General features: G+C 41.8%; 2 protein-coding genes and 2 long non-coding RNA genes across 15 annotated transcripts; 2 read left to right on the top strand and 2 right to left on the bottom strand.

The window, feature by feature from the left end:
* Positions 1-85,487: 85,487 nt before the first annotated feature.
* Positions 85,488-119,696, top strand: C11H5orf63 (chromosome 11 C5orf63 homolog). Of its 8 annotated transcripts, none has more exons than XM_049116023.1 (5): positions 85,969-86,630; positions 100,307-100,424; positions 103,961-104,017; positions 107,831-108,007; positions 116,155-119,696. In XM_049116023.1, the coding sequence occupies exons 1-4, from the start codon at positions 86,614-86,616 to the stop codon at positions 107,999-108,001; spliced, it is 363 nt and encodes a 120-aa protein (XP_048971980.1). In that variant the 5' UTR covers positions 85,969-86,613; the 3' UTR covers positions 108,002-108,007; positions 116,155-119,696. The 8 variants fall into 8 exon arrangements, with proteins under 8 accessions (XP_025287756.1, XP_048971982.1, XP_048971983.1 ...); XM_049116027.1 differs by having other exon boundaries at positions 85,973-86,630; positions 107,922-108,007; XM_025431971.2 differs by lacking the exons at positions 85,969-86,630; positions 107,831-108,007; positions 116,155-119,696 and adding exons at positions 85,488-85,594; positions 105,166-105,764.
* On the bottom strand, positions 114,974-126,793 carry LOC125756039 (uncharacterized). Its single transcript, XR_007413941.1, has 3 exons — positions 126,539-126,793; positions 121,658-121,780; positions 114,974-118,815 (listed from the first exon to the last, which is right to left on the bottom strand). It is a non-coding gene; the product is annotated as an uncharacterized LOC125756039 (long non-coding RNA).
* A 221-nt stretch (positions 126,794-127,014) lies between these two features.
* On the top strand, positions 127,015-264,194 carry MARCHF3 (membrane associated ring-CH-type finger 3). Its single transcript, XM_025433182.3, has 5 exons — positions 127,015-127,265; positions 229,307-229,550; positions 232,512-232,716; positions 256,820-257,029; positions 263,251-264,194. The coding sequence occupies exons 2-5, from the start codon at positions 229,363-229,365 to the stop codon at positions 263,407-263,409; spliced, it is 762 nt and encodes a 253-aa protein (XP_025288967.3). The 5' UTR covers positions 127,015-127,265; positions 229,307-229,362; the 3' UTR covers positions 263,410-264,194.
* Positions 134,183-185,628, bottom strand: LOC112650463 (uncharacterized). Of its 5 annotated transcripts, XR_004803551.2 has the most exons (8): positions 185,254-185,628; positions 180,577-180,707; positions 157,691-157,788; positions 157,197-157,318; positions 145,395-145,502; positions 140,312-140,408; positions 139,773-139,874; positions 134,183-134,532 (listed from the first exon to the last, which is right to left on the bottom strand). It is a non-coding gene; the product is annotated as an uncharacterized LOC112650463 (long non-coding RNA). The 5 variants fall into 5 exon arrangements; XR_004803550.2 differs by lacking the exon at positions 180,577-180,707 and having other exon boundaries at positions 185,254-185,627; XR_007413939.1 differs by lacking the exons at positions 139,773-139,874; positions 180,577-180,707 and having other exon boundaries at positions 185,254-185,626.
* Positions 264,195-287,921: the final 23,727 nt, after the last annotated feature.

Raw genomic sequence — 287,921 nt, 5'->3', positions numbered from 1 at the left:
AACTGAAGATAACACAAATAAATGGAAAGATATCCTATGCTCGTGGATTGAAAGAATTAACATTGTTAAAATGTCCATACTACCCAAAGCAATCTACAGATTCGATGAAATCTATATCACAATACCAATGGAATTTTTCATAGAACTATAGTAAATAATACTAAAATTTGCATGAAACCAGAAAAGAGCCCAAATAGCAAAAGTGATCTTGAGGGAAAAATAAAACGAAACAAAAACCTGAAGCTGGAGATATCAAGCTCCTTTATTTCAAACTACACTACAAAGCCACACTAATCAAATCAGTACTGACACAAAAACAGACACATAGCTCAACAGAACACAATAGAAAGCCCAGGAAAAATCTCACGCTTATATGATCAATTAATTCATGACAAAGGCAAAGATATACAATAGGAAAAGACCATCTCTTCAGTAAATGGTGCTGGGAAAACTGGACTACCACATGCAATGAATCTGGACAACTTTCTTACACCATACAAAATTAAACTCAAAATGGATTAAAGACTTAAATATAAGACTGGAAATCATAAAATGCCTAGAAGAAAATACAGGTAATATACTCTTAGACTTATATCTTAGCAATATTTTTTTTTATCTGTTTCCTCAGGCAAGGGCAGTAAAAGTAAATATAAACAAATGGGACTACATCAAACTAAAATGCTTTCTCACAACAAAATGAAAAGGTGATGAGAGTAGGTATTTGCAAACAATATAATCGATGATTTTACGGACAAAGAGTTAATATCCAAAATACATAAAGAACACACAATAGCAAAAAATAGCAAAACAAAACTAATCCAATTAAAAGTGGACAGAGGACCTGCATAGACATTTCTCCAAAGAAGACTTAGAGACTGCCAAAAGACAAATGAAAAATGCTCATCAAGGAAATGCAAATGAAAACCACCATGAGATATCATCGCATACCTGTCAGAATGGCTAGTATCAAAAAGACAAGAAATAACAAATGTCAGTAAGGATATGGAGAAAAGGGATCCATCATGAACTATTACTGGTAATGCAAAATGGCACAATCTCTAATCTTCCACTATGGAGTTTCCTCAAAAAAGTAAAAATAGAATTACCACATTACCCAGAAATTCCAACTTTGGGTATTTATCCTAAAACACTAATTCAAAAAAATATATATGCATCCCTATATTTACTGCAGCATTATATATATATTTATATTATAAATACATATAAATAATATGTATAAATATAATATATAATTTATAATATATAAATATAATATCTATATTATACATTTATATAATATCTATATTATAGTATATGTTATAATTATATATTAATATATTATTTATATTATAGAATATTTATATATATTTATATGTTTATATCATATTATATTTTATCTATTTATATAATACCTATATTCTATTTTATATATTAATATACTATATATTATAATATAGATATATATAATATAAAATATATTATTCAGCCATAAAAAAGAATGGGATCTTGCCATTCACAACAACATAGGTGGACCTAGAGGGTATTGCACTAAGTGAAATAAGTCACACAAAGAAAGATAAATACCACATAATTTCACTTATATGTAGAATCTAAAAAACAAAACAGAAATAGACTCATAGATATGGAGAACAATCTGGTTCTTATAAGAGGAAAGGGGTGATAGGATGGGAGAAAGATGGAAAGGGGATTAAATGGACAAATATAGTTATAAAACAAGACAAGAGGATGCAATATACAGCATAGGGGATACAGTTAATAATATTCTAACAGCACTGTATGGTGACAGATGATAGCTAGATTTATAATGATGATCATTTCATAATGTATACAAATGTTGAATCTCTATATTGTATACCTGAAACTAAAAAAAAAAAAAAAAAAGTTGTCTCAGTCATATAATGTAAACATTTGCATTTCCGGTCTCCTCAAGAAAAAGTAAAGCAATTAGCAACTTAGTTTAAAAGAAAAACAAAAACAGTTGTTCTAGAAACCAATGTACAAATTTGAACTAAAGTACAGCATGATTTTGAAGAATTTTGAGTATGAAGCAAGAGAATACAATGCCTACAACACTCTCTCTTGAATAGTTTAGTGACATAGAATTGCATTCCCTTTTCTAGGTATTAAACCACTTCTCTTTATTTTGTACTTAATAATACTTACATAGTAAAAATATGAAAAGTGATATTTATTGATTTAAAGCTACAAATGTAAACAACAGAGAAAATGTAATAAATATAGGAGGGAATAGAAGTTGGAGATAAATTCCCCATCTTTCAGAGTGGGGAGGCAATAGATATTGTCTAAATAGTTTATACAGAATAGAAAAATAGGCAAATTACTTTAAATTATAGTCATAACCATCAAAAACTAAAAACAGCAGTAATTAAAAGTGGAGTGGTTTCCTCTGAGGAGGGCACTGGGAGCTGGGATAATAGATGTTCACTTGTTATTTAATGCCTTTATATATATTGTTCAACGTTTTCTTCTACTACCTACAAATATGACTTCTATAAATGAAAAAAAAATAGAGCAAGATACACTTCCCAAGCCTGTCAACTTAATGTAATTGTTAGCAATACACAGAAAACATGACTAACGGTGGCTCATATCATGACATTTGTTATTTGTTTAAAAAGAGATCCAGAGGTAGGCAGGATAGTTTGGTGGCTTGATGACATCAGGGAGAACCCAGCCTCACTCCATGTTTCTGTTCGGCCACCCACAGAACTGGTGATGGTTTCCACTCATAATCCCAACATTTTTCTCACAACCACACCCAAAATTGAGAAGGAAATTAGCAGAGATACAAAGGACCAACTCCCATATGATAATCTGCTCTCATTTCTTTTCCAGAAACCACTATCCCTTCTCCCTCGAAACCATTCAACCTCTACTTCTCTTATAATTTATTGGCCAGAAATAGGTCACCTTCTTGCCCCTACACCAGTCACAGGCAAAAGCATAGTTTACTTTACTTGGCTTATACCAATCTTATCTCATTAGCATACTGCTCCCTGAACAAATTATCTATGTTCTTTAACAAGGAAAAAGAGACGATTGGCTATTAGGGCAATAATAGGGTCTGCCAGGCAAGTTACCAATTAACAACTACTATCCCTCAATGAAGAGATGGCTGCCAATATATCTGTCAAAATCACAAAATCTGGACTCTCTCATACAAAAGTCAATAAATATAGTCATGAGTCTTTTTTTTTTTATTTTTGTTTATTTATGATAGTCACAGAGAGAGAGAGAGAGGCAGAGACAGAAGCAGGCTCCATGCACCGGGAGCCCGATGTGGGATTCGATCCCCGGTCTCCAGGATCGCGCCCTGGGCCAAAGGCAGGCGCCAAACCACTGCGCCACCCAGGGATCCCTAGTCATGAGTCTTTAGTGCTATGTTGATTTAACGTGTATTAATCTTTTGAGATAAAACCATTAGTCATGTGTTGACATCTGCAAATTAACATTGGCTTCTGGGGAGAAACTGTTAAGAGGAGGAAAAAAAATCACATTTCCGCATTTTTCAAAGGTTTAACATAAAAAATTTATCAAGTGTAAAAACCCAGTCTGTTTGATACTGTTAAAATGATTAATTCTACAAATAGCTACTAGAAACAAGGCACAGCTGACAACCCAAAGAATTAGAAGAGGAGGCAAACATTTTCCTTTCTGAGTTAAAAAAACCCAGTCCTGTCATTTCCATTTTCCCTCCCTTGTAGCATTCTATTGTGTCTGACACATCTCTTAAATCAAAGACTTTCCTGAAGATTCCATATATCAAACACTTATTGGCTTGTTTTTCAGCAACTCCATCATGGCTGATTTACTAATATATCCTATAGACTTTCTGTGAAATCTATACAGAGAAAGCCCATAGTGCCTCATAATTCCCACCTATTTTAAGTTAAAGACTTAATGCATTGATAGGATCTGACATATGACTGTTGCTCACCAGTTCACTGTCAGAGCTGGTCTGAATAATTAGCACCAGCAGCTCTTCTCTCCAGATATTAATACCTTATATCATAAATGTCAAGCATAGCACAAAGATGCAACTGGAAAACCTCTGAAGGGAAGGGAGCCCATAAATCATGGAGGTTTCACTCTATTTTCCTTCCATTTTACTATCAGAAAATAAACCCAGGATGGTAAGATTTAAAATCTTGACCTCTTCTTATTTATTACACATCACTATGCCTTCCCTGAAGCGGTACCCTGGAGGGAGGGCTGAGAGCAGGGAGACTGCTCAGCTGGGGAAGGATCATGAAGTATTCAGGGGGTAAGAGAGGTCAAAAAGAAAACAAACTTACAGCAGCACTCTGGGGCAGCTCTGGGCCCTTTACCCATGACACTGTGCTGTGTGCACTTGGGACATGGAGGCTGGCCAGTTGCAGAATGGATGCTCAAGAAACGGAGGTGTTTCTATCTAAAAAACCTGCAGCCCCTGCCCTAGTGGAGAAAACAGTCTCTTTTATGGTTAGAGAACAAATGTGAGAATGAATGTTGTAATAAATTTTAATGAGCTTGCTAAGGACACCAGGCCCTAAATAAACAGCCTATTCAAACTAAGCACTCATTCCAACTCCACCTCCAACAACAGCTACGACTCTTCCAGCTGCAATCATAGGATCTCTGGTTCAGAAAGGAGGAAGTCCTCCTTCCAGAAAAACAAACTATTCTATCTTTAGAGAATTTTGACTATTAACAGGTTCCCATGATAATGAGCTGAGCCCAGTCTCCCTGAAACTCCTGTCTGTTTATCCTATTTCCATCCTCCAGGGACCCACTGGGCAATTCTATCTCCTTTTTCTTCTAGAAATCTTTTGTATATTTGCAAAATACTTGTAAATGGCTGTCTCAAACCTCCTGTATACCAAGCTGACCAGCCCGAAGCTCTTTAACAGTTCCTTGGGTGACAAAGTTGCACATTTCAGGGTTTCATCTAAATAATCCCCAATTTATAATGAAGAAAGGGAAACTTAGAGATATAAGTCACTACCCTCAGGCTCTGCCAATCTGTATAGAGCAGAGCCAGAGCTCTTTGCCCCCTGCATCATCTTATATTCCATAGAGCTATAACTATCACTTTCTGTGTTCTTTCTTTCTTTATTTTTATTTATTTATTTATTTATTTATTTATTTATTTATTTATTTATTTATTCATTCATGAGAGACAGAGAGAGAGAGAGAGGCAGAGACACAGGCAGAGGGAGAAGCAGGCTCCATGCAAGGAGCCCAACATGGGACTCGATCCCAGGTCTCCAGGATCACACCCTGGGCCAAAGGCAGGCACTAAACCGCTGAGCCATCCAGGGATCCCCTCTTTTTTTTTTTTTTTTTTTAAGATTTTACTTATTTATTTACAAGAGACACACAAAGACAAGCAGAGACATAGGCAAAGGGAAAAGCAAGCTCCCTGTGGGGAGCCTGATGCGGGACTCAATCCCAGAACTCTGCAATCATGACTTGAGCAGACACTCAACCACTGAGCCACCCAGGTACCCCACTTTCTATGTTCTTAGGCTCCCTACTTTAATAGCTATGGCCAAAGACCAAATTCCTTTTTTTTTTTTTTTATTGAGTTTGTTCCCAAATCTGTATTGTTAGTCAAAATCTCTCTCTTGGGTTCTAGATTTTTATCCAACTGCCTGCTGGACATCATCATTTGGATAACACCTTATCCCCTCAAATTCAACATGTCCAAACTGAATACATCACTTTCTCTCTCAAGTTTGCTCCTCTCCCACTGTTCCCCAAAATCAGAAAAGGCCTTCACTATCCACTCGGTTTTCCCAAGGCAAAAGCCTAAGAATCAGTCTTGAATTCTTTGTTGCCTCCACAACCAAACCAACACCAAGTCCTGATTTCTCTTCCGTCTATTGTTCAACCCTGCCCACTTGGTTCCATCTGAATTGTCACTAGAAGAGAGCACCAACATTTCTCACCTCAATGACTGCAACACCCTCCTAACAGGTCACTAGGGACCCAGTTGTGTTCCCTCCCACCTCTTCCTTCTTTACATTGAAGCTGGTGAGAAACCTCCAATATGAAAATCTGATTAAGTAATTTCCTTGTTTCAGACTTTTTCATGCTTTCTCATCCCCCGCCCCTCCCACACACAAATTATCTGAGTTGAATAGGTCACAAGGATGAAAGGTACAGCATAGGGATACAGTCCATGGTATTTAATAGTGTTCTGTGGTGACAGATGATAGCTATACTTGTGGTCAGCATAGCATAACATACAGAGTTGTTGACACTATGATGTATACCTTAAACTAATGCAACACTGTGTGTCAACTATACTTCAATAAGAGAAAAAACTATCCAAGTTCTTTTACCTAATTTCCAAAACTCTTCCAGATGTACCCTATTCCTCCCTCTCCAATTTCATCTCTCATTATTTCTCCCACCCTTTATGTTATAGTCTTAATAAAACTCCCCTTCCTTCATTGTTTTATGTCACATTACCGCCAGGCCATTACCCATGCCGTTCCCTCTTATGGGATCATTCTTTCTCTCCCCGTTGCTGGATAAGTCAACTCCTACTCATTCTCCAGATTTCAGCTTTAATGTCATTTTCTCAAAATGAAATTCCCTTAATATTAAAGCTATGTATTCCCTAGGATACTGCTTTTATTCTACCATTGCATACATCATTCTTTGTTTTTCTTTCTTATTTACTTGCTTCCATAAGGAAATGAATTATGTCTGTCTTGTTTATCTTCAAATCCATAGCAGTGAGCCAAGAAGGAGTTGAAATATATTCATTGAACAAATGAATAAAGGAATGAATAATAGTTAAAATACTGCTCAAATATGGTAGACTTAAGCATGTTCCCTTCAACATATATTTGTAAAGTTGGTAGTTTGGACTCTGGAGAGGCTAGCACATTTATTTCTCACTAATCTTCATGCTGTTAAGTTCATTTTATCACTTCAGATTGCTAAAATGTTTTTGGATCTCGATTCTCTCCAACTTACTCTCTAGCATATTAGCTACCACTGCCAATTTAATGTTACCTAAAAACTTGATTGTCATGCCTCTATATCTTCATTAAACAAGGACACAGCCTCGTTACACCCATTAGATACCCACCTCCATTAATCAGCACCCACTGGATATGCTAATTCAATCAAGTTCAAATATACTATATTTTTTCTGTCAAATTCAAGAATGTCATGGGTAAACTGATAAAAAGACTTGGTGAAGTCCAAATAAAGACTATTATAATTCTCAATTTTTTTTTCTATCACATTCACAGATAATATTCAGGTAATATCCTCTGGGCATACTCAAGTTTTTGTGAAATTCCCAGAAGCACAGCTAGAACTCCACCTCTTGCTCTCTCATTAAAGAAATCACACTGAAGAACAACTCAATGAGATGTAACAACAGATCTGGCAGGGGACCTGGCTCTTCTGGAGTTGAGGCTTGGATCTGTACCAAGTGCTCACCCCCACTTCCATGGCAATTGTGTTATGGCATTCTGGCCTTAACTCTGTACTCTTCTCCCCATATAATACTTTATTTTTTCCTGACCCAGTCTCCTGCTGGTCTCCAAACATACTGCGATGAAAAGAACTAGACAGTTAAACTGACTTATTAAAGCCAGCAGAGACCAAACAATACAGGGAAATTTTACTTAGGAAACAAGATATTCTACCAAAACAATTGTATTATGAAAAATGCATCACCTCACTGTCCTAGCTGGCAGACAATTGTATTATGAAAAATGCATCACCTCACTGCCCTAGCTGGCAGCCTCTGAAGACTTAAAATTCACAAGGTGATGAACATCAGCATGGACCACATCCATAAATGAAGCCAATATCAGTAAGACAGATTCCATTAACAGCACAGACTTCTGGTTGCAGGGGGTATCAAAGCAAGGGAAGGAGAAGAGGTATGTGTTCATTCTGCTACAGAGACTCTACTCAAATTGCTGGTACCAGGTAGTGTCTCCGGGCCGTTCCTCACAGAAAACCAGGAGCTGACTTCTGTAAGAGAATGGATACACAGAATGAGATATTGTAGCATCTCATTTTTCATATATCAGGCTTTATGGACTAAAAGTCTGTCTATGCAATGGCAATCAGATCAGCAGCAAACTATGGTTAAAAAAAACACAGAGAGAAATGGCAAGAGCATAGGGATGCCAGTGGTCCATGCAGGGAAATCTGAGACTGGTATGAGGAAAGGCCATGGCCTGGTCATTCAATGGTGGGGTCTTCTGATCCAAAAAAAACACAAACTTAAGAAAACTATAATCCAAGAGCTCATGAGACAGGGAAACATGACACTTAGTTTCCTAAGTGACACTACTACTTAGTGACACTACTTTGTTGTGGCAGACACTGCTAGCTACCTCTACATATCTACTCCCCTCTACCTCCTCATAAAAGAACTCTGAATTTTTAAAAGGAGGATACACTGCTTTTCACCTAAAAGATTTTTTCCCTAGTTTCCTTTTCAGTCAGCTTAGGACACAACTAGCTTTGGCCAATTAACTGAGTAAAGAAGCATTATGCTGTAAGTTCAGGAAATCTTGTAAGGGAGAGGCGCATATTTTCTCTCCCCTTCTTCCACCCTGTTGCTTGGAATGATGATATAATGGCTAGATCCAAGCAGCCATCTTGGACTGTGAGGTGGCCTGGAGAACGCAAGCCGCCCACAAAATACAGCCAAACAAGAGCAGTTTCCCTGCACTATTGCTGCCATGACAGCCCTAGATTGCCTTATCTCCAGGTTTCTTTTATTTGAGAGAGAAACTATCTTAAGATATTATTTCTCAGGACATCGATACTTGCAGCCAAATCTCTAAATCATCACTGCTCCCTCTTCTAATTGTTCACAAAAGACCTGAGCTTAGCCGCCCTGTCCAGCTGCTCAGGTTTCCTGCAGATGCATCCAGGCCAATTAGGTCAGATCTCACTCTTGCAAGGGACCCAAATGTAGACTTTTAATATTTTATTCAAATGAGATTAAACATAAAGTCTTTGAGGGTTTCTGATATTAAAAGCATTGATTTTGCTTGATGTAACCAAAATGTGACACAACGCTTAGAAACTTGTTATGTCAAATACTCATGTTTTAATCCCAGGAAACTTAAATAAAGAGAATTGACTCAGAGTTCAAAGGTGACTTTGCCTGTTACCATTAGCATCCTACCAGTAGTGCTGCTGAAGCCTGTCTGAGACTTATACTTACATGCTCCCCCAGCTGTCCCCAGAACAAGAGAATGAACAGAGGGTTTTAACACCTCTGTTACTAAGCAAGTTTAGGTCTGATCACTTAAATCCTTGTGTTGGAAGAAAGAGAAAAGAGCACAGAACTGTACAATGGTCCAGTTCTATCTAAGTGGATAGGAGAGTAGCACAGGTGGGCCTGTGCCTTTAGGGGAATTTAAAGTAAATAGGAAGAGGTCATATGAGAAGAACTTTGGACCCCATACTCAGGCCTCATTCAGTACCCTGAACTGTATCCTCAGACCTTGTTGAGATGCCTCTTACTTATCAATACCCACAAATACAGCCTTCTGGGTCTAGGGAGCAGGGATCATGTTCAAGTGCTATGCTCTGTAGGGCATCTTCTCTGTGCAAAGAGTTTCCAGAGAAACTAGAGCCCTGCTACCATCTATGGGTAAAAAATGTGGGCTTACTGTGGATTGTAGGGTGAGATTCTTCTCCAGTTCCCCAGATCTACCTTAACTCTGTGGTATGGTTACTGTCAGCCTGATGTCAGAGTCACTGGGTCAGGTGGCTATTCCTATAGGGACCCAGGTCAGGGAATTCTTTATCCAAAAGATTTTCAACACCAGACTTTTTACTCTAACCTATGGAAAGAAAAGACTACCTGCCCTCACACTAGAGAGGAAAAAGGCACACCTCCCCAAACACTTTAATCCCCTTACTAACACATTTAGCTCTGTCAGTATTAATGGAAATGTTCTAAAAATTTTTAGTTCCAATTTCTTTCCTCATGGGATAGTAAGTTTCATGCTTTTAAAATCCGTAATATAAAGGACCTGGTAGTTTCACTGACTTGTTCTAAACTCATTCATCATTTTCAAGCCTGAATATTTCACCTTTTTAGCCAAGTCAGCTCAGCTATCAGGTCACCATATCAATCGTCATAAGGGACATTTTAGAAGCATACATCTGACTTAACTGTAAACCTATAGTTTTTCTTCTATGACGCATGTGAAAAATGTTAGCACTGTCATTTTAAATGAGTCTTTCAAAGAAAATAGTGGCTAATAATTCACAGAAATATTCATGCTGCCTTTTCAATTTCAATTTGAATATTAGAAAAGTCCTCTCACTTGGTTCCTTCTCAAAAAGAAACAAAAAGACAAACAAAAAACCTCAATAGTAAGAAAACAAACAACCCAGTTAAATAATGGGCCAAAGAATTTAACCAGTATTTCACAAAGAAGATAAACTGATGACAAATAAGCATATGAAAAGATGCTCCACATTATATATAATCAGGGAAATGCAAATTAAAACAATAATGATATACTATTGCACACCTATTAAAACAATCAAAATCCACACCATTGACAACACCAAATGCTGGTGAGGAAAGATTCATGGAAACTAATGGAAGCTAATGAGAATGAAGATACAACTGTTCAAAATCTTTGGGATGCAGCAAAAGCAGTCCTGAGGGGGAAATACATCGCAATACAAGCATCCATCCAAAAACTGGAAAGAACTCAAATACAAAAGTTAACCTTACACCTAAAGGAGCTAGAGAAAAAACAGCAAATAGATCCTACACCCAGCAGAAGAAGAGAGTTAATAAAGATTCGAGCAGAACTCAATGAAATCGAGACCAGAAGAACTGTGGAACAGATCAACAAAACCAGGAGTTGGTTCTTTGAAAGAATTAATAAGATAGATAAACCATTAGCCAGCCTTATTAAAAAGAAGAGAGAGAAGATTCAAATTAATAAAATCATGAATGAGAAAGGAGAGATCACTACCAACACCAAGGAAATACAAACGATTTTAAAAACATATTATGAACAGCTATATGCCAATAAATTAGGCAATCTAGAAGAAATGGACACATTTCTGGAAAGCCACAAACTACCAAAACTGGAACAGGAAGAAATAGAAAACCTGAACAGGCCAATAACCAGGGAGGACATTGAAGCAGTCATCAAAAACCTCCCAAGACACAAAAGTCCAGGGCCAGATGGCTTCCCAGGGGAATTCTACCAAACGTTTAAAGAAGAAACCATACCTATTCTACTAAAGCTGTTTGGAAAGATAGAAAGAGATGGAGTACTTCCAAATTCGTTCTATGAGGCCAGCATCACCTTAATTCCAAAACCAAAGACCCAACCAAAAAGGAGAATTATAGACCAATATCCCTGATGAACATGGATGCAAAAATTCTCAACAAGATACTAGCCAATAGGATCCAATAGTACATTAAAAAAATTATTCATCATGACCAAGTAGGATTTATTCCCGGGACACAAGGCTGGTTCAACACTCGTAAAACAATCAATGTGGTTCATCATATCAGCAAGAGAAAAACCAAGAACCATATGATCCTCTCATTAGATGCAATAGGAATTCTTATTCACTGCTGTTGGGAATGCAAAACAGTACAGCCACTTTGGAAGACAGTTTGGTGGTTTCTTATAAAACCAAACATATACTTAACATATGATCCAGCAATCATACTCCTTGGTATTCACCCAAAGGACCTGAAAACTTACATACACACAAAACCTGCACAAGGATATTTACAGCAGCTTTATTCATAATTGCCAAAACCTGGAAGCAGCCAAGATGTCCTTCAATAGCCGAATAGATGCATAAACAAAGAAAAAGTATTCAGTACTAAAAATAAATGAGCTATCAAATCACAAAAAGACATGGAGGAAACTTAAATGCACACTACTAAGTAAAAGCAGCCAACCTGAAAAGGCTATGATTCCAAGTACATGACATTCTGGATACGGCAAACTACGAAGATAGACGAGTGGTTGCCAGGGATGAGGATGAAGGAGGGGATGAATAGACAAAGCACAGAAATTTTTTAAGGCAGTGAAATTACTATGTATGATACTATAACAGTGGATACATGCCATCATACATTTCTCAAACCTGTAAGATATACAACCCCAGGAATGAACCCCTATGTAAACTATGGACTTTGGATGATTATGATGTGTCAGTATAGGTTTATCAACTGTAACAAATATACAGGTGGGGAATATTGATTATAGGGGAGACATGTGTGGAGGCAGAGGGTATATGGGAAATCTCTATACATTCGTCTCAATTTTTACTGTAAACCTAAACGGCTTTTAAAAAATTATCTTTAACCAAAAAAAAAAACAAAACAAATCCAACAACAACAACAAAGACAAAACAAAAAAAGGAGTCAAAAGATGGCTGGAAATTGATGTGTCGGAAAGAGCAGGAAAAGGAAACATACAGACTGAAAATTCTAAGGTCTTCCTGTGCGTCTCTGCATCCACTGGCAAGCATCCATTTGGCGAAATCCTCCCAGTTTTCTGTTTTTACTGTCTTATTATGAGCATAGCCCACTCACTCCAGGCCCGTGAGATGAGTGATTAGGGAGGTGTCAAGTGGAGAAATGCTGCCAAACCTTACAAATGAGTTTGTAGTTGATGTCGACACCAGTTACTTTCCGGATGCTTTCAAATATATGAAGGACACTCTGTGAATGACGAGCTTTTAACCTTGCAGCTGGTCATTTATTTTTCTGATTAGGACGTGCCACTGTCTCAACTTCCATGTGGTTGTTCACTGAAGGCAATGGAGGTCTCTTGTTTACTAATCTCCAAACTGTGCTATGTGTTCTGGCTTATTGTTGTGTGTGATCCTGCCTGTGTGTGGCCAACATTAGTGGATAATCACTTGTGATCCTTCTCAGTTTGTTGTGTTAGAGAATATCTTAAATTCTAGCATTTACTGAGGGAAAAATTGAGTATATTTTAAGAATGCAAATGGAATCAGAGTTTCAAAACACAGAGCAAACCCATTCAGTAAAATGTGCTTTCCAAAGTAAAATAAGGAATGATGAAGCCCTAGATAAAAACCACTACTCAGAAATGTTAGCCAACTAAATCCTAAGGACCACACACTCCTACTTAACAATTTAGCATTTCATTTGTTGCATTTATAATTTACTTAATTTCTATCCCTCCCTTCATGTAAACTTTATTTTTTTTTTCCTCCCTTCATGTAAACTTTAATAAAATCAGGGATTTTAACAAAATCCCCAGTGGTGTGTACTTTCAGAATTGGGCAAAATCCCTTTATTATGGTAGACTCAGAATGATTGTTTCATTCTCTCCTTGAGAGAAAGCCAGGATTGCTAAGCCTACAGTGGTGCATAATATGGTAAACCAGCTTAATGATGTGTGAATAAAACTATATTAAGAAAAAAGGGGCTTGTGTTCCTGGATTCAAAAGGGCAGAATAAAAAACAATTCTGGGTGCTTCAGGGAGACTGAAAAATCTATACCACAGAGTTCTAGGATTTTTTTTTTCTACAAAGCCTGAGAACAACATGAGGAAATTGAAGTATCTTGGACAAAAGGCAAACGCATGAATAACCCACTGGGAGTGAGATCTCAGCTTGGTTTCATATTTACACATTATATCCAGAAGTTAAAATTTTAAAATTCACCAAAGAACTAACCTTGGTTTGAGGGATGGGTTTAGAGGTTGGAGGGAGAGCACTCTTTTTTTTCCCTAACAACATGAAGTCCCAGTGTTCACCGTAGTTGTCATAACAACTGTTTTTAAATAAAATTTGTAGTATTCATCAAATACTGGCATCCAAAACACGGCGCCACCTAAAAAATTATTAGCTATTCTCATCTCCATAAACTTAGCTTGTGTGGCGAAGTGAAGAAAGAAGGTGGAATTCGAGGTCACAGCAGAGAATTGTCAGTGAAGGAAACAAGGTTTCCAAGAATGCCACTGTCCCAATTTGCTTCATTTCTAATTTCTCTCACAAACCATTTCCCACCTGCCTGGGCCAGGAAAGAGCCGGGGTGGGGGGCAGTGGGGGCAGGGCTCAGATGATGGAGCTGCTATAAAAATGGTGTAAGGTGCTGTACACTAAATGAGAAACCCCAGTAGCTGTGATTAAGAGATCTGATTCCAGAAAAAATGCATCTCCTGGAACCACTAAGTTCCAAAAATCCTCTCTCATAGAGTTTATTTCCTAATACTTTAAGGCAAGTCTTAAAATAGTGTCATTCTTGCATATGAAAAATTCAAACAATACAAAAAAACCATTCAGTGAATAATCAGCTCCTTTCTTATCCCAAGTTCCCTCGAAAGCTAATCTTGATACCAAGTTTTATTCATATGCAGGCGTATATTTTTATTTTCATTCAAATATTCGGAGCAGTATGCATACTATTTTGTACCTGGCTGTTTTCACTTAACAGATCTCGTAGACTATTCCATATCAGTATGTAGAGAGAGCTGCTTTATTCTTTTTCACAACTACAGAGCTCAGTTCCTGGTGATTGGTATTTAGACTGTTTCCCATGTTTTGCCCCTATAAATAGTGCAGCAACAAATACATTTATTCTTTTTTCTTAATTGCTCTAGCTTTATCATAGATCCCCTTGTCTTCCATATTAATCCATGCCAGCTTTCTGATCCCCATATTTCTGCTCTAATAATCTATCTCTGTGGCAGGATAGATCTTGTCATACCTTTACATTGACCTCTTAACAGTTCTCCCCACTACACACATAGAACATATCCAAATTCCTCAGCACATAAAAAACTGCCCCAGGGGTCCCATTTGCCTTTTTGGTTAGACCACCTACCAGTCCCTCCCTCTCCCTCCTCCCACTAAATACAATGTTCTTACCCAAACAAGAGTTCTTAAAATGTTTCTAGCTTTCCCATGGATCTATGACCTTGACATTACTTATCTTTATTCCTTCTAGAAGTTGTTGGTTGTGCCAAGAGTAAAGTTAAGTTTGACAGTTAGCACGGAGCTAGGATCCTTCAGGGAAGCGCTATCTAATCTAACTGCTTGCTGCCACAGATTTCCACCTGCTAGTTCCAGATGAGACTCACCTCAGACATTAGCAATTAGCACACCGGCAGTGGTTTGTATGAAGTGGGAATTGATGTGTAGCTAATAACATTTGCCTCCTGACACCTTGCCTGAACTTCAGATCTTACTTTGCTATGGCCTCTGCAACCCATGAGATACCATAATCAAACTGCCTGGCATGTAAAGGAATATTCAGATAAAAGTTCTTCCTCAAGGCCACTCTGGTTCCTACTCCACTGCCTTGTTCTGATTAAAGATGCAGCTTCATTCCCCGACTCTTAAAAGTTAGCCTTCTGGCCCACTTTCATTCAGTCTGACAATATCTGGCATTTCTATTCTTACCAGTCAGCAATTTTCCTTCCTCCAAACACCCTCCATGATATTATTTTACAGAAGTTAAACATCATATTTCCTCAATTCTAAAGTAGGATGATGTTGTTCAGCTGGTGAAATGCCATTTCAACCATACAAAGATATTGGCACAGGAAAAATACACATTTGTTCATTGAGGAATGACAAACACATGTAACAGAAATATGCTAACAGAGGATAGCTCCTTGTTCCTTTTCCAAAGTCTAACAGCACTGTGTGCCACCGACAATTGAATTGAGCACACATTTTATTCTTTATTTTTTTTTTATTTATTTATGATAGTCACAGAGAGAGAGAGAGAGAGGCAGAGACATAGGCAGAGGGAGAAGCAGGCTCCATGCACCGGGAGCCTGATGTGGGATTCGATCCCGGGTCTCCAGGATCGCGCCCTGGGCCAAAGGCAGGCGCCAAACCGCTGTGCCACCCAGGGATCCCCGAGCACACATTTTAAAACGTGATTGTGGCTAACTGGTATACCAGTCATGCGTTGCATTCAAGGGTGCAGTTGACATTGATACAATGCCGAGCATAAGCAGGAAAATCTTTAATCAATGCCATTTAAAATGAATATGGAGTCTGATTTCTCCTTTCTCTTCACACTCATCAGGAAAGAAGGGGTAAGCTTCTGTTTAGAGCAAGGTCACTTTTATGGAAAAATGGACACACTATATGTCATGATGAAAATAATGAGTGAACTCCGTTTTAAAATGCTCCCCATGGGACCAACTGTTAGATTTATTTGCTTGTACTAAGGCATTGTCTACAAAAGAGCAATATTAAAATACAAACATCTCTCTTGGCAGAGGCAGCCATACATTCAGGCAAAGAGAAAAATCTCTGTACATTTGTAGTTAGCAATTGCTGCTCCATTCAGGATATTTTAAAGTAGATGTTTAAGAAAAAATAAGACATAACTCATTAAAGAAATAAATTGTTGTAGAAAAGAATATTAATCAGATACTGGTAGGTGAAAGGAAGCAGATTATAAATGAGCATTTTAACATGATCTTGTTTTTATAAATGAAAAAATATGCAAATGTCAAACCCTCTTTCCTCCCCAAAAAACTGAAAGAACAGGTTCCACACTGTTCATAGTGCTGATATCTGAGTCATGGAATGTGGAAGATTTTTAAATCTTCTTTTCAATTCTTTTAAAAAAAATTTTTATGAACATACATTTCTATAATAAAATGTCCATAAAAGTTATAATTATATGTATATATCTGTACAATTTTCTGTATGTCTTTTTGGGAGTCAGGTTTTTCCATTTCTAAATGTTTCTGCGTTTAATTAAAGTGCACTCTCAGTGGAGATGAGCATTTAATGTGAAGGAGAATGAATAAATGGGATTTGAAAGGGAGAAGTATTGTACAGATACTTTGTCTCCTGGTAGCTGAACCATGTGGCCTAAGGGAATTATCTTTTTTCTTGGAGCCAAATGAATTCAGGGCAGGTAGAGTGAGCAGAGAAGGTTCTGGGAATGCTCAGGGCATGTGGGCATCTTTTGCCCTCTTCCTGAGGAGTTCCATGAAGTTAATGAAATTTGAGAAAAACTGCCTTTCTGGGTTTCAAATCTGAGCAAAAATTTCCTGAGTCATGAGAGTGGCTGTATAGGTTTTTGAACAGCAGAAATGTTGAGGGAAAAACAAAAGTTCTCTCCAAAAAGAAAAAGGGGGGGAAAAGCTTAAACAGTAATCATTTCAAGTTGATACTTACATGATACTTATTATACCTACACTAAATTGCATATAAATTTAACTTGTATTTTTAAAAATCAATATTTACTTTTTTAAATAAAGTGTGATGTTTGAAGAGGGGAAAGCACAATTTAGTTGACCATAGATATTTCTTGATATGCAAAGTTATCCAGTCCCTCTTCCCTCTCCTGACCTACTCCATGATTCTCTCTTCCATTAGGTCGACAGAAAGCAAAGAATATGCCACAGCTCTACTGCCCCAATGAGGCTGTGCTGGTTTAATTGCATTGGTTTATAGTGAGTGATCTAATCAAATCAAAGTGCAGGCTTTTAAAGCCTTTCAATTCTAAACTCCGAGTGCAACAGTACATCAATTAATAAAAGGGAAGTATTTTTTTAACTGCACAGTACTTTTTAGTTTATAAAATGCTTTTATATTTTCTCATTTCATCTTCAAACCAACTCAATTTAAGTAGCTATTTCAAGCATCCATCTCTAGCTTATCTGTGCTCAGAATTTATTCTCCCCACTTCTTCTGGAAACATACCTCAGTTTTCCCTTAATGGGGCACGCCTCTCCCACTTGCACTTGATTCAGATGAGATTGACTATCCCATCCCCAAATCCTTGCTTTTAAGTGACTAGGGCTTCAGCAAAAAGTGTATTCTACTTTTCCTGGCCACAGTAATTGGTTCAGAGACAGACACATTACTTAAATCTGTCCTATAGATTAAATTCTGGGTTATACCTGAAGTTGGTAAACCAAGGAGCTCTCAGCTGAAAGCTCCTAGCAATCACTATGACAGGAGAGGCTGCCTGTAATGCTGCCAACCTATCAGAAAGCAGAGCTGAGAGACGGAGAGGGAACAAGGTCCTGATGAAGCTATTTAGTACCTGAATCAGCCACACCTGAAGCCAGAGATATTCATGTCTTTCCGTTACACAAGCCAGTAAGCCACTCTGATCCTTCATCTTGCTGGAGCTGAGTTCATGTCACTCACAATCAAGAGTCTCAGCAGATACAGTCTCTACTCTTCACCAACTCTGGGAAAAGTAGGGCCACTTGGTCAATGCAGCCCTACTCTGAGACACCACTGGTCCCCTGAGGGTGGCTATCTGAATTTCCTTTTAATGCTTAAAAGAAAATGAGTACTCTAAAAAGAGGTGGTTGATAAGTCATAATTCACGGAGTATGAGTTATCACAAACACATTACCATCTATTAGCAGAGATCCACTCATTGAAGCCCTAAGTAATAGCAGGCAAGTTTGTAAGGGGATCAAATTCTGATTAGGCAAAACCCATAGAATTAGAATACAGTTTCCAGTGATCAGTTCTGAGATCTTTGCCTGACTTCTTAATTTTCTGAACCTAAGTGTCCCAATAAGCAGTAGATATTAAGAAAATCAATATTTATTTTTTAAATAAAGCATGGTGTTTGAAGAGGGGAAAGCATATTTAGTTGACCATATACCTTTCCTGATACACAATCTAATATTTGTGATAATGCTAAACCCTTCTTCAAAGGGTTTCTGTAAAGATCTATGATACTGTAATATAAAATACTTAGCACGTTGTGGGCACAAAATAGATTCTTAGTAAAAAAAATAGTTCTTATTAATAACTTGGAATGCTTTTAATAATGTGTAAGAGTATACTATCCCCCTGGGGTGCTAACCAATGAGGGAAAGTATAAAGCCACTAAAGAAGTCAAGAATGGAGTTAATTGCCGGTGAAAGCAAGCAAGCAGGCACTAACGATTAATATACTAGAATCCACCATTTTCCAAGGTCCAGAACTGCCAAAGAACATTCTTTTAGATTTGAGGACAAGCCTTGATAACCACCCACCTCAGTTTGACCTAGACTGATGGGTTTCCTGGAACTTGAGACTTTCAGTGCTAAAACTAGTAAAGTCCTGGATAATCAGGTATGAATTGGTCACCTCAGCAGCTACCACACCACTACATTTCCTGAGAAGTGAAATCTCCACAGCCTGGAAGGGGAGTTACCTACCAAGGAGGGCATCTGAATGCTCCATCATCACCACAGAAAACCAATGGTTATCACCCTACTGCACTCCAAGAGAACCAGTACCCAGAGTGCCAGGCAGGAATTTTAGAGAGAATGAAGCTACTGACCATCAGTTTCCTTATTCTGTTTAATCCTTAAATGATTAACAACAACAAAATAACCTAAAATCATTTTAACAGTTCCATATTTCAATTATCAAGTGCTGAATTAAAATGGAATGCAAACACTACAATTTAACACACTGCTAAAACTGAACATGTCTAAAATATTAATAGCAACTCTAAATGATTTATAATGCCCTCTTGGGCATATTTTATGATTTATTGATATCATTTTAGCTGCTCCATGGGTGACAGAGTCACCTCACTGTGTATGTACTCTGGTGGCTTTCTAGGCTAGTTATTCAGAAAACCACACACTCAGACCTTTCCTGCATGTGCCAGACTGCAGGTGACATAGGAAAAGTAAAAATGTTAATTTTTCCCATAAATCAGAGAACTGTGGGCTAAAAGGGCTTTAAAACTGGTTGCTTCTTGTTTTCTGAACTTCATGCAGGGTCATACTGGAGCTATCTTCAATGAATATGAATTTCACAACCTCCCTTATTAATTTATAATGTCAGTCTTTGTTGACAAGAAATTCTACTTTAGATCTAACCCTATTACCCTTTCTGCATCAAGCAAATCCTACTTTCTGGAGAAAAAAACTCCTGATTTCTTTGATAGTTTACTTTCCTTCTTTGACCTAATAATGTATTTTTCAAATCTTTCTGTCCATCCCACAGATATTTTCTGTCCTCTACTTTTGAGTCCTCTACTTTTGAGTTTCTTCTAGTCTCTCAACAGATTTTTTAACACTCTTTTTTGGTACCCAGTCTCTCTGCTGCTTCTCCCTCTCCAAAGACTGGAAGATCTCATCCTGTCCCCTGGATGGCCAGCCTTTCCTGTCCTACCTCTCCACTGACACACGTCTAGACACATATCTAAATAGCAATGACATGGGCCTATAATTTTGGGAAATGCCTCATGTTTAATAATGACCATTCCCCGCTTCAAAACTCCAAACCCCTCAGCCTAGGGATGTTGGGATATGTGGAGTTTTCTGAGAGCCCATGAAATTAAATCATGTTGACAACTGCCTATCTCCCTATCTGATATTATAACCCAGACCCAAGACTATGCGTAGTATTAATAAACTAGAAAATAACCAAGCAAACAAAAAAGAAACAACAAAAACCCAACCCTCTGAACCTTTTCCTCTGTAATTATTTTTCTATATCCAGTCTGATTCACTTTGTGAACTCTAGTTCATTGTTGCTGACTCATGGTCACTGTATTTTTTCACAGTAGACATAGTCACTTCTTATTTTGGTGACATCTGTTTTTCCTCACTATGTTACAACACTGTAATTATGTAGGCAGGACCCAATGATCCTAAAATACAGTATGTAATTGCTAAAGTTGAAACTCCAGCAAACAATTCACTGCAGGAACCAAAGGCCAAGGAGAGGCCTGGTATATAAATTTGCCACATTTCTTCTTTATCTCAGACATTGAGAAGAGGTGATCATGCTTATAAAGATATAAGTACATGATGGTTACTCAATATGTACCTATTTATTTGAGTAACTATATACAATTAAGTACCTGCCTTGTTACAGATGTCTAGCGAGCACCAGGCCAAGCCTGGTAGCGAGTATCAGGTACCAGCTGAAGGTTGGGAACTTGGACTAGGTTGAGTGGGAGCTCTCACTTAAGGAGTGGGAGTTCTCACTTGAGGAGTGGGAGCTCTCACTTGAGGAGTGGGAGATGTTGATTGGGATTTCTGCAGGAAGGCTCTGAGATGATTAGAAGTACAAAATGTTGACTGTACTGGTAACATTTGTATAATCAAAAGGAGGGAGTGGGATTGGGCTCGGGAAGCTGTCACACCATGATACCAACCTAACAAAGTATCTACCATCCCAGTGAGGAGCTCTGAGCCAAGGGTGGCCTTAGAAGGATCAGCACTGGTGGAGGTGGCCAGGCCCGGAAGCTTGAGAAGAGTTTAGCCTGGGCCCAAGGTGAAGCAGACCTGAAGGAGTTAACAACTGGAAGTATCAGCTAAGTCCAGGGCTTGATGCTGTGCAGCACATTCTTTCTTCAAAGGGAGTCTGAGAAATACATCTCTGTGTCTGCTGCATAAGCCAAAGCCAAGACCAAAAAGAGAAAAAAAAAAAAAAAAAAAAAAAAAAAGGTACAGGAGATCCAGGGATCGAAATTAAGAACATAGAGCTGAGATTTCTAAACTTGGTGAAATGGGTTCAAACCAAATGAAGGTCAGGATTTTAAAAGGTGGGAGCTAGTGTTATAGCTCAGGAGTGACCTAAGCATTAGGTTTGACACCAGCTGGAATTTAAGACTTTCTTTTATGGGCAAGAAAAGCCACAGGCATGGATGGGTCATTCTGGTTGAAACTGTCAGAGCTGTGATGTAGAGTTAAAACCACATAAAACATTCCATAGCTATATCTGCTTTAAGCAGGGATCTGACCTGAGAACTTTGGGGAACATATACCTTTTGTTCAACATTCTGCTGCTTCACAGGAAAAGCCAAATGGGCATAGATTCCACTGTCAAATACACGTGAATGAAGTAGGGTGTGGTCATTAAGGAGGCAGGCTCTGGCATGCGCTAATCAGTCCAAGCACCAGGATGACTAACTACTTCATCTTCTATGACCTTGAGAAAGCTATTTATCCTCACAGCCTTGGTTTATTGTATGCAAAACAGGGACCAAAAAAAAAAAAAATAGGATCCATCACCTAGAGCTGTGTTTCAAGACTTGTTACTCAAAGTGTGAGTCCTAGGTGAGCAGTGCCACCATCACCCAGGAACTTGTTAGAGAAGTAGACCATCAAGCTCCACGCCAGACTTATGGAATCAGAATCCACATTTTCACCAACTCCCAGGTGATTTTGTGGGCATAATAAAGGTTGAAAAGCACTGGGTTACTGATATAATGTACCTCAAACGTTTGGCATATAGTAACCACACAACAGATATGACTTGTTATTATTTTTGTTATTATAATTGTTGCGATTTTCATCTTGAATCATCTTGGGCAGGTACATCTCTTAAGAACTTGATCATCCTAATCTGTAAAGTGGAGATCATGACAACATCCAACTGCCTGAAGGCCAGATCATCTCTCAAAGTCCTTCCCAATTTAGGAGATGTCTATGATTCCCATCATGATCATAGAATGGTAATGGCTAGGATTTGACCAGCATTTACTCTGTGTCAGGTGCTGTTCTTGGTGCTTTACACATTTCATTTTATTTAATCATCCAATAATGCTATGAGTTAGGTACTACTTTTAATTCCTATTTTACAGATGAATAAACTGAAGCATGGAGGGAACAAAATAACTTGCTCAATAAAACACACAGGGCTCGAGTCAGAATTTGAACTTTGGCAGTCTGATGGGACAATTCACGCCCTTATCCTTACTACTATTCTGTCCCTGTAGCCAGGCCATCAAAGAGAGAGTTAAATGAAATGAAACTAACTACAACACAATCAGGATGATCAGATGCAACATTTGGTTACGACAGGCAATATTCAGGTGGTAGGTTCTCAAGTCTGCCTGCACATTTGGCTATTTTTAAAAGAGTGGAGATTTTCAAAACTACAAACTTCTTAAGTCTTATGCCCACAGATTCTGTTTCAGTAATATAGAAATGGGGCTCAAGCTTCTTCTTTTTTTTCCCCCCAAGCTGTTAGAGATCAATCTGATGCAGTCAAGATTGAGAATGTGTGGGAACATGGGTTAACAAGCCACCACTTCTGGGTACAGCATGTAGTAAGTTAAACTTCTTTCCAAAGTAATTGGAAGGAATGAGGAGGCAAGGAAGGAAGAGGGAAAGGGAAGGAGGGAGGGAGAGAGGTTAGTTGGTGATGGAGGTATAAACAATCTGCCTTAACTCCCACAACACATATCCTTATGTCTAAGTGGTTTCCTTGCACAAGTTGTAGAATAGAATCATACATCTCCTGAGCCACTATTACTTAGAGGGTTGTTTAATGTTTAATGGCACTGAGTAGGAAAATCTTGGTACTACTCAAGGGAGGAATCTATTTCATCATCCTTCCATAAGGGAGAAAACTCTTTCCACCACAAGAAGATGAACAGAACCCTCCACACCACACAGAACAACAGAGGAAGGACTATGCCACAGGTAGAAGAGAGAAGGTGGAGGTGAGTATTCAGATGAGAAGGAGAGAATGGAAGGACCAGCACAGAACCCATAGTTGCTCCCAGGTACAAAGGTAGAGTAGGACATTTGTATTTCCGAGAGCATTCCAAATTCAAGCAGATCTACAGAAACTACAGATAAGGCCTGGATTTGAAGCAAAATTAGCCATGACATACAGAGAGCCAGAGAACAGTCTGAAAATAGCAATATGGACCCATCCTATCACAGACAGCTTGAGACACTGCAGAGCATGGACTGTGGTTGAGGAAAAGAGGGACCCAGGAGTACAGATACCTTAACAGAAAATATTCCAAGTTACATGTGCAGAGGAGGGAGAGAATCAGATTAAATTGCACTTTATGATAGCTGGGAGTTTATTGTCTATATTAATGCTAAACTTGATCACTAGTTTTAATTCCAGGGTTTGGTTTCAATTATTCTCAAAAACGTATTATCTTTGTAAAACCCTTGGTTAAAAAGATCCTCAAAAATATCATACCTGGGAAAAATAAACCCAAGCTGAACATTATGTTAGGGTTCTGCTATGCAGCTTTAGTAAACAGAAACATCTAGAAAACAATGCCTCAAGCTTTATTTTGCTCTGAGTGTAACACATTACACAGCCATCCCTCAGAGGCAATGGAAAGATAACAGGTTAGCAAGCAATGTAAAAGGAATCAGTCTTTCCATGAATAGGGTATTCTGAATTGAAAAAGATGGCATAACGGACCAGACGACAATATACACATGAAGAATCCTAAATTTGAATGAAGTGAAATCAATAGCTGGAATGAGGAAGCATTTAAAAACAAACAGACAATCATTTAAAATGAAACTAATTAACATTTATCCTTAAATAAAATATTGCACATTTTACTTTCATTGTTACTTAACATCCCAGAACTCTTCAGGGATGCACCAGCTACAAGGAACTAACCACAGCAGTGAATAATTCATGTGGAATATAGAGCCATAGATAAAAAGAGAAGAGCAGTTGATTGGTTTTTTTCCAAGAAATTGTTAGTGTTACATTACATTTTATTGAACCAACCTCAAAAAATAACAGAGCCTGAACATTATTATCCTCGTTATTACCTTTCCTTTCCAAGTGCCATATCTTGTTCTCTCTTGAGTTGATACATTCTGATTACTTTTGCTTACTTTAGAGATTTGCTTTTTCTAGTGAAAAATGCTTGACTAGAACCTCTCATATTCGAATTTCTTCAAGTTATAACCACTTGCTATCAAACTTAAATAATCTCCCTTATCTTATTAGAATCCATTTGTTCATTTCCAACCTACATCTTTCATTTAATATATGGAAGTGTTCTTTAGTGCCCTTTCTCCTTACCTACAAAGGACAAATGTGTCTTTCATTAGTCATGGTCATGGTGACACCCTCACATCACATAAGGAATCAGGACAACTGACACAATGTCTGTGCAAATGCGGCTATGGAAGAATTGAGTGTGACTGGAAAGATTCCGTGGGTCCAGTTCACCTTGGATTAAGCTAGGGAACTGATTTCCAGGACCTTGAAAACAGCTGTGATGGAGCAGACAGTCCATTTAGTGAAAGTCACAGGTGTGGGGCCTGGTTTGGGCTATTTGCCTCTTTTCATTTCCAGAAAAGCTTCAGTAGCCAATACTGCCCTGCATTTCCTATCAGGTTTATCATTGTCTGTTGAAACTGTGCCATGTATCCCACTGTATGAATCCAGTGATGCACGAAGTATTTCTTTCATTTGGGGTTTTTGTTTTATGGTTTTGTTTTTGTTTTTGAGGTTTTTTTTTTTTAAGTTTTGTTTTGTTTTTTTTTTTTACTATTGTTCAGGGAAACTAAAGTCAGAGCTCCTTATGTTCTGCTTTAAGCTGCTATGCTTTTCTTTCCTGTCTTTGATTAAAAAAAAAAAAAAAAACTCCAACATATTCCAAAAAAAGAGTTTATGTTTTGAAATAGTTTCTCAAACCACAGAATATACAAATTGGATTCAAATTTATCTTTGTGAGTTGTAGAAACTGCTTTGATTCAATAGGGAAAACTTGGGGTGGACTTTGGACAAGTTAAATCATGACTGGTCCAGTCCCTCCCACTTTGTGCTCCTTCTCTCCCCAACCTTTCATCATGAGGTACTTAAAAATAAATCAAGCAAGGAAGCAAGTAAGCACAGGTGTCTTAGTCCATTCAGGCTGCTATGGTAAAAATACTGTAGACTGGATGGCTTAAATATCATTTATTTTTCAAAGTTTCAGCGGGTGAGAAGTCCAAGATCAAGGTGCCCATGGATCTGGTGTCTGGTGAGATCCACTTTCTGGTTCATAGATGATCACCTTTCACTGTGTCTTCACACGGCATTAGGGGCAAGAGTTCTCTGAGTTCTCTTTGATGAAGACACTAATCTCATGCATGTAGGTTCCATCTTTGCATCCTAATCACCTGCTAAAGGCCCTGCCTCCTAATACCATCACATTAGGGGTTCAGATTCCAGCATAGGAATTTGGGGGGTGAGGTGGGCACACAAACATTCTGTCCATAACAACAGGCAACCAGAGTTGCTAGTGTCTTATTTCATAGATCATTTCTTGAATAGCAGCCAGCCTTGTCTTAAGAGGGTTCCTGATGCACATTCAATGTCTACTTTAGCAAGAAATCAGTTTATGTCTTAGATTCCATAAATATAGAAATTCCATGATTCTAAATAGTCTCAGGAGGGAATCCTGCTTGTTCCTATCTTGCTACTTTGCTACTCTGGAATTAAATGTACTCCCTTAACGCTGAAGTAATTAATGACGATTTCTGAAGCTGGTTGGCAGAGAACAAGTAGGCACACCAAAGGCATACAAAGTTGTAGCTGAGGCCTCAGCAGCCTAGAGTGGCTTCTTGTGCCTGATTCTGCTGTTTCTGCTGGTGCTTAAATAGAGTCCAAAGTGATCAGCTAAGGCTGGCCTCTGCCAGTACACCCCCTACCCAGGCTACGGTAGTTTTTGTAAGTTCCATGGAGGAAGATTACAATCTTTTAGTGTTCAGTTCAGCTAAGAAGCTCCATACCAATTTTCCTGGGCTTACTACTCCAGCTCTTTAGATTTCACTCCCTGGTATTTCCCTCATGTCAGAAGTCTTATCCCCCCCTGATTCTGGTGCCAGGAACTTCATGGACCCCAAAACACCAGACCTCTTACTTGTCACCCCCTACAAGTAGAGCCTACTTCTGTTTTCAGATTCCAGCCTAGGTCCAAGATCTATCACCAAATGAGTAAAAGGAGAGGAAAAACTCACCAATTGCTATTACAGGGTCTCTAACCCCTATATCCTAAAGTCCGTTTAGGTACCAGGCAGTCATCTACTTTTACATGTAATGGTTTTTTAAAAAGATTAGTAGCAAGCCAAACGGGAGAATTTTGAAAGAGTTCCTGGAATCTATTTCACATGTGCTAAAAATGCATTTAAATATATATTCATTTATACTAGTGGTGAAAGTTGTTACTTTTTATGGTAAGGAAAGGGGGGGGCAAAGTCAGAAAACAGTTGTTTTTCATAACACAGCACACAGAACTCTCTGACTCTTTAAAATATGACCATTTGTATATTTCAAAATATAAAACCAAAAGAAAATTAAGACTAAATACTACTTTGAGATAAAACAAACAAAAAACTCTGCAGAGAAGAAGCAAATCACATACAGACTCAGAAAAAGAAGGGCTTCAGAATTTTCAGCAACAACACTAGAAGCCAGAGGCAATGGAGAAATGCTTTATAGTTTTTGAGGAAACTAGTTTCCAAATTAGAAATCTGCTTTCAATCAAACTCATATATCCTTGGTGTAAAATCAAGATAACTTTAGGCATACAAGGCACATTAGCCAGGTTAAGTTAATACAGCAGAAACCACTCTAGACAGTTGCTATGGTTAAATGTTTGTATCTACCCCCCCCCCCAAATTCATATGTTGAAATTCTAAGCCCAAATGGATGGTATTAGAAGGGGGTGCCTTTGGGAGTGATGAGGTCATGAGATGGAACCCTCATGAATGAAACTGATGCCCTAAAAACAAAACAAAACAAAACAAGAAACTGATGCCCTTCTAAAAGAGACCCAAGAAGGCTCCCTTGTCCCTTCTACCATATGAGGGCACGCTGAGAAGTCACCAGGCTGTGAGCTGGAAGAGGATGTTCACCAAAATCCAGCCATGCTGGCACCCTGATCATGGATTTCCAGCCTTCAGAACTGTGAGAAATAAATTTCTGCTGGTTTTAAGTTTGTGGTATTCTGTTACAGCGGCCCAAACACACTAAGATATCAATTTAGGCCAAAAAGACTAGTGATAAGATGCAGAAAGCTCACAGACTGGGAGAAAATGGACGGCACTTCCAGGAGTGACAGCCCAGCACAGACCTGCCCATTGAGGGAGTTGGCGCCTCGGACAGAAGCCACTAAATCACAGGTGCCAGTTCCAACCTCTGCATCTGCCATCATCAAGAAGCTGTAAAATCAGATGCTTCAGTCACACTTTAGACTCCAGAACCCTGCTGGGCTGCCTCACCCAGATATGCACCTGCCAAGCGGAAGCCTTCGCCATGCCTCTTTCCCAGGTAATAGGCCCTGGATCTAGATTCTGACTCTGGCGTAAATGCAGCTGACGGGTAGAATCAGAAAATGTCTGTAATCCAACAACTGGAAAGTGACCTAAAACATGTTCTTTGTTAATAATATAGAATTTATGGGCACCTGAGTGGCTCAGTGGTTGAGGAACTTGCCTTTGGCTCAGGTCATGATCCTGGAGATCCTGGGATCTAGTCCCACAACAGGCTCCCCACAGGGAGCCTGCCTCTCCCTCTGCCTAAGTCCCTGCCTCTCTGTCTCTGTCTCTCATGAATACATAAACAAAAAATCTTAAAAAAAGAAAAAAGAATATAGAATTTATAATGTGGGAAACTCTTCAAAGAGTGGGAAGGCAGCCTGAATGGCAAACAACCATACACACATCCTTAAACTTCTACCTCTTACAGACTCTTTCTTATGAAGCAACCAAAAGATACTACTGGTGTTTCAGCACCAAACAAAAGAATGAATCAAGAAAAGAGAAAGAGATCAAATTAGGAAATAGGAGACCTGACACATGGAGGCAGGCAAAAGTGGTTCCCAAAATGATGATGAAGGGAAAGTCCAGTGTGATCAGGAAGACAAAGTCCACACAGAGGGATGGGAACAGGGAAGAATCTGCTAGATCACCTAATGTTATTAACTCTTATCAAAGTATCCAGAGAATGATGACAAGCACAGAAAATACTGAACAATAGGAGGTGGGCGGGGGGAGCAGGGCGGGGGGTGGGGCAGATAGGGAAGGCAAGCATTAACCCTAAGAAAATAAAAAGATATATAGGAAAGGAAATAAAAATTTAGTGTGGTACATGTCTCAGGCATAACAGGACTTGCACAGGCATGGTAGTGTAAACACTCTTTACACTGATGATAGAGAAGTGATGTAACTATATCAGGAGGCTGGGGTAGGAAGGGAAGAAGATGCATTAGAAGGGAGAATAGTGGGGTATAAACACTAGCTCTTCATCTTCTACTTTAGGAAGCCAAACATAGTATCTAACATTGAGAAAACAAGAAATAATAATATAAGCGTGTTACTTAGAATGTGAAAATAAACACCACAAGAATGTTTTTTTTAAGGGTTTTTTTTTTTAAGTTGCTTATTGTTGCCTTGAGGGCACAGCATATTAGAGTGGAAAAGGGTGAAGATCACTATTTTTCAATTATAATCCTGACAGCATTATTTCACTTTTAAAGTCATGTATATACGTACATACATGTATGTAGACACATATACATGCTTATACATACATATGTATGTAGACACGCTTGTAGATATATATTCATACACACTAATTAAAATTTTTAAATTAAATTTAGGAAAAAACAACTCTTGGTGGTTCATCTGCAGCCTTCTTCTCTTAAGATTCATGCATCTCCTATCTCTCCCTTTTCGGTGGTACACCTGCTGATTCTATAAACCATTCTCTCCTCCTGTCAAGATGACAAACTACATTAGCCACTGGCTCCTTTCTGAAAATCAACCCTAGAGAAACTACAGAAGCCAGAGGGAAACTTGAATTTGAGGAAGTAGCAACAAAGAATAAACTAAAATAAAACACTATGAAAAATCCCTGGGAAGTCTGCAGACTCAGGAAATGAATGAGAGGGCAGGGACATGGTAGGGGGTTATATGGCTTCAGCCTGGGGGAAGGCAGCCAGAGGAGGACAGCTTTCTGTTCTGCTCTTGCTTCTCCCCTACATGGACAGTCTGTGGATCGCCCCAGAAACTGGCAGCAATAGCTAAGGCTGCAGAGGTCAGCTGGGTATAATAAGGGCAGTGCAAAAGCCCTGCAGGAGTAAGGAGGGATGAAAACAGGGAATGTGTATTGACCAGCTACCCTTGGGTATTCACCACTGGACCCCCTCCCACTCTAAACCCCCAGGACAAGCAGAGCAAACCTATGGAAACTGTTCTGTTTCTAGAGTCTAGAAACTATTTCCCATTTCCCACTTAAATGGGAAATACACACTAGAAAACTTATTTCTGGATGGTGGGCAAATGGGAATGATCACCAACAGCTCTGTGGACCCTGAGGCTCTCTTCCCTGGCTTTAATTTAGCTACAGGTACATCAAATAGAGTCTGGGCTGTAGCCATTTCCCAGCCCATAACCATGTGTAGTAATTGATAGTCAAAGTTGAGGAGGGGTTCTCGGGACCAAAAAAAACACACACAAAAACAAAACAGAACAAAAAAACAGAAGTCCATAAGGACTACAACTACTATATAAGCAAAACAGCAAACTCAACAGTAAAGACCATCTGAATCAGAATTATGAGAAGGGACAGACTGAGCAATTAAAGTGTAAAGTAATGATGATAAATATATTAAGAAGTAAAGGCTGATGTCAGAAATATGAAGTAAGAATGAGAAAACATTTAAAAAGGACCAAATTGAGTAGAAGGTATGAAATATGTAATAGCTGAAGTGAATAAAACAATAGTTAATATATAAAGCAAGATGGATAAAGGTGATGAATAAATCAATGAATTGAAAGATCAGATGGACAGGGACATCTGGGTGGCTCAGTAGGTTAAGTGTCCGATTCTTGATTTCGGCTCAGGTCACAATCTCAGGTTTGTGGGATCAAGCACTGCAGTAGGCTTCATGTTGGGCATGGAGCCTGCTTAAGATTATCTCTCTCCCTCTCCCTCTGCCTCTCCCCCCAACTCTCGCACCTGTGCATGTGTGTGTGTACGCACTCACACACTCTCTCTCTCAAATAAACAAATCTTTAAAAAAATAAAGAAATAACAGATGGACAAACAGAGGTTAGCATAAAAGGGAAAAGAGAAGAAATATAGAAGAAAGCTAGAAGATGTGAAGGGTGGGAGCAAGAGTGCGGTGATTTGTGTCCACTTGGCTAGGCTGAATCCAGTTCCCTCATACCCCATTTCCTGTACATTACCATTTAGGTGGGCCATAAGCCAGATTCCTGGGAAAAATCTGAAGGGCACTGTCAGTAACCTGCTAGCTCACCTCACTGGTGGGAAGCAGCCATGGAGTTTCCAGCCTCTGCACCTTGCATAGATCCTCACTAAGCTTCACCGACCTCCAGACCAGGTGTGTGCTTGGCAATTGTGATGAAAGACTCTGGTTTCTGTAAGAAACACGTATAATCAAGGTTAGAGACAAAAAGAACTAACAGGTATTCCCATCTGTCCTCACAGGCTCCAGATTGTACTTGTGAGTTCCAACATGTCTTTACTTCCATCTTCCATTCCCAACCTCCTGATCTATAGTGTTAAAGCTCCCACTGGATATAAAGACCATAGTCTTGCAAATACTGTTTAACCAGTGTTCACATTTCATAAGGTCAAATCCCTGCTATATATATATATATATATATACCCATATACCCCTTTCCCACTCCTATCATACTGATATTATCTCAAATTTTAGTTCTAAGTTGTTTTGGATATATTTGTAAGTTTGTTCTTTTTCTCACTTTGGTCCTTAATAAAAACATAAACTTTACCAAGGAACTGTATCACCTTTAATCATATTTCTTGAATATTGAGTACTGCTTCCAATACATGTTTTCAGTACAACATCGTTTTCAGTCTTACCTAAATATATGTGTGTGTGTATGTGTGTGTGTATTTGTGTGTATATATATATATATTTTTTTTTTTTAAGCCATCACACTGGAAAGACAATTTGGCTAAATATAAAACTTGAGGGTCAAAGTTATTTTCCTTTATATTTAGAAAGTATTTTCCCATTTGTCATTTGTGCCCATTGTTCAACCTGATTCTTGATCTCTTTGTTTTCTCTGGAAGTTTTAAAAATTCTTTCCTTGTATTTGATGTCCTTAAGTTTTTTTCTCATGTTCTTAAGTTTTTTGCTTATTTCTTTATAATTTGTCCTCTGTTTCTCTATTTGCATATAATAGAGTTCAATCAGAGAAGCAGAACTATTATGATATCGGGGTGTGTGTGTATGTTTACAATAACAATTATATATATACACACACATAAGTTCACTAAATTACTTGTCTAGTTAGGAGAAATATACAGATGTTGATAAGATTAAGAAATTAATAAGAACAGGGGTGCCTGGGTGGCTCAGTCCATTAAGCATCTGACTTCAGCTCAGGTCATGATCTCAGGGCCTGGGATCAAGCCCTGTGTTGGGCTCCCTGCTCAGCAGAGAGCCTGTTTCTCCCTCTCCCAATGCCCCTCCCTCCCAGTGCCCCTCCCCTCACTGCGCATGCAGTCTCTCTCTCTCTCAAATAAATAAATAAAATCTTTAGAAAAAAAAGAATAAGAACAAGTAAACATGGAGTAAGGGTCTTAAAGGAAGCTACACTTGCACAAAAACAGAATTTTTTGACCAAGCAGAAAACAAAAAGAAAATACAGTAAACTGAAAACAAGAGATGTGGTAGGAGAAGTAATTTCTAAAACAACAGCAATCACAATAAGTGTAAATGGAATTAAATCACAAGTTTAAAAAAATACTCTCTAATAGTATTAAGAAGTAAAAACAAATTCCAAAAATATGTTGTGTATAAGAAATATTCAAAAAAAAAAAAAAGAAATATTCATAAAACCTAAAGACACATTAAAAAAAGCAATGAAAGTAGCTGACAAAAAAAGAAGTTGAGATAAAAGATAAAACAATAAAGTAAGAATATATAACCATCATAAATATATATGGACCTAATAATATGTTACTGTAACTGACAGCATACAGAGAGAAACATATAGTTGTAATTTTTAACACCCAGTTATGAGAAATGTATTAAGTAAACAAAAACTAGGTAGATTTTTAATCTAAATAATATTACTGGTAGGCTTATACTATTAATTATACTGTTCAGATCTTTGATAGGTATGTTCTGATGGCACGATGTATATAATATGTATCTTTGGGTATATATATATATATATATATGCCATAATAGTTCATGCAACTAATGGCAAATATACATTTTTAGAAACATACACATATTAACATGAATGTATCATGTCTACAAGAAGTCTTAATAAACTCACCCAGAATAATGTCTTATATATTATATCTTCCAAACATAATGGAATAATACTAGAAATAAACAACAGAATTTCTTTATATGTCGCATATTTTGAAAATACCACATCATTGGATAACTCATAGGTTAAAAATGAAATTATAATCAAAATGAAGAAATATCAAGGAGTGCTTGGGTGGCTCAGTTGGTTAATTATCCTACTCTTGGTTGTGGCTCAGGTCATGATCTCAAGGTCATGAGACTGAGCCTCAAGTCAGGTTCCACACTCAGTGGAGGGGTCTGCTTGAGATTCTCTCTCTGTCCCTCTTTCATGCATGCTCTCTCTCTCTCTCAAATAAATAAATAAATAAATCTTAAAAAATGAAGAAATATAAAAAAATGAAGAAATATCTAGCATTAAACGAACATGAAAACACAAAATGTATGCAGCATAACTAAAGAAATATTTACAAGGGCATTTATACATTTAAATATGTTTATCAGGAAACAATAAATGTTGAAAAGAAATATACTCAGCATCCAGCTCAAGAAGTAATAAAAAAAAAAGCACATCAAAAGAAACTCAAAGAAGAAAAAAAAAATGTAATAAAGGTTGTAACAAGAAACAATATAGTAACTTTTTTAAGTGAAGGAAATTAAAAAGACTAAAAGTTCTATTTTTGAAAAATAACCAACATAAATCTCTGATAAAACTGATAAGGAGGGGCACCTGGGTGGCTCAGGCAGTTAAGCACCTGCCTCCAGTTCCAGGTGGTATCTTGGGGTCCTGGGATCCAGCCCCATGTCAGGCTCCCTGCTCAGTGTGGAGTCTGCTTCTCCCTCTCCTTCTCCCCTGTTCATGATCACTCTCTCTCAAGTAAAAAAATAAAAAATCTTTTTAAAAAATGGATTTAGTGGGAAAAAAGAAAGTAAAAACTAAACAAAGTATGATCAAATAATGAAGAGGAGAAAACAATTTCAGATTTTAAAAGAAAGCATAGATATAGGCATAAAAAATTCCCCAAAAAATACGTGAAATGCCAAACTGGCACAAAAAGAAAAGGGTAATTTAAAACAGATTCACAAGGATTAAAGAAATTTAACTGGTAGTTAAAAATCCATCTCAAAATCTCTAGACCTGGATGCTTTTTAAATGGAATCTATTAAACTTTTAAAAACACAATTCCTATGTTATGTAAGTTGTTCCCCAAAATGCAAAAAAAAAATAATAATTCTCAGTTCATTTTATGAAACTAGTATAATCCTACTTCCCTCAAGGCTTCTGGATTTTAAGACATAATTCATAAAGTGTTCCCCACTCCCAGATTATAGAGGATTTATCCACATTTTTCCTGGCACTTACATGCTTTCATTTTATTTTAACATTTATGTCTCTGATCCATTTGGAATTTATTCTGGTACATACTGTAAATAATGAATCCAATTTTCTCTATTCCCATATGGCTACACACACTGGTGTGCTGGAGCTGGCTCATGCCAGCTCATAAGAGATGATTGTTAAATTTTCAGGAATTTTGTGAGCTGATTGCTAAACACAGCCATTATTACAAAATAGGGAAAATCTATTAAGTCTAATCTATAGAGAAAATCTAAATTTGGCTTGGTAATGACTTTTTAGATAAAATTCCAAAGGCATGCTCCATGAAAGTAATAATTGATAAGCTGGACTTCTTTAAAATTAAAAACTCTACTTTGCAAAAGACATTGTCAAGAGAATGAGAAGATGAATCACAAACTGGGAGAAAGTATTTGCAAAAGACACATCTAATAAAGGACTTTATCCAAAATACACAAAGAGCTCTTAAAACTCAATAGTAAGAAAATTAAAAACCTGATTTATAAGAGGGATAAAAGACCTAAATAGACACCTTGCCAAAGAAGATATACAGTCAGCAAATGAGCATATGAAAGGATGCTCCACATCATATGTCATTAGAGAAATGCAAACTAAAACAATAATGAGATACCACTAACATCTATTGGAAGAGCTAAAATCCACAAACTGACAACACCAAATGCTGATGAGGATGTGGAGCAATAGGAACTCTCATTCATTGGTGGTGGAATGCAAAATCAAATAGCTACTTTGGAAGACAATTTGGTGATTTCTTACAAAACTGATCATGCTCTCATCATGTAATTCAACAATGGCCCTTCTTGGTATTTATTAAAATGAGTTGAAATTTTACTTAGAAACCTCCCCCCCGAATATTTAGAGTAGCTTTATTTGTAACAACCATAACCAAGATGCCTTTCAGTAGGCAAATGGGTACACTGTGGTACATTAAGACAATGGAATATTATTCAATGCCAAAAAGAAGTGAGCAAAAATATAAATGCATATTACTAAATGGAAAAAGCCAATCTGAAAAGACTGCATACTACAAAATTCTAAGTATATGATATTCTCAAAAAGACAAAGTAAGAGACAGTAAAATAATAATAAATAAATAAATAAATAAATAAATAAATAAATAAATAAATAAATAATCAATGGTTCCCGGAGGTTATGGAGGAGGAAGGATGAATCAGAGGAGAACACAGAAGATTCTTAGGGCAGTGAAAATATTCTGTATGATACTATAATGGTGGGAATGTCATCACATATTTGTCAAAACCCATAGAATGTGCAACACCAAGAGTGAACGCTAATATACACTTATACTTTGTGTAGTTATTATGTGTCATTATAGGTTCATCAATTGTAACAAATGTATCACTCTTGTGCAGGATGTTGATAGTGTAGGAGGCTGGTGGGGGACAAGGTTATATAAGGGAACTCTCTTTACTTTCCCCTCAGTTTTACTATGAACCTAAAACTGCTCTAAAAAATAAATCTATTTAAAATAAGAAAAGCAAGCGTGCCCAGGTGGCTCAGTCAGTTAAGTGGCTGTCTTCGGCTTCAGGTCATGATCTCAGGGTCCTGGGTGCAAGCCCCACTTTGGGCTCCCTACTCAGTGTCCCTGCTTCTCTCTCCTCCTCTACCCTTCTTCCCCTGCTTGTGGGATCTCTGTCTCTCTCTTTCTCTCTCTTTCTCCTTCTCTCTCAAATAAATAAATAAATAAAATTTTAAAAATAAAATAAGAAATGCAAAGTGAGGCATTATCTTGCTTCTAAAATATGAGCAGCTATTAGAAAGTTGGGTCATGCCCGGTGTTGGTGGAGAGGCAACAATATCATGCTCTGCTGTTGGACATGTAGACTGGCACACATCCTGTCATACTGGCAAATCTATAGCAAATTAAGTGTAGTCAAATTAAGTGTGTACATATTTGTGATAGGTACTCAGAAAGGGGGTTCTAAATATGTCTCACACCTATCCATACAGGGACATGCAAGAGGTCATACATTTTGAAGTTGTTCATAGGGACAGAATATTGGAGGCTCTCTAGGTGCTCACTATCCAGAATGGGAGAAGGGAAGACATGCATTGGTGAAATCTGGTGGTTGAGCAGCTAGAAAGCCACAGACTCAAATATACATGGTGACATGTATAATATTAAAAACACAGTGAAGGGATCCCTGGGTGGCGCAGCGGTTTAGCGCCTGCCTTTGGCCCAGGGCACGATCCTGGAGACCCGGGATCGAATCCCACGTCAGGCTCCCGGTGCATGGAGCCTGCTTCTCCCTCTGCCTGTGTCTCTGCCTCTCTCTCTCTCTGTGTGTGACTATCATAAATAAATAAAAATTTAAAACAAACACAGTGAAATAAAAGAAAGATATAGAATGAAGTACAGAAGTATACAGAATGAAGTAAATTTTTAGATAGACCACCAAAGAACACATACAAATAAAAAGATGCACATTAAATACATTGGAAGAGTTTCCCATGCAGTAGAAGAGGAATAGGAGCAAGGTACGTGCATAAAAAATTTTAATAAAGTTAAAGGGGAAAAAAAAAACTAGATCAAAGAGCATCTTTGTGTAGACCATTGCTAATAATATCCCATAAACTAAAGGGTGAGATTAATTTAAACTTCCACACCTGGAACCCAACTAAAGATAGATGATAATGATGATGATGATAGAAAGACAGGTAAATAGGAAAAAAAAAATTCTCTCTCTCCTTTTGTTCACTGAAATACTAGCACCACCACCCCCAAAGAGTTTCCTTTTCAAATCATTTGACCTTGGTCTTATACGGAACTTCAAAGCCCTTTATATAGAAACAGTTGAGAAACCCTTTTATTTCAGGAATTCCATGCACCCAAACTTCTACTGTCATTTCAATAAGTCCTCTCCCACATTCCACACCTTGTCCTGCAATTTCTGACTTCTTTCTCCCCTGCTCATTAAAACCCAATATGAGCTATACAAATGGGAGAAGAGAGGAAGGTTCTCCTTACAGAAGGGGAAAGAGAATTGAGAGAGAAAGGACAGCATGGCAGACGTAGGATAGCATATAGGACACATTAGAAGAACTGCATTCAGATCATTTAGAACTCTGGTATGAGAAAGAGAGGCTCTAGGAGATGAGTCTGCAGAGACAGACAGGGTCAGAGTAGTACGCAAAGGATGGTAGGCAAAGCTAAGGAGTCTGAATTCGGACCAGAGGCAAATATGGAGTCATTGAAGAATGTTAAGCAGGGAAGAAAGTGAATTGATTGGATTTATGTCTAGAACCATCACCTGACAGCGGTGTGGAGAAAAAGGAGGGCAGGAAAGGGGGAGCCAGTTAGAAGGATGCTGCAGTGGTCCATACTAGAGTATCCATGAATTTAACAGATCAGAGTAGCCTGACTCTCTTCGTGGATTTGGTATACAATTGCAAATTGGCAGGGATAGACAAAATGGTCTCCACAGGTCCCTACCAGCTTTATGATTTTTCAAATCCCACTTATTTTATATTTAATCAAAAAAGGGAGTGATGAGGCATAAGCTAGAGAAATTTGCAAATTTGTGATCAATATGCAGAACTCACATTCAGCAGACAGAAGGCATTAAAGGCTATACATGATGCTGATTGCCTGGATAATTCTCTGTGATCAAGCACACTTTACAATTAATGATAATTTTTTTTAATTCAGGTAAGATCTGCTGTTTTTAAAAGTTTTCGTGTTTGAAATTTTATGGGAAAACTCGGCTGAGTTTAATGCTGAAAATTCTAACTAGTTGCAGAAATATTTTAACATCACTAGAGTCACTTCTGCATCTCCCATCACAAATAAGATTGGGTTTGATAGAAAAATCTAGGGCATTGCCATGACAATTACCAGGCTTAATCTTAGTTCCACTTAGGCTTTATATAACTCCAATCAGACAAAAAGCAGAAGGCTGTAAGGGGCAGAGATGGGTGCTCACCTCTGCCTCTTGTTATCAGAGTGTCCTGACTCCAACAGTAATGCAACATGACATTAAGCCACTGGTTCTCAAAAAAAAAAAAAAAAAAAAGCCACTGGTTCTCAACCCTGGCTGTATGTTAGAATCACCTGAGGATCTTTTACAAATTGCTGATGCCTAGCCCCTATCCCTAGAGTTTCTGACTTAATTGGTCTGGAGTGAGAAGGTTTTAAATTTTTCCCAGGTGACTTTAATGTGCAACCACAGTTAAGAACCACCGCACTAGGTAATTATCACAGCAATTCTCAGGGTGCCTCCCAGGGATGGCTAGAAGTTGGCAATGCCTTCCAAGTGCCTGCCGGTCTGGATTCTTGTGTGTTTGGATTCTTTCATGGTTTGGCAAAAATAATAGAATTATCACATTAAAAATAAATCAGTTGTATCATTGGTATCCCATCTAAAGGGCACCAGCGTTTTCATAAATCCTGTTTGATAATTATATAGAATTATTTTTAATGGAGCAAGGGGGAATAGGGGAGGAAGAGAAAGGAAGAGAAAATGAAGAGATCCCACCAAGAGCATTCTCACATATGAATGTGAGGACCGGGATGCCTGGGTGGCTCAGTGGTTGAGTGTCTGTCTTTGGCTTAGGTCATGATCCCGGGGTCCTGGGATTGAGTCCTGCATCGGGCTCCCCACGGAGAGCTTATTCTCCCTCTGCCTATGTCTCTGTGTCTCTCATGAATAAATAAATAAAACCTTAAAAAAAAAGTGAGAACTTCTGGGTTTAGGAAGAAGTTGGGTACAGTACAAGTAAACAGCAGTTGTGCAGGATACCATCTGCTTCCCATCATGCCCTTAGGTTATTTGGAGCTCTATTATAACTTCTTTATTATAACAAGGAATTCCCAGATTTTTTTAAATTTTTATTTATTTATGATAGTCACACAGAGAGAGAGAGAGGCAGAGACACAGGCAGAGGGAGAAGCAGGCTCCATGCACCGGGAGCCTGATGTGGGATTCGATCCTGGGTCTCCAGGATCGCGCCCTAGGCCAAAGGCAGGCGCTAAACCGCTGCCACCCAGGGATCCCCCAGATTTTTTTTTTTAAGCAGAGTGCTGCCAAGTGACCTATCAGGGTCTCTCTCTCTCTTTTTTAGTAACAAGGCTGAAAACAATAGAAGACTGTTACTAAATCTTTTAAATACCACAAATAGATCTTAGGAATCATCTGGCATCTTGCTTCTGTAGCTAGACAATTCTTAGATCTCATTCATCGGGCTGTTGAACTGTTTCTGTTGGTTTGTTGTTGTTGTTGTTGTTGTTGTTTTTTTCCAGACATATACCATTCAGAATTTTTCTGACATTCTTGCTTTTAACTGTTGTGGCTGAATCAAAGCAGCTAAACATGTTACCAATTCAATGTCATTTCCTTCAATGCTTAACTCCTCTTTCTGGACTTGAAATACTGAACAAGCAATTCCTGGCCTCATCCAAACACAGATTTCAACAAGAGACCTATTCTACTGAATAAAGATGTAGATGGAGACGTGAGAATACACAGACCTCACCTTTTTTTTTTTTTAAGATTTTATTTATTTATTCATGATAGAGAGAGAGAGAGAGAGAGGCAGAGATACAGGCAGAGGGAGAAGCAGAGTCCATGCCAGGAGCCCAACGCGGGACTTGATCCAGGGACTCCAGGATCGCGCCCAGGGCCAAAGGCAGGCGCCAAACCACTGAGCCACCCAGGGATCCCCCAGACCTCACCTTGTAACGGACGCCCAAATGTCATCTTTGATCATGTTCTATACATGACTACAGATAGTCCGAACTGTAACCAGCTCCTTTCTTTCTCCTTACTGCTTAGCATGGATGTTTGTGTCCCTCCCAAATTCACCTATTGAAACGAAACCCCCATGTTATGGTATTTGAAGAGCCTTTGGGAGGTGATTGGGTCATGGTGGCACACTTATGAATGGGATTAGTGACCTTGTAGAACAGACCCCAGGGAGTCAGCTCCCTTGCCCCTTCTGCCATGAAAGGACACAGTGAGAAGGCAGCCATCTGTGAATGGAAGCAGGTATTCACCGGACATTAAATCTGTTAGAGCACTGATCTTGGATTCCCAGCCCCAGCCTCCAAAACTGTGAGAAATACATTTCTGTTGTTTACAAACTACCTCGTCTATGGAATTCAGCAGCCTGCACTGACTGACACCATTTGTCAGCTTGGAGCTTCTTCTTTTTCTTCCCAATGAGACTGAGTTCTACATTGATTAAAATGACTAAAAATCATTTAAGATGATTGAAATCCCTAGGACCCTTCACAATAACCATGTGTCCCCCTTCAGAGTGATGTCGACATTTTCCAGCATATCGCAAGTCTCATCACTCAGGATAGTCTTCATTCTCAGAGTAGACGTGGCAAACAGCTCAAAGTCTCTTGATATTCAAATAAATAGAGGTCCTATTTATGATAACTTTTTCTATCATTGCAAAAAAAAAAAAAGTTACTACATAAAAATACAATTATTTATCAGTTTCCTGGCACTGCCATAACAATGTTCCAAAAACTAGGTGACTTAGAAACAACAGAAATTTACTATCTCACAGTTCTGGAGGTCAGAACTCTGAAATCAAGATGTCAGCAAGACCATGCTCCCCCTGAAATACGGAGGGGAAATCCTTCCTCAACTCTCCCTAGCCTCTTTTGGGTTTGCCATCAGTCTTTGGTATTCCTTGGCTTGCAGATGCATAACTTCAATCTCTGCCTTCATTGTCACATGGTGTTCTCACTGTGTGTCACTGTCTTCACATGGCCACCTTCTTATAAAGACAACAGTAGTGTTGGATTAGAGCCTACCTTATTCCAATATGACTTCATCTTCAATGACTTTTTTCCAAATAAGCTCATATTCTGAGGTCCTCGGGGTTAGAACTTAATACATGTTTATTTAACATAGATTATTTAAGGTTTTTAAGAAACCTTAGATTTATTAAGGTTTTTATAGATTATTATTTAAGGTTTTTAAGAAAATATATGAAATCTACATTTTTAAAGAAATTCATTGATTAACCTCTGCATGCCAAAATAAGTTTTGATGAAACTATTCCACTTCTGGTGCTCTTCGCAAAAGGTCCAAAGGTGAGCGAATCTCCATGACAAAAAGAGAAATCCTTAACTGAAAAAATAGACCTTGGGGACTCTTCCTCTATAATTTATCTTTTTTTAATTAATTAAAGAGAAACAGGAGGAAACTTCTCTGCTAGTTACTTTCTACCAAATTTTAGTTGGGAATTTACCTTAAAATTTGAGTCACATAGGAGAGGAGAATGTTTTTAAGGAATGTGCAAAGTTCCCATCTTTATTAGTGTGAAAAATAAGAGTCTAAAAAGACTGAGGGGGAAAACCACTCTAGTTTTTGAAAGCTATTTTTTTTCTGTTTGCGGTACTTATGACAATTTGAATCAGAAAGACCTTGATGATATAAAATGTTATTCCTCAAGGTTTTTTACTGGTAAAATGACCCACATTTTTTTCTATGCTATTGAATGAAAGTCCATTCTTCATTCTATTTAACTGAAAAGAATATCTCTACCAAGGATCTAATGTCATGGAACCAAAGAAAAAGAAGTTTAGAATTTTTAAACTTACACTAAAAATACTTAAGACTAAAGATATAGATATGGATAGGTAGGTAAAAATAAAAACTCCAAATAATATTTTACTTTTCTGCTACTGCTGTAAAAGCATGAAGCACTACACAAACAAAATGAGAAGATACAGAGTATGGTAGTCCTCACTTAAAAAGAACACTAAGGATTTTTCTGAGCATGGGGTTAGAATGTCCTCATCCACACCACACCAGCCCCAGGGGAGTGGTCATGTTCATGCCTTAAAGTGACAGGTTGTGACAGAAATACAACTCAACAGTTGTAAGATGGGGTGCCTGGGTGGCTCAGTCAGTTGGGTGTCTGTCTTCGGCTCAGGTCATGATCCCAGAGTCCTGGGATGGAGCCCTGCAACAGGCTCTCTGCTCAGGAAGGAGTCTGTTTCTCCCTCTCCCTCTTTCTCTCTCTTCCCTCTGCTGCTCCCCCTGCTTGTGCTTGCTTTCATACTCTCTGTCAAATAAATAAACAAAATATTTTTTAAAAAGAAGATGTTGTAAGAAAAGGGAAAAAAAGGTTTATAACTAATTAAACATGGTGGGTCAAAGTGGCTCAACTTTTGAATTCAGCTCTCTCAAACCTTTTCCCTCTGCTTTCTTCTGTACTGGCTTGACTCTCCACATGGAGACATCTGGCAGGCTTACACCTTCCAGCTTCAAGTCCAATAGAAAAGAAACATATTCTGGGAGTTCCAAGAAGGATCTGTGCAACTGGAGTACGTGCCCATCTTGAACTGTAGCCAAGGAGATGAAAGCCCTTAGTGGGCATCCTGAGGACAGCACCCACTCCAGTTCGATCAGCATTACCTGAACTCCAAACACTGAGTGGAGGAAACATCATGCCCTCCACAAAATCAGGAGCTGTTACAAGGGGCTCTGAGTCTAGGTAGACAAAAACAACCGATGTCCATTTCAAATGAGGATAAAGAATACGGAAGACGAAGAGGTCTATTTGAAGAAATGAACTGAACCTTAGGTCTCCTGTTTCCAAAGCTGCGATAAACACATGCAATTAAAAGTAAACCCTTTCTGTGGTCCATCAGAAGTAGTGTGTCTAATAAGAAGTACTCTAAAGCTATGATGTGAATGAACCCCAGAAACATGATACTAAATAAAAGAAGCCAGACACAAAAGGCCACATATGATTCCATTTATATGAATATGCAGAAAAAAGTATGCCCATAGATACCAAAAGCAGACTGATGGTTGTCAGGGATCAGGGACAGAGAATGGAGAGTGACCACTTTTGGGGTGATGAAAATAATGTAAGAGTACAATGGGTGTACTCAAAGCCACTGAATTGTACACTTTAATATAGTTAATTTTATGTGAATTTCACTTCAATATTTTTTAATGGGGAGGGGGAACTCTATAGTCACAGTATTAAGACTTCAACTGGGTAGAAACCCTGATCTTTCCTCTCTTTCTATCTTTATTTATGATCACCTGCTGAAGTGCCATTGTAGATTCACAGATCTCTTTACTTTTTTGCCTATCAAGCATTCATTCTGCGCTCAGGAAAGTGGTCTTTCCTTCCTTGTTTCTCTGAGAAAGCCAATCATCCAGAAGCTTCCTAACCATAAAGTTTTAGTCTTTTTTTTCTTTTTTTTTTTTTTAAGATTTTATTTATTCATGAGAGACACGGAGAGAGAGGCAGAGATATAGGCAGAGAAAAGAAGCAGGTTCCCTGTGGGGAGCCTGATGCAGAACTCGATCCCAGGACCCCAGGATCATGATCTGAGCTGAAGACAGATGCTCAACCACTGAGCCACCCAGGCGTCCCAAGTTTTAGGTCGTTTTAAAGGAGTTGGCCTTTAATCACTCACTCTCCCTTTATCCTCCCTGCCTCAAGCAAATGGGGAGCTGGTATGGGGAGCTGGTAAGGTTTGGCTTAGGACATAACCTATTCTCTCATTTTCTGCCTTCTCCCAGGGTGCTACTGTTTTCAATGTACAAGAGTTTAGCTAACACTGCATTGATAAAGCTCAGTTTCACATTTGTAAATTCTGGGAGAGTCTCAACAGATACAGGCCACACAACAACCTGCTGAGAAATGTTTCCAGAAGAGAGTCCAGTCATTTGAAGGACAGCTCTGGTGAGTTTTGCTAAAGGCTCTATTTTTGCTGAATGTCATGTCAAATCCTTAGCCTGAAGTTTCTAAACAGTTCTGCACAGTTACCAGAAAATTGGTTAGAAGCCACAAAGAATCAAGCAGTTTTAGGAATAGTGTGTAAATTTTTATCTGGATCCTGCCTGCCTGTGAAACTTCAACAGTTCAAACAAAGACAAGAGTAATTGTTTAAGACAAATTTTAGGGAGAAAAATAAATTGGTATAGTGGGCATGAATCTCAGTGAATAAATTCTGAGTACCAGAAATAAAACTTTATTCTTATATAGTAAAACTTAATTTCTATTTAAAAGGCCTACTGCCCCCAGACAGCAGGAAGTTCCCTGGCCAGTTGGAGATGCCTGAGCCTTGCCGTTAGGTTGCATCTAAGTTCTAGGAGGTCAAAGTCATGTCAAGCTTTGGGCTTTGGGAAGGGAAGCATCTGGTCCTTGGCTGCAGCCCCTGCAGGATGGCTAAGACATCCCCTGATCCCATGCATCTGACTTCACCTCCAACTTCCATGCCACACATGTGGACATCACCATCATTTTGTGATTTTTTGCTCAATTACGACATGGAAAGTTACTGGAACCTACAGAGCTGTGCCTACCCTCTAGGCCTGGACTCTATGCAGACAGTCCTTCTCTGTGGTCTTTCAAGCTCAGGACTCTGTCTTAGAGTTACAGGGCCCTAATGGTCTCAAATTGCTCCCTTTTTTTTCAGGCTTTTACCACCTCCCTAGCATCCTGCTTGGGAAGCAGGGTGCCGAGACTTTCCCCCTGTTATTGAACAAACTCTCCACAACTCGCATCAATTTTCATCTCTTCCCAACCCCTGCACATGTACATGCATATGCACATGCGCGCGCACGCGCGCGCGCACACACACACACACACGCACACCCTGCTAAGGAGAATCTCCTAGTGGGGAGCCCAGAAATGTCAGAGGCTGGAAAGGGCAAGGAAGGGAATGGGAGGATTTCAGTGCATGTTTCTTTAATGTTTCTTTAAAACGTTTCTTTAAAATTCAACGTATGTTTCTTTTCATTTTGTTTTGTTGTTTGAATATTGCAGACTAATAATTTTACATATTAATCCCTCCTCACCCATCAAAAGAAATAGTAGATAAAATCCCAAACATAAGAATGCATCTGATTTCAAGACACTTAGCCTGATACTTTTCTTTTCTTTTCTTTTCTTTTCTTTTCTTTTCTTTTTTTCTTTCTTTTCTTTTCTTTTTTTAAAATTTATTTATTTATTTGAGAGAGAGAAAGCTGCGGGGCAGGCGGTGGGGGGTGTGTGTGCAGAGAGAGAGGGAAAGAGAACCCAAGCAGACTCTGAGCTGAGCACAGAGCCCACAGAGCGTTCGATCCTAAGACTCCGATATCAAGATCTGAGCCGAAACCAAGAGTCCAACACTCAACTGACTTTGCCACCCAGGTGCCCCTACCCTGACTCTTTTCTACAATTCAAGCTGGGGCATTGACTCCCGCTGCATAAGCTTCTTTATTTGTGAGCCCCACACTAGCAGGGGATCCATTATCACCTAGGACACCTGCATATTATACACTCAAACCTCAACGTGGTTGTGAAGCAGAGTGTGCCCTACCTTAGAAAATGTTAAAAAAAATAATGGCCTATTCCTCTTAAATATCTGTAAGACAATCTTAACACATACCTCAATTTAAGGAGAAGAATCTGGTTCAATGAGCATTTTTGCCCACACAGATGTTATGGCATTCAATTCTCTGTATCAAAATTTTGATTAAGTGTGCTATGTACTGTTATTAAACGTGTGTGTTTGTATATTGGCTGGGGGAAAACAGTGTTTCCTCCCCAACTGGATATTAAGCTCCCAGATGGTGTTTTGGGTTTTTTAAAAACTCATGGCTGTTCATTAGCAGGCTGGGAAACTGAACATCTCCTCTCCTGAACACAGTGGAAGCAGGATAGCTAGTTGCCATCAATGGGTATTTTTAACAATGATAGCAGGAATTCACAACTATTACATACCTTCATTTTCAGCTGAACCAAACTCACTCTCCTAGGGTGTTTAGTCCACTTCCATGGCAGAGAACATTGCTCTAGTGGCAGCTTTGGCCAGTGAAGATTTTTTTTCAGTCACTGCCTACACACAGTTTATACCTAGGACATTCCATCCTTGCCCAAGTGGTGTGGCTCTGCCTGCATGAGAGCCAAGAGCTCCATGTTTTACATTCCATTTTTTATCCTATTATTTTATTCTGTGTGCACAATATGATGCTCTGTTTATGGAAGATGCCTCAAGAAATTCTTGCTAAAGAGGATGGATGAATGAAAATCATACACTATTAAGGTTAAAAGGAACTTGAAAATTTATCTAGCCTTTTCTGAAACCTTCAGGCAGGCCATACGCTCAAGCCAACTCAAATAAATGAGAACTTACTCAATTTTTTTAAACCTCCAGCAAAAATGTCTAAATCTACTTTCATAAAATAGTATTAATATGGCATTGAACAACTCTATCTAAAACCTCCAAAAAAATAAAAAAAAATAAAATAAAATAAAACCTCCCCACCACATCGAACATGAATGTGACAGAGAACACACACCAGACTGAGGACCAGGAGGTCTGCAGTGGGGCCTGGCTCTGTGGCCCACAGGGCTTGACCTTGGCAGCGTCATTTACCCTCAAGGGATTTTACAGGCTTCATCTGTAAAATTACAGGGGCTTATCAGAGGACTTCTAAGCTTACTTACACTCAAATACTATTAATCCTTTTGATTTGTGTGCCAGGATAGGAATAGTAAGGCTCTTTTCAAATGGTATGTATTTTCCCTCTTGCTTTGTTTGGCACCTTGAAAGGACAGAACACAAATGTTTTCTCTTACTCTCCTGGGAGGACTTGAATACTAGCAGCCCCTCCTTTAAGAGTTTGATCACTCTTCATAGGAATTATTTTATAAAATTTACAAGATTTCCTATAGGGAAAATAGAAAAATCAGTCTTTCCCCTCTATGGTTGATCAAAATATTTTTTTGATGGCTGAGATATACAAAACATGACTTCACACATGGACATCATCACTGTTTAGTACTGCTATAGGTTTGTGCATGAGAGTACAGGAATTCTGATAGATATTATGTTATGCAATTCCCATCAAAAAAGAAAATATTATTTATGTAGTGTTTTTGCAATTGCATATACATCATTAAAAAAATATTCCTGGAGCACATGGGTGGCTCAGTCAGTTAAGCATCTGACTCTTAACTTTGGCTCAGGTCATGAACTCAGGGTTGTGAGATTGAGAGCCATGTGGGGCTCAGCACAGGCCATGGAGCCTACTAAGATTCTCTCTGCCCTTTCCTTCTGTATTTTCCCCCCTTAAAAAAAATATATTATATATTTTTAACATATAATATTAAATTATATATAAATCATATATAATTATATTAAATATATATTAAATTATATATATATGTATATATATATATACACACATTCCATATAGGAAAGAACTTCCATTTTAACAAGGCATCGATGAGAACATATCCTCTACCTAAAATTTTACACATCAGATATATCCAAGAGACTTGAAAGCAGAGTCTTAAAAAGATATTTGTGCACCCATGTTCATAGCATCATTGTTCACAAGAGCCAAAAGGTAGAAGAAACCCAAGTGCCCATTGAAAAATGAATAGATAAACAAAACTTGGTAAATCCATACAATGGAATATTATTCAGCATTGAAAATGCGTGAGGGGTGCCTAGGCAGCTCAGTTGATTAAGCCTCTGACTCTTAAATTTGGCTCAAATTATATCTCAGGATTATGAGATCCAGCCCCACTTCGGTCTCTGTGCTCAGCGAGGAGTCTGTTTGAGATTCTCTCTCTCTCTCTCTCTCTCTCTCTTCCCTTCCCACTTGCCCCAGCACCCCTCTCTCTCTCTCTAAAATGAATAAATAATTTTTAAATGAATGAAATTCTGACACATGCTATAACATGGATGAATCTTGAAGACATTATACTAGGTAAGTTAGTCACAAAAGGACAAATATTGTATGATTCTGCTTATATGAGGTATTTAGAGTAGTCAAATTCATAGAGACAAAGAATAGTGGTTATTGGGAGGATGGTGGAATGGGGGAATGGGGAGTTATTGTTCAATGGCTCCAGAGTTTCGGTTTTGCATGATGAAAAGAGTTTTGTGGCTGCATGGTAATGATGATTGCACAACAACATAAATGTGCTTAATGCCATTGAACTGTACACATAAAAATGGTTAACATGGTAAATCATGCCATGTCTATCTTGCCACAATTTAAAAAATAAAACAAAAAATTATACAAATGATCCAAAGAACTTTCCAGAGTGGCTGCTGGCTCTACACATTTCAAACATGGTTCTGCTCTGCTGCTCAAACACTTCTGGTTTTGAAAATTGCAAGACACTTTGATATCACTCTGTGACATCACCTCTGGTTCCACATCTTCAGATCATGATGTCACAGTAGACAGCAGGAGTATTCCTGGAAGCCATTCCTACATCAGATAGCTAGAAACCACTGACCTTCACAGGGCAGTGATTGTGGTCCCTATTACTATCTCCTACTAAATGCAAACTAAAGATATCCTTAGCTCAATTTCCTCTTACTTGCATTCCAGAGATGCCCCAGTTTTCTACCACCATCCGACAAAAGAGGAAACATGACAGGGGAGGTCAAACTGGAAAGAAACAGTGATCTGAACTGAACATAATAAAAATGTGTTACTTTTGGAAATTTTAAAAACACAGAAAAATATGTGAACGTGTGTCTAGCACAACTACTGAGACCTTGGAAGGAGCCCATGCAGATGAGGGCCCTCAAGGGTAAGCGTTACTGCCTTCTCAGTAAATTCACCTCTGAACTCCCACTTCACTGCAAATCCTTCCTAGACCAGTATCTTTGACACTTGTTTTGCTCTCACATGATTGTATACTGCCAGGTCAAAATTCTTTGCATAATAATCCTTTCCGATAGACATTCTATATCACTTTTTATATTCTCTCCAAATTTGTCTAGTCTTTTTTTTACCTTGACTTTGTGGCCCTTGTTTTTCAAATATTTTATCATACTTACACCTGCATGATCTACCACAGATGGTGAACAACTCGAAAATAAGGAATATTTCTATCATGAGACTCAGTGGAATACTACAGGCAATCACATGTCTGATAAATGTATTTGGACAAGGTAATGTGTGTGTAAATATGTGTGTGTGCATGCGTGGGTGTGTGTATATGTGTGTGTAGGGGTTGGGGGGCTCTCCTCTGAAAGCTTACTAAGTGTCCATACCCATCTTTTGACTATAGGGTCCAGAAATGGACACAGAACTCTCTCCATGATTTTTATTTTTTTTTTTCTCCATGATTTTTAAATTTTTGTTTTATTTTATTTGGTTTGTGTGTGTCTGCTTCCTACAAAATCTACCTACATCACTTAGGAATTGAGTTCAACTGTGAATAGCAGAAAACTGAAAAAAGGGTGGTCTAAGATTTCTTTCCTCCTTTTGTAGTAAGAAATCCAATGGTAGAAAAAAAAAAGAAATCCAATGGTGAGCAGTCTACACCTGATATGAGAACTCCCTATTGTCACCAGAAACTGAGGCTGCTTCCAGCTCTCTGTTCTGTTAGTGCTATTCTTTATCCTCGTACTTCTAAGAGGGTTGCTACAGCACCAGCCCTTTGTAGGCCGTCATATCTGCATTCCTAGCAGAAAGAAGGATAAATGAGGTGGGAAGGCAAAAAAAAAAAAAAAAAAAAAACATGTCTCTTTGAGGTCTGCCCCTTTTCCAGGGAGTGTTCTTGACAGTTATGCTAGGTGACTTCTGCCCTCATATGACTGGCAGGCCTTGCTGTAAAGGAGTGAGCGAGATGGGAGGAAATTAAGAAATATGGTCTTTTGCTGGATGCATGTTTATCCACAATTAATACTGAGGCTCAGATACCACAAAGAAGGACAGAAATAGAGTAAATTACCACCATCTCAGGCTACCCTGGTCCCAAGCAAACTATGAATACAATCATGGACTGTCCCTTACTTGCCTCTCCCTCTGCCACTCCTACTCAGGAACACACAGACTCCTACTTAGGAGAAAAAAAAAAAAAAAAAAAAAACAGAAATTCATTTACACTTAGCGATAATGATGAAAATTTTGAAATTTCCCAAGAATGTGTGTTTTAACCAGGAGCAAAGCATTGAATTAGAAAAATAAAGTCATCATCATACATATACTAGGATCAATAAGTAAGATATAGATAATTGAGTTTAGGAAAGAATGATTGGGTTTGGATTCCCTTGTCTCTAAAAATCCAATCACATAAGACAATGTTCCTATTTGCTTTTTTTTTTTTTTTCCTTAAGTACTCTCTATACCCAAGTACTTTCTATACCCAGGGCTTGAACTAACAGCCCTAAGATCAAGAGTCATATGCTCTACCAACAGAGCCAGCCAGGAGCCCCTGCTGCTTTATTTTTTTGTTTGTTTGTTTGTTTGTTTGTTTGTTTTAATGTCTGTTTTAAGTTCAGTGCATTTCTGAGCACTAGTGGTAAATGTGTTAACCACCATGAAACCTAATGTTGTTTTTATATTATTTGCCTATAGCTCATCGTTCCCCTCATTATAACTAGGTAGTATGTATTTTTTTCTCCCAGAAATGAGTGAAAGTCATTTTAACACTAATACTAATTGCGCCTTAGTGCCGTGATGTTTATTATTCACAGCCGTCAAGGAGGCATGGTGGAGAAGTGCTTCTCATTCTGTGTTGTGGGTACTTGATAACAGGCCTGCTTCAAAACACACTTACACAGTACGTAGGAGACGATAGGAGACTTTTTATTCCACCAAGTCTGTCAAGTGGGCATTAAGCAGAAAGTGAGGTTTAGTTTCCTATGCCGCCATAAAACATATGCTTTAAAAAGGAATACAATTGCCTTTGAGTTACTGTGGCTTTATTTTGAGTACTATGGGGTCTTCAGGCAAATATTTCTGCAAACAGCTTTCAGAAAGGATGGTAATAACTGACATTTGTAGAGCATGTTTGGATTTATAAAGCATTTTCACATTTATTGTCTGTGCCAACTTTTCTCTGCTCTCAGCTCCTGGCAAATGGGATCTCAGTTTCACAGCTTTGGGATGCCTTCTGGGACATAGCTTTTGATCTCCTTTGCCTCTAGAATGGATACCAGTGGTTTTAATAATGGCCTCAATCACAGATTTCCAGAAGCAAAAGCAAACTGACCATTTTCCTGATCTTTTTCTACCCTCAAATAATGCTATTCCCATTGAAGCAAATGACTCCCTGCCAGGCAGGTCCATGAGGAAGCAAAGATGACAGAAAGAGAGGGGTATCAGAGGATAAGGATATTCCTTTCTACCTCCCGTCACTCTTTCCCTGTGCTCATTCTATGCTAACGGACTCAGAACCACTGCAGGCCAACATACACGCTTATGTTTCTTTGGGCCATCAATAAATCAATCACTGTACCTCAGAGCTGACAAAAAACAGGAAAGATCTGAAGACCAGCCAGCCAGACCCATACTCTTCAAATGGAAAAAGAACAGATTTCATCTTCTAGAAGGAGCAATAGGATCTCAAGTTGGCGTTCCCAGGGAACGCCACGGATGATAGGACCTCATTTCATTCCACTCTCTGAATATTTAACCTCTCTGGCTATAAACACGCTCAAGCATCTCTCAAGTTTAAAAAAAAGAAAAATACTGAAGTATCTTCCATCTTTAAAAATAATAATAAATGTAAAAGTTTCCTTAGATTCTAGTCACTGCCCAATAGCTTTTAACTTTTTTTCTTCCAAAAATCTCCCTAAGTGTTCACAGTCATCACTACTTCCTTCTCATCCAATCCTCAGCCTCTTGAAATCTGGCTCATTCTCACCACTGCCTTGTCTGCATTTCCAACTACTTCCCGTTGACAAACCCAGATCACTTTTTGTGATCTTTTTATTGCAAGATTGTAGCAGTTAGCATGTCCATGTTGGTGACTCTTTTGGCTGCTATGATACTGGACTCTTCTGTCCTCAGTAGTCCCCATAGTTTGTTCCAATGTCTTCCCAAGCTCCCTTCCCAGGTTCCCACCCTTGGTTCCTGCATTTCTTTTCTCTCCATGCTTCCTGGGGTTGATAACAGGCCTGCTTCAAAGTGGGGCTTGCTCTTGATCTTAATCCTTTGCTTTTGATTACTCCCTATATGTGGAGGCTTCTTTAATCTGTACCTAGTGCCATACTTCTCCCCCAGCCTCAGACTCAACACATCATTTTCTAAAAGAATGCCTCCACTAAGTTGCCCTAAAACTAAACACATTGTCTCCCTTTAAACCATCTTCTGTCTCTACCCCCGCTTTCATCTGATGGTCCACCATCTGCTCACTGGCCCAGGTTAGAAAGCCCATGGTTCCCTCCTACCCTCCATCAGTCTACCTCTCACCTCTGCATTTCTGGACCTATCCCCTCTTTTCATTCCTGCTATTATGACTTTCGTTCATAATTCTGTCACCTTCTGCCAGACAAAATGCCCCATCTCCTAACTGATACACATATGTGGATATTTTCCTGCCACAGTGGTCCAGGTGAGATGAAAATCTAAGCAAAAAAAAAAAAAAAAAAAAGCCCAAGGTCCTGACTGTGGTGCAGATTCTTGGGGCTTTAGTACCAACCTCCTTCTCCAGTGTCATGATTTCATTCTATATTGCCATAAAATAGCTCTCACTGGCAGCACCCAGGACTCACTATTGTGGTCTTCACCTATATACTAGATGCTCTGTGTGGATGTCCTGTCTCCCCTTTTTCCTTCCCCCATTCTTCATCTAGTTAAACAGGACTCAGCCCTTAAAACTGATTAGAGATAGCCTTCCCCAGGAAACCATCAAGGATGTGCAGGTATGGATGAGTTGCTTTTCCTTGGTGCCCTGCATACTTCTACCCCAGAATCTGACCCCTTTTAAAAGCTCTTTATCTATACAGGTGAATTTACATTGTAGTTACCATGTAGTTTACTGGGTAGTATGAAGCTTCAGGACCCTTGCTCACACAGACCCTTTCTAAGGCCCTTTCCCAAATAAGTATTCAGAATTTTGCATTCTTTTTCTTAATAAGGGCCCCCAAATTTGTGTAAGTTTCAGGTCCCACAGAATCTAGATTTACCCCTTTTTGTGTTTGTTTATCCTCTAGTTTGTGAATTTTTGTATGCACAGAGCCTGTGTCTTAATTATCTTTGTATCAACAACACACATTAGGCATTTAATTATTGGTTGCTCAATGAAGGAATGGCCCAAAACTCTAAGGCAAGATTGAGAAGGGAAGAAGAAACAAGCAATGAGTGCAGGCAGAGGCAAGACAAGGAAGGAAAAATTCAGGATAAGGAGTTCCCTGGTTCCTAAAACAGCCAGGAGGGGGACGTTGGCCAGGATACCAGCATTAGAACAAGGCCATGAATCAGACTCACACAGAGAACAACAGCCAGAAACCAGGCAGACAAACACAGGCGGAGTGTGCACAGCCCAGTGAGTAAAGCAGTACAACAAATACAGATCAGTGACCAGGAAACACAGGAGCAAGACAAGCTAGCAGGAAGACAGAAACCAAACAGCAATGACGGCATGCACTTCAGCTCAGCCCTCTATGGTTCTGGGGCTAGGACACCACCCCAGGGCAGAGGCCAAGCAATGGGACATGAAGGAGGCAGGGGAGGCCGATGTCTTTCTCACTTGGATTGGTGTCCAAGGTTATCTATTTCCAACCCTGAGCATCTACCGCAAATGAAATCACGAAAATGCTGCTGAGTTCACAAAGCCCTCTCTAAAAAGGAAGAAAAAAAAGGAACAACAACAAAAAAACCTGTCTCTACCCCATTTTGAGGTATTCCTTTAAAGATTTGCTTTCAATGAGGTGACAATGAATGGTTATGTTGTAGTATGAAGCCAGGACAGCAGTTATGTAAAGGAGGCAAAAATTGCTTCATTAAAATGCATGGAGGGAGAAGCAATGGATTATAGTATAGATCATGCTACAGATGAGCAGATTACTGAGCACCAGGCACACAAGGGAGACAGATTAATGAAAAATAAATAAAGGGGCTTCAGAAAAACAGCACAAAGCTGAACACTGGTCTGCTGCTTATCACAGACTATAAGCTCAAATGTGTGTGGAAAATCATTTCTTTTCATTTGTAATGTTGATTTGAAATTTAATGTTATTTGTTTCTTTTCCTGTTTCTCCATTTTATTTATTTATCTTTTGGATAATTAAAGATAATTTTTAAAACTAGGAAACATCAACATAGTAGAATATCTAATGCAGGTTGCTTACTCTGGAAAAATGTCAAGAGCATGGTGCAGTTTTCTCCACAGTACAGATAATCACTGAAAATCATAAATAAAATAATTGATTCTTCTTGTCATGGCTTTGCTGTGTTTTTTGCCCGAAAAACTTCCTCGATGTCACTTTGAAGGGAAAATCACTTAAAGTATCAGGAGAACAATGAAATTCGAAGTCGGCTGACCCAGGGTTGTAAATGCAACTCTAACATTTATATTGAGTGAGTTGGACAAATCACCGACTCTCTCTGAGCTTCAATTTTTGGCAAGAAAAAATGATACCTGTTTTAATTAACTCGGAGTTTTCAGTACATCTCAAATGATGTATTATTTTTTAAAAGACAATTTGTAAAGAGCTGTATGAACATAAATTGTCTATTACATATACAAACTCCAGTAGGTTTCAGCTGGATTTGAGTTACATGTAATCACTCCAAGAGATGAAGAAGAAAGCTTCCAGCAATCACCTGAAAAATCACACCTACCATTTATATTGTCGATACAACAGTGAGAGGTAGTGACTATTTTTAAGAATGGTATTACTTTCCAATATCTACTTAATCATTTTAAAATTAAGCTTATAATTTCTACAATGTGTGAGGTTAAACAAGGCACCTCTTTTGAATTTAATAAGCTATATTAAAGTATTTATGATAATTATATATACTGCTGAGCATGGATATGCTTAATTAGAAGCTTAAAAGTTTGAAGGCAAGTAAAAATAGACAAACTATATGTAAGAACTCTAAGAAAATCACGATGTGTCTATTAAGATCCAAGTAGAGATGTGGAATAGTCAGTTGCTTATACAAGGCAGGAATTCAGGAAGAGGATGGGGTTGGAGATACACATTATGGAATCATCCATCAGTCAATAGATAGTTTTGAGTCATGGAAGTGAGAGTGAGTATAGCTAGAGAAGGGGTCTAAGGCCTGAGCTGAAGGACTCACTAAATGTTTCAAGACTATGACCCAGCAAAGGAGACTGAGGAAATCGGCCAGTGAGGTAAGAGAAGATAAGTGTTCCGAAAGACAAATGAGGAAAATAGTTCAGGTAAAAGGTAATATCAACTGTGCTAAATACTGCTGAGCAGTCAAGTAAGATACAGACTGAAAATTGGCCATGGATGCAGCAACCTGGAGATCATGACGACCTTGACAAGAGCACTTGCAGTAGACTGGGAAGCCAATAAAAGTGGTAATGGGGAGATGGTGACCTCTAAATTCCCTTCCTCTTGATACTCTAATTTTCTCTTTAACCTGAGCCCTTGGATTTTAGTATGTGGGGAGGACACAAGAGAAAAAGGGAGCTTGAAATTAAATTTAGCCCTATATTATGGCCAACAGACCTAATCTCAGTTTATAAAGTGTCTCTGTAAGATAATAAAATAGGTTACAACAAAATCAATTCCCTAAAGAGAAGGAACCTCAACAGACCACACAATTACAGTCTCCACATTTTCCGTGCCCAAAGTCCAACAGAGTTTTTTTTTTAAGTTGTGAACTTGGTCACAAAACTTTCATCTTATATTTAAATATGTATTGAAAATAGCAAAGTTACTTAAAATCACAGATGTTCTAGAAAATCTGAAGCGTATAATGACTGTACATACAGCTCATTCTCTTACCTTTAGGCAGAGGTGCTTCTGAGCCTTTGTGAATATTTAATAGTTAATATTAGTTTCTAACCCAACAGCATTTAACCTAACAGCTACTGTGTGTAAAGCAGTGTGTTAAGCAAAGATCCTTATCAGGACCTCCTTCAGGCACCAATCCCATTGCACCATCAGAAAGTTCCAACTCAGATCCCCTGGAGAGATCTCAGTGTGGAACATTTTAATGATTTAGGGCTTTTTTGATGAACCTAAAAATAAACCATTAAAAGTTCATTTTATTTTACTGCCACAAAATGTGTCCAGATGAAATCCTGCCTCCATCCTCAAGTCTCACCCCGTCTTTCACCCTATCCTTGGCATCAAATGCTTGGGTTTGTCCAAATTCTTTTTCAATGTGTTCCCCAATGGGATAGGGATTGACAATAGAGGTTCACCATCTGTATGACACACTGATCCATCTATCCCCGGGATGAAACCATTACCATTCCTGGAATTTATCTCCATTAGTCCTTTTCTCCAGTCCAACAGCCATTTTTTCCTCTCTGGTCAAATCCAGTGGGCCACCAAATTCTAGGAAAAGTCTGGCCCAGTTTCCCAATGATCTGATTATCTTACAGTCTTTACAAGTTCAGTTTCTCCTAAAAAATTCCTACATGTGGCTTTTTTAAGTCATTATTATTCCTCTTAAAATAGAGGAACACTGCCTTTCATGATGTCCTTCTTGGCAAACATTTTTTCCATTTACAGTTAGAATTTTCATGCTCATTTTCCTCTTCAGTGAACTACTTTCCAGAATCTTCTTTCCTCCTCCCTATAATTAGTGCCACCGACCACCGATAAAGGATCCACATTATCAGAAAGAAGAAAACCATAGGAACATATTGAGCATTCTCAAAGGAAAACATTCCAACACAGGAGTTTACAAAATTCAAATAAGAGGTGGCTTTCTGCACAATAAAATAGAAACAAGGGGTGCCTGGATGGCTCAGTCAGTTAAGCGTCTACGGTGGGCTCAGGTCATGATCCCATGGTCCTGGGATTGAACCCTCAGCATCAGGCTCCCTACTCAGTGGGGAGTGGGGAGTCTGCTTCTCCCTCTGCCCCTCACCCTGCTTGTGCTCTCTCTCACTCTCTCTCTGTCTCTCAAATAAATAAAATCTTAAAGAGAGAGAGAGAAACAAATACACCAGAAAGTTTGCTTCTTTTACAGACATTCATTTATTCAATAGGTACTTAAGGAGGAGCCATTATATGCAAGATATACAGACCCTGCTGAATGCAGAGATGACTGGCACAAAGCCTGCCCTGGAGGAACTCACAGTCTCGAAAGGAGAAAGTGGGAGCAATCTTGTTAACATGTGGTGGAGTACAGATTAGGGAGAGATTGTTTTCAAAAAGCCTAAAGGAGGGCAGTGAGGAGGTGGTATTTGAATGGCTCTTAAAGATCAGGAAGCCCTTCAGGTGGGGTTTCGAAAGCTGAAGGAGGGGAGGAAAGCTTCCAGAGAAGAAAAAAAAAAAAAACAAAACAAAACAAAAAGAAAGCTTCCAGAGAAGAAACCAGTGTGAGCACAGACGAGAACCTGGGAAAGTGTGAGTCAGGGCAAGGAACTAGGGATCTGTTGCTCAGGAGTGTGAGTGAAGGTGAGCTAGACAAGATCAAGTTGGAAAGACAGGCTAGAGCCAGGCCTTGCCATCCTGAGGATCCCAGCAAGAAGCATATGGGCTCCAACCCTTAGGCCACAAGCATCCCCCAGGGATACTGGAGCAGAAAAAAAGCAAGATGAGAACATTCTCGTACCTGACGGATTAGAATGAGGTCACACTGGAAAAAGGGAGGCCAATTACAGGGTTTCTGGCCTCGTAGGCTGGGTGTTGATGAAGTTAGAGGATTAGCAAGCCTATAAAATGACAGAGGAGGGGGAGGATTTCAAGACATTTCATAAAATTGATAGAATCTGGCATCTGAAAGAATGTGGAAGGCGTGGTTTAGGGAGAAGTCAGAGTTCACCCTGGCAGTGTGAGACTGGCTGAAATGAGGATTACAGAGGAAGAGAAGATTTGTGAGCAAAAATGTGACAGGCAAGGGGAAACGGAGAAGATGCCTGGTAGCTGCTGGAAAAACAAAAGCCTTCTAAGAAAGAATTCAGAAATGGAACTACCAACAAATGTGGAGATCATTTGCACAGATGTGTCAACCAAAGTCACGACTCTGGATGAGATATTTAATTGAGAAACAGCCACAATTACTGTCTATACATCACAAAGTCAAATGGTGTTTTGCTAATTATCCACTTAGTTTGATGAATGTAGACAGCCAATATCAGATCTTTACAGCCTAGATGCTTTGCAGACTGAATAGCCCAGTTTTGCAGTCCACATCAATCAAATTAAACAAATCATTGTCCAATCTGCCCTTGGCTTTCTGCTGTGTCAATACAGCCAGTGGGGACATGTTCAAATTGAAATTGAAAACTTGATGCAAGACCCTGAAATGGCAATGCCAGATCTCTGTATCTCTGTCCTCTCAACTGTCACCCAGCCACAATGCCTTACGGCAAGGGCCCACAGAGAATTCCGTGAACAGTGTCACCTTCACACAATAGACCAGTTTGCCTCCATTTCATAGATGCAGCAATGTGAGGCTCAGAGAAGTTGTAAATACTAGGGTCATGTGGCTAATAACAAGTGAGGGAAAAACTAAACAAAGACTCAGACTCTAAGTAGATGGCAGGAAGGTTTTTGTTGGGTGTTTGTTTTACTAAATTATACTACCTGAACTTTAAAAAAAAAATTGGTATTATGCTCTAATTAGCACAGTTGAATGGAGCAGATCATCTGTGCCTGTTGTCTACTTTTTTCCCTTCTGCTCACTTCTTCTGCATTCTCTGTATTACCTCACTGAAATGGATTGGATGAGTGAAAGGCATGCACGCACACACAAGCACACACACGCACTGCCTTCCTCGTTAATCTCAACCTAGTATGCCAACCTAGGAAAGCTAGATCTCAAGTGACATTTTTTGTCAAAACCATAGGGCCCTATTTCTGAGTGTGCTTTTCATAGTGTTTCCACTACAGGCAATCAAAACCAGCAATTGCATTGCACAAATTAAATCTGTAATTCAATATAACTCTCCCAGACTTTAGAACATAACTTCTAAGTCAAGCATCATCATGAATTCCAAATTTCAAAATGAAGGCCACTACTTTATATGAGAAGAGATCAGTACAAATGAAAATCAAGGTTATGTTTTCCAAGTAGACAGACAGGAAGAGCAAGCAAGAGGTAAAAATTACTTCCCTCCTTGCTCTATACTTACAGATTTATAGTATTTCTCCAAACTCTGCTAGGTCCTAACATGGAAGGCTCACGAGACCATACTTAGAAAATCATTTTAAAAACCAGATGGAAATAAATAAATAAATAAATAAATAAATAAATAAATAAATAACAGCTGAAGGGGAGCACTTGGGTGGCTCAGTGGTTGAGCATCTGCCTTTGGCTCAGGTCATGGTCCTGGGGTCCTGGGATCAAGTCCTGCATCAAGGTCCCTGCAGGGAGCCTGCTTCTCCCTTTGCCTATGTATCTGCCTCTCTCTATGTGTCTCCCATGAATAAATAAATAAAATTTAAAAAGAAAAACAGAGGAAAATGTCTTAATATACCTTAACTTCAGTACATTCTTGCCTGTCCATGTAGAGTGAAAAAGGAGAATCATTAGCCATTTCTTATTGTAACAAGGAGGCTTAGTGAGGCAGTTACTGAGTCCCAAATGCTTCTGGGAAATGTACTGAGAAAATAGCCTTCCTTCCTTAACCATTTGTATCTCCTATTGTCACTGGGATTGAAGAGTCTTCTAAAGAAAAAATAGAGCTTGAACCATCATACTATTGGAATTCAGACATTAACCTCCATGTCTGATGGCCTCCCAGAAGTGTCACATCGCAAGGAGAAGCAAAAGTACATCAAAAGGAACATGCCAGCTACAGCAAAAACTCAACATGTTACAATCCAAATTGTCTTCTATTCCAGGGAGAAACTTGAGAGTCGGTGACAAGAATTGGTGAGACATCTCTTAGACTTCTCATCTATATAGAGGACATAAAAACAGCTGGACTCAGCAGATTTGGGGAAAGAGGATTTCCTTGAAGAGCACAGTGCTGTGCAACCTTCGTGTTCCCCCTTTTTGGAAGGGTAGGGAATATGTGTGTCGCTCATCCCCTGCCTATTGACAGCATTTCAACAGCACTGCAGTTGGAGAACATGTGGGCTGTAGGCTATCTCTGGATGTGGGAAACAAAGGCAGAAGGCACTGTAGATAAAATTAAATGTCCCTATAACCTGCAGCCCATTGACAAATACTTGAGGTGGGCAGAGTCTAAATTTCTCCAGGAAACTCCCAATTGTCTTAAAGTTAATGCCTTGTTATAGAGGGAAAACTACCTTAGCTTGACAATAGCAAGGCTTCCAGCATCCTGAGTCTTCTTTAGCATATGAAAAACATTTTGAAACTTCCCTTATCTTTACTTCCCCAATCCCAAAGTATATAATCAGTTGCCCCTCACCATCCTGGGGCAGTAGCTCTTCCTGCCCACGGGTCTTGTCCACCTTCTTGCACTGAAGACGTCTCAAGGATTCTTTCTTGGCCATTGTCTCTGGATTCCAACAACACTACTCCAAAAACATATCATTTCTCACTTCAAACTTAAAATGAGCTCACAAATAAGTCAAGTAAGTGGCTACATGAGGCAGCCTGCACTCTCAGAGTTTGTCAAAGGGAAAAGGGGTGAATGCTTCCCATGGGCAGGAGTAAGTTGTATAAAGAATGAATTTGAGATGAGCTTTGGTTCTGTTCCATGAGAGTTCCCAAAGGAGCAAACAGGCCCTGGTAAAGAGAAGCCAAAGATATTGCCAGATATCTGGGGGTTATAGAAGAGTAACCAATTAGCCATAATGGAAATGCCTTCACTTGGGTCAAGGGAGCTTCAGATGAAAGGTCCCCAGGGATGGGGCTCTCCAAAGAACCAAAGCTGAACTTAAACAGCCCAGGCTCGTAGACTCCAAACCCTTGAGACAGTTTAGTTACATGAGAACTTCTCTGCTCCCCATTCACCGCTCCTTCTTCCCCTACTATATTCTAACCCTAAAAGGGCAGGAGCAGTCTCCAGCTTGTGTCCTCCAGCCTCTATGGTCTCCATCCCTTCTTCCCTGCCAACCAGGAGCATAACTGGGGGAGGGAGATTTGACTTCAAGTCAAAGTTGGAGTGTTGGTATTTTATAGTCTGGACTTTCTGGAAAAAAAAGATTGTGCTTGATAACCAAAAAAATTTTATGCAGAGTTTTGGGGGAGACAAAATAAATTGCTCTATGATTACCCACTCCTTCCCCGGTCCTGTGCCACGAGTCTTTCTTGTTCATTACACCACTTAAACCATATTTTCCTCCCACTTAGCCATTTGCATCCAGTTACTTGGGATCTGGGGAGCAAAAACCTAAAAACATAGTGGGTTTCAGACATACACAGCCAAGTTTGATGGGCTGAGGTGGGTAAAAGATTGCAAGGAGGGTACTTAGGTTGTCACCCACATGTCAGTTGAGGTCCTTGTCTTCTGAGAATTACATAAAATTGGTTGACACAACCCATCTCATGGTTAACAGAAATCCAGGCTCGGTGAATCTCCAAAAGGCTCTCCCTCTGATTTCTCCCTTCTGTAGTGAACTTCACCATCTCTCTTCTATTCACTCTGCATTATAGTTCTCCAATTTGGAGCAGACTCTTGATTTCCTAGGAACACATCTGGCACAGGCCTCACCTCAGGCGATTACCTCTCAGCACCAAGCATGCAGGAAAAGGAACACAAAACAACCTTGTCTTGAACATCCTCTGGCCACTGGTGATGGTCTAACAGTGCATGTCGGGCAGACTGATGCAAGGCACTCTGTGGCTTGATCCCTGGCTTCTCTGGCTCTCTTCTCTCCTTTTTTCTGCTCTTCCTCCTCTGAAAACCCTTGTTTATTTTTTATGCTGATTGGTTTAGCTATCTCTTTGTTTCAATGTCTCCTTCCAAATCATGCCCTGGGGGCCTCATCTTTGCTAAATAAAAGGCTATTTACTCCAGAGAGAAACATGCTACATCCTTACAGGCTGAAACTGCATGCAGTCACTTGTGGTTTAAAATAGTAATTGCTTTATCTGTGCTGCAAGACCCAGCGATAAGGCTCGAATTTGAAGGGGTGAAATGATTACAGTTATAGATGGTGGCAAATTCCAGAACTCATTGCCACCTGAGATTTGTCCTGAGGAGAAAGGGTTCTATATGTTAATTGAAAATATATTAAAATTCTGGTGAACTCATTATGGATCCTTGTTGCTTCTTCTGGTTCCTCACCCTTCCACCTCACTCCACCTCCACCACCACCACCACCATCACACACACACACACCCAAAACATACACACACTCACTCATACACAGAAAAGAGAGTTCTCATTTGGTGACCATCGGATGTGGCAACCATCAGATTCCCTGACCTTGAGGCACAGTGGCGATATTCCTGATTCTTCTTGCTTAGAGCAGTGGGTTTCAGCTTTACCCGCACCCATGCATGTTATCAAGAGTAGAGTCCTGGAACTGCCATCTGCAGCTGTAAGAACTCTATCAGTAATCAAGGCATTGCCCTGCCGATGCCAGCAGACCGCAAAAAAATAAAAAAAGAAAGATCATCTTGCACTCACAGAAACAACAGTGAGGAGGTTAGGTACAGCAGTTTTGCTACATTTTTAAAATGACATTCCTCAGGGGGTTGGAGTGACTGGGTGACAGGCATTGAGGGGGGCACTTGGCGGGATGAGCGCTGGGTATTATGCTATATGTTGGCAAATTGAACTCCAATAAAAAATAATAAAATAAATAAATAAAATAAAATAAAATAACATTCCTGGTGGGACTCTCCATCTTCAACAGCAACGCCAGCAGAGTGGCACACTGGTATTGGTAACTCTGGAAATAATGGCATATAAAGCTCTAAATCTGGGCTCACTCAGTAAATAGTGCTTAGGAAGAAACATGGACATACTTGAGCACCCTGTAGAGGGGGTCTATAAAAGATTGGGCTTCCTTCAGTCAATAAGAAGTCAAATGGGGGTTTGCTCACTGCTATTGACATTTGGGGCTCAATCTGATGTGATTGCATTTGCAATCAGTAGCCGCTAAATCCTGAGACACTTGGATTACATGCTATAAACGGCTTTTGTCTATAAGTCTATGAAATTCACAAAGATACAAGGCTGCACTGTGGTTAGAATTATCCTGTGGCTTTGTCTCATCCTACTGGCCCTGTGTTCCAGAATGCCACTAAAGAAATCTCCACACAAAATATTAAAATAAGTAATAATAAAAAAATAAAATAAAATAAGTAATAATACCCAAACATCACCTGTAAACATTAGGTCAAGTGCTTTACCTACCTTATCTCATTAAATCCCTACCATGGCCCTAACAGATAGGTGCTATTATCCCCATTTTAGAGATTCTAAAAGGGGTTCAGATATTTTTAATAATTTAAGGTCAGACAAGTGATAAACATTGAAACTGCTTAATCAAAGACATGAAACAAACAGTAAACTAGAGCAACCAAAAGATTCTGGAACATACTGCTTTAGGTTTAAGCCAGGCTCCCTAGAAGCAAAATTGGACATAAGGATTCATGTCCAAAGAGTCTCTCTCCGAGAGAACACTGAATGAATGGGAGTAAGGGAAGCAGGACTGGAAGAGCAGGAAGTCAAGCAAAGATGTGATCTCAGATAAAGACCCACTGGCAGTTGACTTCACCTGATCCCACAGAGGAACTCCAAGACGTAAGCTATACCTCTCAGGTGTCCAGACCAACTAGAGGCACTCCCATGTTGGTCAGGGTGGTCCCCTGAGGAGGGGAAAAAAATAAAAGCCCAGGCCTGGCCACTGAAAGCAAATTACATCAAACCCACTGGCACATACAAACAGTAAAAAGGAAAATGAGGAATCTGGCCAAAGCCCAGACGTTGTCTGCTAAGGTGTGCAACAGCAGAGCTGGCTCTCAACCACCAGCATACCCATGAAAGTCCTCCCCAGGGAGAGGGGGTGCTTCCATAATTTGGCCTTCAGACAGACGGTGTATACCCATAGAGTAAAAAAACTGAGGTCAGAATTCTTTATTGAAACTGGTCTGTGACTTGGGAGCTCAGTATTTTCAGGTTCCATAAGGGGAATGAGCATGTGGTCAAGGAGGCAGGTTGATATGGCCAAAGGACCTATGACTTTGCCCAAAGATAAGGCGTACTTCCCCACATATGCCCCATAGCCTGGCTCTGTGACTCTGGGCAAATCACTGAACTATGTGAGTCTCAGTTCTCCTAGAGCAGAAAAAAAAAAAAAAAAAAAAGGAAATACTCATTCCAGAACTTGCTGGAATAATCAAATGAGATAATACCTACAAAAGTGCTTTGTAAATGGTCCCAATATCAATATTAGTTATTAGTAGTATTAGGTTATAGTTGGATTAAACAGAATAATTTCCATTCAAATGGGCTGCAGAGTTTTTGATATACCATGGTTAGATGTAAATTCCTGAGAAATGGAGTCTCTCCTTATTTCTAAAGTAGCCTGATTCTGCCTATGCCCTCACATCGCTATCCAAGCCATCATCCAGCTGGAGATTGGATATATTTGGAAAGAGAGCCACCTTGAGCTTCAGGAAACCTTAGCTCACAATGACACAAACCAGTCAATCCCTCTGAAGTCTTGGGCCTCATTGCCTGCTGGGCCCTGGAGGGGCACACCTCTCTCACACCTTCACATGTCCCGTGGTCCTGGCTCTCCCTGCTTTCCCAAGGCCACTTGCACTGAACTCTATAGCACCTCTGAAGAGAATATGAACATGACCAACACAGACATGAAGGTGTAAATGACATAACGGAATAACCATTCCCCCACTGGGCACAAAATGTAGCTCTCAAATGTCTATGAAAAGCTGCTTTCAGGGATATGGGGTGGAGATTTCAGAACCCAGGGAAATAGTCTGAAAATCACACCAGACACATGATTTGGTCAAATAAAGCTAACATTGTTTATAGGAAGAATATTTCTCCTGAGAGTAACTTCCAACTGCAGGGTACAAGGGACCTCAATTATTATAGAACATTTCCTTCCCAACTATCTTTTGAGCAAGTGAATAAAGAATAGACTTTAGGATCCAAACAACCTAAGTTTTACTCCGGACTTCAACATTTATCAGCTATGTGACCTTCAGCATTATCTGAACCTCAGCTTTCCCACTTGTGAATGGGATAAAGAGCACCTCCCTCATGAGGTCACTTGAAGAACCAAGTGCAGGCAAGCTGCTTAGCATAGCTTCTGCTACAGCAGAGACATTCAATTAATGTTACCAATAAAATCAATAATAATACATAAAGGGCCTAAGCCAGTGCCTATGACAAAACAAAACATTAATTATTAGTACTGTTACTGTAATTGTTATGCTCCTCAAAGAGCATTTCCGTGATTGACAGTTGATGGGCATGAAGTAAATGCTAATCAAATTAATGAATACAGGGACTACCTGGGTGGCTCAGTGGTTGAGCATCTAGCTTTGGCTCAGGGCATGATCCTGGGGCCCTGGGATCGAGTCCTACATCAGGCTCTCCACAAGGAGCCTGCTTCTCCCTCTACCTATGCCTCTCTCTGTGTGCCTTTCATGAATAAATAAATAAAATCCTTTCTAAAAAATTTAATGAATACACAAATGACTGCAGTCAACAAACTTTTTAGCCCATAGCAGAAAGATAACATTTCTGAATTCAATGGGTGAAGAATCTCTTAGCTCCTAAATATCTTAAAAATCGCCCTGTATCTCAGCCACCTTTCATGTACTATGCTGTCATCCTGGCACTTCCTCCCTTGTCAGTCCAGGAGAAGAACAGTTGGTAGCACACACAGCCTTCCCAGATGACGGGACGGATGTGAGGCCATCACATCAGCATGACTATGAGTCATCAACAGTTTCTGTCTGGAATTGGGACAGCAAGTGCTGCAACTCTGGGACTGTATTAATGTACTTGGCTGCAAAACCAAACATGAAAGTGGGAACATCAGAGATGTTTGTGTTTGCTCCTGAGATAACACCCACTTTGACTTTGCATAAAATGTGGAGACATTAGGTATCCAAACACTTCATGTCAATGAAGAACGCTCAGAAATACATTCATTACAGCACCAGCGTTGCAACAGATCCTCTCGTGCTCTCTCCAGTTATCTCCCCCACTGGCAGACAACTCTTCCTTTGTAGATTCTGAAGGACATTCAGAAGAAGATGAATTTGCCTACCTAGAAGGCTATCCCAAAGGAGGGACTGTCTCCTTGAGCCAGTACTGACAAAGACCACTGGGAAAAATCCCAGACAGTAATAACTTGGGAAGAGGCGGCTTACAATTCCATAAAGAGGGTGAGTTGGCACATCCTCTGACACATGAGAAAGAACCACAGTGCCTTGAAGTCCAATTTCAAACAGGTATCACAGAGGCATGGCTGAGAAGTCATGGAAGATGACAACCTCTTCAGTGAGGAAGAGAAGGGAGAGAATATTTACTGAATGACAGTGACAATGGTCCTTTGTTAAGGACATATGCAGAGACTCTCTGCAAATGTGATACCATTTATTTCCATAATAACTCCGTAACAGATACTGTTTTGGTTTGCTGGGGCTGCCATAACAAAATATCACAGGCTGGGCGACTTCAACAACAGCAATATACTTGCTCATAGGTCTGGAGGCTGCAAGTCCAACATCATAGTTCCGCAGGGTTGGCTTCCTCCGAGGGCCAGCACAGAAGCAGCTCTTCAAGGCTGCTCTCTTTGGCTTGCAAGTGGCCAGAATCTTGAGGCCACTTCATACAGTCTTCCCCTGTGCATCCCTAGTGCCTCTCCCGTGGGCCCAATTTCTTCTTTCCTTAGAGTCTCTCTTTTGGGTCCAATTTCCTCTTCTTTTAAGGACATCGATCACATTGGATTAGGGGCCCACCTTAACAGTCTTAATCTAACTAAATTCCCTCTTCAGAGGCCCTATCTCCAAATAGGAGATTTGGAGTCACATTCTAAGGTATGGTAGGGTGGAGGGGGGAGCAGTTAGGACCTTGCCATATGAATTTGTAGGTGAGTTGGAGGAGGGTGGAGGGTTGGAGAGGCCACACAATTCCACCCATAAGAAGGACTATGATTCCTATCTTACTGATGAAGATTTTAAACTCTGTTGTGTAACACAGCCAGTAAATCAAGAAGGCAGGATTTGAATTTGGGTGTGCGTGACATCAAAGTCTATCATCTCCACCCTATGACACTGCCTCTGAAAGCTGATGAGTAGTGCCAAGATGAAGCTAAGAGTGACATCTACATCAGTATTTATAGGCTACTGCTAGGTCTACAAGGTATAGCTGATTTACTGAGAAGCCTGCTTTGAAAAGCATAATAAGTATGAGTCCCACAGTCATGGATTAATTTACATTCTATTCCTTTGTTACTATAGAAAATTTCTCTAAGCAACAGAAAAATCTGTAATCCGCCCCAGCACAGGCACATACCTGCCCTGGCTAATTATTTAAGACACTGTTCCAAGCTATGCTCCTAATTAACAGTGTGTACTGCGTATGCCAAAATACAGGCCCAGTGTCTCCTACAGTTTGTAATCCATCTGGTCTCCTGACCCACGATGCCAGCATCAGGTGTGGTTGCTGTCCGAACGTCACCCCTCTTCCTGCATGGGGTGGGAGGAGGCGTCTGTGGTAGGTAATGAATCAACAGCACTCAGCCAATTCTCTGAACTACGTGGATATGCATGGCCACTTTTCTCTCATGATTAATTACACTTGCTTTCACAGGAGTATTAATTCACTTTTCTGGAGAGCTTTTCTGATTTCTGCTATTAGAAAGCAAATATCAACAATCACCCCCCCCCCAGCTCAGAAGGAATGGAGTCCAGATCATTGTAGGTCATCACAATCATCAAAATCCACAGCTTACAAGACAGGATGGCTACACATAGAAGGGTATGTGTGTGTGTGTGTGTGTGTGTGTGTGTGTGTGTGTAGATACGTGTAATATGCGCAAGTATGAACATAAACATAAATTTTGTATAATTATGATTTTTCTCATAGATAACTGTATGTCCTTTTTTTCGTGTGTGCTACCTATTTCAAAAAGCCTACTAAAATAACTGTAAAAGCAAACCAGATACTGCACATTTTTGATAATAATACAGTCAAAAGAAAGGAGCAGGTAATTGGAGACATATTCACAATTAGACATAACTCTCCTCAAACAAAGAACGACCCTCAGTTAATTAATGTTTGCCAAGCACTTTAAAATCATACAATTCAAGATCCTAGACATTCCCACCTAAAGATAGGGACATAAAAGGGGCGGGGGGAGCTGCTTAGACTGGCTTGATCTGCCTTCTTCAGTTATTCATCAGATTTACCAGAGAGGAGGGAATAAAAACCACATGCACACAAAGTAGCTGGAAATAAATTTCCTTAAAAGCCATTGCTCTGTCTCTACCTCTCATTTTTCTTTATGAGTGAATGGGGAATAATTCTTCTGAAAATCATTTCACAGGAGCAGTAACATCAATTCTTAATTATTAATACCACGATTTGTTATTTATTAAGCATCAACAGTGCATTAGATGTTGTACAAAACACAGATAGCTCTGAGTCTTAAATCAAACCAATTCACTCAGAAATGTGTGTCTTTAGCGTTTCCTTTCTTTTCTTTTTTTGGACGGGAATTGGGCAGTGAGCTGGATAATGAGGTGCTGCCTGCCTTGGAGGGAAGTGTGTTTTCTAGCATCGAGGCTTTATCTCTCACCAAATAAGAGCAGAGCATTTGCCCAAGAATCAAAGATTCCAAACTAGGGAATGGACCTTGAATGATGTCATACCCCGTGGCCTCTGAACTTGCTGACCTTAGTAAACATGCACCCTGTTATTTTTATATAACCATTTACATGTTATATACATAAGCTATTGTACCAAGATGTTATGATCGTTATGGAAACATATAAAATGCAAAAAAAATTTAAAAGATAGCATGTAGATAAAATGTTTTAAAATAACTTGTTTTAGGGGATCCCTGGGTGGCTCAGCGGTTCAGCGCCTGCCTTTGGCCCAGGGCATGATCCTGGAGACCCGGAATCGAGTCCCGCATCGGGCTCCTGGCATGGAGCCTGCTTTTCCCTCTGCCTGTGTCTCTGCCTCTCTCTCTCTGTTTCTCTCTCTGTCTATCATGAATAAATAAATGAAGTCTTTAAAAAAAAAGTTTTTTAAAAAATAAAATAAAAATAAATGCAATAACTTGTTTTAGTGTATTTTGTTAACAGGAATAAAGAATTTTGCTCTTACTAAAAACATGCCACCATTGATAACATTTCTCTACTGAATAATGTAATTGAATACAAATCATTATTTTTTTTAATTCTTAGTTTAATACTTTGTGATACAGGGATTTGGGTTGGTGCAGCTTTAGTGGCTGCCACTGCTGAGGAAGATGCTTCTCAAAATACATCCATCCAAATGGGGGGAAAATACACTGCTGGCTGGGCTTACTAAATCATGGAAACTCCTTTATTAGGTAATCCCTACACCTAACATGGGGCTTGAACTTACAACCCTGAGATAAAGAGTCTCAAGCTCTATGGACTGAGTCAGCCAGATGCCCTCCTCATGAAAGTTTTTTTTTTTAATTTATTTTTTATTGGTGTTCAATTTACTAACATACAGAATAACCCCCAGTGCCCGTCACCCATTCACTCCCACCCCCCGCCCTCCTCCCCTTCTACCACCCCTAGTTCGTTTCCCAGAGTTAGCAGTATTTACGTTCTGTCTCCCTTTCTGATATTTCCCACACATTTCTTCTCCCTTCCCTTATATTCCCTTTCACTATTATTTATATTCCCCAAATGAATGAGAACATATAATGTTTGTCCTTCTCCGATTGACTTACTTCACTCAGCATAATACCCTCCAGATGAAAGTTATTTTTAAAGTCATCCACCAATTATGTGAACATTTTTGTAAAAGTTTGCTAGTAAATTTGTATGTATCCTGCTTTAGCATTTGTTCTTGTCAACAAATTGAAACTTACTATATTTTTATATATTTAATAAATGAGTCCAAAGTACACTGAATTCTTCATTTTTAAATCAGTTTTGAAATTCTGTTACTATGTTTTCTATGTTTGTGGTGTTGTGGTTTTTAAAATTTACAAACTTCTGCAGTTTTGGCAACAAAAACAATATCAGTGAGGAAATGTTTCCAGACATTACTTTTAAAATGCTTTCTCCATAGCACAAGCTCCTTCCAAAAAGTAACTGATTTTGCATTTTCAGAGAAGGAGTATATTAGTTTAGTTGATTGATTAAATGCTTTCATTTACACTCTGCTCTTTCACTGACTACCTGAGTGATCTTGGGCAAGTTACTTTACCTTTCTGTGCCTCGGTTTCCCCATCTGTCAGGTGTAGTTAGTAGTTCCTACCTTTTAAGAGTGTGTGAAGAGTCATTGGCTTGACCCATATAAAATAGAACCATGCTCAGAACATACTAAACCTTATACAAATGAAACAGGTTAACTGTATTTCATTTTTTGTTTTTTAAGTAGGCTTCATGCCCAATGTGGGCTCAAACTCATGACCTGAGATTAAGGTTCACATGCTCTACCAACTGAGCCAGGCAGGCACCCTGAGTGTGTCTAATTTTTCACAAATGTCTGCTAAGAGTCCTACAACCAACAGCTACTTGTCATCACAGGAGGTCAGCATAAATGCACATCTGTCTTTTTGTAGAAGAAGAAGAAGAAGAAGAAGAAGAAGAAGAAGAAGAAGAAGAAGAAGAAGAAGAAGAAGAAGAACTACTTTGAGTTTGACTGTGTTTTAATTATTTTTGACCCAAGATAACCTGCAAACCTTTCTGTGACACAAAAGTTTGTTATGGTTATTTCCCATTTCATTCAAAATACTGTCAGGATTATACTGTTTTCAGTTCTGTTATTTAAGATAATACAGTCCATAAATTTCTCTAACTGGACATAATAAACTACAATATATGGAAACAAGCTCATAGGAATGAATCAAAGAAGACATGGCTACAGCCTTCAGTGGAGGAGGGCTCCTGCTCTGATTGCCATATTATATGTGATATCTCAGATATGACACACATTGTGTACATCATTAGACATCGAACAGTAGTAAGCTTACTTCCTTTTTTACTTCTATATAAAACATAAGTATGAAGGAAACATCCTCTTTCTTGTACCCTTCACTGTAGAGTCTACTGATCCAGTCCAAACGTTTTCCAACAGAAATTCTCTGAATTCCACCCAGAGCTGCTGAATCACACTCTCTGGTTAGGCCTGCTTCTCATCCAGCAACCAGCCTGCATTAGTCTGGCAACAAGATGACTATCTAATCTCTCCACAAGGGAGGCCCCTTACCACAGCTTTGATAGATGGTCATCTTCTTGAACATTTCTAGTAACAAAGAGCTTATTACTTCCAGGGTAGCCCATTTCATTTTTGGAGTTAATTGTCAGAAAATGTTTTCTTCTGTCTGCCTGTCATTCCACCCACTGGTGTATTTTGCTCCCTGGGGTCACACAGAGAATGATTCACACAATCTCTTCTGCCTTGTCCTTCTATATCCCCCAGGCCCTTCCTTTGATCCCCACTTGACTTGTTTTCTGGGATGTTCTTCCTTCCCAAATCCCCCTCCCTGGCTGCTTTCATACTTGGAAATGTTGCTTCATAGCCTGTATGTCATCAGATTAGGTCAAGATGCTGTGAGTGGATGACCTCTTCCAATTGCTGCTGCAGTAGCATCATTAATGCCAAAGACACTCATCACTGCCAGCTGAGGGGCATATGTTCTCTCCATTTGGGTGCTTCATGTAGACACACTACATATAGTCATTGATAATAAAAATACCTTTCATGATTGAGTGGAGGTATTTTCAATCCTCATCAAGACATTCTCTGTGTTTCCATGTATAAAATATACTGGTCTGTGGTACAAAGTCCTCAGGATCTGATATTGCCTATTTTGTGTCTCTCTTTTAGTCTTGTTTCATACCATAAAACATATGGCTCAAGACAAACAGTAAACCTAGAGTCAAGGCAGCTAGTAACACCCAGGCCCAGTTCTACTGTGTAACTTTTAGCAGGATACTCACCCTTTCTATATCTCTCTATGCTCATCAATGAAATGAGAAGCTGAAATGGCTATGCTCCCAACCTGAGAAAGTTTTAGCGAGAATAAATGACTTACAAATTATAAAAGCCTTTTAAATGGTTTTAAAGAGTTATAACAATAATATTTTATTATTTTTATTATAATTATTGTGCAACCTGTAGGCACTTAATAAATATTAATGGGGAAAGGAAACAGGTAAGTGATAAAGAGCAGACTGAATGATGACAAGAAGGGAGAATCAGAGAAAAGATAAGATATAACATCAACTCCGGCTTTTGGTACCTTAAGCTAGTACCTGTCGCTGATGGCAACACAGAAAGAATCACGATGCTTTACGTCCAGTGCAGTGTTTAAAGAACGCAGGGCTTAGTTTCTGGTGAGGGATCATCTCACCAGAATTCCTGTAGCTCCATGTAGTTAATGAGCCAGCTAGCAGCACCTGTTCAGAATTTACCTGAGAAGAAATGTCACGGGTAGGAGGCATGAGCTAAAAGGCAAGGCTCACATTTATCAATACACATTGCTAGTCTTCCGGGGACAGCAAAATATTTAACTGCTGAGCAGCAAGTACCATTTGACTATTTAAGTAAAAGGTAATGATTAATATCAAGCAAAAAGTGTGTGCCTTTCTACATTTTATTAAATAAAATACACTAATGGCATACGTAGGAAATAAAATTGCATTTTCGGCAAGGTTTTCATTCTCCTGTGAACTAAGCGTCACAGGATATTTGGTTCTGCATGTAGCCATCCATCCATTTATTTGAACAAACACTCTTAAGTGAATATTATGTGCCAGGCTTTATCCTACATACAGCAGGACTAAAAAATGAATAACTTTATAGTCTGAGGACTAGGGGGTGGTGGGTAATGAGAGACAGAGAGAGAGGAAGAACAACTTAAATGCAATATGACATGCTAAAACACAAGTTGAGTCTGGATGCAATGGGCTCAAAGGTAGTCTCTTTAAGCAGTGGATGAGTCAGGACTGCAGATCAGAGAAACTACTCTTGATAGTTTAAGTAGGAAGAGATCTTAGAGAATTAGGTGCTAATAAAATCATTGAAAGGTCAGGAGGAGCAGTCTCCCTGCTGAGCCTGGGGAGCAGTCCTGAAACAATACTGCAGAACTGCACCCCCAGTGGAAGCTGCCCTCTTGGGCACCTTCAGGAAGCTTGAGAAGCCAGAGGCTGTCAGTGCAGTGCTGCCTCCAGCATTACACCTCATTATCAGCTCTGCAGGGATGACAATTGTTCATTCCTGCTAAATCCTTCCTGGAAGATAGATGGATAGATAGATAGATAGATAGATAGATAGATAGATAGATAGATGTCTAAAAGACCACCATAACTCTTGCCATTTAACTTAATTCTGAACTTAAGTCTTATATGAATCCATCCAATCATCGAAGCCTGAAATCATATCTGGAGCCCTAGCTGCAAGGGAGTCTCTTTGCAGCCTTGGCAGCCCAGGAGTAACAAGAGGAGTTGTGACAGTGCAAACACACCCAGCCCAGTGGAGAATGTAAAGATGGAGAGATTATGGTAGAGAAGGCTAAGGGCTCAAGCTAGGAGGATCCACATTTGTGTAAACCTAACCAGCATTAGAACTATGTCCCTGATGAGCTATGAACAGAACCAATGGCCAAGGACAGCATTTTAATGTCACCATATTTTTGGTCGTCATTGTTACTGACATTAACACTAAAGTCAGATCCACATGAGTTGGTGTTCTGGCAGACTGAATATGAACTCAGAGTCAAAACACAGCGACACTCTTTCTAGCTCTGCCTAATGAACATCGCTGGCTTCAATTTTTCCCATCTGTTAAACAGGGATCATTTTTATGATCCTCTACTAATAAGTCAGGAATTAATAAGAAACAGAAACATTAAAACTTATCATCTTGGTGTGCATCATTTTACACACACTAGCGGGATATTTATTTAATAGGGAAGGGGAAGCTTCCCAGTGTTTGCAGAAACTCACCTTGTGGCCGATACATTCTTTTCCTAATAACACAGAATTATAGTTTTGTTTGGATAATGTTAGATTAATGAATGCCCTATAAAGACTTGTTGATATGAAATCAAAATGTAAGCATAGTGGAATTCAGTTTTCCTTGGAAACATAGACCTCTTCTAGCTTCCTTTTCACGGCTTGCTGTGGAAACCTGCCACCATGCTGCACACATTGACTGGCAAAGTAAATAAATGAGGGAACTGGAGCTTTGCATTGTTTGCTGAGCCTTGTGCTCAGCCAAGGTGACTGCTTGGCAAGCAGAGTAATCTTCTGTTTCGCCGTTTTCATGAATACCTAATTCATCTGGTCACAATAGATGTATTTCATGCGTTTGGAAAGCCACATGTTCTTTCCCTGCAATAATGGCCTCCTCTGCCCCTGCTTAGAGACCAAGAGGCTGAGCAGCTGTTGAAGGTCAAGCTACCACTGGGTTCCCAAGTTATAGCACACAGACGGTGGAAACTATGTGGTGTGTAAATCACCTGCGGGAGCACCAGTGACCGTAGATGGCCAAGAACTTTAAACACCTCCCTCCCTCTCTCCCTGTCTCTCTCCCTGTCTCTCTCCCTGTCTCGCTGTACTTCTCTTTCTCACCCACCCCCGTCGCTCTCCCTATCTCTCTCTCCTGTTTCTCATCCCCCTCTCTCCCTCACTCTCCCTCTCTCTCTCCCTGTCTCTCTTTCTCTCTCTCTCTCTCTTCTCTCTCTCTCTCTCTCTCTCCGTCCACCCCTTCCCTCCAGACCAAGAGAAAAGGAGAATCCAAGCAAACTGTAAGAGATAATATACAATCAAATAAGCTTCTAAAACAGGTGGCAAGCAGAGAAAGTACAATGAAACACAAACTGACAATTCCATTTGATTGGATTTTCTGCCCTGCCATCTGCATTTGTTTGACAGTCAACGATGATCAGAAATGAGAGTGGTGCGAAACCAGGAAGCCACAAATAACCCCAGAATTAGACCCTGGTAGGTAAAAATCTGGAAGTAGATGTCTTCAAAGCAACCGTCCACCTCTCCATAGTGGAAAGAAAGAATAATTCTAGGTTGAGAGCTTTCCCCAGATGAATGGAGCTAGTAACATATGTCTCTGCTGTGTCTCTGTTTTTCCCTTTTTACACACATGCACACACCACATACACTTGAGAAAAAGAGAGTAATTTCACAAAGTTGTTCTAGGCCTTCACCAATTAACAAGTGCAAAATAAGAAATATGACTCTACTATAATTGAATTGTCACCGGCAGTACAAGAGGGCAATGCCAAAGTTCCCTTGTACTTATAATGAGGTTTTTCTTATATTCCATGTCTTTTGTTTCATCAAGCTTATGCCAATTACTCCCGCCTGGTCTCTTTGACTAATGAGAATAACTGATCCCCACATAGTTTCCAACTGCCAAAGTCTTGTTATCCTTTAGTCTTCCTGCTTTTCCCTAGAAAGTAGATAACACTTTTGATTTTATAAAGAATCTCTTAAAGTTGATCACCATTTCAAGAAATATCTTCTGAATTTCGGCCAACCTGACTTACTGCTATTAACAGAGTGAAGTGTTTAAAAGTTCAGAATGCTTTACGTCTGCAGAGTAACTAGCACCCACAGGCTAGGTCAAGTTGAAGGACTTTTTTCCTCTGCTTTAGTCTCCTGTGGCAGCCATTGAGAGTCTGTATAGAGCTAGAAGAAGATGCTCCTGGGCTTAGGGTGGGGTCAAAATCACACCAAATCCTCTTATATCGGCTGGCATACTGTGTTTAAAGGGTTGTTATGAAGAAGAATGAGGGCAGAGCGGAAATTACAGGAATTATGGGGAAGAACACCATACAGAGCTAGAGAGCCTGACACGTGGAGCCAGCCTGGGGTTGAACTTCAGAGGCCCTTACACCAACATTTTCTGGGCCATCTCAGGACTCCTGACCCTGACAGGCGTGCCTTCTCTGTGGAGGACACACTTCCTCTGCAGGCAGGAGTCCTGCTGTTATGGCTTGGTTCTAGAAGATACCAGCTGATTCTTGAAGGCTGAAGAGGATGGCTGTCCAGTTTACCAAGAGGGTCCATCTGCCCTCAGCAGCTAGAAGGCATAATTTCCCTGGCATAATGCAGGGGGGGGGGGGGGGGGGAGGGCGGATGCATGGGTTAGCCAACTCCTTCATGGGTACCAAAGAGCATGATCCAGCTCCTCCAACCAATAACCCATGCAAAATTCACAAAGAAGACCCGGAGATTTCTTATCTAAATATCCAAACATAACATCGTATTGTATTTACGATCTCTGGGTAATTGCTCTGCTTTTTGCTTTCTTTTGCCTAAGCAGTCTCTGTGCCCATAAAGTACCTACAATACGGCATGAAAGCTTCCACAGAGGCACAATGTACAAGCCACAAAGAATACCTTTGCCAACTGCAATTTTTCCCATTCTCCCCAAACTGCTTACAGAAAACAAAACAAACCAAAAAAAACCCCATATACATGCCTTATTGATTATTCTAACCATTTGCTAGTTACTTAGGTTTTACAAAGTTTGCATGTGTCTTAAAAGCACATTTGTGTTAAACACCAATGTAAATGAAGCACAGAAATGAACGGAGAGGCTGTCATGCAGGATCCAGGATCGTAGCTCATGGAAGTGATAGTTCCTTCCCATTTAGCTATTTCACTCCAAGGACATTAAACTATTATCAAACTGTCTTCCCTTCCAGGCCTCAAGGACGGATTTAATTTTGTACGACTCTCAGACTTGATGGCTAATGGCAATAATACTGAACACAAACATCTGGACTCACTACAGGAAATCATTCCCTTCATTTTGAGAGCTGGGTGCAAACCTGAGTGAAAGGCATGGAAGCCCTCCCGCCGGTGGAGGAATGAAACAGAAAGGCTTCCTGTGAAGTGAGGAGGGAGACCGACAAGAGATGAAAACTGGACTTTAGAGGATAGTCTCCTGCCACCCAAGTGGTAATCAATTTGGAATTTTTTAATTTAGAAAAAGGTAGGGAAAGAGGTATAGAATATAGTATTCTTCATTCTTTCCTAAAAGCAAATCACAAACACTCTTAGTTTCGCCAAAATCATACCCTGTACACTAAAAAAGGGATGATAGGAAAGATGCAGAGGAAGATTTTTAATAATAATTGTATTTTTAAAAAGATTTTATTTATTTGACAGAAAAAGAGAGAGAGCACAAGCAGGCAGAGGGGCAAAGGGAGAGGGAGAAGAAGACTCCCCACTGAACAGGGAGCCTGATGCAGGGTTTGATCCCAAGACCCCAGGATCATGATCTGAGCCAAAGGCAGACACTTTACTGGCGGAGCCACCCAGGCGTCCCAATAACAATTGTATTTGAAACCTTGGTCCTAGCCTAACAAACTCCCATGCTAGAGATTGTGGAAATCCAATCTATCTCTTCATACCCGGTAAGGAGAGAGATTTACAGCCATAAAATTACTCTTTTCATCCTTTACCGAATTGATATTCTCTCTGGGGTTTCTGGTGGTCACACTCTTTATGGCAGAGGCCCCGACATGGGACCCAAATCCTTCTCAATGACTCCCCTTGTCACTTGCCCCCTCATCACTACCACCTCTCCAAACACATGTAGCATAAATTTCACTGAAAAAGTGGGAGCCTCAACATGAGTATGATGAGGGACATGTTTTGCAGGCTGTCACATCTTAACATTGAAAGAAAAGCCCTAAGGGAGGCACCTGGGTGGCTCTTGAAAACCATATTGGTTCTTTTAGCAATCCTACTACCAGCAATTTCTTAGTGTTTGTAGCCAACCCTAGCTGTTTAAGCTCCCAGGATTTTGCTGATTCTTCTCTCTCTTTACACCTGTTATGCATTGAATTATTCCCTCAAAAAGATGTATTCAAGTTCTAACCTCTAGCATCTATGAATGTGACCCTGTTTAGAAATAGAGTCTTTGGGAACCCTGGGTGGCGCAGCGGTTTAGCGCCTGCCTTTGGCCCAGGGCGCGATCCTGGAGACCCGGGATCGAATCCCACGTCGGGCTCCTGGTGCATGGAGCCTGCTTCTCCCTCTGCCTATGTCTCTGCCTCTCTCTCTCTCTGTGTGACTATCATAAATAAATAAAAATTAAAAAAAAAAAAAGAAATAGAGTCTTTGCAGATGTAATCAAGTTAAGATGACGCCCTTAGAGTGGTCCCCGATCCCACTTGAGTAGGTTCTTTCCAAGAAAAGGAGAAGAGGCACAGACAAAGGCACACAGGGAGAATACCGTAGATTGGAATGATGCAGCAGTGAGCCAAGGAACACCAAGGATTGCCAGCCACTACCAGGAAGAGGCACAAATCTACCCAGAGCTCCATGAGAGAACATGGCCCTGCTGACACCTTGATTTCACACATCTAGTCTCCAAAACTCTGAGAGTATAAATGTCTGTTATTTTAAGCCTCCAATTTGTTGTATTCTGTATTCTCTCAATCCTGGGAAAATAATACAACACCCCCCTTCCTTTCCTCTCCCTCCCTCCCTCTTTCTCAGCAGAGATATTTAGCATCTCTTTTATTATCCTGACCTATCCTCAGATCCTCAACTGTGACCCTTGAGCAGCTAATGAATGTATTTTCTTATTCAAGGACAGCTCCCTCCGCAAGAGAAATTCTGGTGCCAGAGGTCAAGAAAATATTGTTTTTGTCCACTACCTAGGGTGTATTTAGATAATAAAAGCAATCCAAGTGCCCCCAGGAGATTTGGGGGTCAAAACAAACTAGTGGCTGCTCGTGATCAAATAAGCAGACCCTTTTGCTTCACCATCATTGACAGCTTTCCGTTGTCAAGAGGGATGAAGTTGTGCCTGCTTATCAGAGCCTACAAAGCTAGTGTGAACTGGCCTCTACCTCCCTCTGTCTCAGCAGTCGAGGGACTGCTCTCCCACGTCGCTCTTCCCTCTGATCATACTGGCTTCTCTCAGTTCCTTATTTTGAACACAGCATTGACTCTGCTGCTCCTGCTACCTGGACCTCCTTTCTCCAGACCCTTGCCCCGGCCCCTTTTGGAGCAAATGCCTAATCACTCTCTGATCTCAGTTCAACTGTACCGTCCCCTGAGACACCTCTCCTGCCACCCCAGGACTGAATCACATCCCCCCAGTTGCAGACCTTTATGGCACTCACTGCTTTTCTCTAGTAATGCTTATTAGTTTTTAATTACAATAGAAACTCTTTTAATTGAGCTCCTGTAGAGCGGGGTGGTGGGGGGGATTAACTGATGTTTTCAAATCCATCTGTAAAATATATTGACTGATGGCCTGGAGTGTGATAGACGCTTGTGGCTTCTGTGGTCTAATACCCTCATCACTTCTATCCCCACCAAATAGCCCTTCTAAGAGGGCGTTGCTTTTGTTATCCAACCTGTTTACCCCAGTTGTACTTGATGATTATAATTATGTAGTTTAATTAAATATCTCATAAACTGATCAAATAGCATAAAAAGAGAGTTGCTATTTCTATGAAAAATAGGTTAAATGCTTTGGAAACACTTGAAAAAGCTTGGTGGGTGGGGTGGGGAATGGCTCTTAGATTAGTGGTAAGTAAGACAAGCATAAAAGACTGGAGAAAAAAATGATAAAAATCTAAATGAACTCAAATTACTTTGCAAGTGCTTTAAGTTCTTCCTCCACATTAAAGTATCTGAAACTGGAAATTGTAGATGATATGCATTTGAGTGAACTTTATGCAAGAAAGAACTTTATCAAACTTGGCAAATAAATGTTCCTTATGTATTTTAAGTAAAAAATAAAATTTTATATGTATACATACATACACTGTATAGACATACATATATAAAATGTCTATATACATATATAAATGTATATATAATAGTAAATATATTAATGTGTATATGTGTGTGTATATATAGTGTGTATATGTGTGTGTGTGTGTGTGTATGTATATACACAGTTGACCCTTCTTGAATAGCATGTGTTTGAACTGAATGGGTCCACTTACATGCAGATTTTTTTTTTATAAATACAGTACACTACTATAAATGTATTTTCTCTTCCTTATTATTCTCTTAATAACATTTTCTTTTCTCTAGATTACTTCATTTTAATAATTACTTTATATATAATACATATAACATACAAAGTATGTGTCCATTGTTTTTGTTGTCTGTAAGGCTTCTGATCAACAGTAGGTTAGTTAAGTTCTGGGAGAGTCAAAAATTATATGTAGATTTTCAACTGTGTGTGGTGTGGGTGCCTCTAGCCCCCTTGTTGTTCAAACGCACATGCACATTTTAATGATTTCCCACTTTAACTGTATTTCCCAATTATCTAATCATCTATTAGTTTTGTTCTCACTGGAGAAAGAGCCTTCTACAGCATATATTTATTGTTGTAATCATCTGATTAACATCCATCTCCTCTGCTTGACTGTGAGTTCCATTATGACAAGAGGCATGTCTCTTTGGCTCAACCCCAGAGTTCTAGTGCTTACCACTGCCTCATAGTACATATTCAGTAGGCACTATTCTGAATAAATAAAAGATAATTTCACTTAATTTTGTGCTGTGCAGACATAACAGATAATATAGCAAAATATTTAAGCATATTTATGAAAGATGCTCAAAGCAGTGAAAAAAATCATCCCTCAGAATCCCTCAGAGCAGTCAGTGTTAACTTTGACTCTCTTGAAGACTGTTCAGGGTATTAGGGCATATTTGAGGACAGCAGTGTCTTTTCTTTCTGATGGATAAGCTTACTGCCCTGTTTTATCTGAACAAGACTCCATGGATGGGTATGAATCTGAACCAGGGAACAAAGAAAACACATTTTACCCTTTATTCCTCTCTTTATAGGAGAAATCTATCCTCTTCCATGATCCAGGCTTAGTGAACATAACAGATGGGTTTAATCCATAAAAATGAAAAACTTTTCCCACTTCAACTCCATTTCCTGCCTTTCTATGTAAAACAAAACTTTCCCTGAGGAAATGATGTAAATGCACTCACAGGTTCTTGAAAGATCCCACATAGCACAAAATATTGCTATGAAGTACACCATGTTGCTTTTCATTTACTTTTAAAAAAATATGAATGTGGTAGTAGAAAAAAATATATATAGATAGGATTTAGGAAATGCTTTCCAATCCCTGCTTCATTGTGACCTCCCTTCCTAAGCTTCAGTTTCTTTGTCTGTAACATGGGGTTGGTAAAAATACATACCCTACCTATTTTACAGAATTACTGTAAAGGATTTAATAACATAAGATACATGAAAACCCTTGAAATACTACGAAAGGTGATACAAATGTTTACTGTCGCTGCTACTACAAGGTCTCCATGCCATATTTCCTGAAGAGCTTCTGTCACTGCCTCCCTTGTGCCTGGCAGGCTACACACAATTCATTTCCTTTAGCGCAGACCCAAGCAGTCTTGTGTGATTGCACTTGAGTGTATGATGCAGGCTACTGATTTTGAAAGCAATAATGGTTCTGCTCCAAAAACACCTTCTGGGGAAATCCATGGAATACTCAATCCACAACTCTCCCCAGATTCTTTTCTAGGTGGGGGGGGAGGGGCTGGTGGGGGGGATGGAGAGGCATGAGTCAGGGCTCCTGTTAAAAAGCACAATGTCATTGCCAGTATGAATTTAAACTTTAACAGCTTTGGTATCCATCTGTAAAATGTCACTTCTGTTGGTTCCATCCTAGCAGCTCAAATGTAGAAAATCGCAAATCCACCTCCTTCAATAAAATATTAAAGTCCAGAGTCTCTGTATAATATATGTACACTCAAGCTATACTAATTTATTCTACAATTACTTTTATTTTTAAGCATTTTTTTATTTGGCTCTTATACTACATAATTAACGATGTTTACATGGAAAGGTTCTTTAATGTAAATGGCATAAGTGGATTACTGAGAAAGTCTTAAAACAAATAAACATTTTTCTCCTTTTAAAATTTTCTTCACTCTCCTCTGGCACAAGAGTGGAGTTTTTTAAATGTCAACCGGGATATAGAAATCAGGCTTCTGAAGTCCATTCTCCCCTGGTAAGACAGGTTTATAATTCTGTTTCCTGTAATGGTTGGCCTGAGGGGGGTCAACAGTGACCCTGCTGACCCAACACATCCAGACTCAGAAGCCTGTCTTTTCTTTGGGAGGTTGCCACGGTTTTTCTCCATGACCTTAACCATAACACAATATCTGGCCCTTACAGATCATTTCCTGCAGAGTTTGCTAGGGATGAGACACTCATGAGATAAATAAACAAGTTCAGTATAAAGACCTGAAAAAGACCAGGAAAGAAAATCTACCAAGGTTTCTAAAAACCTTCTACCAACATGATTACATCAATATCACGCAACTGTGGCTACTACTGGGACTGTCCCTGCTAGTCAAGGTTCAGATGGTATGTTTTTTGAGTAGCAGTATGGAGCCAGTTTACTGTAAAATAGAGTTGGCATGACAGTCGGACGTAACATACTATCTTTTTAAGGTATTCTCAAGGGAAAGCAGTGACATCAAAAGCCTTTCCTCTACTCCTGCTTTCCCAGAGGCAAAGCCAGGGGAATGGGAGTGAAGATGCCTCCCTTCACACCACACACCCAGCCCTCAGGAGGCCTTGTGGGGAAGCCTGGCTCCAGATCATCTCTGGAAGAAAGGTGACATGTCCTCTAAAGTACCCTTCAGGTTATCTCAGGAGTTGCAGACCAGACTAGACCATCAGGCTTTCTCCAGGGCAGACTTCAGTCTCAGAACTGACTGTAGAGCTGCCAGAAACTTGAGATCAAAGAGAAAAACTCAACCCAAATGAGAGATTTTGACATCAGTCCTATCCTCAGTCCCAGTGTATAACTTCGAATTAGAGCCCAGATAGGTCGAACGCCTAGAACAAGATGTTTTGAGTGAACCTAGCTGTATAAGACCTGTCACTGTTCTAAGACTTTCATGTTCTCTAAATGCTCTTACTTTCACATCACTTCAAACATGTTAAAACATGTACACATCCCACAATTATTTTGCCATAAAGAATTTTATCATTTTACTTTTGAAATTACTTGGCTAAAGTAACTAATTTAAAATATGCTGTGATTTCTCAACACTTGTCATGTATATTTAGGAACTCTCAGTTGGTAAGAGCATCTCATCTAAAAACTGTTTTCAAATGTAATGAAATTGTTATGAACACTAAATCCAGCAATTAATGAAGCTGACACAGTATTATATTTTGTGATCACTTAATAAGTGTTGATTAATTTTGCTTTGGCAGTTTTCCTTTTCTACTTTTGGAGACTATAATTTTTCCTGGTTGGACTCCAAACACTTTTCCAGACAAGCTCATATGCCCAGCACTGTGAGCCCAGTACCTGGAGGCTAGGCTTGCTTTCTGGATTTGTAGCATTCAGCCATGCACTCCCTAAAGGACTGGGCATGAACAGTGAGTTCTCAGGGATATCCAGCCATTTCCTGGAACTTGTACCCTCAACGCAATCATGTACCAAACCTCATGCCATCACCTGAAAAACTGAACAAAGTCTTACTAATTAAACTCAAATTTTGAAGATTTTTGTGAATTTTTGGCTCCTTATAGAAATTTACCCATAACCAATACTAAAAGACTTCACTGATGGCCTTTGGAAAAGTCATTCTTTTCCTTCACTGGATGAAATCAGGTTTCATAAATCCAATTTATTTCATTTTCCAATAAGAGATGAGATGTGGAAGCTGATTTGAAGTTGCATTCCTAGGAAGCTTTTCTATTTATCACTCCACAAAATGTAAGTTATATGTGTTCCACCAAGGTGTTTATTACTAGACTCAAGATAACTTCCTTAAAAATACTATATCAGTAACTGTTAGGTGGAATGCGCTTTGTAGATTGACTCCCCCTCCCCCACCAGCCAGAAAGGGATTAGGTTTTATCAGAGTGTATCAACTCAAAAATAATCATAGGTAGTCTATTGATAGTCATAAATTCCCCTCTTTTGCTACCAGCAAATGCTGGAGTGATAAAGTACAAATTTGAAAATTCTACTTCCTAGATGTGTACTCAACAATATCACATCCTCAGTGTGGTTTGTTTAGGGGATGCATTCCTGACCTTGGTTTGTTTTGTATCTGTTTTAAAATCAGTAAATACATATTGAGTATATAGTAGTAAGCTCATGGATGCTGCCATCAGGATGAGATGGGATTCCATCTCTGCCATTGTTTACCTCTGAGATTAGGGCAAGCTATTATTTTTTTCATCTGCAAAATGGTACCAACAATAATGCTTAAAAGGATGGTCCTCAATTTTAAACAAGTCAATGAGTGCAGAACTGATGTTAGCAATCCATGTTAGCTTTGAGCATTACTCTACCTGTCATCTTCTATGTAGAGTACCACCATTCAAGCTGCTACACCTCGGTCCTGAACTACTCAGTGGCCTCCTGCCTTCCCAGCTGGTCCTCCGCTCTTACCTATGCCAGCCCCTAATCTTCTTCCCAAAGATGAGTGATCATCTCGGTAGGGAAGGGCTATCAGTTCAACTCCCTTCCCACACACAAAAACAGAGTACAACAAAGACTCCTCCAGCTGTCCTTCACACAAAACTGAAACAAAAGGGGCGCCTGGGTGGCTCAGCGGTTGATCATCTGCCTTTGGCTCAGGTCGTGATCCCAGAGTCCTGGGATCGAGTCCTGCATCGGGCTCCTGGTGCATGGAGCCTGCTTCTCCCTCTGCCTGTGTCTCTACCTCTCTCTGTGTGTTTCTCATGAATAAATAAATAAAATCTTTAAACACACACACACACACACACACACACACACACACACACAACAAACCCCTGAAACAAAGGCCCTGCATAGCCTGGCCCCCGCCTGCCCTCCGTGCCTGTTTCCTCCTCTCCCCACTCCCTCCATCCCTGGGCCATACTATCTAGTCTTCCGTGCAAGGCTGGCGCCAGGCTCCCTCCGGTCCCACCCTTCTTCTGCAGGCTGGAGATCCGTCCTCTGCCCGACCTGGCCCTGGCCCTGGCCCTGGCCCTGGCCCGGCGCTTCACAACCCAGCCCCAAGGCTACCCCTTCAACTAGATCACCTCCACAGGTTCACATTCCTTCCCTTTCGAAGCACCTCGTTGGCGGAACGCAGGGTCTGTTTAAGGGATAACTAGCTGGGGGGGGGGGGGGGGGGGTACAGCCGCCAGTTTCACTCATCCTCGAGTCGCCCCTGACCTAGCGAGGCGGGACCCAGGGGAAGAAGGCAGTAAACACTGAAAGGGAGCGAATGAACGCAGGGAGGAGGTAAAAGGACCTGAACCGCACCTTTTCAAGGTTGGCTCCTCATTAAAAACGGCGCCCCAACGAGCCGGGGTCACCGTTCCACGGTTTTTGTTTTTGACATTCGGCCCCGGTTTTTGCGTCCCCGCCCCCGCTCCTCCTCGAGCAACAGCTCGGGCGAGGCAGCCCCGCGGAGCGGCGACGCGCGCGGCCGGCGGATCCCGGGGGCTGCAGCCGCAGGCGCCGCGGGCCGGGGCGGAAGTGCGAGGCGCGAGGCGCGAGCCGGGCTGGTCGGCCGGAAGTGCCCGCCGGGGCGGAAGCGGCGACGCGGGCGACGCGGGCGACGCGGGCGACGTAGGCGTCGGGAGGCTCAGGTGGGTGCGGGTGGCCTGGCGGCGGCGGCGGCGGGCAGGCTCGGTCCCCGCCCGGAGCCGGAGGGCGGGGCACGCGAGCCCTTCACTGCGCCACACGCTGCCAATTTCGATCGTCGTTAGAGGGAATTTAATTAAAGCGGGAGCCATAGATCCATGAGCCTCCGGGGGGCAGATTATAGGCATTTGTGTGTCTGCGCGCGCGCACGAGAGATGGCGCTCCGGGAAGTGGACAGAAATAATGAGCGGGAAAAGGCAGCTCTTCAAGAGAAAGCAGGAAACGGCTCAAGCTTCACGCTTTTTCCAGTTTTTCCATCCATGACCCGTCCCGGGTTTAATGGAATTCGTATGAAGTGGCAGTATAATCTCAGTGGCAGCCCGCTGAGATGGCCGCCTTTTTAAATATTTTTGAGCACGCATGGTGACCTTTAATTGGTGTGTGTGTGGGGGGGGGGAGGTGAAAAGGTTGAAAGGTGCTGTAGGGAACGTGGCTTTCTGGACCCTCTGTCTCTGCTTCGCCGGCGCAAGCTCCCCTGGGTGGTGAACAGTGTGATAGTAAACCGGAGACTGCACAGTTCTCAGCACATACCTCGCCGGGTCGGTCACCCCTGATAAATACCAGTTGGTAGAATTTTTTTTTTAAAGGTCCAGAGTTCAAGAAGTCCTGGCGAAATGATTAACGTGAATAGGCAAGTGCCTGTTTCTATGCTGTCTTTAACAAGGTTTTTGCCAGGATGATCTTTATTCTTGTTTCTTACTCTTCTTTCTTTCTTTCTTCTTTCTTTCTTTCTTTCTTTTTTTCTTTTCTTTTCTTTTCTTTCTTTCTTTTTTAAGATTTTATTTATTTATTCATGAGAGAAAGAGGCAGAGAGAGAAGCAGATGTGGGACTCGATCCCACAACCGGGATCACGACCTGAGCCAAAGGCAGACGCTCAACCACTGAGCCATCCAGGCGTCCCTATTCCTGTTTCTTCATAGGAAGTATCTCATACAGTACTTCATATTGTAGGGCCCTTTAAAAAAATCGATCCATCTATATACACATGGTATGGCCAAGCTGGAGCCCAGGCTATAAGCTCCTGCAGGATAGGAATAGTGGCTAGGACCTGTTCCACGCCCAGCACTTTCTAGCCTGTTTTCCAACATAAGCAGGGCTCCTGTAACTACACGTTGTCTTGGTTAAGCAGTTACAGGAGCCATGCCTCAGTGTGCATGGCACTGTACAAGTTGAAGTAGCCATTACAGGCCACAATCTCCTCATTTAGTAATTATATGAAAAATAGCTTATGAAAATGCATATGACTCTCTGCCAATATCTGGAGCTATATATATTTGAAATACTTGGAAAAAGAGGTATCCCCTGGAAATACTGAGTGATTATCGTAACATCAGGGTAAGTCGCAGAACTCAGTCACGGTTCTTTGTGAAATGTCATAGTCTAATAACCAGGATTCTGTTCTCCTGAAGAATTGCCTGGAACCAGAAAGTTGCAGTTGTGAAAATTAAGATGGGTGGGGCTGGTGCTCTGGACAGGCGAACTCCCCAGTTTGTCTGTACTTGCTGTGGTCAGTAGTAGCTGCCTGCTGAGGAAGAATCAATACTTTTTTTGTCTTCTTCACTAGAGGAAAATGTGGCTATGTGGTTTTATTTAGATGGATTGATGGCAGATAAGGTAATAGGAATGAGGATTTTCCAACTTGGGAATTTATTGGACTGTATTTCTGTTTTATTCCAGATGCCTGGCTCTGTCGTACTCTTAAGTACCTAGAGGCAATGTGGCCTTCAAAAAAAGTCATTTCTTATTGTTGAAATTTTTGTATTTCATGATATGTGCAATACTCTAGCTGGCTGATGTGTTCAGTTACTCTAATGCCAGGGTTTGGGGTTTCACATGTAGCAGGACCTTGAGATAATATGGTACAAGTACTAAGGTTTTTTTATGTTCCTTATTTTGAATCTAATTTTGTCACTGCTTTATTCAAAGAGTGTACATCAGAGGAAGTCAGAAGCCAGCTGGGATGGTTCCTGCAGGCAGTTTTAATCTTGTTTGCAATTATTTTGAAGGGGAGAAACCATCTGGATCCAGGGATCCACACAGGTAGCAGGGACTAGGCAAGCTTCCTTCATCTTTCCTCTAGTATGTAGCAAGTTCAGAGACAAAATCACTTGAGAAAGAATATGCCAAATGAAATGTTTAGGCTAAGTTTCTCATAGATAATTATCCCACATCCTTAACATTCCATTTACAGTTACAGGAACCTGGAGGCATGGAAACATCACTCTTTGTATTTGAATCCTTACCAAAGATAAGGTTTCCAGAGATAGAGGCAAAATTCAAAATACTTTCTATTTTAAAATGTGCATCCCCAAGGATTTCAGAGCATTTCACCATTAGTATCTGGGAACAACCATTTTACTGTTATAGGCTTCACCAATGCAGTATTGTATTGTTTTTAACTTTTACTTCTGCCCAAGGTATGAAGTCCTTAAGGGCAGGGAAAGTATCTTAAGTCAGAAAGTGTCTTAAGTCACTCTTATATTTCTAGTACCCGGCACAGTGTCTGATGCATTGCAAACACTTAGTACATGCTACAGAAATGAAAAGACAGTGTCCCTGAAGGGAGAGTGGATCTCTAACACCATTGGGGTGGAAAAAGAGAAAAGGAATATAAAACAATAACCTTTCAAGAGGTTACTAGGTAAAAAAAAAAAAAAAAAAAAGAGAGAGGTTACTAGGTAAAAATACTGCAGTTACCAATGCCTTGATCAACAGCTTGGAGTAGGGAAGCGCATATTTGAGAATCTATAGTTGGTCATCAGACTACCTTTCAAGGAGATAAGACCTGATCAGCTACAGAGCCTTGGTTGTGTCGAATGAAATAAGCAAGTTGAAAGGCACCATGAGCCCTGTCTCCACACTCCATCCAGGCCTGCCATGCTCGACTTCTCCCTCAAAGACCTGTTGAGCAAATATTTGAAGACTGTCCTTTTGAAGGTATACCAAATAATTAGCTTACCTAGGTCACTAATATCTTCATTTGTTCCTTCCTTAAGGACAGACTATCTATGGTCACTATTTTAAGGCTAGGGTGCCCAAATAATACTGGAAGAAAGCCCAAATCATCTTTTCTACTTTGCTAACATTCCCACAAAGTTGACTGCTTTTCGTGTTGTAATGGGGCAAGCATGTAGGATACACTGTTTCCTTCTTTTGCCAATGGGACTGTAGCAGAAACCAGAATGTTACTGCTGGAAACAAATGAACTTCCTCTCTTTGTTCCTGTACTTTTTCATATTAATCATGAAATCATGGGGAAATGGCTTCTAGTTTACTCAGGGGGAAGGACATGAGATTGACTTTTAACTCTTTACTTTTTAAAACATGGAGTTTCTTCCAGTCAGCCAAGAGAAAGAATAGTATTATTTAATAGAAATTCAGTCAGCTGAGGCAGCCTAGGACGTAAGAATAAAAAAAAAAAAAAAGAGAGAGAGAGAGAGAGAGAGAGATCTAAGTTCAGCTCTGTTTCTCCACGTTCAAAAATGAAATTAATCTGTATCTTAGATTTAGAGACCAGAACCTCATTCTTAAATTAAAAGGATTCTGTCCGAAGCTGAAACTTTCTCACCCTCCATCTTTAAGTTAAGCTTTAAACAAAATGTGGTATCTGTTATTTGGTATACTCTGAGGATTTATGTATAAAACTTTCTAAGATTTTTTTTGGAAGAAAGGAAGTTGAACTTGGAGATCCCTTCTAGTTTTGAAAATTCTGTGTCTCATTATGTATAAAAATAAGCCATTGTTCAAGGACAAAATATAGAAAGATTAACCAAAAAATGCAGTATGAAAGGCTTCAGTTACACATTATCTATAAAGGAATGGGATCTTCAAAGTCACCTCCCAGTTCCAAAATATTAAGATATTCCATGATAGGTATTAACTAACAGAATAAGATCCACAGTATTTAAGAATCTGACATGACTGGGGGTTGTGGGAGCATTACCTCAAGAGAACATGGTTCCCAACAGTCAGATTGAGCAGGCCTAGGTATTGTTGGTATCACAAGTCCAAGAAAATGCTGGATTTAGTAACTCAAAGTTTCCAAGTCATTTGCTACAGAATGGCTAAAAATGAATGAAACATCTTTCCGGTCTTGGGTGGTCATGAAGATAAATTCACCTCTTTGGCAAGATGAATTGGAAATGGTGGAGTATTAGTGATGGATGGAAGACCTTGCCTAGATGGACAGATTTTGAATTGCAAATAGTTGTTTTTGGAAATGGGATTGTGTCCTTTGTAAATAGCAAGGAAACTGGAATTACTAGCTGGGTACAGTAAAACTAAGATGTTTTAATGAAATTGCCTTCTTTCTGGGCCAGTATTAAATATCAGATATTTTCAAAGGGGATAGGTCATTTTGGTTAAGAAGGATAATGTGGAAAGGAGTCAGCATAAGTCCTTATGCACTTTGTCCCTGTTCCTTGAACTTGAATGATTTTGCTCTCATCTTAATGCTGTCTTTATGGAATGAAAGAATTTTCAAATTGGTTTTTAAACTCTATTAAGCCCTCATGTATGATATAACCTAACCACATTATTCAGGTTTTCTTGGCTTTCAGGAACAGCTTTGCAGCCATTATGTCGTAATTGTACTGAACATTGTTGAACACTCTGAATTCAGAATATGTCTCTCTGGCTCCAAGCCAGATGCTGACTCAGTGTCTTTGGGATGAGAGGAGGGGTACCCTATTGTGTTAACAGGAAGTAGTCCAGAATCCCCTTTAGATCCCCGGGAGCTAGAGGGAGTGTAGAGTAGCAGTACACTACTGTTTCTGGTTAGCATCTTCATTTTCATTCTCTCAGCTGAATATTTTTCTGGAAACCCTCCCCTGACATTTTCATGTGCACCAACCCCATTACTGAGCAGACTCCTCTAAAGCAATGATCTGGAAAGTATGACTGCTAAGGTCCAGAGATTCTAAAACAAACTCTTGTTTACACTAAAGATTCCTCTCTCCTTCCACTTCACATTTGTCAGCTTGCGAGGCAGACACAAGGGTGCTTCTGGATGTGGAGAAGAATGCAGAGATGATGAGGGTCTGTCATTAAAACATTTTTTTTTTTAAGTGTGTCAAACAGTAAGAAAAAGATACCATTCTTCCTCTTTGGAGGCGCTTTTCCATCTCAGATGCTCAAACAGTTGCAAGATGAGTGCCTGACAATGCCAATGTCACCTCTGCTGGGTCTTTTTGGGTGCCAAGGCTTCCTGGTTATGATTGAGGAGCTAGAGAAGCAAATGTGCAGTGAGCAAGTGCATTTACACTTGTGTAGGGATCTCTGCGTGAATTTTGTTCCTCTTTAAATGGTCTAGCATTTTAGATTCCTGCAGTTACAAACTACTTCAGATTCTTTGTTTGTGGCCTTTTGAAGTCACGGCTAGGGCCATGGTGTTTCTTCAGTGTATGATACCCCTTCTCTGACCAGCAGAACATTTGACATCAAAGCCTGTGGGCACAGTTTCTCTCTGTCTCTATAAAATTAGAGAACAGGACAGGTGGTAGCATTTCTGTCATATAGATGAGGAAATGACCATTATCTCAGAACTAATCAGTGGCAGTTGCCTATCTTTGGGGTGTATATTTATAAAATCCTCACCCCAAAAATGCACTCAGATATGCTGAGTTCCAACTGAAATGCTAAATGAAGAGTGACTCTCAAACTAAATGAGGAATTATTCCATTTGTGCTTAATTCCCCTGACTGATGATTTGGTTGGGAGCTGTGTTTATTTGCATTTACCTTACATTTATTTTGACCTCTCTATGCAAGTTATTCAAAATTGCTTTGGAAGAAATTTTGTCTTGAAAGACAATCACTAAAATCCAACTTTAACATTACCTAGGCAGCTGGTTTGATATACATGGATTGATGTTCTTAACTGGTAAAATAGATGAACTTTTTAACCTTTGAAAATATAAAGGCAGGTATTGGGAAGGGCAATCGGAAGGGAACTGGCCTTTTTCCAAAACCTATCAAAGGGAAACCCTGACCCCCCCAAAAACTAGATTTTAGTGTCCTGTTCTGTAATTTTCTGAAGCCTAAGGAAGCTAAGCCAATACCAGGTGCCAAGGTATTGGCAGGTCTAGATATCTAGTCTTACCTGGACTTAGTGACTTCCTGTGTAGAAGATAAATATGTTGGTTCTTTAATCAGTGAGATCCTGTCTTAGAAATTCCTATTTAAGTAATATCCACAGTCTGAAATTTTCAGCTACTTCTGTGTAAAATAATTTTCAGTTTTGCATTTCCCTATTTCTGAGACTGCTATACTAGAGATCTAAATCTTACTTTTGAGGCCAGTAAAAGCATGTTTTAGTCAAGAGAATCATTATCATAATTATCGTTTTCAAGATTTATTTATTCATTTGAGAGAGAGAGAGAATCTCAAGCACATTCCCCACTGAGCAGGGAGCCTGATGCAGGGCTTGATCCCACAATCCTACGATCATGACCTGAGCCAAAATCAAGAGTCGGATGCTCAGCTGGCTGAGCCACTCAGGCACCCCTTATCATCATAATTATTAATAACAAAACTTTACTTTTATTATTTTTTTTCAAAACTTTACTTTTAGCATCATTTTAGTAATAAAGGCTGATTTCTCTATTCTGCTTTGTAACTTATACAAAGATTTTTACATTTATTATCTCTTTTGAAGATACTCGATCAACTTTTGCCTTCACCTTTCTCCAACCCACTGCTTCCATCCTCACCAGAAATATCCACTTTTAGTTAAGATGTTATTTTAGGCAAGAACCAGACGAGTAGTTCATTTTAGGAATAGGCCTTGTTTAGAAGATTTTATTGTTTTAAAGCAACATCAGACTCATCCCATCTGATTTATGGTAGATTCTTTCACTATCCCATTATGGAAGCACTTCCTACCCGTGGGTTCTGTGATGACCTCACCAGCCTTTCCTTCTGCTTCCTTGGCTGGTTGCTCTCTCAACTTCTGAATGTTGGATTGCCTCAGAGATCTGTCCTTTTTCTGTATTATTTAGATCATCTCATCTGGTTTCATAGCTGTAAATACAGTCCCTGAACTCATGGAATCTCAGATTTTTATCTTCAGCCCTGGCTTCTCTCCTGAATACCAAACCTGCATCTGCGACTCTCCATGAGCTCCAACTTGTCCCCAACGGAGCTGTCAGCCCCATATACTCTTCAATCTGTTCTTACCTCACTTGTCCTTATTTTAGTAAATAGCACCACCACCCACCAGAGGCGCAAGGCCAAAACTGGCTCTGTCCTTCCCACATCTTCAATTCCTCATATCCAGTTTAATGCCAAGTTCTGCTGGCCCCGTTTCTGCCCTTCTCCACAGCACCATCCTTTCTTACCTTGATTACTACAACAGCCATTGAAGGGGGTCCCTGCCCCCACCCCCACCCCCAAATCCATTCTTCACACAGTAGCTAAATGATCTCTTAGAATGTATATGAGATCATGTCACTTCCTTCTTCTAAATATAATTGTAATAAAAAACCTCAACATGGCATGGGAGGACCTAAGTGATGTGACCCCTACAGATGAATTTTGAGCCCAGTCTCCTGCCACCGTTCCCCTTGTTTACTGTACTCCAGCCATGTGGTCCTATATGTTTCTTCCTGTAAGTTCAGACCGTGCTCACCTTGAAGCTTTTGCACTTAATCTTCTTCTCTCCCAAATGTTCCTGCCTCAGATTTTTTGCATCTTCTCAGCCTTTAGTCTCAGCAAACCCTACACCTACTCAGAGTACCTAATTCGAGGACCTGCCTTAGTTACCATCACATCACCTTATCTTACTCCCTCTCCTCCACTTGTCACTATCTGATATTGTTTGACTTAATGTCACTGGAATATGGACCCCATGAGGGCAGGTACCTTGCTTTCCTGGTCACCACTGCACCCAGCACGTATAATATCCCCTAACAGATGGAAAACATCAGGTAATTGTTGAATATGTGGATGCCTCTCATCCCACACCTAGGCTGTCATAAATGACCTCTAACTCTTTCCCACTTCTGTTCTCCTCTTTTCTGATGTCCATCCTGACTGCTGCTTCTAGATCAGTCTTCCAAAATACTGCTTTTATCACAACACTCATTCAGAACCCTTCAGTGCCTCTCAACAAACAGACCACAGTAGTCCCTACTCCAGCACCTTTGTGTCTTACACCAGCTTGGAATGTTTCTCTGTTTTTGTATATGTATCCAAATCCTAGATGATTTGAGATCCTACTCTTGTGAAACCACCTCTGAACTCAGCCCACATGACTTTTCTCTTCCTTTCTTTTTCAGCATTTAAGGAGGTCCTGGTTGCAATTCCTCCTGTATTTGTATTGTTTCAGTTAAGAATTTAACTCCCTTCTCCTAGATCCACTGAAGTATATCCCTCTATTATTCCTGTTGCTTGCATCTAGAATGTGAAGGTGACTTCTCCATGTGAGTTTTATTTGGAGGGAAAGAAATGGGCTAACATCAAGCAGGATGAAGAAAAAAAATGGCTTAATTTTACTGAGAATTTGAAAGAGGTGGGATATGGGGACAGAACACATATATTAAGTGGTAGATTTGAAATTGTAATCCTAGTGTATTGGCAAGGCCCACACTTCAGTTAAAGAACTTAACAGTGTGTTGAGTGCAAATTAACATAGCACCATTGAGTACAAACAGTGGAAGAGAGACATCCAGATACTTGGAAATCCCACTGTGATGGGAATAATCTGAAGGGAAATAGTCTCTAGGGACTCATGTGATCAGTCATTCCTTTCTGGGACTGATTTTTCTACTGCCTTCTCTGGCCCCCTGTATAGTAAACCTGTTGGCACTGAAATCTGGAAATAGAAGCTACAGGGAGTGAGGTGGATGTGTAGTGTGAGAGGCTGCTTCTTGCTCCCCAGATCCTGGGGCATGATGTAGGGCTCCTCATGGCTGCATATGTTTCAAATTAGCAGTCCAACTCCATGGTCAGAATGAAGCTGTGGTGATTGTCTCAGAATATATACAAATATCAAAACAATATGTACACATTAAAGCAATAAAATATGATAATTATACCTCACTTAAAAAAAAAAAAGAAGAAGAAAAGAATGAAGCTGAGCAGGAAGGACATCATGTACAAGTGGGCCCATTGGTGGGTGGTTTGCCTAAATATTTGTTGCAACATCTTGTCTCAGCTGGCTCCACCTCTCAGGCAGTTCTCCTGGCCTGATCTCAGGCTGCTGAGGCTGAGGAGCTGGAAAAGCACGTGTGATCCCACCCATGCCAGCAAGTGAGGGTCCCACTCCCTATTTCTGTTCTGTAGCCTCATTCGTGCCCTGCTTAGCTCCTTGGAGTTGACACCTCACAGTATCTGCTTTATTTTCAGCTTTGGTTATGTCCCTCTATGCTGCTTCTCTTTGTCACCCAAGATCCCAGGCTAGGCTCCCACTTGTTTGGGGGAGGAGGAGGTTTGGACACAGGTGACTCAGAGGGGACACTGGGGAGGCAGCACATGTCCCTGTTTCCCTGGATAGGTTGAGCTCAGTGACCTAGACATGTCTGCTAAGAACAGCCTCACATTCATTACATAAACTTCCAGTAATCTAAAATGATGGGCTTTTGTTCCCAATAGAGGTGTGTGGTATATGTGTGTGTGTGTGCGTACATGCGCACACAGGTGTGTTTCTAGTCACTTGGGTAAAAATAGGAACATTAACTTAGATGGTAATGAATGCGCAATGAAGGCTTAACATCTCACATGGCACAAATGACTAAACAGAAGCCCTGAGCCTCTCCTTATGGAACACACATTTAGCAAGAGCTACTGTAATAGTGTTTGGTTAATGTCAGCTCAGCATTAAATTTACATTATACTCTTGTGAAGAAGCTCCAGCATTACCTGTTAATAACCAAGGTGGTACCTGAGCTTATATAGACTTTTTCATTTTGCACATGAACTAAACCTGCAGCTTGCTGATGAGGAATCATGTGAGCTCGGAGATTCAGTGTGCCAAAGGATTCTTTGTATGAATAAAAATTCTGGTCAGTGAAGGTCAGTTTCTCTACTCAAGCAAGAACAATGTTGTTTCCCTTCTAATCAGACACATGCAGTGTTTGAAGAATCCAGGGGCCCCACATAAGTGATACGCAACTCTAGTCAGGGCAGCTTCTCATGCAAGAAATGAATAATCCTTAATAAAGGCTCCAACGACCCTGGCTTCTTTCTGTACTGTAATCAGCTGCTTTAATGGTATGCCCTTGAGTGCCTCACAGGGAAAATGCTATAAAGTTAAGTTATCTTCCTTATCTTGCTTCAAGGAGGGCTGAATGGGTCCAATCAGTCCTCCCCCATGTTGTATTTGATTCTGCCATAAAGACGACTGGAGTCAGCCTCAGTTTGTTAAAAAGCCAGCATTCCCCTTTCTCTGTCAGGCTGATCCACGCCTCTGAGCAGCAGTGGACTTGAAACAGCAGGAGTCACCATCTTTATTGTTAGGCTGTGGAATTTGTTTTAGGCACATTCTAAATCCAGTCTTATGCCTTTTACTTTTTTTTTTTTTTTTTTTGGTCTGTGACAAAGGTGACCCAGTTGTGCTTTTGATATTATGAACACAGCTCTTTTCACTCATATCACAGAAGCATGTAACAAAATACAAAGGACAAAATTGTATCTGTGTGTAGTAAGGACACAAATAACATGACTAAATTCAATGACATAATCAAAAAGGTGTTGTCCTCTCCCAAGTCATGAGCTAACAGGCAGAAACTGCCTTTCAGAGTATTTTTTTTTATAATGCTGAGATACTGCTCAAAAATAATAGAACTAATGAAAATGTCACATTGACAGAGTAGCCTGTATTAAGATTTTACTTCAGGAAGGCATGATTCAGTGAGTGTGACATTGACAGCAATAGTGTTAGGGTTTACAGAGTTAGTAAAACATTCTAAGAAGAGTATGATAGATTTGCAATTGGAGTGAATCATTTTTCATTTATTTCTAGAATTAAGTGGACTCCAGTGTTCAGAATTTTAGCCTTCAGATCTTATTTCTGCCTAGGAGACGCATAGGGAGCTTTTTTAATATCACACTCTAATATAGTATTCTAATACAGTGCTTACAAAGAAAGAAGTTAATTTAACAATGTGGTAAAATGCATGTGCCATAGGACACTTGGAAAATATGCAGGTAGTAAAACTGCATAATGCTAATGCTTTTCTCAGTAAACAAATGTGCCATGTTTAAGTGATTAAATACATGGGAAAAGGTAGAAATAGAGTCTAACAATGGAAAGAACTAATTTTAAACAGAATGGTTGCAGCATCACTGAAGACTCAGCTCTCTGGGTTGCGTGAACAAATATTCCAGCAAATCTGGAATGAATAGCAACTCTGTTTACTATGACAGGTTTTATTTGTCTTGGGTGCAACCAAGACCACATGCTGTGTTTTGTCATGTTGGAAATACTAAAGCAGATTTCCTTTGTGAATGTGACTTTTTTTTTTTTTTAAACCTTAATACCTCAGTCTCAAGCTAGGTAAAAGCAGTAAGTTCTCCTTTCCTTACCATCCAGACATCAATAAAGTCCCTCCACCAAAAGCACGTAGCTGCAGTTCACTGTCCTAGTGGTAGTCTTAGGTCACTGCCATAGATGGCCCAATCCTTCTCATTTCCAAGAGCTATCTTTCTGTCTTTAACAAAACTAATTTTTTGTTTTCTTCTCCATATAGCACAGCTTCTTTCATTCTATTCCCTAGGAAGATGTGCCACTGTGGGCATAGGGCCTTCCCAAAACCAAGGATGCAGAAATTTTTTCCTAGTGTAAAAATGGCCAATATTCTACCTTCGCCCCTCATTTATATCCTGTGTAGACAAAGCCGTGCTTAGAAACTGTTGTCTTCAACCACTTTCACCTATTGGAGTTGTTGATTCTGCTGAGTTTATGGAAACGGTGTATACCAGGGCTTAACATTTAGTTGAGAAGAGCACAGCATACTGTAAAATTGTTTAGATCCACTTTCTATCTTGGAATAATGGTGGGTAGCAGATCCTTGCAAAGTGTTCATCACATTCCCTTTTATGCATTATCGAGATCATTTAGTTAGCAGGAAGATCCAGGGAGAAGTAGAAGGCTACAAGTTTAAGAGTGAAGGAAAGATTATTGTTTTCACAGATCAGACTCCAATCTTTTTTTTTAAATAAATAAATAAATTTTATTTATTTAAAAGAAATTTAAATATTTTATTTGAAAGAAATAAATAAATTTTATTTATTTATTCATGAGAGACACATAGAGAGGCAGAGACACAGGCAGAGGGAGAAGCAGGCTCCACACAGGGAGCCTGACGTGGGACTCGGTCCCAGGTCTCCAGGATCAGGCCCTGGGCTGAAGGTGGTGCTAAACCGCTGAGCCACCTAGGCTGCCCCAAAATCCAATCTTTTTGTCCTGTATTCTTTATACTAGTTTGATATGGGTTGTTATTTTTCTCTAAAATCTTATCATTCTGTTTGAAATGAGCTTAAGGCTAATCTTATGCTAAGAAGCATAGTCAGCACTAGAGATTAGCACATAATTAATACAGTCATGCTCTGTGGAGCAGAGCATGCAGAGATCAGAGTTGGTGGTGAAGAGGTTGGGACCCCTGTAGTGCCTGGCCTACAGTCTTGTGGGTATTCTGCAGAACATTAACCTGTAGTTCTGACATGAGCTCTGCTCAATTAGTGACTGCTGTGCACACCGAGTGTCTGATCAGAGCTAGAAGTGAGACTAAAGAGGTGGAGAAAGGTTCATTCCAATACCTGAAATATTTGAACAAATACCTGAACACCTCCTATGTGCCAAGTAAACAACAGATGCTCAGGGACACTGGGGCAAATAAGTACCTGCCCCTATTGAAGTCACATTGTAGTAGAGGGGACATATAGATAAAGAAATAGTTTTAGGCAGTAAAAGATAAAAGAAAACTATAGCAAGGCAAAAGGACGGAGTGTGGTGGGCTGGCCAGTCTTGGTGAGGTAGTCACTAAGGCATGACCAGGACCAAATGAGGAAAGACAATTTAAGATCGTTTCATGCAAAAGGACAGCAAGTACAGAGATCCTGACAAAGAAATGGTCTTTAGGTATTCAAGGAACAGAAAGATTTGTGGCTGCAGCTTGCCAAGATGAGGGAGGAGAAAGTGAGATGAAGTTGGAGAGAGAAAGTAAAGCAAAGTTAAGAAATGAATATCCCAAGTATGAATTCATTTTGAGAATATTGATAAATGATAAAGCCAATGGTGCATATGTGTTTTAAAAGTGAAATTATCATATCTGTAGTTTTAAGGACAAAGCTGGAGGCTCCGTAGAATAACTAAGAATAAGTAGGCTGTCTTATGTCGAGCAAAGAAGCAAGATGAGGGAGCTTCAAAGCCTAGTGTTTGACGTGCTGCTATTACCAAGCTGTTCCTATTGGAGTATCTCCAGTAGTAACACTAGTACATTTGTGTATGTTTTTAAAAATGATGGCAATCTTCTTTTTAAATACTGAAAGACTTGAGCAGATTTTTGTTTCTGACAAGTCAGTTCAACCTAATTCTCCCCTATGGTTCCTCTTACTATAGCTCTGTGTTTCCCCATCTTTTGCAGCGGAGGGGGGCATGGATCTCCCAAGTGACAGCCTTAACCTTCACTTTGGGACTTGTGCTCCTCAATTACTGTTTCCTTTACCGTGAAGCTGGCTGTGTGTTGTTGAATGCTTGCCAATAAGATAAGCTATCTCTGCAAATACAAACCATTTCAGGAAACCTCCCCATTTCAGGGACTTATCAGGATGCTGGCAAAATCTGCAGGTGAAATTTAAGTTTGTATTCTTTTTTTTTAAATATTTTAAAATTTATTTATTCATGACTGACACAGAGAGACAGACAGACAGACAGACAGACACAGGCAGAAGGAGAAGCAGGCTCCAGAGAAGCAGAGAGCCTGACATGGGACTCCATCCCGGGTGTCCAGGATCACGCCCTGGGCGGAAGGCGGCGCTAAACCGCTGAGCCACCCAGGCTGCCCAAGTTTGTATTCAAATTAACAAACCCATGCAGTTTTCTTGCAGAAACCAAGTGATTAGGCACCCAGCTCATCCATAAATATGGATAGTTTCCCATTCTAAATTCTGTTGTTTGGAATACAGTGAATGTTGAGGCATCATGGAGACTTGCCAAACATCTGGGCCTCTCTGACACTCTTGGACCCCAAGAGGCAGTTCTCAAGTCTTCAAATTCCATCATAGGCTTGCAGCTTACTGTTCATATTACAAACAGCAAAATCTAGGGCACATAAGTTTACTGGTCTATTTTTTTTTTTTTTTTGGCAGAATTAAGATGCTCTGGTTTCAAGGAAATAGCATGCAACTTGCCAAATACTCCTTTCAACTCCTCTTGAGAAATCTCTCTTCTAAGACCCTTCTGCCCGTGCTGACCTTATTTACAAAGGTACAGAGTGAAAAACTAAATGACTTCAAAAACAAGAAGCATTAAATTGTTGCATGAAGAAAGTTGTACATCTAAGAAGTGGGGTGGGGTGAGGGAGGACACTGAAAGGAAAGCAATAGAATAAACTGTCCTTAGACCTACCTGCTCCTCCACTTTTCAGTGGCGGTGACAGTGGCACTAACTCTGGTTTCTATTCAGATGTCTAGTGGTCTCACACTCTTCAGTGGGTAAACCAATATATTTAATAATCTCCCAATCCCTGCACTGGAAAGAAGAACTATCAGAAGAGAGATGATGTTTATAAATACATCACTTAGAAATATACTTAATTTGTGATGATTATGTTCCATAAAGTCACCACAAACACTGAATTAGTGAATACTAAACCATGGGCTCCCATGGCAGTATAGGGTTAGGTTCCAGTGAGTTTCTGGCCACGACATTTTTGTTGACTGATCAATACATGGCCTTGTTTGGCGTATGTTTCTGTTTCAAGACACTTCATTTAATATATATTGCTGATTCATCAACATCAAATTTATGGCCAATAACGCCCTATTTCATGCCTGAACAAAGTTTATCTAACAGTATTTTCTCCATAAGGCACATCACAGCCTTCTTTTTTTATTTTTTATTTTTTTTAAAGATTTTATTTATTTATTCATAGAGACACATAGAGAGAGAGAGACAGAGAGGCAGAGACACAGGCAGAGGGAGAAGCAGGCTCCATGCAGCGAGCCCGATGTGGGACTCGATCCCCGGTCTCCAGGATCACACCCCGGGCTGCAGGCAGCGCTAAACCGCTGCGCCACCGGGGCTGCCCACATCACAGCCTTCTTATGCTTGGAAACACTACACAGTGCTTCAGCACTCTGCTTGGGGACCATCCTACATAGCAAAATCAACAAAAAGCACAACAATGCAAAAAGCATGGCACTCAGTACATCATGAAAAGGGCACCTGTTGACAGTATGGGACCTGATATAATAAGGCAGACCATTGTCTTGTCTAATAAGGGAATGTGCACTTTGGGTGACTCAGATTTTTCACTGCTCTATTCATGTCCTCAAATGTCCATGAACACAAAAATGTCACAGATATGATTTTGGGGTTATAAATAGGTTTTAGTGACAGGCAAATTTGCAAATATGAAAGCCACAAATGACTATACTTGTTTTCTTATCCCTAATACTAATCTTAAGCCATAGTTGTTTAAAATTTTTAAGAGCTTTCCCCCCCTGAAATTTATAATATAAATATCACTGATTTCCTTTTGCTAGTTAACATTATTTTGTATGATGTATAATCTAAAAAAGAAGTAAAGTGCAGGGTAATAGACTTAACTTTAGTGAATAATACTCCCAATTTAAGCAAAAAAAAATTCTCTTATTTAATACATTTTTCAGATTTCAGGCATTTTAGCAATTTGAAAATATCTGATAACTAATAACAAAGTTTAAATACTTTTTTAAGAATGAATTTCTTGTTGAGAATAGTTCATCTAAACCACTTTTCATATCTTGAAGTATATATTGCATTGTTGGAAATTATGGAATAAAAATAATTCATCATCTGTGTCTACATATGAGAAATGCATATGAGAATTAGCCATGGAAATAAAATAATCCCTTAAGGCTAGTGGTGCTCACTCAGCCTAACTATTCTGCATTATTTTTCAGTTTGAACAACAGCCAAGTTAGCCAAAGACATTTGTAAAAACAAAACAACAACAACAAAAAAAACCCACACTAATCTTCCATTTAGCTTAAAATTTGTATTGAATCTTTGATTTGTGTCATTAGGCATATAATGAGATTGGCCAATCCCTGAGCCATTTGTAGCCAGAAGGGATAGGAAGCACTGATTGCCTGAGCCTAAATCAAGTGCCTACCCTTCTTGTTCAGGGATGCAGTCAGCCACACGCTGAGAGCAGTTCCTCTAAGGCAAAAATCAGGAATGCTTACAAGAAAGGGGCGTGGGATGACCAACCCAATAAATGTCCATTACATTTCAAGGATAGAGTAAGTGTTCTATTGGTGCCGTTGAAAATCCTAGAAAAGGATGTTTCAATGGTCCAGACCACTGAGTCTTATCCTCTTTCAGTTCATAGGCCTCTTTAAAAGTTGATGAACCTTTCCCAATAAAAATACACATACACAGGATAATTTATACAGACATCCATGTTTACAAAAACAAAACAAAACAAAGTTGATCTAGGTTCAGCTGAAGTTTTTTTACTATAAAAGCAAAATGTTGGTACGTTTAGTATTTTTTAGCTTGTTCTGTTTTTGCTTTTAAAATCTTCTGACTTTCTGAAAGGTTCTGAAACATTCCTAGAAAATTTCAGCATAATTATTTTTAACACATCACAGACTATCCATAATCTGTTTATTGATGATGCTCATAATAAACGATGAGCCTAAGTCTCTGAACCAAGAAGTTAGGGCCAGAAAGACCCTTCTGAAGAAAAACTGCCTTCTGATGATCTGGGTCCTTATTTCAAAACAAGCTAGGAGTTAAGCTGGAGGAGGGGACTTTCTTTTACAGAACATCTCACCTCTTCCTGTCATGTTAAGAAGCAGGTTTTATATAAGCATCAGTAATATTGCTTCTATTTTGGGCTCATGCAAGAGAACCTATAGCTAGTTGCTGTTCAAAGAGTCTAGGGCTGAGAAGAATTTAAAATCTGCCAAAGATCCATAGCATTCTCAAAAGACTTCTCCAGTAGGTGGTTAAAGAATACAAACAGCTGGCACTAAAACTTGATTGTTACTCGGGTGGAGAATTAACCTGGGAAGCCTATGGCTGACACTTGCAATGAGAGAACAGGCAAACCATTAAAGAGTTGGTTCAGTCATCACCCGAAGTAAAGAGAAATTTCTCCCTTTTTGATGGTGGGGCAATCACTATCTAACTTTATCTCAATGAGTTGATTCCTGTGGACTGATTAGGAAAAACAGGCAGGCAAAGATCAGTGCCTCCGTATCAAAACAGACTTTAAGCTATTCTAGTGAAGTCACCTAGACCAGAAAAGTGTTCCTGACATAGGAAGGACAAAGCTCTAAGAGTCTAAATCAATGAAAAATAATCTTCCTAATACTAATTAGATAAAGCCAATCACAAAAAATGTAAGCAACTGAATTTACTTATTTATATATGTATGTATATGTATACACATATGTAATAAATTTAGATGTGTATGTGATATATATGTACGTGTATATAATGTATGCACATATATGTGTGTAACAAGGGTAAGCATCTATATTTATTATATGTGTGTACATGTATATGTATAAATAGATTAACTTATGGTGAAAAATCAAAACAACTAAAAAAATGCTGACAGCCAATTTATCATGAAACACTAGCTATTTATAAGGTTCTATGGCAATGTTTTGCTTTGGAAATAAAACAGTATAATTATCATGGTTTAAAAAAAGTCCTTTAAAATAAGTATAATCTGCTGCTTGTGGTTTTTGTCAGGCTGCATGCCATTCTTTGAATTTAATGGCTTTATTTTTTCCTTCCTGTAGGATCCATGCCCCCTTTGTGATGAAGCCAAGGAAACACTGGAGCCTTATAAAAACAGGGTAATACAGGTTACCCCCTCCACTCTCTGAAAATAGAGCATTCCTATCCAATCTGCATATGCCCAAGTGGAGTGAAGCAAATAAGCAATTAACATTAGTTTAGGTAGAAAAACTTTTTAAATCATTCCCAGACCCAATTCTCAGGCTTTTCTGGTACTTTAGGACATCTTGCTGATGGATCCACAGAATAAACTGAGATAAAGCACAGATTCTCACAGACACAGTTCAAAGCTCTAGGGGCTTGATGTTGAGTCTCTGCATGTAGGCTCCCAGGGAAGGAGCTTGGCAGTATCACTTTCACTGCTCCGGGTGTGCACTGCCTCTAGAATGGCAAAACAAACGCTGAACACTACTTTCACTCTTCACCTTTTTTCATAAAAGCAAAAGTCCTTTGCAGATTTTTTTTTCAGTTACCAAAACAGGTACCAGTGTAGGTATTTCTCATAATAGCCAAGTAACCTGATACAAACTGTCTAAAAGGAGAAACCTTCATAATACAGTGTGGCTTTATGTATATGGAATCGATATACATATGTAGTATAGAGTATCCACCAGGATCCTTTCTTTGGGAAGAGATTAAATTATTTTTCATTGAAATTTCCTTTCTGTTCTTCAGAGAGAGATTTCAGTGCTAATTTCCACAAAACTCATTACTCTTAGGAGCTTTTCCTCTGAGTAGTACTGATTTTCTTACTCTGACTCTTAAAATGAATCAAAGCTAACTAGCAGGTGCGATGTTCATGCTTTCTTTAAACTTGTGTCCCCATTCATTTTATCTTACTCTGTCATTTTCATGGAAGTGTTTTCCTGTAGCAAACCACAAAACCTTTCCCATCCTTATATGCAAAGCACATCGGTCCTGATTTTCACCTTCGTGATTGGGATGTATTTTATTTCATAGGGAATAGAGGAGTGACCCGACACTGAATGTAATAGGTATAATGGAACAATATCAAAACTGAGAGTTAAGGAATTTAATGAAATCAGTCAAGTTGTAGAAATTGGGGACATGAGATCACTTGGGACTCAAGACAGAACAGCAAAACTCCTCAGCATGAGAGCTAATCTCAGCATCAGGTTGGCCCTGTGGCTGTTGTATCATTCCATGCTTTCTAAAATACAGTGCTAGAGTCTGTCTCCATTTTCAGTTTATTTTACAGGAGGTGGACATCACACTTCCAGAAAACTCTGCCTGGTATGAAAGGTATAAATTTGACATCCCTGTTTTCCATTTGAATGGCCAATTTCTGATGATGCATCGAGCAGACATCTCAAAACTTGAAAAGCAGCTCCAGAAACTTGAGCAGCAAGGTATTGGAGGCTGGAGGGCGCCTTCATGATCCTCCACCCTCTCTGTCCAGATGGCATCTTCCTAGGATAGGACTATGGCCTTTCCTGGCCCTACCAATGTTCTGAACTAGGTGGTGCCCAGTAAATGGTGACATTACTCTTCTTACTGATGAAGTTGGCATTTTATAAAATGAGAGGAGTATATCGGCAGCAAGGGGATGATGGAGGGTGGGAGAAATCCATTTGTTTTATTTATTTTTCCCTTTTGTATTAATATGGAGGCATTTCACATTCACTGGACAGTGCAGTTTATGGGAAGAAGGCTCTGCATCCCTGCTGCTGCCCTCAGGGCTTCACTTTTTAATGAAAGAATAAATGCTCTTCCACTCAGTAGATAAAGTGAAATGTGAATTGTTAATAACTGTGCACAGTCAATAAAGGAGTGTTTTAACAAATACATCTGCATGAAGCCTATTTCAGTGGGATTTAATAATACCTGTTTAAAATTAGAATTCATTTTGAGGGGGGGTAGAAGAGAATAATTATCCTGGCCAAAAGGGCTTCATTTGAGAAAAACAAAAGAAAGATTTAAACCTCCAAAATATGTGTAAGAATCTCAACATGCTTCACACGTAGTCAGTGAATTGATTCATAATATTTGAAGGCTGCCTTTGATAGTTATTCATTTGTCATCAATGGAGTTAATTCAAATTGTAAAACAGTATCAGGTTTTAATATCTTGGAGAAAATTCACTTCTGAACATAACTGGACAGATATGCCATCTAAAGACAATATTCTTCACCATTTTATATAAAGCATTAAAAATGTAGATGTGTACTCTTATTTATATTTAGTTAGGTTTGACCAATATAGCAGTGGATTCATTTAAACACAAAATTGCCTTTTCCTCTTAAAATCACATCACTGTAATTTCATCTATAATGAAATTCTTTTGTGAACTATTTTAATGACTTTGGATATTGTGAGTCACTTGGTTAGATTTTAATTTGAGCAGTATGATTTAGTCTTAGAAATTATAGAATATTAGAGCTGGCCAGTTTTATACATTGTGTAGTCCTAATCCCTCATTTTATATAGGATGAGAAATCTGACATTCAGAGTTTCAGGGACTTAGCCCAAGGTAATAACAGCCAGTCAGCTGTCAGACCAGGTCTTGCCACCCTCCCTCCCCAAATTTCCAGTACTACCTGGGCTCCTTTTAGGGATTTTTTTAAAAATTTTTATTTATTTATGATAGTCACACAGAGAGAGAGAGAGGTAGAGACACAGGCAAAGGGAGAAGCAGGCCCCATGCACCGGGAGCCCGACGTGGGATTCGATCCCGGGTGTCCAGGATCACGCCCTGGGCCAAAGGCAGGCGCCAAACCTCTGCGCCACCCAGGCATCCCCTCCTTTTAGGGATTTTATTGTGTTATCTCCCATACAACATCCTCAACCATTCTGGATGCAACACAAATTTGGGAGCAACTTAAAAAGCCTTCTAAAGTGACAAGAGGGAAAAAAATCTAACAATTGAATAGTAGTGTTTATAATTTACAACTTTCTGGAACACATCTTATGTAATATATTCATTGAGCCTTGTGGAAGGCAATATTCTAGGATGGCCCTTATGAACCCTTACCCTTGTGTAACTCCCACCTCTGTGAATGTGGGTGGAACTCATTGAATATGATGAAATATCACTGCTCTGATTATGATATATCAAATGGCAGAAGCAAGATTATCCTGGTTGGGCATGATCTAACCAGGTGAGCCGTCTAAAAGCAGAGAGTTCTCTCTGTCCGGTTGCAGAAGAAATCTCTCTGTCCGGTTGTACTTCAGCCAGCCTGGAAGGAAGCAAACATCAATGTCGTAAACTGCCTACTGGGGCCACATGACAAGAAACTGGGTGGCTGCTAGAAGCTGAGAGTAGTTATTGGCCAGGAGCTGGTAGGAAAATGGGGACATTGGTCCTATAGCTTTGAGAAATGAATTCTGTCAATAAGATGTGACCCTAGAAGAGTATCCTAAGCTTGGTGTGAGAACCAGAGCCTGGAATAACACCTTGATTTCAGCTCAGTGAGACTCTGATCAGAGCAAAGGTTGGGATCACCTAATGTAAAGAGAAATGGATATAAGTGGGGCTCATTAGAAAGCCTGATGTGTGTCCCAAGGTAGGAAGAACACAGTAGCCTAACTCCCTGCTGGCATGTCACGTAAGAGATGAGCTAGCAAGCCACTCCTGCTGCACAGTGAAGGAGAGCTGCTATTGCTCTGAGTTTGTCCAGAAAAATATGCTTGGATGTTTCTTCCTAGATCAGATGTGAGCCAAACGAGAGAGAGGGCTGGCTGGCTGGGGGAGCCTCAGGAGAGAAGCAGAGGTAGGATCCTGGGCTCCTAGGGGCTGTGGAGAGCCCCTCAGATAGGGAATGCATCTGTCTAAATCACGGGAACTGCAGGTGAGACACCTCCCAAGATCCCATGAAAGCCTCTGTGAAATGTCTGCTTTGAATGGTTACCAGGCCCAGAGAGCTGGAGGTCATCTTGAAACATCATCACTAGGTAACAACTCTCCTGCCCTTGAGCACTTTTTTTGCTTCATCCCAACTCTAGAAGAACCAGAGCTTCCAGGAGCAAGGAAAGAAAGGCCTTCCCCTTCCACAGCTTCTAACCAGCACGAGGCTTCACACTGATTCCAGGTAAGACAACTTCAAAGCAAGTTCTAGTTTTGATTATGAAATAGGAACGGACACACCCAACACAGTGTAAATGACCATAGGCCTTTCTGTTGCCTGAGAATATTTGAAAGAATCCTGACACTTACTCTGGTTTTTCATTTTTATCCTGAACAGAGTAAGAAATTTCCCCATTGAACACATTTTATAGGGATGGCAGGAGACATAAATAAAGATGCTCTCTGATTGTATTCTATATTCAGAGTATTGATTATATGTACCAAATGTTGTTTTTTTTAACCTATAAATCTTAAATCAATCTACTTATTAATTCACATTTGAGAGAGGAATGTGGTCATGTGACTAAGAATCCTGGAGAACTTTAGCAATCCCTCTGTTCCAATAGCTGAAAAGCAGAAAGGCAGCTATCTAGAAACATGGCATCTGAAAGGTGGTTTCATTATCCCATTATTGATAAGTATCAGACAATGTTCAGTCACTTATTATAGTCATTTTCATACTTTTCCTTTCTGAAATCATGTTTGTAGGCATCAATTTGTTTTTACATAAAGACTAATTTTGACACAAAAAGCTCATCATAATATTCTCCCACTCCCAAAGGAAATAGTAACATAAACTTCTTTTTTCCCCCTAAGCTAATGCTTTAAAATAGGGTGAAATAAACACAGAGTTTGGGACTGCACATTGCTGCTTTTGGCTATAGTGCTGTTTTCTTCCAGATGTCTCATATAACATTAAAAGGGCTTACTGGAAAACATATCACTTTGGCCAATTTATTGCAGGAAGCAAGGGCTCACTTGGACAAGGGCTGTATTGTTTGTTTATAATAATGCAGCAACTCATGGAAATGTGACAATGGGAATCCTGGGGTAGGCCTCAGGAAGCACCCTTAGAGAGCCACAGAAACAGGCAGCACCCATTCTGCAGTGTCTTGGCCTCTTTCTTTCCCTCTTCCCTCCTGACTCACCAGTTCCCCTACTTACTCACAGTATCTGCTTTCCTATAACTGCAGCTTGCTTATGCCCATCATTTCTGCTGATCCTTCCATTCAGCAATACAGTGGTCTGAGTCTCTCAGCCTTGCTATTCTAAAATTCCAAAAGAGGGATTTTACTCAGCTTATATTTTACAGCCAGCCACCCATGTCATGGTAGCAGATCAGAACTATAGCAGAAGCCACCCGTGGGTCAGGCACCCATCCTGGACCCTCTTGGCTCTGGGAGCCAAGGTCAGATGGTATGCAAATCAGTCACTGCCCACTCAGCAGAGACTGAAGGCATGGTTGGCTATGATCAGTAGCTCTGGTACACATGCAGAAAGTTTAAGAGCATGCCACTCCATCCTATTCAAGAGAAATCGAGAGAAACAGTTTGGTAAGTTGATTTATATCCCACTCATGGGAGTAATGACAACTTGAACCAGGGCAATGGGAGTTAGATAGGGAGAGACATTGGGACATATTTGGGAGACAGGCTGACAAAACTTCATGATTGACTGGACCAGGGGTGGGGGCGGGGCATGAATAGAAGAAAGCATGGAGTCTGGGATGTCTGCCAGTCTACTTGCTATAGCTACTGGATAAATCCTGAGATAGTATAAAAGGAAGGGGAGGTTAGACTTTGGTTGTGCTTGATAGGTGGGAAAGATGGGGCATGGTGAATTTGCCATGCTTGTGGGATATCCAGGTAAAGATTAAAGTTGAAAGTTCAAGTCAGAGGTCTGGGCTGGAGGTGCAGATTTGACTGGAATGTGACTGGAACTGCATCCATCTGGCACAGATGGAGAAAAGTGGGCTAGGACTACACCCTGGGAAATACCAAATTTGACCACATGGATGGAGGAAAAGCCAGTAAAGGAAAATGAGAATAAGAGGTGATAGAATGAAGGGTGGGGAAAGGTCATATAATTTGTATTCTTCGCTGCCTTTGATTATATGATAGCACCAGGCACTATTCTAAGCAGTGAGGATAGAGCAGCAGACAGACAGCCAAGGATCCTACTCAGAGGCTTGCATTCTAGAGGGAAAGATAAACAATGAAGTTATTACAGCAATGGAAAATAGTCACATCTTGAAAGTCAGAAAATGAATTTTTCCAGGATAGTTGACCGTATCTACTGTCAAAAGAGCTAGGATGAGGAATTAAAAGAAGGCAGTAGATTTGGAAATTAGGATAGGTCCTAATCCCTAGAACCTGTGAATGTTATCTTATATACAAAAGGACTTTGCAGATGCTATGAAGTTAAGGATCTTGAGATGGGGAAATTATCCTGGATTATCCAGGTGGGTCCTAAATATAACCACAAGTGTCCTTAAAAGAGGGAGACAGAGGGACTACAAAAGAGGAAGCATGTGATATGACAAAGGCAGCAAGAGGCTGGAGTGATACAAGAAAGAGATCATGAGCCAAGGAATCCAAGTGGCCTCCAGAAGCTAGGATAAGCAAAGAAACAAACTTTCCCCAGAGCCATCAGAAAGTTAGGGCCCTAGCAACATCTTGACTTGAGCCTAATGAAAGTGATTTAGGACTTCTGGCCTGTGGAACTATAAAAGAATAAACTTGTTTTGTTTTACACCACCAAGTCTGTCATAATCTGTTACAGCAGCAATAAGAAACTAATACAAATGGTAACTTGACTTTACTGAGAATAATTTTTTTGTTGGGGGAATGGAAGAAGACATAGCCTGAAAGAAAATTGCAGTAGGATGATGAGTGGAAGGTTTGGAAAAGATTGCAGAGTATCTATCTTTCATGAAGTTTTCAAACATATCTTGTTTTTAAAAAGCAACTAAGAGAACAAAAAGCATCAAAGAGGAGGGCTGAAGACTTGGCTAACCGATTAGCTCAATATCCAAAAATGACAAGCCATGTTGGGAAGTACCATAACCATCAGCCTAGCTTAGGTTTGGGCAGCAGAGTTCAGGGGTTTCCAGAGTGACTCTGACACTGGAGAGTAAACCATGGCAACCCATCCTCATCCACAGATGCATGTATCAGACCCAGGGTTCTTGCTCACCACAGACACAAGAATACTTTGACACTATGACCCAAAATCCTACACCTGGCACAGATCTTGTATCTCTCTATTAACACAGAAATCCAAGAGGAACATTGAGGAACCTTCAATAGAGAATGATCTCAACTGGCCTGTCTTTCATTTAGGCACCAATGTTCAGGATTTTACCTCTACCCTCTCAGGTTTAAAAAGGATGAGTGCCAAAGCCAATGTACTTTGGAGTTATAAAGGCTGGAAGGACATAAACCTTCAGGAGAAGGGGAAACATTAAAATCATACAAAAGATGGAGAAGAAAAGCTCATAGAAGCAGTGCCAGCCAATATATTAGACACAATAAGAAGAATCCAGCACAGACTCATACTGAGTGTCAAAGCCATCCTTCCCTCATGCCAAAATGCTGTATTTGAACTCTTCCTGATGGAAAGCTTTTGCCCTTAGAAACAAGGTAGGCCTAATATTAATTGAAACGTTTCTAATTAATTCAGAAACACCAAGAAATAGAGAGGATTCAAGTTAAAGGCAACTTCAGCCCATTGTGCTATTCACAATTCAACAACGCAACCCAACTCCCCTGAGAAACTCTGATGGGCTCTACTATGCACTGCATTGCACAGAAGACCCCATCAATGATCCCAAGTCCTCTTGGCAAGGTCAGTCCATGCCCTGACCACTAAGGGAGGAAAGAGAGAAATAAAACATAGAAACCACTTCCCTCAAAACTCGGTTAAAATGTACAAGTGCATCATGGGACTAAGTTAAACTATTAGCTGAGTAACTCCCTGGTTCCTTGACCAGGCAAAGAAGGCATTGTCATAAGTTCTTTGTTAGGAATGTAATGCTAACAGATAAAAATGGGCATCTATTCATGACCTTGTAAAAAAAAAAAAAAAGATGTTAGAAGTTGGGAAGGAGCTGCTAGAAGAGCTAAGTTTCGGGATTTAACTCCACCTCCCTCTATATTCTCTTTATAAAGTTAGCCTCAAAGTAAGGCCAGCATCACTCTTTTAAGATTGGATGAGATTAAGACATTCAGAAACCAGATTGTGGGATTTATTCCCATTGTGATTGCTGACTTCTAGTATCAGACTTTTGTTCTGCATGACAGCTCCCATCTTGCAAACTAGCAAGAATCTTGAATTTGGCAAGGATCCTGCTCTGTGAAGCATTTTCAAGTTGGAGTTTTTAGCAATGTCACATTTCTCTAAGCCAGTAACAAAGAAAAGGTTGAGAGGGCAAAGGAAGTCATGGAGTTCTCACCTATTAGCATAAAACAGGTGTAGGCCAGCTTGTTCAGGGTGATCACAGTCTGAGATACCAAAGTATTTTTTTTTCAATCTCTTTACCTTCCCAAGTAATTGCAATAGCTAAAACATAATTAGCTATTTCTTCCCTTTCACTTGATTCATTTAAAGTGGTATTTTCTATTTGTATATGTGTGACTACATAAAAAAACACAATATTGCATTTCTTGATGTTTTATATAACCTCTACGCAAAGTGAAAGCAAAAAGTGCCTTCAAAAGAAATAAAGGACACTGCTGTCATTCTACATAAATTTACTAGGAGTAAGCAAGGGTGGAACAGATAATTACAAATACTGAGAAAGAAGCATCATTCTGCCAATGGTGCAGAGTCTACAATTATGTGCAGTTCCCTACTTAGACTTTTTAGTTATGCTGAACATTGAAAAAAGATAAATGATTGGAAGGAGAAAAGAGAAAGAGAAAAAGAGGGGACTTAAACACTGAAAACAAGGGGTGCATTTAAATGGAGATGTCACCTTACCCTAAGGGGGCAGGTAAGAGCTTGGTAGTCTCACTGGTGCCCTATTGTCATTTTTTTTTTAAACTATAGCTTTGGAATCCTTATAATCTTCCTTATTGTTTTGAAGTCAAGAATGATTTCTTCTCACAAAACCTGATCACTTTTCATTGATATGTTTTTAATGCTCTGACTGGTTTTGCATATCTGGAAAAGATACATCTTCAGCCACTGGAAATAAATCTCCTTTTTCTTCTCTGCCAAATCCATAATATCCTTTTCTATCACTGACAGCAGCATCAGATAAGTAGACGTGCCTTGCTTGATTAGAAGTGTGCTGAGATTTCTAGTAGGAACAAGAATGTAGTTAGAGACCCAGATTAAGACATGTTCAGCACATCCTACAAATTCTTTTTGGTTCTGTCCTGGAGGTGTCCCCTCAAGTCCCAGCTTGACTGTGGGACTCATTCAGGGCTGACATCCTCCCAAATCATCCTCCCAAATCCCCCTCCCTGGGAGGGGAGAGAGGAGAATTTTAAGACAGACTGCAACAGGTGCTGTTTAGATGAGACTAGATGGATACAGGCTGTTGTCCTCTTCAGATCCCCAGGGTCTTCTCCAACTCCTCAAACTGAGATGAGCTTATGCCAGAATAAACTGGGGAGGAGGAGGCAAATCTGAAAATGAGCAAACTATAGTACCACTCAGAGGCATCAGAAAATAAGGTCTGAGATTCTGCAACAGCACAGACTTTTTTCTTACTCCCTTTCATCATTTGTCAGTAAAATGTAGACCAGGAGAAGGGGAATATCAGTGACACTACCTAGAGTCGTATGGCATTTTCTATTTTTCCCCAACTTCTATCTTTTTAAACTATATATCTTATTTTATTCTTTCAACAATCTGTGATATAAATAGAGCCAGTATTATTATCCTTATTTTTGAGATGAGAACAGTGAGACCCAGAAAGGGGAAGCAACCTCATCAGGTCATGCAGTGAGTCAAAGACGACCCAAGGAATAATACCCAGTTCTGCTCTCATTTAATCCAGAACATCTACCCTACTGGCTTTAAATGTCCCTTTCCTCCTTCACTCTCTGATGGTGGTTCTCTTGAAAATGATCCCTCGCCAATTGTGGAGTGAAGATAGGTCCATGTTCAAGGTTACGGAGAACTGTTGTTTAAAGGCCCCCCCGCAAGGGGCCTGTTTCCATTGCTTACCTGCAAAGCCAGTGTTTGAACCTGTGATGGAAGTCCCTTAGAGGACGTGTCTGCTGGGATTCCTCCCACCCGAGACTGCTATAATTAGCTCTGCTAACAACTGTGATTGAACAAGGCTTGTTGTAGTCATTGTTCACTGACAGGCACAGATAAGAGCCACATCTCAGCAAGTGGTATTCTAAATGGTGTTTCCTGCTTGGTTAAACTCATGTATGGCACTTGTCAGGGATGCTATTCCCAAACTCCGCTAACAGCAGGCAGTGTCATTGGCAACACCTTCTGGAGCCCATGAAGAAGGCCATAACAGATTCCCAGGGAATGCTGTGCCATGCAGTGGAAGAGACTGTTTCTATTTGACCTTGCCTAGGATCTGGCTGACCCTCCTTCTTATGGAAAACATAGGCGTGGCCTTGCATGATTAAGGGAAGAGTCTTTGTCTTCCTGATCCTGAAGACTCACACATTTTCAGATCTCTCCTATAAGAACACTTGTAAATGAAAGTTATAATATGTGGTACATGCAGCCTATGCTTTTGTGAGACTGTGCTCTTATTAGAAGCAAAACAAAATGTGACTTATGAACACCTGCCGGTAAGGACCAAGCCAAGAGGCAGCGTGGGTGTTGGATGAGAGGTGTTGCCCTGGCAGTAAATCCAAGTTGCTCACACCAAAGGAAATGTTTCTAGGGAAGCTGTCTGAGCAAGAGGTAAATACTTAGTCATTCAGAGGAGGCCATAAATGAGTGTTTCTTCAACAAGGGAAGGTCTGATTCCAAAGAGCTGAAAAAATGGTTGGATAGCATTTCTCTCTTCCATCTATCCTTTTATTCACAATATACATTGTTAAGAATTAAGAGTCTCTGTAATCAAGAGATTACACTTGCCACCTTGTTGGCAAGTTGTTAGAGAACTATGATTTGTCTGCTTGGTATTATTTCAATAATAGTTTTTGCATTATGATTCTAAGTAACTAATAAAAAAAGACCCAGGCCCTTGTATGTTCTAAAATACTGTGCTGTGTGTGTGTGTGTGTGTGTGTGTATACATACATCCTGTGCCTTCCTACCTATTCCCCAGGGCCACCAAGTTTTAAGATTCGACTTCTTATGCATTTCCTTTCATCTGTTTCCTTGTTTCAGTGTTCAACACTATTGACACAGTTGAGGGCTCCATCTTCTCTTGCCTATGCATTGCAAAAGCCCAGACTCTTTCAATGGTCTCCCTTGCTCACTGGCTTCCCAACCCCATCTCCCATCTACCTTATCACCACCTCCAATTATCCTTGCAAATCATGGGCCTGATCCGACCACTCACCAACCCATCATGGCCCTCCATTGCCTATGAAAATGAAGACCAAACCATTCGGCATAAAACCCTGCATCTAGTCCCATGTACTGCACCACTCATCTATCCTAAATCCCGTCGAATCCAGATAAACTGCCCTTGCATGAAAGCACTAGCACTTTGACTGTATCTCTGAGCCTTGCCTCTCCTTTACAAAATCACCCTTTTTGTTTCAACTCAACTGCCATTTCCTCCAGGAAATTTTCCACTCTTTCTTCCAATCCAAATTAATCAATCCACTCTCTCCTCCAAGTTTGTACAGCACCAGATTTATGTATATATACACTTGAGATATAATTTACATACCACACAATCCACTCATTTAACGTATACGATTTAATGAGGTTTTTTTTTTTTAGTATAGTCACAGGGTTGTGTATCCATCATTTTTAGAACATTTTAATCACCCCCCAAAGAAACCCTGTACCCATTAAGAACCCCTCCCATCTCACCCTCCTCCAGCCTTAGGCAATCACTTTCTGTCTCTATAGATCTGCCTAGTCAGGATATTTCCTATAACTGGAATCATATAATATGTGGTTCTTTGGGACTGGCTTTTTTCACCTTATATATTTTTTCAGAGTTCATCCATTTTTTGGCATGTATCAGTACTTCATTCTATTTTATTGTTGAATAATAATCTGATGTATGGATATACCAAGTTTTACTTATTCATTTTTCAATTAATGACATCTGGATTGTTTCAACTTTTTAGCATTATGAATAATGCCTCATATATGCTTGATTATCATTTAATATGTATAGCTTACTATTATAGGGTTTTTGTTTGACCTGTGTCTGTTTTATCATAGGTTGTTGATAAACTCCTGTGGACAAAGAACGTAATTTCACTCTGTAATCTACACATGGCACATATTCAATAAATGTTTGATGGATGGGTGAATGGGCAGATATTAGAGGTTTTTGCTGTTGATTATTATACAAGGTACTCCAAATAAGAATATTAGAGTAGAATCAGCAATAACCCAAGAAAAGACACAGTAAATTTACCCAACATATTATAACAAACATGGGTGGTTCTTAAATAACCTTTCATCTCAGCCCTATTTCCTGGAATTCCATACACAGATACACAGCTGAGTCTTTCAGGGAGGTAGTTCCTTTGCTAGTAATAGATGTGAACTAGGTAGACAGAAGCCTGAAGATGCTGAGTGTTTCCTCCTAAATTTACTCCATGGTGTCTTCTTGTTGCTCTTGGCTTGTCTGAGGTTATTATTGTAGTCTAGGACAGTGGCTGAGCATCAGGATCCCCTGTGAAGCTTTTACAAGATACAAATTATCTGTGTCCCGCCTCCCTGATTATGATTCTATAGCTTGGGTAGGGGCCCAGGTGCTCACATGTTCTAAAAGCTATAAAGACATTTCTGATGCATAGCCAGGTTCAAGAATTCCTCCATCAAAAGTTGCCCTGAGGTTAAAAAGATTTAATCCTATAGAACATGTATGAGCACTTTATTCCTAGAGAGTATTTTACTCATCCTGGGATCATGCCCATTAATACTACCTAATGTTTATAAAACACTTTTTATTTGGAAAGAGCTTCGCAGTCATCTTTTATTAGCTAGGCTTGCACGCTGGGTGACCTTGTATAAATCTCATAATCCCTTTGTGTCTTAAACTTCCTCAAATGTAAACTGTTGGCAGTAATACTGATCCACCCTCAAGAGATATTGTGGAGACTAATGGGGGACTTGAAGGCATTCAGCAAACATAAAAATGTTACATGCATACTTATTAGACACATATGAAGTCCTAGTCACAGCCTTTTAAAATGAAACAAATACCAAAATAAGCTCTAGCCTTTCCTCCAACCTTCATCATCATCTCAAAGATCCTTTCCCAACACCACAGTATAGCAATGCTCCCTTTCTGGCAAGACTAATAAACTGACCTAATCAATAGTTATAAAGACAGAGCGAATCATGGCCACAAATACGTAAAACGGCCCTGAAATATACTTTGTTAACCTTCTCATTTATTGTTCATAATACAATTTAGAGATTCTAAAAAATACTCTTCTGAAAAATATTCTTAGAAAATATTTGTGCATGTTTACACAAGATTTGAAGCTGATGTTACATCCTCATTGTTGATGTTAAGCCTGAAGGTGCTATCTAGTTTGCTGGTTGTTTTTTACACAGCTATATTTAGCCTCTTCTCATCTCTCCCACGTGGCCGAAAAAATATGTGGTCAAAATGAGACTCTGAGACCTAGTTCAAGTTGGAGGTGGGTGAGATTGGGAAGCATAGGAAGAATTTCCAACCTTGGAACCAGACAGGTCTTGTAAGGATGATGACCCACAACTAAGGGCTCATTTGCAATATATTTTCAGCTTCTTGGAAAAGGGAATCAGAAAACAGACAGTTTTTCCTTGTTCCACTTGGCTTTGAAAGAGTCACAAAACTTTCAAGTGCCAGGTCCAATTACATATTCCAATTCATTTCCAACTGAATGGTTTCTGGGACTCTGAATGGGAATTAGTGCCCTCATGCCCACCACTGCTGGTTTGAACTATGAACTACACAAATGTTCTGGGGACACCTGACCTTGACTATGCTCTTTTCTCTTTGGGCTTCTGAGGGTTTGGTTGTATTTCCAAGGGCAGTTGTCTGCTTCAGTTAAGCTCAAGACCTGCTAACAATTAAATTCTATTAAATTCTATTTATTGAGTATTTATATCTGTGGATAGTATACTGTAGTGCTTACTGGGGAGGCTATGAAAAGTTCTTGGAGATGCTATAACTCAATAACTTTGGGTCCTATAGACAGGATACCAACAACTACCTCCCCAGAAAGACTCCCAGGGTTTAGGGAGCTGACATGCCAATTTACAGAGGAATCCTAGATTGGCCTTCAGCAGACACTAAGATAAAATGTCAGTAACTTTTCACATAATATTTTGCTACCTGCACTATTCCGTCAGACCTTGCTCAGAATTCAGAAGCTTGGGATGCTTGGGTGGCTCAGCAGTTGAGCATCTGCCTTCAACTCAGGGCACGATCCCGGGGTCCCAGGATCGAGTCCCACATCAGGCTCCCTGCAGGGAGCCTGCTTCCCCCTCTGCCTATGTCTCTGCCTCTCTCTCTCTCTCTCTGTGTGTGTGTGTCTTTCATGAATAAATAAAATCCTAAAAAAAAAAAAAGAACTCAGAAGCTCCTGTGAAAAGAGTCTCAGTGTAGGGAGTCTCATTGGTTGGGAAACTCATCTATTATGCATAGTTATTGTTTTTAAAATAAGGTTAATTCTAGCATGTTTCTATATCAATCATCTTTCAGAGTTTCAGCATTTTTGCTGAACATCTTAAGGTGAGAAAGAACCACACAAGCTACATTTCAATAGTTAGGAGAAATTAATGCTAATACATGCCTTCAATGGGATTCACTTTGGTATCCTGAACACTCTCTTCCATCAATATGGAAAATCCCCAGAAGTATGTATTGTGGATTTTTCTCTGTAAAGAGATGCAAATGGTTACAATAAATTGTATGATTTCCTCTGAGTCTTTCAAAGTTCTGTTTTCTCTGTATCTCAAGGTAAACATCCCTGCTTTGCAGATCTAGGAGTCAAGACAACATGGATTCATTTCCTCACTTTCCTCAGTGAAACACAGACCTCCTTGTCTCAGACCACTGCTCTCCTTGAAAGCACAGGAAAAACTTATGGCATTTTAAGACAGAGGAGAAAGCAGATACAATTTTCTGGTCCAGTGCTTGTTTTCTGTGTCTTTCACATGGAATCTTTAAGATCTTAGATGAAATTTAATGATCCTTACATGTTAACTTTGCTTTCTTTCAACCTCTTGAAGAAACAAACAAACAAAAAACATGGAAAAACACTCAACTATTTACTTGTGAAACTCTATGGCTCGGGTCATAAAATACAATCTGGGCAAAGCCAAACAAGGCACTAGAGGGTTGAGAGGCAAGGAGAATGTTATGCATTGGATTTAAGATTTTGAAATGCCCTGTTTCAATGGCTTGCCGTTTATCTTCATGTAGAGGGTCAACACTGGCCTGTCATTTCTAATAGGTATTTTGCTCTCGAGGAAGACTTCTCTGACTGATCACAAACAGGAATTTTCCAAAGAAACTCTTCCACAAAACGAGATCAATGAGAAGCACCCTATTTTTAACAAATGTTAAAATTTTCAGTTTTAATTTTTATGTCACCTAAGTATATACCCACCTCCTGAGAGCATCTCTTTATTTCTTTATAGGAAGATTTAAATAAGCAATCTGTTTCCTTTTTAAGTATTTTTGGATTGACAATAATACTTCTCTCACTTGTATTTTAGTCTTGATGATTAAACAGTAAAAAAGCTAATTAGCAGCATGTGTCTGGAGAGGAAAAGCTATTTTTTGATGGGTAAAATCCAAGCTGAGATGGAGACCTCACAGGGCACTACAATAAATGGGTTGGGTTGCATGCTAAGGGAAAGGATTGGGCACTGAATTGACCAGCTCCCCAGAAAGAGATTCTGGCTTAGTGGAAAGACTAAGCTAAGATCCAAATATATTGAAGATACTCACAAGACTAAAGTTATCAAAATGCAGACACTTGTTAATCGGAGAGCAAAGAAAATAGGGAAAAACACGCTGTGTCTGTCTGACTCACAGATGACTTTAGGAATAAAATAAGTTACATGTTAAGAAATTAATTTTTTAAAAAAGAAATTAATTTTATTTTTCTCCTATTTGCTTTTCATTTCTGGAAAGACATTGAGCTAGGGTGAAGGGAATGGTATTAGATGGCTATCATCAGTACAATAACCAGAACCTGCACCCCCTTCCCATAAGTACCTATGAGAAAGTCAAAGGTGATGCTTTCAAATTCTTCATCTGTCAGTTATTAGTTTCATGATAGTGGGCAAGTCTGAATTTCTAAATGCATTAGTTTTTCATACACTTGAGGAGGAAAAATAATATGTATCTCGTTGGAATGCTGTGAAGGTTAGTAAAGCTGATGTATGAGAAAACATCTGGAGACTATGCGTATATTAGCACTCAGTACATGTTAGAATAATGAGAGCACGGAAGAAGTCAGAGAGGAGTCGAGCTCCCATTGCCCACAGGCTAAAATCTATATATTTAGCTGGGTATTCAGTGTGCTAGAAAATCTGCTCCTTTCTCCTCACCACCCCTTTTTCTTTTCTTTTCTTTTTTTTCATATTTTTTTAATTGGAGTTCAATTTGCCAACATATAGCATAACACCCAGTGCTCATCCCATCAAGTGCCCCTCTCAGTGCCCATCACCGAGTCACCCCCACCCCCCGCCCACCTCCCTTTCCACCACCCCTTGTTCGAGTTAGGAGTCTCTCATGTTCTGTCTCCCTTTCTGATATTTCCCACTCATTTTTTCTCCTTTCCCCTTTATTCCCTTTCACTATTTTTTATATTCCCCAAATGAATGAGACCATATAATGTTTGTCCTTCTCTGATTGACTTACTTCACTCAGCATAATACCCTCCAGTTCTATCCAGGTTGAAGCAAATGGTGGGTATTTGTCGTTTCTAATGGCTGAGTAATATTCCATTGTATACATAAACCACATCTTCTTTATCCATTCATCTTTCGATGGACACCGAGGCTCCTTCCACAGTTTGGCTATTGTGGACACTGCTGCTATAAACATCGGGGTGCAGGTGTCCCAGCGTTTCACTGCATCTGTATCTTTGGGGTAAATCCCCAGCAGTGCAATTGCTGGGTCGTAGGGCAGATCTATTTTTAACTCTTTGAGGAACTTCCACACAGTTTTCCAGAGTGGCTGCACCAGTTCACATTCCCACCAACAGTGCAAGAGGGTTCCCCTTTCTCCACATCCTCTCCAACATTTGTTGTTTCCTGCCTTGTTAATTTTCCCCATTCTCACGGGTGTGAGGTGGTATCTCATTGTGGTTTTGATTTGTATTTCCCTGATGGCAAGTGATGCAGAGCATTTTCTCATGTTCACCAACCCTTTTCTGACTACTGTCCTGCTGTAGTAAAACACTTCCCAGTATGCCTTGAATTCACTCACCTACCTGTCTTGTCTCTGGCATTCTGACCACCCTCAGACTCCATCTGCCAAAATTCTACCCATCTCACAAGGGCCTCATATCCTACTGTCTCCAGGAATCTTAGGGTACTCATCTTCTCCTGCTCTAAACTCTGGTCCTTACTGTCTAGAGACATAATCCACAAAGTACTTATTGCCCAGCAGACTCCCTGCAAGGCAGAAACCATGTATCTAGTACCCATCGCTGTGTGCCTTGCCAAGGTAGACTCATGATTGAATACATGCACGATTTCTCACCTTGCCCTGTTGTGCTCTTGGACAAAACACTTTGCCTCCTTCAGTTTCAGTTGCCTCAGCTGTGAACAGAGGATAACAGCATGGATGTACTCCCCAGGTGTGCTGGGAAGAATAAACCAATGACTGAAAAGCAATTTGAAAATGTAAAATGAAATGCTATATATAAATGTTACATAATCAAAATCATTCATTGCCCTCTGTATTATGTTTTATTTGGCTTTCTATCTTGGAATCCTTTGTGGGTTTCAGAATCACACAGATGCAAAACCATCCACATTAGCACCTAAATTCTCTTGGGTAATAAACGATTGTGTGTATTATAGCTCACGGCTACTTTTCCCTGGCATACTTAAAGATGAATCTGTCATAATTTGGGGTATTCATAATAACTAATGACACAATTCATTTCTAAGCAATAATCCATTTTTTTCTTTCTTTAGCCAGTTACTGTTCCCATATTGCTGCCTCAGGGGAACTAACGTTCATTAAACCCCAAATCCAGATGATGAGCACACTGTTTGGAAGCCCAAATTGAGGAGCTTACAGTGTGAGAGACCTGGAAAGTGGTTTGGGGTTTTGAAGCACTGTTCTATGGCTCTTTTTTGTCCCAAATTCTGAATTCCTCATTCCCTTCATTGTAATGTATGTGTTACCAAGTGCTCAATGCAGCCTGATTTCCCAGGTACCAGGAAAGATTGGATTAGCCCTTTCCACAGGAAAATAGGATCTTGTTTAAAATACAACTAAAAGAGGCTTCTGACTTTTAGTCCCCTGCAGGATATGAATCCTAGAACAGTCCTTCCATGAAGATAGCAACCTTGAGGAAGAAAAGACCAGCAGCAACATCAGAGGGTGATTCTGGGCATCAAGTGGGTAACTTGTTGAAAAGGCAGGGAACAGTGCAGGACACAGTGAGCGCTCAATAAATGTTAGGAATTGTTGTTATTGGCAAACAATGCACTGTGACCCAGCCCTCTCCTAAGAAGTGCAGAGAGCTTCTCAGTTGAGATTCTTAACAAGCCAATGAGAAAAAACTCAGCACCGTTCATCACGACTGCATTTGGCTCAGAGAAGCTCAGCACCCTGTCCAAGGTCTCAGAGTTAGGAAGCAGTGGAAAGAAAATCCAGCCTTCAGTCTATCGTGTTTCTAGAGCCCATATTCTTTGTCCTGTTTCTTAGAACACTTTGTCTTGTTTCTAAGGGTTGGGAGTCTATTTTTTCTCCCTTGAGTATGTGACCCTCCTTTCCCCAATTCCTCAGTGTTACTCATTCTGTTATGAAGTTTTAAAATTAAGAGTATTTTTTTTTTATCTCTTCTGGTGTCCTTTTGACCAATGTGCATTGTTTTATGTATCAGGCCATTTTCCAAGACCATTCTAGTCTTTCATCAGAGTTGTACTCATAGTGGCATCCATTTTTAAGAAGTTCAGTGTAGTTTTCTTTCAGGGCATGTATCAAGAAATCCTTTGTTTTTGTAGAATAGAGGCTTCCCTTTCCCACACATTTCTGTTACCACATTTTTACTTAGTTGGACCTGTGGCAATAAAAATCACAGGGGGCACTTGCATTGTCATTTAAATGCATGAGACATCGTTTTTGTGGGTGGTAGCACCCCGGCTGCAGACATTGTATCAGAGCAGTCCCTCTGTTACAAATTACCTCCTGGTTGTGGTGTACAAACCAACACCATACTTGAGTTTGCAAAATCACCTACATGATATTTTGTCCTCCCTGTGGCAATTAATATTTCAAAGAGCCTTATCATGAGCTATCTCTCCTCTCTGTGAAATTAATCAGAAGTATTGCTTCAGTTTCATAGTTGGGAAATTAAGGTATGGGAAGGTTAATGGCTTGCCTATAGTCTTAGAACAAACCTATAGCATAGCTGGTATTAGAATCTGCTGCTTCTGATTGCATTGCTTTGCTAAGGTCTTTAGCTCAGCCTGTTCAAATTCTGAGTAATTTTCAAAGTGAATACATGTTGAGAGAGGTGGTAGAAATGGGAAAAAAAAAAAAAAAGAGGGAAAAACACTATTCACATAAGCAATGCTTCCAAAATATTTGGTAATCAAAGAACAAGAATTTTGACGGCCCTTTTTCCTCATTTCCATTTTTAGAATGAAAGGACAATAATCCAATGAGATTAAAGTGAATAGAAATTCCAAGTGTAGAGAGGAATTGTTCTGTCCACACTATTTTCCTACTTCAATATCAGTTTGTTCTCCTTTTCAACAATCCCTATTGCTATAAATGTCATGCATTTGCAGTACTTTGTAACCATTGTCACAGGGTCCCCCTTAAGCAGCTAAACAGAGTAGGCCAATTCTGCCACTGCTGTTTTATGGTGAGTAAACAAGGGTAAACGGAGGTTAAGTGATTGCCAGCAGCACTCAGAGCTCAGATTAGAACTTATGGCTCCTATCAGTTACATCCTTTTGAAATTTAGAAGGCTCCAAAATATTGTTTCAGTGTCAGGGTTGGGTGACAGGGCCTGAAGGCAAATTTGCTCACCACCCACACCACCAAAAGACCAGCCCTGCTTCCATGGTCTCACATCAATCTTCTCATTCCCAAGCCATTCCACAAACTTCCTCATCACTGTGAGGGAAAGAAATTTCCTTCAATAAAATAGGCTAGTACTAAACAGGTGACTCCTTTGTCAGGATTTCCATAGTTTTCTGTTTGTTTCTTAAAGAAAGGACTACAATGAGTTCTTGCACAAGTAATAGATCTTATTTTCCCTTGTGGAATATTGGATGGCCCAAACTCAAGAGATCATTGGGAGAATGACACCCAAAGGAATAAGTCTGTGCCAGAGTGATAAACTGTCAAATACCAATTATGACAGAGGATGGAATGGAAATGTGATTAAGTCTAGATGTGCTGTCTCTTATGTGTCATCTATTCTAAAAAGGAAAATGAGACCAGTTACTTGCCCAAGAACCCATGGACAATCATGTCTGTATGAAATAAACACACAGAAAACCTTAGAAATCAGGAAGCGGGAGGTCTCTCATCTAGTTCTAACTTATTTCATAAAAAGAAATTTCCTATTTCCTTTTTTCATCGTCTAACATAAATACTATAGCAAATACAGTCAACAGGCGATGTTTGGCTACTACGTAGGTGATTTTAAAAATAATCACAAGCATCTGTGAAAAACCTTCACAGGGTGTTAATACAATAAGCACTGTTGGCAAACTTTTTCTTTAGTTATATCCAGGAATGGGGGGAAAAAATCCCAAGAAATATACTTCTCTCCTCTTACCCTCCCATCCCAACCTTGGCAGAGACTTGGTATGTTTTCCATTCAGTGGTCTACAACTAACTCCTCGTGGGCAAAGGCTATTCTCTCAAGACATTAAGCATGGTAAGTAATTGCTGCAACTGAATGGAATGGACTCCCTTGCCTGTTTCTGTCTTTTGATTCAGCAAATGAGGATGGGTTTTAATATATATGCAATTTCTGCATCACAAATCAATTTCCAGGGCCTACTAAGAACTGTCCAGACCCTGATTTTCTTGCCTGACAGCCTGCCTATGGACCTTTCCCCACTGAGACAGGGAGCTGAGGAGACACCACCTGAATCTCAAACCAGGCCAGAGCTCACCTCATAATTATAGCCTTCCCCGCTAGAGGGGCCATTTCATTCCTTTTCAGCTATAGGCCTATTGCTTTTCTTCTTGCAGGGACTCCCATCATAAACTGCTCATGAGGGGCACCTGGGTGGCTCAGGGTGTGATCATGGGATTGTGGAATAGTTTCACAGCTGGCTACCTGCAAGGAAGCCTGCTTCTCCCTCTGCCGAGGTCTCTGCCTTTCTCTCCCTCTCATGAATAAATAAATAAAATCTTAAAAAAAAAAAAAAAAAGAAAAAGAAACTGCTTATGAGAGCTGAGCTACGGTGCAGGTATCCTTAGGAGGGCCAAGCTAAAGGTCCATACTCCCTCACACATGGGAAACTGAAACCTCCAAGGACTTTGGAATCTGAGGGAGCCAATGGTCAGTAAGGAAAGTGCCAGGGCACCAAAAAGCCTGACCCTTTCCAGCCATGCAGAACTTCATTTTATTAACATGGTTTGAGTACCTACTGATGGCAGGCTCAGTTCCGGGTACACAGAGGCCGCCGCTATGCCCCCAAAGCTACCGTCTAGGGCTTCCTAGCGTTCTAGGCCTCAGCCTGGAAAGCAACACCCAACTCCCTGCTTTTTGGCTTTTTATACCCACAGCTCCGTATATGTGTATGCTGCAGCCAAGATTAGGAAGGGCTTAAAAACAGGCTGAAGAGCCCATTCGCCGACAAAAGGAGCAGCAGCGACCGGGCCGGCCAGAGCCCACAGGCTGAGCCTTCCTGGGCCGCGACCCGCCCAGGGAGCTCAGGCTCTCCGGTGGCCAGCGCTAGAGAGGTCTCTGAGCTCGGCCCAGGGGCTTCGGAAGGGGCAGGGGCCGAGCGTGTGCAGGGCGGGACCCGTGGGGCTCGCTCTGAGAGGCTCCTGCCCGCGAGGATGCGCGGCCCGGGCCCTCTGGCGGCCCCAAGGGACAGCAGCAGGTGGAGCTGCGCGGCGGCCGCCTTCCTACGGGGCAGCCGGACCGAGGCTGTGTCTCGGGGGTCCCTTTCGCCCCCGGGCTCTGCCCAAGTGCCTCAGGCGCTCTGTGCCGGGAAAGGAGCCTGGGCGCCGGGTAAGCCCCCTGCTGCCGTGGTACGGACGCAGAGCCGGGGAGGGGACGTGCCATGAACTTTCCAGGAGGCCCGCAGACTCGGAGTTTTGTTTTCGGAAATAACCACCAAATTACAACCAGAACCTTTCCCAGGGAGCCTGGAGCCCCCAGTTTCCGGTGCGGGCCTCCAACTGTGACTGGGTGAGGCGGCCCGGACTCACCCTCTGTCGGGCTCGGCTCCCTCGGGGCCGCCAAGTTCGGCGCCTCCCGCGGACGCCAGGTGTGGCGTCGTCTACCCAGAGTCTGCGCGTCCCACAGCGCCGACGCCGCCGCGACCCTCAGGGCGTCTGGGTGGCCCCGAGCCTCTCCCAGCCAGGGCCTCTGCGGCCGCCACTCGCCTCCCGAGACCGCCCTCAGCGCCCGGCTGCAGCCCGGCTCCCTACCACAGCCAACCTGCCCGCCGCCCGCGCGTCTCCGCGCCAGCCCACGGCCGCAGGCGATTGGACCGCGGCGGCGGGGCGGGGCGGGGCGGGGCGGGGCGGGGCGGGGCCGGGCGCTCCGCACGGCCCGCGGCCGCCCGGATTCCTGGAGTCGCCGTGATTGGCTGCCGGCCCCGCCGGTCACGGGCTGGAGGCGCCCCGCCCCCGCGGGGGCCGGCCCAAGGCTGGCTCCGCCCCGCCCGCCGCGCGGCCCCGCCTCCCTCCGGAGCCCGGTAGCCTCAGCCTGGCGGACCGCCTCATTCTCCGAGCAGGTCCAGGAATCGTCGACGCGTCCCGGGCGGCTGCTGAGCCGGGGCGCCGGCCGGGCTTGTCGCGCTCCCTCGGAGGTGTCCGCCTGCACCGATGTGCGGGGTTCGCTAGGGCGAGAGCAGCCGCCGGTTCGGGGCAACTTGGGATTCGGGGACCCGCAGCGGGGGCGTCGGTTTGCGACCGGGACCCGGCGAGGAGGGTGAGTGGCCGAGCGCGAGGCGAGCGGCTCCCCTCGGCGCGGGGCGGAGAAGCCGGAGGGGACCGGACCGGGCTCGGCGGGCGTCGGTGCGTCCGTCCGAGCGCGGCCGCTGAGGGGAGGTCAGGGCCAGGCGAGACCGACTCCTTGCGGGGAGCCCGGCTCGCGAACTTGTTTCGGAGCGTCGCAGCTCGGTCGGGGACGCGGCTCTGCCTTCTCACGAACTTGGCCTGTTATATTGCCATCATTAGGTGGGGCCCCGGGGACGCGCCCCCTGGCCCCGTGCGGCGGCGGCACTCGCGCCGGGGGCGGCCTCCGTGCCCAGCCGCGGACGGACAGCGGGTCCTAGGGGGCTTGAGGACGGGTTTCTGAAAAACTCACCCGCGCCAGCGGCGGCGCAGCGCGATCACCCCGGTGGAGGTGTCCGATCCGTAGCCTAAGCCAGCGACCAGCGACCGTCGTCCTCGGGCTGGACCTTAAGCGGTCAGAGAACTTCCGTGACCAGCTAGGTTTCGTAGCAGGGGAGCTTTGGTGCTTTGCGAAAACCGGAGGGAATCGACGGCACGGGTATTAAACTTTGTAAAGTAATTACTTTCCGTTAAGCACTTGTATCCACATCCCGCATGAGGTGTTTGGACCTCCACATCACCTGCAAGGTGTGTCTGAAGGATTTCCTTAGGACCAGGGAGAGCTGCTGTTCGTCCCCGTGCGGGGAGCCCGAGAGAATCCCAGACGAGACCGTGAAAGGGACCCCCGGGCTGGCCGGCGGGTGTTGTAAGTGATGAAGTTGTGATAGGAACTGACAACACAGGATTCGAGGTTACACCTGATACTTCGTTTGTGACCCAGTCTGGGATATTTTTCCTCTCCTCTGTCTTAACGATAAGGACTAAAAGCAGCTGGTTTTTCTGAGGGCGGCTACTTACCTATATGTAGTTTATATTATGTGTGGACTAAACAGAATTTAATTCAATATTTTCTTGTAATTCCCATTTGATATGGATGAGAGAGCTTATTGAGCGTACTAGACACTTGGGTACACAATTTGCGAATATTTTGATCTTTGAAAATATATAAAAACGTTGAGAGATAGAACTATCCATTCTTGTATATGCGTATGTAGATGAGCATGTGTGTGCAAAACTGATGGGTGAATAAGAGAAATAGATGGAGGAGGAAACGGCCTTGAACTGCTCTGGGTGGAGAGATAGACCCTCTGATCTATGGGGTGTATGATGAGTGTGTGTGTGTGTGTGTGTGTGTGGGAGTGTGTGTGTGCGCGTGCATGTCTGAATCTGCCTGGTCAGTCTGGGTCAGTGTATATGTCCATGAACTTTACGAGCGTTTAGTTCAATACCACTGGGTGCAGATTCCGAGTTCCTGTTTTACAGCCCAGCAGCCGCCAGCCAGCCCATCTGTTAAAACATAGCATGTACACTTCAGTCACTGCAGTTGGAGCACTAGGGTGGAGTGTGGGTAGGGGGGCAACCCTTAGTAGGAACAACATGCTACAAACAAAGACTGCCTCTCAAGTTCTATTTTCAATCAGTATTCAGCCTGAACTTGTGATTTTGGCGAGGGAGAAGAGGAGTGTTTGACTCTTTAAGAATGGCAAACTACGTTTTGTGAAATAATTATAGCCAATGGTTTGGGGAAAGGGGGTTTGTAAGAGAAAAAAAATGGCTCTAGAAAAGAAATGTGGTGCTTGTCACATTACCATGCAACACTGGTTTACTGCTTTGCAGTAGCGTGTATATCAGAAACTGTTTTCTTTTGCTTCTTAAGAGAATGCATTAAAACTGAATTGTTTTGCGCAAAAAAAAAAAAAATCCTTAATAGAAGTAAACAGAGCTTTATTGCAGAGGCTATTTAATCTACTACAGTTAAGACTGCCTTAGTAATTCTAATGAAACATGTTTTTAGGAATTTATAACCTGGATATAAATTCATGTTCACCCTTATCACTGGTTGCAATGATTCACAATTCAGTTAAAGAAATAATAAAAAACCTTTATCACAAAAATTCTGATGACTAAAAGGGTATGGGAGGAGTATAACAGCTTAATAAGTCCCTGCAGCCAAGTGACTGATACTTAAAAAAACTATAAAGTCCTTTAATAACATAATTACTTTTAGTGACAAAATAAAGGCAATATTTTTGAGAAGCATAGTTGATATTTTTCCCAATAATTTTATGCTCATAATTACATTTTAATATTAGTGTTTATTATATGTGGGCAGAATAAACTGGAATGGTTCTTAGGAACTCATCACAAGAAGTACTGTTTTCATTTTTATGGTACTTAAAACATTTTGGGGAAAATATACATATTCCTAATCGTGAGTGACTTTAAATTTCTGATGGACTACAAAGACAAAATAATTCTCCTGCCTTGATAAGGATCATCTGAATCAACTGGGTTTGTCCTTAGAAATTCAGTTTGTAGAATAAATAAAACCTTAAAAAAATTCAGTTTTTTTTTTTAAAAGATTTTATTTATTTATTCATGAGAGACACACAGAGAGAAAGAGGCAGAGACACAGGCAGAGGGAGAAGCAGACTCCATGCAGGGAGCCCGATGTGGGACTCAATCCCAGGACTCCAGGATCACCTGAGCTGAAGGCAGGTGCCAAACCGCTGAGCCACCCAGGGATCCCAAAAAATTCAGTTTGTGAGCTGGATTCTGATCTCTAGGATTTGATTCAGCAGTCTGGGGTAGAGTTTAATCATCTGTATTTTGAACAAGCAACCCTCTCCCCCGCCCCCCGCCCTCCTCCCCCTCCGTCAAGTGATTCTGATGTCACGGATCCCCTTACCACATTTTGAGAAACATTTGGGATGGTGTTTATGATATAAAAGAATGATCATAGTGAGTTAATTAATAGTAGGTTAATTAACAAAATGGACCATTGTGGGTTAATTTAACAAGTAATTGTGCTGATATTTCCAGGTGGCATTTACCAGCCTTGTGAAATTTATAGGTAACACTCTAACACTGTGTCCCCAACAGTGGCACCTTTTGTTCTGTGTTCAGAAGTGTTTTTGGAATCCTCAGCTATCTCTCTTCCAAGTTAGCCCCAATTCTAAGGAAGTCTCTCTGGAAGTAAGGTAATTTAAGACCTCTCTCCAATCTTAGTCCCTCCATTCTATATTCCAAGTCCAGTGGGTTTCTGTGGTGCTCTGAGGTACTGTGCCAGTCATAACTCACATTGTTGGACATTTATCCCGGAGAGTAGAAGAATCCCAGTCCTTGAGAACTTCATTTGACTCCAAAGCCATTCCAGACTTGGGGATTAGAACCTCAGTAGGACTAGTACAGACTTACCCAAGGTCAAGCATCTCTTTGGGAAGCTGTAGCCGATCTGCCTCTTGATCAGGAAGGTGTCCCAAGACACCTATCCAGAGGCCCGGTGTCCCCATTTTCCAAAACTCATCTTAGAAGTATTTTGAGCAGTCCAATTAATTGGATAGATAGATCTTTTCAGCATCATAGAGAGACGGGTTGAAAATTGATCGCTACTTCTCTTTTCAAATCAGTGGGAATTCCGACTTAGTAATTATAGCCAGTTAGTGTTTATTTACAGTTTGATACTGACATTCAGGATCTATTCTCTCACTTCAGACTGGCATAATTCTCAATTTAAAACTTCTAGATAAGCTTTAAAGAGAAAGGATCTTTCAGAAGTTGTTGCTTTTCCCTCTTTCTATCATCCATGTACTTAAAGAACCTAATGACTTCTCAGAGGCCAGAAGTGCCTGGAATATTTACTTGCCTGACGACAAAAGGACATGGAGAGGCTGGGAACTGAACTGGGGTTGTTCCAGGCCACTGGATCATTACTGGGACTTTCAGAGAGCAATTTCTGTTTTAAGGAGCACTTGGCTGGCATGTTTATAGGTCACGTATCGTAACAATCCTTTGAGTACAATCATTCTTTTCCCACTTTGTTACAGATGAGCAAACAGCAGCCGCAAACGAATAATATTTAGATCCTGTCTTCCACATTCAAAGAGAACACCAATAACTGAGAACTGTCTTCCACATTCAAAGATAACACCAATAACTGAGAAATTGGCCTTGCATTTGAATTATTTTTATTTAGCATTATGGTGATATGATAGGATTATGCTTAGTCATTCGTATCATATACAATTTTTTTTACCTCTTTCTTCAAATTTATTTTTATATTGAATGTGACCTTGAAATAGTTCTCTTTATAAAGTTTGCCACCAGATATGATAATTGGTTCAATGACCCAAACTGTAACCAGCCAGGTTTAACCGGGAATGGCAAATAACTTGCTAAAGGTCACAGAGCGCAATCCAGCAAAGCCTATATGTAGAATTCTTTGGATTCATATTTTAGACCTACACCAAGTGCCTTTTGAGTCCTGTTAGGCTGCTAGTCATGTTTTTATGCTGGCAGAATGGAGTTGTTTATATTTCATTTGCCCAGATTCTGCTTGATGAATGGACCTAGAACATTTTTAAAGCCTAAGGTATAATCACAGCTCCTGACTACACAGTCGGATTTGTGTGCCTACTTAAAAAACTATGGTAGAATGCTACTTTTCTTGAAACTAGGCCATGGGTCACTGCAAGCTTCTAAGCAACAATTTTTTTTTTTTTTTTCCCATGGCATACTTTTGACAAAATTCTTTGGTAAAAAGAATTTGACAGATGCTTTTCTAGTTTTTTTACCCTGCTTTCCCCATCCCTACTTCCATGAAAACTCTACCTATAAGATATCTACTTTTCAAGTCAATCTGCTGCTTTAATATCTCCTAATACTTAAAGTTTAGCCATTTTGACTGTTTTTTCCTCCAACATGCCCTTTCAAGCTTCTGCCTTCACTTTACAAGTCTCTTTGGGCCTAGTCACATCCTCTGACATAGAACAGCCACTGAGCTATAGAAGTTTTACCCTACCTTTCCCTTTGTGGATTTAACTACAACAATAGTAAGAGAAAAAGGAGAAGAAGAATATCAAAGTCATGTTGATAAGTGTGTCATATTAGATATTCTGAGCTTAGAGTTTCCATGGGAAATTTAAGATCCAGATGAATGAAGTGACAGATGCACTCATCTGTGGCCTCACAGACAGACACTCTTCTGATACAAGCTGAGAAATAGAACTGAAGACAGCATCCTAGGTTGTAGAAGAAAAACAAATGTTAAGCTCTGAGAAAAGAACTGACAAAAAGTGAAGGGTTGGGGTTGGATGGAATGGGGAGAGTGGTGGCAAAGAAGCACCTCCAGTAAAATGCCAGACAGAGTGGTAAGAAATTTATAGAGGTGCTGATGGTTTGGGGTTTCTTGGGGGCATTGGATTCTGTTTTATATTGTCTTCACAACCCGCTCTCCCTGCTTGCTTTAAATAATTTATTATAGCAGCAGGCCTTCCTCTGGTTAGTTTCCTTTTTTTTTTATGACTTTTTCCTTCTCATCTCTGGGTCTAATCAGAGGCATATATAATGATGTGGCTGCTCTAGAGTACTTAGGAAAATCGTGATCAATATCACTACATTATAAACCCATGGCTGTTGTGCTCTATTTTGCAGTGTTTTCTTCCCTGTTATATTAACCGAGTATCTATGTTTTAAACAATATTTTATTAATCTTTGCACAGTGAAACTATGGGCTTATTCTTCTTGGCTGGAAGTATCTTTGGAGTAATCCATCATCTGAACACCATTGATCTAATGATGTATTTATTGCTCACTATTGTAACACTGGCAAGAAACCCAGTATGGTTCTAAAAATTTGATTAAAAAGAAATCAAGTTTTTGCAAGGCGTAGCCATCCAATTATGTTAGCAGCTGCCAAGTATATTTTATGCTAAAATGTACGCACATATTTCAAGTGAGCAAAATGTGATCTTTTCAAAAGCTTTTAAAACTTTTTGCTATGAGATAAGTAGAACAAGAAGATGCCTCATAATTAGAAAAATTATATGTACACTCATCTCAGCCAAAGATATGGTATAGTATTTTTTCAGATTATATCCTTAGACACTAAAATAGGTTTACGTTTCGTTGACAGTAATGAAAACAGTGGTGATAAGAACTAGCTCCTCGTCCTTGAACGATTTTCCAAGTAATTATAACAAATCAAAATTAATTAGCAAACAGTAACTGAGTACCTATCATGGGTAGTACCTCTTTTCTACTTAACTAACTCCAAATGCAATTCAAGTATTAGCGCCTGTGGGAAGCTTTCCCACGTCCATCATTGGGCTGGTTGTACACTGTTACAGAACCTTACCTCTTGTAACTCCACCCCCTCCAGACTGGGAGCTCCCGGAGGGCAGAGACCCATAGCTCTCATCTTCGAGAAAGAGTATTTAAGAACTAGTTGTTAGATGCACTAGAGGCTGCAAAGAATCACAGGTGAACAGTTGTAAGGCCTTCAAAGGATGTGTACACAGGTACTCACCACTAGTTTAAATGTAGCCATAACTGAATCTGAGTGCCAGACTTCTGGCTCTAGCCCGTGTCTCAGTGCTTTGAATAACTATCATCCATTCCTGCCTTTCTTCCTCTTGTCACATCTTCGGAAATGTCTCCCAACTCCACCTCCCCACCCCCCACTCCCCGTCCACTAGTCTAGGCCATGCCCCCTGGTTCCTTTTTTGTTCTCATACCCCTTGTGTCCTATCTTGAACAGGCAGCTAACTTATGGGGCCCACTTTGAGACTTGGGACAGCCTGAGTCTCACATCTTTTGAAGTCAGGTAGCTTTGGTTCCCTCGGCCATCCAGGGCCACCAACTAGCTAGCTTCAGCTGTGGGAGGTGTGGGGGCCATGGAGGAACTACGTGGCTGCTGGCCCTCCACGCTGCTGATAACCAAAGCCCAGCATAGTGGGGAAACTTGACATTTGTGAGGCGAAGCTTTTTAAAGAAAATAATAATTCCAGCAGATTTTTAATTTCAGAGACTTTTATCATGTTTTTCATCTTCAAATCTCCTTTTGTTCAAGAAGCATCCCCTATAGAATTGTGTATATGATGTAATTTGATGGCTTAGGTAAGTTCTTCCCTCAGTTTTTACCTCAGATGGGCTTACTGAGTTTCTGTGTGGACCATGTGTCCAGGTGGAGTTGATAGAACAGCCAAATGAAGCGTAAGTGCCTGAGGTTGGGGCCTTTAGGATAGTCCTTTTATGTGAGATCTTAATGTACTTTAAATGACTGCCAGAGATCAAGGGACTCCCATTTTTCGTTTCATCTGGGAGATTAAGCCTCAGTTAACATAGGTGCTTTCTTCTCGTACCTGCCAAGAAAATATCATTAGAAAGCTGAGTGATTCCATCTAAAAGTTATTTAGACGTTCAAGGCAACAGAGAAGATGAGGTCATGGACTCACTGGTTTCTTTTGGATCTTTTAAGTAAGAAGCACTTGCCCTTGCCTGTCCCAAGGCTTCTGCTTTCATCTGGGTGCTCATGGCTGGGAAAGTTTGAGGATGGCTTCATGAGGGGGGCAGGCAAGTGCCTGTGGAATCTGTCACCACCCATCCCCGTCCCTGCGACCAGTGGAGGTTCTCCATGTGGTATTTTCTCATATCTGTATTTCAGAGTCCCATATACCAAATCTTCCTCTTAGACTTTGTGAATATGTTCCACAAACTGAGGTTCTCACAGCCAGGAAGTTCTCATTCTTAACCTGGTAAGTTTTCCTGATTTTGACTTTTCTCCTTCATTTTGCCCTACCCACCCACTCATGTTTTCTTCTAACATCCCCTTTCCCTTCTGTTCACATAAGAACTCTCCTCTATAAAGTCTCTGTTATAATCAGTGTTCCCATTCATCTTTTCCCTGCCGGAGTTAACTGCATTTTTTACCATTTCCAAAGGACTTTCCTAGAACATTCCAGTATGTCTTTCCAATGCTAAGGAGAAGATCCCATTTAATGCAGCTTCTCCTCTCTGGGATATTAAACACTCTAAATACAGCTATAAAGGAATTAGCCTCGCAAATCCTCAGTTTTTACCACCTTACCCATACTTGCCCGTGACACCCCCCTTACCTGCTTAATCACCCTTACTGCCCTCTGGTCCCTTTTGATGGCGTTAAAAAACAAGACCACAAGCCTCTGCTAGCAATAGACATGTTCATTACAATCAAGGACATGACCCCTTCTACAAATATCCAAACAGGTATACACTGAATACGGAAAAGGGTAGGGCTCCCCTGATATCTTTACAGATAGGACGACATGTGGACTGATGCATCTTTTGCTGATAAGTTCTTAATCTGTTGTTCTAACTAACCATGGATGATTTCTCTTCTGAGACTGGGTCATCCATCGCCTTCTAGCTAACATAAACAGTTGTCACTTTTCGCTTTTCCTTCAGAACTCAGGTCAGTGAGTTTTAGGTTTCTCTCCTTTGTTTATTTAACTTAATTTTTATTTTTTTGGTGTTTCAAGTTCTTTAGTCTGATCCACCTACTTAAGCTGTGTTATTTCTAACCTCTGCAGATATTTTTCTGCCACTTTCTAGCCCTTGACAATGTCTCACAATTAGACACCATCCTTATATTGAATGAATTCCCATTTCTGCTGCAGTTCAGTAATGAAGATGTTAAGTGGAATCCTGATAGTGACCCTTTCAAGAGCTAAGGCACCATTTGCCATTCTGTCTTAATTATGGCCTCTTAGCAAATTTTCACCAGTTATAATGTTCATCCTATTTGGTAAGTAATGTTTCTCAGATACTGTACAAAATTATGAAATCTGTGTGCCTTATATTTTCTGTTCTCCATTATGGACTAAATTTATAATTCTGTGCTTTTCTTATAGGAAAAAATACTAATTAGACTCGAATGGCTAATTTGGTTTCAAGCCATACTGCTTTTTGCTTAGTGTGAACCATTAGACATTTATGTGATCTTTTATTTTACCTCCTTCCCAACCCCCACTAACTGCTCTGCCAGCAGTAATCGCACTCCAACCTTTCCCTCTACAGTTGGTTAGCATCTATGCTTTTTTTGAGATGGATATTTTATTTTACCAGTCCTGAATATTTTCAATTTTAAAATAATTCTACATAGCTGAAACAAAGATAGCCAGTGTCCTATTATGACTATGATATTTCCCCCTTCCTTTCTAGGCAGGTCTGTTTCCTGATTATAAATCATAATATTGTACCTCTTCTTTGGAGTACTTCCCCTTAATCCTCTTGTCCCAGTGGAGTGTGGTATTCTGCTTTCTTAGTCTCTGACCTGTACCTGGGATCTGTTCTACTCCTACCTGGTCCCTGTTAGAATTCTTTTAATTGGATAAGAACTCAGAATTGGAAGCTTTATAGAACATATAAGCCCATTGAGGAGTGTACTTCACTTAGGTGTTCAGGGAAAAACCTATGAACTAGGCAAGTGAAAGGTGAAAGTGAAAGTGAACTAGGCAAGTGAAAGGCCAAAGCACCATCTACCTGTTGTGATTTCTGGGGTGTTTTCCCCTTGGGCTTTTCCAGGTGACTATCCTAGTATTGTAAATGAAAACACTGTGTCATCCCATATCCAGAAGTTATATAGCTCTACTGAGTTAGATTCAGAAGTCCTTGTTCCATTCCTAGAGCTTCCCAGAGACAAATAAGCAAGTGGTGTTTCCAAATGGAAATGTCCATGTAAAGGTGATGTGGTACCCTTGCCAGGAAACCTTCTGCACACAACACAAGATGCTGACTCAAATTGACCTACACATTAAGGAAGTGTATTGTCTCATGTGACAAGTTGAGCAGACAGCAGGATTAATTGATTTAGTGGCACAATGACATCATCAAGAATACAGGTTCAAAAAAATTAAAATTAAAATACAGGTTCCTTTCATTTTTCTACCACTGTCATCCTTAGGGACCACTCTACTCTAAGACTGGTTCTTATCTTCTTGGCAAGATGGCTGCAGTTATTCAGATGTCACTCATAGGCATTATAATATCTAGAGACAGAAAATGGACCATCCCCACTCAGGGTCTCCTTTTGAAGGAGATGAAAATATTACTGAGAAGAGTCTGCAAAGTCCTGTCTTCTTATCACATGCTCCATCTCTACATCAGTCACTAGCAAGATGTTCTCCATCATTGCTTCCGGGAAGGGAGAGGTGACTTTGAACAAAATTAGGATTCTGTTAGTAAAAAAGAAGTGTGTTGGGAGTGAGGGGGCTATAGATGTTGGCAAGCAACTATAAGTGTCTGCTATACATTGTGACTTGGAAAGTAACTCTGAAATTCCCTTTATGACTACTGTGTAGTTGGTAGGTACCACTGAAATGCTATATATTCTGGACACAAGGTGGCTAGGCTAGATTGACAGGGAGAGAAAAGCCACAATGCAGACTAATTAAGGACAGAAAATAAGCCAAGATCAATAATTATTCTGATTAGAATCACAATAAACCCTAATGAATTTAAATGTACTAATTTATGTCTATTCGTACTCAGTCAGTATATGATCTTTCCTGAATAAAAAAGATTAAAACAATTTGCTGATTTCTCAGTGCTGTATTTCAGATATATTATTTTGCAGTGTAGGTCTACTTGAATATAAACATTTGTATTAAGTTTATTTACATATCATAGCATTAACAATAATAATAATTACCAATGATTGTAACTGGCTATGATTTATTAAGTGTCCTTTTATAAATTAGGAATTTAACATCCAAGAGGAGCTAGTCATTTGCTTAGCTCACTCAGCTACTGAGTGGTTAAGATAGGATTTTGGCTTAGGTTCATCAGCCTGTGTCCCTCCCCCACTCTCCATGGCTTCTCTGTGCCTCAGAAGACAGTCCCAAGAGGCACCTGGGTGGCTCAGCGGTTGAGTGTCTTGCCTTTAGCTCAGGGCATGATCCTGGGGTCCTGGGATCGAGTCCCGCATCAGGCTCCCCACAGGGAGCCTGCTTCTCCCTTTGCCTCTGTCTCTACCTCTCTCTCTGTCTCTTGTGAATAAATAAAATCTAAAAAAAAAAAAAAAAAAAGAAGATGATGACGATTAAGATGACGGCAATCCTAAGACTACCATGGCCTGCAGGGCCTTGAGTGCTGGGATCCTGCCCATCTCTGTGACCTCATTACTTACCCTCTTGCCCTCACTAGTTTTCCAACCACATACACTGGTCTCATTCTCACCTCTGACCCTTTGCATCTGCTGTGCCCTCTGCTTGGATCACACATCCTCGGCACCTGTGCCTGTAGCTACATTCTTTCCCTTTAGGGCTCGCCTTCATGGGTCCCTCCCAGGACCATCCCATCTGATCTACTTAGAGGAGCTCTGCCCCCCATCCTCTATTTCTGCACCATCATCCTGCCCTCTATTGTAGTTGCCATAATCTTATATAATTTACCTGCCTGTCTACCTGTTTTTGTCTGTTTCTACTAGAATAATTTACAGGAACAGAGAGCCTGGATCCATTTGTAAAATGAATGAAAAATCAATGACTAAGTTAATGAAGAAATGAATATTTAGAAGTTTTGACCTCTGATAATCCTTAGGCTGCCTTTTGCTCCTATACAAGGACTCAGGAAGGATCACACTTGTCATTGAGCCGAGTACATGCACTTCAGAATTTTCTCCTATAAAATCTGGAAACTTAACAAAATCTACTTTTCTCTCTATCTGAGGACAAAATAAGATAAAGATATCAGAATTATTTGGGGGAAAGTTAGACTTATAGTGGTATTACATAAAGGTTTTAGGAGAGCTGATAAAGAGGAAAATTTGAGTAATATTCTTAACTGCAGGGTTTTTTTTTAAGATTTTATTTATTTATTCATGAGACACACACACACACACACACACACACACACACAGAGGCATAGGCAGAGGGAAAAGTAGTAGGTTCTCCATGGGAAGAAGCCCAATGCGGGACTCGATCCCAGGACCTCGGGATCATGCCCTGAGCTGAAGGCAGACGTTCAACCACTCAAGGGGAGCCACCCAGGCATCCCTTAACTGCGGTTTTTGTACTGATGAGAGTGTTAGGGATGCCAACTCCTTTAGTGTTATGCATAAACTCCTAAAAACTGGAGGTATACATATAAAGTTAAATTGTAAATTGGAAGAATTATAATTGCATGATAATTTGCAGTGGCAAATTTACTTAAACAAAATTGTTTTCTCTGCTTACACGTAATTTTTCATTTGAACGCATGTATCTACTAAAATAATTTATTCCTAGAACTATGTTCTTAATTATTCTGAAGTAATTATGAAGGTGCAAATTGAAAAATATTTTACCTCCCTTGTTAATTTGGGGGGGATTGGCAGATGTGAGGCAGTACCTTCCTGAGGTTGCTTTTCTCTGCCTTTCAGCTCAGGATCTTCTCACCTAAAATATGTGCCTCTGTGTTTTTCTTTCCTTTCCCTGTCTTTCTGTGGGCTGCTGTGTCATTTGCTAAATATGTTGTGAACCATTATTTTCTGAGGTTTCCAGGGTGACTTTGCCACTCAACCAAATAGATCACCATTTCCCTTTAATAGGAATGCCATGCTCCCCTCCACCCTGCTCATCCTCACCAGATCTTTCCCCAGGTGATCTCGCCAACCACAGCATCTTCCTCATGCAGAGTATTAGTCTAAACCTGCTTGGCACCGTTTTCTGCCTTCTGGGGCTATCCCCTATCGAAAAAAAACCTGTTAGAATAATTACTATGAAATGTGCTTCTCAGCTAAACTCTCTTGTATCAGACTTCCAGAAGCAGATCTAAATTTTATGGTGAGTGGAATACATCTCTATTTGACAGTAATTCTTAATCTAGTTCTTCTAGATTGTTTTTATGTTTTACATCAGAGACAAGTCAGAAAAACCTGAATGGGCAGGAAAGGGAAGAAGATATTTTGATGTTGTTCACATGGTACTTTCCTCCTGTATATCCTGGCAGGGACCCCTTTCTTCCTCACTTTATAACCTGGGTAAATTTGGGTGTGTATAATTGGGTAAGAGCCCATCAGGGCCCAAGTGACAAGGAGATAAGTAATTAAAGGGATGGGTCAACATATCATTATTATTTAAATTAGGCAGGTGCATGGTCTATATAACCTCTTGAGAGACTTACTTGCCTTTGACAGGATAGTTTTCATATACAGTAGATTGGCCCTTTTATGGCTTGACAAAGGCTTTGTTTCTTCCTTTTTTTTTTTTTTCTTTCTAAGCTGTGTGGGTGAGAAACAGCATGAGGTTATACAAAATGTATAGCAAAAGCAGTAGCAATGAGAAAGAATCCATAATGGGTACACACATATTGCTGGAATATTTCCCAAGTACTTGTGGGGGGGGGGGGGCGGTGGCAATGAAGCTTCTTTGGCAGAGGCAAAGTAGAACATGTGCTTTTCCATGTGTGAACACACTGTGCTTTGAAAGGTCTTTTATGATTCACAAAAGCAGCTGCTTTTGAGCTGGTGTAGCCACAGAGTTGAGGAGATTCACTGAAACCAGTGTATTGCAGACTCCTGGCATCTGTTTTGGAGATTACATTAAGTTTTGGGAATCTACTTGCTCATAAGTGATATGGAACAAATACTCTTCATTAGACTGTTGGACCCTCTGTTCATTTTTTTAGGGTTTGTGGATCAAAGTTAGCAAGACTTAAAATTGTGAACAGTCATTTGCTATGTTACATGCATACAGACAGACATAAATTCATATTGATGGCTTTTTAATTTTGAAAGCTATGTGTGACAGTTTTACTTTGCGTGGTAAATCAACTTTCCTGATTATTGGTCAGACATAATTTGTTGTATTGGAAGGATTTCTTGCTAGATATTCAAATCTTATTATGCATTGCATTTTGGTGACTTTTTTAGTTTTGACTGTAATTCTACCTAATAAATCCTGTGATTTTGTACACTTCCATTCCATTTCTGAGTGTTGGCTTCTGTCTACTCTTTTATTATCACTAATAAGTTATTTTCATTTTTCTAAAGACTTCAAACCTCAATAATAACCAGCAGTATTGTTTCCTATCATTTTCAACAAGAGTCATTTGTTTCCCGTTCTTCTAACAAGATAAGTAAGTAGGACATGAGTCTTTTACTTTTTGCTAGTTTTCAGTTTATTGGATCCTGACATAATGTAGCACTTGCACTGTTTGCTTAAAAAGAAAAAAAGGTGAAAGCTTTGTTTTTAATGTGTCACAACTATTATGTTTTTAAATGACAAAGCAAAAAAGATTACCACAAAATAAGATTAGTGTGGATATCTCAAACTGGAAATCATTTGAAATGTTTCATGGCTACACTTTGTGCTAAATATAAAAATAATTGTGTTTCCCATGTGTGAGCATCAAAAGCCCCAGTTGGAAAATCACATGGTATAGCAAGTAGGTCACTATTGATGGTAGAACATGAGACAGGAAATGTCACAGCTAAGATTAGAGGCCCAAGCAATATGTCTCGCCATGCTTGCTGCATTGTTCATCCTAAGTGGAAAGACTCAACAGGGTATAACTAACTTTAGCCCAATTTGAAAGTATTAGCAAGGATAACCTTTTAATCTGTCATTCCCATTTGTTTCTAGATAACTCACTTTCCCAGTTGGGCAAAATAATTGAACTGCTTGGATTTGCACATTGGCAGACCTCTGAATACCAATTAAAATGGCAGCCTTTACATTCTAAAAGTATAAATGGGAAGCAATACTCACCTATACAGAATTGTTGCTACGGATTTACCTGGTGTTTGAAATCACTAATGAAGAATGAGCAACTAGTTAAAAATGAATTCTCTTAAAGTCTCATTTATCTTCATATTTGAAGGTGAGGTGGTGTGGGGATGTGGTGGGAACACTTTTAAGGAATCCAGTTACCTTTCCTTTTCTTTTTTGAGCAGTATAAGGAAGATTTATTATTTATATGTGGGAATTCTCACCACAGACCATACCTAATTTGCACATATTTGCATATTCTAATATTTAAATAAAAGGTTAGGAAGAAAAGCAGCTCTCCTGAGTTGGCCCCCATGAGAGACAATATCTTATTTTGGGTTGAGGTGGGGAACAGGCCAAGATGGAGCCTTGGATTCAGAGAGAAGCCATCGCCTCATGCTACATTAGGCAGTTGAACAGAAGCCCAGAGAGCCGGCAGTTATTTGGATGAGTAGGTGGAAGCATGCCGAGATGATTGAATTTGAATCTGTCACTCGAACGCCAAGTATTCGTTCACTTCTAGCACAAAGTCCTTCACAGAAGTACCCCGGCTTACAGATTCCATGTATTCTGTGTGGAAAGTCTCACTTCTTGAATCTCAGAGGCCTTCCCAGGCTCACGTTTTCAAAGGCTGTTAATGCAGATTGAAACCTTCTACTTTGAACTAGGATTATTTCATGCAAGTTGTAACTTTCAAGAGGTGAGATGAGTGGTGTGGAGGCTCAGTGGAATAAGTGTTTTGACAGTGTTTTTACTCTTTATTCCTTCTCCAGCTTAAATACAGAGCCTAGATTTTTATACCTGATCCAGGATAGAATGCTGGAGAAGGGGTTGCAAACCCAGCACTTATAGAAATCTCTCTGGAATGAAAATTCTGGGAATGGTTTCCAATTGGCAGTAAGAGGTATTGGCTTCTGATGGGAGAAAACACAAATGATGTTGCAATTGAGGCTGGTTTTGCCATTGTGTGTACCTGGTTCTCACCAATGATGAAGCAAGCTGCTTGTGAGCTATGGAGTTAGCTCAGTCTCTGTCCGAGAACTGTCAGTTGACAGGGTTGGTGGGAACATCCTTGAAGATATTTTGGAGTGTGCGAAATAGATTTTTGCTTTGGAAATCTTTGAAAAATTCCTTTCCTAGTTTTAAAACTGTATGGATAACTAATAAATATTTACATCTTTAGGTGTCTTATGGAACTCTTTACCATCTTAGAAATCTCTAATTTTCGTTTCTGCTCTGAGATTTCTCTTTGATGTCAGTATAAATGACCAGATGGCCAGGCCCCCCATTCTCCTTGCACCCTAGTCAGAACCCTGAGCCTAGTCCTGGCCCTGCCTCTGACTAAGGTAGATGAGAACAAGATACGAGGCTCCTTTCTGGGAAAAGGAATGGAGAACTAGATTATATCTGTACATTCGTTCTGGTGTTAACACTGTATGATTCTATTAATCTTTCAAGCCTGTTTATTTTTCCTTTCTATAGGGAGCAAGATGTAAAATTGTCTGGTTGGTAACTTTTAATTGTTAAGGGGAATACTTGCCTGATTACTAGCTAGCTGCTTAAATACCTGTTTTAGCTGTTTCTTTTATCTCTTTTGAGTACAAGAACTCAAATACAAAATTCCAAGCAAGAGTAACCAGTAGGTTTCATACTTCAATGCCAGAACAAGCAATTTATGAGGGGGGGGGGGGGATTGGGTGTGGTAGGTTGTGGAGTTCTGGTTTCATAAGAAAATTGAGGGAATCTGGGGCGGGGGGTGGCTTGGGTGGCATCTGCCTTCTGCTTAGGGTCATGATCCTGGGTCTTGGGATCAAGCCACATTTGGCTCCCTGGTTGGCAGGGAGTCTGCTTCTCCTTCTCCCTCTGCCCCCACCGCTCCCCGCCCATGCTCTCTCAAATAAAAATAAAAATCTTTTAAAAAGAGAGAGAGAGGGGATCCCTGGGTGGCTCAGCAGTTTCGTGCCTGCCTTTGGCCCAGGGCGCGATCCTGGAGTCCCGGGATCGAGTCCCACGTCGGGCTCCCAGCATGGAGCCTGCTTCTCCCTCTGTTGTGTCTCTGCCTCTCTCTCTCTCTCTCTGTGTCTATCATAAATAAATTAAAAAAAAATAAATCTAAAAAAAAAAAACAAGAAAGGCACTATTTAAAAAAATAAAAATAAAAAATAAAAAGAGAGAGAGAAGCACCTGGGTGGCTCAGTCAGTTAAGCAACTGTCTTCGACTCAGGTCATGATCCCAGGTTCCTGAGATCAAGCCTTGTACCTGGCTCCCCACTCAGCAGGGAGTTTGCCTCTCCCTCTCTACCCACTCATGTTCTCTCTTGCTATCTCTGTCTCTCTTTCTCAAATAAATAATGAAAGATTTAAAAAGAGAGAGAAAGAGGGAATCTAGTATGCAAACATGTAACAGGAATCCAGTCAGGATTCATATAGTTAATAACTTCTGTCTCTTTGCATAGAAAGTACACTATCAGTGCTTGTAAACCTGTGTGCAAGGAAGTAGCACAAATAAAAACTTAATTTGTGAGAACCGTCTTGTCACTTTCCAAAGGCTTAACGAAAAGGGTATTATGATTTTAATGGAGAGACAAATAATCCTTATTATCTCTAGTCTCTGATGATAGTGTTGATGGAATCTCCAAAATTACAGAGAACAACCTAGATTGGATTATTTTTGTCTTATTATTAATAAAACTTTTTTTCTAATGAAAGAGATAGACCTCCCTTCCCTCAAACACAGACATCACCAATCAAGCTACTTTCCTAAGGATGAATTATTCTTAGCTTTTGTGAAGGACTCTTAGGTTTTGAGTGGTTGACCTCTGAAAGGAATTGGAGGCTTTGGAATGTCCTGCTTAGGAGTTCTTGCCAAACAGGAGAAGCTAGCTTTTATGGGGGAAATCTGACTGGACACATTTGGGAGATCATCTTTTGGTCCTGTCTTTATTTTAAAAACCTTCCTATCCTGGTGTAAGTTAGTGCCTTAAGAGATTTTACTTAGGGGTAACTAGCTCTTGCTGCTGTATAAATCATTTCTCCTAGATGTGAATGACTATCCTTTCAGACTCTTGAAAGAGGCTTTGGTCACTGGACTGGGTTGTCTGATCCACTGCCTCACGGATGACTTTGTTACTGCTGGATGTAGTCAGTTGTACTAGACTTTCTGAGCTCCTACACAGCAAATGTAGAAAAACAGGCTCAAAGAAAATAATCCAGGTGATAAAAGACTCTAAATTTAGAAAATTTCTCCCTTCCACATAATGGAATACAATTTGTTTCTTCTTCCCACACAAAACAGAGCTGTCCAGAACAACCATGAAAACACATGACCCTGACCCAGTTGCAGCTGTCCAGGCTTCCTAGGGAAACTTTGTGTATGTTGAATAATTTTGCTTTGTGACACATCATGATCGCATGTTTGTTGAGGCTGAAAACTGCCAGTCCATTGGAGGGGTATGTGAATGTAGGCTAATGGGGAGATAGAGACTTTTCAGCCTTACCTAGTTCTTCTGGATGAATTCAGCCAGACTCCCTTCTAGGTGGCAGCAGGAGAAAACTCACCCAGGTGACCTGCTTTCATTCCTCACTCACTGGGTTTTTGGATGGAGCTGCCAGGAAACAGAAGTTTGGGGATTATCCAGGAGTTCTCTGAGCACTCAAACAATGACAGTCAGTGCCCTTCTAGCAGAATATACATTAATTTTTAATTTTTGAGCTGGAAATGGCACTAGAGATTATCCACATAAGGGTGTCCAAAGTTGAGTTTGCAAGGTAAACCACTGGGGCATGGGAAGAAACTGCTAGAATTGTCCTTTCATTTTTTTATACCACAAAAATAAGAAAAATTAAGTTTTAATAGGACATGAATTGACGTTTGCACCCTCCACTGTATTTTAGGTCAGAAGGCCCCGTGATCTGAGGGAGGGGCAGGTTTCCCTCAACAGACAGTGCCTGGCCTCTTCACTTGTCTACAGCATGTTGCATTGTATTTGTACGTGTCAGGTTAAATTAATTTGTATAAGATTAATTAATTTAAACTCAACTCGCCCTCATCAAAAAATAAGGCAAGTAGCTTAAATAGATTCTGGTAAAAACAAAAACAAAGTATGAATTTGAAAGTATCATGAATTGTGCAAGCAAGAACAGGGGATCAGTTTGAAAATGGAGTTGACGCTCTGTTCTAGGACAGGCCAAGATAGGAGTTTAAAGCTATAACAATACAATCAGTTCCTATCAGAAGTTAGCCCCCAATTTCAAAACTGTCAAGAGGACTAAACAAACTATAGATTTACATGTACTAGCATTAAGGAGGGACATATTGGAAGGAAGTTCATACTTTGCCTTGAAAATTTTCCTAATGATAATATGAAAGTGCCACAATTAGAAAAATATGGAAAATAAACCCTGCACTTTTTAAACCAATGAATGGTTAAATTCACCTGCTGACCTTTGTAAAATGTGACTCAATTAAATGGTGTTCTGAAGCCTATTTCAAAGTTTTTATTTGTATACAAAAGTTAAAAAACTATGTATCTTTAGAAACGTGTTCTTCCTCCAAATATAAAACCGGTTAAGATACTATGCTGAAGACTATCTACAATGAGTTTCTCTGACACAGAGTGCTGTGAAAGTATTATTGAAGTTATTACTGAATCATGAAGAAACAAATACCATATTAGAACAGGTTATGGAGGGCAGAAGATTTGTTTTACATTTGTTAAGATGTTAGATCTAGCCTATTATATTTATTCATTTCGGCTTCACCAATAAAATACACTGAAGTGCTCCTTTCTAGTGAGCCACCCCTAGATGAGATTCATTCACAATCTTTATGAAAATGTTTTGTGAGAAAAACCAAGTACTGTTTCCTCTTGAAAAGCAGCTGTTTCTTAAGAGAAGGATTCCAGGGTGAGATTACAAGAGAGAAATTCATTCACTGCATCATTCATAAGCAAGCTGGTGCAGCCAAGATGTTGAAGCCAGAGGTATACAAAATGCTGCAGGAGGATACTTCATAATTAATTTTATAACAAACCAACCTGTAAAATACAGTGTAGTTGAAGCAATACAATATTTTGTATTAAGTTGAGATGGGACCATGAAAATCTTTTGTACCTCACAGAGGTTTGCTGGTTATCTTATTGAAAAATAATTGAGTTGTCAAACTTAGAGATAAGCTCTATTCATTTTTCTTTCTAAAAAAAGGAAAAGGTTCCATATTTTGTTAACCATTTCTGTGATAATAAGCAACTTGAGTAGTATGCTACCTAGAGGTCATTTTTTTAAAACATGAAGCATAACTAATTTGAGCTTTGAAGATAAAGATGTCATTTGAAGACTAAGAATATAACTGAATTTTAAGGAAACTTTTATTACAGAGAGAACGCTGTGAAAAACGGTGTTTAGAAATGTTTACACTATGATTTTTAAATTTATTTATTTATTTATTTATTTATTTATTTATTTATTTATTTATCTTAAAACTGCAACCCAGCTATGTGAAATAAACTGAGCTTGCGGCTAGACATTCAAATGAACATATCACAAATAATTAATCTAGCTTTTCAGACATGAAACATACTCATTTATGTTGTTCTTGATAATGATTGTTTAGTAAGATAGAGAGGGATACTCTTAAATATATTTAAAGAAAGTAAAGAAATATATTTTAAAAAACAAACTATTATTTATTTCATATTTGCCTTGTATTTCTGTGATCTTGATGCTGTTTTATAATGTACCTAGTGTACTGCATTGTATATATCTCACACATAAGCATGGCATGCTTGTTCAAAAGCATTTTATTACTCCAGTAATTTTGGAGAATACTACCCTTGACTGAAGATTCTTAAACTTTTGGGGAACAGCCACAGGGTCTTTGAGACAATAGAAGATAGGTACCTTCTTTGGGTAAAATCATACCCACGTGGTGCCAAATAAAATTTTGTCCGGAATTCAGAGCAATCACATGCCCATGAATAGCTGCTGTCACAGACTCTAACAAAGCCCCTGGATGAGGACAAGAATGCCCTAAGGAGTTATGTGACTTACCCAGGGCCACACAATGACACACAATCTGATCTTTCAATCAAGACCTGCTGAGTGTGTGTTGTTACAGTCTTCGGCCTGGCTACTAAGCATGCAACACTCTCTGGGCCTCTGTGGAATCCACAAGTTCAATAGGGACTCCAGTGTACAACAAATAATCACAATACCATTTGTGTTTAGGAGAAACTTGTTTGTTTGGCTGATGTTAAACGACACCAATCATGTGAGGGCATCTTGCTAAACTCCATAAGAAACACAGAGATGGGGAAGGCAACACTTGTAGATAATCAAGTGCCAATTACTTGCTTCCAGTGCTTTTTCTAATGTACCTTTTATATTGCTGAACCTCCTGACACTCCTCATTGGTGTCTGTGGCTCTGTTTCCTTCATGCACTAAATAAAAATGTACAAGGGAGGTGAGGCAGTGGGTCATACTCCTTCCTATTTCTAAGCAACCAAAGCTCACTCTTTGGGTGTCTGTGTAGTAGCATACAATTCTTTGTGTGTGGAATACAGAACTGAACTCTTAGATAAATTGACAAATGGAAGAAAACAGGGAGTAATAAAGGAGGTATGGAATTTTATAAGCTTCATGATCTCTTTCCCCAATGGCCTGAATCTATGTAATGAGGTAGTAGAACAAATTCCTGCCGAGTCTGTATTCCTGTTTAAAAAAAAAAAAAAAAACAACAAAAAAAAAGGGAATGATAGGAATAAAGTAAATGCAAAAAAAAAATTTTTTTTCTGCCCAGGTCAATAGTTGGTAATATTCTTGAAGGTGATACAGAGTTTTCCCTACAAATATTGGGCTTTTTATAGGGACTAAAAATAAACAGAGCAGCACAGGGAAATGGGTGTTATTGATCTGTGTCAGGGCCATTTCTACTTTAATGTTTGCAAAAGGCACAGCCCAGTTTTGCAAATCTATTTATAGAGAACGGCTCCTTCGTAGCTATATATAGATGATTAAAAACAAGGTAGATTTTCAGGTAATTTAGGTTTATGTTAGGAAACAGGACTAGGAGGGATCTCCTTCAGAATTAGTGAAGAAGGCTGATCCCTTGTGTTCCTGCGGAACAAAGGAAAGAACCAGGGGGTCCGGTGTCCATGCCCACATTGTCCATGGACATACTGCTGGCCTGAGTGCCACCTCCAGTTAGCGTTTACATCTCAGTTCTCCCAGCCTCCCTCCTCCTCCCCGTCCCCGGGAGCAGGGGCCGAAGCAAACAGGGTGCCTCCAAGACCCCTTCTGCCCTTATATCCCCTTGAAGAGCTCAGGCTTCATGTTGGTATTGACTGTGCTTGTGTGCCCATGTCTGTGGACACGGGTGTCTGTGTGCATGATGCACACCTGGGATGTTTTCGTGGGATCTTCTTGAAATGTGGCTCATTTATTTTTTTTTCAATTAAAAAAATTGTTTTTCTCTCCACTCACCATTCATTTCCAACCAGAGTTCTTTCTCCTCTAATAACCCCAGGCCCTAATTTTTACTAGCTTCCTTCCATCCCTGGGTTCTTCTCTTCCCTTCTTCTCTTTTCTTTTCTTGCAACTATCAGTTCGGTTCAACGAGAGTTTAGTGAGTGCTGAGCACCTGCGAGGTTCTGGGGCCGAAGAGACAAACAAGACAATCTCCATCCTCAAGCTGCGCAGTCCAGGGGGACTTGTGGTCTGTGCTCTGCCCTCTTCTCTCTACTCCAGTTATCGATTGCTCCCTCCAGGCAGTTTCCTGCCAGCAGCCTACTCCATTGTAGCAACAGCAAAGCATCGGTTCTGAAGACATTAATTCCCCTCACTCATGTCTGATTTATGAAAGAAAGTGGACTCATCACAAGGGACTCACATACCCTGAAATGTGATAAGAGAAGGGCTTGGATCCTGCATGTTAGAAATATCAAAGGGATGCTAATGACCCCGACCACCTTGGAGATGCTCTGAAGTGATGTTGTCTCACCCACCCATGTTGTCCGGGGCTCAGGGAAACGGCCTGCTAACAGTTTCCTCTCTGCCACGGTGGTCTTGGTATGGATGCAGCACCAGAATGCTAAAATAACTAACCGTTTTTACGCCAATACAGAAAACAGACAAACCAACTCTGGTGAAGCATAGTAAAGTGGACTCCAGTTTGGAGCTGGTGAAACAGCTTTCCATCATCTCTGTGCACGTTTCATCCCTTTAGATCTTTTATAGGTGTCATTTCTCTGCCCATCCAAATACAACATGAGTTTACTTTCAGTGAAAGAGATGGAAGAGGGACAGGCGGTGCATCTATGAGGCACAACACTATGCCAGTTGTATGTAGGCCAGACTTACAGTGAGTGCAGGAGAAGGAACTTGCAAACTAATAAGCATTTTAAATACAACCCTCCCCTCTATTGCTCAGTCTTCTGATAATCACCAGACAAATGGTATCAGGGCTGAGATAATAATGAGAGTTCTTTACCCTTCAAGGCCTTGCTGTGTGGAGGGAATTCTTAACTGGTTTCATCATTCATGATAGAGTTAACGTCTCTCTGGTGGCTGGGAGACCTCATTGGCTTCCGAGCTTCATTCTTCACATCCTTTTGTGCCTTGTCATGCTTCACCAAGTCTCCTCAGTTCATCCCTGGTCTTCCTCTGTTTCTCATTCCATACCCACTGGAATGTAGCACTATGTGTAGTGTCCATTATGCCATGTCTCTAAAGTGGCATGCATCCAAATGATTACAACTGTCTTTTTTGAGCCTTATATAAAGTAATTCATTCTTGCCTTTTCAAAGAGAAGTGATGGTGTGAGGTCACTGATGCTGCAAAATCCAGGTTATTCCTCATCCTCCTGCATGCTCTATCACTGCTCACTGTTCTAGGCCTAATAAAAGTGGCCAGGACCAAGTTCACCGTAATGTGCTTGCATGTTATGGACCCCCTGATCACTGGCTATTGCATGGAGAACAGACATGGACAAAAGTGGAAGCAGAGGAACCAATTAAGAGGCTACCAGAATAATTCTGGTGAGATCAGATTATGGCTTGGGTAAGGTGACTGCAGTGGGGATGGAGAGAGTATAATTTCAAGGTGGCCGAACAAATAAGACTTGATAGTGATTTTAATATGTGTGAGAAGGAATGGAAGCGTGATGGCTCCTATGTTCTGAGGATAGGGAGGTTAATGACAGAGGTACACTAAAGGGGAAGGGAATAGAGATAGCACAAATTTAGTTAAATGATGTTAAGGATCTCTTTCAGTTACCTAGTGAGAATTTGACTTAAGATCATGAATATTAAAATATATGTAGTAGCCCTTTGAAAACTATGCAGTTCAGAATGACTGTAAGACATTGGTATTTTTTGCTTTGGTTCCATGACATGGCCTTGAATAGCCTGGGTTGACTGCCAACCACTGTGACACATTTGTAATACCTAAGTTCTCTGAGGGTGAGAGCAGTACCTTATCTGTTGGACTCTCAGCACCAGCAACCTTAGAAAAATAGGAGTTTAGTATGTTTGTTGAACAAGTTAGATTGCATATTTGATTTATAGAAGAGCTGACCATCTGGAAACAAATAGCATGTTTGGAAAATACTTCAGTCTTTGAGGGGGGTGCTGCCCCCGTCAAGTACCAGATGCCAGAATCCCAGGGACCAAGTCAGCTGGGAGACATGACTACCAAGTAACTGGACGCCAGAAACTTTAATGGCAGGAAGGTCCATTTATACTTGGTGGTAGAATAGGAAGGATCTGATCTGAAAGTCAGTCAATAGAGGCCCAGGATGCAGGTCCTGTCATCCAGGTTCTGTTAAGGAGGCTCCATGTCCCCACAGTGTAGCCTACTCAGGAGGTTGTACTGGGCTGGCTCTATGGGCTCATTGAAAGCTAGTCAGGGCATAATTGCCATAGCCTAGCAGGGCATCAGGGTGGCTCAGTTGGTTAGGCATCTGTCTTCAGCTCAGATCATGATCTCAGGGTCCTGGGATAAGCCCCACTTTGGGCTCCCTGCTCAGCAGAGGGTCTGCTTCTCCCTCTCCCTCTGCCCCTCCCCTCACTTATGCTCTCTCTCTCTCTCTCAAATGAATAAATGTAAATCTTTAATTAAAAAAAAATAGGTACCATTCATGAAAAAAAAAAGTCTGCCATCTGGAAAAAGAAGGAAAATGGACCCATTTTCCATATCATCTCCATTAGCTAAAAACTTCTTATCTCAACTGGCAATATTTTATGAGTTTGCCCTCACTAAAGCTGATAGCTCACAGATCTGCCAGTATTACACGATCAATATAAAAATTCCACTTGTTTTGCTGACTTAGGTATTCACTGAGGGATTATTTGGGAGACAGACCTGAAAAGCAATTATGTGGAAAGTTCAATATGCTAGTTCTCCTTCAGAGGGGTTGCTGAGAGGGTACTTTCTGGAAACTTCTCTGTTTTTTTGGCAGGTCTGCTTTCCTCCTGTCATCTTGTGGCATGTGATACTCTATCTTCCAGTTCTTCGTTTTCTTCCTCAGTCTATCACTGTGTGGCCTCTTTAGGTAACATCCACAAATATTTTGGAGCTTGTTCTTTTGACTACAAATCTTAATAGCTTTTCAATTTGTTTTGGCACTGCCTGGGATTGGCAAAAAAGGGAGTGGTGCAGAGGACTGGGTGAGACTTTTGTTTAAAAGACTACTTTTCTCAGGTTGATATCCATGGAAATATCTGGCATGGATTTTAAAGCATCCATGAAGCTTCCTCCTACCCACTCTGTTCTTGACCTTCCCCCCACCTCACCACTCTCTGCCCCACCTCTTCTCCCCAGTGTGTGAAAGTACGTTTGTGGCCATCCTCACCTGATGGCTTCCGTGTGTGGCCTCAGCCATGGAATGCTGAGTGTTTGCACTGGGTTTGCTGAGAGCCAAGTCAAGAAACAAGCATGTTGGTGGTAAGCCAAGTGCCCATTTAGGGCAGCTGCTCTGGTTTCACCCCTGATCTAAGCCAGAGCACATTCTAAAATTGATGAAAGCCGCAGAGTGGCTTACAGAGGGAGCAAGAACTTTGGGCTTTACTCTCTGCTACTAGAGCAGAATTCTGATTCACCATAGGCCAGCACTTTCTGTTTTCTCATCAGCAGCCGGACCTGATAGTGTCCTGGTTATGTAGCTCACTGGCTGCCACATGAGCCACTTGAAAGCTGCTGCTTTTAGGGATGCTGGGTTGCCCAATGGTTGGGCATCTGCCCTTGGCTTAGGATGTGATCCCAGGGTCTTGGGATGGAGTCCCACATGAGGTTCCCCACAGGGAGCCGGCTTCTCCCTCTGCCTATGTCTTTGCCTCTCATGAATAAATAAAATCTTCACACACACACACAAAAAAGAAATCTGCTGCTTTTGTATTTCCACAACACCCCCCCCCCACACACACACATACTCCTTTCCTTGCCTGTCAAGTTTTGCCTGTCAAGTTTTGCAACTCACAAGTAAAAAAGAAAAGAAACCCACCCAGACCTAAGAACTCCCATGTTGCGAGATACACCATTTGAAGAGATTGCTGCCAGTCAGGAGAGTTTTTAGGAATAGGCTAATTTTCCTTTTTTTCCCCTGCTTAATATTTCTTCAATTTTTCTTAGGTTGCAAATAGCATCCAGTTGGTTTCTGGACTAAAGTGCTTCAGTGTCTTCTTGCTAATGATAAACAGCTGATTATTATACATGATTATTGATTTCGATCATTTTCTAAAATAGCTGGCCCTGTTTCTTTGCTATGTTGATACTGTAGCACATATGATTCATTCCTCAAGAATGGTACATCTGGTCAACCCACTCAAGCCTGGTTTGACCAGATGTACTAAATGTACATTATTACTGACCTAACAGTTTCTCAGGAGAGAGGGAAGAGATATGAAAAAAAGATAATCTTACTAAAAACATACAACCAGCAAAACCACTTTTCATAAAAGGAACAATAGTCAAACTTTTATAGTAGAATAAAAATTTAGTTTAATAATAGACTTTTCACTAAAAGAATTTCCACAGGAAATTCCTGAAAAAGAATTTCAGGAAGAAGGCAAATGAATTTAAGAAGAAATTATGATAATGCAATTAAGCTAAAAGTAAAAAAACAAAAACCGCACAAAAATTAAAGAAAACAACTCCACACATTTTGAATTAAGTGTCCAGTCATTTTGTGTAAACTGGCATTTAGGAAAAGAAACGAAATAGGTTATTCTACTGTTTCTGTTAGAAACAGGATGAGAATCAGGCAAAACTGCCCTGAGGCTCCTTGCCCTTTCACTTTAGGGTATCAGTGGTCAGGTGAGAAAAACAAGCCTACTGATTAGGGAGGATATTATCTTCTTACTCCCATCCCCACACTTTGTAAGAGGATAGTGTTTCCCTGTTGATGAAAATTTGGATGATTACCTTTCTCTTACTGGTAATAATAATGATGTAGTGAAGGTTCTCATGCATTATTTGTTTGTTTGTTTGTTTGTTTGTTTTTTGCTAACACTGTTCCCCAAGGTGATTAAAGACCCTGGATCCACCACCAGCATGCCCTCCTGTCCCTTTCCTGTTGTTTTCCACACTTGACTCTTCATAACCCAGTAATCAACCACAAGTGATCAGGGTCCCCACTGAAAGGCCTTCATGGACAAGGCGGATCACTTAAACATGTGGCATGTGTGAGAGAACAGGGAGCATCGGGACTCTTGGAGAACAGAGAGGCCAGAGGCCTGAAGATAGTGGAGTCCCCCTGCCACCCCAAATATAAGACCCATGGCTTTCAGGCTCCAAGATGCCAGATGAAAACTGACTCAAGCAAATCTGCCCCCACAAGGCCCTTTATGCAAAGTAGTTCCTCAGCCTGGAAGGTCTACAGTCTCACATCATCTTCATCCTTTAGGGGCTCACCCCACTGTCCCAGACTGGTCCAGTTTCCCTTCCCCCTTGCTGCCTTAGCACTCTATTTATGCCTCTCTTGTTCACATATCACACTGCTTTCACTGGCGGTATTTGAGTCACTGTAGTAGGCTGCCGAAAGGCTGCATCTCTGCATTTTCTCATGCCATCTGCCCTTAGCATTTATTTCCATATAGCGGATTCTCAGTAAATCTTCCTATTGGGAGAAGAGGGGAAAAATAAAGCCTAGCTTCAAATCACAACCATTGGAAATGGAGGTAGTATATTATATTATGGTCATGGCATCCAGTGGAAAATTAAACAAAAACCTCTGAATGTCCAGGATGTGAGTGTTTTCCTGCCAACAATAATTCTGTACCAGTAATCTGAAAGAATATCACTGAATTAGGGAAGTCTCTTTTTTGTCTTTGCTATGTCCGGTTGGGCTAATAAAGATAATTTGCTTCATTTATTCATTTACTTTTTTCATGTATTTCTTCATTTATAGAAAACACAAAGACAGGCTTGAATTCTCAGTGTGATATAACTGCTTGACTCCAATGATTACGTAAGCTGGGACATCCAAGGAGTTAGAACTCTAGGAGAAGTAAGGTCGGAACATGCTCCACCCTGCAAAATAACCAGTACCTTAATGTCAGCATGTGAGAAGCTCTCTCATTAAGAAACAGGCTAGAAAACATGCCAAATGAGTATGTGTGGTAGCATGCTGGTGCAGTGGCCTATTGATTTATGTATTAGTGCTTTGTTTGAACTGTATGTCCAAAGGTAACTGAGTGGCTGGCTTCTGAGCCCTACCAGACCCAGCTTGGGAGAAGGCCTCCAGATCTTGATTGTAGGTGTGAAGTTAATCAGCTGTTTTGAAATCTGTCTTTCTTCATCACTGACCACTTTACCCTGAGATTTTATTTTCAATTGGTTTATTGTAACTTGGACTAAAGTCACCCTTTTTTGGCATATGGTACCAAGCCTTTTAATAAATGCATACAGTTGAGTAACTAGCACCATAATCAAGATATAGAATAGTGTCATCATCCCCCAAATTTCTTTCATGCCGTCTTGAAATCAGCTGTCCCTTCCACTCCCAGCCCCTGGCCACTACTGACATGTTTGTTAATCCTACGGTTTTGCCTTTTATAGGCTGTTGTGTAAATGAAATCCTATGGCATGAAGGCTTTTGAGTCTGGTTTCTTTCATATAACAAAATGTACTTGAGATCCATCTATGCTGTTCTCTGTCTGTAGCTCATTTCTTTTTATTGCTCAGTAGGATTTCATTGTATGGGTGTACTACAGTATCTCTTCACCAGTGGAAGAACAGTCTGCACTATTTCCAGTTTGAGGGCGTTATGAATAAAGTCACCAGAAACATTACATACAATTTTTGTGTGTGAATATTGTGTTTTCTTTTATCTTACCTAAATACCTGAGCATGGGATTGCAGAGTTGAATGACAGGTGTATGTTTAATTCTTATAAGAAACTGCTGAATCATTTTTCAAAGTGGCTGTTCTGTTTTGCATTCCTATAATATTCACCGAGAGAGGTCGACGTTTAAGGTTACATGCACACCATTTTAGATCATTTTGATAGGATTATAGATTTCAGGTAGATTGAAAGCCCCTCGAGGTGTCATTTGGCTTGCTCTGATTCAGCTGTGGGTGCACTGAAGAGAGAGAAATGGAGCAGGGATATGGACCCCATCTCAATGTGTTAAGCTTTTTATTTATATACAGAACTTTCTTTTTTTTTTTTCTCCTAACTAAAAATGATTAAAGTGAGTGTTTGGCTGCTTGGCAAAACTCTGCCCTGATATTCAGGGGAGATTAAAGTAGCTTTGCAGATAAGCTCAGAAAATCTAGTGGGCCACAGAGTCATTTCCCAGCCTTCAAGCAGTCACCGGTCATGGTGTTGATGGCATCGGATTGTGTAGAGTCCTGGGAACCTGAAAATAGCACATCTTTTTAAGGGCGATTTTTCTAGGGACACCTGGGTAGCTCCGTGGTTAGGTGTCAGCCTTTGGCTCAGGACGTGATCCCAGGATCCGGGATGGGGCCCCACACTGGGCTCCCTGTGGGGGGGCCTGCTTCTCCCTCTGCCTATATTTCTGCCTCTCTGTCTCTCATGAATAGATAAATAAATCTTTTTTAAAAAGGGCGGGGGGGGGGCGGCGATATTTCCAAGCTTTAGACAAACTCTCAATTGCCTGATAACTGATTTCTTTTACCTCCTTACCTACATGCTTTCAGATTCTGACCACTGGAGCCACTTTGCAAACAAGGCATCTTATCATCTAGTCTTTGGTTGAAATAGGGGATTATGGGTTTGGCTTCCCACTCCTGGCCTTGAAGCCTAAGCCCAATTGCAGGAGAGATGTGTTAGAGTGCTCACTGGTTTTTGCTGCAGATGGCACCTCTGTGCTCAATAGGAAGATCAGTTCAAAGGCCACTTGGGTTGGAAGTCTGGTCCTCCTCTGGCCTATTGTGATTCATGGTAGTTGGCTATAGAATCAGCTGGGCATCAGAAACAGGAAGGAAAAAAAATCAATTACTTGGGGACTCTCTGATGCCCTTTGGAAACCTTCAGAGTTCTGTGGCAACTAACTGTAGAGGGACCCTGACCTACAAATCCAGCTAGTAACCTCCAGAAGCTAGTTAACTCAAAGTATTTAGATAGGAATTCCCCAAGTGATCCTGACTAAGGAAAACTTTCAGCCAAGGGCACTTGACTCCAGGGAGCTTTTGTACTTTACCCACAACTCCATTGTAACAAAATAGAAAGGTGGGAAAGTAAATGGAAAATGATTATTTTCTGATTTTCCTTTAGGGAAATGTCCATTCTGTGCCTACCTATCAGCCACAGAGCGGTAAGTGCCCCCTCCTTACCTGAGTGTGTATCCAGGGAGGTACTGGGGAAGTCTCAACAGCATCATTAGGCAGGTCTTGTGTTCCATCAGGCTGATTTGGCATTCTTCTTATGGATACTAGTTTGGGCAAAATGATAGAAATCAATAAATAGGATACCTGTGGTATGGAGGGGAAGAGTTTTGTTCTGTTTCCAGCTACAGATCTGACTGCCAGTGAACTTTTTAGAGCTTGGTTATCAGAATGTGAGAGCAAAAGAGAAGCTGGGATGGGTGGGGGATGGGTAAGGGAGACAATCACAGGTTTTGATTGTACCATATACCCTAAGGCACCCAGCAGATTTGTGACTGATCACTTGGTATTAACTAAACCCACAGGTTGGCTCTCCCTCATATTATCCAGTAAATTGCTCCCCCAGAGCTGCTAGCATTTGCAACCAGAGTGACTTGTTCAACTTTGTATATGCCACATGGCCTGAAGAAGACCCAGTTGGCAGTCCCTGTATTGTCAATTCCAAGAGGCAGCAAATACATGGAAATATCTTTGGTGACTCTTGCTTGCTAGGCATATGACGAATTCATAATGCTACACATTTTATCAGGCAGTGGAATACATTTGCCAGGGAAAGAATACAGTGATAATGGATGTAGGGAGAAGAAAACACAGTAATAGAAGACAACATCATGCTGCTAAATTTCATTCTTACTAAGACAAGTTGATATCATTGCAGAAGACACCAAGGATTAGAGCATAATATAATAGGAAGCTGCTCACGATGATCAATGATGTGCTTTAAGTATTGTGATTAATATATTCATACTGGTGCTATCAGTAAAACATTTATTTCTTCTATGTGTATTACAGTTTATTGTTTGCTAGATCACAGTAGTACTTACTACACAAATCTCACTTCTCAGCCAAGGGAAGGGGTCAAGATAAATGTGTGCCCCAACTCATGAATTGTTTGGTCTATTTATACACTGAAATTTACACTCATGCACTGATGAGATCCATAGTATCTAGGAGAGGGGAAAGGGTTACTAAATTATGTTTTTTAAACTTCCTTTGCTTGTTTTTTTAGATTTTATTTACTTATTTAGGCAGAGAGAGAGAGAAAGTGTGTGTGCTTGCATGAGCTGGGGGAAAGGACAGAGGTAGAGAATCCCAAACAGAATCTTAGCCGAGAATGGAGCCCCACTCAGTGCTCAGTCATACGACTCCAAGATCACAACCTAAGCTGAAATCAAGAGTCAGTCGACTGAGCCAGGAGTCAGTCGACTGAGCCACCCAAGTGGCCCTGTTCCTTTGCTTTCTGACAAAGAAGGCAGCTCAGAAATGTCCATATTATCTTCCTACTTGAGCCTCTAAGTCTGCATTTGCAATATTTCCTCTTTTGTCCTATTATTACAGGCTTTTTCTTCTTCAGTGAAGTGTGTTGGTGATGTCAATGGGAGTTAACTCCATTAAAAAAAAAAAAAACTCTTTCATGTCTAAGTAAAATAACTCTTCTGCTTCGAGTTTTTGTGAAAATGATACATGTATCAGTTAAAAAATAAGACAGCACAGAAATGATTATACAGAAAAGCCATAGTACTACCTCGATCCCCAGCTGGAAACAACACTGAGAAGGGGCTAGATTTTAGTTAGGAGTTTTTGGCGGTGGGGGGAGTAGTGCTTAAAATGCGTGCAGACAAGATTTTACTCTACTGTGTGGCACATCCTCTAGCCCTTCTACTTCTTCCCAATTTTTAAAAAGATTTTATTTATTTATTCATGAGAGACACAGAGAAGAGGCAGAGACACAGGCAGAGGGAGAAGCAGGCACCCTGCAGGGAGCTCGATATGGGATTTGATCCCAGGATCTTGGGATCAGGACCTGAGCCAAAGGCAGACACCCAACCACTGAGCCACCCAGATGTCGTCCCCCGCCCCCAATTTTAAAAAAATGGTTTATTTGAACTAATTTTAGGCTTAGAGAAAAGTTAACCCAAAAAGTATACTTCCTGTATATATCCCTCACCCAGCTTCCCCTAATGTTAATACCCTACAGATAGTACAATTTAACTTGTAAAAGTAAAATTCTGGGTTTCCGGCCCAGTGCATGGACCTAAGGTGGAGGATGGAGAGGAGTGTGAGGAGCATCTGCAGGCCCCGTGAACCTTAAGAAGACCTGAGTGAATCTCCTTCCTTCTCAAGTCCTAGTGTGTGCTGCAGCTGCCCAGTGAGCCAGGGCTTTTACTGCTACACTGCCAGGATGCTTGCTCCCTCCACCCTTCCACTTTCCCAGTTTTCTCCTGCATGTTCTAGGCTGTTCTCATTGTCAGCCAGGATTCTTCTCCAGGGGAATAGAACCAGAGAGATAGAGACAGAGATGACAGTTGTAAAATTAGATACAGATACAGTTAGAGAGACAGAGATAGATTTATTTTAAGGAACTGGCATACACGATTGTGGGGGCTGGAAAGTTCGAAATCTATATAGATCAAGCAGACAGGCTAGAAATTCAAATGAGAGATGATGTTGCAGTCTTGAGTCCTAAATCCACAGGGCAGGCCCGCAGGCTGAAAACTCTGGCAGGATTTCTATGTTACAATCTTGAGGCAGAATTCCTTCTCTGGGAAACCTTAATTTTTGCTAGGAAAACCTTTCACCGATTAGATTCTCTCTCTCTCTCTCTCTCTCTCTCTCTCTCTCTCACACACACACACACACACACACACTCCCATACACACTCGAATTATGGAGGATAATCTCCTTTACTTAAAGTCAAATGACTATAAATGTTAATCCCATCTACAAAATACCTTCACAGAAACATCTAGTCTAGCATTTGCCCAAACAACCGGGCATCATAGCCTACCTAAACTGACACATAAAATTAACCATCATCTGCTCTGCTCTCTGTGCCAGCCTCCCCTTGACCTCTGGAAGTTTGTTGAAATCTTCTTTCCCTGATTCTCTTTTGTGTCCCTTTACATCCCTCCCATTTTGTTATCATTTTATTAGAGTCTAAGGAGACAAGTGCTTATATTTATCCTACTGTCTTCTGTTTGTAGAAATCAAAATTCATTTGTAAAAAAGGCCTGATTGCTCTGCAAGTGCCTCTCCTAAATACTGGCATGTCAGCAGAGGTCAGCAATCCTTTTGAGATTAAAACAAAACAACAGAAAAAAGCATCACATGATTCAGCTCAAATTTATTTGCTTTATGTATTGCTCAAGACAGATTTACCAATATTGATTCTCAGGTGTCTACTTCATTGCACTTATTTTAGAATTTTTCATATATTCACTTTATTTAAAAGGACCTACCTAAATGAAATAGTTTATTTTTCTGTTTGGATATAGATCCATCCAACTTTAACTATTTGAAAAATCTTCATAATATGACTTCTCAGCTTTCAATCTGACCCTTTAAGTTTCAGAATCACAAACAAAGCTCTTTGAAGGACTTATTTGCCTCTGTAATTCACAACACCTAGAATGATGCTTTGTCTAAAGTAGGTGCTCAAAAAAAATTATTTTATATATGCTTAAGTTTTCAAAAAATTAGCTTTATATAATAATGGTATATTTTAATATGGTACTTTAGAGATATCAGTGCTTTAATTTCTTATTTCATTCGCTTCTCATATTTGATACAACGTATCCCGTAGGGAGGTAGCAGGCACTTTTAAGTCTCATTTTATATGGAGGATACTTAGGCTCTGTTTGAAATGATAAAAAAAATTTGCCAAGACCATGTGCCTTACAGTTTCTGAATCTGCCTGATTCCAGTTCTTCTGACTCCTAATTCTGCATTCCTTATTTTTGTACCTTTCACAGTATGCTGTACGTATCTTTGTGGAACGGTACACAATAAACATATTTCTATAAATCCTACTACCACTAGATAAGCTTGCTATGGAGTCACATTCAGGGCATGTCCTGCTAGTGCTCTAAACTATCCCTTTCTTTCTAAGAAGGTGAGTTTCCTTTAACAGTCTACCTTGCTATCTCCTTATGTCTTCTGTAGACCCATGGACCAAATAGTCATCCATGAAAAATGCTCTCAGGGTCAGGCTCTCTCCCAGCAAAGGTGTGTTTAAGAATCCAAGACCACTGATAAATTAGACACAGGGATACAACATACAGCATAGGGAATACGGTTAATAATATCATAACAACTTTGTACAATGACAGATGATAGCTAGATTTATGGTGGTGATCATTTCCTAATGTATGTAAATGTTGAATCACTATGTTGTACACCTAAAACTAATAATAGTATTGTATGTCAACTATATTTTCACTAAAAAAAAAAAAAAAAAAAAGAATCAGGGGTGCTTGGATGGTTCAGTCAGTTGAGCATCTAACTCTTGATTTCGGCTCTCGGCAAGTTCTCAGGGTCATAGGGCTCCTCACTCAGTGGGGAGTCTGCTTGGGGTACTCTCCCTCCTTCTCCCTCTGCCCTTCCCCCGACTTGTGTGCTATCTCTCTAAAATAAATAAATAAAATCTTTAAAAACAAATAAAAAACTGCTGTGTTTTTTTTCAGAATTAGAGCCTTCCTACCACCACTGAAAATTCATACATAAAAAAGGCATGCTCTAGTATTAATATAAAAACATCAGATTAAACCTATCACATAATTTAATAATAGCAAACAGAGCAGCAACCCTTTGCCCGCCCCCCCACCCCATACCTCCCAAGACACATCTTTTCAGAAATCAGGTTGTGGCTTAATGAAATGACTAGATGAAACAACAATGCCTTGTTAAAAAAAAAAAAAAAAAGACATCATTACAATATAAGTAGACTCACTATTACAAATACATGTTTTTATTTTTTTTCTTAAAAAAATACCATGTATCTTAATTTAGTATGAAACACATGTTACGAAAGCCAAGGGTGGTCCCTAAGAGCAAAGCATCATTAACCCAGAGCCATTCCCCATTGTTTTGAACGTTCTCTGCACCACCAGCTGGGGGTGCAGAGGGGGACAGTTTCCTTGCCAAACACTCCCTACCTTTGGTTTCCCCATTTTTCTTTCTTCCTCTTTTCTTCAGGGCTGCCTCTAGGCTCTCTCCCCCACCCTCTTGGTCCCCGCCTTTCCACTGGACTCACACACACATCAGAAGTTTAAGTGCCTCACTCATCTTTGCTGCAAATTATGTATTATTCAGACCAGTTTCAGGCCAGGTCTCATATTATTCCACTTAGTTTGCCAGAGGTTTAAAAGATTAAACAATCATGCAAGTATTTCCTGCCATCACTCCTGTCACTGCTCTTCATTTCAGTGCCCAGGAGCATCCTTTGGGCCTGGGCTTCCTCACCCCGAGTCTGTGATCTGGCCTGCAGGGACCTGCGAAACCCCAGAAAGGAAGGTGTTTTCCTGGGGAGTAGCTCTTTAGTTTTCCTCAGATCCTAAAAGGGACCCATGACCCAAATATATTTGAGAACCATGACTGGCTCTCAGAAGCCCTATGCTCCTGCTGGCTTCTTCTCTTTTCCCTTGAGGCCTGGGCTGGGCTCTGGCAATGAGCCCACAGGCTCTGGAGCTGCAGCCTATTTCCCATCTGGTTCTCCATCAGCCTCCCCCATCCACTGGGCTCTGCTTCCTGTACTTTCTTTCCAGGGTGCTGCCCCTTGGCTGGGCCTCCCCTCTGCTGGGCTTGTCTTGTTCCTTTCCATATCCCCCTGCCCTGGCATAGAAGGCGTCCCTGTCCTATTTAATTTCCAAGCAACTTCACTCCAGTTTGGTTTACTCTCTAGAACGTCTTTTTTTGAATATGGAGAATCACCAGGTTTCCTCAACCTTCTGCCCCCACAGCCCCCATGAGTGCACCGAGTCCATCCCAGAGCCACCACCCTCCTTAGAGGGTGACAACACATTCCCTTCTTAGAGCATTGCATCACTCAAACGACCAGTAGCATCCCCCCATGCGCTGAGGAAACCGTAGTATTTTCTTCCCTTCCAACCCCTCAAAATTGCAAGGCCCCGCACTAACATGATATATTTCCATTCGGGGATCACCTGTAGATCACAAAGAGATTTTACCCTGCTTTGACCTCACCTGGATAACTTCTGACACTCTTGTCGTACGATAGTAGGTGTCACATGTTCTGATCAACTTTTCAGTGTTAGGACTGGGAAAAATTAACCAATACTCATTAAATATGAAAACCATAAAGGAAGCTGAACATAGATAAAAGGAAAAAGGTAAAGTCACATAGATTTCTTTTTTTTTAATTTTTATTTATTTATGATAGTCATACAGAGAGAGAGAGAGAGAGAGAGAGGCAGAGACACAGGCAGAGGGAGAAGCAGGCTCCATGCACCGGGAGCCCGACGTGGGATTCGATCCCGGGTCTCCAGGATCGCGCCCTGGGCCAAAGGCAGGCGCTAAACCGCTGCGCCACCCAGGGATCCCAGTCACATAGATTTCAAATGTTTGCTTCTGGTGTGGGTCTTTGCTTTGCCTTAGGCACCTTCTAAGGAAACCCCGTGCACTGTGTGCTCCTTCTGATTTGCCAACTGTGAGAGGTGTCTGAGATGCAGAGGGGGCACAGTTGGGAAGTAAGTTGAGGGAACCTGGCTCCTTGGCCATATGAGTTTCAGTGGGCTGACCCCAGCATCATAAATCAAGTTGGCAGTGAGGGTGGATTTGGGGCCTGGAGTAAACTGCTGTTCCAAGTCCAAAGTTAGCTCTCCGACGAGGTCTGCATTCTCAGCCTGCTGACACTTCCGATAGTCTTTGCTGATGCCCAAAAGAGAGAATTTGAGCCCTGCCTTATTTAGATCCCTGCCGTAAGTCAGAGTTCTGAGCTGCTGCGTTGCTGTTTCTGATACACGATCCTGAGCTGAGGAAGTGACCGGCCTGTGGCCTCACAGACTCAAAAGAAAGCCTGGTCAGGGGCAGAGGCCTGTTCCTGTCCTCAGATAGGGATGGGGATACAACGGCCCTGCCAGATCTCTTGCCTACCCCTTCCCTCCTGTCCTGATGCCAGCTTTTCAGAAGGGATCATCTGTCCCTTTGTTACTAAAAAACAAGCAGCTCTCTTGGGAAGCCAAAGTCAACTCGCTTTGGGGGATTGAAGGAGCTGCCGGGTGGTATACATGCAGTCCAGCTATGTGATTCTCCTACAGGTTTTCTAACCCAGGGCTCCTCCTGCAGAGGGGAGAGAATGAAGGTGTGCACAGCTGTCTCCACAAGAAGCCTTTATCATAGTTCAGAAGTGTCGAGGAGACCTTGCAAAGTATTTAGAGCCCATTGTTACCAAGTGTCTCAGTTTATCTACCCAAAGAGTTTTAGGGAAGAGAAAACATTATGATTAGGGTTTAGGTGGTTGTATGAACAGGGTGTCAAGAACAGCCTAAACCCATGTGGATATAGTGGAAGTTTCTTCCTGTCACATCGAGTTCTCCTGACTGCTGACCCATTGGCCCTCCACACACCACACTGCCTGCATGCACCATTGCACCTTCCCACATTTCAAGAACTAAAGCAGCACAAAATGTTGAGGTCTGGCTGTGCTCCTGTGTCAAGATTAGTTGTAAGTTCCAGAGTACCCTCAGCCAGCTGAGTCATTGTACCTTTCACAAAGACTCAAACTGGTCGTTGGTTATCACCCAGCCATATTAGCAACGTGACAAAGACAGTTCAGAACAAGGCATATCTATCCTACTCCACCCCCTACCTTCTGAGTGACTACTCTGTGCCAGGCATTCTACTTTATACTTCACATCTGATTTAATTAATGCACAGAACATTCCCATGTATTTAGCCCATGCTACAAATAATAAAAGTGTTGGTCGACAATTAGATGCTATAGGTACCACAGCCAACCTTTGGGAGGCCAAGGATGGACACCAGGTCTCCTGACATGAGAGCACTTGCTTGTCCTCCCACAGTGCTATTGCTGCAATGTGTTTGAACCCAGAACTATCCATTAGGGTCAGCTGGGGGACTTGAAAATGAATCAGTCAGAACCCCTTCAGGTGCAGCCCAGGCTGCCTGGGGAAGAGCTGCCAAGCATTCAGCTTCCCCCTCCAGGCACAAAGAGGACAGCCTGTCTCTCCATTATGCTGGGATGAGCATCGGTCTGAGCCAACCAATGGCTCCCCTGCTCTACCTTCTCCATCACTTGGGGTTCAGCCACGGTACAGGAGAGGCTGGAGCAGGAGGCTGTGACAGGGGTGGGGGCCAAGGAACGTCCCCAAGGGCACAGGGCCAGGCAGCCTGGAGAAGCCATGGGGGCAAAATGGGCAGAACACACATCCAGCACAGTGGCAGAGGAATGAAATTTGTACCAGGGGAAGATGACTAGGTTTTAAAGTCACTGTGCACAGTAGGTTGTGTCATTAACAAAAATGAATAAAAGAAGAGGAATACCTCAGTTGCTGAGGTCATGTTGCATGCATTGAGTGTGAAGGACTTGACACCGAGATGTCCATTGGCAAGTGAAGATTTGTTGTGAGAGACAGCAGGACTTGCTCAGCTTCCCCAGTACATCAAGATGTGATGTGAACTCTCTGAAGAAGGTGAGAAAGTGAAGAGCAAGAACAGTGCTGTCCAGGTCCTTTTGGAGCATTCAGACAGTACTCTGGTGCATGTGTATATGACATGTATCTCCCTCTTGAAAATGTGCTAAGTGAAAAAAAATGGACAGAAAGGGCCACTACTGTATACCATTGATATAAGACATCCACAACAGGCAAATCCATTGGGACAGAAAACAGATTTGTTGTTTTCCAGGGGCTGTGGGAGGAGAGGAGTGGGGAGTGGCTGCTAACGGGTATGGAATTTCTTTTGGGAGTGATGACAAGTTTCTAAAATTGATTACCATGATGGATGCACAGCTCTGTGAATATACTAAGACCCATTTTAAATGGGTGCATTGTAGAACAGGTGAATTACATCTCAATTAAAAAATAAGGATCTACACATATATTTCACTCAAACCATCATTATTTACTCAACCAAAAATAAAGTCCAAACAAAAAGCCAATTCCAAATTATATCCAGCCTTTAATTCTAGAATATATGGGCTTCTAGACCCCTTATGCATGGAAAATGCACCTCTTAATTCAGCTCCCTTCACAGGTTACCTTAACTCTTGGCACAAGAAACAAACCCTATAGATCAGGACATGGGAGACAGTTTAAGGGATAATTGGATTCTCTACCTCAAGAACCACATTATTTGCAGGAGTGAAAAAGCTCATGATCCTTTGCTGCCTTGTGTGTTCCCTGTGGGAACCATTCCCACTTGGCCTCTGTTGAACATACAGGTTCTTATATATTCAGGAATTTTAAAAGTGGGAATAGAGAAGGAGAAACCTAACATAGGTTCGTTCTTTGGGGTGTGCATTGATATATGAACTTGATCTTGGTCCACAATATTAAAAAGTTTGTTTTAAAGATTTTATTTACTTATTTGAGAAAGAAAAAGCACAAGAGAGCGTGAGTGGGGAGTGGGCAGAGGGAGAAGGAGAAGCAGACACCCGGCTGAGCAGAGATTCCCAGACAGGGGGATTGGGGGGTTCCATCCCAGGACCCAGGATCAGGACCTGAGCCGAAGGCAGATGCTTAACCAACTGAGCCACTTAGGCGCCCCTTTGTCCACAATTTTTAAACCTGAATGATACAAATGTTTGGATAGTGGTACGGTTTCATTATCAATGGGTGGTCCTCCTAACATGCTGAAGCTGGGTATTAAATGATCTGAGGTCATCTGAAGCTGAGAAAGGCACACTCTATCGAGCTGACTTAAAAGGAATGTTGCAGGGCAGCCTGGGTGGCTCAGGGGTTTGGCGCCACCTTCGGCCCAGGGTGTGATCCTGGAGACCCGGGATCAAGTCCCATGTCGGGCTCCCTGCGTGGAGCCTGCTTCTCCCTCTGCCTCTGTCTCTGCCTCTCTCTCTGTGTGTCTCTCATGAATAAGTAAATTTTTTTTTTAAAAAAAGGAACATTGCATATGCAATTGATGTATCACTAAATTCTACCCCCAAAACTAATAATACACTATATGTTAACTAAATTGAATTTTAATTAAAAAAAATTTTTTTAAAGGAAAGGAAAGTGTTAACAAAAGTAGAAAGCACTGTTTGGAAACAGCCTTAGCTATTTCACAGCAGACTTTGGTACTGTTCCAGCATAGGGATTCTAAATACCATAGTAGTCAAGTAATGTGTTCTCCTTATAAAATTAAAATGAGCATGCCTGGCAGCCTATGAAGAACGAAGCTTCACTCCAAACATAATATTTGATATTGTCCACACTTTAGCACTCTGTTACTGTTGGCTTACGGATCAGATGTGATGTTTTCTCTTGCTGTTCTTTAAAGAAAAAAAAAGGCTGGAAAATCCCCAGTTTGCTGGTATGGCAGGAGGAAACAGGGTGCGTGCACAAACACAGCACCTTCGGTTTGAATAGCAGAGTTTTTAGTGTTATTTCCCAACACCTTGCAAAGGACATTAATATTCTGCATCCCTCTTACTACTGTATTTAAAGACAAGAATGCTCCCAGAAGTTTCTCCACCTACAATTCTTACAGCTAGAGCAGGAACTAATTCTTAAAGGTCTCTAAAGTCTGGCCTTCTAGATTATGCTTCTGCGTGGCTTTCTCTATCACACCCTCAGAGGCTGTATTTTTGGGGAAGCTGGCTAAGGGCCCCCGGATGCTCCTGTCCCAGAGTAGTTGATCCCCAAATGGATCCAGATTTGTCTCTTTGCACAGCTTTGCTTGACAGAGTAAAATGCAAAGTAGGGGCTTCCTATTAGAAGTTCTATCCTTGTGAGAAGACTTTCTTTCTCAGTGGACAGCAACTATCCAGAGCAGTCCTGGAAGAAGTCCTTTGTTCACTGCTGGAGGCTGATTTGCTGCCCTGCAGAAGCACGTGCAATGCAAGGAGACATGCAGTGAGCCAGGGATTTTTCTGCAGATTCAGCAGGGCCCTGCACACTACCTAGAAGCTCGAAGAATGCTGAAGTCGTGTGTCAGTGAGCCTGAGAATGGCTCTTAGTGCAGGTGGAAAGCTTGACTGGTAGCTTCAGGGAGAGTCACACACAACTGTTACTACTTGTTCCTGATTTTCAGTTTGGGGGCCAATGGAGAGCTTATTTCAAATCCACAGATAGTAAAAACAAACAAAAAAATTCAGTCTCTCTCTCAACCACTTCTCTCACCAAACATTTCAGTAGAGATGCTCACAGGCAGCAACACAAAATTAATATTCTTTTCACCTCTCCTCCATATACTCTATCTGCCTGATGGGGCTAGAGGATCACACTGGATGTTGGCCAAATGAAAACTTTGGTTGCAAACTGATGGCCTGCAGGCCCACCCAGCCCTGGATGATATATTTTGTTTGGCCTTTACTGTGTTTTCAAAAAAAATATGTGAGTCGTCAATGTGTAAAACTCAGGAAATTTTACTTAAAAAAAAAATCTATGTTTCTGGTTTCTCTTAAAATTCTAAAGGTCAGGTCATCTCAGGCCCACATGCTCAAGGCATATAATGTGGTGAAGCCAAGGGGTAGCTCTGCCCTCTGGACTCAGGGCCTGCCAGTGTGAAACGTCATCTACTGATGAACAAGATTATCATACACACGCCAGAGTCCCGCATTCAGAGATGCATGAAATGAGTTCAATTTTGGATACAGGACTTCATTCTCCTGTCTGTAAGGAATAAAGACTATTTCGGACACAGCTGGAGAACTGTAAGGAAGAGCATACACTTGACAGGAAGACAGGCACGTGAGTTTTTGGTGCAACCCCCCTCTTCCCGTGCTGACACCTCATTTACCTTACCTGTACAGTGAAAGTATTAGTAACTACCACCAGTCATCTCATTCAGCATCCAGTCATCTAACAGCATATACACAGAGTGGCTAACATCAAGGGTTTAGAGTCTTACAACAGGGATCTACAATTAGGATTTCATTTTCCTCATATATAGAGTAGGGATCATAATAATAAACCTCTCAGCATCTGGCATATTTTGTAGAGTCAATCATTGTGAGCTTTTTTTTTTTTTAAGTAAAAAAAAAAATTACTAAGTGTTTGCCAAGCTTTGTGCTCAGCCTTGGCAATATGAGATTTTGGGAGGGAGTTCCATTATCAGGCTTCTACTCAGAGGTCCTTGATATTTAGAGGATCATATATGAATCAGAGCCATGACCCGTCCGTCAGAAAAATATACACATACAAGAGTTTGTGTAACATCCCAGGGATTTGGAAGCCCCTGAAGCCTATTCATGGGGTCTGCTCCACTAGGTAGGTCCTTGCAGGTTTGGCCACGCAGGATATGGAAGCGGTGGTCCCAGAATCACATAGGAACATTTGGTCAGGCAGGGCAGTTCTATGTGAAGACAAAGGGCTGAGGTACAGAGTCCAAGTGGGCAGGAAGAGGAATTTTTAATGAACACAACATCATTCTTTTTTTTTTTCAGATGAAGATATTCCTATTACAACTAATATAGTCAAAGCTAGCATTTTGCATATCTCTAATGTGTATCATTGAGGCTACTCTGAGTTAAGTTCTGGAATTAACTTCTGACCTATAATCCTTTAACTTTTTTATTTATTTATTTATTTTTATTTTTTTATTTTTTTTAACTTTTTTTTTAACTTTTTTTTTTAAAGATTTTATTTATTTATTAGAGAGAGTACAAGTGGGCAGGGGGCCAGAGGGAGAGACAGACTACCTGCTGAGCAGGGAGCCTCTCATGGGGCTTGATCTCAGAACTGAGCTAAAGGCAAACGCTTAACCAGCTGGTCACCCAGGCACCCCTATTAACCTTTTTTTTTTTCTAAATAGCTACATGTCATCCTGGGTTTGAAGACTAATTTTGATATTTATTCAGCCAGACCACTGCTTTTGCATAGGGTTGATTTGGCATATGCACTTATGTCCGTACTCTGGTCTTCTCCTAGTCTTCAAGCTGCAGTTCCCAGTATGCACAGAATTGGCAGCACAGGGGACCTGGTTATCTGTTGATGACCCACATAGTGGCCACCTCTGCCCTTAACCCTCTCCATTAGGTTGGATGCAACACTTTATCACGTTCTGTCCAAAACAAATGCAATTGCAAAAGTATTGGGAAACAGGTAGGTTTTACTGAGGGTTTGGGAGACAGAGTGAAAATTCACTGCATTTCACATCAAAATACCCATCAGACAGCTTTCGCCTGCCAAAGCTTTTCTCTTTCAAAGGCCAGACCCTCATATTTCCTCTACTGTTCCCCACCCACTCTGTAGCTTGTGCTAATTCAGAGATCGGAGCTCCCTAAGCAACCGCAATTTTGCATCCTCATTCCTGTTATTTAATACTGGGTGAATTAGGAGAAAGCCTCCTCACCAAGGATGACAATTTTATACCATTCAACAAGCAACAAGCCCTCCTTAGTATTCATGCTATTTGTGGTGGGGTTGGGAGGAAATTAAATAACAAATATATCTTCTTCTCCTCCCCCACCCCCTATCCCACCAGCTTTATTCTTCACTTCATACCTTGAAGGCATCCTTGATGTTAGAACGTGAAAACTCCTCTCTCATTTTTGAACAGCTGCATTATGTGCTGCTGTATACATGTAGTACGATGCATTTAGCCATTCCTGGACATTCACATTTTTTTCCTTTTTTTTTTCCTATTACAAGTAATGCTACAATCAAACAAATATTGCATACTTGTGTATGAGTAGGATAAACTACTGAAATTGGTATTTCTATGTCATGAGTATGTACTGATAATGTTTAATAGAAACTGCTGTCCAGGATTTTGTATTCCATCCCACTGTGTAAAAGAGACTTTTTTCCCCATACGATTATTTCATTTTATATGTTTGTTTATTCATGTCCCACTTTGATTCAGTAAAGGTTTAAGGTGGCTGGCAGGGAAATATAAACTAGAGGCAGATGGGAAGAGAAATTGCAAAACAAAGATAAAGAGAAATTGCAAAACAAAGATAAAAACGGACTAGTGAGTAAGGGTATTTTAAAAACTCATTCAAATTCATTCATAAAAATCCATTCAAAATCATGCAGACCAATGGGATGCCTGAGTGGTACAGCGGTTTAGGGCCTGCCTTCAGCCCAGGGCATGATCCTCAAGTCCCAGGATCAAGTCCCACATCAGGCTTCCTGCATGGAGCCTGCTTCTCCCTCTACCTATGTCTCTGCCTTTCTCTCTCTCTCTCTGTCTCTCATGAATAAATAAAATCTTAAAAAAAAAAAATCATGCAGACCAGGGAACCCTCTTTTGGCACTAAGCTTTCCAGCAGCCAATGCAAAGAGGGGAAACTGATTAATTATAGAATCCACAACTAAAAACAAAGCCATGGCTTGCCAGCCTCATATAAAAAACACTGTACAGGGAACCCTGGGTGGCGCAGCAGTTTAGCGCCTGCCTTTGGCCCAGGGCACGATCCTGGAGACCCGGGATCAAATCCCACGTCGGGCTCCTGGTGCATGGAGCCTGCTTCTCCCTCTGCCTATGTCTCTGCCTCTCTCTCTCTCTCTCTCTCTCTCTCTCTCTGTGTGACTATCATAAATGAATAAAAAATTTAAAAAAAAGATTGTTTAAAAAAAAAACACTGTACATTGAGACAGTGTCCTCAGCAATGGGACTTCCAGCGAGCCCCACAGCCCCCCTGTATCTGCCCATTTTTTCAGGCCCAAAGCATGTTGCCCCAAAGCAGAGCCCTGCTGTTAGATGTGCATGTGCTGATTATGTTGGGTGGGGTGCCAACCTGGTGAAGGCTGATAAACCAACCCCCTGCCTCCCAAGGTGGCCAGATAACAGGGTGTTTATGGCAGGCATTGGCACTCGAACACACAGACCTTCCTTTCACTTAAAAGCTTCTAAAAAAAAAAAAAAAAAAAAAAAAAAAAAAAAAAGCTTCTAGAAGTTGCCTTGGAGGGTGAGACCAGAAGTAAATCTGGGCCAGTGTATGTAAGCCCAGTAAGGAAAGCATTCCTGCAGGCAGCGTGGGTTGCCTGCTGGGTGAGCAGACTGGAGGGATGTGTTCTCGATGCCCTGAGGGAGCAAGGAGCCAGGGCCACCTGTGTAAACAGCCAGCCTTGCAGCCATCACCAAGGGGCTGAATCCCCCAACAGAGGGTCGGATGGTTCCAAGAGAAAGCTCTGACCCAAAGCCAAGGCAGTGGAAATGGACAGCAAACGGCAGAGGAGTTAAGAGACAGCCGGACTTGGACGTAGATTTGAAAGCTGGGCAAACTAGCAAGAAAGGAATGTCTCCAAGGGTCAAGGCTGACAAAATACAAAATGAAATGGATTAATGAGACATATAAGATTTTGTCCCCCAAATGCACTGAGCTGTGGATAATTTTACCCACGAGCTACCACACACTGTGGTATGGACACCCAGACCTGTCCTGGAGAGAACATAGTGAGAATGTATCATGAGAAAAGAGAAAAAAAGAGTTAAGAACAAGTGCCTCAGTCCAATGAATTAAGAGGGGTAGTGTCTTCCTCTGTCATTCCTTGGATGACAAAGGAGAAGAAAGTAGGAGAAAGTTCTCCAAGGGGGAAGAGAAAAAAAAAAAAAAAAAGACACTGGACCCTTGATGGAAGGAACTTTCTTTGAACATCACCCTGGGGGGCCACCAGAGAGAGAAAAAGGTGGAAGAACAGCAGGCCACTTCAAAGGGAGTTAAAAGGAACCAAAAGAAGCATTGGGTCAAGCCTACTGGTGATACGATATGTCATGAGGACAAAATGAGGTACGTTTTCCAGATAGAGAAGACAGATCTTACTCAACGGTCCTTAAATTCCCTTGATTCCTTTCAAGTGTATCCACATGAAGGTTGACTTTCTTTCAAACCATGAGTTTTAGCCAGTACAGCTGTTCTGGGTTTTAACTTCACCCACACAGATCCTGACTCACTATTTAAAAGCCTTCTGCCCATCAGCCCTGCCCATCAGCCTGGAGCAGACTCTGCTTTTGCTAGGAGAATGGGCTCCTCATCCCCATGTTCTGTGTCCCTCCAGGCTAGCAATAAGAGCTTCCTGGCATGTCTGGCTTACTGTGTTGGCGAATGGGGTTGAGAAGGAACTAGGATCCCAGCTTTAGATTCTGGTATAATTTCACTAGAATATTATACCCTTTGAAACAGCATTTGAACTTACATATGGAAGAACATGAAGATGCGGTAGTAAAGTTTCATTGTTGGACTACCATATTCTACTTTGAAACAGATTTAAGGATGACTCTGTTAGCCGGATGACTTCAGATATCACATGTAACTTAAATAACTTCTTAAGATTTTAAAGTCCTAGGTAAAAGTGAATTTATTGGAATAAAGTGTTCAGAATGTGACTGAATATGTAAAACTTAATAAATGGAGTACAGATTACCAAAAAAAAAAAAAGCCATTTTCTTATTGTACAAATAGCTACTGTTTCCATACATTTCATGTGGCAATCTGAAATTTTGGTCAGGACTCCCTCAACTCTATTTTTACAGGAGTTTGTCAGATGAACACCACTAGCAAGGTGCCACCTTTGATCAACGTAATGATTTTGATGTGAAAACCCTCAATTAAGGCTCTTAATCATTTCCTTGGTAACAGTTTTGAACAAAATGTAAAAGCAAGAGTATTATAATACGGTTATTTATTTTGCCCTCTACCTCTGATTATCCAGAGAACAACAAAGCCAAAATATGGAGGAAAGCAAGATAATCTTTTAGACAACCCCCCCTCTCCCGCCAGAATTCAGAAGTAGAACATATTGATGAGGCTTTTCCCTCCTCAGGTGGTGGTTTCAGGACTCCCCCCCACCCTTAATTGGGTATAGCCTTGACAGAGGAAGGTGGGAGCCAGGGGCCTAGACCATCATCCCCAGCAATCAGACCCTCTTGGGAGGATGGTTCCCCATCCCTCTTCTTTCATTCTGAGCCTCTACCCTAAAAAAACAGTTTTGCTTAGTGTTACGAGCCATCCTTCATTACCAAATTAAACTACTTTAGGTGTAGCTACATGAGAGGCTCAGACGCTTTTGGCATCAGGAGCTGGAAGACCTCCAGGTTATCGGCTTTGCACGTGGCCTCCTCTGCACGTAGAAGCCTTTCTTCTCATACTTGCTCCACCTGCCAGGAAACCCAGAGAAGTGGAATTCCACAGGGCTGCACAGACTACAGGCTGCTGCAATGCCGTGTTTGCTCACTGTGACCTAGCATGCAAGCATGTGGACATAGGGTAGTTACCAGCCACCCCACCCTCACCCCCACCCCCTCCTGGCAGCCCTGAGAACTATGCAGGTCAGGTTGTGAAACAGCATCCCTGGTGATTTAGAAAAGTGTTGGGAATTCACAGGAAGTTGGTCTTGTTTTATTTATTTTTATTTTTTATCTTTGGTCTTGTTTTAAATTCTGCTCATTGCACTAGTAGAAAACAAGGAGTATGATTACTCTTTATTCTCCCTAACATCCCAAGGGAGCTACATGCCATGTGATTCTTTCAAGGAGACATGATGACATGGAGGGGGCTCCTTTACCCAGGTAGATGGCAAAAATAACTAAAGTAAGATCGGCGAGGGGGGGTGGAGAATACTGATATTATAAAATAAAATGTGCAAATATGAGATTAGAAATATATCATTTGTATTCAATGAAAAAAGAGAATATATTTTAAAACTGATACCATATCATGTGATGCAAAGAAATAAGTATCTAGGGGTGCCTGGGTGGTACAGGTGGTTAAGCGACTGAGTCTTGATTTCAGCTCAGGTCACCGATCTCAGGGTCATGGAGTCAAGCCCTGCATCAGGCTCTGTGCTGGATGTGGAGTTAGCTTGAGATTCTCCCCCCACCGCCACCCTGCTGCTGCCTGCTGCACCCCACCCCCAGTAATAAATAAACACATTTTTAAAGAAAAAGAAAGAAGTATCTAATTTTTGCTGGGTATGGGGGGGAAGTACAGTATATATATCATGCAGAAAGCAAATTTTCTCCATTGTTGGAGGATATTTGGAATTGGTATCTAAATCTTCTTAAATTTACAAGGTTTTTTTCAGCATTGTTTTTTACATCCTGTCCCAACATCTAGGTCCTAGACATCAGACCTCCTTTCCCCAAGATCTGGAGACTTTTTTTCCCCCTCATTCAAACAAGAGGCCAGTGAGAATAAATTCAAACATACAGTTGTAAAAGTCTCTCTCCCACACTTATATTTTGACAGCAGCCACAGAATATGAAACCAGCGGGGGATGTAAGTGGATGATGGTAAGGCTGTACCAGGTGGGAGGAATATGCTGATGGGGGAGCCTGGCCCTCAATTAATGAATGACATCAACGCCTTTCATGTTGAACGGCACACCTAAGGGCTGGGTGAGACAAGCAGGAAAGAGAAAGATCCCATCTTGTTAATTGACCTAATCGCACCTCCTCCTCCAGAACTACAGATGATTTATAACACAGAACTTCCTCTAATGTCATCAAACTGCCTCTCCCAGAAATGACACACAGTAGAGATTGTGAATAGTGATAATGAATGAAGAGATACTTTGTCCCTACCTCCTGCCATTCTTTCCTCTGTGAACTTACTTAGGGATGTGAAACTCACTTCTTGGTTTTGGGAGTTTTTTTCCTCTTTAGTTTTTTGTCCTTTCATTTTACACACTCACACTTTCCATTTCAAATGGAGTGCGGATGCCACCGTTGGTATTCCTAACTTTGTGGTTATGAATGTTAGACTCTGGAAAGTAGCAAGAGTCATGGTGGAACTGGTGCAGATAATGAAAGCTTTTGGTCTTGGAAAAAGAGCAGCTCAGAATTGCAGGACCAGGGAGTCTGGCATTTTTCCTCATATTTCTAGGTGATAGACAAATTGTTAGTTACCACATGTATAATTTATGAGTAATTGCTCTAATTTGCCTCCTAAGTTTCTAAGTTGCCAGTTCACTGAGATCAACTATTTTGTACCTATAAAATAGGAATCATGTGATAATTTAATGAAGGAGTCAGCCAGTTAAGGCGATTTTTGTGCAAATGCAGTTAGGGCCATTGTAATCTAGAAAAGTGGGGGAGGGATACCACAGTCAAACACCTTAGAAGCTTAGTGACTAATATCACTCCTTGGATTAAAATTCTACACACACATTTCCTTTTGTGGACATATGAATACTACGATAACTGACTTTTCTTGGGGTTGGTTTGCAAGAAAACGTTTCCTTCCTTCTTGGAGCATGGTAAGGGCTGAATACCAAATCCCTCCTGTAGCTGGTCTGGGGAGACCCAGGGCTTGGGAGTTTGCAGATGACCACAGAGCAGAGCTGAACCTGCTGCAAGGATGCTGTACACAGGGTTGGCACAGAAGTTGTTTCTTCTCAAAGCAAATGTTCCATTTCTCTCAAAAAGTAAATTGGCTGACTTCCAGTACTGTTTTAAAGACCTAAATGCAAAACATTTTCTTGTGGCCAGCCTGTCAGATTTCTCTCTGTTCCTGAATCTCTGCGATTTATCCCCAAAAAATATTTCCTACCTATCTTCTCTACTGAATAGCCAAACAAGCTGAGGTCTCTTTCTCCCTGTCTGCCATCAGCAAAATTGTAAACTCTCTCCTGCTTGCTAAGCTCTGTTCTTGTTGATTTATAAGAGGCAGGAATGCAGCTTAATATTCAGCTCTCAGGTTTAAACTTGTGGTCCCAAAAATGGCAGAAACTAGGAAAATGAAGTTTTTAGCTGACCTCTGAGAACAGTGGAAACAGAAGCGACAGAATAAATGTGGATTGCTCAGGACATTTTGGAAAGTCACTCCTTTGCCCAACTCAGCTGGCAGACATCCTGGAACTGATAAAATTCCTTTAGCAGCTCATTAGAATTTAACTTTGGCTCAGCCTGTCAACGTCACAACCACATCTCTCAAGAGTACCGTTTGGCCACAGGTCTAATCTATTATCACAAACACAGTGGATCTTTCTTCATAGCATTCCTGACCATTGCTGGTATCCACAGGCATCAAAAAAGATCAGATATAAAAAAATTTAAGAAAAACAAAGCAATTAAGATAGCCCCTGCTTCTTTCTATTGAAACCAGAAAACTTATTTAAGTGCCCACGTGGCATTCGGAAAAATGACCATACTCCTACAACCTGAAATGAGACTGTCAGTCGAGATTAAGATTTTAAACCAGGGATCCCTGGGTGGCGCAGCGGTTTAGCGCCTGCCTTTGGCCCAGGCCACGATCCTGGGGACCCGGGATCGAGTCCCACGTCGGGCTCCCGGTGCATGGAGCCTGCTTCTCCCTCTGCCTGTGTCTCTGCCTCTCTCTCTCTCTCTCTGTGACTATCATAAATAAATTTTAAAAAATTAAAAAAAAAAAAAAAGATTTTAAACCAAATTTGGAAACTATCCCTATGGCTTCCTAACTTCTTTAGTGTGCTATAAGCATGTTCATGACCAAGGAGCAGCCCCAGATGAGTCTCATGGCTTAATGCTTGCTTGATCAGTGTTCAGTAAGCAACAGGGCAGGATGGGCAGCCCATTTATCCTCAAAGTGTGGTCTTAGGGCCAGCACCATTAACATAATCTGGTAGTATATGAGACAGGCAAATTTTGGGCCCTACTCCAACTTACTATAATAGCACTTCTGAGATTAGGCCCAGGATTCTGGGTTTTTACAAGCTCTTCTGGTGACTCTGATGTTCACTCAAGCTTGAGAACCACAGGCCTCAGGGTCTCTAGTACAAACTGTCCTGTCAACTGGCAAATTGATGGTTTGTGGTTGTACCTACACATTTTTCTTTCTGCAGATGAAAGAACCATGACAGTCATGCCATCCTTCTTTGGTTGGAAGCTAGGTCCCAGCTGCTCATTATTGCTTTCTTTTCTCTACAACATTTCCCCATACGTGGCCAGAAATGTGGGGCACTGTACACTGAAACTGAAAATGACCGTTTGTATTCTAAACTTGGAACTTGTAAGGAGCTTTTCCTAAACTTGTTGGGATATTTTTTGTTTGTTTGTACTAACAGGTGACCATACACCTAAAGAGTAATACAGTAATTTCCTCAATCAGCTCTCTGAACATCTCAGCCATCTGTAATACAGCAAAAAAACAGAAAGTGGACAAAAAAAGCCTTTCATCATTTAACATGTATGTTACAAAAACTGCACACCAAAGCTCCATTCTTTATTTGTTTTATTTTTTTAAGATTTTATTTATTTATTCATGAGAGAGAGAGAGAGGCAGAGACACAGGCAGAGGGAGAAGCAGGCTCCATGCAGGGAGCCCGACATGGGACTCGATCCTGGGTCTCCAGGATCATGCCCTGGGCCGAAGGCAGACACTAAACTGCCGAGCCACTCAGGCTGCCCAAAAGCTCCATTCTTTAAAAGAAATTCTTGGAGGCTGCCGAAATCTACTCAGTCTTACTTTCTAAAACTAGTTATGTCTTAAAAAAAAAAAAAAAAAAAAAAGGACAGCCCAGGTGGCTCAGCGGTTTAGCACCACCTTCGACCCAGGGCGTGATCCTAGAGACCCGGGATCGAGTCCCACATCGGGCTCCCTGCATGGAGCCTGCTTCTCCCTCTGCCTCTCTCTCTGTCTCTGAGTCTCTCATGAATAAATAAATAAAATCTTAAAAAAAATAAAATTAGTTATGCCTCAGAATCACATAAGAAGCTTTTTAAAAGTTCAGATGTGCAACACCTAATATAAGACCTAAAACTATAAAACTCTCAGAAGAAAACTTAGGTGTAAATCTTCACGATCTTAGGTTAGGCAACCGTTTCTTAGATATGACATCTGAAGTACAGACAACCAAACAAAAAAGAGATAATTAAGAATTAAGACTTTCGTGCTTCCAAGGTCACTATCAAGACAGAGAGTGAAGAAACACTCCACAGAGTAGTAGGAAATATTTGCAAATCATGTATCTGAAGAGAGTCTAGTATCTAGAACATATTTTTAAAAAACCTTACAACTCAATGATAAACCCAAATAACCCAATTTTAAAATACATGATATATTTGAACAGATATTTCTCCAAAGAGGATGTACACATGGCCGATAAGCACACAAAAAGATGCTCAACATCATGCATCAGTAGGGAGATGCAATTCAAGAAGACAGTGAGACACTGTGTCACACCAGGACACCTAGAATCCAAAAGATGGAAGAAAGTGGCAAGTGTTGACAAGGATATGGAGAAATTGGAAGCTTCACACATGGCTAGTAAGAATGTATAATGGCACAGCCACTTTGGAAAATAGTCTGGCAGTTCTTCAAAAGCTTAAAAATGGAGTTACCATATGACCCAGCAGTTCCACCCCTAGGTATATATCCAAGAGAAGGGGATACATGAAAACTTGTACAAGAAAGCTCACAGTAGGCTTGTTCCTTAACATCATAAAGTGGAAACAACTCCAATGTCCATCAACTAACGAATGGATAAACAAAATGTGGCATATTTATACAGTGGGTTATTATTCACCCACAAAAAGGAAGTATTGATACATTCCATAACATGGATGAACCTTGAAAACATAAGTGAAAGAAGCCAGACACAAAAAGCCACATATTGTGTGATTCCATTTATATGAAATGTCCAGAATACGCAAAGCCACAGACAACAGAAAGCAGACTAGTGGATTAGTAGTTGCCAGGGACTGGCGGAAGAGTGATGGCCACACAACTTTGTGAAATACTAAAACCACTCAACTGCTCACTTAAAAGAATGCTATTTTATGGTATGTAAATTCTATTTCACTTCCTAAAAAATGGGCAGCAGGGTGGATTTGGCCTATGGGGACCATAGTTTGCCAGTACCCAGTTTAAAGATACACAAACATTTCCATAACAACAACAAAAAAAAGAATGTATGATCTATACTTCATTAGATACTAGAAACACCAAGGATGGGGTCTGGGTATCTGAAATTTTGACAAGTTTCCAAGTAACTTACTTGAAACCAATCAACCTCTGGGTGGAAAATCAATAGTTGAGGGCCACTGCTCTCTATAGAGTTCTGTTAGTCTGACTGTCTTAGAAGGTCGGAAGAAAGGAAGGCAGGTTCTACAGGGACCCAAATTGGCGCTAGGGAAAAAAAAAAAAAAAAAAAAAATATATATATATATATATATATATGTATGTATATATTTGCTGACAGCCCAATAAGACACAGTAAAAAATAAGATGCAAATACAAAAGCATAAAAAGCTCAGTGTTATGAGGCCACATAGCATAGAAGCAAACAGTCATAGGTGCCATAACAAACTAGAATCATTGCTATATTACAACTTTTGATATTCACAGTGATGACCTGGAGGCATTCAGAGAGGATTAAATTGTGTTCAGTAGACGTTATTTAAGGCATTTGGAGGTAAATACTCATTTTAGGAAATAGCGTTTTAAGAATGCTCCAAGTAGTAAAACCTCAACAATTGAGGAAATCTGATTATCCAGGTAAGGTAGTTGAAAAATCCTTAATAGCTCTATTTTAGAGTCTTCTAATTTTTTTTCACTTGGCTTTCACAAACAAAAATCAATCTTGCAACTAAGGAAAAATAACAGGATATAAACTTCCTGAAATGAGCATTAGACACAGAAAACATTAGAGGGGAGAGAAACCGAGATGGAAAAAACTCTGTTTTTTTTTTTTTAATGCATACTCATTTCTAAGCCAGTAGTCCTTTTTTAAAAAAAAAATCAACTTTATTGAGGTATAACTGATATATATTTTAAGCATGTAATTTGGATGCCTTCAACAAGTGAATACACATGCCCATGTAACCACCATTGCAATCAATACACAGAACATTTCCACTTCCCTGGAATCCCGTGCCCCCTTTGCATTCAATCTGTCTGTATACCACCTTGCCCCAGGCACTCAGTGATGTGATTTCTGGCACTATTGATTAATTGTGCCCCTAGAATTTCAGACAAACAGCTTCCTACTGTGTATGTCCTTGTGTCCTGCTCCTTTCAGCACAAGTGTGAGGTACATGTATGCCACCTGCGTGTGATTAGTTCAAAATTCATGAACCCATTCACCTGTTGTTTTCTGTTGAGGACTCTTTGGAATAAAAATATCCAAGTCTTTTTATGGACCTATGTTTCCATTTCTCTTGGGTAAATACCCAGTGCTGGGCCATGTGTTAAATATATGTTTAACATAATAACACTCCCTTCTCCAGTAGTTTCACCATCTTATACTCCCACTAGCAATGCAGGACACTGCCAGTGAAAGGCCAGAATGTGGACCTACCCACTGGTAGATAGAACATTCCCTTTTGGTGATTTTCATCTGTCCTTGGCTCATTATTTTGTCCACTGTTGTAGGAGTTTCACCTGGTATTTATGTAAACATTTCTCTATACAGCTCCAAACCCTTTGTAGGCTTTAACCAGCATTAATACTGATATACTGTTGGAGCGTCTGGGTGGCTTAGTCGGTTAAGCATTTGCTTTCAGCTCAGGTCATGATCTCAGCGTCCCGGGACAGAGCCCACATTGGACTCCCTGCTCAGCGGGGATCTGCTTCTCCCTCTCCCTCTGCCCCTCCCCACACCTCATGCTTGTTCTGTCTCAAATGAATAAAATCTTAAAAAAATATATTGATATACTGTTTATTAATTATCTATATAATTATCAGTATACTATAAAATTAATGTACTATTAATAAAACTAAAGTTTCAAGCACAAAAGATTTTTCTTGGTAGTGATGGCTAAACCCGGTTTCCACAACAGCGTTTATTTATGTTCCTTTCTAAAAAGTGGACAATGACTGTGAAGAAATCCTTGACCATTCAACATCTTGGCTGGTTTTGTTGTTTATGCTTTTGAAAGTCGACTTTCTGTGGAAGTCAGTGCCTTGGTTCATGAAAGAGAAGCAGTAGTTTAATATTAAAGAGCTCTAGTTAAAGAGGTAGTCAGATCAGTTTGAAAACTGAATTCTTTCCATGGGCCTGTTCTTTACCACATAGAACTCTGGTTCCCTCATCTGCAATCTGGGGCATAGGGTCATAGATATACATATCTCATGTAATTGTTCTGAGGACAATGATCTCATGTAGGTAAAACCTTTGGCAGTGTTCCTAGTCTATATTTATTGCTCAACAAATGGAAGCTTTAAAAAAGATAAGTTCCAATGTGATTGAAGAAAAAAGTCATCCTAGGAAACACAGGATGAGTTCTAGATTGTAAATTCCCTCTCCTTGCTTTGACCAGGAGCATGCTCTCTCTCTCCCCCATGGAAGTCAGGGTGACTCTCATTCCGTTTGCTGCCAATCAGCCCATCCTCTGCTCCTTCTGGGGCTGACTAGGAGGACCAGGATATGCACCTTCTCTCACCAGATTCCAGTCTAGCTCACCTACTCAGAAGCCTGGACTCAAAACTAGCTTGCCAAGCTGCCTTCTGCCTCACCTGTTTCTGCTAATCACACACAGAAACACCCTGCTTCGTTTCAGAACTTGACCTTGGTATCCCACATGCTCAGGAGACGTATCAGACCTATGGGCTGATGGATTTAGAGGCCTCTGCTTTCTGGACCTCAGCCTAAGGAAACAGGAAAAAGCTCACTAGATGCCCATCTTAAAATCCCAGAAAATCATCTTTTCAAGTTTAGTTTTCCAAACACATGTACCATAAGGAAGAGAAACCCCCCGGTCTCAGGCTTTCAATTTAAAGACCATTTGGTAAATGTTTCTCTTTGCACCTGCACTTAGGGCCTTTATGGAGTAGCTAGCATTGCATCTTCCCTAGCTCCTAAATCTGGAGAAACTGCAGTCTGTCAGGAGGTGAATAAATCAGACCAGGAAATGAAGTTAATTAAGAAATGGATTGTGTTTAGGCATATGTAATAAGTAGAGCAACCACGGAAACTCAGGTTAACCAGCATTGTGACACTGAATACTGACTCGAATGCTGCTTTGAGGCAATCCTTGTTACCCTCTCTTCTCTGTGGGTTGTACCCTTCCCCCTACTGTGTTAGATCCAGCCTCAGGCCAACAATACATGAGGCATAGCAGAGGGGAAACTGGGAGGAGGACAGAGGTTATGGTCTGGTAGTATCTGGGTAAAGTCACACTAAACCTTCGTTCCAGATCTTTCTGTCACATACTCTATAAGGTATTGACTAAAGAATAGGCTGTCATCCCTAACCACTTAGCTCAAGCAAACAGCTAGCCCACTTGGTGAGTTCCCTCAGCCAGAATGGGTGAAAGTGTGAGAGAGTCCAATTTTGCATTAAATATTGAAAATAGGGCCCAAAGTAGGAGTGCTTTTTAGAGAGGTGCTTCAGGCCTCTGATGCTAACCTTAGGCGAGTTCTCTGAAAATTTTAGTGAATTATTTTGAGCAGCTTCAAGAGTTTAAAACCAGGATCCTTGACATTTTGACATCCTAGTGTATTTTTCTTTGGTTTTCCTGACAGAAGAGTATACACCAGTTGAGGAAGAATCAGGATTCACTGTTTGCTATTCTTCAAATGCTTAAAAAACTCACTAGATTTCTTTTTCTTGAAAGATTTATCAATTTAAAAACAAAATTTAAATTTCTATCAGTTTTCTAAAAATGTTTAGTGTCTTAGATCAAATGTATCTTTTGTTAGTTCAAACTAATAAGTAAATCTCTGTAGCAAACATCTTTTATGCCATTTACTCAAGCAGAAAACGCAGATACTTAGTTGGTTTTTAAATTCTCTTTTTAAGGTGGCATTTCCCCCTTTTTGCCCAATAGTTAGCAGTTACATCCTAAGGATTGTTTCCCTCCTTGATAACTGTTTTTTAAAAAGATTTTTATTTATTTATTTATTTGAGAGAGACAGAAGAGAGCGCATGAGAGAGCAAGCACGAGTGGTGAGAGAGATGGGGAGCAGAGGGAGAAGCAGGCTCCCCGCTGAGCAGGGAGCCCAACTTGGGGCTCCATCCCAGGACCCCAAGATCATGACCTGAGCCAAAGGCAGATGCTTAACCAACTGAGCCACCCAGGCGCCCCTCCCCCGCTTTGATAACTGTAACAAGTTACCTTAGATAGGTCAAAACTTCTATTTTGGTTTGGGTATTACTACTAATACTGTCTAAGTTCATCCTACAGAAATACCAAGGCCAATGTATGTATTACCCTAGTTTACATTTTAAAGGAGAATTGCGTTGTTTTAGGATCCCTTATTTCCGTTGAAAAAGACGTATTTCCAAAATTCAGGTGTTTCTTCTCTAACTAATTTATTTTAAAAATTTCTAAGCGTTCATAAAAACACTTTCCCTTCTAAGTGGACAGTCATAACTCTATTCAATCTTTGCTCACTTGCTTTATAAACAGAAAGGGCTAGAAAGCAGGTGAAAAGTATATCAGGTCGCTACTCTGTACCAGGTACTGGGCTAAACATTACCTACTCTACCTGGGCAATTCTCACAACAGTGACAGGTAACTATCATTTTCTTAAGTTCATACAGAAGAAAATTAAAGCTTAGAGAACACTAACTTGCCCATAGTCACACGGATAGAAAAGACATCTTTGTCATTAAAAAATAATAACAAAATGGATGCAGTAATAAATTATAGAATCACGAGTTCATATTTAGTTCCATTATTGTGGCTGTTACTGAAAGCATGTAGTTATACATATGCATAAACACACATACCTCTGTGTGATCACTGTTATATGACCTTGACACTCTGATTTTCCACACAAAGAAGTTAAGGTCCATGGAAGTGATAGGACTAAACCACAGGGACACAGCCAGTTAATTGAATTTCAGAACCCACAAGCAGATGCATTTGTGTGCCTCCTGGGAACGTGAGTGCTTAACATATTGGCAGTTTGTCCAGAACTTCCTTCCCTGAGTTCTTAACACATATAGAAGAACTACCATGCTCATGGCAGAGATCCATCCTGATTTCTTCAAGTGAGGCTGCCACTCCCATGCCATAGGACAAAGAAATAGGCTGTGGATCTATGTTAAGTATTCAGATGCTTGTTTGTTTACATTGCAGAAGTGTAACCATGGTAGCTTCAGTGCTGTCACTATCGAGTCTGTCAATAGAATTGTGTAGTGATATCACTGGAGTTGTGAAACAATCATTCATATCTGTCCTCATGTTTATATTTAGCAGTGACTGTTAATGGTCCAATTATAGGATATAAACAAGCTCCACCCAGAGTGAGCCTAAATGACGAGATGATTGCCTGGAGACCTAGGGTTACCCAATGCGTATTGCACTATGAAATGAAAATATCCAGCACAGACAACTTTATTGTGACTATAAATTTGGTTTCCCACTAATACCACTTCAAGCCAAATTATGTATATTTGATGAGGCATAATTTCTTATTAGATTCAGAGAATACCAGGGCAGACTACATCATGATGGGATTATAATTTGAATTTTAATCAGGTTTTGCTCATTCCCCAATACTAGCTAGTGAAATTAATTTGGTGCCATCGTTATTCAAATGAATAGAAACAACATAGGACAGAAAGAGAATAAACTGTGCTGCTTACCACAAAAAGTAATGTACTCTTTTATAATACTAAGTGTAACTGTTGGCATTTTTTCCCTGACCTTTCCATGAACCCTCTCTCACCAGCCTTGTGGCGGTCACTTGTCCAAGACAGATGTCTGACTCTGGGTTTTGGCATCTCTAATCAGGGATTTAACATATTGAATTCTGCCTTTTAATCATTCTCTAAAATGTTCTTTTGATAACCTATATGCAAACCGTGCATGTAGATCAATGTTGCTCATTTCTGACCAAGAGAATGTGTTGAAAGCTTTCCAAACAAGATATCATTAGTGAAGTGGAGAGGGAATTTAGTGTAACAGACTTTGGTTTGCTCCTTTGTACCTACTGTATTTCCCTCTTTTCTTCATCTCGCACATCCAAGATTTAGACATTTGGAATAAATGTTTATAACTAGAGATGCCATTAAGTGCATGAAGTCAGAGCTAGAATAGCTTCTAACACACGATCTTATTGTCTGTACTAACCACACCATCAGCTACCTGAGAATAATGTAAGTAATAGAAAATTGAGTTGCCTGAATAATGAACCATTTTCCCTTAAAACTAGCTACTTTTAACTCATTCTGTTGAGTAGTTAGCTTCTACCCAGAGTATTTATTATCTGGTCTTTGTTTCCAAATCACAGTTACATGTTTAAGTATATGAACAATTAGAGTTTCATAAAGGTTAAAGAGTCAGGTGGAATAAGCCAGTGGAAACTAAGGTGATACAATTTTGAATATTAAAACCATGGTATCTGCCACACTACCAGACAGATTTTTTTTAATACATGAAAAGTGGTAAAACATCATTATCATAAATGGCTCAGGGGCCTGGTAATATATTGTTTTTTCTCGAGTATTTAAGTCATCAAAGCAGTAGCAAGAGGTCAGTATCTAATGTTGCCTAACAGCTGGAGGCAGATCAAGATGATCTTAGACTTGTTTTTCAAAACATTTTCACAAGGGGGAATATTAATAAAAAATTGAAAAGGAAAGTTTTAGAGTTTGCATGAAATGAGCAGAAATAAGATTTATACTCTGCCTCTGAAAGTGTATTGAATATCACTTCAATTTGCAAATATTGATACAACTGTCATACTATTTTCACATTGCAACAATTTTGAGTTTTCTTCACTTGAAACATTGTCCCAGGGGGCACTGTGACTGTTAAACTAATCTTTATTCATGATTTATGCAGCCTGAACTCAAATCTCTGAAGCAAAATTAATAAATCATGTGTCAATGGAGAGAATGGCAGAGACTATAGACAATTTGAAGAACAATTTCTAAGTGATTGCTACCACTTAGCCAACTTTTAGTTTATGGAAATTTTCTACTTAAGATATGAAGACTCTTAGGACCTCCTGAAAACCGTACTCATTCGCTTTCTAGCCTGATTTAGTCCAAGATGGGCAAAAACCAGGCTATGCCAAACCCAAATATGGTCAACTCACCCTTTAAAAGATAACTAGCAAGGAAAGTCACATAGCTTGACTTCACAGCACACCAAAACTCTAACTCAAGCCATTCCTGCTGCAATTTATGTCCATTAGTTCTTGCTGTTTTCTCAGAGGAGCTTTTAGAGTATAACTGAGTACCCTGTGTGGAAATATAACCAAGCAATCACCTAGGAGACAAAGGTATGTTGATAATCAGTCCCAGAAGTGATGCTGGTTGGAATACCAAGTAGGTCTCCCCATCTTTTGGTTCCTAAGATGTTTTCCACCACAGTATATAGTCATTGCAGCTTTAAGCACACCCAGGAATTGTTAACTGTGATTACTTGCAGTGTGATTATTTTTTTAAATAAACTTTATTTTGTAGAACAGTTTTATATTTACAGAAAAATGAAGACAGTTAAAAAAAAGTTCCCATACACCTCACACCCAGTTTCCCCTACTATTTATGTCATAAATTAGTGTCGTATTTTTGTTAAAACTAATGAACTAGTACTGATGATTCTTATTTTTTTTTTAATTTTTATTTATTTATGATAGGCACACAGTGAGAGAGAGAGAGAGGCAGAGACACAGGCAGAGGGAGAAGCAGGCTCCATGCACCAGGAGCCCGACGTGGGATTCGATCCCAGGTCTCCAGGATCGCGCCCTGGGCCAAAGGCAGGCGCTAAACCGCTGTGCCACCCAGGGATCCCTAATGATTCTTATTAACTAAAGTTTATACTTCATTCACATTTCCTTAGTTTTTACTTACTATCCTTTTTGTGTTCCAGGATCCCATCCAAGATCCCACCTAATATTCAGTTGTCATGTCTCCCTAGGCTCCTCTTGGTTGTGACAGTTTCTCAGATGTGTTCCTTGTTTTTGACAACCACTTGTCAGGTAGCTTGTAGAACATCCTTCAACAAGGATGTGTCTGGGGTTATGAGTTTGCAAGAAGGTGGCCACAGAAGTCAAGTGCCAGTGTCATCACATATGACGAGCATGTGGACTTATCATGGTTGACACAGTGTGATCACTTGGCTGACATAGTGTTTTCCAGGTTTCTCCATTGTAAAGTTATTTTTCAACCCTCTTTGCATACAGAAACTCTTGGAAAAGAATTCACCACACACAGCCAACGCTTAAGGAATGGGGGGTTATGCTCTACCTCTTTGAGGTCTGAGAGCACATATAACTCTTTCAGATTTCTTCTGCACAGGAGATTTGTCTCTTCTCCCTCCCCCTCCCTTGATTTATTTCTTCAGTCACTTCCTTGTCTAAGTATGGACTCAGATTTTATACTTTGGCTTAGGGTGTAATACTGCTTTATTTATTTTATTGCTCAGAATATTCCACCTTCAGTCATTGGCGCTCTTACAAGTGGATCCTCTCTGTTTCTTCAAAATGATCCCACCATTGTGGGTTTTTGTTTTTTGAGGGTTTTCTTTTTTCTTAGTTTTTATTTGTCTTTAAGTTAATTGTATCTTGCACATAAAAGTCAGCCAAATTGGTAGTTAGCAACTTTTCTCCTCTGTGCACTAGTCATCAATCAACTTCTATTCAAGTGAACAAGTGGCATTTTTTAAAAAAATCTGTCACATTTGATTATTAACCATGAGATTATTCAGTACCCTTGATATTTCCTCTCCTTTTCTCTAACACCCAGTCAAGACACCCTTTCTGGATTCAAAGATAAATCATTTTAGAAGTAGTGATAAACAGAATAGATCAGAGGTAACTATGGACACAGAATAAATGGAATATGAAGAATTCACTCACTAAAAAACCCCTAAAAATACAGAATAAAAAACTGGGCTTTTAGGAAAAAAAATTGAACTCTTAAGAAAAGGCTGAAAAAATTAAAGATAAGTAAATATACTAGACCATTTCTTAAACTAACATACTCTGAATATAATCAAGAGCATCTAAGCCAGAGAAACAACTTAAAGCATACTAAATAGTAAGCTAATACCTCATTAAAATGAAGAACAAGACTCCCTCTTCACCATGATCATTCAGTATTCTGCTGGATGCCACAGCCCAACCAAAAAACCGAAATCTGTGGAAAGGAGGAAAAAGATAATCATTATTTATATATGGTATTTCTCTTTACCTCAAAACAACAGAATCAACAAAAATATAATAAAAATTTAATAAAAACAAAACCTATGTACAAAATAAACCAAAATCAATAGCTTTTCTGTAAATGAGCAGTGTTTGTAAAATACAATGGAAAAGTTTCCATTTATTGAAGTGTAAAATATTCAGTAACAATAAATCAGTACTTAGAAAACCAAACTATTTTGCTAAGAGAAATAAAACTCAAATAAATGCTCTGTACCTAGATAGGAAGACTAAATATTTTCAAAATGTAATTCTTTTCTACATTATTCTCCAGGTTAAATACATTTTTATCAAAATCTCAACTTTAAAATGGTGACTCAGATGAAAAAACAACAACAAATCCAGGAAGAACAAACAGAAATGATCAGTAAAACATGGGAGACATGAGATCTTTTCTTTGTCTACCATTGCTAAAATTAATTATAAAGCTTTAATAACTTTGAAATGTGTTTTTCAAATATAGATTAATGAAGCAGAACCTACAGAGAAATTCTAGTATGTATAAGGATTTACTATAGAGAAAGGTGGGCATATAAATGAAGACGTTATCAATAAATTAATCTAAACCAGTTGGAAACCATTTGAAGAAAATGAAAGTTTGCTTTTGATATCACACCATACACCAAAGTAAGTTATAAATGTATTGAAGAATTTATGAAATCATAAAATCATAGAAAATCTAGGATGAATATTTATCTGCTCTTGAAATGAAGATTTTTTTTCTAAGTAGAAGAATAATAGAAGATACCACAGAGGAGAATTTCTAGTTCTAGTTTTAACTTCTGAAACTTTTGTGTCAGACTATAAATAAAACTAGAAGACAAGTGACACAATTTTTTTAATTAAATGCCTATAACAAAGAATTCATATCTTTAATATAGACGCAGAACTAAGAAAAAAGCAGCAGTGAAGTTGAAGATTGGGGAAATGATGTGAGTAGACACGTCAGAGAGACAAAACACTATGGCCAAGAAACACATGATCAAGTTTTAAAGGAATATTTATTTGCTTCATATTTATTTATTTACATCAAGAAACTCCAATAACAAAGTACCATCTTTAACCTGCAAATCTGAAAAGACAGTTTAAGTGAAATCCAGTCTTACAAAGATTCCGTGAAAGGGGTGGTTTTGTCAGCTACTGGTGGAAGTAAAAATTTGATTGAAAATGCAGACTTTTAGGGGACAGAGCATTATTGGAAACAGGACTGGGAAGCAGGCTATGATCCCAACTACCAAACTTGGTAGTTTCTCATTATCTTGGTTGTGAACCTGAACAGGTAGTCTAAGATCTCTGCATCTTTGTTTCCTCATCTTTCAACAAAGAGGTCAGTTTAAAAATATGGTCAGTGTGAGAACAAGAGAAATCCTGAGACCAGGAGAAAGATGGATGGGAAATTTAGAGAGAAGGGAATTGTTTTTAAAAGGAAACTGATGAAAATCTCAGGTCCATTCATTGTAACATCAGGGAAACCCCAGAAATAATCATCAAAATATATGTGGGAACTTGGCAGAGGGCAGACAAGGCATTAAAAATAAGGGAGAAGAGGAAGCATTACTTCATAAATGATTTAGCTCTCATTATGAAAAAAGAAAGATAGATTAATGCCATATCTTGTACAGATGGGTAATTTTAGATGAATTGGGGGCCTGCATGTGTAAAACAAATCTTTAGAATTATTAAGAGGAAATACGGGGGAGAGTATCTTTATGACTACGGAGGGGAGATTATTTTGCAGTCAGTAACACAAAAAGAACAGTTCATAAAGGAAAAGATTACATTAAGAAGTAAAACTCTTTGATGCAAAAGCCACTATAAATAAAGTGAAGACACAAACCCTGGACTGAAAAAAATGTATTCACAACACACAAAACAAAATATTTTTGTTTCCAGACTATATAGATGGAGAACCTTACAAATCAGTGTGATAAAGACAAACTGACTATAAAAATGAGGACTGAAAGATACCTTCAGGCAGTACACAAAGGAGATTTAAAGGACTAATAAATATAAAAGACACTAAGTCTTACTAACAATTAGAAGAGATGCTTACTAAAACACAGAAGTATCATTCTTCAGCCATCAGAAAAGCAAAAATAAAGGAGTATGACTATCCAATTGCTGGGCAGGTTGAATGGAATAGAGGAAATCTGCTCAGCTTGTCAGGCAAGTGGTCTAATATGCTACTTTGGAAGTTGACAATACCTGGTAGAGTTGGAAACATGGTCTATGAACGTGCAGTTTTACCTCTAGAAATATTTGCTAGAGAAGCACTTGCACCAGAAGCCTCGTGGAAGGATATTCACATGAAGCACATGAAGTTTGTCATGGCAAAAACCTCATATCTGGTAATAGAATAAAGATAAAATATACCATGTTCATATTGTGTTTCTGTTGCTATATCCTCAGCCACCAGAACAGTTTCAGGAACATTTTTGGTGCACATAAGTATTTGTTAAATGAATGATCACAGGGATGCTCACAGCAGTTAAAAATGGATAAACTGGATCCATATGTATCAACATGGACAGATTTTAAACAAAGCATTGGAGGAACAAAATGCTTTTGGACTATGTATGCCATGGTACAAATTTAATACACATAAAACAATTTTAGGTACTGTTCATAAATACTGACATATGTAGTAAAAATACTAAAACATGTACTAAAAAGAAAACACAACATTTATAATGGTGGTTGCCTCTGACAAGGAAGTGAAGGATGGTAGGAAAGAGAAAAAGGGAAGGAGAATGGGAATAGGGGTAAGGGGTTGGGAAACAAAAGGCCACTTCAGCTGGCCTCCACAGTCTCATTTCTTTTAATAAGGAAATTATCTGAAGCACAAATGACAAATGACAAATGTAAATTTTAAAAAAAATTGAGTTGTAAATACATAGGTGTTTTCTCTAGTTACAAACTTTTTCAATAAAAAGAATTATTTTGTATCCATTAAATTGCAAAATTATATAAATGGAAGTAAGAAATGAAAAAAAAGTGGAAATTAAAAACAGGGTGGATGAGATTTTCAAAATTCATTTACTGAGTTTAAAATAATTTCAAGTGGGGGATCCCTGGGTGGCTCAGCGGTTTAGCACCTGCCTTTGGCCCAGGGCGTGATCCCGGAGTCCCGGGATCGAGTCCCGCGTCAGGCTCCCTGCACGGAGCCTGCTTCTCCTTCTTCCTGTGTCTCTGCCTCTCTCTCTCTCTGTCTATCATGAATAAATAATAAACAAATCTTTAAAAAAAATAAATAAATAAAATAAATTCAAGTACATCTCCTGGACCTTAAAACAGTAAGACAAGAAGATATAAAAGAAAATCTAGGGGCAGCCTGGGTGGCTGGAAGCTTTGGCGCCACCTTCGGTCTGGGGCATGATCGGGGGACCTGGGATCAAGTCTCATGTCGGGCTCTCTGCCAGGAGCCTGCTTCTCCCTCTGTCTGTGTCTGTGTGTGTGTGTGTGTGTGTGTGTGTGTGTCTCTCATGAATAAATAAATAAAATCTTTAAAAAAAAGAAGAAGAAAGAAAGAAAGAAAAAGAAAGAAAGAAAGAAAGAGAAAGAAAGAAAGAAAGAAAGAAAGAAAGAAAGAAAGAAAGAAAGAAAGAAAGAAAAAGAAAGAAAGAAAGAAAGAAAATACAATGACAATGGACACCCAATCCTAGAAGTCTAACACATGGTTACTTAAGAACTCCAAAAGGAGAACAAAGAGGAAATACAAGTATTTAAAGAAATAACACAATATTTCCCAGAGCTTCAGATTAAAAAGGCAAAGCTTAGGACTACTGGGTGGCTCAGCGGTTGAGCATCTGCCTTCAGCTCAGGACATGACACCAGAGTCCTGGCATCAAGTCCCACATCAGGCTTCCCGTGGGGAGCCTATGTCTCTGCCCCTCTCTGTGTCTCTCATGAATAAATAAATAAAATCTTTTTTAAAAGGCAAAACTCTATGAAATTTTGGACATAAATGAAAAAGAGAAGATGCTAACAATATTGGGGAAGGTTACTTACAAAGAAATAAGAATCGGACTGGTATTTTATTTCCAGTTAGCAACTCATAAGAAAAATGAATTCACAGTTCAGAAAGAAAATAGTTTGAAACTTAGAATTTATTTATCATTAAGCTATTAATCAATATAAAGACAAAATAAAAATTTTAGAAATCTCTAGAATAAAGATCTCGGGGGTGGGGGGGGACTGAGAATATTTTCTAGCAAAGGAAGCAGAGAACCCAAAAGAGAGAATGAAGAACATTCAAGAAAATATTGACCCTATTCTCAAAGAGTAACAATGAAAAGAAATCCTAGGGTTGTGGCATGTTTAGAAAACAGTATGTCTCAGTTATAACATGAGTCAGAGAGCAATGGGAAGCATGACTTAAAGAAGAATGTGGATTTTCTGTAATGATTTGATTGACCAGCTGTATGATCTTAGCATTAAGGTAAAAATTATGCTACTATTGACAACAAGAAAAAAAGGCCATTGAAACTGTCAGGAAAAACAAAAAGCTCCATAGTCCAACTATGGAGCAAATGAAGATGAGTGTTGATTTAGAGCTATTGGTAAAAAATAATAAAAAATTTTTAAATGTACTTTGAGGCCAAGTGCATTTTCTTTCAAGCATTATGGATTAAGGAACCCCACATCTCCTTCTGTCAGTCTCCAATCACACTACCTAGCTCTAAAATCAAATTATATCTATTCATAATTCTTAATATTGAAATATTCTTTCTTGTTTTCATTTTCTGAAATGAAATGGTTTTATTTCTAAACCATCTGTGGAAGACAAGTGTGATTACAGACAAGTCATAAACCATGAGAATGCAAAATTAATGATGTGAATGAGAGAATCTGAGTGATGGGAAGAGAGACGTAATGGAAGGAGGTAAAATTATACTTGTTTCCTCAACTTATACAACTGGGGGGAGTTTAAGAAATACTGGTTTAAGCTGATGGATTAAAAAAGAAATATTTAGGGGATCCCTGGGTGGCTCAGTGGTTTGGCTGCCCTTAGCCCAGGGCGCAATCCTGGAGTCCTGGGATCGAGTTCCACGTCAGGCTCCTGGCATGGAGCCTGCTTCTCCCTCTGCCTGTGTCTCTGCCTCTCTGTGTGTGTGTGTGTATCGTGAATAAATAAATAAAAGCTTTTTAAAAAAAAGAAATATTTAGGAGTATTACTTAAAGTTATAAAGTTAGCAAAGAACTTAAAAGTAAAAAAATACAACACAATTTAGGAAAGGAAAGAGGAGAGAAAAAAAGGTAGTGGGCTAGATTTCTAATTTTTTAAAAAAAACAAGGAGTTATTGATACTGCTTAAATTTGATAAACCAAGAATTGTTACAAGCGGTTACCAGGGCTAGGAGTCATTTATCAACGAGAGGTGTTATGCTTCCATGTATACCCTCCTTTAATGAGTCAATCTATATTACCATGAGAATACATCACTTTTATAATAAATTTGAAAAAGGAGATAAAAATGTAACGTTCTGTCTGCTTTGCGGATTCCCTCCCCAACTCATAAAAAGAGTCTAGCTGGAGAAAATGTTAAGAGTGTGCTTCTGAATTTATATTGTAACTTCTGTATCCTTCTTAGAGAGTAGAGACCCTAGATTACAGTTGTGCCAAGATTTAAAAACCCACAGTACAATCACTGAACAACGGACAAAAATGTCCAAACAACTCAAATGGAAACATTAAAAGTCAATGCCTTGTAGACGATGCTGTTGGTGTACATGTAACCTACCCTTGGCCAGATGAGTTAGACATCAGCCAAAATCAACAGGGAAAAGATGAGTCCAGTGAACCCAAGTCAGCAGAGAAATGGATGGGCTTGAAATGATTCAAGAGCATGTACAGAGGTATAACAAGGTGATAGTCTATACTCGTTTACTGTTCACTTAGAGGAATTTATTAACAGTAGAACTAGGTCTCAAAATATTTCATGAAAAAAAATTCAGCAAGTAGTACATTTTAAACTTCATGGCTATTAGAAAGGTATTAAAAATAATAATAGCTAACATTTTACTGAGCGCCTATTATATGCTAAGCATCTGCTGAGTGCTTTGCATGCATTGCTTAATCTTCAGAAGAGTCAAGTAAGGTTCATATTGTTATTATCTCCATTTACAGATGAGGAAACTGATCACCACATGTTAAATAACTTGCTCAGATTTATATATCCAGTAAGAAATGAAGCACAGATTATTATATTATATTTGGGATTATATCCCAAATTTGCCTGATCCCAAAACCTGTAAGTTTAGAAAATATGAACACATTTTTTAAGAAATAAATTTAACTAACTACAATCGTAACACCTAGGGATTATGATGTATTTTAATATATCTCATCCTCCCAATGTATTTTCATTGCGTAATACATTTTCTGTTTCTTAACAATTCGGGGATCGTACTGTATATACTATATATTGTTCTGTAATCCACTTTTGTCATTTAAAAATAAATGGCTGTTATTTCATATGATTCATTATTCTTCTGCCTTCAGTCTTAATGACTTCTTGATATTAATTTATTCATTCAGTCAGTCAATATTTATTGATGCACAGGCACTATTCCAGACACTGCTTGTCCACATAAGTGAACAAACAAAAATTTCTGAATTCAGGAAGCTTCCATTTCAGTAGGGAGAGATAACAACACAGTAAGCGAATTATAGATCATGTTGGAAGATGGCACACACTACAAGGATTAAAACATAAGGCAGAATAAGGGGGCTCAGAAGAGCCAGGAGGGTGGTAGGGTATTAGAAATGTTCACTGAGAAAATGATATTTGAGCAAAGCCTTGATCGAGGGAAAAGAGTAATCCAGAAAGACATCTGGGGAGAAAACTCTTGTAAAATTGAGATATTGTTCACATTCCATAAAGTCACTCTCTTAAATGTACAGTTCAGGGGCTTTAGTGTATTTATAAAGCTGTACAACCATCACCACTAATTCCATAACATTATCATCAATCCAACAACCCTATCCATACCCTGTACCCATTATTTTTTTAAAAGACTTTATTTATTTATTCATGAGACACACACACACACACACACACACACACACACACACACAGAGGCAGAGACACAGGTAGAGGGAGAAGCAGGTTCCACACAGGGAGCCTGACGTGGGACTCAATCCCGGGTCTCCAGGATCAGGCCCTGGGCTGAAGGCGGGGCTAAACCGCTGAGGCACCTGGGCTGCCCACACCCTGTACCCATTAGAAGTAACTTGCCATTGCCTCCTCCCCACAGCCCCTTGCAACCACGGCTCAATTTTCTATTCCCAGAGCTTTGCCATTCTGGACATTTCACATAAATGGAATCAAACAATATGTAGCGTCTTGTGTCTGGCTTCTTTTACTTATTATGATGTCTATAAGTTTTATCCAGGTTGTAGCATGTATAAATGCTTCATTATTTTATAGCTGAACAATATTCTGTTGTGTAGATATATCACATTTGTTCATCAATTCATCAATTGATGGACACTGAGTATTTCCACTGAGTTTTGATGGGAACTCATGTTGTGTTTTTTTGTTTTTTTCTAGTAGGTATATATACCTAGGAGTGGAAATGCTGGGTCAGATGGTAACTCTATATTTAACTTTTTGAGAAAGTACCAGACTGTTTTCCCAAGTGGCTGTGCCAGGAAGAAAGCATTTCAAGCCAGAATGAACAGTTAGGGCAAAGGCATGTGCATGGCACAGCAGTGAGGCCACTATGACTAGAGTGGTGTGAACTCAAGATAGAAAATAGAAATAATAGGGCGGGGAGAAGGACTAGAAGGTATAGAGCCCTTTAGGCTGTTATAAGGAACTTGGTTGTTATTCTGAGAGAAATGAGGAGCCACTGGAGGGTTTAAGCAAGGGATGCTGTGACCTAGCTTCATTTTTAAAATAATTAATACAACTGCTTTCTAGAAAACAGACTACAGGGGAAAGATTAGGAGACCAGCATAGTAAGGCAACCAAGAAATGACAGTAGCCCAGACCAAGCTGGAAACAGTGAAGGCAGTGAAAGTGGTTAGATTCTGCCTATGTTTTGAAAGTAAAATTAAGTAGAGTTTCTGATGGATCTCGTGGTGCTGGTAACAGAAGAAAAAAAAGTCAAAAATAATTACTCATCTGTTGGCTGCCGGAGCATCTGGAAGGATGGAGATGCCATTGATTGAGATGAAGATGACTACAAGTGGACCAGTTTTTATTGGTGGTGCTAGATTCAGGAGTTTACCTTTTAACACATTACACTGGCAAAGCAGAGATTTTAAAGAGGTAGTGGGATATACAAGTCTGGGGTAGAAGAGAGAGGTCTAGGATGGAGATAGAAATTTGGAATTAGGGATCCCTGGGTGGTGCAGAGGTTTGGCGCCTGCCTTTGGCCCAGGGCGCTGATCCTGGAGACCCGGGATCAAATCCCACGTCAGGCTCCCAGTGCATGGAGCCTGCTTCTCCCTCTGCCTATGTCTCTGCCTCTCTCTCTCTCTCTGTGACTATCATAAATAAATAAAAATTAAAAAAAAATTGGAATTAACTGTGTCACTGGCGGGATTATGAAGGAACTGAGTGTAGACAGAGAGGAAAGGAGGACCAAGGATTGCCTCCTAGGGTTCTCTAGGGTAAGACAATAGTGAGAAGGGGAGGAACAAAGAACATCAGGGAGACAGGAGGAAAACTAATCAAGTGTAATATGAAAGCCAGGTGAAGAAAGTCAAGATGTCAAGATGGAAGGAGAAAATATTAGGTCAAAATGCTGCAGAGGTCAAGTAAGAAGAGCACTGAGGATTAACTGTTAGATTTAGCAACATAGAGATAACTGGTAACTTTGACAAGCAGTGTCTTTGGAGTTGTGTGGGTAGAAGGCTCATTGGAATGGGTGTAGCATAGGAGGAAAGGTCCAGAAGGAAACTCTTGAGGGTTATGGATAGTTTCATTACCTTGATTGCAGTAATGCTCTCACAGTATATACATATATCAAAACCAGTCAAACCATACACTTTAAATATGTGCACATTAGGATTCTTTAATTATACTATAATAAAGCTGAAAAAGAAAGATAATGAGAGGACAGAAAGGAACCACTTTTGATGAGATTTACTGCGGAGGGAGCAGAGAAATGAGATGATAGCTTCAGAAGTGGGAGAAAAAAGGATTTTTTTGAGGTGGGAGAAATAACCACATATGTGTATGCTATTGGGAATGGTCCAGAAAGGGAGAAATTGATGATGTTATGAGGGGAGAGATGCTACAGAGAATCACATAGAGTAGATGAGGCTGCTGAGGGCCAGGATCTAGTGCACAAATGGAGGAGGCGGCACACAGGTGGTACATTTATGGAGAAAGGTGGAGAGGCTGAGTCTGTGGTTACAGATATCAGTAGGGGAGGAGATGGGGTGGTGGGAGTCTGTGGAAGTGCTCTTTGGATTGCTTCACTTTTCTCTTTGAAATGGGAAGCAAGGTCATCAGGTGAGAATGAGAACGGGAAGAAGCTGTTTGCAGTGTGAGGGGGAAAAGGTCAATGTGACATAATTATCAAGGAGCGTGAGACCAAAGAACAATTGCTGGGCAACATTGAGGGCTCAGTGAGTTGTGGCTATGAATTTCCATCCAGTGCATTTCTGTTTTTCCCCAGTCAGATTCAGCAGCAAGAGTACAGGCATGGAGTTGGCAAAGAACTGGATCATGCTTTTGTCAGGAGAATAGACAGGCAAGAGTTATGGGTGGGTACACGGGAAGAGATGGATTATAGTGGTGGATCTTTTGTTTAAACTTTCTCTGGAAGAAAGAAGGAACATCAAGAGAGTGAGGTAGAGTGAAAAGGTAGAAGAATCAACCGATTAGATGTCCTGGGGGAGTTGAAAGATTGTTGGAGATGGGCTGGCTACTGGAGGGAGTGAGCTGGAATGATGGGTTGGGGATGGTCAGATTGGGACACATGACAGAGCATTCCATTACATGGATGTACAGAGTTTGTTTCACCAGTTCAGACCCCTTTCTGAGATGAACCTATAGGATCAAGGAATCTCTCTCCTTTACTTCTCCCACCTATTATTTCTTGGTCATTGTTAATTCTCTCTGAGATTCCAGGAATTTCTACAAGGTTCAGCTCCTTCTCAGATCACTTAACCTCAATTTATCCTCTATAAACAAGCACTCTTGCCAAGAGAGTTGATCAACTCTCTAGTAACATCTGCCCTTGTACGCTGAGAATTCTGTGATTCCCTTGAGAACCAGAAGGGCAGTGAGGGGAACCTGTCCAGTTGCCATGTGTCTGCCCCTCTAGGGTCTCCTTGGGGGTAATCTACATTATCAAGGGCTCAGTCTTGGATGAAGTGTTATTAGAATGAAGAGAGATGGCATATTTTCCTTTGATAACTGGGGTTCTAATTCCCTAGTCCAGAATTTCAAAGACAAAAGAGTTTAGGTCTTTCAGAGTGTAACTCATCCTTTCCAGAACTCTCATCGTATGAAATGTAATCTGCCACTTTGTCATAGACGACGTTCTCTATTTCCTGTTCCATCAAAACTCCTGTACATGTTGTTTGGAGATACACGGATCATTGCAATGTTGATATATATTTTTTTGTTTTGTTTTGTTTTAAATGATCTGTGTTATGGTCTTTAGTGAGAAATAAGTTTAACAGGATAATTAAATCCTTTAGGGAGGATTAACTTGAAATTTCTTATTTATGAGCTTTCTGGTACCGTGTTTTCTTTAACATATGAATGTGAAGGAGTTGGCATTTAGATTTTAATGCATTTATAACTGCCTCCTAAACTTTGTCTTTTAAGGTCTTCCTCCCTGGGATTTCCTTTTAATAAAGCTTTATGGAAGGAAAAATCTTGCCTCTGTTCTACATGCCCATCCTGTTCACCTTCCCACCTCTATGGCTGCAAGCCAACAAAGGCACACACTCACAAAAACACACATTACAAATGCTGCCTATTCAAGAAACCTGCCCCCAGCACAACACCTTCCTCGGTCTGATCCTGCCAGACGGATATTTAACATCATGTTAGTACCAACATATGGAGGTCCATCCATGTTTGTGAGTTCCCTATGGTCACTCTGTACTCTGCATACTAGAGTCTTTCTATCCATATGGAAGTCTTTTCCACTTCCATCACCAAGTTCTATGCTGGTGGCCTGTCATTAGTGACACACAGAATGAAATCTACAGGCATTTCAGAAATAACTCCCACTGCACCTAGCCCAAAGATCATTATGCATAACTCCATGGAACAGAGAAACTCCAGTGCCACAATTCTAGGCTACTTTCAACTCTTCATTCTCTCATTCATTCCTTCATTCAACGTATTGTTTCTCCGAGGAACGTGGAGGATAACAAGGGCAAAGTTTTCTCTGTTCCTTTGTGCATTTCTGCACCAGCCCTAGTCTGATGCACATAGCAGACATTCAATTATTTTTTTGAAGATTTATTCCTGAGAGACATAAAGAGAGAGGCAGAGATACAGGCAGAGGGAGAAGCAGGCTCCTCACAGGGAGCCCAATGCAGGACTTGACCCCGTGACCACGCCCTGAGCCAAAGGCAGCCGCTCAACCACTGAGCCACCCAGGCGTCCCAGCAGACATTCAATTATTAACAGACTGAGCACTCCCTGGAAGATAGCCAACAGAAGCATGCCCTAGCCCATCCAAGGTTCCACTGAGAGGGACTTCCAGGGGTGTTTAGAGAATGGAAATGTTTAGCTCCCAGCTCAGCATTGTTTTACTGATGAAGAAGTGTATACTGCTTTCTTCCTCCCCCAAAAAAGATGATTTTGGTGAGAGAAAAGCATAGTGGGAAAATGCAGTGAAGCCAAGTGGGTACCTAGAGATCATGGAGGAGTTTTCCCTGACCAAATACACCATTGTCCTGTTTAAAGTAATTCTTCTCATATTGCCTACACCCCTGAACACATACATGCACACACCCTCTTCAACCCATATCAGAGGTGATCTCCAAATGTCTGTGATTTCAGTGACTGCTCGAACTGGCCATGTGGCTGCCTGCATAAGGGAAATGATATTCTTTTGTTCTTTTGCTCCCTTATTTTCTTCAATGGAATCAAGGGTCTACGGGGTTATTTTTAGTCACTTTGGTCAGCAGGGAAAGGAAGAAAAGCAAAAGTGAAGGGAGTCCTGATGTTCTGCTGCAACTTCCAGGAAAGAATGGGCTTTTAAAAACACCACTGGTGAAGATTAATTCCTTTGTCAATAAATGTCAGTAGCTAATCTAGTGCCAATTGCCTATGCCTGAGGAATGAGCTCTGAGGCCCCGAGCAAACTAGATCATCTTGTGGTATGGCATTTGTTTTCCTCCCCAGCACTGACCAGGCATCTGCCATTCCTTTCCATTTTTTACATTGCAGAGGAGAAAGAAATGCCAGACGGTTTCTGCAACTCCAAAGGGCAAATTGGATATGTTTTGACATATGTTGAAAGTAAATTATTCTAAAAACCTATTCCCATATAGAATTATCTTTCTGGGACACAGCACACTAAATGTCACTGTAAGTCCTGAGCTCTTTCATGCACTAAGCCAGTGGGCAGTGACCTGCCTTGCTTGGTTTTAGCAGCTGAGTTGGACTCACAGTGGGGGGTTGGGGTTACTAATGGGGCAGCGGGAGGTACTTGATATACCTCCGTTAGCCTCCCCAACAAGCCACCACTCCTACTAGGAAGAAACTGGCTCCCTTCCTGGCTCTTGGCTTTTGGGTCACTTTCTGCAGGGGCTGTCAGTTTCTCTGGCTACTCAAAGGCAGATAAAGCCTAAGGTCCAACCTGGTCCAAGGAGCATCACTTTCTATTTGGAGGCTAAAAAGTCTTGGAGACCCAGGGGAATAAATCCATGTTTGAGACGGTTTCCAGCTTCTGAGAGGGGAAAGTCAGGCAGGCCCAGCTTGCCTTATCGTCCCTCTACCAGCCCCTGGAGCTCAGGAAGGTTGATGAAGAGCAGCTTTCACAAGTTTTTGCTGCAGCCCTCAGGAATCAACTTTATGTGGCAACCTGGTACACCCAAACACAAAATAAACTTACCTTGCAAAGTACAATGGACATCAGTCCTTGGGTGTTTTGTTTTTGCTTAATTCCTTTTAACTGTTTTCTTAAAGTGCTTCTCATACTAAATATAGACTTAATGAACCCAGTAATAAGTCACCACCCAGGGTATGAGAAACACTGTCCGAGAATAGCAGAACACCAGTATTTGAAGGTAGGCGGGGACTGCAGAAACAGGCCCTTCCTGCAGACCCTGTGCACCTGCTCCATGGTGGGTTGGTCTCTGCTTGAACATCTGCCCCGCAACCCTGAGAAGCCAGGCAGGTGCTGAACATTTTCCCTGCAGCTTCACAAACACCGCCAGGTGGCTTGAGCACTCGAATTACCCTATTGGGGGGCACCTGAGTGGCTCAGCAGTGGAGCATCTTCCTTCAGCTCAGGGTGTGATCCCCAGGTCCTGGGACTGAGTCCCGCATCAGGCTCCTATGAGGGAGCCTGCCTCTCCCTCTATGTCTCTGCCTCTTTCTGTGTGTCTCTCATGAATAAATAAATAAAATCTTAAAAAAAAATAGAATTACCCTCCTGGTATAGATGAGGCTCAGCTGAAGTAAGAAGCTTGAGGTGCCCAGCTGGGAGAGCCAGAATTCAAATGACATCGCTGTGACTCTGACCCCCCTTGTAACCTTGACCCCACCTGCTCGAAGCCCACTGATAGCCACTCACTGCCCTCAGGGTCAAGTCAAAACTCTCAACCTCTGCTGCTTTATTTTGCTCTTTTCCTCCCCCCCAACCTCAGCCCCCATCACTTTGCACTACAGTCTGAAGGAACTCCCTTCAACTGTGCTAACACTCCAGGACTTTCTGGACCTCTCCCTTCCTTTTACCTGGTTCATTCCTCTTATTTCAACCTTATCTAGGTCTCAGCTTAAATCTCATTTCCTCTGAGACACCTTCTCTGATTGCCTGTGCCCACTCCCACCCCCTCATGACCAAAATAAGTGCCTCTTTGTACACTTCCAGACCACTCTGTACTTTTCTTTGTCCTGATATATAGTCATTTATAGCCAGTGGTGTACCGGTAAATATTAAGCAGCCAACTCCCTGGGGAAAGGGGGAGGGAGGTGTGATTTAGCATTTGCTCATCCCCATCATATAAATACTTCCACCGTTGCCAATCTCAAACCGTTAACATGGCTTCATTGAATATGGACTTGGAAAGGCATCAATGTTATGATACCTGCTGGCTCCAGTGGATGTCGGTCTTATCCTGTCTGACCTGGGGAAAGGCAGGGACTGTCTCTGCCTTGTTGACCATTGTGTCTCTCCTCAGTGACTAAGAAGGAGGGCAAGCAACAAAAGGCGCTGGTATTCTGAGAAACCCTGGGGTAGTGACGTGTATTGCTTCTCCACAGTAAGGAAGGGATGGGAGAGGACCGGATGTAATGAAAACAATAGCCAACAATCACCGCTTCCTTACAGACTACACAGCATTTCCACACACACTGTATCACGTGATTGTTTTCTTGGAGAGGTGCTATTTCCTAGATGAACCTGTCTCCCCAGGGGTGCAGTGATCTACCCAGGATCACACAGCTCACCCCTGAGCTAGAACAAAGGTCTCCACATCCCCTTACAGTTACGGGTGGCTTCCCTTATCAACATCCCTGCTTGTAGTGAGAACGTAGGCTTTTGGGCACATGCAGGGAACAGGGAAAGTAATGGTGCAGAGAAGGGCGAGGACTGCCCAGGCATGAGGAATGCTGTGCGTGCGCATGTGTGCACACAGCCCAGCACACACGTGACACAGCATCTGGGGAAAGGAATACCAACTGAGTGACAGAACCAGTGGTGACAAGATCCCTTAGCTGTGGCAGGTGGGACTGTGAGCGCCGGAGAGCGGGGCTTGAAGAATCTGACTCCTGGGTTCAGATTCCATTCCACCACTTCACTGTGTGACCTCGGCCCTGGAACCTTTCTGTGCCATCCCTTCCTGCTACAATACTAATTTTTTTTCAATGGTCTCACCCTTAGAGGATTGTCAGGAAGAGTAAATTAGATAATATGTGCCAGATGCTTGCAATAGTGGTAGTTCTCTAGTGCGTCAGTATTATTTTTCTGTCTTTCATTACAATGGTTTTTGTCAATGTTTTCAAATACAACTGAGGTACTGTCTCATCCTTTATTGGTGTAAGTCATAGGAAAAGAAAACCTTGCAACAGTGCGGTGCTGTTAGTACGAGTACAGATAGAGTCCCACCCAACTTCCGAGGTCAGTGTATTTCTCAGGAAGTTGCAAAACATGTAAAAAAAAAAAATGTCTTGAGGGGCACCTTGGTGGCTCAGTCGGTTAAGCATCTGCCTTCGGCTCAGGTCATGATCCCAGGGTCCTGGGATTGAGCCCACATCATGTTACCTGCACAGTAGAGAGTCTGCTTCTCCCTCTCCCTCTGCCCCTCCCCGCAGCTCACACTTTCTCTCATGAACTCTTTCTCTCTCTCAAATAAATAAAATTTTTAAAAATGTCTTAAGATGGTCATAGAGTTAGAATGAAAGCCAATGACTGCTTGGACTTCTCTCATAGAGAGCTCTGAGGATTTCCCTTGTCCAAGTAGATTCACCAGTGGCTTTACATGGCTTAAGACATGCTTTGCAAAATACAATCATGACTAAACTGTACAAAGACATTAAATGTCATCTATAATAAATGACTTGTCCTGTACCATTTTCTTACCCTGTGTGGTATATAATTATTTCTCTGTGCTTATATTTGTATGTCTGTGTCTACAGTCAGCACTTTGACGGTAAAACCCTATAGTGCAGGGCCTATGTTTGCTTTTGAACCAGGAGAATGGTCTTTACGTTGTTAAAATTACATTACAAAAGTAAAACGAAGACTAATATCTTATGACATGTGAAAATTACATGAAATCAGAATTTAATTTTCTGTGAATAAGGCTTTATTTAAAGTTTTTTATAGCCAGGCTATGCATTTAATATTGTCTCTGACCATTTTCATGCTACAGTGGCAGAGTTGAGTCTTTGTAACAGAGATCACATGTCCTGCAAAGCCTAAAATATTTACTCTCTGGCCCTTCACAGAAAAGGTCTGCTCACTCCTGGCCTAGAATAATGAGTAGATCTCTTAAGAAGTTAAGGTCTTATTAGTAAATGCTACCATGGCCATGTTGAGATTCAAGGTTTTTATTGCTTCTCAAAGCACACAGGGAATAGTGGAGACAGTGCTATGATGCCAGTTTTTAAAAGCCACAATATGATCAAACAACTCAAAATGCTCAAGAAGACTTCCTTTCAGTCTCTAAGATGGCTGTCATGGAGGTATAAAGTTAATTTTAGGTAAGAAATACAAGGCAGGAAGGCTGCAACCTTGAGTCTCAAATAGCATCATGATTTTTTTAAAGATATTATTTATTCATGAGAGACACAGAGGGAAAGAGAGAGAGGCAGAGACACAGGCAGAGGGAGAAGCAGGCTCCCCACAGGGAGCCCAATGTAGGACTCGATCCCGGATCCCAGGATCACGACCTGGGCCAAAGGCAGATTCTCAACCACAGAGCCATCTGGGCACCTCATCATGATTCTTTTTCTTAATGTACTTAATTTTTTAAATAGATTTTATTGATTTATTTATTTGAGAAAGAGAGAAAGAGAGCAGGGAGAGGAGCAAAGGGAGAGGGAGAGAGAGAATCCCAATCAGACTTCCTGACACAGGAGCTCAGTCTCACCACTCTGAGATCAGAACCTGAGCCGAAACCAAGAGTTGGCCACTCAGTGGACTGAGCCACTCAGGCACCCCAGTACCATGATTCTGTACAGCAGCAATGATGGCCAACATTGCATAGGGCTGTTTAGAAGATCAGCTAACACGATCTGTTCATTGTTACAAAATACCATCACTGCGTGTTTCCCCCTTCCAAGACTTAACCCTCATTTCTGTCCAGACCTCTACCACAGGCTGGGTGCAATAGTGGTGATGAGGTCCGTGTGACTGCTGGCACTGCCACCAGCAGAAGCCCCCCCCCCCCCGCCCAGCACTTCCATGAAGCTCACACCAGTGAACCAACAAATGAATTAAAGCCTGTGCTCTCCTGGCATCAGGCCCCAAATGCAAATGATGATTCTGCCAGAATCCTACTGAAATGTTGCCCTGAACCTAGACGAAAGGCAGTCCCCCCCACCCCACTACCTTATTCAGATTTTACTCTGTGGGACATTATTAGCACGTATAACACATGCTTTGGCTTAAGTTTTGAGAACCCAAGCACAATTCTGAAAACTGTTTCTACCAAGTGTGAATTTTCCCACCTGGGTCTTTTTTTCCCCCTATTTATTACACCTCCCTGTTGGGCAGATCATGTCAACATTTTTCTCCACAGTTTAGAGAAGACAACAACTTTCTTAAAAATGGTTTGAACTTTTAATCTTACCTGCTGCCTGAGGAAGCCCCTGAAATGCAGCTCAGCACAAACGGGCTGAAAAGGACAGAGGGCTCATTTTCCACACTCTCAGTTCAAGACCTCTCCATTTCCAGACTACTTAGAAGTTGTTCAGCATTTTCCTACAAAATTCTCAACGCAACTTTTCTGAACCAAAGTGAGTTGTAAGGCACTATCAGTTTTACCTGAGTTATAAATGAATTTCTGTATCTGCTCAGTAATAACTCAGTCTCAACACATGGTTTTCTTACTAAAATAGGGATTTGGAGGAAATTTTATGGACTGGTTATTTTATATGTTCCACCACTCAAAGTGACGTTCCTCAGTTTTTGAAAAGCAAAGCTTCTAACAATGAATTACTTTAAAAAAAAAAAAAGTAAAAACATAATGCACAGCTGTGCTACAATTAGAATGGCCATCTAGCCAAAGATACATATATATTTCTCACTGTTTAGCATGAAAGATCCCTTTAGTTGAGGCTGTATCCGTGGTAAAGAGAAGGGGAGATAAAGCATGATCTGCTAACAGATAAGGGGTAGAATTTCTACACTCAATCATTATTATTCACGGATTCCATATTCAAGAATTCACCTACTTGCTAAAATTTATTTGTAACCCAAAAATCAATACTTGCAGTGCTTTCGTGGTGATTTGCAGACATGCACAGGGTGGCAAAAAATTTGAGTTACCTGACACACATATTCCCAGCTGGGGTCGAATAAGGCAATGCTCAGCTGTTTCAGATCTCATAGTGTAAACAAGTGTCCTTTTCACAATGTACTTTTGCATTTTTTTGTTGGTGATTTTGCTCTTTAAAATGGCAAAACTACTGATGTGCCTTCCAGTGTTCCTGAGCACAAGAAGGCTCTGATATGTCTTACAGAGAAAATAAAAGCTAGATAACTTTCATTATCTAACTTTAATAAGAAAATGTGTTAGGGGCACAGAGGTGGTGCAATTGGTGGAGGGACTAACACTTGTTTGGGGCTCAGGTCTAGTCTCAGGGTCATGGGATCAAGCCCCAAGTCAGGCTCCCCACTCAGCACACAGTCTGCTTGAGTCTTTTTCTCCCTCTCCCTCTGCTCCTCCCTCTGTTCTCCCCCCAACCCTCTATAAAATAAATAAATCTTTAAAAAAAGAAAAAGAAAATGTGTCAGATAAGTTTTACTCAGGCATAAGTAAATACTCTTTTATTTCTTTTAGGAGCAATGGTTCAGCATTGGCTAATTCAGCATTCACAGCCAGTTAGAGAACATAACTACCTCCAATAACAGGAATCGATGACATTTGAATTTCCCTTCTCTTCAATTCCCACATATGGGGCTTAAGTACCTTTAGTCCAAAAGAATCTCTGGCTGTTAAAATTACAACTGTTTTTTTTAAATAATTATAACAATTATTTTCAAAGCATCAAGAATTTCTTCCAGTTCTTCCAAGATAATTACAGTTCTTTTATTTATAAATACTAGACCATGTTTCAAAAGGAGTCATATTGAGGGTTGATCATTCGGCATGGATGATAAAGAATAGGTTAGAGGATAAGAAGGAAATGAAGAAACAGGGTAGGAGCCAGGGGACTGCTAGTATAGTTTCTTTCATCTCAGCCACTCCTGAGACCTTCTCCCCAACCCAACCCCTGGCCAAACCATTTATTCCATCTGGGGAAGCCTTCCTTTCAAATGAGAAAGAAAGAGCATAGAGGTCAAGGAGGTTATATGGGTGACACATTGGTCCTAAACTTTTTCTATAGGAAACATAGAAACTGAAACAGGACTTTCAACTGAAACAGGACTTTCAGTTGAAGGTCACTCGTTACAACCAACACTAGCGTAAGGTTATGTTTGTTGTAGAATCAGATGCTAACTGGAATTTGTACTTGTGTTATCATTACACAGTATCCAAGAAAGAGGACACCTCTGGCAACCTTCATAAAGTTTTCTAAGAAAAAAAGGCATTTGCAACTTTAGTGACTAATATATCCCCAGAATTCACTTTTATTCAAAGAGAGGACAGTCTTAGACTTTCCTGCCTACTCCCCAGATACCTGATGATAATAGCAAAGGAGATCACTATATATTTTTTTCTGGTTGGCAAGAAATAAGGAAAATTATTTATTTTGGCCTCTGAAAAGCTGAAACTATTACATTTTCTTCATTGTCATGCACATGTGAAGTTATTTCCCTCCAACCAGATTCTAATTTTCTATAATTCAATAGGACAGCCCGCAGAACTATCTTGCCTATAGTTTTAAAGTGCTATGGGGAAAAATTAAATCATTGCACAAAAAGGGAAGTGAATGAGTTGTGATACCCAGAAAAATATGTGATGACTCACAGATATGAAAAGAAGTTTCATCTGCAGCATGAGACTCTGGGAATACTCAGGAAAGTGACTTGGCTTTTGGTTTTCTCATATTTTCTCCTTTTTGTCCTCCACATTAACTCCCAGCTTAGGCGAAAAAAAAAAGTTCAATAGAATCAGACCAACAGAGCTGAGAATTATGCTTTTCTTCGGTTAGTAAAATGTGGATTGAAAAAATCTGAGATACTTATCAATGTCAGTGATAACCACTGCAATTGCATATTATAAAAGTTAATCATGAAATCTTATAGCTGTTACACACTGTCTTGCCCAAGCATTAAATACCAAGAATTCTTCCTGTTTCAAAATTTGAGCATTATCAAAAGATCATGTACTTTCCCTTTAAGCATTCAATCCTACTCAGTGCATTAGGAAACTCTGAAGTTTTGTTTTGTGTGTGGAATATGCTTGTCATAACTGAAGAAATCACCAACTTTGTTAACTCTAACTTTGGGGGGGAAGAGAGGTTTTCACTTTTATTCCTCTTGCCCTAGTCTTCCTTATCTCCCCAACCAGAATGACCACAGGCACCTTGCATCACATATGCATTTCATTAGTGCTAAATAAGAATTTTGGGAACAAGGCCCAGAAATTGGGGTCAGAGATGGAATTATCAGGTTTTTCTACTAACTTGAGGGTGGATTGGAAAATCCATAAAATCCCTTTGCTTTGGTTTCCTCATTTATGAAACAAGTGAGAATATCCACTAGTTCTTATAAGGCCACATAGCTTAAATATATAATTGACGGCCAGGCAATTTGTATATATAAATTCCAAACAGAAATGAAAAATGATGCTGTAGAAAGGTTTGGCTGATTATTATAGCTCCCGTTTATAGATTCGTCTTCCCTAGCAAGGATATGACTCATGTTAAGTATATGGATTTTTAATCTAAATTGTTATGTCTTTGGTTAAAAAGAAACAAGCTAACCAAATGTTAATTTAGGCACATTGTATTTAGGGGGGAGTATCCTGTCTGGATTTTGTCTCTCTACTGTTGACCTCTGTGGCTACTGCCAAGGTGGAGAGGACAAGTCCCTGGAGGATTCTCTCAAGAACACCATGTTGATGACCATTGATTCCACTGCTGCAGTGCTTTGTACTTGGGGGTACTTGTGCATTTGCCACTTCATTTTACTCTGACAGCACCCTGAGTCACTCACTGAGGCTGATTTAGTTCTCATGTATTACTGATAAATGAGCCAGAGCAGAGAGTAAACAACACTTTGGGGTCCCAATGCCTGTCAGAGGCAGAGCATCCAGGGCCTGACCCAGGGGTCTTCCCACTAGACCAGCTATTTCCTGGAGCAGGCTGCCTTGGAGAGAGGCTGTTGGATTTCCTTCCTTGGGTATCTCTAGTGTCATGTCCGCACCTGTGGAATAAAGGAAATCCTCTTGGTTGTTTTTGGATTATTTATGATGAGGACATATGTTTTTTTGAGTTTTGAGTTGACTTATTCTGCTTTGGTTGTGGGGCATACTGTTTGTTTTCTCAGAAGGTGGTTTAACATGTTCCCCTCCTTGAGGGCTGTAAAATGTTATTTGTTTATCCTTTTAGTCGAAACATGATAAAAATATATTTTATTTTGGAAAATACAAAAAGCATAAACAATAAAAGTAAAATAAGATTGCTTATTACCTACAGAGAACCACAGTCCGCATATTGATACACCGTCTTTCTCCCTGTGGTGCTTGAAAATATAGATATAAATATTTACATATCCTACTTTTTTTACATAGCTTTAGAAGCTTATATTGTATTTTCCAGTACCAGTAAACATTTATTATAAAAGTCATGTTAACGGCCCCACTAATAATCCATTAAGTGGATATATTTACCTAACCTTTTCCCAACTGTTGGACAGTTGTCTGTACTACTTGAAAGGAACATCACCCAATATAAAAGAGCAGCGTGGAATATGCATACATTCCTGTTTGCATTTCTGATTATGTCCCTAAAATGGATTCCTTAAAGAAAAGGCTCAAACATTATATCCTAAAAAAAGACGCCTAAAAAGAAAGGTACAACCATTTTAAGACTATTGGTGCAAACCACCAAATTGCTTTCAGCATGTGTGAGGGCTCATCACCCTTGCTGAGGAGAGCATGTGTCATCTCTATCCAACACACCCCAGTCACCCACTCTCTGAATGTGTCATCAAGGATCATGGATGACTGTTTACATAGCCTGAGCATCACCAAGAAGATAGTTGAGAATTTGCTTAAATTTTACTTTATGTATTTTAAAGCTACATTTACATGTATGTACATATATACTTTTTAGGTTATCAGCTTTTTGGTGTTTCCTGCTGTATAGTCCAGTGTTCTTCAGAGAAGCAAAACCAATATGATAGGAAGTGATGGATAGATAGATAAATAATAGATAAGTGACAGATACATAATAGATACATAGAGAAATATATAGATACATAGATAATAGATATATAGGTGATAGATAACAGATACATAGATAGATAACAGGATAATATATTCATAGATAATAGGTGATAGATACATAGATAATAGATGCATATGTAGATAAATAGCTAGATAATAATAATATATAGATAATAGATTCATAGATAAATAGAGATTTATTATAAGGAATTAACCCACATGATTATGGAAGCTGACAGGTTTCAAGATCTGCAGGGTGAACTGGCAAGCTGGAGACCCAGAAGAGCCAATAATGTAAACTTGAGGTCAGAGGCCAGCAGATTTGAGATCCAAGAAAAGCCAATGTTTCAGTGAGAATCTAAAGGCAGGAAAACACTGAAGTTCCAGCTCCCAGGCAGTCAGGCAGGAGAAACTCCTTCTCATTCAAGAGAAAGAGTCACCTTTTGCTTTATTCAGGTCTTCACCTTATTGAATGAGACCCACCCACATCAGGGAGAGCAATCTGCTTTACTCAGTCTGTCGATTTAAATGTTGAACTCATCCAAAAATAACCTCACAGAAACACCCAGAATAATATCTGACCGAATATCTTGGGCACCTTGTGCCCTGGTCAAGTTGACCATAAAGTTAACCATCACACCCTCACTCTTGTGCCACCTTTGCCTGCCTATCTGTCCCAACCATTTGCTGTAGGTGACTCTGGAATAGCAACAATTCTTTTTCTTCACAATGGTAGCTATTTCTGGTGGTTTTGTTACTTCCTATCATTCAGGACCAGAAGGGACAGCCTTCCTCAACTTGTGAACACCTTATATTGTGACAAATAGAAACCTAGTTACATGATGGGAAGATTCCAACACCAGCTCATAAAAGCCTAATAGTGTTTCCAAATAGGGAAGTAATAGTACCATTTCAACTATCACCAGCCATTTTATCACCATGGGAAAAAAATCTGTCCATGATTTCCAAGTCAGGGTTCCAGAAACACACAGCTTTCATCATGCTTCTGCCTCACATAGCAAATCGAACCTGGGCCTTAGTAGGTGAGAGCTTTGTGCTTAAGATCCTCCTTCCCTGCACTTTCAAAGTATTCTGAATTTATGCGAAAATGGGAATTGCTTTACCTTTGAAGTATTTTGCATCTTCATGGATTCATTTAGTCATTTATTCATATATTCATTCATTCTTTATTTAATCTTTTAAACAACATCCTGCATGTCACCTTAAGGAGACCATTCATATGGGCAAGTAAGAAGAGAAATTTGAAGTTGTTTTAGAGATATTTGCTAGCCATGTTTAAATTGAATTCAAACTTAGAGTCTGCCTGTTAATTTTTCTAAATGACCTGTACATAGGGGAACCTGATTTCAAGTTTGGTAATGAACAAAAGAATTATTCAAGATTGTACTTCAATTAAAAAAAAAAAACTTCTGGGGATCCCTGGGTGGCTCAGCGGTTTGGCGCTTGCCTTTGGCCCAGCGCATGATCCTGGAATCGCAGAATCGAGTCCCACATCGGGCTCCCGGCACAAAGCCTGCTTCTCCCTCTGCCTGTGTCTCTGCCTGTGTGTGTGTGTGTGTGTGTGTGTGTGTGTGTGTGTGTCTATCATGAATGAATAAATAAATCTTTAAAAAAAGAAAACAAACTTCCACACAAAAAAAGGATTATTCAAGATTCAAGGAAAAAAATAAGTTGTAGAAAACCATTAAGTAGCAGAGGGGTTTTAGACTGCTTAGGAGTTAAGTCAGATAGGAGGGATTGTACTTCTAAGAGATTTGTGTCAGTCCTGTGTTGGATGACATTAAACCTGGATCCAGAATTTAATATCAAGATAGTGAATTCATTTATTCATTAATAAGTCAGCAAATATTTTTAAGTACTCATTATATGCAGGCAGTTGTTAAAAAGTATTGGGTGTTTTTGCAACAACATGGATAGAGCTACAGAATATAATGCTAAGTGAAATAAGTCAGTCAGAGAAAGACAAATACAGGAATGCCTGGGTGGCCTCAGTGGTTGAGCATCTGCCTTTGGCTCAGGTCATGTTCCCAGAGTCCTGGGATCGAGTACTGCATCAGGCTCCCCAAAGGGAGCCTGCTTCTCCCTCTGCCTATGTCTCTGCCTCTCTCTCCCTGACTCTTATGAGTAAATAAATAAAATCTTTAAAGAAAAAAATAGAAAGACAAATACTATCTGATATCACTCATATGTGGGATTTAAGAAACACAACAAATGAGCAAAGAAAAAAAGACACAAACCAAAAACCAGAGTCTTAACTCTAGAGAACAAATGGATGGTTACCAGAGGGGAGGTGGGTGGGAGGGATGGGTGAAATAAGTGATGGGGATTAAGGATACCCTCACCATGATGAACACTGAGTAATATATGGAATTGTTGAATCACTATATTGTACACCTGAAACTAATATGACACTGTATGTTAACTATACTGGAGTTAAAATTTTTAAAGTTAAAATTTAAAAAAAATTTTAAAGCATCGGGTCTTAATATCATTTAAAAAGAAGAAGAGGGTAGAGAGGAGCTAGAAGGTAGAGGAAAGATCTATAAAGTATGCCTTTTAATGTGGTCTTCCCAATGATTGCATTGCCATTAAAGAAGATTGCTCATGTAGAGAAACCACGTATGTTTTTGTAGTTTAAAAAATAATGCAGTTTACTGAAGCAGATTGGAGCTTTATTCCTTGAAACTAATAAAAGAGGCTTAGGGGAGTTGGAAAGAAATAAAGGGAATGACTTTACAATCATTTGTAGATACACAAGTATCTTTAGATGGCCTTTTTACTCTTTTTAATGAAACTATCCAAAAACCTCCACAATAATGGGTAATTCACCTAGGAACTCATCTTCATTATATGTGTAATTTTTAATTCTCCAAGCTTTTAGTTTTGTGTACATCAAAAACCACTTAAGGGCTGTAAAAAGATACTGAAGAGAAGGCTACATTTGGAGCAGAAAATTCTGTTATTGAATTTACCATAGTGATCATCATTTGTAAATCCACGAAATCAGTCCATTTATGAACAGACCAAGCTAGAGAAATCAGCATGCCTCATTTGCATCCGTACACACTGTCATCGTGGATGAGCTTGGGTTGCATTTTCTCCCCTAGCAAATGGGACGCATATTTTATGTCACCTTGAAAGTAGGACTTAATAAAAAGCATGATGCAGTGTATTCAACCTCTTGCAAGTGCCCAGATCCTTGTGACCCAAAAAGTTGCACATCTCTCCTTCTGTATATCCCTGTTTTATTAAAAGAATGTTCATTTCTCCCTCGTGTACCTAGTAAACATCTAAGAGGGCCTGTGCTGGGTGCTGTGTAAACGAGATAAAGTGAGTGCCTGGTTTTAGAAGGATTGGCATCAACAGATAGTATTGAAATAACAGACTGTTTTATTTTCCCCTTTTGTTGTCAGGAAAGTACAAAGACATGTCCTCCCCAGAAAAGAACAGGACCATTCATTCTTCTGTGTCTATACTAAGTGCTTCAGAGTAGTTACCTCATTCTGGTGGTAAAATGGTACCTGGATCATGGACAAACCCATGGAGGATAAAGGGAAGGTTCCAAGAGTGGTAGTTGACCCACCTGGCCCTCCCTAGACTGTCATATTTGTCCTCCAGCAAAAACAAAGGGACATGGTTTTGTGTTCTGTATCCTATTGATGCTGTATTTTAAGATAATTCTCTCTGCACACTTCACCTTCTACTAATACCTAATTTCTTTAGATTCCTAGTATGGCTCTGTGTGTGTGTGTGTGTGTGTGTGTGTGTGTGTGTTCTATCTCAACCTAGTGTTCCCCTGGCAAGTTCTGGTCCATCTGCCCCAGCTGAGGATCACACCATCTAGTGGCAGGATTCGTCAGGCCCAACTGTCCCTTGCTAGAGATTCAGATTAACATTCTAATAATGACCAAGACCACTGAATGGGTACCCACAGAGGAGGCACCAAGGAAGTCACTGTCTCTTTTTCACAGATGGGGAAAGTGACATGCAGGAAAGCTAAGTAATTCATCCAATATTAAACTCTGGTAACTGGGGGCCAAAGCCAGTGTTCAAAACCATGTGCCTGGTTCCTAAGATCATGAGTTGTTTTTGTTGTTGTTCTGCTTCCCCACTCTGCCTGTCAAGACACTTTGTGGCTGTCCATATTAATGTCAGTACTGTAACATCTGTTGGCTTGAATAGAAATACTGAAAGTAGTCTTGTGCCCTGGAGACATCTGAAGTTGCTGTGGCCCTGGCCCAATAACTGCAGCTGGTAGTGTTTGCTGTGTGCCAAGCTCTATGCTAGGCACTTTACACACATTATTTCATTGAGTTCTCCAATATAAAATGGGTGCCATTTTATTCCCAGCACGAAGAGACATAACTGGTAGATGGAAGAGCCAGAATTCAAACCAAAAGTGTCCAACTCCAAGTCCCACAGGGGCAGAATCACCGCAGCAGAAAGAACTTCCCCCACTTTGTTTTTCAAAAAGAAAATTGTAAAAATAAATAAATAAATAAATAAATAAATAAATAAATAAATAAATAAATAAAAGAAAAAGAAAAAGAAAAAGAAAAAGAAAATTATAACACTTCTTACCGATGAGGCTAGTGATTTCTGGCTTCTGTGCTAGTGCTAGTCAAGTTGCCTTTTGCCACTGGATGTGATGGCACCTGCTTTCCTCCTGTCATGCTCATGTTAGAACTTTGCAGTAGGAATTACACATCTGTAATCCCCAGGCTCTATGGCTAAGTCCACAATGGTAAGATTTTAGGGTGACTTGTTAACGTAAAGATGGCATTGTATAGTAATGTAATCATTCATTGAATAAATTGAAATTTTATTGGACAAAATTAAGATGTTATTATACAGAGCCCCTGTGTGTGTGTGTGTGAGAGAGAGAGAGAGAGAGAGAGAGAGAGCTAGAAGATATACATTAGCCAAGAAGTCAGGACCCAAAAATCCTACTGGAGGTCCAGATATCTGAGTAACAATATTACTTTCTGACAGAGAACTATTTACTAGAAAGATTCTCAGTAGGAACTGAATTGCTTTTATTAGTTTATTTATAGTGTGCACTTCCCTTTTCACCTCTATTTCAAAAGAGAGTATTTGCGCTTTTTCAGAACATGTGAAAGTCCTCCACTTAGAGTCCTAGAAGATGTTTTCTACCAGTTTCTTGTTCAGCGGCTCTCCGTGAGTTCCAGTGAAGACGGGGAGGTGTGGGGGGCGAGCTTCCATGCTGTTCATCCTCTGTGGCATGCATTTCCTAACCCATCCCCCAGCTGCCTAGAGCAGGATCCCCACACAGGCAGGTACAGGGCCACTTAGGAAGCTCCTCTGATTCTGGCTCCCTATTATTCCTCTTCTCACTGCTTTACTATTCTACACTCAGTTTCAAACTAAATAGAAATGCAAATGGGCATATGAGCATCTAGGTTTCCCAAAATACACATTTTTCATGAGAGCTTCCCTCTTGAAGTGTGTGGACAGAGCCAGCATATTATCTCCCCATTATCACTCTGTTTTAATGTCTAACTGACAGATGCCTGTCAGTAAAACAAGGAAATAATGGGCAGAAAATGTCTCTGCTCTTAGCAAAAAAGAAAGACCCTGGATTCCTGTCAGGCTCAGAGACTCACATCAGCCATTGTTAAAGAAGACTTATAAATGCCTCTTTGGGGAATACCCATGAGTGGCCTAAATGTTTTCACCCTTATTAGTGAGAAGAAGAAGAGGGAGCTGTTTCTCATACATGTGCAGATTTCACCCACGGTGCAAATTTCTCTCCCAGTGGAAGCATGCCCAGCATGTTAATGTGTCATTACTGCAACCCTGGAGTAGGGCGCGGACATGCCAGATGGCACCTGCAGGCTTCACTGGGTGAGAATGCTTTTCTGATGAGTCACAGACAAGGTCCAACTGATACAGGCTTAGTGACCTCAACTAGTCAGCCTGAAGCACTGTGGTTCCGCTTACCTGCTTCCATGCGCTTCAGGCACCTTCAGATGTACCTAGTAAATAATATGACAGTGGAAGTCTACAGGGGCAAGTGACACCAAGTGATCTGTGCTGCAGTGAACAAAAGAGGGAATATTTTAGATTTGTTCTCATTTCCCTAAGAAATTAGTCAGTGCAGAAGGCCTCTGTCTACAAGGAGTGTTTGGCCTAAGGAAAGACCTATCAACAGTAAAGACAAAGTCAGATGCCAAAGCTGGTGAGGGAAACAGTGCCTGGCCATCTAACCGACAGTGCTAGATGGCAGGGACCATGCCCTTGGCCTGTCATGTGTCCATTTAAATCGCAGGTCCAGTCCTCTATACCAGAAGGGTTAGTGACGGGGTGATGGTCTGATTTCTTTTTTAATTTCAGTAAAAACAGGTGGACCTTTAAGAATAATCTGAACAATAATAAAACAACTCAGTTGCTATAGCTTGTAACTAAGGCACCAGTTCCTTACTCTGAAAATTGGCAATCAAAGGGAAAAATTAAGAAGTGATCATGTCTTTTCTGTGCAAGTTGGATTTCAGCATAACCAGATTGCACACATTGATGAGGGAAAGTTCTTCATTACAGAATTCCTGTTACTAAAGTTGGAAGGGAAGTTCAACTGATAAGGCTTGATTTTTGTGCCCCCCTCCCATGAGGTAATTGCTTCAAGCAACTGTCATCAATGAATGCAATCATTAGACCATTAGAATATTGATGGGGAAGTCACATGGAAGGAATCATCTGCCATCCCTTGAACCTAGTAAAAGTGGGACAGCTGCCCATTACATTCATGCCCACTGATATGACACAAAGAGAAGGACATAGTGTCACCTATGAACTATTGTTGTCTAAGAGATGAACTTGAGCTCTGTTGAGCCTACTTATAAGCTTACAGAAAACACAGGGGATAGAGGAACAGAATAAATGATACCACAAGAAAGCAAATTCAGAATGTGGCTTTCTTCAGCAAGACAGCGGCATGGAGAAAAAAAGGAGGTGGCAAGTAAGAGGTACTTAAAGAGAAATCTAAATATTACATCTTGTTTGGATCCTTTAAATAAGCCAACCAAAACAGATTTAGGGGGAGGGATCTGAATATACTTTGGGTTTTAGATTATACCAGAGGATCAGTAAGTTTGTTAGATGTGACAGTGGCTTTGTGATTATATAAGAAAATGTCCATATTTTTAAAAATTTATACTGAAGTATGTAAGGGGTAAAATAACAATTTCTGGGATTTACTTAAAAATTTTAATAGGAAAGGGGTGCCTGGGTGGCTCAGTTGGTTAAGCATCTGCCTTCAGCTCAGGTCATGATCCCAAGGTCCTGGGACTGAGCCCTCTAATGGGCTCCCTGCTCAGTAGGGAGTCTGTTCCTCCCTCTCCTCCATCTGCCCCCCTCCCCACTCACACTTGCTCTCTCTCTCTCTCAAATAAATAAATAACCTTTAAAAAACAATAATAGGAAAGAAGGAAGGAATAGAGGGAGAGAAAGAGGGAAAAAAACAAATGTGACAGGGCAGCCCGGGTGGCTCGGCGGTTTAGCGCCACCTTCAGCCCAGGGTGTGATCCTGGAGACCAGGGATCAAGTCCCAGGTCGGGCTCCCTGCATGGAGCCTGCTTCTCTCCCTCTCCCTGTGTCTCTGCCTCTCTCTCTCCCTGTGTGTCTGTCATGAGTGAATGAATAAAATCTTAAAAAAAAAAAAAGTGACAAAATCTTGATTGTCAGATTGGCACAATGGCGTATATGTCAGTTTACTTAATATTCTCTCTGTTTGAAACTTTTCATGGCAAAAATACTAAGGAAAAGAATAACAGATCTCTCTCAGAGGTGATAGTGGGGATCCAAAGCAGCTGTAACTAGGAAAAGATCATTATCTGATGATCAAAAATGTCTCATGTTGGTTTTTTTTTTTTTCTTATTTGAAGATGTGCTTTTCTAAAAGAAAAACTCATTTTATTAGATTGGGCGGGGGGCAGTAATCACTAGAAACCAATTCCATTGCCTGACATCAAGCAACTGGAGGAGAATTTGGGTAACAAATAGTCTCTGGTGTGAAAGTGAATGCTGATCTTAGCTCAAATAACTTGCTTTCTTCAGCATCCGCAGTGGTTGGTCTCCAGGGATTTATCTGGCTACATGTATTTTTCACATTTATTAGTGAAATTGGAGATTCAAGAATAAAACCCAGTCCTCGGGAACATTTTGTTAATTTGTGACACACCAGAGATTTTTTTTTAGCCCATAAAGCAAATGAATGAGCTCCTTGGGGGTGTAACTGTTATTTTCACCCTGGAAGGCAGTAAAGACCCACTATATCTATTAAGCACTTAGAGAATGAAAATGAATAGTGCTACAAAAATAGAAAAATATACTCACAGTATTGCTATTAATAGTGTAATATTTTTTTGTCTGTTCTGAAGGAATACCCATCAGATGAAAAATTAAAAGGAAAGGTAAACCTTGGTATCACATTTGGCTGTTTTATCTTGGTTAAGAATTCAATTCAGTGTCAATATTAAGTTGTTTTGCTTCTGTCAAACAGGCTGGATCAAGGTTAAGGAAACTCACCCATTCTTTCCTTTTTTTTTTTTTAAGATTTATTTATTTATTCATGAGAGACACGGAGGCAAAGAGAGAAGGAGGCTCCCTGTGGGGAGCCTGATGCAGGACTCCATCCCAGGACCCCTGGATCACGCCCTGAGCCAGAGGAAGACGCTCAGCCACTAAGCCATCCACTTAGAGGCAAGCCACTAGCCTGCCTCTCTAACAGGCTTTAAAGATACTAGGCTGTTCTCGGGAGGCTCAGGGACAGAGCAGGCTAGTTGTCACACTGAAAAAGTCTAGTTATAGCTGATGCTCCAGCAGGTGGTGGCTCTGTAAGATGCGAGGACTGATATAGATGCATGGTGAGCTGGGCCAGGCAGCCAAGGGAGCAAGAGGAAGAAGGGGCACGTGCTCAAACGAGAGAAAGTAACTCCTCGGAGATCCCTTTGAAGGAGTTCATTGAATGCTTTGCATTGAAGTAGGTATGACGAAGGTACGAAAGAGGCCTCATTCCCCACCAGTTTCATGATGCACAAGAACCCAGTGATGAAGTGAAGGGATTGTATGATAAAGTGATCTTAGGTAACTCAGCCCTTGGCGAAATGTTGCTTTTTTTCTCTCGTGCTTGTTTGTATCTTGACTTAAAAGACTTGGACCCGTTTATTTTAGGGAAGCACTAAAAAAGAACCTATGGTTTATCTCTGCATGTATGAGGATGCTTGCGAGTGTGTTTAGTGTAAAGGGAGGGAACAGAGTCTATGGGCCGAGAAAAGTAATTCTGGGGGGTGTTTTTGTGCTTTTCCGCTATATTTACACAAGACTGTCAAAGCAGATGTCATGTCAGCAATTCTGCCTCCGTGAGATGTTTGCTTGGGCAGACGGGAGGGTAGCAAGGAGATGCAGAGGTAGGATCTGGAAGGGGCCTCTTATCCCCACCCTGACCCCTGGCTGTTGAAGGATGACCTGCTGCCCTGCAGTCCTCAGCACTGCTCCATGTACCAGGCACACACCTACCCCAGGTCCTCAGTGTCGGGGCGACAATGAGGCTTAGCGCCAAGTAGTTGTCTTCTGTTGATAAGTGCTGGATGGCAGTTAAAAGCCAGGGGGCTCTGTCCCTCTCCCACACACTGCCCCCACTAAGGGCTCCCAGAGTACTCCTGACCCCAAAGCCAAACATGTGCAAAAGCAATGCAAAGATACACAGAGACCCTGACATGTCTCTAGAGCACATGTGAACGAACCATGGGATTTGAGGGGCTTCTAGTAATACGAAGCATAAGATAGGGAGTTCTCTAGTAACAAAGACAGGGCTGAAAAGCAAAATGCAGGGAGCCCCCATCCTTACTTTGCACTCGCCTAATTCCTTGGGAAGCTGAGTGACTTCAGTTACCTCGGGCCAAAACCAAGGGTAATGCAGCCAAGTCTCTTTAGACCTCAAGGGCCTGATGGTGCTGCAGGGAGGCCTGGGCCCCCAGAACCTGACAGAATGCAGACTCTGGACACTGCCCTGGGGAAGGGCAAGACTGCAGCCTCCCTGTGGTCGAGGTGAAATGCAGACAGGGAAAGCCCCAGAGAACCCGGGCTTAAAATAAGCCAATAGCTGGCTGGATTCTAGGACGCGGGAGGCTGTGGTTAGGAACTTAACAAACCTGTATGCCTAGGATGGGGCTGTTTGCACAGAAGAGGATGAGAGAAGTAAAATCTGGAATGAACCCTGCATCAGCTTCCTTAATGCTCAGCATTCACTTGGATGGTGGCAGAAAATGAGTATGAGTGTAGCAACAGATTGGGGGCTCCGACTCTTAGAGTGTATTCTGTCCTCAGTGGGGCTGCAGTGTTCATCCCCTGTATTATCAGATATCCCGGTCAGCATGCGTACCCTCCACACTTCTCCTTAAGCTAGACAGGTAGCTGTTTGGTCCTGGGTGCGCTGAACATCACTTGAAGGATGGATACATTTTTATTTTTCATCTTCAAGTGAGGTCCTGTGACCATCTGATTCTGTTTTACCTTTTCCTCTCTGTTATTTTTAAACTTGGCATTTCAACTTCCCTGATGTGTCCCAATTGCTTCCCAGTCCCCAGAACTCATCAGTGAGCTCTGCTCCCCCACTCACTTCCCCCTCCACACACTCAGCAGGGCTGTGTGTGCAAGAGCCAGTTATTATTTACAAGTGTAATTCAGCTGTCGCTATGTCTTTGAATGCACAGGGTAGTTGTGGGATTTTTAATTACCATTTTCATCTATATAATTAAAATTAAATGAAAAAATGGATAGCCTCCAAGATCGAATTAATTTTATGAGTACTTCTTGAGGGGAAAAAATATGTATAAACATGATAATTGTTACTTGATTTGCCTTCAGCAGAACTAGAGAATTTTACCTGCCTGAAGAGAAAATTAGTCATTTTAAATGAAAAAAAAAATAAAAAAGATTAGTCCAATACTTCTGGTACATCTTGCAGCTGAGAAACAAAAATAATAACGTGGATGGGAAATGATAAATAACTCTGGGTATCACTTTCAAATACTACACTGTGTGATTGGATCTCTCCGGATCCAACTTGCCCTTATGCTAATCTGGATTTTTTCCTCTTGAGTCATCACTAGTGTTTACACACTCCTCAAAAAAATGTCTTTACCCCCAAACCAAAAACTTCCTTCATACTTGGAAACAAGCGTTTCGCCTGCTTACTCTGCTTTGCAAGTGTGACAATGCACACATCGGCGGAGAATAATGAGAAAAAGGGAAGTTTTTTTGTTGTTTTGTTTTTTGTTTTTTAAATCCATTGGGCCAGCCAGTGTTGCAGTCTGCAGACTCATGAAGTGCCTGATGGACATGTTTATAAAGACTTGGATGGTCACTTTATTTGGAATGACAAACTCTCCGCTCCACATAATGAGGTCAGTGAAGCATCCAGAAAAGAAACGTATAATTTGGGAGCATGGGTCTGAAGCACAGCCCTGCCGAGACTATTTAAGTTTAATGAAGCAGCTACTTTGCCGCTACACAGTCTTAGTAAATAGCCTCCTTGGCGTGTTTTTGAAAACTTAAATGTTGCTGGTAATCGTGTCCCAGCCATCTCCTTGGAGAGCCTTTGTGCCCTGTTCTCAAAAGAAATATGCCACTTTTACATGTTAATGGTTTTGAAATTAGTCATTCCCTCCATTTTCGTTGGAAAGGAAGGTCAGTGTGTGATTCCCCTCCTGCCTTCATTTTCTGTGAACATTCCGGAAACTCCAAATCAGTTCATCAGGCGTGCAGTGCACTGTCTGGTTATAACATGCCTCAAAAGCTAGGGAAATGTTCTATGAAAGAGCATTCCTATTCTCAGAGATTGTTCTTAGAATTCAGAGGCTAAAAGGCTCCCTCAGAGGGGAAAGTTCCTGGACAGAGCATCATTGCTTTTTTTTTTCCCTCTCATTTCAATCAGGAACCAATGTGTACTGCCCGCACATGGGTCTCATTGAGGAGGCCTTGCTCCCAGAATGGGCAACCCCTCTAGGAGTGCTAAGGGACACTTGAGAGATGCTTCCTGAAGCAGATTTGCTCACGTAAAACTAAGGTCAGGCTTCTGAATCCTGGACCAGTGTTAATGATGTGTCACTCTGTGGGAGCACAAAGCCATCTAGTCATTCCCCCAAATTTAGAGCAGTTTCCCCTGAGAAAGCAGGGGCATGACTGCTAGTGGAAAGTTGCCAGATCTTCACGGCTCTGCAACGCTTAGAGGGTCTGGGGAATGGTCCTCAGAAAATGTAAAGCCAGATTCAAAATGGCCAGACTCTGTACCCTCAGAAACTTCAAAGGAATACCCAGTAATTTATTTTAAAAAAATTTTTTTGGAGTGGATGAAAAAATGAATACATTTGCTTCTTGATTCTTTGTTGACCAACTCTGATTGTGGAGTGACAGAGGACCCTTCTAGAACATATGGAGACCTGCGGATCCTACTTCTTAAAAAATTTCTGGAATTACTAGGGTAGAGTTTGGAGGTCCATTCTTGCTGCTGAGTGCCACTCCAGGTTGGGCCTGCTCAGTCCACTGCCAGGCAGCCTGCCTGACCAGGTTAGTGCCAGCTAACACACATACCCTTACGCTCTCATTCTTACCTTCAACCCCATAGGAATTTGTATACCCATACAGAGATGCCAACCTAACATATTCTTCCCCCAAACAGCCTTGTTGTCCTAAATCTAAGAGATTACAGTTGACTTGTTACTGAAACGCATTTCTGATGGAAGCAGGTCTGAAAAGGCACTTGGGAGTGGCTTGCATTTTACTTTCTAGGATATCTATCACATGCTAGATAAGCTAAGATCATGGTGGCTGCTCTAACATATAGACCCAATTATCAAACGTAGTAACAGGTTTTCATTGTATGCCTTCACTAAACATTTTCATGGACAAGTGAGGACTTGTGTTCAGGGATCTGAGGGAGACAGGGCTGGGGAGAATGAGGAGAAGTGGATGTACAGGGGAGAGGGTTCCTTCATGCTCACCTGCCAACAGAAATGGAGTGGAACAACATCGGAACTCAAGCGTGATCCAAAAGTACAGTGTGGTGGAAGCTCACCAGCCACGGGGAAAGATAGTTTTCAAAGACAGAAACAAAATGCAGCTCAGCCTAAAAAAAGAGCAGGAATTAAAGTTAATGTGGCAATAACTCTCTGCACAGGACCCATTCTAGTTTATAAAGCATGTTCACATGTATTATTTTGAGGCCTCACAAACACCCCGATGAAGTGGCTCAGGAAGTATTAGTACCTTTATTCCAAATATGTGAGAAATTTCAACCAAGGCTGAGAGGCCGAGTGATTGACCCTGGTGAGTCCTGAGCCAAGGCTCAGGCTTGGATGTCCTGCCTCTGAGAACAGAGCCTTCTCCCATAACTGCGATCCTCAGGGAGGTTCCAGGGGCAGTGGAGGTGAACAGAACCCCCCCCCCCCCCGCCCCTCCTCCACATCCTCCGGACACATCCTCATGGTGCCAGCCACGTTCCCATGGAAATCACTTACCAAAGGCAGACTGTTCAGAAACAGGGCAACGATTAACTGCAGCCTGGTTGGGTCCTTGCTTTGGTATAACCTGTACTCTACCCTTTAAAGGGGTCACAGTTTAACTGACAGGCCTTTTGTATCTTAACAAGTGTCTCATTGGGCTTTCATTTATCTAGCCACTCCCTCCTCTTTGGCTGTCTCCCTCTCGTCCACCTAGCGCCACACTGTTCACTGTGTGCAGCTGGATGTGGCCAGTGCCAAATCATGTTTTATTCGGAGCCTGAGAAAGCAATTATACAAGGAGTCAAGCCTGGCCAACAAAGGACCTGTCCTACCGGTACAATCTGATGTTCAAGTTTGCAGAGAACACGCCACCCCCCACCGGCACTGTGGTGTTGTCCTGAGAAACCCCAGCAAGCCAAATTCTTGGGTGAACTAGGAAGCTACTTTCCCACAAGGGCAGCAGCGTTTATAAGGAAGTGGTTGAATGGTGCTTGAAATTTTGCAGGATGATCAGTGGAAGCCCAGTTAGGCTGCAAACCGACAGCTCAGCTCTTTCTAGCATCCACAGCAACAGCCTACTGTTTTCCCAGGTGGCTCTGAAGGAGACAGGGAAATGCAGTGGGCCATTTGTCACTGCCCCAGGTGCCACATATGGATGCCAATTGGTGCATGCAGCCTGCAGAGACCCTGCCCTGGGTCTGGTCAAGGCCTCTGGGCTCCCTTTTGACTGAGACTAGGGAGAACGTTCTCCCTTCTCTCCTTCACCTGAGGAGATGCTTAGATCCACGTTTGTGGGGTCGGAACCAACTCAGCCCTTCCTGCTACAACCTCAGGTGCCTGTGCTCTGCATTATCCTTTCCACCCCATTTGCAATTCAAGACATGGTCTTTTAGAAGCATGGGAACTAACTATGTGCATGCTAGTCTTGGTATCTCAAGGTTATTCTGGTGCATGATGGTTGGCAAATAGGCTGGTCTGTTCTTCAGTGAGTGCTAGACTGTGGAGTGTCCCATCAGACAGGTCCCAAGTGGGGTCCAGGGCTCTGCAGAGATGACACAAGAGAAGTGGCCAGGGCTCACCTGCAGAAGGAAGCAAGGTAGAGGAGCCTCCTGTCCCTTTATGCCCAACTCCTTGCCCTGCACTCATGGGAATAGAATAAGCCCATTAGATGGCTGGTGATATAGATCCCTTTTGCCTTTAAGAAGAAAAATGAAATGAGGTATATTGCCCAGAAGTGAAATTACAGATATAAAAGAAGCATAAAGGGAACTCTACTTCTAAAATTGTTTTAAGGGCATTTTATTGCAGATTTAGGTCATATACTTCGAACTACTTTCTTTGATGAGAACTTAATCTGGGTTACAAGTGAATCAACGTGGGGAACATTGTGTGCCTGCGTGATGTATCTTCACTAGGGTAGCCTAACCCCTGAGAGCCCGCGGTTCCTTTCCTCCCTCTGTGCATTCTTCCTCTACCTCCTTCCAGTTCCATCGAGCACAGGGAGGAAGCATTTGGTCCTGTGAGTTGAAGTTATGCAAAACCCGAAAATAGACTCTCAGAGTGCATCCAGACATAATGATTCCATGTGGCAAGAAGGTCACTGTGTCTGCTTTTCCTGCCAACGTATCCCTGGCTCTTAATCTATGGCTGCCTTGTGAAGCAAGAGAGCTGTGCCAAGAAGTTACACTTGGTGACTGGGAGGCATGGGAATTTAAAATCACGTCAATGGAGTTTTATAAGAGCAGGCTGGGGGAGGGGGATTACACACAGTTTTAGAAGTTGGGCTTTGAACATCTTTTTGTTCTGCGGTCTGAGAGCTACCATAACTCAGTTATTAAAAAAAAAAAAAAAAATCTGGCCTCAGCTACAAATCAGCTCCACTCTGCCAACCCTGCCAAAAATTAAAAAGACATCCACCCAGAAAGTCTGTGGTTATCCGAGTGGTGGGATTATGAGTGAGTTGTGTTGTTTTCCTTGCACTTTTCTGTACAATCTCTAACATACACTCTGGTTTTCACAATGTAAAAAGGAAGAAAGGCAGGAAGGAAGGAAGGCAGGCAGGCAACAAATCCTATTTAAAAAGCAAAACTAAACTACCTAATTATCCAGTACATATCCTTGAAACCTTACTGTCTAGTGGTTGTGAAGTCCTCCAGAGTTGTAACAATGCCATGGCAGAGGCAACTTTGCCTGGGCCCCCACATCAGACCTCAGACCAGGACCGGTGTCTGTAACCCCCTCCCCTCCACCAGGCTCCAAGGGTATCCCAGCAGAGAGCAGACCACAAACGCTGAGAGGGCTTGTGGCAGCCAACGACAGGAATGCGAACATGCTAGAGCAAGGCCAGCCAGACACCTCAGCAGCAAGGAGGAGATTCCCTTCCTGTCCAGCTGTCTTGATGGCCAGGCCTCCTGACATGTGCTTGCTAGGAGGGAGGGCATCCGTTCAAGCTCATCTGCAGACACTGTGTTCTCATCCTAAGAATGTCCAGTTGATGCACAATGTTCTGGAAGCTGGGAAGATCCTGTTATCCAGACCTGTGGGAGTCAAGTCCCATATAATAAGTGGAGGAAAGAGCGAGGAGAAAACAATCCTTTGAGGAATTCCAAAAATCCTCCTGGGGTCGTGGGGTGGATTTCCTTTGACTTGAGGCTTTTACCATCCAGTTTGCTTATTGACGTGGACTCAGTCCATCAGGCCAATCCTGCATCCATCTTCAGACTCCAGGCTGTGTTGAGCTCTGGAGCCTGCAGCAAGTAGGCTGGAGAGAAACAGCCATATCTCCAAAAATAAGATGCAACTCCTATGAGTTTCCATAAAGACCTCTATTTTTCATGCATTACATCCAAACTTATTACTGGATGCAGTGGGGTTTGTTCATACCAATGAGTGAGTGCTTTGAATCTGAGGTCCTGTTGAAGCCCACACCACCCCAGTGAGGGACAGAATTCCTTGCAGGCTGTGTGACAGACTATGTGTCAGGGAGGTAAGGCCCATATTAAGAATGGATTATTTTTAACAGGCAGTGGAGGTATCATCCATCCTCAGTTCCTGCATTCTTCTATGTGATCCTCTATGATGATGCAGCATCCCTGGATTTTTAAGTATTACGCTAACAGACTAGATTCTAGTTTTTTTTTTTTGATTCTAATGTTTTGATTGTGATGTCCATTAAGAAAAAATTTAACAAGTTCGCCCAACTCATCATTTCCCATTAATAACCATTTAAGACAAGGCTAAAATAAAATAGGTTAAGTTTTTCAAGGAAGTTAATTGTCAAGATATATTAAGTAGAAAATTGTGTTATGGGGCACGGATATGGCAACAGTCAGAAAGGTGGACATTAATTGATTCATTCTGGCCAATATTGTCCTAGAAGCTACTACTTAGCCAAAGTCTTTTCTCCCCACCCCCTTTCCCCTGTTTTTAATCTTAGCATCTCAGAATGAGGCTGAATGGGAATAAACGACCTTACAAGAAAGAAAGAGTGGCAAACGGTTTTAATAATGATCTAGTAACTTTGAGAGAGTGTCAACAAAGACCTACTGCTTCTCTGGCATAGAGAAGGAAAACTGCTTATCTCCTCTTCAGATCTGGCCCCAGAAGGCATCAGGCCCTCCCCTCTCCAAGAGCAGGGCTCTTAAATGTTTATGCACACCTACATGCTCGTCTCGTTCATAAGCATGTCCACTGTTTCTTGCAGGCTCCATGTGTGCACGTGCGCGTGCATTACATGGTAACAAGATCACACGCCACGTTGAGGCTCCCCCTGTTATTTATGTTAAATAATGACATGATGATGTGGGTGGCCTGTAATTCCCCATTTTCTGTTAACCACCCTGCCCAAGGAAACTGTTTTCTGATCTCTCCTAGATGGAAATCCTGTATGAATGTGGAAGCCATTAGCAGAGTAATTGCTGTCTGTTACCATGACAACCAGCCGCTGCAGTCACCTGCCCGAAGTGTTGCCAGACTGCACCAGCTCGGCTGCGCCCGTGGTGAAGACCGTGGAGGATTGTGGCAGCCTCGTGAATGGGCAGCCGCAGTATGTCATGCAAGTTTCGGCCAAGGACGGGCAGCTGCTGTCAACAGTAGTGCGGACTCTTGCCACCCAGAGGTAGCACCACTATTAAAATAATTGAATCTGTAATTGATCTGGAGGACTCTCTGTCAGATGGAAAATGCTAAAGGGAATGTAATTAGCGCTCCGGGTCTTTGTGTCAGGTGAGAGGAGGTGCTGCCCAGGTCCTTTTGTCACTGTTTCTATAGCAATGGGGTATAAAGCTACCATTCATGTTGTTGAGTTTTCTACTTCAAGTCACGCTGGCAGAGAGCCAGGCGGGGAAAGATCCCACAAGACACAGGGTCGCTTTCTTTACCTTTGTTATTTTGACATTGCTATGGTAATTACACTCTTGTCGCCGGGTGTTGACAAAGGTAGCCCTCTGATAGCATGGAAAGAAGGAGGCACCTGATTTCAGGAAACAAAGCCAAAGTGACTGGACTTGTGGGCAAAACTTCTGAAGTGGCATTCCTGGTGCTGGTACCAATCAGCACCACCTGATGGGAGCGCCATGCAGGGCTCCTTCCTGGATGAGTCTCTTCTCTGGCACGTCCCCACTCTGGGGGCCTCTTCTGTTGACTCCTCCTCTGTGCCTCCCACCCCCACTCCTGATCCTTGAGGACATACCCTGCCTTAGGAGGTACTTTTGTTCAAACCACCACAGCTCACCTCCCCTGAATGAGGAACCAAAGCAAGGCCAAAGGTTCTGAGCAGCCCAGAGATGGCTTATCCAGGCAGGTACTTTGTCCCTGGAGGTCTCCTCTTGTGCTGTTGCTGTCCGATGGCAGATTGAAAGCCACAGGCTGCCCAGCCAATACATGTTCCTTGACTTCTCCACCTTTCTGTTCAGGATAGGTAGGGGAACTTTGATCGATTAATGTGAAATGGCTATAGGCACTGGACCTGTCCTCTCATAGCAGCAATGACACCTCTCACCCTAAAACTTTGGGCCAGTCACCCACACAGTGACCACTTATCTTGGTCTGAGCAACTCAACCAAGCCCTCCAGTAGAGATACAGGCCCACCTGCGGCCAGACTGCTGGTAGCACCACAGCATTTTCTGTTGCCCCAGCCTGGACGTGGCAGCCGCCAGACACAGACTCACACCTTTGTGTGTCTTGTAAACACTGCCCATGTACCTTCTGCTGTCCATTTCTGCAACTATCACTAAGGGATAAAGTAGGAAAAAAGTCCATCTATATTTTTCCATCTCTCGAAAAGCTTTTAACAATTAGTTAGGACTCAGAATATGACAAGGCTATGGGCATCATTGCTCATATGTGACATGAGACAGATAACTGTGTGTGCAACCATCACCCTGGCGGACTTCATACATTTTGTTTAATCAGGAAGAACAGACTACAGAGTTAAAATGACTTAGAACTGTGAGCCAGTGTGTGTGTGCGTGTGTGTGTGTGCACACATATCAGGTGTTTTCACACGTTCTCCTATCACGTGGTCATGTAAACCAGATGATTTTAGACTTTCACGTGCATTTGGCTCAGTGGGTATGAAGGAGCTAGGAATAGTCAAAGAAAAAAAAGTCAGATCCTTAAACTTTCTTCTTGCAGCCCTGGGCCTAAATGAATTCTATACCTGGGCAAGTAGGTAGTCTTTTCCCCTTTTGATCCCCTTTCAGCCTTCATTCATTTCTAGGATCATCCCACAAAGACCCTTAGGGGATGACAGTGCTTCCATGACTGTTTCCATTTGGCCCATGTAGATGATGTCAAAGAGAGTGATGGGTCCAGGTCAGGTGAGGGCAGGTAGAGAGGCTAGTCCTCAGATGGGCACACACAGTGATAACATAGTTTAAAACCAAATGCCCAGGCCACGTGGGCAGAGGGAGCCTGCCCCTTCTTCTGCCTGTGTCTCTGCCTCTCTCTCGTGTGTCTCTCATGAGGAAATAAATAAAATCTTCAAAAAAATGAAACCAAATGCCCAATAAAGGACAAAATGGGAAGCAATATAAGATGTAGTTCAGAAAGGAATTGTCCTCTCATAAGACACAGTATGCACTGGGAGCTGAAGTGTCTTAGTTTGAGCTCTTCATTGGCCACGAACTTCCCTGATGAGTGGTACATCATTTGATTTTTCCCTGACCTGAGTTTTCCCGCGACTGGAAATAGTTACCATTAACTACACATTTACCACATGCTGGTCCCTATACCAGGCTTCTGATTTGGACAAGCTTTTCTCATCCTCATGTCACATATGAGGAAGGCACCATTCTTTGCACCTGTTTTAGAGAGGAGGAAACTAAAGTATAGAGAGATGATGTTACTTGCACCAAGTTAGCCAACTGGTAGCCAGCAGAGCTGGGGTTCAAGCCAGGCTGTGGAACTTCATAGCCTTCCTCATGAACCACTATGACATGTGCCTTCATCAAGGCCAATGAAGTAATACTTATTACTTGCATTTGGCTTGATATCCTTAGCATCCCAGAGAGCATCCTTGGGAAACTCGAAGGATCATCGGCCACTCAGCTCAGTGCTCTGGCTCAGACAGCAGTTGTGTGTGATGGCTTGAGAGTTGGCTGCCAGTTAACTTGCCTCCCCTCATCCTCCCACCTTTATGAAAGGAGAAATGAGAAGAACCTCTAAGTATTTGAAAGTGTCCTAGCTTGATTCAAAAAGACACAACTGGCCTAGAAACTGCAGTTGATATACAAAACAATTTCCATTTTTAATGGTGAGGGATAGTTCTGATTTTCTGGTGGGTAGTTTGAACAATACCCATAACCAAGACAAAAATAACATAATAAGCTGATTGCTTTCACCCACTTTCAGCCGTGGGCCACCCCCTACTTCTTTATATTGGCAAAAGGAGAAGCCCAAGGTCCCTGGCACTGACCCCCACTGCCACATACACAGTGGACATCTAGGGTTTTAAAGCAGGTGTCCATTTGAGTGGCTGCCACTGGGGGAGGTCTGAAGGACGTGGAGCCAGAGGGCTGTCCTCATGGTGATGGTTTCCAGCCTGGTGACTGGCAGATGCCTCTCCTTTTCTTGCAGCCCCTTCAATGACCGGCCGATGTGCAGGATCTGCCACGAGGGCAGCAGCCAAGAGGACTTGCTCTCTCCTTGTGAATGCACAGGGACCTTGGGGACAATTCATCGGAGCTGCCTGGAACACTGGCTGTCATCCTCAAACACCAGCTACTGTGAACTCTGCCACTTCAGGTTTGCAGTCGAGCGCAAACCCAGGCCGTTAGTGGAGGTCAGTAATTGGGGCACGTCCTGAAAACTTAGCTCTAATGAGCAAATGATGTCTGCTTTTATGCCCAAATCACAAACCCTTGTGCAGCTCAGTGAAGCACAGAGGGAGCAATGTGTGAGTGTGTGTGTATGACACAGACAGAAGCAGCTCACATGCTCGCTCTGGAGCCAACAGGAGAGAAAGGTGATCTCCATGAAGAAAGGGGAAGCCAGTGTGGAGGAGAAAGGGGAAGTTTACAGAGCTCTTCTCTCTTTTTCCATCCCTGTGAAGTGGAATACACAGATCCAACACTTTGTCTTTGGATACCATCTGCCCAATTTGAAGTGACGGATAAATGGGCATTTGGGTTGCATATTCTGAGAGGTATGAAAAAATATAGGTGCATAGTATAATGATGCTGACTCAGACTTCTGGGATTTGAAGAGTTCCAGGACCTTAGGTAAATAACTTTACCTCTTGAAATTACTATGAAGCTTAAATGAGGTAAGATTTCTAAAGCACTTAGAATACCAAGTACATACCCAAGTGTTTGAGTTAAAAAAAAAAATGTCTCTTAGGAAATTATACACAAGCATTATTTCAGCTAATAACCTAGCACTGGAATCTCTTTTCTTAAAAGGCAGGCATTTCAACCCAGCCATTAAAATGGCAGGACACTCTTTCACATTTTAGAAACCACACATTTCTACTTTAGACCAAGAGTCTGGTCCTGTATTAGCTATAAGCAGCGGAAAATATCAGTAGGCTATTTTGCTCTCTCTCCTACCCTCAATTTCTACTAGTCAATTAAAAATTGGAGGTTAGCAACAATAAATATTTTAATATATTATGAGCCAGAGCTAATTGAAAGAGACTGAGACCAAGATTATGGGCCTCTAATCCAGACCCGCTGATAACCTTCTTCTTTCAGCAGCTGATCCAGCAAAACTCTGGCATTAAACTAGAGCCAGAAATCAAGACACGCTTCTTAGAAACTATTTAAAACAGGATGTTAGCACCTCAGCACTTACAGCTCTGGAGAGCTCTGCATACACCTGCTCTTGTGTTTGACCTTGAAAGTTTAATCAGGACCTATAAACTGGGGCCTGTTTTAGCTATGACTTATTTGCCAAATGGCACAAAATTTATTTGACTTGCCTCAATATACCCTATGCTTTAGGACTCTGGATCAAGTGACCTCTCCATGAAACGGTCTTGCTGCTTGACATCCACTTTCAGAAATTCCCATTGGGAATCTGGCCCCATGCCACATTCCCTGGAATTTACATTTCAGAACTTCTCTGCAGAAGTGGGAGCAGAGGGTATAATTAAATAATAAACAAGGGAGGTGAAGATTTCTCAAGTCCAAAGGCAAAAGTTAAAAAGAAGCTTATTTCTCCTTTCTAGAAATTTCTGGAACCTCCCCAAGTTGATATTGCACCATCTCCAGGGAAGCTAGCTAGCTTCCCAGAATAAATTAAAAAAAAAAAAAAACTCTGCTTCAAAAGGGCTACAATCCAGTGATCTTTACTGGCACTTGTTAAAAATCCTAGTGTGTGTGTGTGTGTGTACACAACAAAGAAGGTTGTATGTGTACACACACGTGTGCTCACATGCACACATCTCGGTTTTACTCAGCTAACTCACCTGTGTCAAATCACCTGGTGAACCCCTTCCATCTCAGAGAGGGAAACATGTACCCACACACAGAGTTTCTTCAAAGTTGCCTCTGTTTGGCCACAGATTCTGGGATCTTAGGCAGCTGTCATTACACAAGGAATCGAGGCAAATGACCTTGAGAATGTGTGAGGTACTCTGTAAGATTTAAGGCCTTGCCTACAAAAACTTCACCCAAACGGTCACCGGTGGTGAAATTTTCATTGCACAAATGGAATGTGACATTTTTCAGAGTTAATGATGATTGAACAAGTTGAAAGTGAAAGGCAAACCTTCTCAAGCCGGGGGAGGCTGGCCGTTTGATCATCCCATGGCGAAATGAACTTGCTGTTTGACCACAAGCAATAAAAAGAAGTTGTCTTTGGTTTCTCAGCTGGAGGACAAATGAGAACCAGGTGCAGGCAGATTTTTCAACAAATGACATTACTAATTGACTTTTCCTCTCTTACCAAAGGGCAGGTTTATTCACACTGAGCTTTGCTTCATATTTTTATCTCAAGGTAACCATGCATCTTTTTTGGAAAATCAGCAAAACCCGCCTATTTAGGTTAAGCATTGGGAGTATTGTTACTTTATTTCTCATTTGCACTCTTTCAATTGCTTTAATCATTACTGTATTTACCAGTTGGATCTGCCTTCTCATTAAAGCTAGAAAATTCTCTAACATTGAATTTCAAAATCAATGTGATAATAACAGCTTCTTGTTTGTTAGAGGAAGTGGTTGAAAAAGTCATTTATAAACATTATTTGTCAGCACCCAGGTGTTAACATTGGTCAGAATCACAGTCATAGCGCCAATTCCCACCCTCAGGAAATTCCCCCAGTCCTTAATTCAACATAAACCCTCATCCTCCTGATCGACGCTGTTCAGAAAATAGTGCCCCATCCCTTCCTTTCCTGCATTCTCTACAGCTCGATGTTCACTTTGAACAGATCAAAAACCTAGGGTTTTTGTCTACGAGTTTCCACTCAGAGTGGCCAAATCAATGGACTGGTTTATATTAGCATCTCCAACCCAGACATCATCTCCCCCACTTAAACAGTGCTCATCTGTGTGACACAGCTCAGTTTCTCAGAGCTGTGATTTAGGGGGTCGAAGGAGTGGGGAGTGAGCTAGAAGCTCTCCATGATATCCTTGGTCTCCAAAAATGCTTTCAAAAAATACATTTCACACTTGAAATGAACACATTCTACGATATGTCATTTATACCTCAATAAGATGATTTTGTGTGTGCTTATCTACTAATCTACCTACCTTCATGGGTAGACTAAATCATTTAGTCTCCTCTGGTCAATTCATTGTCAATTTTATATCCTTATTTTATTATATTTCATTTTACTTTTATTTTTTGCTGCTAAGTAAGCCAGTATAACAAGAGCTAGTTTCAACCCAAGAGAGCTACCCTGTGATCATCTGGTTTATTCAGACACTGGTGAATTTCTTCTAGTCCAGTTTATGTAAATCTCTTAAGGTCTGTGGCAATCAAGCAAAGCTTGAAAGAGAAGCATTCAAACTGTATGTAGCGAAAGAAAGAAAGAAAGAGAGAGAGAGAGAGAGAGAGAGAGAGAAAGAAAGAAAGAAAGAAAGAAAGAAAGAAAGAAAGAAAGAAAGAAAGAAAGAAAGAAAGAAAAGCAAAGCAGATAAAACACACACACGTTTCACACCTCCACAACAAGCACTTCTCCCTTCTGAAGGCTACGTATTTTTCGTTGATGATGGAAAATTTACCCAGTGGCAATTTGTCAGATAAATTATCCCCAAGAATAATGACCTGATAGAATGCAGTAAGTAGACATCCACTAACCAGAGGAGGATTTGCTGAATGACCAGCCTGGGTGGTTTTATGGGCTTATTTCTGCTCATTTTCAGTTTTCCTCATATCTCTCACTCTCTCTCTCTCTCTGTAAATTGAACCCTGATACCATTCTTTCATAACAAAGGGAAAAAAACAGGAAGCCAATAAAAGTACCATGATGTGCTTCCCAAAAATGTGTGCCTTGACTCCTGCCTACCGTGGTGCTTACGTATCTGATGGAGCAGTTGGCCAAGGAAGCCCACCTTATTATGTGCAAACAGCATGCTTGCAACATGAGTCCACTGATGGGAGGATCCGGCACTCGGCTTTCCTAAGACATGTACCAGTAACACCCACCCTTGCCGGGAGACTTATGAAGTAATAGATCAGCTCAGTAACGTCTTGATTAAAATGAAACAGCCAGGAAATGGTGCAAATCTGGAGAAAAAAGGCTTCCTAGGATCTGCTCTCCCTCTGATCAGGGAGACATGGTGATTTTTCACAGAGGGAGTGATTAGGTTTTCATATTCCTAGCTCCTTTCCTCGGATCCAGCTGATTGATAAGAATTGTATGAACAATTTAAAAGCTGTTCTCTGTGACTCAGAGGCTTAGCTAAATTGAAACTGAGAATGTTTTCACACATATCAGTTACTCAGAATAACGGTATGTAAAGCTAGGGGAGAGGAGAATTAAGAGAGTTCTTTTTCCCCAAACTTTTTATTTATGGTATTTTTTTTTTTTTAAGTCACTAGAGGAAAGGGTTTCTAAGGTGTGCCCTGGATTCAGTGTAATCTCCAGCTACACAGCAGGAAGCGAGCTGAACTGCTATGGAGAAACCACTTTATACCTTGGCATTTGCTATTTAATAGATTTAAGACTTCCCTCAAACCCTCTTAATAAGTATGTACCAGGCTTAGGTGGTGACGTTGCTTGGCTCTTATTATAGTGGGTTTGGTTTGGTTTTGATTTTTAATATATCCATTTAAGTAAAAACGAGAGCTTTGGTTTCAAAGCATTCAAATCCCTATCAGCAAACACTTGTAGCATTGGGGTAATTAGGGAATGATACCACAGAGGACATCAACGGATTCGGGGAGCTTCCCAGGCATGTGTACCGCCTATTCCATTCCTCAGAGGAAGACAAGCAAGCTCCCCCTTTTCCCTCCACTTCATGAGCACAGCCTAGGAAGGAGGGTAGCTCAGACCATGATCACAGCATGTGATAGGCAATCCAGAAGCATCTCCTTATTAAGTAAATGCATGACTGAAGAACTTCCCTCCCCCCAATTGCAAACTTTATATCATACATTTGGCCTATAAGTCAGAGAAAGTGACAACACCGTGGCCTGCCTTATGGCTCAACTCAGACACAGCTGGACAAGGTCTTACATAAGAGACACAGGTGACACAGCTTTGAGCCACACAGCACACCAGAAGATTTTGACTGAGCCTGATTCCCACTTGTTCACTGGTCCTCAACCAGGTTTTACGGAAGGACAGGGGATTGCAGCCCAGTGTGCACTGTGAGCAGTGAGGGGAAAACATGCCCTCCAGGACTCAGAAGGAAACCGCTGGCCCAATTTAGGAAAGTGTGGCTAGGATTTGGGCAGATGGGGCCAAATCAGAAAGATTCTAGCCCAGCTAGCCTCTCCCAAGCTTGTTAGGAATCCAAGTGCTATATAAACACTACACCATTGTCTTGGGGAGAAAAGCTCATATTAAACATTCAGTAGATGAAGACATAGGCTTACTGTGGTTATGTTAGGCCAGACTCCCTCGGTGAGAAAGAAGTAAGAAAGTCTCAGGCACTGCTCTGCAGCTTTTCCTCCTATTCCGGCTCCTGTCCCGGAATGACAAGGTCATACCCTGGCATCTGCAAAGCAAGAGGGGAGAGCTTTGGCGGAACCCACCAGGAGTTCCCACTTCTCACTCTCAGGCTGAGTGCCACCACCTGAGCTCGAGGCGGGTGAGCTCAGGTTCCTCCGGCCCTGGCCCCGGGCTTCCTGGTGCCCCCCCCCACACCTGAGGCGACACTCGGTCCTGCTGCTGTAGGCGAGGCTAAGGCCTCACAAAGCAGAGCAAGGACTTGGAGCAGGAAAGGTGAGCGAGGGGAGCGTGGGGAGCGTGTTGACCCTTGTGTGTAAGTTGTGGGGAGCATCCCCTGCCGCCACTGAGTGAAATCCCTGCGAGTGTCTTTGCCAAGCCGGGTTTAACATCACAACTCTTGGCAGCCCATGGCCTCCAGTGAGAACCTGGACGAGCCATTTCTCCCGTTTATGCATTTGCCCCTTCACCAGTCACGTAGAGCGGAGCTCACAAACTAGCTTGCTCACTTGTGCGCGCAGGTGTGCTTTTTAGATCAACAGTATTTTTTTTTTTTAAAGGAAATTTGAATGCCTCTGGGGAGGATAAACATTTCCAGTTTATCCAGGCCCCGCCTCCTGCTTAGACCTATCAGCCCTCTTCATGCTCTTGCAGTATCTGCTTGCCATTTACATTTGAGATTGCAAAATTGAGTGATTTATCCCACCTTTAAGAGTTCTCTGATACTATGAGCATGTTTTTTTTTCTACCAGCATCTCTCTTTCAGGGGAGTATAGACTGAACCTAAGCATCTCCCTCCTATTTTTCCACGTTGTAAGTTAACTGAAATGTTTGGTTCACAATCACAAGGCAAATGAGCCACGAAGAGATGGTGTACCCACATGGACAGGCTCAGAACGACAGCAGTTCAGATACCTTGTACCTGCAGCCACCTTTGGTGTTGAGTGGTTGAACAGGTGCATCTCCACCACCTAGAATTAACAAACCTTAGTGTTTTGTGAGCGACCTCTCAGACATTTCCTTCACCTCTGCCAAGGACTCTGGACAGGGAACCAGCCTGCACATGGGCTTGTGGCACCAACTTTGGTGCCAGCAGGTGAGATGACATCCCTGATGACCTGAGTCCTGAAATCCTCCAATCCCACAGTTGTTCCGTCTTGAATTTCCCTCTTGGTTTTGGTGGCTAATTTGGCAGTTGCATCGTTACTTAAAGCTTAGTTACAAAGAAGCTGTTTTAAGGTATCTATTAAATTCACAGCTTGCTTCATTAAAAATCACTTCATTAAAAAAGCAAGCCAACCGAAGTGTTCACATGGCCGTGCCAGATGGAAGTGAGCTAACTGCTTGGTGCCTGTGTTTTCAGCCCGTCCACTGCTGGTACAGGATTAATTTGGAGGGAAAATCCAACTCCGTGCATAAAAAGAGTTACATGACCAGATTCTATTATTTTAAATTGTACTGATCCTTGCAGTGAACTTGGGTTGAAATACAAATTAGAATCCATGTTCTGCAGAGGACCTGTGTCAATCCAGCAGCTGCTCCATTCCACTAGGTCACTGAGGACATAAAGATGCAAAAGAGCAAGAGTTGTTTCACCCAACTTTTTAATTTTAATTCTGTATTTTAAAAAATACAGAGGGGATGCCTGGGTGGCTCAGTCGGTTAAAGGTCTGACTCTTGAGTTCGCTCTGGTCACAATCTCAGGATCGTGGGATCCAGCTCCACATCAGGGTCCACGCTCATTGTGGAGTTTGCTTCTCCCTCTCTCTCTCTCTTCTCCTCCCCTGGCTCTCACTCTCTCTCTCTCTCCCAAATAAATAAATAAAATCTCTTTTTAAAATACAAAATACAAAGGAGGATGAAGAACAATGCGTCAAACAGGTGCATCTCCACCACCTGGAATTAACAAACCTTAGCATTTTATGAGTGACATCCCTTTCAAAGGAACAACATCTTTGCAGGGGCACAGAGAGAAAACAGCTGTCATCCTCACTAATTCACCCTCAGGTGTTCTCAAATATAGGAGAAAATTGAGCCAGGTTTTCCTTAAGCACATCTGGGCCAAGACCAAGAGCAAGTAAACAAAATGAGACTAATAATCCTGCAGGATTCTGGACCCTTTTAGCTAACTCCAGACGTAAGAACAAATAGTACAACTAGCGTCAGCCACCAAGAGGTCCACTTCTTTGAAAGGCAGGCAATTAGAAGCTATTACGTGGGAGTTCAGGGTGGCAGTGGTGGAGGTGAAATTGTCCCCGGGCACCTGGCAGGAGAGCTTTGTAAAGGGGAGTCTGAGAGAGGAGCATTGCGATGTCACCCGATGACTAAAGCTGGCAATCATCTCTCCCTGAGTCCTGCCAAAATAACAAGGCGCAGTTAGCTCATGGGAACTGCCCTGTGCAGGTACAAAGTGTCATGCTGAAAAGAAGGGAAACATTGATTGCAGGCGCCCTGGTGCAGATCTCAGATGCAGAGTTAGAGACTATGCATACAGCCCCCTGCTGAGGGCTTCAGCTAACCCTCCTCTTGCCTCTTCAGTTTTAAGTGTCAATAACTGACATTTTTAACTCCAAAGAAAGAATACACATTATTAAAGAAATAATGGTGTGAAATATTGTGAGCAGTACATGATTATAGTTAAATGCTGCCTAATGAACAATTGTATTCGAATGAGCAAAGCACAGAAGTGTCTTCAGTTAGCGGTAGGAGACCAGCGGCTGTTCATCCGCAGGGTGATACTCTGCTATCTGCCTGTTTATGCCAAAAACTTCGTCTCTCAGAATAGGCACAGATCTTGATGTGACACCCAAATCCAGAGGCGTTCATTAATTTCACTTTGAGTGCACCTATTTGTATCCTTAAGATTTCATATCCCAGGGCAGCCCAGGTGGCTCAGCGGTTTAGCGCCTGCCTTCGGCCCAGGGCATGATCCTGGAGACCCGGGATCGAGTCCCACGTCGGGCTCCCTGCATGGAGCCTGCTTCTCCCTCTGCCTGTATCTCTGCCTCTGTGTGTGTGTGTGTGTGTGTGTGTCTCATAAGTAAATAAAATCTTAAAGATTTCATATCCCAAGTTTTTTTCTTCTTATTTACCCATTTCCTAGGCAAAGGGGAACCATGGCATGCTATACTGTTTATATAACCATCTCCTTCCTATGTCTCTATGCTCATACAGATCGTATCCCATTTTGTAGGTAAAGAAGCTGGGACTTTGAGGTGGTAGGTCACTCTTCAGAGATCTTCAGTACTTTAGGCCACAGGGCTAGGGGGTGGAGAGGCAGAAGAATCAGATCTCCATAGCCCCCCTTAGTCCTTAATGTTCCCATTCCTGGCTCAAAAGTACTTCTTTTCACATACTCGTTGACATGCACTCACACAAGCACACACAGAGCCGAGGGCTTCTCCACCCATAGCCAGCCTTTCTCAGAGAATAGATGTACCAATGATTGAAGCTCTGATCTCCTCTTGACATTGAATTCATCTATTAAACCTAAAGCTGCTTAACGGGGTGGGAGAATGAATGGGCAGAGCGCGGGATCTTTAAGGCAGTGAACCTCCTCCGAACAATGGCGGACACATGTCATTTTGCATTTGTGCAAACCCATGAAATGTCCAATACCAAGAGTGAACCCTAAAGTAAACCCTGGACCCTGGCCGCTAATGACGTGTCAGCGTAGGTTCATCAATTGTAACAGATGCACCACTCTGGTGGGGATGTTGAGACTGGGGGAGCCTCTGCAGGTGTGGGGGCAGGGCGCATATGGAAACTCAATTTTGCCAGGGACCTAAAATTGCTCTAAAACATCTGTTTGGGGCACCTGGTGGCTAAGTCAGTTAAGCATCTGCCTTCAGCTCAGGTCATGATCCACAGGTCCTAGGATGAAGCCTTACATCTGACTCCCTGCTCAGTGGGGAGCCTGCTTCTCCCTCTGCCTCTCTTGCTCCCCGCCTCCCAGCTCATGCTCTTTCTCACTTGCTCACTTCCTCTCTCTCTCACATTCTCTCTCAAATAATCTAAAAATAAATAGATAGATAGATAGATAGATAGATAGATAGATAGATAGATAGATAGATAAGTCTATTTTAAAAACCTACAAACTTGAGCTGGGTCAGATAGAGAGTGGCGTAGTGGAATGGCATTGCTTCTCTGGGTCTCTTTCCCCACCTAGTCTGAGGTAGTCCAAGTTCTTCATTACAGCAGCTGTTAAGAGCTAGCAAGGTCATTTTTCATTTCCAAGGGCTTTACACACTCTTTCTTTGTTTCTTCTCATCTGGTTACTCTTCTACCTTTAAGTCTTCATTTTACTGAGTCATTTTGTCACGAATTTCTTCTGAGATTTCTCCTAAGGGAGAGATGTCATTAGAAAATCCCGTGAATACAATATTATTAAGAGCCTCTTCCCTCCTTTTGTAAATGGCTGTGAAGGTTAATCACTCGTAATGTGATTGTCCCACATTTGTGAGGCAAACTTCTCTAAAGACTGTTGTCTAGATCACTTGGGTTGGCAAAACTGGTTTTGCAACACATGGAGGAAAACACTGGCTTTTCTCTTGAATTATGCGTCTAATTGCCTCAATTTTTTGCTTCCTTTCATGTCAGGTGCAGCAGATTTGGGGAAAGATAAAAAAAAAAACCCTGTCGGGTCTTGTGGCTTGGCTTCCCTCCTTCATTTTTCACTAACTATTGGATTTCCCTGCCTCATCAACTGCCTGCCTGTGTGCTTCAGTTGGGACCCTGTGATACTGTTTGGTAAAACTTTTCTTTGCAATCCATTATTACAGAGTTAGAGGGATAGATTTACACTGCAACGGATGTGTGAGAGGAAAGTTAGGATTGTATATGTATAAGGTGAGGGAGAGAGAAAACTCTGTCTGAAGCTTTCAGTTTCCTCAAAAAACGAGTTTAATTCTTAGGTACGCCACTTATGAAAGTGTGTAAAGGTCTGCTTGTGAAGATTGAGCTCAGATTAAAAGAACAAAAGGAGATATTTTCTACTCATTCCTTGATCATTGCTTCATCTCTAGCCATGCTATCATAAACAGACGGTTAGAATAAATGGTGAGATTCAAAATATTTTTTGGGTTCAGAGGGGAAAATGGCTAATACAATATATGAAATGCAGGCAAGTGGTTGCAGCAGGAATGTTGTAAAATAGAATTTATAGGCATTTAAGGACTTTTATCTGAGAAGAATCAGTAAAAGCAGAAATTGGGAGATGAAAGGAAAAATAAGCCCAATCCTAGAAAATCATGCCTCCCCTCCTAACTATCTTCCTACTTCCAAAGGCTTAATCTTTGCATGAAAAAGGGGGAGATGCCTGAAGAAAAGGCATCAGAGATGTGAGGAATAAAATCATTCTAATGTTTTTCTAAACACTGATGTATCTGCTTAAAACCTACAGCTTTAATGTTGAAACCCAAAAGTCATTCATTCACCAAAATGTACACATTTTCAGCTCCTTAGAAGACATGCCTGACAAATGCATACGTGAGAAATAACCCAATTAGATGAAGATGTGGCAAAGGCAAAAGGAACACCAAACCAAAATTCACACTGGATGCAAGGATTCTTTAGCGGAATCTTCAAGACACTTCAAATTATTTTTACCAAGGGGGTTTTTCCAGTCTCAGATTTTTCAAGAGGCTTTATTGAGATTTAATTCATGTACCATACAGTTCACCCACTTAAACCTTACAGTTCAGTGACATTTAGTGTATCTGCAGAGGTGTGTGACCATCACCACCATCCACTGTAAGACATTTTCATCACTGAAAAAGAAATGCCTCAGCCTTTACTCCCCGGTCATCCCCGCTCCTACCTCCAGCCCTAGGCCACCACTAATCTTTTTTATCTCTCTATGGATTTGCCTCTAAATGGAACCTTCTGATATGTGATTGGCTTTCTTCACTTAGTGTAATGTTTGCTAGGTCTAATCTCAGATTTTACAGAAAATGTACCTTAACTTTCCTTGCTATTATTTTCTGTATTTTCCATCCCTTCCCAATATCCTCCTTAATATATGACTCCTACTGGTTATCATACTGCCTGACTTTGCCCTGCACCCCCATTCTGGACACTTTAACGTTCTATTTGTGTGTGCCATCTCCACTTTAGAAAGGAAGAAACTGGCCCAGAGATGTCCATGGTTCTTTTTCCTCTTCAAGTTTTGTCCCTTCCCTATCACAGTTTTTGAGCTGAAGCCCTGTTTGTTTTTTCTCTTTTATTGTATGGAAATCATATGCACATTGATTTTGTATATTGTCTGAGTGCTTTCCATCTTTGCTCTTTATGAATCCTTTTCTCCCATTAAGCCCATTAATTTAATTTGGTTGCTTTTGGATTCTGCTGCCCCACAGCCATACAATTAATTTTTTAAATATCACATTTTATGCCCTAGGTTAATTTTTTTTTAACCATCATCTAAGAAAAGTTGAGCTGGACCAAGCAGTGTCTCAAGACAATTTAAAGAAATACCCTAGAACAGTGTTTCTTCCCCCTCAGATATGTTTGAGAATTTGATAAAAGCTTGAACTCTCTCCCCTGAAATGCGCCAATGTCTGGTGTTCAAATACAGTCCCAAAGGGCTCACAGGTTTTCTGAAGCCTGGAACCCTCGTCAAGGACCCCTGATCTGGAAAGACATTTATGTAAACTGCAAGGAGACCTATAGGTTTTCCAAAAGTGTCTCCCACACCTTTAAAATGTCTTGCCCATGAAAAATAAGGGCAATGTCTTAACACTTCACTGCAAATTCCCTCTTCCCTCATTATAACATGAGGAGGCCATGTTATAATTCTGTGGGTGTCACAATAGTGGTTATGATTTGCTAGTCTTGAGGGGAGAGTTAGTGATTCAGTTATGTGCATATACAAGACTGGGCTAGTTATTAACTCAGGCTCTTCCATGGTTGGCTTGGTTCTGTACAGGGACATAGTGGGGGCGCATGTCTCAGGATCACTCAAGCAAAAAATGTAGGTGTGTCTCCCACCTGGACTAAATCTTTCCCACAGACAGAAGCTGTGCTCATCCAGCCAGGCTCTTGCTTGCCCCTCTATAAATGCCAGTCCTTGATGTCATGACCCATGTCATTTGAACTATTTATTGCCCATACCCCTTAAGAATGTCTTCCCTAAAGATAGCTCTGTGAGCTTTGTAGCAAAATGGTCTATAAACATTGAACAGAATCAAGAGACGCAACACCAGCAGATACCACCATGGCATATTTCTGCCTAGCATTCTGATATTCAGGGTCTGTACCCAGTGAAGGATATCCCAAAAGTCCAGGGAGCAGTAAAAACAGGTGGCTGGGTTGGCCTGGACAGAAAGAGGGAGACTCTCTAATCTGGATGTGAGGAGGCTTGGGAAGGACATGTCTAAAATCTTGAAAATTGTGAACAGCTCGGATGATGTGCATGTGGATTGAGGTAGTACCATCCAAATTGCTTGCATGTTGGTGGGCTACCTTTGAAATTTGAGGACAGGAAGAAAGAGAAATAAAGAGGTACCAGCAAATACTGCAACACATGGGCTTCAGCCACTGCCTCAAGTGGAACCTTGAGAGATTCCAGATCCAGTCATTGCTAGGAGGTATCTCATGTCAGTAAGGTCAGCTGGGCCATCCTGTAGGTTTGGAGTCCTTTCTGGCAACAAAACGCTGGGCTATAGGGATTGTGAATCTGAAAATTCCTGTTCCCACGGTTTTTCCACCTAGCAGAAATCTATCCCTTTCTCAAAATGCCTTGAACATTCTTGCTTGCTTTGGGAGTAGGTGGCGCTGGTGAGACTGTTTCTTCCATCCTCACCACACCCTGCTTGGGGAGTCCTCACACTGATAGCCTCACTCTTCCTCTGAGGGGCACCAATTTTTAAATGTGGTCCCATTTTGAGGACCTGGCTGTGAATTTGATGTCTCTCTCTCTATTCCTTTAAATATCCCCAGTGATCAAAACAGATATTTATGATCCTTACTCATATTATTCATCATAGTCTCATCTTTTGTCCAGGGTTCCAACTGGGTACACTGTCCTGACACCTTTTGCCCTGTGATCCTGCCCTTCTGCTGGATGTAATTATTCAAAGCTTCAGAAACCTGGAGTCCAGCAGCAGGCCAGCAGAGAGGGTGTCTGATGCCAGCCACTGTACTGGCTGCAGGAGCAGGGGCCCCATAATAGCTAAATGAAGCAGGGCTCAGGGACAGGGGGCTGCTGGTGCTGCCCTGTTTATAACACACTACATAGGGACGCCGGGGTGGCTCAGCAGTTGAGCGTTTTCCTTCAGCTCCAGGGCATGATCCCAGGATCCAGGGATCGAGTCCTGCAAAGAGTTCCCCATGGGGAGTCTTTTTCTCTCCCTGCCTGCATCTCTACCTCTTTCTGTGTCTCTCATGAATAAATGTTTTAAAATCTTAAAAAAAAATAACATACTACATAGTATGATGCCATTGCCTCCCAGAGCAAATCATTTCTATTTTTGGCACAGTGTGTGTCAATTATAAATTTCTTCTGGAAACTTCTGTGTCCTTGCCCTCCATCCTCCTTACATCTCCTCTTCTTATGTCTCTGGCTTTATGCTGCTCACATATGCCACATAATTCTGCAGCATCCTTTCATATTTTGGATAAGCAACCTCCATTTGGCTGTGATCACTTCTGAACAGTGATGATCTAAAATAATTAGAGCAAAATGACTCCTGTTTTGCTTATATCTGAAGTTGGGAGTGAATATGTAAAATTATTTTGCCATCTAGTCCTGCTGTGCCGCTAATCCTATCTTTGGAACATTTCAAACCATTGGTGTGGATGTGTGTAGCATTTGTTTAAAATAATGCCAGCACCAAATTATAATGTCCCAGACATAAATATGGTATTTATGGAGCATTATAGCCTATTAATTGGCTTATTGGCCTAAATCCTCCAGGGCCCTTCACAAATCTCCAGGGTGCCCTTGAATGTGACTTGTGCTTCAGCCAAATCACAACTGTGAATGCCAGAACAACTGCAAAGCATGTGTCTGTGGCAAAAACTGCTTTACTGTATTTGCCCAGCAGAGGCAGGGCGAGTGGTCTGATGTATGTATATACGTATGTATATATCTCAGTTAAACGCATCCTGTTTGTATTCAAAGTGATCCTCTGGGTCAGAAGGATTTATATTCTTTGGCTCTCAAGCACAAATTAAATATTTTAGGAAATGGGAATATAATTGTGAATAGGCCAGAAGAATGCTGTATACCAGTAGCACTACTAACCTGCTAGAGAGAAAAATACATCAATAACTGAAAAGGTTATTTCAGATAGTGATAAAAGTTATCAAGGAAGAACCAAGTTGTTGTAAAGAATAATTTGGTGAGAAAATGTGTGGTGGTTTGTGAAGGCCTCTCTGAAGAGGTGACCTTCGGCAGAGAGGTAACCAAGAAGGAACCTGTCATGGAAAGAAACGTACCTTGCAGAAGCCCTCAGGCAGGAACCAGCTCGGCATTTCCAAGTCAGGAAGAAATACCAAGAAGGAGCATGGATTGAGAGGGCAAAGGAGCCAGATTCCGGGCACCTAATTTTCTCCCTTACAGACCCACTGGTGATCTGTTGAAACCTGTGGATCCAGTCTCAGAATCATGTTTTTAATTATGTAAGATAAAAATAAAACAAACAAAAAAGTATTGGAATGGCAAAGATAACCCATTCCATTCTAATACAGCTACCAAAGTATTGAAAACACAAAAGTCATGATATAAAATCTAAGTGCTTCTTCAACACATTTGCAGAATTGGATAACCAAGAATGAAGTAGCAATATGTCACAATGTCTGCCACAGTTTAATGGAATGTGAAATATCTGTGATTTTCATTGATCACAAAGCCATGAGGACAGATCATACCAGTGAGATTTTCTGCATAACTCAGTGAGATGCTAGATTTCAGTTGGAAGCTGTGAAAATCCTCATCCCCACATCACAGATCCTTCAGGAAGGAATCCTGTCCTTGGCCCCCAAACACCTGGACTGCATCAGCAGGGCTTGTGGGCCATGGTGGGCATTAGACTACATGCCATGGGGAGCTGCCAGGGAGTTCAAAGTGAGAGAAGGAGGTTGATCTTGCTGCCTTATAGAAACTGGATTCAAGGATAACAGGAAGAGAAGATTGAGGAGGCAATTACAGGTGAGAGGTGAGGCTTGGAAGAGTAGTGGCCCTGACCAACAGGACGAGTGGATTGCTTGCATATGGGGTGTGGGGATGAGGAAAGGCCCATAAGGATGGAGCTGAGGGTGTTGACAAGGACCACCAGGAGCTAGTGCTGCCACACCCTGGCAGGGACAACATGGGTGGCCACTGGGCAGTACAGGTGAACCCAGGGCTCCATGGTGGACCTTGTCAAGTTTGCCATATTGCTTGCACAAGAGGAAACAGCAAAAGCACAGCCTGAGCTCAGAAGGGCCTTGGGCTGAAAGACAATATGCACGCTCTCTAGTTGAACCTGATGTTTCAAACAAAAGCAGGAACTTGAGTTAAAGAGAAAAGGGCTCTTTACTACTTCCCTCAAAGCTTCACCATCCTCACTCCTGTGAGGGAGACTCTTGTTTTGTTTTTGTTTACTCCTTCAAAGAGGTGAAAGAACTTGATGAGGAACATTTAGGGGAGCTAACAGAAGGACATCTGGAAGTGGTGTCCCATCTCTCATTCTATGTCCTGCATGGTTTCTGCTTCCCTGACCTCATCCACTGTGGGAGCAAATAGAAATTAGGATCAACATTTCATGTAGTTGTACATGAAACTAATATAGTATAATACACTGTACATCCATTACACTGCAATTAAAAATGTTTTTAATTTTTAAAATGTGTAAAATTTTATGTAGTGCAAAAGCAAGCTAAGGGAAAGAGTTGAAAGCACAGTAGGGGGATCCCTGGGTGGCGCAGCGGTTTAGCGCCTGCCTTTGGCCCAGGGCGCGATCCTGGAGACCCGGGATCGAATCCCACGTCGGGCTCCCGGTGCATGGAGCCTGCTTCTCCCTCTGCCTGTGTCTCTGCCTCTCTCTCTCTCTCTCTGTGTGACTATCATAAATAAATTAAAAAAAAATAAATAAATAAAAAAAAAAAAAAGAAAGCACAGTAGGCTGGAGATCTCAAACCCTGGCTCCTCTGCCATGTAACCTTAACCTCAGTGAGGTGTAATATCCTAATTCAAGACAGGAATAATAACGCCACCTTGTGTTATTAAATTCAGTGAAATTATGTGCCAAATGAACAAAAATGAAGTCCTTGTCATCATGGAGCTCTCAGTGAAGTAGGGAGCAAAATACAAACAAGTGTACAGACAAATAAATAAAGAGCATCTTTTCGAAGAGTGCCTTGTGCTCTGTAGAAAATATAGCCAGGCACTGTTTGTAGGTGCCATATAAAGGTCCCGTGTGAGCTGAGACCTAAATGATCGGAAGGAGCCAATGGCACATGAATCTGGGCAAAGCCTGGCCCCTCCAAGTGAATAGCCACAAGTAAAGGTTAGAAATGAAGAAGGAGAGGTCATTGGAGACATAGAAAGGGAGGCAAGTGTGAGGTCAGGTATTCTTGTAGTCCTAGGTAAAGAGTATGGACTTGATTCTGACCATAGGGAGAGCGTAAGCAAAGGAGCAATATGCTCTGATGGATAGACGTTCAAGGCCACCCAGACTGGTTTTGGAGCCAGACTGTAGGGAAGCCAGAATGGAAGTAGCAAGGCTATTGCCTCTCAAATACATATTGATCGTTTCCCAGGGATGGTGGTGGATGTGGAAAAAGTGCACAGATTCCAGATACCTATGTAAGGTGGTGCCTATATGACTTCCTGGCCGGTGAGATGTGGCAGGTAAGACAGAAAGGAAATGGCTGGCTGAGCCACTGGGTGGCTGGTGATGTCATTCACTGAGCTGGAGGAGACGTGGAGAAAAATAGGTGCTAAATCAAGAGTTCTGCTTCGGAGAGATTGAGTATAAGTCGTCTGTTAGTCATCTAAGTAGAGATGGTGAGTGAGCTGTTGAAAATGCACATCTGGAGCTTTGGATGGAGGCCAAGGCTGGAGAAGGACATTTCAGGATCACAAGCACATCCTCTGTGAAGTTTTCATTTGAGCTGCTTTGCTGCAAGCCTGGTTTGATGGATATCTGGAGCGAGCATCTCCTCAGCAACCCCAGAGTCAGAATTTCTTTCTGGGTGACTTCAGCTGTTCTGGAAACTCACCGGCAGACTGGAGTACAGGAATTTAAAACATCAGTAGGAGTTTGTCTTTGTTCTCTGTTATGTCTTGAGTTAACGGAAATGCATGATTTTCATGTTTCATCATAATCTCTAGATCATGCAAAGGACCCATCACATACCCGTCTGATCACTACACTGCCCTTTTGACCTTGCAGCTCTCCAGGCAAGCAAGACAGTTTAGGGTGGAATGAGTTGGGATCTGGGAATAAGACCCATGCCAAGGAATGTAAGCCCTTGTTTAATAACTCTGCCAAGTGTCAGATTAGCAGGAGACACTCAAGCAGATAAACCCACATGAGAAACCATGGTGAGACCTTGCCTGCCCTTTCCTTTTCCTCTCCATAAATTTGTGATGGTTCTATCCATTGTTATCCCTTCTATCAGTTTCTTCCATTCTCATGATGGTTTCTCATTAAGGAGATTCATGGGGAAGGTTGTAATCGATCAGAGCTGTTAGCCACCAGAGTGTAATCTGGTTCTAGTACAAACTGACCCGCACGCTGTCCTGTCTGCCTTGAGGATTTAAGCCGATTAACTTGGAGCCTGGGAGACAGAATCTAATGTCCTGGAGCTCTGCACCCCCTTCTCCCGAGTGAGGGATTTAACAAATTGACACTGTAATTAGATCCGAACCCACAGTCAGCCCACCTTGGAAGGAATCACTGGTGCCCGGTTCACCTTGGATGTGTGCTTACAGCCAGTGCATGATGCCGCTCGCTGGTGGCATGCTGCTTTCATTCCCGCTGCTGTCTCTGGCCCTGTGCTGCTGATTACCATGGGGGGCTCTGTTTGGTTTAGACGGTTGGTTGGGTGGTTGGTTTTGTATCCATTTCCAAGAGCAGATCAATCTCATGGTTCGGGAATGAGTTAGTGACTGGAATGAGATCGCCACGGAAAAACAGGCAGCTCATCGCCAGGGCTTTCAAGAAGGAGCACAGTCTCTGTGCTTTATGTTTCTGACAGAACCAGAGAACAGAAGGCAGGAAGGGTGCCCAGGTCCCCTGGCCTCCGGGTGGGTGGGCTGCCAGGTGAGAGATGCCACACACATTAGTATTCCCAAGCATCTACCTCGGCTTTTAAAGCACAGAACAACCACCAAGTATAAGCAGAAGACTAATGTTAAACTAAAGCCCCTTCAAGAATGATATTTTAGCTGCAAAAGCTGTCCACAAGTGGCAGGATAAATTAGTATCTGGCACCCAGGGAACTTTCTTACACCGATAAAAACACTGAAGGTACAAGCCTCTTCCTACCCACTTCATCCCCTCACCACCCACTGCCACCGCCTTCTTTTTTTTTTTTTTAAACTAAGAATGATGATTTAATAGATTATTTTGGAGCACAGTCTTTGGAGCTAGACTACCTGGATCAAAGCCAAGGCCAACCTTTACAAGTTATTTGAGTTTTCTGTGCCTTGGTTTCCCTATCTATAAAATGCTGGTGATAATGGTGGTACTTTTTTCTTTTTTTTTTCTTTAAAGATTTTATTCATTATTCATGAGAGACACAGAGAGAGAGAGAGAGGCAGAGACATAGGCAGAAGGAGAAGCAGGCACCTCACAGGGAGCCCAATGTGGGATTCGATCCCAGGACCCCGGAATCATGCCCTGAGCTGAAGGCAGATGCTCAACCGCTGAGCCACCCAGGTGTCCTGGTGGTACTTTTTTTGAAGATTATTAAGGAGTAAATCAGTTACTTCATGTACCATAACGATAGTGCTCTGCATATCAGTGTGGATAAACGTAAGTTACCATCATTGATTTAACACTGCAAATGCCAAATGTGCGAGACGCCAGCGATAGGAAGGGTCCACCTCAGGTCAGGTGGCAGGCCAGACACGTGAACCAACCCGCCATTCTGCCATCACCTGCTCTTCATTAAATGTTTGGGAAATGAAGACACCACTACAGAATAGTTGAATACCCTATGTATAATAAGTAAAACTGATTAGAGAGACATGAGATCTAAAAGAGAAAAAAAATCAAATTGAATAATAATTGAGATCAACCTTTTGATTTCAGCCAAAATGTAGCTGAAATTAAATGCCCAGAAATTAGACCTCATTGTGATTTGGTAAAAGAAAGAACAGAGAACAGAATAGTAGCCTCAGAATATTTTATAAAATTACCATGATAATATCTTGACCAGCCAATCCTTCAACTACCATGACAAACCAGTAAAACAGGACTTACTATGTCCCCCCCCCAGCTGAAGATTTGCCAAAAATCTAGTGCATGCGCACACACACAAGTGCCATTTGGTGCAGAAAGAAAATGTAAATTTGGAAAGCAAAGGAAGAGCAAAGTGAGGTTGGTTTGAATCCCACCTCTACCACCCACTAGCTGTCTATCCTTAGGTGAGTTAGTAAACTCTCTTCTTCTGGTATCTGCATCTGTAACATGGGGATAATGTGAGCATGTGCTTCACAGCATTATTGCAAGGCCTCAATGAGGCGGTGCATGATAAACTCAACTTTCTAGCACTGAGCTTACCCCAGCCATATTTCAGTACTAATTTTTTTTTTTAACTGCTATACTTTACAAAGGACTAGCTGGATGTCTCCCTCCTTGACTCCCTCTTCACTCCCTATCTCTCACTCAGCGTCTCTCTCCCGATGTTTGGTACACAACTAATACATGCATATACATGGGTAATCCATGTTCATTTTAGAAAAGAAAGAAAATACAAAGTGAAAAAATTAAAGACGACTTATGATTCCACTGCCAAGAATAGCCTTGATTTTTCTCGGTATCCTTCTGGTCTTTGTCGATGTAAATCCACTACATCTATGTAGATGTAAATGTCTACATGTATGTAAATATATCATTACATATATAGGATCATACTATACGTTCTGTTTGGTAGCACTCTCTTCCTCCTCAGCAATATATCATGTCAGTAAATATAAAATGTACATTATCATTATCATTTGAAATTACTCTATGGTATTCTAAGTAAATTTAGACAGTCCTCTCTTGCTAGAAACTTGAGGTATAATCATATTTTTTCTGTTGTAAACTCCGCTTGTATAAATATCCCATATCAACCTATTTGGATACCTTGGCAGAGGTTCTTACCATAGCAGAGGACAATTTTTTTTTCAGCAACAGATATTACCAATGGTCCTACACGGGACCTGCATTATGTATGAGATAAATATGCTTGGGATTCTGAAGAAGTCACAGATTGTAACATAATAGTACCTATTTAAAGAACTTCATACCTGGGGCACCTGGCTGGTTCAGTCTGTAGAGCACGTGACTGTCGATCTCAGGGTTGTGAGTTCAAGCCCCACATTGGGCATAGAGCTTACTTTAAAAACAACAACAAAAACAACAACAACAGGGCAGCCCAGGTGGCTCAGCAGTTTAGCGCCGCCTTCAGCCCAGGGCCTGATCCTGGAGACCCAGGATCGAATCCTATGCCGGGCTCCCTGCATGAAGCCCTCTGCCTGTGTCTCTGCCTCTCTCTTTGTGTGTCTCTCGTGAATAAATAAATAAAAATCTTTTAAAAAAAACTTCATATCTAAATATGACCCAGCAGCAAACAGCTGAGAAAAAAAACATATACATAGATAGATAGATAGATAGATAGATAGATAGATAGTTAATTATATGCGGAATCCAGATATTGGATGATTATGTACACATAAAAAGGGCCTAGAAAATTTTCAGGAATACAGAAAATCAAAGAACAATTAGAAAAAGAGGAACTGGGAACCAACAGTAATACTAATCTTGACTTTGTGATTTATCTTACACCGGATGGTAATAACTAGGGATTTCTAATTACTTCCTTCCACACCTGAGTCATTTCATTGGGTAATGTCAAGGGCCACATATATAAGTAAAATACTAAATTAATTTTCATAAAATGTATTCAGAATTCTCCAGCAGAAGAAATTGGGGAAAGTCTTTGCCAGCGAGTTCAGCTTATCTGCATACATCTGTTGCATATTTATTGAGAATCTACTATGTTCCAACAAGTGAGGACACAGAGCAAAGGAGGCCAGACTTCCATATCTGCTTCCAGGAAAAATCTGCAAGGGGAATCAGGTTGCTGCAATTTGGGGAACATCATTTAAGGATCTGGATTTCTGAATGTCTTGCAATTTTAATATTTTTCAAATATTTTACTGATAGGACATCTGAGCAAGAGCAGAGAAATCTGAGTCCTCTCCTCAGTTTGACCCCTAAATCACCTGAAGCAATATCATTTAACCTTGCTGAGCCTCTATAAAATTAGGACAATCACACCCAATTTCTACTCTCTACGTCATAGCAACAGTCCCAGTATTTAGGCAAGAAAATGTTAATTAGAGCCTTTGAATTTCTTTGAAGCTGCTGAGATGTGTGAGGTACCATGACAACATGTGGCAGGGTCAATATCATTTGCACTTGATCACTTAGGTATTTATGTGAAATTTTTATAATGCTGTATTTCTATTCAGAAGTAAGCCGGTAAGCCATATCCCCATTATCTGTTTACTCTGGTCCATTTTAAAGGAATTTATTTATTTATTTATTTATTTTTTAATTTTTTTTTTTTTATGAGGAAGAAAATGAGAGAGAGAGAGAGCATGAGTATGGCAGAGGCAGAGGGAGAAGCAGACTCCCTGCTCCCAGAACCCTGGGATCATGGTCTGAGCCAAAGGCACATGCTTAACTGACTGAGCTGTCCAGGCGCCCACTGGGTCCATTTGTGAGCTGAGGTTGACTTCTTTCAGCATCTCAGCACAGTTGTGAGGTGCACTGTCCCTGGAAAGTGGTATGCCGGGCATTGCAGGTCATTCAGTGTTGACTTCAGGCCAACATTCAAGGAAAGCCACCTTCCAGAAAACCTCTTCCATGCCTTTTACCTCCTGTTTCTTCTGCTCACTCTCTGAGGCTTTTGCTGGCCCTTCCACCACTCTGTCCTCACCTTGCCCTTTCTGCAGCTCTTCTGTCTCTTCCTCCTGCCATTGGCCTTCCCTCCACTCTCCACCCTCCACTGGGCACAACACACTCTTACGTCCCCTGTCATGCTCCTTTCCCTCCCACCAATGCTTTTGTGGGAATTGCAGCCCTGGACACTTGGGAGTGTCTGCTCAGCAGCCCACAATGTTCACATTTGGGGGCCAGCCCACAGCACTGTGAAGCTCCTATTTGCATATGAGATGAAAGACAGACTCAGCAAGCATCTCTTCTCACTCCCACTCCATCAACTGCACTTGAACCCCTCTCCTCTGGACCCTTTGGCCTTGACCAGCGCTACATGGGACAGTGAGATGGGAGTATTTGGAGACATGGCCCAGAGCTAATCTGAAGAAAAGCCAACAGGACCCCATTACTGTTATGTACCGATACCAGTTTGTAAGCATGACTTTTCCCAGAATGGATTATGGAAAACATTTCATCAGGCATTTAGCAATTCCCTAAGTGGGAGCACAGCAACTCTGTTTCCCATCTTGGAGGAATTCTCATGTCTGGTCTTTTAATAAGCACAAAGTTTTCACCACCCTTTTGGGAGTTGGTTCAGCCTCAAAACTGGGCAGCACAATTAAGATGTCAAAGACCATCCTAAGTAGGCTCAGGGTCCTAACACAAGGAGGGGCATTACTGAGTTCATGGAGTCCCATGAGCCTCAGTCTGTGGGAGATCCCCAAAACCACCTTTAGGCTCCATGACTGACCAGAAGGCCTCACAGGAATCAAAAAATCTCTTACTCGTGGTTACAGTTTATTACAGCAAAAGGATACCAATTAAAATCAGCAGAGGGAAAGGGTACATGGGGTGAAGTCTAGAAGAAACCAGGCTCAAGCTCCCAGGTGTCCCTTCCCAGTAACGTCACACACACCTGCTTAATTTCTCTACCAACAATTTGTGATGACTCATACAAAGCATTATCAGTCCTAGCCTTGGTGCCCAGGGCATTTGCTGGGGTGAGGCACATAGGCATATAGCACCTGCATTATTGCAATCAGCTCCTCAGACTCCAGCCCTCCATGTGTTCAGCATAAATCACATTGTTGACATAAACTCTTTTATTCTACATCTACCTTATGGCCCAAGGCCTCAGGCATACACAGACACTGGTAAAAGGTAAAATATTGCAAGGATTCAGAGTTCTCTAAAAAGCCAATCTTGAAAACAGGCCTCTCTGGGGCATGTGCATGATTTGAGCAACCGAGGTCTGCTAATCTAACCCTTTTCCTGCAGACATTCCCAGGGTCAAGATCCTGGAAGGCTTTGGCCACACAGCAGCACTTCTTGTATCTCAACTAGATTACCTCCTGGAAATAATATCATCTCTATCTTCCCAAAGTGCCATTCTTCACAATAATAACCACTGAACTGTTTTCAAAACTAGTAGGCCATCTACAGTAAAGGACACTTAATATTTTTATCATCATCAGGGCGGTCATGTTAAATGATTATCAATAATCACTATCCTTGGAGGTGGGGTATGAAAATAAGCCTTTAATGCTCCTTTGGGATCTCAGAATAGGTCATAAGCAAGTTCCAGTTTCCGAAGACAGAGACACCCTGAGAGTAGTGTGTCTCCACTCCACACTGTCATTTAACTGTGACCTTGCTTTTCTCTGTCTTCCCCCTTTCCCTGGCAGTGGCTCAGAAACCCAGGCCCCCAGCATGAGAAGCGGACTCTGTTTGGAGACATGGTGTGCTTCTTGTTCATAACCCCGTTGGCCACCATCTCGGGCTGGCTCTGCCTGCGGGGCGCTGTGGACCACCTGCACTTTAGTAGTCGGCTGGAGGCCGTCGGACTGATTGCACTCACTGTGGCACTCTTCGCTATTTACCTCTTTTGGACACTAGTAAGTATAGCCCACGGCCCGGGGGCTCAGAGCAGCTGGAGCTGGCACAGCCTTCCCTCTCGTCTGTAGCACGCCCCACCGGCCCTGTAGAAGACAGATCTGCAGGTGCTGGTGGGAGCGTGTGACGTGGTTTACTACCACATGTGTGTACGTGTATGCTGTGTGCGTGCGTGTATGCATAGGTGTGCTGCTGGGAAGAGCAGATCAAGTAAAGAAAGAGCCCTAGCTTCTGAGATCCCATCAATCAAAGACACACACCCTAGATATTTCCTCCTGCAGGGTTCTAGGACTCCATCCGTGATGAGGCACAGTGTTCTCTTTCTCTGGTTTGTGTGCCTCACTTTTGCCGGGATGGCAGTGTATTATGAATGATGCACTTGGGCACTGTTGCTGTCACTGCCTGTGCAGATCATGAATCCTCCTGCTGGTTATTTTCTTCTTACTCCCTGACACAGCCTATAGTCTTTGTTGGACGTGGAGCTGTGTGTTGCCTGATGATAATTCTGTATGTTGGGATATTGACTCTGCTGCCCATAAGAACACTAATTTATCTAGCTGAGAAGCCACCACCAAAGAAAACCATTTCCCAATAAGTGTGCCGGCTGTATACGAGGAAGAATTCTTAAACATGTCTGTTTTTTCATTCACTGAAACTTCTGAAAAGAGTTGAGTGCTTGGGCACTGGCTGGCACAGCATCGATCTCCCTCTTTATGTTTCCCTCTGGGACCTGTAGGGAAGAAGGTCACTACCCTCTAGACTAGTTTCAGAAACCGAGCTTCCCTGCTTCCTGGCATTACTCGGCTGTGCCTGCTCATTTCTAATCTGAGCACGTCCCACTGTTACTTAATAGGTGTTTCCTGTCCAGACCTTACCATTCTCATATCCTGGAGTGCAGTGTCCGTGTGGGGAAGCCACTAGCGATTACGCACACTTGCTCCTTCGCGTTGTGTCTTCCAAACCCTGTCCCACCAGCTGCCACTCTTGCCAGGCTGACCACAACCCCTGCCCATTCCCCCTCCTGGTTGTCCTGTGACTCTCTAGTTCTGTATGTCCCTGCTGGTGGGAGCGTTCAGGGAATAAGTGGAGGCACACGTCAGTCTCAGTAAGAGGGACATGGCTCAAGCCTTAGTAATAAACACAAGCGTTCTGATGCTTCCAACTTTCTGAGTCCTCTGGTGAATTTAGGCATTCTGCTCCCAACCTGGTGAAGCCTCACCAGCAGAAGTAATACTGCCTCCTTTAAAAAGTCTGTGCCTACAAAGTGGGTCCTGATTCACAGTGAGTCAAGCGATGCAGTGGGCTCAGAAGTCACCAGGCAGTGGGAATGGGAGGAGTGGTAGAATAGGAAATTAAATTGTCTTTTACCACTGACTCCCTGTCAACTGCAGCAGCTTGGGAAAGTCATTCCGTGCCTCTGAGCCTCAGTGTCCTCATCTGTAAAGTGGGGATGACAGTAATGCCCATCCCACCAGCCTCCCCGCTGCCTAGTGATAGAAAGGAAAGAGCCCCTCCCGAGAAAGCACTCTGGAAAATAATTGTCAGTTTGTACCATGTTTACAGGTTTGCTAGGCTACGATTTGTCTTAGACGTGTTTGTAAGATGAAGGATGTCAGGTTGAAGATGTCAATCTAATTGTTGGGCTTTCAAACCAAACTTATGGCCTTTTCAAAAATGTGCTTTGTAAAGCATACGTTCAGCTAGGATGAAAGAGGAAAAGGAGGCTGGGGGAGGAAGAAAGGGAAAGATTTCCTCAGAGAGAGACGATGTGACCCTGTTTCATGTCCTATCTCAGATGAAAGGGGGTTTGGGTGGGAAGGGTGCCTGGAGTGCCTCTGCAGGAGGCAGAACACACTTCATCCCAGAAACGTTTCCAAGAGGCCATAGTAGTGAAAAAGCGCATGCATTAGAATGCAAAGGCCCTGTGGTCGGACCCAAGATGTAGCATCCTCAGAGCGGCATAACCAGGGTGCTTAACCTCTGTGATCAGCCTTCCACTGATGCAGAAAGTGGAGGGACTTGGTGGGATAACTTCAGGAACATTTATCAGAGCACCCAGAACAGGCATGGGGCTTTCCTCCTCCGGACACCTAGCCGGCTACAAGATGCAAAGCAGCTGGAAGGAAGGGAAAGCGTGCTCCCCTCTGGCTGGTGTGGAAACCGCTCGGCGCCCCTGAGCAAGAGGTTACTCAATCTGCACTAACTCCTTCCCAGATAAATGCTGTACTGAGCCTCCCTGGCAGGAGCCGTAACTCAGGAGCTGACAACACTTGGAAAGTGCCCTCCGGCAGAAACCCATTGTAAACAAGCTGTCAGGCTTCAGGAGAATATGCTGTGAAAATGTCTTAGATAAACAAACACGGTGTCAGTCCCAGCCTGGCTGCTGCTCCGAAGGAGCCTTTCTGGCAGGGCCTCGCCACTGCTGGGAAGGGGGACACACGGCCTCACCGCCACCGCTGCCACCCTGCCGCCACTCCAGGAGCCGGACCCTCTGGCACCTGCCACGTGGAAACCTGCATCTGGGACCCCGGAGACCGGGGTGCGGCCCATCTCCATCGTGCCCGGGGAGAGGGGCCCTGGAAACATCACTGCCCCCATCACAAACCATGTGAGGTCCCGGAACAGACAAAAGCCCTGTGAGCACTGAGTTCATGCTCAGCATCAAGAAGTCCTCCCGGGGGGCACTTACGATGAGCCCCACGTTGGGAGGGGGGGGACTGGGGTGTCGCGCATTCACCGCGTCACTGAGGCGACAGCCAGTGCCCAGCACAGAAACTTGGTTAAGGCCCGGGATGGGGGTGAATGAGCGATCTGCTTCCTCTGGCTGACCTGCAGCCCCACGGGTAGTCATCCGAATTCTCCCCGTAAAGTAGGGAAACCTCCAGGAAGACAGCATCCAAACGAGGGGGCTGTGTGCACGCTGGCTGAGCCACAGCCCACACGGCCCACGGCTGCCCGAGCGTGTTCGGTGTGACCCTGTGCCCAGTCCCTCTCCGCGGCCCATCTGCTCACATGCAGCCCGCCTCCTCCAGGCAGCCGGAGGTCAAGGAGCCAGGCCTGTTTCTGGGAAGACGACTTGCAAGGCCCTGGCACTGTCAGTAAGCCTCGATCACACCATACTCTCCACAATACAGATAGATTTCCCGAGCCCTGCTGTGACTTTCCCGCAGACTGTGGGCCGCAGCCTGTCACCTCCCTGACAGGGAGGGGTGGATGCTGGTGTCTTCTGGCCCTCCTTGCCCCGTCCAGGGACCACAGCTCTTTGTAGGATCTTGCCCCCAAAAGGTTAATAGATATCCTTCGGATGAAGCGATGAATGCATCTCAAGAAATCTGTCCCAACAAAAGCAGTATTCTTAGAAGAGCAGCCCTGTGCACTTTCTTCCTCCTCTCCCTAAATCCTCAGACATTTAAGGGCCGCCTGGGTGGCTCCGTCAGTTAAGTGTCCAACTCTTGATTTCAGCTCAGCTCATGATCTCAGGATCATGAAATCAAGCACCAGCCTAAGATTCTCTCTCCCTTCCTCTGACCCTCCTCCCGGGGACATTTAAGAAATATCTCAACAAAATTCCCAACGTTACAACTGTCATAGCTTCTTTTTGGTTTACGCTGTTTATTTTTCCCTCACTGCCTCTTCATTTCTCTAAATCAAATTCTGTTCCACTGTGGGAAGGGAGTATCTTGGAGCTTCTGGCCCGGGCTCCGCACTAGCCCGGGGCATTGCCAACCTGAGGCCCCGTCCGCATTATGCCCAAGTGCCTTTATCTTCCCCCCAATAAGGAATCATCTTCCTATGATGCTTTCTTCTTATTGATTGAATCTGCCCACCGACTGTGATGGTTAAAGGCAATTAAGATAGATTAATACATAATGAGATCTCATTTGTTTGTCTGAACAAGCGGACTGATTTTTGTACCTCCTGGCCCTCGAGGAGCCAGGAGACCTGCTAAGTCGTTGACTCCCTGGTTGCCTGAAGCAGTGCTTCTCAGGCTTGAACGTATCTGCGAATCACCTAGGGATCTTGTTAAGATGCACGCTCTGATTCCTTAGGTCTGGGTGGAACCCAAAATTCTGATGTTCTAACAGGCTCCCAGGTGATACAGCCCTTTGCTGACCCACGGCCACACTGAGAGCAAAGGAAATAGCGCTTCCCCCCCTTTTCCCGCCCCCATTCCCCTGTGTCTAAGAAAGAGCATCAGAAAACTGTCTTCTTTTCCATATTTAATGCATCAAAAATTACAGGCCAAGAACACTGGTGTGTGTGAGGCACGGTGCTAAGTGCTTTCTCAGATACCACTCTTCACAGTTTGCAGACAAGGAAACAAGCTTGAGGGGGTGACAAGCAACCCTCCCGAAGTCATGGAGCCACTAGGCAGAGGATGGGGGTGCAGACCGGGTGTGCCTGGCCTGGGGCACCACCTGCATGTAGCCACGGTGACTTCTCTGCCCCCCGAGGTCCAGTACGCACAACTCCTTAACATACAGACCAAGGGTCTCTTGATTTGAAACCCAGCTTTCCTGTAGTGTTTCCAGATTCCGATCTTCTTGAACTGCCAGAGCTCCTCATTAGCACCAGCCTGCCTTCTACCCTTCCCTGCTCTTGGCTTTGAGCAGCAGGCTTTCCCACCTGCCTCTCTTACATTCATGAGGAGCACCACACAGCAGCAGGACAGAATAGATACATGAGAATCAAGCTTAGGGGGAAAAAGAAAAACCAGTCCTGATCCACTTTGGCATGTTCAGGGCCTTTTGGAGAAAAGCACATCTGTGTGGGTTTAAAAGCTTGTATTTTCATACCCAAATTTCTCTGGCACTCAGCCTGTGGCATCTGCTTTCTAGCCTCAGAAGGCCTGCCAAAAGACCAATAAGCCCTTTCTCATCAAGGGCCTCTGCTCTCCTCTGCTTCCAGAAACCTGAGTTCCAACCATCGGGCCAGCCCTCTCTCTGACCACCAAGGACCCTTTACTGGGGTCAGCCCAGCACACCCTCCCTAGATGATTAAACAGCCCATACTGGGTAACTGGTCACCCGGTGCTCACGGGCATTTTCCTTCCCAGCACCGACCTAGTCACCAGGATGCTCTCAAACTGGAACCTATCCTCATTTTTAAAGACAGTTTGTGCATCTCCAGAAGTAGGGACTCTGAATTTTCCGGGCAGGCCATCAGTGCCGTAAGCTAACCTTCTCCGAAATGAACCACAGATGTGTCTCGTTCCAGGATTTTACATGGAAAGCAAGTACTTTTCAGCACAGTTATGCCACAATTGGCCATCAGTTTACTGCTCATAATGTTGCATACCATGTAAGAGAGACTTTAATCTGAAGCAGTGTTGCAATCAGAAAGAGTAAGATATTTATTCACTCAGCAAACTCTACTGAGCAACTTCCTAAGTGCCAGGCATAGGTGCTGGGCATGCAAAGATGAATACAGCCCAAGCCCTGCTCTCAAGATGCTTCTGCGGTAGGGAGAGAAACAAATATACTGACGTACAGAGCACGTGATGCCACGCTGAGGTCCGCACAAGGCACTGCAGGTGTCCTTGGAAGTTGAACCTACCTTGGGCTGAGGCTCAAGAAGAATTTATCAGGGGAGTTGGTGCCCCTGCCTCCCAACTGAAAGCCAGAGGACGCCAGAGCTGAAGGTAGTGGGGGATCACTTATTGGGGCCAGCAAGTGTAGGTGTAACATGGCCCAGTCCAACAGTACCCTTCCTATCATAGCCAGTCTGAATGTTAAATTGTGCAGTGTCCAACCTGCAGTAGGGTACGTGACACCCAAGCATCCCTCTCATTTAGCAGAGAGAAAGCTGGCGACACTGCCTAGGTCCCACCCCTGGGCAAGGACTAGCACTGTACCCACTCTGCCCCGCTGCCTGTAGCCAACGTGCTTCACAACTGATGCTTTGGGGTCCAAACGCTACTATCCCCAAAGTAAATCCAGACTCTGAAGGAACCTCATTTCCTATTCCTATCTTAATTTTTTCCAATCTGAGGAAGAGTGAAGGAAGCCACCCCAGGGACCTGCCTGAGTTTACACATGGGTGTTCTCTGCTTGGTGCCAACCTCCCAACATTCAGCTGTTGCTAGGGCAGTCTGGCCCAGGGCACTTGCCCCGCTGTGCTGCTGCCAGCTCTCTGGGGCTGTTTTCAGTGACGTGTTTCTTGGATTGATTATCGGCTTCTGCTTACCTGAACCCTTCCCTTATTTTTCCTCTCCCACCCCCAGGTGTCATTTAGGTACCACTGTCGACTGTACAACGAATGGCGTCGGACCAATCAGAGAGTGATTCTCCTCATTCCAAAGTCTGTCAGCGTTCCTTCCAACCAGCAGTCCCTGCTGGGCCTCCATTCTGTCAAGAGGAACTCAAAGGAGACCATTGTTTGACGTCTGTGTCGTTGGTTGGTTGACTCGTTGTTTGGGGTTCTGGAAGTTTCTGCACTGGGGCCATGCACTGAGCCACCCCCCGAATCCTTCCTTAGGCCGTGGGTCTCAGAACACCCGAAGCCATGTTAGCACATCGCCCCGAGCAACGGACTCGGCCCGAAGAAAGCAAATGCTGTTTCACTTGGAATCACGGATGCTGCAATCACACGATACTTGCTGAGCTGCCAAACATGCTTATTTAGCAGATACTATATGGAGTTTCCTGAACACCTCTTTAACATATGAGGAAGGTTGTCCTGCTAAAGATGCAATTCAATGCTTCCTTTTTTATTACTATTTCCAAAAAAAAAAGAATATATATATATATATATTAAAGTCAGATGATAATCACAATCAAAAAGCCAATGTTAAAACTGGTTTCTTGGTTTGGACAGGTTTGGTTTGGGTGAGTTTGTTTCCTGGTTTCTACTGTAGATTCTTTGGGGTAATTTGATAACTTGAGTGGTCTTTTTCATCTCCTTCTTCTCTCTTACTCAAGGGGACAGCGAAACAACTGCAGAACAAGGCATATCTGAAGGACGTTTTGTACTAAACTTCATTTATTGCATTTTTAAAGGGGGAAGAAAAGGCGTGGCAACTCTCCCAACAATGAGCTGTTTATTTAAATTTCACTAAGAAGTAAAAAAAAAATTATGGTGAGGAGCACGCTCCTTTCGAGTTGTTTGGTACTGCCAGCTGATAAAAACTATTTTCTAATAATAAATATCCAGTGTGTGAAAGACAAATCCCATTGATTGCAATATTTTTTTAAATTATAAACCTGTGAAGTTTCCCCAAAGTAGATTTCAAAAAGGAAAAAAAAAAGGGGCAAGAGGTTGGTGTTCTTCCTCCCAACCCATTGTAGTTCATGTCGTAATTTTGCATTCACAAGGAATTGGAGGATCATTAGACATTTCTAGGAACCCTGGACCCGTTTTGCATATCAATTAGCATTCCCATTGCTCTATTGAATTTCTAGCTTGACAGGTAGATGGGGCAAAAAGTGTGTCCGAGCAGCCTACAGCCCCTTTGTCTGATTTTCAACAACAAAAGTGAGTCCCACACAGTGCCTTCCTGGAGCCCTGAGCCAAGTCCGTCACAGGCTGAAATAGACCTCTCCTAAGGGCTTCACGTCCCCCTTTTATCCTTCATAGAAGAAAGGGTCTAACCTGCACCCCACGTTTGTGTGCCACCCAAACCAGGGGGCACACGTGTCATCTGAGGAAAGCACTTGCCGCGCTGGCTCCCCGGCCCTCCCCCTGCCGCCGCACCGAGAACAGGTGGAGCCCAGCGCTGGGGGATGCTTAAAATATGGATTTCTAGAACACGACCCACATTCGGAAGATCACTCCAGCGTCTGCCTTAGGCTCCCCAGGTGGGAGAAGGGAGAGTGCAAAGCAATAGGCAGCGAGGAGGGTAGCGACTTCCATCTGCAGATTGATCAAGCCGATGCAGGTATCACCACTGTCTGCAGAGCCCCCCTCCGCCCCGCAATTCACAGGCTGCTCCCCGCGCTGTGTGGGGAGGGCAACAGCTGTCCTGCTCTCTCTGCTGCAAAGCTCAGATGTGCTTTATGGCTGATGACAATAGATTTCCTCCCCACCACGCTTCACTTCGACCCTGAATTCCCGTCATATGCGCCTCAGCCCTTCTGCTGGCTCGGCCCCGCTCACCCTCCAGGCTGTCATTAGCTGCACCACCGTCCACCGTTTCTTAATTGACCTTTTTAAAATGCTGGACGCCACTGGCTGCACGCAGCTGTCACACATTAAATTTCCAGAGCCAAGAGTCCAACTTGGTAGTTGGTGAACTACAGCCCGGTAATATAGGAGATAAATAACTTCTCCACCCAGCGTTGAACGCTGAGCTGTCAGCTTAACCAGCGACACCAGCGACACCTCTGGGGGAATGGCACGAGCATTCAGGAGAGGACCGTGCCCTTCATCCGGCTTTTTCCATGAGGTCGGGAAGTGGGAAGTTCCCAGGATCATTTCCTGTTGCGATGGCTGCAGGGAATTCCTGCTGTCTTGGTTCATGAGATGAGATATAGTGACTCAAAATATCAGGCCGACAGGTGCCCGGCAGCCCGCTGGGGCCCCTGCCCTGGGAGGGCGGGCGTGTTGGTGCTGGGTCTGTGCCCTACCTCTCTCCCCCACGTCTGCATCCCCACCCTGGGGAATAAAGCAGAGTCCAAAGGCAAGGAGTAGGCTGCACGTGGGCTGGTGTGCGGGGCACTCCTGGCAGCCAAGAGCAGAGCAGTGCCCCCCCTCCCAGCCCACCAGCTGGGATCCTCCTCAGGAGACACTCTGAGCTCCTTCGGCACCAGGGCTCAGCTCAGGTCCCGCTGAAAGTCTCCATCCCTTCTTGACCCTTTCATCCTGGCTTCGTTCAAGGTTCAGGAGTGTAAGCAACTACAGTACGTGCACAAGGCACCAGCCAAGAGGCCGGGGACAGGCGGGGGTCACAGTCCAGGCCCTGTGTCTGTCACCAAGCCACGCTGCACCTGCCTAGAAGAAGGGGTGCCTCTTGCTAACTGGCGCAGAGGCCCCTGCACTGGTCACCCGCAGCTCTGCCAACCTTGAACTCTTCCTCTGCTTCTCTCTTTTTGAGAAATTAAGAAAGAAGCAGGGAAAGGAATGAGGAGGGGCAGGTAAAGGATCCTGGGGGTTCACTGCTTCCTTTCCATCGACTTCTTCAACTGCCCACGTTTCCAGCCTCCTGCTGCATCCTATCCTAACCACTTGTCTTGAGGATATTGGGGAGAGACAAACACGAGTCGTGGTGAAGCCAGAGGGGGAGAGAGACAGTCGAAACGAGTCTGGCGAGCTCTTGCCTGCCCCGTGTGTGTGTGTGCGTGTGTGTGTGTGTGTGTGTGTGTACACATTTCTGTGATCTTATCTGGGAGTTCCAGAGAACACAGAATGTTCACACAAAATCTACAGCTCAGAGAATGGAGCAGAAGCTCAGATGAGATGGAAAACCCAATAAAGGAAAAATAAATGGAATGGCTTGGAAGTGACTTGTATCGGTGTGTCATGGGCCGGCCTCCCTTCCCGGGCCGCGCACGGGTCCGACCCTCTCCGCCGCGCCTTCCTCACAGTTACTTCATCTTTAGTGGCAGTGAGTCACGTGGGGGCACGGAGGAACCGAAGGAGAAAATGCGAGTGAAACAGCAGCCTGCCACCCGCACTCGGGCCAGTGGCCCGCTGGTGGCCCCACGTCCTCCGCAGGCCTCGTTGGTCCCCGCCTAGCACGGCCTCCGCCGGCTCTGTCCCCATGTCCCCTGCCACCAGAGCTGACGGAGCGGCACGATGTGCCCGGAAACTTTGCCCTTGGTCTGCTTTCACCAGGGAGAATGCCGAGGCCGAAAGAACCTGAGGACAAACGATACCTAGGAAAGGAAAGCGGCACATGCTTCCTTCCTCTTTGATCCAGAATGTTCCCAGAAGCTACCCGAAGATCAGCCACACAGCTCTAAGGCCTAGGCCTGGAGGAGATATGCAGGCTGTGAATCTGCAGCCCTTCATGGGCCAGGAGGTGGGCCTGGGGCCCGCGGGGCTCAGGATCACGTCGGGCAGAGGTTGGGTCCCGGATGCACCTGGCGGGTCCGCTTCTCTTCCGGCCAAGCACGGGGAGGAACTGCGACCTGGCGGGCAGTCGCCTGAGGCCTGGGCTGCAGAGGCTTGGAGTGGGGACAAACAGGTACTGCAGGGCAACGCCGGGGCAGTTGCACGCCCTCTCCAAAACGTGGTAGTTCTGCAGAAATGCCTGGGCCAGTATGTTCCACCGTCCGCCCTCCTTGGCCTGACAGAGCTCTCGGTGCCTAGGGGTTGACTGTCTTTTCCTTGGTGTTCAGCTGTGTTGTGGGCCGAGTCTGTCTCTCTGCTTCCCAGCGCGATAGCGTGGGAGAGAACCAGCCATGAGCCGGGCGACCTGGGCTCGAGGCTGGCTCTGCACTGGACAAGTGAGCCCACTTACCTACTTACCGAAGCCTCAATTTTCTGCCTCTGTAAAATGGGGCAATACCTACCTCAGTCAACCCCTGGAAGACTTTGTAAGGCTCCGCTCCCAGGAGTGGATTCGTGAATGGCAGTAGCCCCCACCGCCCCCCACTTTGTTCCACTCACCGTGGCTGATGTCTGTTATTGTGCCCCAGCTTGAGTTTTCACAAACGACTTTAATAAATGAAGGACCATAAACAGTTTAAAATCCTTTCCAGAGAAGAGGGACTGATTTTAAATAATCAACAGATATTTATTGAGCACACTGTGCTTGGAATAAAAAGAACGGTAAGAGACCCTTCTGGAGGTTGAAATTACTGACTTGATTGAGGTCTTTGAATCATGCGTAGATTTGTTACCCTTGCATTTCCTGACACTGGAGCCTATGGCTAATTGAGAATTCATCACAGATATAAAAAAAAAATTTTTTTTTGCTAGTTCTGAATCTAGTGCTACAGAGGAAAACAAATATAGTCTGTCAGTTGTCTGTATTCCCAGAAATGAGGGACTCATGAGTCATGGAGCTCATACATCTAGTGCCTTCTTGGAGGCTCTGAATTTGGTACACAAAGACAATACAAGGAGATCAGCTTCAGAGCCCTGCTTCTTTTGAGAAACCCTCCCTTTCAGACATACTTTTCACCTACTGTGTCCAAAGCTACCCTATTTAGGAAATGAATATATGGATGCTGTCAGAGGTTTTATTTTATCCTATCTTTGAATACCGGATGCAAAGAACTGAGTTAATCCTATGTTTCATCCCTGACAACTTCTATCACCGTCAGCCTATACAGGTCCTTCTTCTGTTTCATTCTACAAGTACGTACATAGAGCCAGACGCTTCCCAGGAGCCACGTGCAATTAGGCACTTTGAAAATCACCTCCTGGGATCCTCACGACACCTCATCTGTTACTGCCTAACAAACCACCGCAAAATTTCATGCTCTAAGGCAACCCTTTCCTTGCATTTCACTGTTTCGTGGGTTGGCTAGGGCTCAGCTGAGCAGTCCGCGGGCAGTGCGTCTTCTGGCCGCACTTGGCTCTCTGACAGTGAGATGGGTCAGGTGCTCCTCCTATGGCTTGGTCTCCTCCACCTGGCATCTCGGCTTCAAGGGCCCCACTCTTCCCATGGCAGCTCAGGACTCTGAAAGGGAAGAAGCTTCTGTCTGCCTAATGACTCGCCTTGAAAGGGCTAGTGGTCCCTTCCTCGCATCCTATTGACCAAAGCAGTGACAAGTCCCCACCTCCTGATGGGAGGCGTAGAATGGTTTGGGGCCGTCTTTGCAGATTAGCTACCAGGCCCTTTTAATAGATGGGGAAGCTTAACCTGAGAGGTTACGTTACTTGCCCCAAGTAACACAGCTAGTAAGGGGCAGAACTAGGATTCAGACCCAGGCTCTGGAGTCCACGATGCAATAGTATGCTATGCAATGATGCCTCTCAGCTTCTATTTTTATTTTTTATTTATTTTTTAAGATTTTATTTATTTACTCATGAGACACACACACACACACACAGAGGCAGAGACACAGGCAGAGGGAGGAGCAGGCTCCATGCAGGGAGCCCGACATGGGGACTCGATCCCTGGTCTCCAGGATCACACCCTGGGCTAAAGGTGGCGCTAAACAGTTGAGCCACCCGGGCTGCCCTCAGCTTCTATTTTTAGAGTAGATCCCCCTTCATCCCTGGTCTCCACTCTCTACCCTTCATTAAGCACCCACTCTAATATACCTGATACATAAACTGAATATAGATAGATATTTGCAAAACAGACTGTTTTGTGAGTAGATGTCTTAACTTACATAAAAGTGATTATAAATAGGGGCACCTGGGTTAAATATGGGACTCTTGGTTTTGGCTCAAGTTGTGATCTCAGGGTCATGGGATAGAGTCCTGCCTCAGGCTCCGCACTCAGTCGGCTTGAGTCTCTCTCCCTCTCACTCTGCATGTGCTCGCACGCACTCTCTCTCTCTCAAATAAATAAATATTTTTTTAAAAAGTGATTAAGCTTAAATCTCATTCTTTCCCCACCCCACCACCACTCAACACTACATTTTTAAGCTCAATGTCACTGCATGTGTGCAGGGTCACTGCTCCTAATGGCTGCTTGGGATTCCATTTCACTTCTCTGTTCCCTTCACATTACCTCCCACTCCCTGGCTCAACCAACAGGACCCTTAAGGACACCTGGGTACTCCCCTCCCTACGATCCCACTGGAGGGCTCTTCTGGCCTAGTACCCACGAGTGGGAATGCTGGACTGCAGGACGTTGATACAGTTAACTTCACTATTCGTATTGTTCTCCAGAAGGACTACAGCCCATTAGACACTCTCCTTTGTCACTAAGTTTTACCTTTTCTCCATTTGCTATTCTTTATTTGCTCAATTTTGGCCAATCTGACCATATAAATGTGTCTTATTACTTGTACCTGTGCAAATATAAAACTTCTCATTTTCCCCCTGGGTTGGCGATCTTTCCTTCACTCTCGTCACTCTGATGTGCTGCCATATGTCATGAGATCAACTCCCTCTTAACTTTGTCTATGGTAGCCTTTGTTGAACAGGAATCCTTTACTTGGACGTTGCCAAATCTGGGTTGCTGTCAGGTGCTCTGTACCAGGAGGGGTCTTTTGGAAATTGAAGAAGTCCTCTCTCATTCCCAAACCACAGAGACAGTGTTCCATGATTTTCTGCCTTTATGGTGTCATGTACCACCTTTAGGCTCTTGATCTATCTGGAGTTCACCCATGCCCATGATATAAGGCAATGACACAAGATTCAACTTCTGTTGAATCTCCCCAAGCTTCCCATCACCATCTACAAAACAATCTTTCCTTTTATCATTGGCTTGCGGTGTCACCTGTATCATATACCCACGGGTCTGTTTCTACAGTTTCCATCTGTGTCCCTGCATTACCTCGCTGTTTTTCTCACTGAGGCTTCATCCCGAGTCTTGGTATGTAGTGGAATGAGCAACCCTATCCGCTGCCAATTTTGCTCTACTTTTTTTTTTTCAAAACTGACTCAGTTATTTATAGACAAGCTTTTAATTCTTGTGCATAAATTTTAGAACAGTTTTTGTTAACTCATTTAAAAGTTCCTGATGGAATTTTGATTGGAATTGTAGTGAACTTATACATTAATTTCATGAAAATTGCCCTCTTTACAAATTTTAGCAATCCTATATGATACAAATAGAGTAACACCATTTATTTAAGTGTTCTCAGTGTCCTGAAAGAGAGTTTTAATCGTTGTCAATAAAATTCTCGTGCCTTTTCCTGGTTTAATTCCTAAATACCTTAGAGTTGTGTTGCTATTGTATATGGTATCTTATTTTCTATTCTATTTTCTCATTGGCTAGCGCTGGTGGAGAAGAACACTTGTTATCCTGTACTAACAGCTTTGCTGAACCCTGTGTTAGTTCTTTTTTTTTTTTTTTTTTTTTTTTTATGATAGTCACACAGAGAGAGAGAGAGAAAGGCAGAGACATAGGCAGAGGGAGAAGCAGGCTCCACGCACCGGGAGCCTGACGTGATTCAATCCCGGGTCTCCAGGATCGCGCCCTGGGCCAAAGGCAGGCACCAAACCGCTGCGCCACCCAGGGATCCCTCCTGTGTTAGTTCTTAAGGGTTGCTGATTCCATTCTAAGCCTGCTCTTTCCTGGCCGGGTGCCATGGCCTGGCCCCTTGGACTCATCCATGGCAGCCATGAGAGTAGGTGCACTTGCTGGGTTCCTCGTCTTAACGAGGGGTCAGAGTTTCTCCCCAAGGATATTTGCTATACGTTCTTCTTATATAATTTTGTTGAGTCATTCTGTTTCCTTGCTATTTCTAGTATTTTATGAGTTTTTACATCATTATTTCAAATACCAAATTGAAGGGCACCTGGATGGTTTGGTCATTTAAGTGTCCGACTCTTGATTTTGGCTCAGGTCATGATCTCAGGGTGATGAGTTCAAGCTCTGTGCCAGGCTCTCTGCTCAGCTGGGAGTCTGCTTGAGATTCTCTCTCCCTCTCCCTCTGCCCCTCCCTACCGTATCCTTTCTCTCACTCTCTCTGTAAAATAAATAGGTGAATCTTTAAAAAATATATCAAACTGAATCAGTAATAATGATTAAATACGATTACCAGTATTATTGAGAAATTTGTGTGACTTTCTACTTTAATCCATGTAATAAGACATGCTGCTGTTAAACCATCCTTTCAATCCTGGATCAACCTTAAGATTTTGTGTATCCTCTCTCTATATATATATTGAAAGTGAAGAGTTCACACCAATACCACCAATTCCAATCCAATGCCACAAAGTTCAGTCTTGTTTTTCCATTGCCATATTTATAGCTTCCTCTCCTACCATGAGAAACCTGGCTTTTATTGCCCTTAATTTATTTACCTTTGTAATCAATGTCTGCATGTAACTAGTCTTCCTCTCTAGAGACATCCGCTCCCCCGTGGAGATGTGCCCTTCACCTTCCTCTGCTGACATCCATGCCAGGCCACCTCTCTGTGGGGACACCTGCCTCATGCCAGTCAGACTCTGGTACAGCGAGTTGGATGGTCCTCACCCTCATACAGTCACTAATGATTTCCTTCTTCATTCAGTGCTTTTTATTTCCACCTTCTTTTTTACTCTTTCATTTCGCCAGTTTGATCTTTGTTTATTGTTGTTGCTTTAAAGTAGGCTCTGTACCTAGCACGGAGCCTGACACAGGGCTTGAACTCATTACCCTAATATCAAGACCTGAGCCCAGATCAAGAGTCCTACGCTCAGCCACCCACGCGCCCCTAGCCAGTCTGAATTAATTTCATTCATCTTCTTAAAGAATAAATTTAGAATTTTTAAATCTTTTCTTTTATACTCTTTGTCCTCTGCTTCCTTGATTTTAACCTTACCATTATGAAGGCCTTCCTTCTTTTGTGTTTTTTTTCTTCTTTTGTGTTTTTGTATTTTAATTCCATTATTTCAGCCTTTTTTGTCTTTATTTTTGAATAAATAATTTAAATGCTATGACTTCTTCTCTAGGTACTACTTAATCTCCCACAGTTTTTGGACATTTTCAATGTTTAAATTTCAGGTCTAAGTATCTTTTTAGAAGATAAATTCATTTTTTTTATAAAGATTTTATTTATTTGAGAGAGAATGAATGGATGAGAGAGAGCATAAGCCTGAGGAGGGACAGAGTGAGTGGGAGAAGCACCCCACTGAGCAGGGAGCGAGATATGGGGCTGAATCCCAGGACCCCGGGATCATGACCTGAGCCAAAAGCAGATGCTTAACTAACTGAGCCACCCAGGGACTCCCAGTTCTAAGTATTTTTAAATTTCTTTTATGTTCCTTTCTTTATCCCCAGAGTCACTTAGGAGTGATTAAATGACTTTCAGCAAACAAGCAGGGGGTGGGGAGTGTTCTTTTGTTTTGTACTTGTTACTATTACATTATGGCCAAAGAACTATGACTTCAGTGCTGTGGATTCTTTGAAACCGCGGCATCTTTTGTGGCTTAGTACATAGCTGATTTTTGTGAATGTGTATGCATATATGTAATAAATCATCTACAGTGCATTAATTGTTTACATCTGTCTTCCTAACTTTACTTTTTTTCATGCTTGGTCATTTTCTGAGAAGGGCATATAACATTTCTGATTACAATCAGTGATTTACTTATTTCTCCTCTTACATCCTGTTGGTAGCCGCTTTAGGTATTTGCAGCAATATTTACATTTATCTTTATCATTACATCTTAATACATTGTTCCCCTTACCAAAATAAAATGTTGTAATAGTGTGTTTGTCCATCTTGATCTTTTAAAATTCTCTTTTGGGGCACCTGGGGTGTCTGCTTTTGGCTCAGGCCATGATCCCGGGGTCCTGGAATCTAGCCCCATGTTGAGCTCTCTGCTCGGTGGGGAGCCTGCCTCCCCCTCTCCCTCTGCCACCCCTCCTGCTTGTGCTCTCTCCCTCTGTTTCAAATAAATAAACAAAAATCTTTAAAACAGTAAAAAATAAAATTCTTTTGTCTGAATTAATATTAAACACCTCTGTATTCTTTCATGTCTCCTGTAGACAACACACTAATTTTTTTTACCTGAAAATCTCTTCTTTGAATTGGTGAGTTTATGCATTTATGTTTTTTTAAGATTTTATTTATTTATTTGAGAAAGAGAGACAGAGAGTGAGCTCGCAGAAGGAGGGTCAGAGGGAGGCGCAGACCCCCTGCTGAGCCAGGAGGCATACATGGGGCTCCATCCCAGGACCCCAAGATCATGGCCTGAGCTGCTGGCAGATGCTTAACCGTCTGAACCACCCAGGCGCCCCCCTCCATTTACATTTATTTTACTGTTACGTTGGGTCGGAATTCTATCAGCAGGATTTCATCTCTCATTATCTTTTCCTGTGATCGCATATCCTCCGGGGCATCTACACGCTTGGCTACTGACATACACCCACAGCAAGGGGGTCTACAGCGCGGGGGTCGGCGGAGAGGGCGGGGACGCCCTGTGCTGCCATTTGGACTCAACAACTCTGCACCTGCCCCACGCGGCTCAGCAAGCCCGCCCCTCGGGAACATCCCCCCACCTCTGTCCCCATCGCTATGTTCTCCCTCCTGGACGTTCACCATTTCCAGCTGCGTGGATTGCAGGCCGCCTGCCCCCTGAGCCCAGAGCGGGGAGACTCCGTGTGGCTAGCAGAACAGCACCCCCCAGCACGGACTGTGATTCAGCCCGAACGTCTCCCCACTGACCTGGGGGCACAGGGCTGGTACTGCTCTTCTCTGCTCTCTGGGATGTGACGGCGCAGCCGCGATCCATCTAGATGCAGGATACAGGAGGGAGGCCAGGACGTGACACCCAGCTGCGCCCCAGCTGTGGCAACTGGCTTCCTTGCACCCACAGCTTCTGTAGGCCGTGTTCCTTGGCGTGTGCACTCTTTCCTCTGATTCACCATCCGTCCTCCCGCTTCCTCGGCACTTCCAGGGTGGAGCGGGGAGGGAGAGGAAGGGAGCCAAGAGTCAGGGCAGGTCCGCCATCCCGTGCACCATCGGCACCTCTCAAAAAGTCCTTCCTGGAGCCCTGGAGTTCCTGTGGGGACAGGGCATGGAAGGACCCCCCACCCTTGGCTCTGGTGCCCCAGCTCCATTCCGCTACTTCACCTCTGCTTTGTCAAGGGGGCATCAGGGCTAGACTTCACTGGAAAGAAAGACAACAATGTTGAAGCTAGGTCTTTCCTTGTTCTAAAATCCAGGGTCACTCGTCTGGCTCCCTGCCTCTTAGGGGCCCGTGTTTCCAGAGGGCACTGAGGCCCTCGGCAGGACTCGCTGGGGCCCTGCGGGCCTGTCCCTGTGAAGCTAGCTAACCACATGCCCCCTGCTCCCCCTCCTCATTCGCAGAAAGGAGGCAGCTGGGACTTTGAATCCAGCTGCAAATAAGAAACACTTAGTAGACATAAGAAGCGCATTTTATACTCAGGGCTTAAAGGCTGCTGACGTTAGGATTTTCTTAAAATCGGTCTTAAGATTTGTATGAGGAAATGTCTGGGCGCTGCTGCGAGGGTGCCTCGGGAGAGCGCCCATCACAGCCCAGGCAGTGCATGGAGGCACAGCACCCCCCACCCCCGTGATGGGCCAGTGGCACGTCTTTCACAGCGTAGCAGCTAGAACTATGTTCTCCTGCCCTTTAGAAAGACCGGAACAGTCTAGAAGCTCAGGCTGGCTTTTGGGCAAATTGCAGTTAACTTCGCTGTCCTATACAAATCCATTTTGAGCTCAAAAGTGTCGTGGGTTTTCCCCATCACTTCCCTTCCTTTCACTCCCTGCCTAGTAAATGCAGGGCCAGCTCTAGCTGATGCCTCGGTCCCGCGGCTGAGCGGCGCAAGGCGGCTCGGTGACGGTGACGCCCACAGGACACCACTCCGAGCCCACCGTCTGCAGGGCCCCTGAGCAGCTGGCCCCTGGCAAGCCCGGCCCCAGACCACGGAGAGGGGGCCACCCCGTAAGGGGGCTCAGATCCTGTCCCATGGATCTATTTGTTCTCCACCTGTTCTGCAGGCTGTGTGAGAGCACAGGACTGTGCCCTTGCGGGCAGCATCTTGCAGCAAAACAGGAGTTAGGGCTCCGTGCGTGAGGCCACGTTCCCCAGGGACACGCATCACTCGGGAATGGCTGCTGCGGCCCCGCCAGGCGCCCGGGACAAGCACGCAGGGGCAGCGCTGGCCAGAACAACCTTGGAGCCCTGCGGAGCCTCCCCCACGTCCTCACCTGGGACTCCTCCTTCGGAAGCCTGGGCCACCGAGGGGCAGAGGTGGTGGGAAGTCTCCTTCAACTGCGTGAGGAGGACGAGGAATGAGGCTCAGGCGAAGCCCGCGAGGACGAAGGACTCTCGAGTGCGCACCGTCCGAGAGGGAAGACTTGGATTTAATCTGTTTCGTGTGCCTGGCAGAAATGCAATGGCAGGTGATCACACCCACGTGTAAGACCCGGTCCCTCTGTGTACACCTGCGTGTCTTACAGGTTCGTCACTAAACAAGGTCTTCAAAAATTGAGCATACCTGCTGATGGTCTCTGAACACCATTTTCCTGCTAAAAGGAAGCAGATCTCCTTGGAGAAATATCTGAGTCTAGGTCAGGGACAGAAAATGGGTAAGACAAACCTAGAACACCTTATCATAACCAAAAGTAAGGAAAACTATGGTGGTTGTGTCCAGAGGGCAGGGGATATAATTTAAACAGGCTCCCACCAGCCTCAGATGAGCAGTAACGGGCATCACAAAGGAACAACTCATGAATTGTTACACATCGTCTATGGCAAAATTCATGAGTTTATAATGATATTTAATTTCTTTAAGAAAAAAACCTCACAAGTCACCTCTAGAGCATAGTAAAGAACAGAATCATTGTTTTGATAAGTGCTTTTTTAAAAGTATCTTCTGTGGGGCAACCTGGGTGGGGTTCAGCCCCAGGCCTGATCCTGGAGACCCGGGATCGAGTCCCACGTCGAGCTCCCTGCATGGAGCCTGCTTCTCCCTCTGCCTGTGTCTCTGCCTCTCTCTCTCTGTGTGTCTCTCATAAGTAAATAAATAAAATCCTTTTAAAAAAGTATCTTGTGTCTACTGTACCTTGGGTTATAAACGATGAAGCAAGTTCTTTAGAGAAAATGCCCACCAAATGTAGAAATAATGACAAAATCTAAATGAAATAATCAATCTGCCTAATGATCATTAACAGATGCTAGAAACACTGGCTGATGGGGAACTTGAGAATAAAAGGATCAGATCTTCAACAAAACCCACAGATCAATCTCAACATTGCAAAAAAAATAAAACAAGATCAAATCCAAGAGGGAGACAAACCATAAGAGACTCTTAATCATAGGAAGCAAACTGAGGGTCGCTGGAGGGGAGGGGCATCAGGGGATGGGGTAACTGGGTGATGGGCATTTAAGGACGGCACCGGATGAGCACTGGGTGTTATATCGACTGATGAATAACTGAACTCTGCCCCTGAAACCAATAATGTATATGTTAATTAATTGAATTTAAAAAAAAATAAAATGATGCCATCCCAAAATAAGAGAGAAAGAAAATGCCTCACACACTTCCTGATGGGATACAATAGGAAATACAGAAACAACCATGAGATGTTCTTGCAAAATCAGCAAACCTGAATCTGATCAAGTCCTGCTATCAGGGTTTACAGGAATGAGAAGGATAAAAAAAATTGTTAAATACTACCAACAGCAGGGTTTCTCAACAGCACCACTATTGACACTTTGGGCCAAATTATTTAGAAGGCTTATAACATTTATATGTAACATCTATGTGGGCTGTGTTTAGATCCTGATTCAGAAAACCAAAGGTGGGATCCCTGGGTGGCGCAGCGGTTTGGCGCCTGTCTTTGGCCCAGGGCGTGGTCCTGGATATCCGGGATCGAATCCCACGTCGGGCTCCCGGAGCATGGAGCCTGCTTCTCCCTCTGCCTGTGTCTCTGCCTCTCTCTCTCTCTCTCACTGTGTGCCTATCATAAATAAAAAAAAAAAAAAAAAAAAAAAAACCAAAGGTAAGGGAAAAATAACATCATGAAATATGGAATGTGAACACTGGATATTTGATCTCTCTCTCTTTTTTTTTTTTTTTAAGATTTTTAGTTATTCATGAGAGACACAGAGAGAAAGGCAGACACAGGCAGAGGGAGAAGCAGGCTCCCCATGGGGAGCCTGATGTGGGACTCGATCCTGGGGACTCCAGGATCACACCCTGAGCCAAAGGCAGACGCTCAACTGCTGAGCCACCCAGGCGTCCCAGAAGAAATTGTTTTAGCTATGATAACAGAATTATGGTTCTGTTTATAAAAAGTCCCTGTTTCTTGGAGATACATTTTGAAAGAATTATGAAGTTAAGTAGTATCTGGGATTTGCAAGGTCAGTGCAGGGAACACAGTGGACGCACAGGTAGCCAGGATCAGCTGCGCAGGGATGCCCATGTCTGCCCTGAGCAGGGCTTCCCCAGCCTCGGACTAGCAAAGGTCCTTCCGACGTCCCTGCGGGCCGGCAGAGGGGCCACATCTTCTGTGGTCTGTCCCAAGGGGGACAAAGAGGATGTGCCTTGTGCCCCGGGGTGTGACAGAGACTTGCCACCCAAAGGACAAAATGACAAAGTTTTGTACATCAAACCTCTCAAAGGTCCAAAATGAATTAAGGGCCTTTGAGACCCACAGGCGCATGAGTGGCGAGTCGGTCAAGCATCCAACTCTTAGTTTTGTCTCGGGTCATGATCTCAGGGTTGTGAGATCAAGCCCCATATCGGGCTCTATGCTCAGCATGGAATCTGCTTGAGGATCTTTCTCCCTCTCCCTTTGCTCCTCCCCCTAACTTGTGCCCTCTCTCTAAAATAAATTTTAAAAATCTTAAAAAAAAAAAAAGAACACCTAGACAGAGAACTAAAACTGGATTTTTCTTAGAGGAAAACCTAGCAATTTAAGAAGTTATTCTGAACCAGAAGATACACACACACGTGTGCATGCATGCACATTCAAAAATTCCTCTCACACACACACAGCATTTAAAAATTTAAAAATGCTGTGTGTGTGTGAGTCTGGGAACGGGACGCCTGGGTGGCTCAGTCATTGAGCATCTGCCTTTGGGTCAGGTCATGATCCTGGGGCCCTAGGATTGAGTCCCACATCAGGCTCCCCGTGGGGAGCCTCCTTCTCCCTCTGCCTGTGTCTCTGCCTCTCTGTCTCTCATGAATAAATAAATAAAATCTAAAACAAAATTGTTTTTTAAAAAAATCTGGGGATAAAGCAGCTCCTTTCGTGGTCAAAAGGTGAAATTCTCTGAAACTCCATCGTCCCCCTGCCCTCTCCCACACTTGCAAAGACAGCTCAATGTGGCTACGACCGGCATCATTCCAGAAAGATGTGTCTAGAACAAGGCTGCCTGAAGAGGAAACCAAGACCCAGGCATGAGGTGTGAGAGTCAACAGTGGACTGACAGAGGGAGGATTCGGGGAAGAAGTGGCCGCATGCCCCATGGGGGCCTCGGGATCAGAGATACGATACGAAGAGGACACCCCTATGTCCACAACCTCCTGGTGACTCTTCTGAACACAACAGGGGTCGTGCACCCCCAGATGGGGACAATCTGCCATTCAAACAAGTCATTCAATGCGAAGCCCCCATGTGCACGTGACCTGCTCCGCCCAGCACTATTGCCACCAAGCAGGCCTCTTCACACAAAGCCTTCTGGAATCCCATCAGCCTCCGGGTTCCCTGGCAGAAACAGCATCAGTGAACATGAACTGGTCTCGGCTGAAACCACCCAAAGCCGTTCGCATGGGGTCAGCCTGCAGAGCCTGCGGACACAGCACCCCGAGCTGCTTAGGAAGAGCAAGGCACCCTGCGCCCCGCCCCCCGTTAAGTGAGGCCTGCTCTGCTTCCTGTAACCTAGGGTGCGCGTGCCAACGATGACAACACCACCCCAACTGCCTCGCTTTATTTCATAATCCAGCGTTTGCCAACCTCCACCCAGCATTCTGGCAAAGAGTTGCCAAAGACCCACGGGTGACTTCCAGCCCCCTGGGTGGGGAGCGGGGAGGGGATGCCGTGCTGGTGGGTCACATGTTGCATTAGCATGCCAGGGCTTCGCCTGGGGACACTTCAATCCCCTTTCCAAGCTGAAGGCTTACGCTGTTCTTTATTTAAATGAAAACCTGCAATCAACCGCAGCCAACATCGGGGCCCAGCGAGCCGTCATCTCCGCCCCACGATCAAGCACCGCAGGCCGTGTGCCCTGGGAGAGCCCGGACAGAGAAGGCAGGCCGGCTGGCACGAGCCAACGATGTTCTCAGAATTTGGGTCTCGATGGAAAACTCCGAAGCAATTGCCAAACATGCTCCAGAAATCCTCTCCATGTGCCATTTGAGCCCTGAGCACATGAGAGACCTTGACTGCCGCTGTCATCTTTGGTTTTAAGCAATCACGGGCAAAGGTGCCCACGTGGCCGAACTGTCACAAGTACTGACACGGTTCACAATGTCTCCTTCTGAGACACGGAGAGGGACCACCCAGGGAGGCGGCACCTCCCCACGGTGGAGGCCAAGCCCCAGCACGAGATGTTTAAATGATTTGGAACAAATCAGTACAGTGGGGACCACTGCAGGGAAGAGCTGACGTGTGTCTAAAATGGAAAAATCCGAGTGCACTTCCCAGAGCTTCTAACTGGGAAGTTGTCATCCCACCTCATAGAACACTCCATTTTCAGAGGCACCTGGGCGGCTCAGTCGTTGAGCGTCTGCCTTCAGCTCGGGGTGTGGTCCCAGGGTCCTGGGATCAAGTCCCGCATTGGGCTCTCCGTGGGGAGCCTGCTTCTCCCTCTGCCTGTGTCTCTGCCTCTCTGTCTCTCATGAATAAATAAATAAAATATTTTTAAAACACTCAATTTTCAGAGGAAGAAAAGCAGATGTTACTATTCCTCAAGCCTGACGCTGCTTTCACATACACGTCTTCACCTGGGTGTAGGGTGGCAATGAGGGTGGGGGATGATCCCCTCTCAGGTGTGGGTTTCTCTACGTGGGGGACACACAGAGCCTAGCTCTGGGCAGCTTTAAACCCCAAAACTCCAAATTTCCAGGTGCTTCCAGATTCCAGCCCACATCCTATCAGAGCCAGCAGAGCCAAGTCCCAGAAAGCCGGTGGGGTTCTGAATGCTGCTCAGTGGGCGGGGTGAGGTACCTGCCAGACCTCGGCATGCTCTCCTTCCATGGAAACAACTGGCTGAGACCAGAATTAGGTGCCTGTAATTTCAAGCAGAAGACCATCAGGGAGACCAGGGAGACAGGTCAGGCTGCAGGCCCCCGGGGATCGGACCACTCTTCTGCCTCCACCTGCAGGGCCCTCTGGGCTGGCAATCGGACTAACCCAGGGCTGGAGTGAAATGGCCCTTTGAGACCACCTGATGTCCCCCAGCTAATGCTATGAAATGTGGTGGCCACAGTTCCAATAAACTCCAATAATCCCACTAGGAAGTCAAAGAATTTGAACCCAGTGAAAAACACCCATCGTGACTGTGATGTTTTGTGCAGCTGAGTTCTTCCAAGGTAAGAACTAGTCTTTGAAACTCAGCTCTGAGTAGACACAACTTCCTAATAGCCATTTCCCAGAGGAGACAAGTTGCCCCAAAGCCTGCTGTGTGATCTCGCCCCACAGCTGTGGATTTATGGACCTGTGTGGCTATTTGGTTGAAGCCCATGCAGACCTGCAGTCTCCATCAGCGTCAGGACGAGACTGCTCCATTCAACGCGGTCTTTCCGGGGCCTAGCGCACAGCATGGCACTCAGTAATCACTCAAGAAACATCTGTTGAATTACTTTTTTTTTTAATTTTTAAAAAAGATTTTGTTTTTATTGCAGAGAAAGCATGAGCAGGGGGAGGGGCAGAGGGAGAAGCAGATTCCCCACTGAGCAAGGAGCCTGATGCGGGGCTCGATCCCAGGACCCCAGGATCACATGCTGAACCGAAGGCAGACGCTTAACCAACTAAGCCACCTAGGCATCCCTGAATTAATATTTATTCATGAGGGACTCCTGGGTGGCTCAGTGGTTAAGCATCTGCCTTCAGCTTAGGGTGTGATCCTGGGATCAAGGCCCACATCAGGTTCCCTGCAGGGAGCCTGGTTCTCCCTTTGCCTGTCTGTCTTTCATGAATAAATAAAATCTTTTTAAAAATTAAAAAACAATTTATTCATGAAATGAGTAAAATGTGGTGCTTCCAGCATTCTCAGTGGCTTTCCTTGCTTAATCACTCAGCTGACCGGGAGAAATGTTAAACTCTGACCAGCACTATTCTTACGTGTAGACTTCCAACATTAAGAGCAGCAGATGGCCCCGCCGTCTCACAAAGAAAATCTCATCCTACATCCCAATACCCTAGTCAAAAATTCTGGGGGCACCTGGGTGTCCCAGTCGGTTAAGCATCCAACTCTTGATTTCAGCTAAGGTCATGATCTCATAGGTTGTGGGATCAAGCTCTGCCTTGGGCTCTGCGCTCAGTGTGGAGTCTGCTTGACTCCATCTCCCTCTGCTCCCTGGTCTCCTCTCTCTCAAATAAATCTCTTAAAAAAAAAAGAAAAAGAAAAAAATTCTGAATCATTAGTTTTAAATTACTATGTATTTATTTAGACCTGATATCTTGGTGTGATCTTTCTAGATGATCTGATTTAATTCTCCCATCAACACTCTGTAATGAGACCTCTGGTCTTGGGGTACAGATAAGGAAATGGAGAAGCAGGAACTCACCACACTTAGAGTCCCTGACTGCTGCTGTCCCCAGGGGTTCCTGATCACAAAACTAGTTCAGAGGTGAAATCAATGCTCCCTCTTCTATCCGCAGCCTGCCTGGGAGAGGGCCCCTCCGTGTGGAAGTACAAACTTGGAACATGACCCAGAACGACACTTGGCATGTCTCACAGAATGGCTAATTCTCTATCATTTAAAAAACCAAAAACAATTTTTTTTTACCTCCTTTCTTATCAGAGCTGAATCACCAGTTCCAATAATTCCTGTTATTCATAGCCAGCCCCCACCGCCCACTACGAAGATTGGGGGTACTTGTATTCACCCCGGGACACTGGCCAGTTCCTAGCTACTTTATAAACATGTTGCTTCACTGAGGCCGAGCCTGCTTTAAACAAATTGCTGAGTCTCCATCGCCTCTGTTTAGCTTACCTAATGGTGACTGTCCCCCAGAGGAGACGTTTGCATCCCAACACTTCATTACCTCCCTGATGTCAGGAAAAATGCATCCTGAAGCAGAGCTGGCTCCAGGAAGGGCGTGCACAGGGCTGCGGCCTGCTGTTCTGGGGGGGTGTGGGGGGGGGACACCGCAGGGAGGGGGTCAGCCGCAGGAGCCAGGCTGTGGAAAGCAGGCTCCTTGTCACCCCCAGCCCCTGACTAAGCTACCGCTTCCCCAGTTGAGGAGCACAAGTTGGCTCACCTACATAAAGGCATTTTCTCAACGGCACCTTGCAGACAGTATTTATCACACTCGCCAGTAATTTGAGGAACATTCGAAACAAGAGATATGAAACAGGGATTTGGGGATTATCTGACAGTTGGAATTGTTCCCATTCATTCTTGACAACGCACAGCACCGTTTCCATCTGTAAACTAGCTATGTCAATTTTTTTCTGACAGCTGTCGAGGGTAAAACTGGCGGAGCTGTCAGACGCACACCTGGGTGAATGAGGCGCACTCCCCCGAAAACAGCTGGATCTCCCACCTCGGTATCTCAGGCAGTGCTGGGCAAAACCAAACCCCCCGGGGCGTGGTCGCTGAAGGAATGAGTGCGTGAATAAATGACCTAACCGCTGGGCCCCTAAGCCCCCCTGCAACACAAGGGTACCCCTTAACCCAGTGCAGTACCGCAAGCTTTCAGTAAGGTAACCTCCGACTGGCAGCACCGCATCTCCAGAAGCCTGTGCCTACCGCTTTCTCTTAGCTGGGTCCCCCAAATCCCCCAGGTGCCTGACATGGCCGGGGGCGCCGCTTCAGGATCCTGCAGGAACCTCTGGCAGGAGGCTACCTGAGTCACCCAAACACCCCATCAGCCCAAGCCCTTCCTTCTCCACAAAGGGACCCCTCCCTGATCTGCAGACAGGAGCCCTGTTCCCAGGGCCCACAGCCGCAGCCCTGGGGCCACCAATGGTTTCGCAGCAGGCACTTAATGAATTATTTTCAGCTTGTTCTAAGTTTCAAATTTCCAGTTTTTCTCTCAGCAGGACAAAGACTTAAAAGAAATGGGTAAGGGGATCCCTGGGTGGCTCAGCAGTTTGGCGCCTGCCTTTGGCCCAGGGCACGATCCTGGAATCCCAGGATCGAGTCCCGCATAGGGCTCCCGGCATGGAGACTGCTTCTCTCTCCTCCTGTGTCTCTGCCTCTATCATTAATAAATTAATTAATTAATTAATTAATTTAAAAAAAAGAAATGGGTAAGTGGGAAAATGAGTAAGAGAATTTGGGCCCCACAAAGAGCCTGGGTTCAGCTCCCTCTTGACGCGGGCAGGGAAGAAGGCCTAACAGAGTGGGAAGCTGGCTGGGTCGTCACAGTCCCAGGCTCCAGTAGAGGATGTCCTGGCCGTCAGTGGCTAACTCAAAAATAAGCATTTGGTGAAGGGTGGTGGAGCTGGGAGTCTCCCTGGCTCCAATGCAACGCAGGAGGGAAAAGGAGGGAAAAAGAAGACAAAGGTTCTGGGAGTCAGAGCTGGGGAAATGAGGCAATGAACGAGTCCTCTGAAGACCACTCTCAGCCACTAGGCTAGAAAGTCAGCTTCTGCCAATGAGACCTACTTGGCAAAGGTCACCACTGTCCCTCTGGTGACACACTCTAGCTAACGCTGGGAGCTAAAGGTAGGTCGTAGCACAGGCCGATATGGAAGGCGGCTGGAGAAACACTCCCGTGCATTCAATGAAGTAGACCATTTGAAAAGAATTACCCAGATTCTGTCACAAACACAGAGGAAATGGGGTACCTGCATGGCTTGGTGACTGAGCATCTACCTTCGGCTCAGGGTGTGATCCTGGGGTCCTGGGATCGAGTCCATGTTGGGCTCCCTGCAGGGAGCCTGCTTCTCCCTCTGCCTGTGTCTCTTGTGAATAAATTAATAAAATCTTTAAAAAAATAAAAAACTGAGGAAAAAAGAATCCTGGTGAAGGTATCTCTTCGATATCACAGCTCTGCGAGGAGGTCTATCCCCCACTTCGACCCCTTGGGACACATGGAAAAAATCCAGAGGTTGGCAGAGACTGTGGTACCCGAGAGGACAAGGGCATTCGCCGTGGGCTGAGTGCACCATGAAAGAAAGGATAAAAGGCAGTGAGTTTCTTACTCAAAATCAAAGAAATCAACGCCAACAATATGAAAGTGGTATAAAAAAAAATGCAAAGAAATCTTTGGGACCCCCGGACCAGGGCCCAGTTGAAGCAGTACAGCTCAAGGAAGGATAATAAGTACTCAAACGGAACAAGAGCTACATTTCTCTAAGAGCAAACTTGGAGGGCGTTTAAACGGAATTCCAACCCAGATTGGTGGAAGCAGCACTCACGTAGTAAGCCTGGTGAAAATGCGCTTCATCGTTGTAATTAAGCTACCGAACAGGCTGTCTCCTTAACATGAGGTGCATTTTTGCCTCTGGAGAGAAGTCAGCAGAAGACAGGATTTCCTGGCTGTTAAAAGTGAAGGCAAATATGCGGGGCGGGGGGGGGGGGGGGGGGGGGTAGATTAGGCGCCTGCCTCCAGGCAAACTGGCTACTGGTCAAACTCTCGGTCCCCTCTGCCCTTGTCCTGCCCGACCCTCCAGAACAGCAGCGCGTGTCCACTCCCAGTACTGTTCCCCACCGATTAACAATTCCTCCCGTTTGGCATGTTCCTGTGAAACTCTCTTCGCAACACCTTGAAATACAACTTCTGTGAGCTGTACATGTATCTTGCCTCAATATTTTCCTTGTTGCCATTGGTTTGGTTCTGAGTGTCTCATTAGTAAGACAGGCGAGACGGCAAAACACAGAATGCTAAACATTGCATCCTTCTGTGCCTTTTTTTTTTCCTGGAAGGAGAGGGAAGGAGTCTTCCCGATTTCAGAATTCTTGGTTTTCCCAGGTATCTATCACAGAAATACCAGAACCATTTCAAGTCATTCTCCTCTGGTGGTATCTCCTAAAATTCATTTCCATGCTGCTCCTTCACGCAACAGAACTAAAAAGATCTGCATTTTGTTCAGAAGCCAGTGATTCAGAAGCAGGGGTTATTTAAAGATCCTTTTCAATTTCCTATTTTGTTTTAACATGTGATTTGGCCAAGAAAAGAGAGGGCATTCAAAGAACTTTCTTTGTAATTTAAGATTTCATGAAAGGGATGATGGGTGAGAAGTTGAAACCAGAAGGAACATGATTTATAATAATCGTCTCTCTTAAAATACACACACATACACATATGCAAATAAGTATGCATATGTTTATAGTGATGTGTGATGAGGAAAAAAACCGACGAGGACCCCTTCTTTCACTGCAAAATTGATAAACTGTAACTAAATCTTTGTTAGAGCCAAGCTTAAAATAAGAACCAAAAAGTGCCCAGATATAAAGCGACAAGAATTCAGTGTGTGAAAGAGAAGCCTTGTGGGCGGAGGTCGGGGGAGAAAACAGGGCTCCAACTCCATGCAAGGGCAGGACCCATAAAGGATCCGGCTGCAAAAGGCTCAGAAGCGTCAAGTGCTCCCACCTCCCACCCCACTACAGAAGCCCAACTGCCCAGAACAAAGGCAAACTTCTGATTTGGGACTGGGAGCAGCAGGTACTTGTGAGAAACCAAGAAGACCCACACACTAGCATCTAACTATTTTTCACCACCACAAGATGAGAAACAGCAACACAGATCTAATCCACTATAATCACTGTAGAGTTGGCACAGGAAACCCCCAAATTACTCTGTACAGTAGGGGCACAAACCACTCACAAAATAAACAACCCTTGCTGAAGAGAAGTTCTCAATCCTAAAAACCCCAGGACAAAGCAAAACCATGAATTTTTTTCTGCAGCTAACAGAAAAATTAGGATCTCCGCAAGAACTCAGGAAAATCAATGAGAAACCATAAAATAAGTGTGATTAAAATGACTCTTTAAAAGGAAGAAGAGTTGAAAAAAGGGACAAATTGAAAATGAATCAAGGATAATTCCAGAAATGGAAAAGTCAATCAATGAAATTATAAACTCAATGAGCAAAATAAAAAAATTAAGGCTGAAAACAGAATTAGTGAGACAAATATACAAAAGTTAATGAGAATACAACACAGCGAAATCTAAAACATATGAAAGAAAAGAGGTTCAGTACAAATCTAAAAGAAAACACCACAGGGAAGAACAGCGAACAGGAATAAGGTAATGCTCAACAAAATAAGAACACCCCGGGATCCCTGGGTGGCGCAGCGGTTTAGCGCCTGCCTTTGGCCCAGGGCGCGATCCTGGAGACCCGGGATCGAATCCCACGTCAGGCTCCCGGTGCATGGAGCCTGCTTCTTCCTCTGCCTGTGTCTCTGCCTCTCTCTCTCTCTCTCTCTCATGAATAAATAAATTAAAAATCTTTAAAAAAAAAAAAAAAAAAAAAAAAAAGAAAAAAAAGAACACCCCAAAGTTTCTTAATGAAGAACACAGAGAGGAGAGACCTACACACAAGAGGAATTTAAAAAAAAAAAATCTGGGCGGCTCAGGTGTCTCAGCGGTTTAGCGCCGCCTTCAGCTCAGGGCCTGATCCTGGAGACCACGGATGAGTCCCACATCAGGCTCCCTAGAGGGAGCCTGCTTCTCTCCTTCTGCCTGTGTCTCTCAATATATAACTAAAATCTTAAAAAAAAAAAAAAAAAAAAAAAAAAATCCCTGTCTTAGGGGCGCCTGGGTGGCTCAGTTGGTTAAGCATCTGACTCTTGATCTCAGCTCAGGTCTTGGGCTCAAGGTTTTGAGTTCAAGACCTATACACTGGGCTCCAAGCTGGAGGTAGCACCTACTTAAAAAAAAAATCCCTGTCTAAATAGTGGTGAAACCAGAACACCAAAGACAAAATGAAGACGAAATTTCATACTTATAAAAGAGTTCAATAATCCCGAAACATAGCCCTAAGCTCCATGAATGTGGAGATACAGTGAATACGCTCTCACCCTCTGCCTCTCACATTCGGTGGAACAGGCCCAAGTGCTGCTCGCTTTCAGAAAACCTCAACTTAGTCTGAACTTTTTCAGACTGAGAAAGCCCTACAGTCTCCTGCTTGTGACACATCCAGAGACACCAAGCCATGTGTCAACAGGGTCCTGGACCTTCACTCCATACCACTAGATGTACACCTCTGTCACTACAGTATATACCACGCTTCTGTATTACAGGCAATTCTTTCTAATGTCTAACTACTCCAAGTGTTGAGTTCTATAACCTAATTCACCCAG

The sequence above is a fragment of the Canis lupus genome, chromosome 11 (genome assembly GCF_003254725.2).
Source record: "Canis lupus dingo isolate Sandy chromosome 11, ASM325472v2, whole genome shotgun sequence".
Taxonomy (NCBI): Eukaryota; Metazoa; Chordata; class Mammalia; order Carnivora; family Canidae; genus Canis; species Canis lupus.
Note: the sequence above shows the minus strand (reverse complement) of the source record. Positions and strands in the feature narration are given on the sequence as shown.

Excerpts from the sequence above, each read along its gene's own strand:
- C11H5orf63 (XM_025431971.2), top strand. Across the intron at positions 100,425-103,960 it reads TGCTGACCTTATTTACAAAG|GATCCATGCCCCCTTTGTGA; the intron begins GTACAGAGTGAA and ends TCCTTCCTGTAG. Across the intron at positions 104,018-105,165 it reads TGGAGCCTTATAAAAACAGG|TTTATTTTACAGGAGGTGGA; the intron begins GTAATACAGGTT and ends CTCCATTTTCAG.
- MARCHF3 (XM_025433182.3), top strand. The coding sequence starts at position 229,363 with ATGACAACCAGCCGCTGCAGTCACCTGCCCGAAGTGTTGCCAGACTGC. Across the intron at positions 229,551-232,511 it reads CGGACTCTTGCCACCCAGAG|CCCCTTCAATGACCGGCCGA; the intron begins GTAGCACCACTA and ends CTTTTCTTGCAG. Across the intron at positions 232,717-256,819 it reads AACCCAGGCCGTTAGTGGAG|TGGCTCAGAAACCCAGGCCC; the intron begins GTCAGTAATTGG and ends TTTCCCTGGCAG.